Source organism: Aulonocara stuartgranti (genome assembly GCF_965226115.1).
Source record: "Aulonocara stuartgranti genome assembly, chromosome: 15".
Classification (NCBI taxonomy): Eukaryota; Metazoa; Chordata; class Actinopteri; order Cichliformes; family Cichlidae; genus Aulonocara; species Aulonocara stuartgranti.
In genome coordinates, this window is record NC_138951.1 from 14,951,684 (window position 1) to 15,197,002 (window position 245,319).

At 40.7% G+C, this 245,319-nt stretch overlaps 6 protein-coding genes across 21 annotated transcripts; 2 read left to right on the top strand and 4 right to left on the bottom strand.

The window, feature by feature from the left end:
- Window positions 1-12,119: 12,119 nt before the first annotated feature.
- Window positions 12,120-17,777, bottom strand: hsp90ab1 (heat shock protein 90, alpha (cytosolic), class B member 1; the record flags this gene model as incomplete). Of its 2 annotated transcripts, XM_082504435.1 has the most annotated exons (12): window positions 12,120-12,648; window positions 12,740-13,073; window positions 13,521-13,789; window positions 13,901-14,048; window positions 14,542-14,732; window positions 14,848-15,013; window positions 15,122-15,427; window positions 15,509-15,642; window positions 15,969-16,128; window positions 16,240-16,446; window positions 16,566-16,709; window positions 17,645-17,777. In XM_082504435.1, 11 exons carry the CDS (start codon window positions 16,707-16,709, stop codon window positions 12,530-12,532), a joined length of 2,178 nt encoding a protein of 725 aa, XP_082360561.1. In that variant the 3' UTR covers window positions 12,120-12,529. The 2 variants fall into 2 exon arrangements, with proteins under 2 accessions (XP_082360561.1, XP_082360560.1); XM_082504434.1 differs by lacking the exon at window positions 17,645-17,777 and having other exon boundaries at window positions 16,566-16,715.
- A 1,256-nt stretch (window positions 17,778-19,033) lies between these two features.
- rbm25b (RNA binding motif protein 25b) lies at window positions 19,034-33,100 on the top strand. Its single transcript, XM_082504433.1, has 17 exons — window positions 19,034-19,174; window positions 19,688-19,788; window positions 19,991-20,205; window positions 20,304-20,361; window positions 20,481-20,641; window positions 20,731-20,916; window positions 21,022-21,105; window positions 23,901-24,178; window positions 24,482-24,599; window positions 24,888-24,977; window positions 25,829-25,902; window positions 27,515-27,665; window positions 27,884-28,295; window positions 29,323-29,618; window positions 29,840-29,938; window positions 30,031-30,078; window positions 31,601-33,100. The coding sequence occupies exons 2-17, from the start codon at window positions 19,710-19,712 to the stop codon at window positions 31,691-31,693; spliced, it is 2,442 nt and encodes an 813-aa protein (XP_082360559.1). The 5' UTR covers window positions 19,034-19,174; window positions 19,688-19,709; the 3' UTR covers window positions 31,694-33,100.
- On the bottom strand, window positions 32,811-38,937 carry eif2s1b (eukaryotic translation initiation factor 2, subunit 1 alpha b). Of its 2 annotated transcripts, none has more exons than XM_082504439.1 (8): window positions 38,770-38,937; window positions 36,043-36,285; window positions 35,016-35,095; window positions 34,610-34,761; window positions 34,415-34,521; window positions 34,235-34,332; window positions 34,002-34,145; window positions 32,811-33,507 (listed from the first exon to the last, which is right to left on the bottom strand). In XM_082504439.1, exons 2-8 carry the CDS (start codon window positions 36,281-36,283, stop codon window positions 33,382-33,384), a joined length of 948 nt encoding a protein of 315 aa, XP_082360565.1. In that variant the 5' UTR covers window positions 36,284-36,285; window positions 38,770-38,937; the 3' UTR covers window positions 32,811-33,381. The 2 variants fall into 2 exon arrangements, with proteins under 2 accessions (XP_082360565.1, XP_082360566.1); XM_082504440.1 differs by lacking the exon at window positions 38,770-38,937 and adding an exon at window positions 38,529-38,726.
- A 45-nt stretch (window positions 38,938-38,982) lies between these two features.
- Window positions 38,983-43,577, top strand: atp6v1d (ATPase H+ transporting V1 subunit D). The gene is made up of 9 exons (XM_082504441.1): window positions 38,983-39,226; window positions 41,046-41,163; window positions 41,450-41,529; window positions 41,619-41,686; window positions 41,771-41,815; window positions 41,914-42,017; window positions 42,397-42,463; window positions 42,582-42,660; window positions 42,882-43,577. Exons 1-9 carry the CDS (start codon window positions 39,186-39,188, stop codon window positions 43,024-43,026), a joined length of 747 nt encoding a protein of 248 aa, XP_082360567.1. The 5' UTR covers window positions 38,983-39,185; the 3' UTR covers window positions 43,027-43,577.
- Window positions 43,578-44,424: 847 nt separating this feature from the next.
- On the bottom strand, window positions 44,425-63,730 carry pals1b (protein associated with LIN7 1, MAGUK p55 family member b). Its single transcript, XM_082504438.1, has 14 exons — window positions 63,489-63,730; window positions 60,304-60,785; window positions 58,089-58,297; window positions 55,186-55,263; window positions 52,331-52,450; window positions 51,326-51,487; window positions 50,010-50,087; window positions 49,734-49,917; window positions 48,301-48,369; window positions 48,146-48,217; window positions 47,423-47,584; window positions 46,845-47,047; window positions 46,467-46,577; window positions 44,425-45,396 (listed from the first exon to the last, which is right to left on the bottom strand). The coding sequence occupies exons 2-14, from the start codon at window positions 60,629-60,631 to the stop codon at window positions 45,220-45,222; spliced, it is 1,953 nt and encodes a 650-aa protein (XP_082360564.1). The 5' UTR covers window positions 60,632-60,785; window positions 63,489-63,730; the 3' UTR covers window positions 44,425-45,219.
- Window positions 63,731-66,665: 2,935 nt separating this feature from the next.
- Window positions 66,666-177,539, bottom strand: gphnb (gephyrin b). 14 transcript variants are annotated; one of them, XM_082506283.1, is made up of 25 exons: window positions 177,411-177,489; window positions 143,048-143,126; window positions 131,976-132,033; window positions 131,739-131,831; window positions 124,804-124,898; window positions 124,135-124,201; window positions 110,744-111,016; window positions 109,341-109,475; window positions 91,932-91,973; window positions 90,039-90,113; window positions 85,703-85,759; window positions 82,608-82,650; window positions 81,563-81,700; window positions 78,231-78,323; window positions 75,307-75,362; window positions 74,651-74,770; window positions 73,166-73,224; window positions 72,696-72,849; window positions 70,984-71,105; window positions 70,719-70,806; window positions 70,450-70,523; window positions 70,248-70,315; window positions 70,009-70,112; window positions 68,518-68,614; window positions 66,666-68,021 (listed from the first exon to the last, which is right to left on the bottom strand). In XM_082506283.1, the coding sequence occupies exons 1-25, from the start codon at window positions 177,472-177,474 to the stop codon at window positions 67,888-67,890; spliced, it is 2,388 nt and encodes a 795-aa protein (XP_082362409.1). In that variant the 5' UTR covers window positions 177,475-177,489; the 3' UTR covers window positions 66,666-67,887. The 14 variants fall into 14 exon arrangements, with proteins under 14 accessions (XP_082362409.1, XP_082362415.1, XP_082362416.1 ...); XM_082506289.1 differs by having other exon boundaries at window positions 66,667-68,021; window positions 70,251-70,315; XM_082506290.1 differs by lacking the exon at window positions 91,932-91,973 and having other exon boundaries at window positions 66,667-68,021; window positions 177,411-177,539.
- Between the last annotated feature and the right edge of the window lie 67,780 nt (window positions 177,540-245,319).

Genomic DNA, 245,319 nt, shown 5'->3' on the forward strand with positions numbered 1-245,319 from the left:
ATGGATGGATGAATGGATGGATGGATGGGTAAAACCAGGTGAAAAATACAAAAAGAAACTAGATGGAGTTATACCTTTTTCAGTCAAATACAATGGCATTGTATTATTCGGACCATGAGGTGCACCGGATTATAAGGTGCACTGTCGATGGATGGGACTGTTTTCATACATAAGGCGCATTAAGCGAAATGAAACAGTCAGATAAGTCAAACTTTACTCAACTCATTTTTCTTGCTTTCTCCACTTCCGTACCATTGATTCATTAATGTTGAATTCTCTTGCAGCTGCTCTGTTCCTATGTTGTTGCAGTATATTAATGACTAATCTCGTATTGTGGATTGATTAATTCATTTGTTCTCATGACTCAAGTTTGGTCCATTTACAGCACCCTGCGTTGCGATTGCATTTATCCCTAACCATCAGAAACCCTCACGTTAACTTTTTTCGAGTGGAAAAAGTAAGCGTTCATCCTCCGGCTTCACTGTGTTTATGCTAACATAGCTGTGTCGCTAGTGATGTCATAGCAAATCATTATATACCAGCTAGTCCAACTTCAGTAACCCTACAACAGTCACTGCTGTTTAGTTTTCTGTCTTCATTTATGTTGGAAGTGATAGCAGAGCTGTACGTTTTAATTTTTTTCAGAAATCTCTCAGAACATGCTATATCATGCTTAGGTAACTAGCGAGCTAACTTCTAACTTATTTAAATTTAATAAATCCTGTTTTCATGGATGCTTGGATGTTAAACTTAACTGTTACACCTGGTAAAGCAGCAACGCTGATCACTTCATTAAAGATGAAAGAATTTAGACCGTTTTTAACTCTCAGTGATCCAGCAGTGTAGGGCGGGGCAATATGGCCAAAAATATTCATCACGATATATATATTTGAAAATTTGCGATAACAATATAACTGACGATATAATTGACATGAGACAAAATACTTTACATCTCCACAACTTTATTAGTGCAAAAAAAAAAACCCCCATTGATGTATTTTCACTTAAACAAGCAGCTGTTTTTTATGTGCATTGAAGCTATATAAAAATTTAACAGTGCAAATGCAAATTCCTTGCTCACAGTTTAACCAAAAGGCATTTCCAGTGGAAATTGGCCAACATATCCTGAGCATAACCATGTATAATTTCCACAAAACTTAAAAAGAGGTTATACACACTAGAGGTGGGAATCACCATACATCCCAGGATACGATATTATCACAATACTTAACGCACGATACGATATTATTGCAATTTTTTAAAATATTTTGCGATATTCAGATTCTGTACATAAAGGTAAACTTTATCAATATTCATTTTATCTAATATCAAAGTCTCACACTCAGTCTTTCTCTCATTTCAGTTTTATTGTTGACAAACTGAACGGTTTGTATTAGTCTAGTCCAACTTAACTGAATGCAACCGTCTGGTACAATTATAGCTATTCTGAACTATGCAATTTATGAAAACTATGCAGCCCATTCAGCAACTGAAGAATTTGAAAGTAAATTAAAACAAAATATAATTTTACATTAAATAAAAAAGTTTTAAACTTAATTAAAATAAAACATGTCTTAAATTAAAATAAGTAAACTGTCATGTTTGTTGCTGCAAAAAAATAGTTAAACACATTTGGACAGTGAAGGAATGTCAGGATTCTTGCTCAGAAAAAGGATCAACATGCTCTGAAGTCAGAGCATGTTCCAGTCCACAAAAACCTTTTTTGTAACAAAATATCGATTTCTGCTGTCCCTGTATCGATACATTATTAGCAAACAAAATATCACGATACTACACAGTATCGAAGTTAAGTGGCAAACGGTCATACCTAACTTACATTTGTGCTGGAATTACTCTGTGAAAGCAGCAATGTGCATAAACTACTGACGGTAGGACGTTTTGCCAAAGTAGGATGGTTTGTCAGAACACCGTGTACCACATAAAATCAGTTCGGTAATAACGACGGCCCGCTTGCATGCTCTACCAAAAATGTGCTTTGGTGTGTATCTGACGGAAGAAAGCCAAACCAGTTCCACACCACTGAAGTTGCACCATTTTTACAAACCAATTCTAGTTCAGCTTTAAACAATCCGCTTTCGCCCTTCTCATTTTCCGTCGCCGCCCTGCTTTTTCCGCCATGTGCGTATAAAAACAAGGCCACTGCGCATGCACGTTTTACCCATATTCTATCACGATATTTCATTTTCTTATTATTGCCTGACATTATACCGGTATTACCGTGAACGGTATGATATGGCCCAGCCCTACTGCAGTGTTCATTTGACTTTGGGACCTGAAGCAGGCATAGTTTTGGACCCAGATCACTCTGTGAGGCTCCTGACTAATGATCGGTGCGGCTTTGTACTTTACCAAAGTGGTACAAAAACATTTTTTGACACATTTGTGAGCGCTGTGTACCACATAAAATCGGTTCGAGGTCAGTAAGCACAACCAGAATTCATACATAAGGCGCACTGTCGATTTTTGAGAAAACTAAAGGATTTTAAGTGCGCCTTATGGTCCTCCTTCTGTGATGTGATTTGTAAATTCCAACAGTGTGCCCCATGAATCAAGCCTGTTTTATGCATTTCTGCATGAATACACCTGTGCATCCTTGATTATAGTTAATTTAGCAAATTGCTTCTTGCTTGTAGTTGCATTTCAGGAATGAAGACCTCCTTCATTGTAGTATACTGAGATTTGTTACAGGATCACAAGCAGGAAGAAACTTTACTCTACTTTTCCTGTAATCTTGCTCATAATGAGTCAATCACCAGTGGCCCAATGGCCCACTGGTGATTGACTGGTGTAAATATTAAGCAGACTGTCTTAAGGTTAGTCTATGATAAAATTGGTGTCACATTTTGTATGAGTGGTATTTGATTTACCGACTTTTTCTGAACATGTATGAAAAGTTCAATGTGGTTATAAAGCACACTTGGCAGGTCTGAATCTGGTGATATTATTTCAGTAATCTTATGTTGCTACTAAGTTCAGTCTGAGTCACATACAACACACTTTCAGGAGGTGTGAGGTCCCGAGATGGTAAAATCAAAGTACAGTTTTACTCTCTGCTCTTTCACAACCAATAACTAGAATCTCGGTTTTGTCTTTTGTCCCTTGGAGGTTACTTTGGGCCATCTGTTCATGTCAGAGATACAGATTTCAAAGGAGTAAATTTGGCTTTGGTGAATAGGATTTACATCTGTGTAAAGGTGGGTGTCATCTGCAAAAAAAAGCTGACAATCGATTTTCATGAAGCGAATGTATATTTCTGTATTGGCAGCGATAGCAGCAGCAGCACAGTGCTGAGGCTGCTGTGCTTCAAAGCTTTAGGGGCCTGAGTTTTTACCATAACTGCAAGTTGTTCAGTTCAAATCATTTGATTCTCTTTCCGAAATGCCACGGCTCCCGTGCCCCTTCCACCCTCTCCTGTCTCATCGAGCGACAAGACAGCAAATATAATTTTCGAAATACGTTTGAGGTACTCTTTGCGCTTGTCACTGATTCATTAATCAGTCCACTATTATGATTCACTGAACATCAAAACGAAGACCGGGTTTGACTGTGAAGTGCCAGAAAACATTTCCCCCTGGTTTATCGATCTCAAAGCGGCTCAATTGGGGAATTTCCCTACACCTCTCGTTTTCACAAGTCCTACACCCCATCTGGGTTGTAGAAGTGCGTCACTGCGTCAGTCTTAGCACTCTTCTTTTCAGTGAGAGAGATTTAAAAAGAAACAAACAAACGAGAGGTGGGGTATAATAAGAGCTGCAGACAGATTGACCTTTGGTTTCAGCCCCCACTGGACCAGTCACTGTGAGCTCTCGCTCTGACTGCAGGGATGACACATTCCGAGTGTTTTTTATTCCTTTATTAAAAGAACATTTGACTGTTTCCATTACTTGGGAGCTTCCCGAAACAATATTTTCCTTCCACAGAAGCTGCACTACTGTGCAAAAGTCTTAAACCACCCTAATTTCTTTCTATTTTGAATATGGACAATGAAACATGCAAGCTTACATATGAATACAATATATAGGATAGAAAACGCTGTTTCTTTTTTAGCGGTAACACTGCAGCACCAGAGAAATGTGAAATGAATAAAGATCAGTTACAAAGCATGCCTCAGAAATCTGCAGTTTCAGAGATAAAATGTGCTATTTCTTCTGGATTTTGATACATGAAATGATAATATGATATTGATAATACAATCATATGGTAATATACACCTAAAGAAAATATATTTACTGCTTTTATTTAGAGCCCAGCTTGCGAGGCCAAGGGAAGATTCTGTGGGGATGTTGTCACATGGATAAATGTCAGCTCATTAATAACCTTGAATATTGTGACACAGATGCAGTAATGTGCAAAAGGTCTTGAGCCACCACTTCAGTTTTGTTTTAAATATAGTGCTTAGAAAATGGGAAATGGGTGTTGCAATTTACTGAAGCATCCGCAACCATACAGCATATAAGCTTGAAAGTCAATACTTGGTATGATCACCTTTAATCCCAACATAGCCTGAACTCTCTTAGGTAAATTGTCTTCTGATTTCTTTAAGTAGTCATCCGGAACAGTTCTCCAGGCTTCTTGGAGAACATTCAAAGCTCTTCCTTGGATCCTGGCAGCCTTTTATTATTTTCTTTGTCAAAATAATCCCACACTGGCTCAATAATGTTGATGTCCGAGCTCTGGGGAGGCCAGTCCATGACTGATAGTTCAGGTCAATTTTACTGAATTGGCAGTGTGTCTGAGGTCATTGTCCTGCTGAAAAATAAAGCAGAAGCAGCTGCCGATCAGATAATTTCCATATAAATGGTGGATCGAAATCTGACAGTAGTTTTCCGTGTTCATACTTTCATCAATTTTGTATGTGATGTATGTGAAATGTAGGCCCAACTTACTTTCAGATACTGTTCATCTGATGTACTTAGTTTTTTAGGCCTGTAACCTCTTCTGCCCTCCATTAATTCAGCTTCCTCAAATTTTGTAAGGACACAGTGCACACAACGGCGAGATACTCTCAAGGTCTCAGGCTAATAACTCTTTGGGAATCACCTTGTTGCTGCAAAAATACTATACTGTTGAACCAACACTGTGTTATGTTTGACATTTTTCATAGATTCAGATAAAGAACTAGTAAAAAAAAAGAAAAAAAGAAAAAAGAAGCCATTTGTCGTGTGTAGATGCATCACTGATTCATTCCCTTATGTCTTTTTTATGCTTGGATGATTCATAGGTCATTTCAACAGCATATTATGAAAATGAAAAATATTACGTGCGGTATATATTAATATGCTTTTTTTAAAAAAACAAAACAAAAAAAACCTTTGTCTTTTAGTTTTTTAATAGATTTCCTCGTTGAATCAGAGTACAGTTCAAAAGGTCAAATAATGAAAATCTAAATATAGAAGGAAATTTTAAAGAAATGGGGGGCAGCTTAGGAATTTGCACAGTACTGTAATATAAACATTTGAATCAGTCGAATTAAATAAAAATTATAAATCATTTTTACCCTGAAAAGACAATACAGAAGAATTTGTCTTCACTGGTTTGACAATTGTGAAGGAATCAAGAGGGAATTTTGCAGAGTTTAAAACAATGCAGATGTTACCAGACTTCAATAAGACTTGATATAATGATAATGACTAAAGGTAGTTTGCTTTGTGAGTGTAAAGGATTTAGGAACTTTCATAGACAGACTAGGGACACCATTTTTTTAGGTCAAAGTCATGAAGGTTTGAAGTCATGGCTTGTTTTTGTAATTCTCCAAACTCCAACTTCATGTTTAATAGCAGTATTTTCCAAAAGACAAAGATCTCGAAATATAATTACAATTCCAAGAATCAGAGCATCTGGATTTCTCTTTGGAATCTTATTTTTAGGGGGGAATTACATAAAGATGGAATGTGTTTAGATTTCCAGATTAGCCAGAGAAACTGACCTGCAGCCAGAATGCTTCAGAAATAATTACAGTAAGATTTTACTAACTCTGGGTCACTGAATCTGAAACAGATGCTTAAAATGATTAGCTGTCTCTAGTTTTCATGATATGCTGAGAGGTCAGTTCTTAGACCAAAACTTCTTAACTGAAACCAGAAAGGAGTAAAACACATTTTGACCAATGGGTTTTGACAAACAAAGGCCTAGATGTGAGTCATTTGAGTCAAGTATTCTTTTATTTTGTAGGAACTGAGCTTTTTTTGAGTTGGATTTCCACCAAGTCTGAAATGCCGTGTCCAGTTTCAAATACTAAACTTTCTCTACTTGCCTTTTGACCTCTGCTCTGACGTTATGTTTGAATCTTAGTACTCGGAAATCCAGATAAAATCTAGATAGGAAATCTATATATTACCACAAGTAATATTTTTCATTTTCATAGTATGCTGCTGAAAGTTCTGTGACTCATGGAACTTTCACCAATGAAATTCACTTAACCTTAACCTGGATTTCCTCTCTTGGTACATGTAGCTATGATGAAACCAACATACAGTACTATGCAAAAGTCTTGAACCACCCTTATTTCCTTACTCTTTTTGCTTCCAAGGAGCCAGACTTTCTTGTGCTTTTTAAAGTGGTCTTAAGAAATAGCACTCCAGGGTTTCTGAAGGTATTTTAAAGTTTGGGAGTTTTATTTTTATGACATTCACTCGTGGACTCGCCAAGACCTGAGATCTGGCCCTTCAGTTAATCTAGTGACTGTTCACCAAAGCTTTGTCTGAAATGGGTCAGGCAATTGTCAAGAAGCCATTCTTAAGGGAAAGAAAACAGGGAGAAAAGGCTGGGGTATGTTATTTACACAAGAATCAGTAGCAAAAAGATTTTATGGATTGATATGAATGCAGGAGATCAGAAGAGAGGTACAACAGTGAGTGTCTACAGTCATCTGTAAAACACGCTGGAGGCTCTGTCATGGTTTGGAGCTGCATTTCAGCCAGTGGTGTTGGACATCTTCTTAAAACTGATAGAACCAACAACGCAGAGAAGTACAGTCCTGCCAAGCATCTGATTGGCAGTGGCTTTATTTTTCAGTTGGACAATGATCCCAAACACAGTACCAATGCAGTAAACTCATATCTGGATAGATAAACACACAATGGAACAGCATCCGTCATGGATTGGCCTCCCCATAGACGTAGCACAAACTTTCATGTAATTAAAGCATTAAAGCAGTGCGGGATTCTCTCGACACAGACAGAGCAAAAGGACCCCAATATCCAAAGATATTAGAGTGTCCATCAAGAAGCCTGAACCAATTCTGACGACTATGTAAAGAATTTATAAGAAAGTTTAGTGAAGAGAGTTCAGGCTGTGTTGGAGAATAAAGGCCTGAATTTCCACAAATGCTTGCACATCTTTCAATAAATCGCTGCATATATTTCCCATTTTACTAGCAAAATATAAAGAGGGACTGGCTTTTCTCCATGTGGTCACAAGAGCTTCACGTGGCCTGGCAGGCTGAGGTTGAGGTGGGGTGGTAATAACTCTGCTATGTTTTCTAGTATACTATTTCAAATTCATTTTTTAAACTGTTAGATTAAAAAAAACCAGTGACAATATTATCATATGAAGCAATCATAAACAGATAAGAAGGCTGATATTACAATTAAAAATTAACCCTCATTTAAACAGTGTACACAGGTGTAAAATGTAAAACACTGAATGGCTTTTTTATTCATTTTATACCACTGAAAACTGTGTGCACATGTGCACCTCACTTGATTTGCATTTCTCTGGCGCCACAGCGTTCCCCCTAAAAACTCAGTAACAATTTAAACCAGATTTTACTTTAAACACTCTCTCAGAAGTTTTCCCTGGGCTGTAGAGCAACACAAAGAGCTCGTGTGCCACCCTCTTACAGCTAGTCATAAAGGTTAACATTTAAACCGATGTTTGTGTTTTATTCTTCATGATAAACTGTTATCTGCTCATCTTGCTTCCTTCCTACTTAGTGTGGGTGTTTATCCTGTTCCTGTATAGTATTTACTAACTGCTGTCAATATGACAATTATAACACCCTGCCTTATGGGTGTAATAAAAATGTTTCAGATCATGAGTAGAAGTTATGATTTTTCTGACATTTAGTATTTCAAATGTCAAGGAAACGAAAATACGCCACGCTTAACACATGACACCAAGGTGATGTGGTCGCAGTAAGCATTGTAATGTCAAGTTAGATTTGCGGTGTATATGATAGGTATTGTTTACTCATACTAAAACTACACGTCCGTGGTGGTCTGTTATCAGTGGGCCACAAACACACAAACTCTCTCGTTTAGGTCATCATGACATAGGCAGAGCCACACAGAGAGAGGAGCATTTCGATTTCTTCTCAGGGTCCTCCAAAATTATCAGGAGCACTCCTTTGCAAGAGCAAAAGCCGTGTAGTCTGACGCATTTTAAACCAGTTTCTTGGCATTTCTGCGCTGGTATCGCGCACCAGAGCAAGACAGACTGCAGTCTGCAAAGGTCGCAAGATGCATTCACAACTGTGACGCTGCTGCCAAACAGCAGGAACCCCTCCATTATTGCGCTCAGCATTTGTGGGCTGAGAACAGACTTGCAGAAAGGAGTTATGTTTCCACAGGATGTCTTTTGTTGAAAAAAGAAAAAAGACAAGTCAGATCAGAAGCACCTTTCAACTTTACAAGGGAAACCTATTCTGACTCTTGATTAACCTCACAAGGAAATTTCCATTAGTGCTGTCGGAAACAGATGTCACCGTATATTAGAACATCCCTTTGAGGTTACCTATTTGTCAGTCTAGATTCAGTTTATTGGGAAAAACAGTTATGCATCTATCCCTGTTTCCCCTTTTTCCTTCTAATTAAATCTGCCTTTCCTCTAAATGGAGAACAACCATCGTTTTTTAGTGTTTGAGTTCAAAATGTTTTTTTGTGCATGTAAAAAAAAGCTAATTCTTCAGCACAGGCAAGAATTAAACTTCATGTTGTCCAGCTAAAAGCATGTGGACTACCAACAGTTCATCACACAGAGGACTGAGAATGAGTAAAGGAATTTGATACATATAAGTAAATATCCACTTTATTAGGTACACCTGCATAGACAGACCAATAATCAGTAATAATAGCAAGAATACTATAAAGTGCATGCATGTAGGCAAGTCTGTTTCACAATACTTTTCTTGTTGGCACCAAAGTTAATTCATGATAATATTTTGCATTATGGGGGCCAAACCCAGACCAGTAAACCTTTTTTTGGAACACCTGAGTGCCTGAAAACGGTCTCTTTTTAGCGCAAAGTACAAGTGCAATCTGAAAAACTAGTATTTTAATGATAAGCTGGGAAAGAACATTTTTTTAAAAAAGGGTCCAATTTGAATAATGTGCCTCAGCATTTTCACATTTAGTCAGCTTACTGATCCACAGTGGTCATGTTTATTGTTTGCTATAAAGGTGTGATGATTCAGACTTCTGGCTCAGATGAAATTAATAGTTCAGCCACTCTCGTGCTGTGATCCATTCTGAAAGACTCGTGTCACCGTGCTTACTGGTGCAAAATGCAGTGAAACGTCCAGAAATGGGTTCTCCTCCTCCTCCTTCTGCTCTTCCTCCTCTGCAATTTTCACACTTTACATAACCATGCTAGGCCGCACTGAACCCTTTGGGAAGCAAGTTCAGACTCCTGGTGTGCATCCATGCCGCAGCAATAAAGGTTTTGATTATGTTCAGCGTCAGTGTTTGATGCATTAGCCTGCTGATGTAGTGGAATCTTTCTTAATAAACGAGTGAAAGAATATTAATTTACATTTGCTCACATGCTTAAATTTCATGTATGGTTGTGCTTCAATAGTTTGAAAAGGGAGTACGCTCAGAAGGCAAGGGCGATGATGACATGTGGGGATATCGATGTCCTTGCCAGATAAACAAGATGAGATTCTCAGGGCTGTCTAGACCAGGGGGTGTTAAACATAAGGACTGGGGGCCAGAATCGGCCCAGCAAAGACTCCAGTGTGGCCCACTGGATTTCTCTGCAGAAAAGGTTGGAAGAGAACATATATTTTGGACTTTTAATTGTACTTTCATAAGTTTTACAGCTTTTCCTCTTCTCCTTGGCCCTTCATGCTACACCAAAGTAATTAAGTTATAGATTTCTGTAATTTTACTCATTTGCTTCTTAAAATTTAAGCCCAAGGAGTTGTGCTGAGAGATTTCTTCCTGTTAAAATAGCACTTCATTTTTTTATATAAAATATCTCAGGGATTAAATGTGTAGTTAAACTTCTGTACACTGGCAGAAAGTACAGTTTCAGTGGTCCAGGCAAGTTCCAAGTTAAAATATTCCACACATTTGATCAAACCTTTAAGATCAGCTATATAAACACATAACAAAAACTAACATTTATAGTGTTATTTGATTTACCTCATCTAACCCTTATCCTTTGATGAGTTTCCACAACATATTTATATACACGTGCTTCTGGGAGAGCAGAAAGAGTATCTAGAAATGATGAATAGGACCCTAATATTTAGGAAACTGGCTCATATGCCCCAGCTTAAAATGAGACTGAGTTTTTAGAATTGTGGTTTTTAAGCTGCCAAATAACCAAAGCTACAAACATCAGCCAGGAAAACATGACAAGGTATAGCAACGAGTGGTGTACCTTCCAAGCCAACCTCAGGCATGTCTTTATCTACACCATACCACATGGAGAGAAAAAGACTTGCACTGCTGCTGCAAGGTGAGTAGGGTTTGCAAAGACACATCAAGGGAACACACAGTTCCCTAACTGTGTCATGGGGATGGTCTTATCCAATCCTTAAAGATATTTAGATTTTAAAAACATACTACTGTATCATTAACTACTGTTAGGGGTTTGAGTGGGGGATAGGCTGGGATAGGCTCCAAATGCACACAATGCTCTTAAGTGGCTGAGAAACGTAGATGTGTTGATTATACGGTGATATTTACACTGATATCCTTAAAAAACCAACTCATTTACTTTTACAGAAATGGACTGGTTCATTATGGTGTTACTGATAGGACAACACAGGGTAGAGAATGGCACTGAGGGACACGGTCAGCCCAAGCTTCACTATATGGCTACACCCCTGATTAAAGGGGCTCACTGCTGTAGTAGCAACTTAATTTTCATGTTCAGTGTCCACATATTTATTGTAATATACTTTGCACAGTCAGCTTTCCCTTACTGTCATGGCAAGTTTAACATGACCTTTACTAACCGTGCCTGGTTGATGCCGTTAGTCCCACTGTCACTTTGTGCCGTATTTTTACATTTATTTACATAACGTTGTCAGTATTTGCGCACACAGCGCAAGTCTTAAGAAGGTGGTCAAGTCATAGAGATAAGAGGTAGCAAAGAAGCAGCGGAGTCAGTTTCTGAATGACAGAGCTCAAGTTTCCTCACTATCACTTTGACTGGAGCGAGTGTGAGTGAGTTAGTGTGTGAGGGGACAGACACCCACACGTCACTGTTTTACTGACAAGAGTAGAAAAACTGCTGCCACCTACTCAAGCTTGTACAAAACACGACTTCCAGGAAAGCTACACGCTCTACATTTCCCCCAAATGTTCAGCTGATACCGCCTCACGCTTTGAAGAAACACGTGCCTCCAGCACATGGCTGTCCTTTAATGCAACGATCTGCATTTCTCAGTGCCGTTCTTTGTCAGATTAACAGGATTACTTCGTTTCTTTTTACTCCCTTCTCAGGCACACCTGCACTGTAATTTATGCAGCTGTATGAGAGGTCTTAAAGAGAAATTACAGATTTTAGTGAGAAGACAAAGTAGATTTACATTAAACTGACCAGATCATACATTAACTCATTCACTGCCAGCCATTGGCAGTGAATGAGTTAATATGTAATGTAGTTGGCATTTTGATGCAGCTTTAATCAAGGCGCAGGGCGGGTCTACTATTTACAATAGTAACACTTACAAAACTCATTCTTCTGGTTCTAAACCACTTGCATGCTGATGTTTGGAAATGGCTCTCACACTGTAGCATGTCCCCACCTAGTGGATACATTGACCAACTGCCCCAGTAAGAATTTTGAAGAAGTGTGCCAGGTCCAAGTATGTGTGCAAACACTTAGGGAATTTAAACTAAGGCATAAAAATACTACAAGACAAATAAGGTCTCACATCTTTAATTTTTTTGCAAAACAAGACTTGGAATTACAGACGAGCCTGAACTCAGGCAAAGGAATCATACAGTCCTCTCTCCATGCAGTGTTGCACGTGAACAGCACTCCCCAAACCCTCCAGATGCGACTGTGGAATGTACTTGTGTTCACACATTTACCGCTCTGACATTTAAAACTCAGTGCAACAGGGTTCTCATTAAAACAAATGTGGCGTCACCATGAACTTCTACAGGAAAAATCAAGACAGCCTCTTAAAGAGCTCTTCAGTGTGAGGTGCCACACTCAAGAGCACCAATATTGGTCCACCACACAACATTAATAGCTATTTTTTTTACAGTTTAAGGATGAACAGTTGGAAAGGGAGGATTATGTGTTGAAATTTGGGGTGCCATCTTGTTTAATCCACTTCTTCCATGCGTGAAGCATCGTCCTCAGCTTCGCCTTCTAGGGGAGGCATCTCATCTGGGACTGCTGTAGTGGTGGTCTCCTCTGCGGGAATGTCGTCATCGTCAATACCTGAGAGCAAAAAAAGGAAAGGAGTTGTTCACCTAGATCGATACCCACTTCTAGAAAGTAAAGAGGGTCTGGATCTGCACAGTTTTCTTACCAAGACCAAGTTTGATCATTCTGTAGATGCGGTTTGAGTGAGTCTGTGGGTCGTCCAGGGAGAAGCCTGACGACAGCAGTGCGGTTTCGAACAGCAGGATGACTAGGTCCTTCACAGCCTTGTCGTTCTTGTCAGCCTCAGCCTTCTGCCTGAGAGTCTCCATGATGGGGTGGTCAGGGTTGATCTCCAGGTGCTTCTTGGCCATCATGTAGCCCATGGTGGAGTTGTCCCTGAGTGCCTGGGCCTTCATGATCCTCTCCATGTTGGCGGTCCAGCCATAAGTACTTGTCACAATGCAGCAGGGGGATGACACCAGTCTGTTTGACACAGTTACCTGAAGGAGAAAGAAGACATTAAGATTTAAAGAGGCTCAGGTGACACATCTGATAATTTAAGGAGACAAAGTCAAGTTAGTCAAGCATGTTAGAAATAATACCAGCACATTACAACTTTAAATCTAGTCTAGTTAGTTTACTTCCCCAAATCCTTGCAAAAACGTAAGTACTAGATGCACATTACTGCAACAAGCACGAGTTTGACTGCATTCACTTTAGGGTTCAGATTTCAAACATGTACAGTGCCACATCTGGCAAAGAATACAAATCATTCGCATCACACCAAGACTGCAGGAACTCACCACAGTAGAAGTTGGGACCAATTAGACTACCTGTTACCAAACAAAATCCTGTCATCTACAGCTGTGAACTTTGAGACCCTAAATGTTAGAGCACGAATGGAAGTTTGGGTTAATCTTAGTTGGGCTCTCATTAGGATTACTGACCTTCTCCACTTTCTTGTCAAGGATCTCCTTCATGAGCTTGCAGAGGTTCTCAAATTTAGCCTTGTCATCCTCCATCTTTTTCTTCTCCTCCTCATCCTCTGGCAGCTCCAGACCCTCTTTGGTGACAGAGACCAGGGTCTTGCCATCAAACTCCTTCAACTGCTGGACACAGTACTCATCAATGGGCTCCGTCATGTACAAGACCTCAAAACCACGCTTACGGACACGTTCAACAAAGGCAGAGTTGGCCACCTGATCCTTACTCTCACCTACAAATGACAAAAAGCGATAAAGTTTGAATAAAACTGCATTTTTAAAACTTGTGTAAATGCAGTTCTCTCCTACCATTTCAGAAGTTACTTAAGGTTTATTTTACTCACCAGTAATGTAGTAGATGGATTTCTGGTTTTCCTTCATGCGGGTCACGTACTCCGAGAGGGAGGTAGTCTCGTCACCGGACTGGGAGCTGTGGTAACGCAGCAGCTCAGACAGCTTCTTGCGGTTTTGCGAGTCCTCGTGCACACCCAGCTACAAGTGAACAAATAAGATTTATCATCTTATCCAAAAACAACCTCATACACCAGTAGGTTAATGGATTCAAGTAAAACGTCAATCCCACCTGTGTATGGTCAGGTGAGATGGACTGCCAGCAATGTCAGAATTCTAGTCACACTGACATTGCACACTGCATGAATAGTTTGTCACTTTAGGCTTTTAATTAAATTCATGTTTTCAGGCTGCAGCATAAATGTAGGAAGTTCCTATTCCTAATGCAGATTTGACTGCATGGAATTACATAAATGCCAAAACAGCTATTCTACTGGGTTTTAAATATCTGTTTACTACAAAAACATCTACACTACTTTGAAGAACAAGAGGGCTTTACAAACCAGATTAAAGAATAAAGAGGTAAACCTTTGAGGTCCATGAAGATGCACGGACATGAAACGAAGAGAATTTTAAGAGCCAACTTTCCTAAAGTCAAAGAAAAAAAGAAAAGTATCTAGAATATTATAAATACCTTGAGGTTCTTTGAGAAGGCTTCGTAGAACTTCTTGTAGTTTTCTTTATCCTCACCCAGTTCAGCAAAAAGCTCAAGACATTTCTTGACGATGTTTTTACGAATGACTTTCAGGATCTTGCTCTGCTGCAGCATTTCTCTGGAGATGTTCAGGGGCAGGTCCTCGGAGTCCACAACACCACGGATAAAGTCTGGAATAGCATACAAATGCTACACTAAACCTTTGCCTTTAAGCAATTCTTTACTGTGTGCTAAGCTGTAAATTAAAGTACTTTCAGACTAAAGGTAAAAAGCAAGTCATCTTACTCAGATACTCAGGGATGAGCTCTTCACAGTTGTCCATGATGAAGACTCTCCTGACGTAGAGCTTGATGTTATTCTTCTTTTTCTTGTTCTCAAAGAGGTCAAAAGGCGCACGGCGGGGGATAAAGAGCAAGGCACGGAACTCCAGCTGGCCTTCCACTGAGAAGTGCTGTAGAGGAAAATGACTCAGTTTAGCTTTATTTGTAGTTTATGACTAGATTAAAAGCCCAGTAGGCCAATTAAAACATGGAAGAGCTGTTCAGGTTAACCTGCTTACCTTAACGGCGAGGTGATCCTCCCAGTCATTGGTCAGACTCTTGTAGAACTCGCCGTATTCTTCGTTTGTGATGTCGTCAGGATTCCTGGTCCAGATGGGCTTGGTCTTGTTCAGCTCCTCCTGGTCGATGTACTTCTCCTTGATCTTCTTTTTCTTCTTCTTGTCCTTGTCTTTAGAGTCCTCCTCATCATCTGAGCCAACATCCTCAATCTTTGGCTTGTCCTCACCTTCCTCTTTCTCCTCCTTTTCTGCCTTTTCTTCCTCTGCCTCGTCGTCACTGACCTCCTTGTCACGCTCCTTCTCCACCTGCAGAGTCACATTACTTTAATTTTTACTTTGCTGTTCTTCAACTGTATTCTAACAACGTCCTCTCTACAAGTCACTTACAAAGAGGGTGATTGGGTAGCCAATGAATTGAGAGTGCTTCTTCACGATCTCCTTGACCCTCTTCTCCTCGATGTACTCTGTCTGATCATCCTTCAGGTACAGGATGATCTTTGTTCCACGGCCGATGGGCTCACCTGTGAACAGTTGTGATGCTTTTAATACATTTTGTACTAAACAGTGTCCATGGATTCAAGATTCGATTTTTTAGATACTTCAACTCCATATTCAAGCCTCTAAAGGACGATCCCAACTTTAACGCCAAGAATGAAAACCACCCTCGTAATATTTTAAAGCTACATCGTAACCTCAGACACATGAAAAACAATACACAATTAACAACATCAAGACCATTAATAGTAAGAACTGCTTCCAATTAATGCGCAATCAGGGACATCCTTAGATGTACCCACAATATTTAAAAACAGGTTTAGTTCTGATATTGTAACATCAACACACTTACTGTTGTCAACCTTGACTGTGAAGGAACCTCCAGCAGAGGACTCCCAGGCATACTGCTCATCATCATTGTGCTTTGTGATGACAACCACTTTCTCAGCAACAAGGTAGGCAGAGTAAAAACCCACACCAAACTGACCAATCATGGAGATGTCAGCACCAGCCTAGAGGAACACAGTCAGTTCTAATGTTAGATTTCAGCTCAATTGCGAACATGGAAAATGCTGTCCTCTTATAAAGCGTCCCTACAGTTCCATGATGCATTCCCTTCATACCTGCAGGGCCTCCATGAAGGCCTTGGTACCAGACTTTGCGATGGTACCCAGGTTGTTAATGAGGTCGGCTTTGGTCATACCAATTCCAGTATCGACCAAGGTCAGGGTGCGTTCAGCCTTATTGGGAACGATGTCAATTTTCAGATCCTTGCCACTGTCGAGCTTGGAGGGATCAGTCAGGCTTTCATAGCGGATTTTGTCCAGAGCCTGCAAATGTTTAAACAACAGGATTAAAACTAACATTCTTTAAAGCATTCAGAAACACAAAAAAGGCTAAAAATAAATGCATTAGTACTGAATGAAAAGCTCTGCGCCTGCTAACTTACATCAGAAGCATTGGAAATCAACTCCCTGAGAAAGATCTCTTTGTTGGAATAAAAGGTGTTGATGATCAGCGACATCAGCTGAGCGATCTCAGCCTGGAAGGCAAAGGTCTCAGCCTCCTCATCTTGGTGCATTTCTTCAGGCATCTGCATTAAAACAGTTTGTGTATGCTTTAATAAAATGGGTGGATTTCGATGGAAACAGGATGATAAAGCTAATTACGGGGAGACAGATCCGGTTAAACTACATACATTCAACTACTTTCAGTTTCGCAAATTGTATCGTCGTTTGATCCTGTCAGAAGTCGGTTACATAATATGGATAACTGCCGTCATGTTGCGGAAGTGGCCGTTAACCAACATGGCGTCGAGCGGCAGACAATGGACCCCGCAAACACGTGCTAAGGAAAAGCTACTGATGAAAATAACGAAAAAAAAGCTTATGCAATGCGGCAAAATAGGTTCCCCCAGAAGAGCAACTTAAAGCCATGTATTAACGACGGCAAACGTGACTGTCATATAAAACGGCTCTGCCACCAATTCGAATAAATAACAGCTAAAAACACCAGTCACTTAAGACTAGCATAAATCTGAAAGCATTGGCAACTTGAGACTAACTCGTGCGTTTTATAGAAACGCGAGAGCAACGTGAACAACGGGGACTAAGCGAAATCGACTCAAGCCAGTTCACTTTATTCTTATAAACATTTAAGAGGATTTATTCTGTTAATGTGGACCAGTCGTACAATATATGAACAGATACAGCGCTGTCATGTTCGCCACACCACACCTGCCTTGGTACTACACACGGCTGGGGCAGTGCGGCAGAGTGCAGCATTTACACTGCTCGACGTCTACATGACAAGTGTAAACATTTCTTACTCCACAGTAATTAAAATCCAAAATTCTGACTACTACAGTGATAACTGTGATATGTTAGCTGTCCCTGACCAGAGTTACTTAAGGTTACAACCGTAACTCGTGAGAATAGGAGCTGTATACTTCAATGACTGTTTAATAAAAGGTCAAATATCAAAGGTTAAAGCACGTAGCAACCGACAAGAAAACGCTCGTCTACATACCTTGTTAATTTCGTTGACTTTTCTTGAATAAAATGCAACCAAATCGCTATCCCTTATGCTGTCTGACGCAGAGAAATGGAAAGGGGCCTCCTTTTAATAGACCGGTATCTTTATACACGTGCTTCACGGTGCAGTCGTATCCATCCGCGGTGCGCCATCTAGTAAGGAGAAGTGCATCAAGTGAATTACAGTTAATGTTTTAAGGCTACATTCACCATGTGATGAGTTTGAATGAAGACTTGAGGAAATACGATAGCTAAATAAATAAATATGATATTATTAAGACATTTTAGCAGGTATTAATTCAGTGGATTGAAGTGCAATGTGTACTAAAGAAAACAAATCTCTGGAGATTTAAAGCCATTATATTAGGTATACAAACACAAGGGGACTTTTTCAAGATTAATTAGTAAAGTGAATCCAAAAACACTATACTAATCTCCTGGAAAACACAGTATTACAGTTTTATTTCTGAGACAAGCGCATCATTGCTGCCATCTTGTGGCCGTTAAAACCAAAAACGAAAGTATTGTAAGAACCGATCTATTTTATACCAGTTTCCAGAGCTGCCGCGATATGCTATCAATGTAGAATTTAAATCAGTCTAACAAATAAAGTCAATAAAACTCACAAGTATACTGTTAATTTCCCGAGAGACCAACAAATACTTTGGATCTTTTTAATCTGATGGAGGAATATTCAAAAACATGCAGGGTGTGCTTCGTTTCTTCTAGCACTTTCCATGAAAATCCCGCCTAAAGTGACGTCACGCGATGTCAGTCGCAGTCTTCACATAACAGCCGCTGTCTCGGAGAGGCACCGACAAAAAACAAAACGAACATACAAACAAAACAAATAAACAAAACCAAAACGCTGCTTATGCAATAAATAAATAATTAATCTACAGATATTTATTCTGTCGGATGTCAAAATTATTATTTTATTCGTAAAAGACATTATGGAGGATCTCCTATGCACAAATAATAGACTACGTCTTTGGATTACATATTAATGTAATTAAATAAAAATCTAAATTGACGGTGTCTTAAAATTTCCACAAAGTAGTACATACAAGTGGAGGAGTTATCTTATAGTATTGAAATCTATTTTTAACCCAGCAAACCTTCAACATCGACAAACGCTCCCTAACGTTATGTTTCATTAACCTTCTAGACGACCTTTAGGAATGCTATCTAAATATTAATAATAATAAGAGTAGTGATTTTTCTTATGGATGTTAATATTATAATACTAGTATAAAACTATACTCTAATGCTAGTAATAATAGTAGTACAGTTATTGCCGCAGTAGATACTAGTATCGTTAGTAAACTCCGTCCAGTGGTCAAGTCTTGGTGTACAAAGCAAGCGCTCATGTAGTGTTGCTCGTAAAGCGCTTGCGTCAAATGTTTTTTTTTTGAAGGCCCGACTAGCCAACGTGCTAATCCAACATTTCGAACGTTAGAGGAATTTTCACAATTACTAACCTTCTGAGAATATTTTTATTCTTTTAAACACCGCCTGATTAAAGGTATGTATACCTGGGCATGTGTAGATTTATCTTGAACTTTAACTTTGCCCGCTAATAGTTGAGTGTTGTTTGTTAAGTAACGCCAGGTTGCGCTAATATTAGCTTAGCCTAAGTCTATGCCGGGGACACTGGAGCGTGCTCGGTGCTAGCTTTAGCTAACTAAGCTGCTAGTTTTTTGGCCGCATAAACAGTGAACAAATTAACTCGTTGTAACACAATAACAATACGTGGCTCCTGGGACTTTATAATAGTCACCCTACAAACGCCATCCCATTGAGCTAAGCTAAGTTTAAGTATTGTTGCTGCTGGGCAGCAGAAGTCACCGACGGGTACTTCAAATTCATATGACTAGATACCAATGAACATCGCTGTGCTTTCTCACTTATAGTGTTGTTGGGTTAAACTAATCTTTTTACAAGTTTGGCTCTTTGTTCTAATTTACATTGTTTAGAGGACTTGATTTAATTACACATCTGGTGCTGCTGATAACGGGTATCTTGGTTCTTTCTTCAGGTTGGTCCAGTTCACTTCCACAATGTCCTTCCCCCCTCATTTAAATCGGCCGCTGTTGCCACCTCCAGGCATCCCTCCTCAGTACACAGGCTTCCCCCCAGGTAAGCACCCTTCTGTTTGGCGTTCATCTGTTTTGTTTCAGGTTTACCACAATGTCATTATTAAGAGGCATATTCGCAACACGGTAGTTGAGATTCGCTACATTACTGAAAATATTTGAGAATCGTTTTACTAATCTGCAGTCATAGATCTTAAGTGAAAATGGTGTAATTGCTTGTTGCATGTTTTCTTTGGCTGTTTCAGGAGCCCCTATGATCCCAGTTCACATGGGTATCATGGCCCCCACACCAGTAATGGTTTCTTCAGTACCAGTGCTCAGCAAGCCTGCAGTCCCTAAGAGGGAAACCATTGCTGTGATTGCCAAAGACAGTGATGAGAACAGTGGCCCCACCACAACAGTGTTTGTGGGGAACATATCAGAAAAGGCTTCAGACATGTTGATCAGACAGCTGCTGGCGGTAAGATGGGGAACACCCATTCTATTTGTAGAACTACACCAGCAAAGGCAGACACCCTCTTAAGTTGACAACTTTATTTTTTCTTTGTAATTATATAGAAATGTGGAATTGTTTTGAGCTGGAAGAGAGTACAAGGAGCCTCTGGCAAGCTTCAAGGTAATTTTTATTATTAAAAGATGAAGAATATCTAGATACATGGCAAACCGTCAATTCAGTCTATAAATAAACATTTGATCATGCCCTTATGTCTATTTATATGTCAATATTTGTTCCAGCTTTTGGTTTCTGTGAGTACAAGGAGCCAGAGTCCACACTGCGAGCCTTACGACTGCTTCACGACCTCCAGATTGGAGATAAAAACCTACTTGTGAAAGTTGATGCCAAGACAAAAGCACAGCTGGATGAGTGGAAGGCCAAGAAGAAGACTGCAAATGGGGTATGAATTTTGTAACAGCAATTCAAATAAATGTTTGCAACAGCTAGAGAAGGTGAAAAATAGCTAAACTTGACTCATTTTATTGACAGGATAAAAAGAGTGAAGATGCAGGAGAGGATGAGGAAGAAGTGTTAGATGAGGAGACAAAGAAGAAAGATCAGATTATCAAGGGCGCCATCGATGGACTGATGCGGGAATATGCTGCGGAACTTAATGCACCTTCACAGGATGATGAGTCCCAGCGACGAAAGAGAAAAAAGGAGAAAAAAGAAGAGGTGCTAACCTTGATTAATTGTTAACTTGTGCTACTGTTTTGTTTACTCCTTAGCTTGAAAGTGAGCATTGTTATTTCAACCTGTCAATGCGTTGTTTTTCCTCAGGATGACATAAACACTATTGACATGGAGGAGGACAAGAGGGACCTGATTTCCAGAGAGATTAGTAAATTTCGTGATACTCACAAGGTAAAGTGGCTTCTTTGATCTTGTAGTTGACATTTCAGGTTTTGGACAGCAGTTCACTCCTAGAGCTTGCACATTTAGTTGACACAGTTTTTTGTTTTTTTGTTTTTTTGCCCTAACTCAGTAACATGCATACTCTACTATAGATTGGCGGTCCCTAAAACAACACCACCAAACATATTATTCTGCCCTAAACTATATGAAATGTTTTATTTTCAATGTTTGAACACTACAAGTGGGCAGACAGCTAGTGTATTCTTGTCACCTTTCTCAGGCGTGATTTGACACCTGCCACTATTGCCAAACTATCTAGGTGTGACCATTATAGATCCATATCTTCATTCATCACACAAAAATGCATGGAGACGATGTAAAGTTACTTAAAAGCTAATCTATTCATTAAACCCCACCATTATGATAGTGATCATATGGTGACTAAAGCAAGATGAATCTCAGAGCTTTGGAAAAAGTTGCCAGGATAGGATGTAAGTATCAGCCTTCATTTACTATATACATATACTGGGCGTCCCCCTCTTGAGGACTTGCATTGGGGCAACTGTGCTGCTCAGTTGTGTGTGTGTGTGTGTGTGTGTGTTGGCCTTGATTTAGCCAACCTTTCCACCACGCAAAGACAGTTTCCCTAGATCATCCTGAATTTATGACAGCATTGGTGCTTCACTCGAAAGCTGATGAGTCAGTGAACCTGTGCGAGTCCTCTGTAAATTATGGTCTGTCATAATGGTGTTCATGTTGAAGCACAAGGACTCAGTAACTACTGCAGTGACTTTGGCTGTAGCCTTATTATTCTAGTGTGGGGTGGGGGCGCCCTCTCCACAGCAGTAAGATGATCTGAAGACTAACAAGGTACGTGCTCTCTGTATGTTTTGTTGTGGAATTTCTTTCTTCTCTCTCTTCCATTTGATAAATATCTTACTCTCTCTGCATTAGTTTTTATTTTTTTATGAACGATTAGTTAGTGAGTTTATTCAATCAACTGTTTAAATTCAAATTTTTATTAAAACAACAGGGACGGTAGCAATCTAGTTGGGTTTTGGATGCATAACTGTGGTTTGCTTGAAGTGTCCTCCAGCTGTAATCGTGATCTTGCCAAAACAGCGTTTAAACAAAGGGAGAAATTTCTGCTGCCTGTTGTGACCTACCATATTTGGGCTGATTGATTTTTAGCCCCAGAGGAAAAAAAGAAGTCCTACTTAATTCAATATCATTATGATTATTTAATGTGGTTAATCAGTTTTTAGTGAGTGACTTTGCAGGGAGTGAATTCAGGCTTTTTATGGGGAAAGAAAATTAAAAGAAGCACTTAAATGCTGAAAGTATTTTTGCAAAATGTTTTAATAATACCAGATTTTTCTTTATAATTATAAGTTTGCCTAAATATTACTGCTTATATACACCCATACATGCTTACTATAAATAAATAGAATTAAATTTATTTTTTACATGGTCGCATGTTTATTTAGCCTTGGCACACAATGCAGAGGTAAGTAAAAAAAAAAAAATTAAAAGAAAGGAAAAAAACACCTAACGTGAAATCATAGATTTTAATTAGAGCTAGGGTATTAAATAATATAAAGACAATTTAACTGGAGCGTTATAGATTTTTAAAATAATTAACATCTATGTTATCTCTGTCATGTCACATGTTTCTTTCTCTTGAGATGCATAACACCCAAGGCTTTTAATTAGTTAGTTATTGTAAAGACCAACTGACTGCATATGACTTGTACAAGAAAACTTTGTAAAGTTATTTTCCATCTAACCTCAAATACAACAGTGCCAATGTAAGAGGAATGCAAAATGATGAACATAGTATTATATTAAGGCTCAGTATATTCAATCATTGTTTTTAAAAGTCTTATTTTGCATCAGATGCCAGTATAACTGCAAAGGAATTCTGGTTAAAGCCTTGTGTGTGATGTCCATAAAACCAGAGTTTGGTGTGTATGTGTGTGTGTGTGTGTGAATAATCAGTCCTGAAGAGCTCCTGAAGACTTCTGCAGGGGTAAGACCGTTTCTACAATTTCATTTATCTGTTCAGAAATATAACTGATGTTCATAATGTTTATTTTTTTGATTTTAGCAAAAATACCAAATGCCATGTTACTCATTGAAGGAAAGGCTGTTGTTGTTTGATGACGATGATAATGATGATGCTTAAGCAAGACAGAATCCCATAACATTTTTCCCTTGTATACCGTGTGACCTGCTTTCCTCCCAGGCCTAACTTAAAAGGCTTGTAAGGGCAGCGAAGGGCTGAGTCCATAGTTCAACACCTGTAAGTCACAAATAACTAGTTCAAAAAAAAAAGACTGATGCCTGTTTTCTGTTTTTGTTTTCCTTGTTCTGAGAGGAGGACTCTTAAGGAGACAAAAAGCATTGTCATTTCCCGCGTTTTCTTTTGTTTTTGTTTTTTTTGTTATGAATGCCTCAAGTTGGATATGTTCCACGGGTCTTTAAGGCCATTAAAGTGGTTTCCAGTTCTATTCTTGCTAAGCTGTAGTTTATGCTGCAGGCTTCAAGCAATAAACTTTGTCCTATAGTTTTAGATTAATGTTGAAGCTGTCTCTCTGTGGGGGGAGAGCTTTTTGATTGTTCCTGGTTTTCCATTTAGGATTCTGGCTTCTTATACAAGCTTTGCGCTGATTAGCAAAGAGCATGTTCATCTATGAAACCAAAACCTGGAAACCACTTGATCTGTGCACAGCTGTGAATTGGTTGCAGGGGCTCCCTGCATCTTGTGTGGCATAAGCTGAACCTGTCTGTATTTTACTCTGCAGAAACTTGAGGAAGAGAAGGATAAACGAGAGAAGGAGCGGCTGGAGTTTGAACGTGAAAGGAGGGAACGGGAAAAAGAGCGAGAGCGGGAAAGAGAGCGGCGGGACCGCGAGAGGGAAAAGGAGCGAGAGCGGGAACGGGAGAGGGAACGAGAACGTGAGAGAGACAGAGATCGAGACAGAGACAAAGACCGTGACCGCAGGACCAGGGAAAGGGAACGAGAGCGAGAACGGGAGAGAGACAGAAGCCGTGACAGGAGTGCCGACCGCAGCCGATCCAGGTGAAGCAAAAAAAACCCAGAATAATGTATAAAGACACATGTTGCAATTAAACACATGCAAATGTTTGCAGGTACTTTGCTGGTGACTGAATTCTGACAAGTTTCTGCAAGCTGATTTTCTCAGGATTTAATTGAAACCGCTTGAATTTTAAATTGAAATGTTAAAATTCATATCATCTCATTTTGATGAAACTCCTTAAGACTATGTACCATGCTTGATCGACACCTTAGTACTTGGATTTGCCATGTGTTTCTATATGGTCACAAATAAAAGAAAATGTATCTATGATTTCATTGTTGCAGGGAGGTCAGCCGAGACAGAGACAGAGAAAAGAAGAGAGACCAAGAGGATGAAGAAGAAGCATATGAACGCAGGAAACTGGAGAGAAAACTTCGAGACAAGGAAGCAGCCTATCAAGAGGTGGGACTGGCTGTGCTAAAAATGATAAAAGCCATGCGCTGAAGCTATCCTACTAGCAGTGAGGTCACAGCTTCTATTTCCTACTATACAAACTGTTTGTCTGAGAAAGTCAATACAAGCAGTAAAATTCAATTAAAATGATTCTTTATACGTCAAAAAAAATCCAATAAATCTTCAGCATCATTTCTATTTTTAGCAGAGTAACAGCCCTTGTATTACTCGTTTACCTTAGCTAGGGGTAGTTCTTGTGTGATGTTTGCAGCTTGCCTGACAATATATTTGTTGTAGCGGCTGAAAAACTGGGAGCTGAGGGAGAGGAAGAAGGCACGGGATTATGCTAAGGAAGCTGAGAGAGAAGATGAACGCCGACGAGAAATGGTAAGCGGGTTCTGAATGATCACTGGTTCTGTACTATTATACAAGTTAAGTTCATACTGTATTTATTTAACTTGGGATTTGTATAGCAAAGTAACTTTGGGGTTAACTCTGGGGTTACAGAGTTAAAGTGGTTTATTTATTACCAGACTACATTGATATGTTGCGCTGCAGACTTAACCTGCTCTGGTAAAGGTTAGAATAGAGATAAGAGATGAACACACAGAGCCACAGCCTTCAAACTAATCAGTTTTCTGGAAAAGGTATTGCCTTGTTTGGAGAAACCTTTGGACCTCAGGGTGCAGGTAGTTGGAGGCTTTGTATGTTTTTGAGATGGTCTGCACCCTAAGCCTTGTACTCGCCAAATTTAATTTAAGATTTGCAAGAAGGCTAAACCTGCTTACTAGTTTGAATTCTTTACTAACAGACCCACTAACACACCCTGTTCATCTGAATGCACTTATAGTTAGACCCAAGGCTGCCTTATCGAATTGATAACCACCTTTGTGTAAATGCTTAGCCTAATTTTTTTTATCTTGGTGTGATTAAAGCCAGATAAGGAAGTCATATCCTGGGTATGTTGATTATATTTTATAGCAGAGCAGTCAGTTTTTCCCGCAAAACTACCTAAACACGTCTGTTTTTCAGTTTTAAGCTAAAACGTTGAAATGTTGTCTTTGTGGGATGCATTTAACGAGTTTGAAGTCTATTTTTGTCAGTTAAAAAGAATTCCACTTCATATCTTGTGTTGTCCATGCTGTGTTCATATGATTTAGTTTACTAATTCAGACAGGTAGAATTTGTTAGAAGTAATTTTTGTGGAGAAGTTCATTTTTGTCCTTTGTTTTCATTAGATTAAAGAAGGCAAACGGTTAAAAGAGTTTCTTGAAGACTATGATGATGACAGAGATGACCCCAAGTATTACAGGTGAGTGTTAACCCAGGTCATCAAAAACAAATGCACTTATGCAGGATCCTAATTGGCTAATTATAGGTCACTATAAATCCACTCTAACAAATTTCCTATACATATAATGTTGTTTGCCATACACTGCCGATTTCCTGTTGCCACCAGGCAGCACTATGAATGTGACCTAATATTGACACATACAGTGAAGGAATTCAAATTCAAAATTCAAATTCAAATTTTATTTGTCACGTACACAGTCATACACAGTACGATATGTAGTGAAATGCTTGGACAACTGCTCGTGACCTAAAGAAAACAAAAAAGGAAAGGCTATGAATAAGATAGGAAATAAATATGAAAAATTAAAAAGGGTAAATTTAACTAGGAAGGAATAAAATATAAATTAAGGTTAAAAATGAAATAACTGTACAACACAAATTAGAATGAAGGGTAAATTTAACTGGGAAAGAATAAGATAAAATATATAAATTAAAGTTGAAAATAAAATAACTGTACAACAAAATACACAATATAGAACTATATAAGAATGTATGAAGAAATATAAATATATACACAATAACAGCAGCTGTACAAGTATTAACTGGAAATGAAGAATATAATGTCCAGTGTTGTGCAATCCACATTATGTCTTGTGCAGTGCAAATATGCTTAAAGTGATTTAAGTGATGAAGTGAAAACAATGTCCAGAATGTCCAGTGTGTGTGTAAGAACTATATGTGTGGGTCAGGACTGTGTGGTGGTGTGATTGAGAGACCGTATCGCCTGCGGGAAGAAGCTCCTCCTCAGTCTCTCTGTGTTGGTCTTCAGGGAGCGGAATCGCTTTCCTGACCTCAACAGAGAGAACAGTCTGTTGTTGGGATGGCATGGGATGAAATGAGCAATCTCAAAATTTTATGGTAGTGGCTGCAAGAGTTTTACATGACATTTCCAGATGGCAATATGTAACCATATTCATAGCCGCTAATCTATGATTATAGTTAAATACTGCCACGCCCATGTTCAGAGGCAGACCCTTATCAAACATGAGAAGTTTGGTTAATGAGTGAATTACAGGAAATTAAAATTTCATGGGGAATGATTGAAATTTTCTATGGCAACATAGGGGCGCTCTTCAGTGAAAACTTAAATCCTTTGCAATTTACCTACAAGAGTTTTTATTTATTTAATTTTATTATTTATTTATTTATTTTTGTGTGTGTACCGTGCTGTGTTACGTATGTTTATTAAATGTTATACATATACACACAACACAGCAGCGGGGCTCCTGTTTTGCAGAACGGTGCTATAGAGTCATTTTGCTCCACCCATGCACATGCCCATAACATGTGTATATTATCAGTAGACCTGACACGTGCAAAATTTAATTAGAATTAGAGCATGTGTAGGACTTTAAATAAGCCAATTTCTTGTCTTATTATTCTTTTTCTTTTTTCTTTTTTTTCCTTTTTTGGGGGGGGTAAGAAATAAAAAAACCAAAACAAAACAGAGCATACACAATAGGGCCTCCTCACTATCAGCAGATCCTGTGTGACCCACATGTGGCTCATGGCAGCGCATGCAGTACTGCAGCCATTGTTCTGAAAGCTGTTATTTTCCGTATGACCCCTAGGGGCAGTGCACTGCAGAAGCGTCTCAGAGACCGAGAGAAGGAGATGGAGGCGGATGAGCGTGACAGGAAGAGGGAGAAGGAGGAGCTGGAAGAGATCAGACAGAGGCTGTTAGACGAGGGACATCCAGACCCAGACGCAGAGCTACGCAGGGTATGCTTGTCTGTAATGTAATATAAATGTGTGTGTTTGCCTGTATCTGTCTGAGCTGAGTGGGGCATGCTGTCTGTTGTCTGTGTGAAGGTCACTTTATCGTCTGAGTCGCTCTGCACATTATGTACGTCTAGCTGTCATTATCTGTTGACCTTCTTTTCTGTAAAATGCTGTGATTGGATGATTATTTTCTGCATATCTGCCTGTTATTGGTCCAGATGGAGGAGGAAGAGGAGGAGCGTCTGAGACAACCTCCCATCGTCCAAGAGCCAGAACCTGAGGAGGAACGTGAGCGCCACAGGGGTTCACGAGATCACCGGGAGCGCCGACAGGAGCCGGAGAGGGCAGATTCACGCTCACGACCCCCCCAGTCCGACAACGAGGTGGAAGAGGGTGAGGAGGAAGATTATGACAACGATGAAGACAACCCAGACGTGAAACCACGCCTAAAGCCCACAATGCGACCAATCACAGCAGCGCCTTCTGTGTCATCAGCCAGTGGGAATGTGTCTCCCAACACGCCCGGGGAAGAGTCACCCTGTGGCATCATCATCCCCCATGAAAACTCCCCACCTGAGGCTCTTCCGCAAGAGGAACACCGGCCAAAGATTGGCCTCAGCCTGAAACTGGGTGAGTCTAAAAGATCTTTTACCTCATTACAGAATGAACAGACACACAGCATACCCATGTAAATATGAATTCAATAATCGATTAGTTGATGGGCAAAAAGTAGCAAAATGTTCAATAAGTGATAAAAAAAAATTCATAACAAGGAAATAAGTTTTTTGCATTTTTTTTAAGTTGCATTCTATAGACAAATAATTGTTTAAAACTGGTTTTAGGGTAAAAAAAAAGAATAATAGGTGATGTGTTGCTTTTCTTCAGGTTTTGATCTTGTCTGAATGTAGTCAAGGTAATTTGGCACCTGCTACACTGTTTGGTTAGTGTGAATTGGACTGAAGGAAAGGATATTTCTATATTTTAATTTATTTTGAAGCTAAATAACTTCATAGGAGCAAATCTATAATACACAGATTCCTACATGGATCAGGCCGTGTTCCAGAAAGCATGTTTAACAAACTCTGACTCCCGTCCACTTCATTGTTTCTGTCACCTCAGTGTCTTCACTTTGAGTGTTTGTGGGTATTTAAAGAAAGCCATCATCAATGGAGCTCAAATACCAATATTCACCATGGCAACAGATAATTAAAGAGCAGAGCCTCAATTTTCATCTAGTGGACTGAGGAATATGAATATGAATCATGAAATTCGTCTGAAAAACAGAGGGGGACTTATTTTAATCGGTGTCATCTGCTCAGGCATCATTTATCAAACCTAATTTTCCTTTAATAGATGAAATCTGGCAGAATTCCAGTTTTACATCTGATGTTTTCTTGAATCGAAATTTTAATCCGACAGTAACAAAATGGAAGTTATGACAGTGTTTTTAGTGTTTTTAATCAGGTACATTTTTGCAAGGTAATGTGCCTGAATATGAGCTTTGATATGAACTATATGAATGTCAGGCAGGTGTTTCAATTGTTTCAACATTTTCAGATGCTGTTAAGGGCGTTTAAATAACTCTGGGGTTGCAGAGACAGAATTCTTGCTCCTTAACTACAGACAGAACAGTAGTTAAACTCTGTGTCCTTGCCAGGTGCCACGGGAAGCCCCAGTCAACCCAACGCCGGCAAGAGGAAGAAGCTTCCGGTGGACAGCGTGTTTGACAAATTTGATGACGAAGAGGCCGATGAGCAGCCGCGCAAGAGGAAGCTGGTGCCCCTGGATTATGATGATGACAAGAGCCTCGGGGTGGACGGTGCTGGACTTTCCAGCATAAAGGGAGCCAATGCTGAGGAGAAACGCAAACACATCAAGAGCCTGATTGAAAAGATTCCCACCGCAAAGCCCGAGCTCTTCTCGTACCCACTGGACTGGTCCATGGTTGACACGGTGAGGAGAAGAGGGACAATTTGTGGCATCTCACTGAGTGTGTCTTATTTTTAATCCATTTATAATTAAGCAAGTTAGAAAAGAAAACCTGTGCTAAGAATATTTTACTCGCAGGATTTAAATGATCAAGGAGGGTCAATTCACAACCTTATTTTCTGCTTATTGCTAAAAAATAATATAGAAACGGTGAATATTTCTCTTTATCATCCCTTTTCCTACAGACGTTAATGGAACGGCGTGTTCGTCCCTGGATCAATAAAAAGATCATTGAGTACATCGGAGAGGAAGAGCCAACGTTAGTGGACTTTGTCTGCTCCAAGGTAATAGACATGTCACTAGTTGACATCTGTCTTAGAGAAAGTGGAACGATTAAAATGTAAACTTTCTGATATTTTCCTCTGTGTACTTTCAGGTGATGGCCCACAGTACACCGCAGACTATCTTGGACGATGTTGCCATGGTGAGCAAAGACACAGTTTATAGATGCTTGTTTATGTGGTTTCTCTGTGATTGTATTTCTTGCCAGGATGCAGGTTTTTTTTATTTATTTTATTTTATTTTTTTTAAAAACCTCCTTACTAACCTTCTCAATCAAATTATACCAAAATACACTTCATTAGGTACACCTGTTCAGCTGCTTAATGTCAATATCTAGTTAACCAATCACATTGCAGCACCTCAATGCATTTAGGTATGTAGACCTGATCAAGACAGCCTGCTGAAATTTATACTGAGCATCAAAACGGGGAAGGAAGGTGATTTAAATGGCTTTGGACGTAGCATAGTTTTTGGTGCCACAAGCATGGTCTAAATATTTCAGAAACTGCTGATCTGCTGGGATTTTCCCATATAACCACCTCTAATGTTTGAAAAAGAGAAAATATTCAGTGAGTGACAGTTCTCTGGGTTCAAAAGCGTTGCCAGGCTGCTCGAGCTGATATGAAGGCCACAGTAATTCAAGTTTCCCACTTGTTACAAATAAAGTATGCAGAAGAGTATCTATGACTACACCGTGTCAGACCGTGAACCTGAATGGGCAAAAGCAGCAGAAGACCACTCCTGTCAGCTGAGAACAGGAAACAGAGGCTTGGATCACACACCGTCTCATTAAAATCAGACAACAGAAGATTGAAAAGTATTGAGTGATCTACTGAATCTTGAGTTCTGCTGCAGCAGTCATATGGTAGGATCAGAATCCTACCTTATATCAACAGTTTAGCTTGATGGTGGTTGCGTTATAGTGTATGGGGATATTTTCTAAACCCGTTTTAGATCCCTTAGCATCACCTAAACTATGCAGTCTACCTGTGCATTTCTGCTGAACATCCGTGTACAGTGTACTCGCCTTCTGATTCCAGGAGGATGTGTCACAAAGCTCGTATCATTTTAAACTGGCTTTTTGAACATAATAGTGAGTTCACTGTACACAAATGGGCCTCCAGTCACCTGATATCAAACTAAGAAAGCACCTTTTGAGATGTGAAAAAGTGCAAGATTCACATCATATCAGCAAAAATCTCAGCGCAGTGGTTCTAGCGCCTTTAGTAAATCAGGGACATCAAGAATTAAGGCAATTCTGGAGGCAAAAGAGTGCAACAGGTATTAGCACGGTGTACCTAATGAACTGAAGAGTATGTTAGTTCCATCTGATTTAAGATGTGTGGGGGGAGATTTATGAGGGGAGATTTCAGGCGCACCTCTTATCGATCAAGGTGAGTGCCAGATAAAAATGTAACCCTTTAAGGCAACTGAAATTGTAACATTTGACTAAGAGTTCAAGATCTTTAAAGAAACTGGCCTTGAAATGTTTTAATGTCTCTCATTCGATGGCACAAGTAGAGCCATGTCAAATGAGATGTATTTTAATTAGCAGTTCATGGTCAGTATTTTAACATATTCACCTTTTCCACATACACGTCATGAGTTTTGGTTAGTCCTCTAAGTTTCTTTCGATATCTAACTTTCCGTTTGTTCCGGGTCAGGTTCTTGATGAAGAAGCTGAGGTCTTCATAGTGAAGATGTGGCGGTTGCTCATTTATGAAACTGAAGCAAAGAAGATTGGGCTGGTAAAATAATCGTTGGCTGACTGAAGATGAATTCCTCTTCTCCTTTACCTTCATTGTGTATAATACTGTAGCGAATTTATGTCACCCCAGAAGACGTGACTGACCATACCAGTACAGACTGTAACTGCAGATTCTGCTCATTCTCACATTTGCACCAGTTGTTAGGTCTTTTTTTTTTCCCCCTCCTTCTTCTGTTTAAACATACTCAGGCTGCATCCACCTCCTCCACTCTGCAGGTGCTGATTGTGTCTATGTGCTTTTGTGTATATACAGTTTGTCATTATTTGGTTATGAAGAAGCTACAGCTCTGGCCACCCAGGGTCACTGTGTTGGAGATGAGACCCTTTAGTCGCATACTTTTTTTTTTTTATATATATACACATGCCAACACACACCGAGTGAGAACAGTTTGCAGGTTTGCTACAAACAGTTCACCATTTCTCAAACTATTCTTTTGAGTTGTGAAATTGGGCTTACAGTTGAATGTGGGTTGGTTAAGTAGACACAAACTAAAGCGTATGAATGACTACAGCTATGTTTTTAAAATAATTACAGGGGTATTTATTAAGGGTTTTTGGATGCAACTGAATTTTATTTCTGTAATCAGTACACACAAATTCTTCCCCTCTCCCTCAATTTCTTGTCACATTCCTGACGAACAGGCATGTTGTTTTCAGACCATCTCTAAAACATCTAGTTGTCATTTAAAATGTGTCTACTGACAAGACCCATAGGCACTGTGTCATCCTCAATGCTGTAAAAGCACACGTCATAACCACTATAGGAAAATGAGCTAAGAACGAAAACAATTGAAATTGTGAAGATGCTCTCCATTTGTTTTTGTATTGGTGAACATTTGAATAAATAATTTTTATAATCATTTGACTTGAGATCTAAGTTTTCTGAATATTAAATCAATGTTGAGGGGTTTTGGCATTCATACGCTGATATACAGTCAAACCTATCTCCAGTTGGCTTCATTACAATCTCTCTATTTGAAAAAAAAAAAGGCGAGAGTAACGGACAGGATTTACCTTTAATTCATCCAATAATAATTGCTGCTTTTTGGGAGAATAAATGTTATTTCTTGTTGGTGGAACAATTTAATTAAACTGACAAAAAGGCATTGAGATCAAAACTTCCAGATCTTTATTGATACGATGGGAGCTAAACAAGAGCCAGTAAAAACCCTTTAACTGGAAGAGAATCAGCACATAAAGTCACCGCTGGCCGGTGTAGAGACAGACGAAGCATATGCGTTTCCCCTTCAGTCAGTCACATCCAGCGAGCAGCCGGAGATAAAGCGGCGTGGATACTGAAGACACCGGGCTCTTAAAGCAAGAGGTAAAATGAAAGGCCACAGCTTGAAAACAGCTTTTCTTGTCTTAGAGTTATTTAATCAAATGGGGTACTTTATTAAAATAAAAACTATAAGTGATGTTTAACTTGTAATTTAACCATCCTTGTGTCCGTGTCTGGTTAAAAAGACCGCGTTTCAGTTACCTTCTTCTGAGACAAACCTCTCTTGAACAAACTGGGATGTTGCCAATAAAAATAGTAACACCAGTTAATGGTTGCAATGTGAAAGTTAACATCTGTTGGACTGGGTGACTGAGGCCAGGTCTGTCCACGTTTATTTTTCTTCTTTCCTCCTTTGATGCTTTTCTCCCCACCAGCTTTCCAAAGAGGACCGACTCTTAATCCTCTGCTTTGGCCTCCATCTCCTCAGCGTCGTCGTCTCCATCCACCTCGGCGTTCTCGCGCTCTAACCTCTCCAGCTGCCGGGCGAGCTCTGTCTCATCCGTGTCCGTCACCACCTTAGGCTGCAGGACAAAGTTTACAGTATAGGCAGATGAGCTAAAGACAAACATGTCCATCCATCCATTCGCTTCCGCTTCTCCTTTTCAGGGTCGCGGGGGGCGCTGGAGCCTATCCCAGCTGTCATAGGGCGAGAGGCGGGGTACACCCTGGACAGGTCGCCAGTCTGTCGCAGGGCCAACACACAGGGACAGACAACCATTCGCACTCACATTCGTTCACACATTCACACCTAGTGGCAATTTGGATTATCCAATTAACCTATCCCCACAAGCCGCATGTCTTTGGACGGTGGGAGGAAGCCGGAGTACCCGGAGGGAACCCACGCAAACACGGGGAGAACATGCAAACTCCACACAGAAAGACCCCGGCCTGATGGTGGAATTGAACTCAGGACCTTCTTGCTGTGCGGCAACAGTGCTTGCCACCATGCTGCATGATCATGCCAAGACAAACATGATCATGAAAAAAAAAAAGAAGAAAGAAAGAAATCATTCACCTCCATCTGGATATTAAACACGCCCCTCTTCTCTTCAATCTTCTCCTTGATAGCAGCCATGGCCTGGTTGAGGACAGAGAGGCCCTCTGTGCGCTCCAGGGTGGTCGTCGTCATCACATAGCGAGGGGGAGCGATCAGGTTGATCTGTAGAAGGTAAACACCATGAGAGACAGATCCAAGTAGAGCCTACAGCTAGAGACTTTTTACTTCTTGATGGAAGAGAGAAGGATTACCTTGATGGGCATGGCCTCTGTGGAGCAGCCCAGCCCAGCCCTCAGAGCTTCTTTCACGGCGTCGATCCCCTCGTAACCATAGCACGCCACTTCAATGTCTGCACGAGGTAGAGGAGGTTATCTTCACATTTCTAATTTATTCCTAAGTCCAACTGAGAAACACTGTGAGTAAACAGTCACCTGCTCTGATTTTGACAGCCTGTGGAGTGAGTCGCCTGTTGATGTTATCAATCAACACATTCCTCTCCTCCTCTGTTAAATCCAGGCCATCCAGAATAGCAGGATCTCTGCAGAAAGCCATCAACATGTAAATGTGTGCACACACTGAACAACCTGTGTTTCATTTTAATAAGAGGTGCTGAAATGAAAACTTACGATACAGCCTGTTTGAAGACATCATAAGCGCCGTATCCTGGCCGCTTGTATTTCTCGTCGAAGACCCATGCGGTGCGCTGGTACAAGCTCTCTAGCTGCTCGTCCTTACTGTACTCCAACACCTCTGCCACGTGTCGCAGGATGCTGTAAACCTGCAAGCACTTTCAAAATCAGCTCAGCGCAAACAAACAAGATAGACGTTTACAATTTCTTACAAATACACGTCTCACTTGTCTCACAATATTATAATGAACGCCTGAACCAAATGACCACTACTTTGACCACAACAAGGCTCAAAGGCAAGTTCCATCTACCTTAACTTTACACAAGACAAGGAAGTCCTCTCCAGGCTGGGCAACTTGCACCAAAATGACCGAGACAGATAAAAAGCACCTGACCAACTTACAGTTTTAGATTTGGTGAATTTATCCTCACACTTGATGGCCTCCTCTGGCGAAACTCTTCTTTTTGATAAATCAATGTATCCTGAGAAGAAAACAGAAGGAATGCAAAAAAAGCTGTTTTAGTGCAGCAAGTAGTTTCTTACGATTAGGAATGATACGATTAACTAACAGGGAGGGATTCGATGGCCACTTGCTGGTCTAAGTTTCAAAATGTGCTCGTCTTTATTTCCTCATTACCACCTTTGCATTTCCATCCTGTGTCTCTACTCGAGTGTCGGTACATGGATCACAGGTCAAATCTGCACAACTATCTATATAAAGAAAATAGCCACGTAATACGAGTCAGATGAGCTGCATATTTTGCGATTAGCAGAAAATGTCCAGTTCAGTAACTCAGTTCAAAGTGCTCATGCTTAATTCATGTCAGTTTTGTTTTTCCTTTTTTTTTTTTGAATGTATGAAATATGCCGATGTGTTATAAGCTCAAAAATCATCATCTTCATTCATCTTATAACGAGCCTCAGTTCACCCACTCTCTCAGACAAGCTGTTTAAGGCAAACTTGCATCTGATTGGGCTGCTGCTGGTGGGTGGAGCTGCAGTTCCCACAGAACTTTTGAACAGATAAAGATATCACCTTCTAGTGACATCATACAGAGCCGAAAGCACAAGAAGGGTCTGAAACGGTGCATTAAAAAGCAGCCTGAAGCCTGAGCTTCAGGAATTACTCATACATATGGTGACCTCATCAGGTCCCCTTTAATTATTCCAAATGAGATATTCTGTGTGTCATGTGAGACTGTCCTGACATTAAACTGGTGAATGCTATAACATAATGCAAGTTATTGATCATATTACCAACCACAGCCTGTCTCAGTCCACCTGATGTCACAGAATAACACCTCTAGCTTCAATTCAAAAAAGGAAATGTGGACCACACAAAAAGATCTCATTTCATATGGTTTTTATTCCACCACTGCCCTGCAGATCCGACACACCGCCAGTTTCAACTATACTAATCTACACTCACCCTTCTCTTTGTCTACTCGGATGACGACCACGCACTCGTTGCGGCCTATGCGGATGAGCTTGTTGATGGAGCGGATACGTCGACGCGACAGCTCGCTCAAGAGGATCATGCCCTCGATGTTGTTGTACTCCAAAAGGCTGACGTAGGCACCCATCTCAGCGATGGACCTCACGTTCACCATCACGACATCCTCCACCTCTGGGAACCGGTGCTGGTAAAATCGACAGCTGAGCCCCGGCATTGCTGTGAGGTCAGAAACAGTTAAGAAGACAGGGGGAGCTTAACGTCTGCAAGTCATGGCACAAATCTTCACTTTGCAGTTTTAAACACTGTGAAAAGTGCTGCTCGGCCTGTAACTTGGTGTTTCGGTACTAATAAATACAGTTTTTATTCTAGTTAATAAAAAAAATAGTCAATAACTTGTAACTAGCATCTCTGCCTCCACTGCTTCAGTTTTCACCAAAGGTTGTTTAAAAACAAGTCCCACAACTAAACACAATCAAAGCTCAACATTAAATTAGCAGAGAACCATGTATAAATTATTTCATTCTGGTTTTCTTTGTCTTTTTTAATCTCAATCATAGTGATTTGCGAATAATCTGTCACACCATCCCTCTGACAATCCTCCTTTTAGATGTAGTGAAAGAGACATGCAGAGCACGTGTCAGAGCAGATGCTAGAGACAGAATGAGAGGATCTGGTGTGGTGACCCCTAAAGGGAGCAGTCACCTACAGCACCTACAACGTAACCTAAGTAAAGGACCCATGACCCATTCATGCTTGTGTATGGTCTATTACGTGTTAATTACTTAATGGTTGTGAATCAGTGTTTTATATGTGGGGTCAGCCACAAATTATAGAGCCAATGATTATTATTCTCTCACTAATAAAATACAAACTATGCTGTGAAAAAGTAGACAGAAATGCACAAGAGGACTCAAAAATACAGAACAATCGTAATAGTTGTGGGCTGCGTCCACACGATGTCTAATTACATGTCAGGTTACAACATAGGCTTTCAACACAGAAGCACAAATCCCTTGTTACCAGGGCACATCACCGTGTTAACTTCTAGATTAGCTTGTATGAAATCACTGCCTAATGACCAAACAAACTCTCCTTGAAACAGCGTCATCATTCCATTCAAGATCTCCTGAACATTTTTCTGTTACAAACACTCATACCGCTGACTGGTCTGCAGCAGCCGTGCTGCTGTCGGCCTGTATTATGTGTATGACCACTTTATATTCTTCTAATATCACAGTTGTCTCCTCTTTAAAATCAACGTCCCTGCTGGCAGTAGGCTTATCCAGGTTTATGACCGATTGGATGCTGCTAATGCCAACTCTCTCATGTAACTGCACTTGTAGCTAGACTGAGATGACAAATAAGGGGACAGCCTTGCTATTCCCCAAATCTTTTGCTTTTAACATCCTGTAGTCCCTGTAACCTGAGGACAGCAGCCTACCCCCTGGAGTGTTTGACCCTTAGATCCTATCACCGTTGTTTTCCCATTCTTTGATCTCATCACTCCTGATTGTTGTCTTTAAACTCTAGTATCTTCTGCTTCTGTTTAACATTTACATATAAATCATCTCCTAGTGATAGTCCAGTGTGTGAATGTGTGTGAATGGGTGGATGACTGAATGTGTAAAGCGCTTTGGGGTCCTTAGGGACTAGTAAAGCGCTATACAAATACAGCCCATTTACAAATACCATGCCTCTTTGGTGGGTCAGAGTTGGCTCATCTTCCAGGACCCACTATCTGGGCTAGTATATGGCTAGTCCATTTCTTTGAGAGTTGATATCACATCAAGATGATAACCACCTTGATGTGATATCATGGTTATGCAGGCCACAGACAGGCAATTGGGACACAATGTCAGCAACCACAAGTACTCTGAGTTTGAATAACAATCTGTTGGGTGTAAAATGCTGCAGTCAGCCAATTAACATCAACCCCTTTCTACATCAGAGTATTTCAACTATACACTGCAGTGCCTGTAAACTCAGCTACCAGTAAAGACATTCCTTTATGGAAGAACACTGTAATGAAAAATATCACTTTTTCTATTTTACTCAGATTTTAAAATATTAGCTGTGGTCATTTTTAGAGGCTTTAACCTATAAGAAGACTTTGGCCATACAGATGTTTTCTCTCTAATCCTTAGTCTACTATCAAGAAAGGTGTGGACAAAATAGAGAGATACCTTCAATATTAAACGAAAAGTCTCAGGATGTTTGAATGGAGCCACTTATGTGTGTTTCTCTGTTTTCCCACCGAACAAAATCCAATGCCCAGGTTTAGCTTATAAAAATATCCAGGACATAAAATAAAAGCAGCGAAATGAAACAAACTTCTGCCATTTGTCGTTTTCTCCTGTTGCTGTGAATGGACTGATGTAACGCATCATCATCGCAGAAAAATCACTTACTGTTTAAAAGACAGAATCGGCGACAAAATATGGACACAAAAAGCTGCTTACCAAATATTTAGTACGTGTTACCAGCGACTGTATGACTTCCTAGTTATCACATTTAAAACCACGAGAAGAATGTTCATTCAAGCGCAGAAACGCTTTCTTTCAACATCAGTTAGCTTCCCAGCTAATAACCCGGTGCCCAGCTCACATGCGGCACACGCAGGCTAAGCTGTTAGCCGGCTATCTGCCAGTTCCGATCGTTCCCCAGTCCCCGCCAAACGACATCTTCATAAAACAAACTCACCTGTGTCATAAGGTTACAGAACGACGCGCCTGAATGTTCCGTGCTGACTTTGTTTAAATGTCAGATTCGGTTTTCTTTCTGGTGTTTTTTTTTTTTAATGAGTAACTCGGGCCCGCTAGCTCACATTCATGGGTGTGCTAATTTGTCGACCCGGAAAAGATCGTAGGGACCTTCCACACTGGCGCATGTGCAGAACGAGTTTGGTTCTTTGGTCACATGACGCGGAGGGCCAGCTGATCATCGCCGACAAGATCACGACCGTCAACTCGATCTGCTCTTCTAATCCTACACGAAGAGCAAGATTTTAGCTGTTATATGTCTAGATTAATAATTCAGGATTCGAGCTAAAGTTGTAGTGTTGATTTAGGGAAGCGGGAGTGAACTGAAAATCTCAGTAATCGACAAAAAACGGAAAGATGTCTGGAAAAGACAGGATCGACATATTCCCCTCCAGAATGTAAGCAGCTTGTGCGATGGCTAGTTGCTAAAGCAATGTAGCTTCGTTAAAGCTCATATACCACTGTTTTGTTGACATATTTGCTTTTATATATGAAAGTTGTGGATAATTTTCTGCATGCTTTTGAAAAGCAGGGATCGCCGTTTTGTTTTGTGCCAAGGTTACCGTTTAAAAGAGGAAGAATCCTGCTGCTGTCATGTGATATTTCTAACATTATCCAAGTGTGAGCTGTCAGTCGGAGAGACTTCATTTTAATCTAATTTCACCTGCTTCCAGTTATATTACATTTAGGACTACTGAAACTGTAAAACACCGAGGTCCTGGGTGCAAATATCAGTGAGCTGTGTATGTAGAGGAGTGGTGCAGATTGTGTTGTTCCTTACCTTGTTTTAAAAATAACGCTATTACACAAATCACAGCATGTGACACCTTCTGTCCGTAGACTCTTGGATCAGATAAGATCTCCTGAAAAAAAATCTGAAATTTTTGAAAATTTCTAAAATTCTGAAATGGTGAAAAACAGAAGAAATCTCAGGAAAATTAATGGGATCTCTCTTCCATGATGGGAAGGGATTCAGCAGATGTTGTACAGCATAGAGCAACAAAAGTAAATTTATATTATAGACGATCAGGATGACATCGTTAACAATCTAACATGTAACAATCTGTGAGTAATGTGACACAAAAGTGGGCTTGAATGTTGATGGCTGTATATTTTCGGCTGCTCCCTTATTCACAAAGAGGGATCCACAGAAGATGGATCCCCATATTTAACTGGTCTTACTCCAGGGATCTCTAACCTTTACACTATGGAGCCATGTTAAATTCCAACACAGGCCTAAGGCAGCATATGAGTCACCTGCTCAAGTCTGGAAAGAGCTGGGGAAAGATTCTGATTTGGAAAATCTTATTCAGCCTTTATTTAAATTGAAAGTTATCAGTCATGATAATTTAAATGAAAAGTCAATGAACAGTCAATGACAAGTGAGTTACAACTACTTAGCCATTTAGCAGATAAAATTCAACTTGTCAGCAGCTCATTGTAAGGTCTCCCACCAGAACTACAACACATGGACTTATATATTAGCTAGATGAAAGAGACGAACAGATACTACTACTTATTCATTTTTAAGGTAAGCTAGCAAATGGCTGGATGAATTACAACCCAGGCCTCCACACTATAGCCCTATAATATACAGGTTTTCCTGCTAAAACCAGTGAACCACACTGGTGCTCCAGAACAAACTACTACTCTTGACAATTAGCATTTAGTAGCCTGGTAGAAGAGGGAACAGAGGAGTTTCAGTAGTGGGTTTTTTTCCGCTTCATGGGCGCAGGATAGCCCTGACCTGAGGGCATTGAAATAAACTCACTAGAGAGAATGTGGCCACCTTGATTAATAAGACCCTTTTCTTTCTGAACTACACGTTTCTTTGGACTTGGTACTCTTGGAGTATAAGACTTTAATAATGCTATTAAGGCTGTTCCTGTCCTTCAGAGATGACCCATTGAACCAGTATATGAAATGGGGAAAATAAGAAGCAAATCCATTTTTAAAAAAAGAGCTTTAACAAGCATAGAGGTCGAGAGAGAAAAGAGGAAAATCTGCCGGTTTAAAAAAAAAAAAAAAAAAAAAAAACTGGGGTGAGGGTATCAACTACCAGAGAAGAGAGACAGAGACCTTGGGATGGCCTAAGGTCTGAGTGAAAACATGACAAGGAGATGAAATGAATGAAACTTGGTTGTGTCATTTTACCCCTAATTTAACCATCTGATTCAAATAGTGTTAAAAATATGTGGGTTTTCTCTGGATTTGCAGGGCTCAGACCATCATGAAGGCTCGGCTGAAGGGAGCACAGACCGGCCGCAACCTGCTCAAAAAGAAGTCCGATGCCCTCTCCATGCGCTTCCGTCAGATCCTTCGCAAAATTATTGAAGTCAGTTTAAAATGAGCCTTCGTTTTTGGTCCTAATGTGGTCAAAAGAACCGATGATGCAACAAATACTTTATTCATACATCATGATCTTTGGTTGGAGGCTGTAGCTCATGATAATGCTCAATTAATCTGATACTAAGAGGTGTTTCTATAGTAATTAATTGGGTACCTTCATTGTTATAAACTAACAAATTACAGCCAGTCTGAATCAAAACCTCATGAAATAAAATCTTCCTGAAGGCTTTCAGCTACATGTTTCCCAAAAGTGTGTTTATTTATACTTTTAGACTAAAACCAAGATGGGAGAGGTGATGAGGGAGGCTGCCTTCTCTTTGGCTGAAGCTAAATTTGCTGCAGGAGACTTCAGGTAAGAATGAGAATAACGTGTCAGCGACGTGATGTTGTGTTCTGGTGCAGATACACAAGCAACTTCCATCTGTTGTTTTTGGCCTACAGCACAACTGTAATCCAGAATGTTAACAAAGCCCAGGTGAAGGTCAGAGCCAAGAAAGATAATGTGGCAGGTTAGCATCAAAAAATATTTTCTCATTTTTAATCATTTTTTTGTTTTGTTTTGTTTAAAATATCTGCTGCTTTTCTTCTTTTAGGTGTCACCCTTCCAGTATTCGAACACTACCAAGAAGGCGGAGACAGTAAGTCCAGTCACACGTCTGAGTTTGGTGTAACTCTACATCGGGTTTGAAGGGAATCGCAGAGAGCGCTCACCCCACGATGTGTTTGTGTCTGTCAGGTTATGAGCTCACCGGTTTGGCGAGAGGAGGAGAGCAGCTCTCGAGGTTGAAGAGGAACTATGCCAGAGCTGTGGAGCTGCTTGTGGAGTTGGCCTCCTTACAGGTAGGAGGCGCTGTTACATATTAAAAGCATGCTTTATAGTTAGGGTTTTTTCCCCCCAGTGGTATTATCATTGAAAAAAGCACAATGTAACGTCCCTCATTGAAACTAAAATTGTATTGATGAATGTAACTGTGCACAATGTGAGTGTATAATCAAAGGCTCACATCCTAAATGACCAAAACAACTCGTGAAAACAAAGGGGTAGCGTCTCCCGCTATAGTTTGTGTATTCCTGCTGTGTGGCATATCACTACAACATTACCACAAAGGATACATTCGTACACTGAGCCTGTGTGGATTAAAGATGCAGATAAAATGTAATCTATACTCTAGAAAAGCTGAAGTTTAAGTGGAAAAAATTGCTCAATTTTGGTTTGCAGACATCTTTTGTCACTCTGGATGAAGCCATAAAGATCACCAACCGCCGTGTGAACGCCATCGAGCACGGTAAACACACTTAACATTCAACTGCAACCTTTTATTAATACATTTATTTATTAATTAATTTTTTAAATAAAAAAAAAAGGGTTGGTGCAGGTAAAATAATTTTGAATCCGCTTTGCAGTGATTATTCCCAGGATTGATCGCACCCTCACCTACATCATCACAGAGCTGGATGAGAGGGAGCGAGAGGAGTTTTACAGGTGATGATGTTTTCTGTCTGCCTCGTGAAGGTTTTAGTGCATAAACCTAAAAAAAAACTTATCAGGAGGCATCTTTTGCATGTTTATTAGATATTCTTGTTCCAACTGGCTGTCCACAGCTCCGAATTCATTCTGTCACTACCCCAGCAACTTAAGTCCAAAACCAGACTGCCCAATCCTCAACTTTTGGTTATAACACAGAATGTTCTCTGCTTTGCCAGACTGAAGAAGATCCAAGAGAAGAAGAAGCAGCTAAGGGAAAGGACGGAGTTGGAAATAGCCGCCCGTTTAGCTGCTCTGGGACCCATCGCTGAGCCCGCCAACATGCTGACAGAGGAGGCGGATGAAGATCTGCTGTTTGAGTGAGGAACATTACAGGCCACCGACTTCACTAATCCTTTTATTTATTCTGTGCCTCTCTGGCCACGTCTGCGTGTCTTTACGTCAGCGATGAAAGTTCTTTGTTTCTTTTTTTGTGTCCACGTCGTGATGATTAGTTCTGAGTGTTTCCAGATGTGTACAGGGATCAAAGTGCTGTTCGGTATAATACACAAGTGAGACCAAAGCAGTCTCTAACAAATTAAGCAAATATTACAATGAATATGTTTACACATGGTGTGCAAGTGATGATAAAGAAGCGTCCCGTGTGACCGATCACCTTGTAGATATTCAAGTTTTATCATATATAGAGGCATTGCATGCTGTACAGCTTAAAGTGGTTGTGGATTTCAGAGGGTGCGAGTGTGCGCCGTGGAGACCCGTCCTGCTGCTCACTTCATATCGTGTGGTTCCTGTTACCTCACTGCAGGCTGTTTACCATTTCACCAGAAGCCCCAATGTGACCCTGTTGTAAAATGTGATGTGCAAGTCAAAACAGCCCAACACTTCATCCAAATAAAGATGTTCTAAATATTCAACCACTGATTGAATTTCTTTTTTCCCCACTGAAGGGAAAACATTTTAAGTTCCATATGTGAAGACTGCTAAGAGACTGCTTCAAAACCTTTAATCAAGTGCAAATTATACTGTGTTTAAGCAAAATTAAATGTTATCTTTTTTCAAAGGAGATCCATTTCAGAGGTGTTCTCACTATTGGATACATCTCATTTAAGTGAGAGGAGAAACTGAATGAGGAACTTATGTTAGTTACCCAGTGGCTCTGGCAAGAGTGGCACCACAGTAGATTTAGACACATTAACACTGTGTTGAAAAATGTTTTTAACTGCAATCTAAACTTATGAAAGAAAAAAAACTCTAGCATGCTGATAAGTCTTTTGCCAGTTTGGTCAAATTTGTTTTGTAAACGTGCCTGATGGCCTTGATGGACATGGTTATTGCTTCCTGTTCTTAGCTGCAGCCGGTTTGATAGTCTACTGCTGTCACCCATCTGCTTCAAGGTTCAATTGTGCATTCGGAGATGCTCTTCTGCATACCTTGGCTCTGACAAGTAGCTAGTGGTTTAGACCAGCGCTCCCCAACCCCAGGGCCACAGACTAGTAACAGGTATCAGGCGGCGAGAGTTGAGGCTCGGGTGTGAAATTGATGGTTTTCAGGGTTTTTATTGTTAACTTGTCCTGACAAATACCCAAATATAACCATATAAAAAAATAAAACTAACACTGAAAACAAAACCTAAAAATTCTCAAACATTAAAAGCTAAACTCAAACCACCAAACCTGGAATCTGAACTGAAATGGAAACTCAGAACTACAGAAAAGATAAAAAGAAAACCTTCTCTTTGATATAAAAGCCAGACAAAATATGTGACTTGTTCACATGTGTTTTATTTTATTAACAATTCATGAGCACAAAATTGTGCTTATGAATTTGCAAATGAACTGCAAAGAATCAATACAGTATTTGTTGGAATCACACTAACTGCTCTTATCAATACTGATAGAAAAACAAAAAAAAAAACAAAACCAGAAACTCGGCAGTACTTAGCAGCATTACTGTTTGTAACGACAACCAGCTACAGTGGTTTGTTATCACAGCGTAAAATCATAAAATGAGACACAAAATCAAATACTGACAATGGAAGTAACTCCAAACTGTGCAGATTACACCAGATCTCTCTCCTGCACTTCTGAGTGGAAGACGGTGCCCTGCAAAAAGCACTGATGCTTCTCTTCTGTTTGGTACCTAAAGAGTTTCTGATCTGCTGCTTCATTAGGGAGTCAATTAAAAACCAACACATAAAGACTCCCACACACAAACTGTAACAGTAAAACACTTGATCCTTTGGTCTAGAAAATATGTATGTACAGTTATAAATAACTATTAAGCATAGAATAGAAATGGTTCTATTTTGTTGATAAATGACTTTGCATAAAACTGAGATCAACAGAGAAACAAAAATCACCAACAGACACACGCACACCGACAACAAAATCAAAGATTAAAATTGAGTCCATCCCTGTAACGATCACCTCCTCTACAATCGAGGAAAATGTGCAAGTCAAATTCCAGTGACAGTTTACCAACCGTCCCTGGTTCGTTTTTCACTCTCCAATCTTCTGTTTACGTCCTTCGACTCATGGTGCTGGGACACAGTGACCTCTAACACAGCCAGGACGTGGGCACCCACTGCGGCTCAGTGTCCAGTTTATCTATCATCCTGCGCAGCTCGTGGAAAGCCTGGTCTGGATCCACGTTCAAGATGGTTGCATCAAAGTAGTGGCTGAAATTTTGCTCCATCTCGCGGGCCTTTTCAATGACCTCCTTCAGCATGTCCGGCTGTGCACAGGACATGGACATCAGTTCAAGAAACTGCAGTAGTGACTCTTATTATCACGTGTCTTCATTCTCAAGAGCAGTCTTCATGAACAGAGGCAATGTTTATTTACTGATTTTTATATCTAAATTGGGATCCAATACATTTAAACAACGGTGTACACACATAAAAAACGTGCCTGGGACTTTTCCCCACATATTAACTGCGATCTATAAGAATGTGTCATGTGTACTTCACACCATGTGTACACACATTTTTTTTTAAGAGTAAGTCTGTTATGAAGTTCAAGTCAAAAATAGTGTGATAAAATTTAAAATAATTAAAAAAGGCATTTTTTTTTATTATGGAATCACCTTTTGTTCTTCATAAAATAATAAAACTGATTTGCCTTTCTCTTCGGGTGATGCTATAAATTCTTTTCTCTCTATAAGTTAACGCATAAATGAAAAGGATGAGATCTTGTTTTTGTTTTTTGATCCATTTTTTATTTTTATTTTTATATCATCATCTTGGCCAGCACTACTTCAAAGACCGGTGCTGTGCTGACAGACTTTTGAAAAGCCGATGATGTGATGATGTCATTTTATTTAGTAAAGTGAGTAAAATTTATTTATTAATTAAGCGCTTTTCACAGACAAACAGTCGCAAAGTGTTTGTGTGGGCTTGGTTGTTTCTGAGACCATTAAACCAAACACCTTTCCTTCTCTCTACTTCTTCAGTCACAGTTTTGTCTAAGAGTTTATGGTCTAAAGAGTCTTTTTTCACAAGCAAAATTACCCAGATTAATTCATGACTAAAGCTGGGATTGGGAATTGAGCTAACAGTGTATGCAATTTATAAACAGGACTATGTACTGCTCTCCATGACTGATGAAACAATGCCCCTTTCTGCCTTTGTGTTTACACACAATTTCACTTTTGTTTGGTTTGTGTGCATCTTGCCTCTAGTTTTACTATCTCATGGCGATTCTGTGAGTTAGAGACCAGTTTTTATGCAATATATGTGAGTAAATAATGGTCATTCCCTGCTCTGCCTGAACTATGTTTTCTTTTCTGAGCTGGTCAGCGTTTACCTTTGGTGTTTTCCCCTCTGTGGCCAGCAGGGTGCGTAGTCGCTCCTGAGAAGGAGGAGCTATGAAGATCACATATGGCTTAAGGTTGGAGGATCTCAGGACTTGCAGTGACTGACAGAAGAAAAAAATCAAGGCACAAAGAAACAAAATGAATGGAAAGAGCAACACAAGGGGAAAAAAACAGATTAAATATGGTGTCTTCAAATGTGTTATTTCAGCTTTGATCAGGCTTAGACAGGATTAAGACTTATGTTGAGGAAATGAAAGGGGGTCATTATGTTCTGGCAGGGCCACAGTGGTTAAGATCACAGATGAGGAAGGATCTAACGGGCTTTGTAATTAACATGTTAGTGTCTGGACAGTAACGAGGTCTCTTACCCTTGTGTGTAGGCAGAGCAGACAGATGCGTCCAGAGTTGATGACGTGTCGGACGGAGTCTGTGCTGGTGCCATACAAGTTCTTCTCGTACTCCCCCGATTCAATGAACTTTCCCGTTGCCAAGTCGGCTTCAAATGCAGAACGGGTTACAAAATGGTACTCGCGCCCATTCCGCTCATGTATCCTCGGGCTCCTGGTTGTATCTGAGCCGTTAAGAAGGACAGATATAACTGTTTTACATTTTCTGAGCTTTAAGTTGTCTATATATATATATATATATATATATATATATATATATATATATATATATACACACACACACACACACACACACACACATAAATGTATGTATACATATGTATATATATATATATATATATATATATGTTTTTTTTATTACTATTTTTTTTTTTTAATTTATCTGTGTGACAAACAGTTGTGCATTATGTGATAAGTTAAATGGTTTCACTTCTTTACTGAACACCAGAAACACGTTCCGCTCATCATCTGAGGTCTGTGTTTAACATTTCACGTCGCCTCGCTCTGGGCTCTGTTGCTTTGACCAAGCGGAGACTTACGTGGAACAGCGACAGCAAACTTCTCAGGTTCGATGGAAAGAAGCCTCCGGCGCAGCTCATCGTGACCGCTGTTTGTTGGGCCGATCAGAGCTATGGGGCGTTTGCGGTTGGCAGGCTGGTGATAGAGCGACATCTCCTCATAGGTCAGGATGTCATCGTAGTCTGAGGAGACAGCGTGGGAGGGGTTATTGAAACATCCCTGACCTACATACCAAATTACTTTGAGCTCTTGGGCTGACCTGTGACCTCTCTGTGGAGGATAGAAAGATGCATGGGATTAAGAGTTCAATAAATTTACTGTGTTTGAGTAAAGTTTTTTTTCCATAGTGCTTCATATCTGACCCTCATGGCACACAGTCTGCCACTTTTAGCCGTGGATCAGGTTCATTAGAACAGTATGTGTGCTACTTAGTGAATATTTGTGTTTCTATGTGTGAGCCAATCACAGCACAGGTTCCTCCAAGCCATTTAGGCACCTGCTGGTCACCTGTTCGTGCGCCCTCTGATCCTGTCTGTGAGGGTAGGACTAATCTGACCGGAGACACACCAAGTCTGATCAAGCTGAAGTGAGAAAGACGAGACGTGTCAGCTCTGGTGTGGAAGTGGTCTTTCACGTGTGACAAAGACAGAGCGACACTGGGTTAAGACTGTAACCAGAGCCCACTTTTAAATGGGATTATTGCTCAAACCACTGAAGAGCGACACAAGAGAAGAAAGCCTTACCTGTACTTTTGCTGGACTGTGACGTGCTCTTCTTCCTCTGTTTCTTACTCTTCTTTGGGTACCAATTCTTCCCTGTTATTACAAAGAAATTTGCTTTAAAAGGCAAATTATCACAAGACTGTTAAAACACGCTGAGCACGTTAACTTCGTCTTACCTTGCTGCTCTCGACTTCTGTCTGTTAGAGTTTTCTTTAATGTCTCTCTCTGTTGCTGGAAGCTCTTACCTAAAAAAAAAGAGAACGTACAGACAGTTATTAGTAATTTATATAAATTATATTATACTGGAACATTATTTGTGCCTAGACTGGACGATTACTACGTGGCCAGAAACCACCAATATTACAAATCCTAAGCTTTTGCAAGCCTACTATTGTTTTTCTTTCTCTACCTAAAGAGGGGGAGACAAAAAGATGGCCCGCTTTCGTCCCACCACAACAAGGCCTAGGTCAGAAAGTAATCACAAATAATTCTCAGGTGTTTGCTTTAATCTGCTTGACGTGCCAGATGGATGCTGATTCCTGCCAGGGTAGTAGTGCCAGATTAGCTATTAGTCACTTTCAAGTACTCTTCTGAGACTGGGTTTCCAGTTACTAGAAGGGGTCGAGCACATTACTGGCTTATCATTATTTTATAAGAAGCTCTCCTATGTAGCCCATGCATTAATTATTAAAGATTTTATTTCATGTATCATCTCTCAGAAATATGCCATTTTGGAAAGTTGTTACCACGATGTGAATTAATTATGTGTGTACGCTACAGGCAGTGTCACAGTTATTCTTTCTGGCAATTTTAAGTGTGTAACCCCACAAATAGTATTCGCTTTGCATATATCCATATACGGGCTCCAGTTTTTTGTGTTGCTTTTCCATTATAGATGATACTCAGTACATCTAGTAATGATTAATAATCAACAAATCTACCCAAGTTATATAATTTCATATCTTAATGTACACATTTCCACGTAGCATTTTGTTTGTGCTTACTGACCGACGGTTTAACCTGACCACAAAAATAAATACAATTCAATTAAGTTTTATTTATATAGCGCCAAAGTACAACAACAACAAAGCTTCGGTGTGCTTTATACTGTAAGACAAAGACCCTACAGTATTCTGGAGAAAACCCCAACAATTAAACGTTCTCTATGAGTAAGCACTTTGCGATGGTGGAAAGGAAAAACCCCCCTCTTAACAGGAAGAAACCCCCAACAGGACCAGGCTCAGGGAGGGGCAGCCATCTGCCACGGATGGTTGGGGTGTGAGGGGAAAGAGAAAAGAATAAATAAAAAGAGCTACTCATACCAAAACAGGAGCTTAACATTAAATAACATTTTACTGCTCCTCCTCTTACACATTTGAGCCTTGTACATTGCAAAAGGTATTAAAAAACAGCATGTATATTTTAAAATATAATACGATGTGGGGGTTTTTAATATAGTTATATGTCTTTTATTACTCCATGCTGTGTGTATGACATCACAACTATATGTATTTGTAAATATTATGCAGCATTATGTCCTTGCTGTTATTATTTGTCCTTGTTAAGCAATAAACTTCATAATGAAATTCAGCTCCGGTCTGACTTCTACCTGGAATGAGTCCAGCCAGGGGCTGGTTTTCCTCATCTCCATCCCTGTAGGCTTGCCACCAGTTGGAGTCATCCTGGCTGATGACATGGAGTATATCTCCCTTCTGGAAGGACAGGCCCAGCTCTCGACACGGCACGAAGGGGTCATCAGACGGGTCGTAGTCAAAGTACGCTCGTACGTGCATCTGAGGGCAGGGTTTTACATTGTGAAGGACTCTTGCACGCATGCAGACAGGCCATCTCACGCACATACGGCCACATACTGTAAGATACTTACCACAGTCTGTCTGTGCAGGGCAGGTTTAATCTGAGAGCTGGGGATGAGGAGGAAGGTCAGAGTGCCATGCATTTGTTGCTGTGGAAAACATGAATTGCAAAAAAATTGAACACAACAGGAATATGAAGAGACATTATTCATTTACTTGTAATTTAGGAGATGGATTTTATATTCTGAGAGCACACTTAGTTCAAACAACTATTATTTGCATATCTTTTTTAAATGACAGCTTGAAATTCAATTTGCCTAAACAACATTTTTTTTAGCAGTAACATTATTTTATCTATTAATAAGAATTATATGTTAAAACTCTTTTAGAAATATTCATTTATTATTTCAATTTAGAAATAATCATTTTTTAAAGTTATATTCTCTGTGAGTGAAACCTACTGCAACCAGCATCTCAAGTAAGATACCTGTTTTATATATATATCCCGATGCCCTTTGTGACATTAAAGTTACAAACAAAGTGTCCAGGCAGCAGCAATCTGAATGTTCATTACAACATGAAAAAGTATTTGTCCCCTTCTTGATTTCTTAGGGTTTGTTTTGCATATTTGTCACACTTACATGTTTCAGATCATCAAACAAATTTAACCCCTTAAAACCTGAATCATGAGAGACCTGTCAGAAATCTTTAATTTTTTGATAATGGAGTGTTTGTTGAATCTTTAGACAAAATATATAAAAATATATCAAATCTGCATATGTGAGTTTTAATTTGAAGAACATTTGCTACATAAATAATATTTTCGCAATTTAGTAATTAAAAGTGTGTCATGCAATTTCTATCATCTTTTGGGGTAAAAAAAAGTCACACTGATGATGTAGAAGTCTCAAAAACTCACAAAAACACATGTATCAAATATGATCCGCTTGGCTTTAAAGGGTTAATAGTAGTCAAAGATAACCTGAAGAAATACAAACTGCAGTTTTTATTTTTGATTATTTAATTTATTAAGGGAAATAAAATCTGCCCACTTATTAACTGGTTGCGGCACCCTTGGCAGCAAGAACTGTAATCAATAACTGGCAATAAGTCACATTGCTGTGGAGGAATTTCTGCCTTTTCTTCTTTGCAGAATTATTTTAATTCAGCCACACTTAGTAATCCTTACTTGGATTAACTTTTGATCTTAAAATCTGTTTGATGAGCTGACGTTTAAGATTAATTTAACATTTATGGGGGACAAATATTTAAAAAAAGAAATCAGAAATGGGACAAATAGTTTTTCATGTCACCGTATTGAAATACTTTGTGCCATTATTAAAACAAAACAAACTGCTATGAAAAATAAAAGAGCACTTGAAATTACCAGCAAGTCGTGGACTTCATTGACGTGTTTCCCACGGATAGAAATCCCGTTGATCTCCAGGATCTCATCTCCTTCACTGAGGAGGCCACTCCGCTCTGCTGCTCCGCCCTTTACAACACGGCTCACCACCACACTGTCCATGTCATTACGTACTGTTGCACCCTGATGACCACGCACAGACACACACTTACAAAGTTTGTACAGATGGCATAACAAGAAAAAGACCTTACATTGAGCAAAGACACAAGTCTGAAGACACAAGGAGAGGAACGGGTGTGAATACAAAGAAATGCGACCACCACTTTCATTTCCAATTCATTCCCATTGGATATGGGACACTCAGGCTGACAGGGATTCATTCTCCTCCACAGTTTGAATGCAACAACCCTTCCAATTCCATCCTCATTTCACAGGAAACCAGAGTCAAAGGAGAAACATATGTGGGCGCTAGGGCAGGTAGTTAATGATGACTATGTACTGGTGCATGAAGACATGACTTAAGTAATTTCTGCTAACTATTCTCCCTCGGAGGCCAAAGGATGTTATAGTACAACTCTACATTTAATATTAAAAGGATTAGTATACCTTGCTTGCATTCCTAACATGATGCGCCACCTTTGGGAGTGGTATTGTAGGCTCAACTGAAAACTACCGTCTGGTATCTGTTCTCTTCTCTACTGATGAAGTAGGGTCAGGTTGACAGAGAAGCTGATGTACGCTACTGAAAGTAAGCAGTTTACAATCCATGATGAAATCACAGATGCACATGTGCAACTGGTCAGAATGAGACTTTCAGACAGTGAACTCAAAGTAAGAAGCAGCGCAGAGACATACGACGAGATAATCTTGAAGGAACACTAGCAAAAATGAAATCAGGTGAGGCATTTTTATGACATAGCTAATTTTTATGGGTTGTGTTGCAATAAATTATGATTGACTATCCTTGTTACCATGTTTCTTATTCTTTCTTTGCAGATACAACCAAAAAAATTGATGACATCTCACCAGTGGAGTGTCTCTGGCCTTCTCCAGCCGCACTAATTTAACCGTCTCTCCGAGGTACTGGGTCACACTTTCCTCTGCCATTTCCTGCACTGCCACGCTGTCATGGGCCTGCATCAGTGCCTGCAATGCAAACACACACATATATTGTAGAGAAAGAGTATGATCATGCAGAAATATACAAACATGTAATGAACAAAAATAAAGTGTGAAAGGAATAAATGAGGACTTGAGGAGAAACAAAGGATGCTGCGTTCTATAGCAGTTGACATGGGAAATAAAATGATCATAAATCTTATACGGTTTTAATCAAATTCTTCACGGCTGTGATTTTTTAATGTAAAATGATGAAAGACGAAGTGATACCAAACAAGTTTCCAGACCCCTTTGACATGCACCTGCAAGCAGAAGCATCCTGCCACCCAATCTTTTTTAACAAGACCAGTCTGCAAACCCACCTCTAAGCCAGAAATAATACAGATATTGCTCCTTCACTTCATTTAATGTGACAAGCGCTCGGTACCCCACGATTAATAACCGTCGGTCCAAATTAGTTTCTCTATCCTGCAGCAGAGGGGACCTGAGAGAGCAGAGGCCGGGCTAAGCTTTGGCATACACGCAATCCGTCTTACTCTCCCCTGCATTTAGGAGTCAAAATGCACGGCCATCAATCATCAAACACCTTTGGCTGGACTGCTCCCGAGGAAACGGTGTCCCAGAAAACAATGAGAGGGAGACAAGGGGACTTGAGGGGGCCCTGCTCGTCTCTCACATGTCTCTATTAGTTTTTCACATGAAGCCGTTTACCTGTACTACAGGGTGACTCATGTGAGCCTCTGCTCCCTGCAGAGAAACAAACATAATCTGTTCCAATTTCTGTGCCACAAGGCAGACTCACATCTCATCACTCTGCCCCTGCCGGCTACACGGTTCCAACTCAGTGGAGGGGTTAACCGACATCGGGGGTGGGAGATTGCGATGCTTCACATGGTCATCTGGGTCAAACATCAGACCCCGTGGCGCTCCCCTGTCAAGACCCTCAACCATAAAAATCATAGCAGAGTAACGCACCTGGGGTCTTTTCTCACCTTAGTGCCTCGCTAATAGACGATGACAGCCTGATAATGTGACTTCATTTTTTCCTACAGAGGAGTCACTTTAGTCTAAACTGACAAAGGCAGAGTGTCACGCAACATCAAATAAATGCATTTTCTGTTGTTCTTTTCACGTTGACACACCAATTTTTTTTAAAACAAAAACTCCCAATGTAATGCTGCAGGGGTTACCCAAAATGAAGCGTGTAATGTTTTTTTATTTTGTTTTTCTTTTAAAACAGAGCTGTGGGAGTGGCCTTTGTCTACTGCAATGCTAATGTTTCTGTAAAGATGCAAAAAGCAGCACATGAGAGAGGAGCATCTTAATTGTCCAGTTGGTCAGCTAGGCCAGCAGCAGCCTTTGGCAGTGTACTGTCAGGTCATTACTACACGGGTTACGGACAAGTCGGACCTCGTTATGTTGAACTGTAGCCATGTCACAAACAGTGGACAAAAAAGCTCTTTAAGCAGTCCGACAAGAAGGTTGCTCAAAATTACATATGCGTAATTTAAGGACAGATATAACATTTCACCAATTTACAAATTACATATACCTAAAGTCATATTGCCACATTTAAGTTTAAATTTTAAGTGTCCCTCCATAACAAGTAGGCATGGGCCAGAATGGTCCTTTTTTTTTTTTTTAAACAAATTCAATTTGTCTGACATCATTAGTGCTAATTTCAGTGAGACAACTCCAGTTTAAAATGATTTATTACAGCGGCAAAACATAGTTAGAGGCTGGCATCTAATTTCTGAGCTCATCCCTCCCTGCAAATATGATTGATGAGTAAATACCCCGCTGGAGACTACATATGGATACTGGGTTGGTGAATGGCTCAAAACAGGTGGGAGTGGAGATGGGCAGGACTGACATGTCAAAGAAAGTGATGGTATATTCTGCAACTTGAACAGACCGGAGGAGGGAGTGTTTGGACACATGAGCATAAAGTGCTAAAGCTTGAGCTCAGTGTTTGTACTCCTTGCAGGAAAGCTCACCAAAACACTACTGCTTCAACAACACTACACATCTATATTAAAACTTATGGTTGTGCTCAGTAAAAATGTGTAAAAAATAAACTAGCATAACAAACCTAATTTTTCACAACCTTTATTAAAAAAATAATTTCATTAAAAAAATTAATTTAAAGGAGGTGGATGAACAACACACCAAATGGCTAATTTAAACTGCTTGAGGAACAAGTTGATTTTGAAAAAAAGCCTGACACACACACAACCTGAATAACACCTAAAAATAAGAGTTTTAGAATTAATATGTCATAGAGGATTTAAGGTCTTTAATAACCATCCGCCCTGGCCAAGTGTCCTTGATCAAAACAGTAAATTCCATCCATTTCATAACCCTGTGGCTGTAATGATGGAGAGCCTGACCTCTATATCTTTCATTCAAGAGAAAGGGCCCTATTTCACCTTCTAATAAAGTGCACATGACAGCAACAGAGATGTAAAACTGTCCAACTGTCTCTGAGCTGGTAGGCAGCCAAGTCTTATGGTTTATTGGCATATTCTATACTTCCACTAGGACCTCTGACATCCTAGTGGAAGGTGCAAGAAAAACAATTAGCCTTTTGGAAAGAGTCCAGTAAAACATTAATTATATTTCCAGTTGTGCAATTATCAGAATATTAACTAAATAAATGAGTTGGCCCAAAAGGTTCTGCAAGCTTTCTCGGCCTCAATGGTGCTGCCTTATAATAAAATTGCAGGTAAGGAGAGGTCATGGCTGGGAGGCTGATCTCTGACCTGGAGATGAGGATTGGTGAGCAGAGCTCTGAGCTCTAAACCCTCCTTATGTTGGCTGGACTGGAGAATCTTCTGTACCTGAAGAGAAACAGAGACACACCACAGTAAAATAATTCTGTCAAGAGCTATAAACAGTGCATCAAGTCAGAACAAACTGTCAACGGCTAATTAAAAACGTTTAACACAATAGGGACAATCAACCTCTTAATCTTTTATAACATGACTTTTAAGTCATCTAATAAGTCACAAGAATCCAAGTAAAATTAGAAAGTTAAATCCCCCTTTATCAAATTAACAGATATCAAATGTAGACCTCAAGGATAATTATGTATCCTATTTACTAACTTTACAAGGTTAGTTCTTCTTTCACACTTTAACATCTGAAAGCAAACACTTGATAGTTCCATGGTCTTCTCCTTACTGTACAGCTAAGGGGTCTAACTTTTTATGCATAGGAGTAGAACGCTATGATGAATAATATATAAGTAAAATGTGCATGAAAGGTTTCAACTAATGACTTTATCACCATTGTCATGGACATTATTTTCTGAATCTGCCCTGTTGTATCATATTTTACAAATGTAGCTCTTTCATCTTGTGACCCTCACTTGTTTTGCTGTCTGGGTACCAAAACGTACATACTGTAAATATCTATATGAAGTTTAGATGCTAAACTGTTCCCATCCTAAACCCACGTACACCATAAAAACCATGCTAGTGGCACATTCTGGTAACAAGCCTGTGGCATGGAAGAAACGTTTTCCAAGAAAACTGCAAGACAAATAACATTTTTGAAGTGATCTATGTATAACACAAGAATTTCCAAACATTTGGGGGGGAAAAAGTATATCTTTCAAAGTGCACACAAACATAGGTCCCTCACACAGAGTTAATTTGGAACCGCTCATGTAACTCACAGCAGGAGTTCGAATTCCGTGCAGAAAACTGCTCTACATACAGTCTTGTTAAATGCAAGTTTCATCCTGTGTTTATAATGTGCGAACTTTGTGTTTCACCAAATTTAACAAGCACTGGGGACTGGAAAATCCCCGATCTGAACGGCAGCATGTCAAAATTCTGGTCGATTTCCAGCCTGTCAAAAAATGTTCCGGTTTTCTTTCTTTCCTCTCTTTCTCTCTGTGCCATTTTAATCCTTTGGCTCTTGTGTTGTAATTTCATGAAACAATGCAGTGGCTGTGGCTTTGGACTCTTCATGAATAATCGCTAATTATTTTGGCCTTCTGTTTCTTCCCCTTCTTCTCTTGTTTGGAGCTTAGTTCATCCGTTACACTAATCAAAGCTCTCACTAACAAGGTGACGCACTTTCCCTCCCCCCCCCTTAGTGGTGCGGCGCCGCGGCCCACGCTGCTGTAAGCTGCTGGAGTTTCTTTTTCTGGCTGCCCAGATCCTGGCTTCCTTCCCGCAGTGCGCTGCACTGCTCAGCCAGCATCAAGGGCTGCCGAGAGATTAGTTTACCCAGTGGTCAAAGTGAGTGTCACACAGAACAGCCACTTAGTTTAGACATGCTGCAGCTCAAACTTTAATGCACTGATAAGCGCTTCGGGAGCTGGCCCGGCGGATGGGTGCGCACACTGATTTACTGTACACAAGAAAGGGAAGGGAAGACAATGTGCTGTGTGCGTGAGGCAAAACAGATCATCACACCCAGCCTCTTTATCTTCAAACCACTCCTGTCATGACTGGAATAGCAATTCTGTTGCAGTGCTGCTTGCTGGCCTTTGAATGAACTCTACACAGCTCACAGTCTGTTTTGTTGACACAAGTTGTACTATTACACATCTAGCCATCAGCTAAACATCACACTGAACGATGTCCTGAAAAGTCTCCATTACATTCTTTCATGTTACACCTATCACAAGTTGACACTAATCCTAATGAAGTGCCTATTGTGGGTGTAACTTGCCACAGATATACAGAGCTTCTATGTGTTTCATGGCAAACCACATCAGAATTTCAGTCTTTCTACAAGGTCTGTTCTGTGTGACAGGCTCTATTTTGAACACTGTGTGCAGAGGCTCAGTTCTGCTGGGACACAAATCAATTACTGCTGCTTTGCTTCAGCAGAGACCAGCTGGTGTTTTGTCAACAAGGAATTCAGGTGTGGCAGATTACCACCTACTCAAACCTAAAGATTGAATTGGTTTGTTGCTCTCTGTCACCTTCTGTACTGCAGCTCTGCAGGCACTGTAAACTGTTATTTAAATAGAAAACAGCAACTACCCGATGAAAGGTATCAAAAATAAAAAAAATTAGTTAAAAAACACTCATTATTTTTTATATTTACAAATAACCTGAAATACACCTTCCTCCTTTATTTCCCTGTCATATCATCCACTTTTCAACCTAATTGTCATATTAACGTTCTTGAATCTCTTTTGTTGGCAGCTCACTCAATTTTTATGCGCAACCTGGATCTCACATATCCCTCATTTTTGTTTTGACTCACCTTGTTAACCGCAAGACAATTTACATTTCATAATTATTCAGACTGGCATGGCTGTCTTTTGGGCAGCTTTGTTGAATTAATCATCACCTCGAGCAAAGATTTTTCACGCTTCACTGAGTTTGCTCAGTTGCTTTACTCACATATGCGCTTTGAAAGCAAATATAAACTGAAAGGGTCCAAGGAATTAGGAATTGCAGCCCGAGTGCCTTTTTGCCTTTATGCATAAAATGCAACCTCTGCAGAGGCCACCCTTGGACTAATGAGGTACAAAACTGGTTTTGTGACGTGGTTCAAATAATTAAAGTGAGGGCTTCATTATTCTCAACGCAAGACTGTGAACAGCTTCATCTGCAAATATAGTATTGTATATTTGTATACATAGTATTGCCAATGTTTCAGCCGTAACAAACAACTAGAAAATGATCATCCCACATACCTCCAGGCAGAGGTCTTGAGCTTGTGATGTAAGGGGGGAGGTGGGACTGACTCTACTCATCTGCTGAGACACAGCGCTGTATATTGAATAGGCAGTCCTGAAGTCTTCCTTAGTGAGGAGCTGCGTTATAAGCTCCACATCCTGCTGGCTCTGAGCATCAGTCAAGCAGTGCTGCACCCACTTCAGAGTCTGCAGCAACTCCTCCAGCTCTGAGAAAGAATCACAGACAGTGAGTAGGGGAACAATAGTACAGAGGCAATGCCGAGGAAAAGTCAGGACTTTAGCTTTTAGTCCTTTAAGTTTAAAATTTTCCTCATTGTTTGTCTTCTAGGTTTACTTTTCTGGCAGCATAGCTTCTTACTGCAATTAAATTCTAAGTCTTATACCTGTATATCAAAGTTTTCCACTAGCACATTCTGTATTTGGCCCAGGGTAATCTCTAGCTATATCACACATAGATCTACAACCTTAGTACTGCAGCACACAAGCTGTCTGTTGCTCTTAAAACATGTTATTTCTAAGTCATGTACAAAATATTTTCATTTTCAGAGGCATAATTACTTTAATTTTAGTGGAACTAGAGCTGATTTTGCTCCACTGCTTTCAAAGGTAATAGCCACCTCTGCTGCAAAGCCACCACGCATACTGTACATAGTATGCTTCTGCTAAATGAATAGTTGTTTACTTTCAGTGCAATGAAAATATAAAAAGAAGGTAGAAAATTTTAAGATTAGCAGTGCAATCTTCAGGAGTCATGGCATAAGAAAACATTTGGGAGCAAAAATCAAAACAATAATTAGACATCTTGCTGTGGAGGTCCAGAAATTTGCTCCCAGGCCACTAGTTATCTATGAGTCTTTATTTTTAGTCAACCTTTGTTTCAGTTCAGTAGTTGCTACAGTGTTTACACTGGAGATTTAATATGGAAGATAGTAAGAATACATTTTGTGGCATCCTTTTTTTTTCACTTCACATTTTCTTGGACAACGTTCATGAAGTAGTTTACAGTCTAGAGTAATGTTTATTATTATTTACTACTGACTGAAATTAGATTTTTATAACTGAACGTGCTAAAAAGTAGCTTGACACCAATATCATCTGAAGTATTTATATAGTAAAGAAATAATAGAAACTTTTAACTAATCCTACAGAATATTGTGTGTATTTTATTATACCACAGCAAAGCTCTGTCAAACCAAAGTCTTAGACGGGTCAAGGTACACAGGGACTGTCTGTGAAAAAAAAAAAGATAAGACCCTGAAGACCCGGTAAAAGTTACTTCCCAGGAAAATCACACTGTTTCTGTCCAGCTGTGATAAAAAAAATTTTTATTATCATTATTATTATTACTACTGTTGTTGTTGTTGTTATAAATACATTAGAGTATGGGCTGAAAAAAATGACTTTAACAATTTGTATTTTACCCACTAAAATAAGGCTCATACTACATAAATCATGATCACTGAGTGCATCCTAGCTATATACTGATGACCTTAAATGATCTTAAACTGTATAGAAAATATAACAAAGACACTTTTTTCAACATAAACAAACAAAAAACATGTTGATCCATAGTGGTGTGCTCTTAACAAAACGTATGACGCCTTTTGTATGGCCTGCTTTAACAACGTGCTAACCTTATTTACAATCAATATTGTATGGATGTAAATAATGGTGCTAAAGATACAGAGGGCTGTTAAAAAAGAAAAAGAAAGTTTATCCACTCTTCTTCTAACAACATTTTTTTTCCTGGAATGCTGAATTTTTTATTTTTTTATTAATTTTATTGCTATTTCTGGTTTCTGTTATTTTATTACCGGTACTATATTTATATTTGTATTGTACAGCACTTTGGTCTACCAGGTGTATTTTTAAAGTGCTATATAAATAAATGATGATGATGATAATGATGATGAATTTTGTGCTGGGTTCAGCTAATCACGCACCCTATGGTAGCTGGGATAGGTACCCTGCAACCCTGAAATGGATAAGTGGAAGAGAATGGATGGATAGGTTCAACTAATCAGTGGAAACTGGACATCAGTGCCACCAAACCAACCATCTTTAGTAACATCTTTCAATTTACCCTTTCACTGTTTAGTCACTAGTTTGACTCTTTCTGTTTTACCAAATTTTTTCTTAAGTATGCATACATCCCATTCTTTCAGGCATGTCTTCCTCACTGCAATCTCTCACTTCACACCTGTTAACTCACCGACTACAGAATCCAGGGAACATGTGTCTTTGGTGGCCTTTTCCTTTCCCTCAAAGGTGGGATTGTCAATGCCCACTTTAGGGTTCTGCGACAGCTTCTTGAGCCTTAGGGAAGAGTTGAGGTCAATTTCATGCTTCAACCTGCTGTCCTCTTCCCTCCTTTTTCTCAGCTCCTCTTGGTAATGCTGGATCCTCTCCATGTGGGCACTGCACTGTGGAGATTTGACAAGGCTGCTTTCATCCCCTGGACAGTCCACGGCCCTCTCCCTGTGGCTCTTGATCAGGCCTGAGGCCTCTTGCACATAACCGTTCATATGGGATGTGATCATCCCTGCTGCAGCAGTGTACCGCTCAAAGCACTCCAGTGTTTCCTGAGATCTGCTGGAGTGTTAGGAGGGACTGATGCTGAGACTGCTCAACTCAGGGGCCATACTGAAGCAGTGGAAGATGTAGTCCTTTTCCCTTTTTCTGTAATTTGTCATCCTGAAATTCAAACAGAAAGTTTCAAAGGTTTAAAACACTTCCTCTAAGTGTTTACATGCTTAATTCTAAAATATCTTTGAGGTCTTTGCTGCCAGCACATTTACTTTTTCTATAATTTTACAGATTGTAAATTAAAAAGAGTGTCACTTAATTTATAAATAAATGATTTGTTTCTTGTTGTTGTTGTTATATGCTCTCAGCATTTATTTGTTCACACTTGAAATAAAATACACCCATAGAAACATTTGCAAGCCTTATTAATGTAGTCTATGATCATGTAATATAAACTATGATTTAAACACACTATTTAATATTAATTTATCATTTAGACCTATTTTCAAACTAAATATGCAAAGATTTCCTACTTAGTTTCTCAAATTGTTTTCCCTTCACCTTAACTTTGCAGTAAAGCGAATATGTTATAGGACTGTTTTCTGCTACTACTAAGTAGCAGTTTCAGAAGTTGCCGTCTGAACCTGAATAACTGTGTTACTAAAAAACTTGCTCAGGCATGTAAACCTCATACTGAATCTGTGATGTTTCAGCAGCCTAGACTTGTCATGTTGAAGTTCTTTAACGTCTCAAATGACTCACATTGCAAAATTTCAGTCATGCTGAAACTTTGTGTTGCCTGTTGATCAGTGCCAGCACCGGCTCCCACGTCCTCTCATCAGTCTCACCACTAATCTAACTCCTAACAGGAAAGGCTTTTTAACCTTAGTCAATTAAAATCCCTTGAGTGCAGCTCCATCCAGCCATTTTCTTGTTTACACTTATCCCTAATTGCTCACCTGAAAAACTTAATCAACTCTATTGTATGTATGGGTGCCCATTATTCGATTACATACATGTATATAGTAACTGCTACTTTATTTACTTTTAAGGACGTAACATGCACTCATTTGATTCTGGTAGTACAGCAGACATGAAGCTTTGGTCAATTCATGAGAAAACCCCCCAAAAAACTTTCAATAAGTGAGTAGTGAAAGTGTTTTATAACAGGACATGTAGAAAGCCAAAACCATGTCTTCATTTCTTACATAATGTGTTTGTGTAAATACCATATTGTGGAATAGCTAATACAGCCAGCTATGGCTTAAATACATTTCAGGATTAAAAGCTTGATTTTGAAAGCTTTCACCTGACCTTATTGCAAAGGCTTTGCAGTTAAGACAACCTTTACATGCAACAATAAAATAAATATAAACAAAAACTGTTGCTGAATGCCACCTCTCTTTTGTAGTAAGTCATATACTCACGTCACCCATCACTACATGGCAATCCCCCCTCCCCCCCCCTTTTACCTACTTCTCAAAGCTAATTACGGCTGGCAGTCTTGTCTCTCAAAACCCTCCCTCATGGAAGCATTTAGCTGTGTTTAGAGTGGCGATGTACTGCTGACAAACAGCAAAGACTGCCAGCGTACCATCTGTTCCCAAGGGCTTAATTAAGCATGGGATCTCATCCTAGCTTGGTGGCCACAGCAGAAGTGGGAATATGCTGGGAGGGGACAGGATACCTGTGTGGAAGACTGAGCATGAATGTGCACACACGCACACAGACCCACTCACCCACCCACCTAAACATAAGCAAGTAAGACAATACAAACAAAAAAAAAACTGGTTCCAGTTAGATATTTGCTCAAGGGATTAAATATTTCTGGGAAAATAAATACTGATGCCAAATTAGACAGCGATAAATGGCTCAAATCAGCTCACCTACCTACTAAAAGATTTAGGTGACAGTGGAACACCAAACATATAAAACCCTTACAAAATAACATCATGAAGGAGGACATCCCATGACCACACACAAATAAATAGGAAACGTTATCGTGAATCACCCTGAATTCCTAGTTTTTCAGACTATGGCTCCATTAAACTTATCACCCCGAAATTAGCTTTGAGCAAGTCCTGGAATATTTGTCATGTATGTCATTTACTTACTGAGAGCAGTTTAAAAGTCCTGAAAAATGTTTGTCAAGTGAACATGGTGCACATAATAATTTTGCAACAAAAGTGTTAAAGCCTGCTCCGAGGATAAGGTATTACAACTCACTGTAAAATGCGGATAGCACCCTACACTGGCATGCTTTTTCTCGGCCAGTTTCTCTTTATATGGCCTTACAAATGATTTCATAATAACTAGTAAACATGGGAAATGGGCTTGTACCATTCCAGCATAACAGTAGATACTGTGAAATGTCTAATAAAGGCAAATAAAGACACAAAAATGCTTCTTAGTTAATTGGTAACTTTAAAATTTGCACAGTGAATCTTAAAGCACTTGTAATTTACTTTCTATTCCCAATGAGACACCAACTGTCTTGTTAGTAACAAAGGTAGAAATAAAATAAAATAAATGAGTTTCAGTTCATAGTATCCATAATTCACTGAAAATATGAATATGATAAATATGACATGATAGCTGGAACAGGCAAATTGTAAGGAGTTAGTGTCTAAATATTACTTATTGGGTTGAAACATTAATTTGTAGCTTCGTACAACTTTTAAAAAGTAGCAGCACATTTCTACAAAGCAGTACCACATCCGCTTAGAATAAGCAGCGGTCCTAATTTAAAAGTGTAAAATTGGATTTTTAATCAGCTAACGTAACAATAGCAAGGAACTTAGCTTAGTAGCATGGTACCGCTAACTGCGTAGCTTAACGGTAACTGTCCCGCAACAAACTCGGTGTACTTACCGCTTTAAAAAGAGCGAAGTGGATGAGATTTTCGTATTATTTTACTGTCCGTCGCTCAGAAAACGTGTGATTTGTTCACACAAGTACGAGCAGGATAAGGAAGACGTGTCTCCCGGTCTTCACAGAACCATGTTCAGCCGCTGCTGTGAGTTTTGTCCGGGCACAGTCGGGAACACTTGTGGCCATTGCTGTGGAACTGCGCTTGTTGTTTTGAGTCGTCTCCGTGGCAACACTTGCGCCCCACAGCGCCCCCTCCCTGTCAGGCACGCGATGACCCCCAATCTGCCGAACTGCACCATGTACTTGAAGCCGATTAGATCAGTGACGCAGTGAGTAAGAGTGAAAATTTCCCCCATAAAATCCCTGTTAAAAGTCGTGGAATCAACAGTAAGGTTAATTTTGTTTTCTTTGCTGAAATGCTGTGTTTATACATACAACTTGTGTGCAAATGTGCAGACTGCATGACAGAAAAGCAAGGTTCTAAATTACTGTTTCATTTTGTTCTTACATTAAAGATAAGATCAATATCTTTTAATCACATGATAGATCACAAAATGTCAACAGTTAGGGAAAGAAATGCATTTATTTTTAATAATTCACACTATAAATGAAAAAAAAGTGAAACCCTTTAGAATATAAACAGAAATAAAACTGGATAGTTTCAGAAAACACTCACTTTGAGAAAATATCCTTTAGAGCACTGTATTTTTAAATTCTTCCAAATTCGTATTGGAAACTCGCAAATAATGCTTCATTTCTTGCCCAATCCTATACAAGGTTTTAACCTCAGCAGGCTTGACCACGTCTAAATGCCTAAATGTGGTTTCTCCCATGTGATTGAGTAATACGATATTTGCATAAACAAGAAACTGAACAGATGTAGCTAAAAAAAAGTGACCAGCGGGTCTGAGTACATATGAAACATCATTCATATGATTCTTCGCAGACTAGCGTGTGAGCGTTACTTTAATGCCGCAGCCTGTAAAAGTCAAGTTAGTTCTAAGCGCTATATAATTTATTTTGTGACTACATTTCTTGAAAATGTGCTCTAAAAGTCCAAGCTAACTGTAAATTAACCTGTCTTTATTTTAGTGAAGTAAAAGTGGCATAATTACCTCCAAAGTATAAAGTAGTATAAAACGGAATTAATGACAGCACATCCACAGATCACAAAATATCACAGTGAATTTTAAGGAAGCGTGTATAAAATTATGACTGAAGATCACAGAGGAAGCTGCATCACACTTGGAGGACTGCCTTATTCTCCTCCTAATAATAATATTACTTTCTATAAGCTTTTTCAAAAGGTTCAAACAACAACTTAGTATCTTCAGAGAGGCTTTGACTGATCATAAATCCTTTCATTTGTTTTTTTAATCTAAATGGCCTAATTTAGTTGAATGTATTTACAAAAACTAGACACTTATGTATATCTTCTAATGAATAAACACAGTCATTGCACTTGAGGGTATGAAGAAAGCGCCATTATTCCTGCCGTCATCTTCACTCTTATCCTCTTACATTCAACACATTTTACACACATCCACACTGATGACTTTAACTAAGTTCTTGTCACAGTACTATTATTCATTGCAAGCTAATTGGATCTACTGTCATTTTACCTTGCTGAGAAGAAGAGAAACTGTCTAATCTCAAGCTGCCTAAGAAATATCTCCACTGAAGCCAGGAGCTGCCTTTTCTAGCCGTACTTTCTATTTGGTTAATCCTTTCTGACACTTTTGTGCTTAACCTCTTTTCCTTGTTAGGCTCCCTTCTGCCAGTTCCCAATTCTTAAATACTTAGCTTCCCTAGAAAGATAGACAGTTAAAACCTCCTAGGCTCTTCCAATGCAACTGATTTTTTCATGTTTATCTAAGGAGCAGTGAGTAAAAGAAGTACTAAAAAAGTAACCACAAAAATAAATAAAAAAAAATTAACAGTGTAAAAACCGTTAAACTGTGAAAAAATCTCAAACCATCTCTATTTTTTTCTATATATGCTAAGAAAATGGGAAACAGATGCAGTGATTTATTGAAACATGCGCAAACATACATGGAAATGCATTGAGGCAAAACCAAGTTGGTATAATTCTAATGAGCTTGAAAGTCAATATTTGGTATGATCACTTTTATTTCTCACCACAGCCTCTCTTAAGCCTGTTTTCCATTAGTATCCACTCAGATCAGCAAACTCTCTTAGAATTTCTTTAAGTAGTCTTCAGGAATAGCTTTTCGGGCTTCTTGAAGGACATTCAAACCTCTCTTTTGGAATTTCAGTGCCTTTTGTTCTTTTCTCTGTTGAGATGATCCCACACTGCTTCAATAATTTTGAGGTCTGGGCTTTGGGTAAACCAAGCCATGACTGACTATCCAGTTATGCATCAAACAAGACCTCAAGACAAGATGGATAGTGAACTGCAGATGGATACACTGAAGGTCTACATGCTTCTCTTAGGTTGTGTTAGATTTTTTTCCTCTTCTTTATGTCATTTTTTTGTAGATTCAAGTAAAGAAATGGAAATAAATAAATCTTTTCTTGTGACAGGCTGCTAGTAACGACGTGCCTAAAGATACAATTTAAAATTGGTTCCTTGATAAGTTTTCTGATATGTGTAGCCACAACACTGGTTCATCTCTCGAGTTAGGTGTGATATTGTTGAATGATTTACAGGTCAGAGTTAAGTAGCTTAAAGAAGGAAAAATCAGCCAGTGTCCGAAGAAAGACTTTGAAAGCCCCTCAGAAAGCCTGAAGAACTATTGCTCAAGACCACTACAAGAAGTCTGGCTCCTTGGAAGTAAAATCTTAAGAAATGAGCAATGACTCAAAACTTTTGCACAGCAATGTCCATTCAAAGTCATATAAATGAAACCACATTAGTTCAGTATTAAAAAACAGACCCTAGTTTTAACAACTTTACATGCTACTCCTAAGGAGGATGAGAAAAATAAAGGGATAGAAAAACTGTAAAATAGCGGAAAGCTGAAATTCTTTGGACCCTTTAAGTTAAAAGTCACAAACCAAAAAAATAAACAGAAATTGTGATTTTTCTTGAACATTTAGTCAAATCCATATTTAATAACTGTATTCACTGAGTCCCTCTTGTTATGATCAGTGATTGTTAAGGCTGGTAAACTCTTGATTCATTCATACACTCCTCTAACCTTCACGCTACTTTTAGCCCCAATGAAGAAATTCACTGCTTTTTCATTAGATATATTTTATTTAAAAAAAAAAGGAAACCCAACAAGAACTTGTTTTTTTTACATAATGATCAAGGATTTTATTTTCGTAGTCTCTTTCATCAGTTTCATTTCATTACAGAAAATGTTATAGTACAGCGTTGTTCAATGTCTCCTCATTGCTTAATAATTTCCTTAGGAGTGCTGGTCACATATATCTGTACAATATGATTCTTATTTTTTTCTGTACATTTTTTGTGAAGTTGGTTAAAAAGGCTGTCAGCACTTAAAGAAGCTGTTTCTTTTCTTTCATTTTTTTTTTCTTAAATAGTTGATCAAATAAAAGATTATTTTTCCCAGGTTCAGCTCGCTCATGGTGGGGTTTGGGACGGAGTTTACACCCGGTCACCATGAATATAAGGAAGCTTTAGGGTCCTGGGCCGACTGGGGTGTGCCCCCCCCCCTCCCCACCCTCCCCGACACCGCCTCTTCCTTGCCCAGGCATTTGGCACTGCGCACATAAACAAGACTCACAAGATAAACAACAAGCAAAGCTCTTTGTGAAGCCATTATGATGCATACTAATGAGAGAAAAACAGAAGTGTCACCTTGATGGGCACTCCAAAGAGGAAGTGGCCTTTATGTGCCCCCCCTCTTCCTCTTAGCTGAGCACCGTGGGGAATCTGGAGCCTTCCTCTGTGTTTTCTTTATTTTCATAAAACAGAGTATTTTTTTTTCCCACTAAAGATGAGAAAATAATAATTTTCTTTTTTTTTCTTTTTTTTGTCCTGGCAGGCACCTACAGCTGTCTATTAAAATGCTACTGCTATAGATAAGGTCTAGCATTGAACACACAAAGCAATTGCAATGAAAGGAACAAAGTTGCCTTAATATAATAATGATAATAATAAGAATAATGATAATAATAATAAGAATAATCATAATAATATATTACAGAATAAATCTCTTTTTATAATTAGATTTTTTTCATTAAAAGTTATATTTTCTTTGTTTGAAATACTATAATCTTTTTAAATTAGTTTTTTCATATGTATCTAGGTTGTGATCAAGATGTTGACTATACCTCAACGTTATCCAAATCAATAAAAACTAGCTGTGCCGTTGCATATTACAGAATAGTCAATGATATGTGGACATGCACCGTGAACCACCCATTCCCTCGCTATGTGACGCCGTTTCTCCGTCCCTCCGTTATGACATCATAGCCGGCCGATGACCATGACGTCGACCACCTCGCCCTTGTGCAGCTCCACGTATTGCTCTGTTTTCGGAGGTAGCATCAGGAGCCCGTTAGCACTGCGCATGCTCATCAGTCTGCTGTTCACCTGGTTCCCTGCATCAGAAAAGATGATGAGGGGAAACAATAATTGCTGTTAAAAAGAGCAGTTTTTATTTTTTCCACTGCCAAACTGGCTAGTATTCAAAAACTACAGAAACCATGTATTTGAAGTAGTTTCACCTGCAGTAAATCAAAGAAACCCCGAGGCGAGCCTAGTATGGAATCATGTCTACTTCTGCTCCGTGTTCCATATAGAGATTGTGAACACTGGTAAGTCTCTTTATTATTTCCACTCTGACGAATACTAAACGGCCAAAATGATCACACGTTTACATGACTGGGAATCGAAATGCTGATCTTCAAACTCGTCTAAGAAACTGCTGCCAGTCTTGTCAGTCCTGATAATTTAAGGTGTTCTTAAATGATTGCACTTATGTTTAAAAAAACAACACAATTTTTGTAAATCACTATAAAACTAACCACACCTATGAGTGTTATTTTATCATTGTGCTCAAATGTTATTTTCCCCCCACAGATGCTGGTTTTATACCTGTGCTCTGTGCCCACGGCAGAGGCTCCTGGTGATGCCATGTCAAAATGCAGCGGTGGTATTCAGGGCGAGGGTCCAGCTTCACATCACAAGACAACTAGAGCGAAGAAACACACAACATAAATTCTAATGCTGCATCACCCTTTTTTAATCACCACTGTGCTTGAAGTATGAAATTGAAGAGGATACACCCAATGTAGTGGAGAAAAAAATGCAAAATTTGCTTTCAGACAATTTCTTGGAATCCATCTGGCTCTCATGTTACTGTTACCTGGAACCACAAAGACAAAAGTCACAACAGGAGTCTTGCTTGAGTTCAGATGTTCACGTACACTGATTACAAAATGCTAAAGATGCTGATGAAAGCCACAATCTAAAACATGCATGACTTTCTTTCCGACTTTCCTGTGCACTCTGGTCTGGACAAGCTTTTGGACTCAGTCACACTTCATGTTTATTTAGCATGTCTTTTAATTTTCAACCAAGTCCCAGAAGTTGAATAATAAACAACCTTCCTCGGTCTTGAATGCCACACAATAGATGGCATATCTATACCAAGTGAATTCCAACAGAGCTATAATTTAAAGCCTAGCAGAAGTGAAAAAACCAGGCTCGTCCAAATATGGCCTCTTCTAAAAAAAACAGAGTGCAGTAATCTTCAGAGCCACAGCCATCTTTTATATACAGTCTATAGGCTAAACACACATGTACACACACAAATCTTCTAATGGCAAAAATCCAGATCTGAACTGTCACAAAATGTAAGCAAGTTGGGTAAAATTCTGCCAAACACATTTAAAACAGGGCAAATACATTAGTTCAAAGATTATCTAAGTTTGCTGGCAAAAGGAAAGGTTTTCTCAGAGTATTATCTGACCTGTGTCTGATGCCATCTGCTTTGGGAAATTGTCTGGCTACATCTGGCGAAGGCCATCATTTGCACCCCTAAGTGGCAGTAATGTGTTCAAGTTGATTTCTAACTGCTTTATAACAGCAAATGATGTAACACTACACCCTGAATAGCACCCATAATGGCAGGGGACCAGATTGCTCACTCCATGATGTTAGTTGGGGACATAGGCTGTGTGTGCTCACTGTGTATTATCGTGATATGATTTTCTCACTCTACAGTTATGAATATTCATGACCGGGGAGCAGGCCTTTGGGTCAGTGTGGGCCGTGATTGGTTCCTCTGTCAAATCAGAGCAAAACACTGTGGTCATAAATATGTATCAAGCAGATGATGAAAATTATATCAAATCATGGCTGCAACGGGCTGCAATAATACACCCTGTTTTTTTACGTATAAACATAACTGTAAATGTCCCCATATATTATATATTCTCTCTGTTGCAGCTGATTGCATCGACACTCTTAAAGCCTATTTGTTACAACAGCGACTTTGAATCATCCCTCACAGGAGCAAAGGACACTTTTTGCACTTGGGAACGCGATGAAGTCAGGATGTCCCAGTTGCCCTGTGTGTCCTACCCTCGCTTTGATGATGGTGGGCCTGGGGTCCAAAATACCCTGCATCTTTCTCAAGGCAGGGATGACAAAAAGATTACAGGTGACAACAGCAGACACGGGATTTCCTAGGACAGACGGGGGGACAGAGAGAAGAGGGCGAGGAGAGAAAGCAAGGGGGGGGGGGGGGGGGGGGGAAATATGTGAGTAACATCTCTGCGCAAACAGCGGAGTGAATCACTCTTTCTCTCAACTTCACACACTACCTGGGAGGGCAAAGATTAGTTTGCGAGCACCATCTATGTCCAACGTGGCAAAAGTTGTTGGGAGACTGGAAAAAAAGACAAAAACAAACATAATTTCTAAATTCTCCACCGGCTGTCATTTTACACCACATGACTCCTTCTGCATGTCATTTGTATGTATTGTTTGTGAAGCACTTTTGAAGCGGATTCTTTTTCTTACCCTGGTTTCATGAACACACGACCAAAATGGATCTGAGCATGAAGATCGATATCCAGCACCTGCTTAAGGTAGTCCTAAAAATGATGTTAGAAAGAAAGAAAATTAAAATCCTTAAGAATACTCAACAGACATGAAGAACAAGTACTCCAAAAAATGTGTTTCATAAAATAATGAACTCAAACGAACTGTGAAGCTCAGCTGTCTGGCTATCAGCTACCACATGGTGTCAGTACAACACAACTCTACCACTGGACTTTCTGCCACTGTACCTTCTCTCCCATAGACACTCCTCCTGAGGTGATGATGACATCAGCACGGCTGATGCCTTCATTCAGAGCGTTGAGAAGGTCATCGGGGCTGCAGGGCACAGACAAACATATACATACAAATGTCAAGCCCCCCGCGACACCCAGGACAGAGAAATCACAGAAAATGAGAAAACTGGCCTATCTTTGGATAAGTACACAGGGCTTATTAAAAGGACAAAAGCATAGCTAAAGGGAACTGTGGCAGAGGCAAGATCTGACGGCATACTTGTCTCCCACGATGCCCAGATTGATAGTGGGGTAGCCATGTTCCTGAATTGTGGCCAACAGGGTGGAGCGATTGCTGTCCCTGATCTTTCCAGGATGGAGGTCATCTTCTGGGTTCAGAAGCTATCGCCCAAACAAATCACATGTTAGAAACTCCTATTTGATGGCAATCTTTTATTATTAGTTGTGAAAATCATTAAATAAATCATTCTGCATCTTTTTGATTTGCGATGAGGTCTGGTAAGTAAAAAAATAATTATTCTGCTGGAAGATGAGACAATATTATAATCCTTATGCAAACTTTTTCATTTTTGTACCCAGTCATGTAGTTACTATATTTAACATGCTCTCTGTACTGAATAAATCTGCTTTGGTTCTATTACCCTTGAGTTAAAAATGCTGCATAAAATAATACTTTAAAACTGAGAAAAAAACACTTTCTGAAGTTTCAAATTAGCAACACCCATCTGTTGTTCGTGCTAAAGTTAGTGTCATCTAAACCAATGCACTTTAAAGATGTCAGCTTGGCCTCTGGGAACTTGTGAGGTGCTCTTGTCACCATTTTGTCACATTTTAAGACTAAACAGTAGAACATGACTGACACATTTAAAAGTCTGAAATACACAATGTTGCAACAGACAGATTTCCTTAACATTTACTGCGTGTAATTATGTAAGAGTCTTTACAAAAATAATATGAAAATGCTTTTTAAAAATAAACATTTTAATTGCACGATTATTTTTACGATCCACCTGACTCTTCTTCTTGTATTACAAACCCACCTGTCACCATGTTGTCAACCTGGTCTTTCATCATATTCATTACTTTTTAAATGCTCATTTATTGGCTGTTATCAATGCAGACACTGATATATCAGAAAAAGCTAATATCAGCCAATATCTTAGAGTCACTGCTTTTCCATTGCCCCTCTCCTTTTCTTAGTCCTTCCATGAGATGAACACGGGCATACGCATGTGGTTCATGCAGTCTTTCAGCTTCATGTTCTAAAAGCGCTACGCTTAACTGACGGTGCCACCACATCTTACTTCCATGTGGCACCATGACACTCTTTATAGCACATCACCTGATCAGGTTGGAAAAGAGCTTCAATTAGCCAAAGTCTGCCGTCATGGATTAGGTTTTGTAATATCTGAAACTGGAACACTGAAGAGGTACAGAAGTCTAGTTGTATCTTAAAATCTTTGAATCACAACATGTTAAAAGGATATCATGGATTTTTTTGGTCCACTGCCACCAAAATAAGTGCTCATGAATAAAATGTAGCTGCATCTAATCCTCTACTTCATAAGACGGCAGATGAGTGAAATATGCTAACAAACAGGTGATAAAGTTTAAATATGGGTCTGCACGGCCCTGAAAATGGAGAGCTATGCATATTCATGCACCCCATGAAATTTAAACTGCGCATTAGTCACACAGAAAATGCACAAATCTGACTCTACTGTTTAAACGAAACCACCTGGTCACAGATAAACACGTTCTTCACAACTGAAAGCACATGTGAAACAGCTGACTGCACATTCACTTCTAAATGATGTTCTGTTGTCGCCAGCCAAAGCAAACAATGGTGATTGTGCATAAATATGAACGTGGTGTGTTGTTAGGAAAAAAAGGCATACTGTTGTACCTTTCGCAGCCAAGTCGAGAGGCATAATTCACCACAACAAAAACTAAGATTTTCTTAACCTTTACCTCATTTCCTGTGGACATGACGGCCACCACAGGGAATTTTTGGACCTCCACCTCTGTAACTCCAACAGTGGCCAGGAGGCCAATTTCAGATGGGCCCATATGGGTGCCCTTGGCCAGCACGCACTCGCCACGCTTGATGTCGTGACCGATAGGCCTATGAAGAGATGGGCACTAAACATTTAAAGCCTGCAAGAACAAGGGTACTGCTACATTCACCATAGATGTTCTGGTAAAGACATGAAATGTGTTCTAAGCATCTGTTTTCCTTCAGTCTTCATCATTATTATAATGTTAAATAAAGAACAATAATAATCAAAAACATGCAGACAGACAGAATTATAATAACGGCAGTAGTAGTGGTGCACTATACCTTGCATTAATCTTTTTCAAGTTAACTCCCAACAGTGTCTTCCAGCCTTACAGTATTTAATAAGTATAATACATAGCAAACATCTCAGTCACGGACTAACCTGATGTCCTGCCCTGGGCGAGCTTGTACTAGGATTCGTACCTCCAGCTCCTCCGTCCCCTACCGGAAAAACATTTATCACATTGAACAGGCTGGGTCAGTGACAGATAAGAAAATGATGCTTTCAGTATTCTGTCCATTTCTAGGATAAAAGACACTATATTGCCAAAAGTAGTCACTTGTTTCCCTTCACACATATATGAACTTGAGTGGCATCCCATTCCTAATCCATAAGGTTTAACATTATGCTGATCTGCTGTTTGCAGCTATGAGAAGTTTGAATTCTTCTGGGAGGGCTTTTCATAGGTTTGTTTATGGGAATTTTTGACCATTCCTCCTAGATGCACATTTGTGAGGTCAGACAGTGTTAGATGAGAAGGCCTGGCTCACAGTCTCCGCTCTAATTGATCCCAAAGGTGGTCTGTCGGGTTGAGGTCATGACTCTGTGCTGGCCAGTAAAGTTCTTCCACACCAAATTTGTTTACTGTCTTTATGAACTGCTTTGGTCTGCAGTCATGTTGAAACAGGAAGAGGCTATCCCCAAACTGCTATCCCACAAATTTGAGAGCTTGAAATTGTCCATGACTGGAGCCCATCCCAGATGTCACAGGGTGACGGGCACATAGTGGACATGTCACCAGTCTCTTGCAGCTCCAACACATAGACAGTTAACCTAGCATTCATGTATTTGGAATTTGGGAAGCAGTTGCAGTACACAGAGAGAATCCCAACCGATCACTGCCTGAACCAGACTGCCTGAGCATGGTTCTCCTGGAGCTTTCTTCCTGTTAAAATTGAGCTTTTCCTTCCGACTGTCGCCAAGTGCTAGGTCATGGGGGTCAGCTGATCGTTAGGGTTTTCTTGTCTTTACCTTACAACATAAAGTGATTTGAGTTTACTGCTGTTGTAATTTGGCACTATATGAATAAAACTGAACTGAATTAAATGAAACCTTTCACAGGTTTGGGTTAAAGACAACCTTATAGGATGGTTATAATAAACATAGCTGAAGTTTTTAATAAAGATACTGGCATGTTAAAAAGGAAGTGAGACAAAAGCTTGGGCTTGAGGGCGCCATGGATGTTTGGCTTCTAATGTTTTTCTTCTCTTGACCAAGCTAACATCAGCTTGGGATGGATTTCCTTTTATGGCCAGGTGTGCCCTTAGCTGTGTCTGTGGTGTGGAATTGGTGCTTACATGTAGTGGGCATTGCTTGCAATAGCCAGGTGAGGGGCAACCAATTAAAAGAAAGCAGGCCTCGGGCCTTAAAGAGACATGCGCTTAACAATCTTGTTCAGACAGTAGATGAACCCAGACACTGCATCAAAGGCCAGTATATAATAATAATTATTACTTTTTAAAACTATGAATCATGGAAAACTGAGTAGTTTTAGATTCAAAATATGAAGCTGGAAATGAGCATACTAAGGCCTTTTAGCGTTCTGATTCTGACTGTCCTTCATTTAGCATGAAACTTCACGCTCACGTCTTCTGATTCGCGGAGGAGCTCGGTATCTTCCACCTGGACTACAGCATCTGCCCCACAGGGTATAGGGGCACCCGTCGTCACCCTCATCACTTGGCCAGGCATCACTGTCTGGGTGGGCTGTGCAAACACAGAAAGGTAAACATAAGTCAAAGATACAGGAAAGGACAAACAATATCATGTCAAATTTCAAACACTGGGTTAACATTTAACCCATAGGTGTTATGGAATAAATGACGGACTGTTTGTGACTGAAGTAATCTATACAATAAAACAGAAAACTGACTTTATGTACATCATAATTGCAATTTTAAGAGCTTATAAAGGCAAACAGGAAACAGATGCTTGAATGTGTGGTGATGCTGTTTGAGAGGAGATGTGAGGGGTTGTCGAAAATATGTCAGGCTTACTTTTGTCTCAGTGATCTCATGTGTTTACACTTTGACTTTCTGGCCATGCTTTGGTGCGAAGGGCTTTTCATCACCTGCTAAGGGAACACACTGATGTGCAATTACAGGCTGGTCAAGGCATAAGGTGAAGGGCAAAAGTGAAGTACTTTATTTTCATATCCAGCTTATGTGGGTGTTTGTGTGAGACCGACTGTGTGAGTGAGGGTGTCTTTGTGTGCTTGCAGAGGTGTCAGCGTGGACACAAACCTGCTCTCCAGCTTGGGACTCTCCAATGATGAAGCGGTCGCCTGGGCCGTCAGCCGCTAGAATAAAAGAAAGATTGAAAAGTATTACGCACGAGTGCAGGCGAAAACCTGTGGGTGTGTGGGAGTGTGTATTGAGCTGAGTCATTTCTTTTGGTAAAATACAGTGGGAAATGATAAAAACAAGATCTGGGGGGGAAAGTTTATTAAACATCTCCAAAATAGACACAAACAGTACTACCAGGGCAAGCAGATTTTTACAGTTTTAATCAAAAATCAGTCTGATAGCCTTTGCACAGCCCAACCCTTATTGTTACTGCAGCCAAGTACTGTGACCGACCAGAGCAAACACAAAAATTGAGAAATCAAGAATCATTTTTAGCATCCCTCTTTATCAATTAACAAACACACAGAAAGAGGAACGAAAGTCATCACAAGATGCTCTTTGAACACGGATATACTGCATCCTTTGACATTAAAAATGTCCTTGCCGGGTGAATCTGCCATTCTCTTTAGTGCAGAAAGTTTAAAAAATCCCATTGATGACATCAAAAATCTGTTTTGACATGAAGAGGTTTTTCACATTTTTGGGAAAAACCTGAGAGCCATGATGGAAATATAAGTTTCTATGGGTTTTTATGGAGCATCTCTCCTCATCTAACTCTGCTTCATACCAATGCAGTTCTTAGTATTAACATCTACTGCATTTTTACCTGTTCACACTACACACGTAGCAGAACCCAGGACTTCCCTGATCACTTTTTGGATGTTAACCAAGGCTAATTTGTCAGCTTCTTGGTGCTTTTTATTACTTAAAGTGACAATAAAAGGCAGAAGCTACACTTTGGTAAAAGGAAAAATTCAAGCTCTAGACAACAGACTCTTTTCAGACCCATATTTTAAGCACTATAATTTCTAAAAAACACACGTATCCTTTAGCAGGCAACAGGCCCTTAGGACAGATGCAGAAAATCCTGAGAGATCTGTGGTATTCTTCTCCTCCTACTCGTTCAGTAGGAACCAACAGCAGATGTTATGTACAGGAGGTTTTGAGCTGCCTGAAGTCAGCGAGTTGTCACCCTGTTCTTCAGGTTAACAGAGCCCTCAGTGCTTTACAGGACTCCCTTCATTTAAAATACTGACAGAAAATCTCAACCAACGTCTTCTGAATCTCACCTAGAAAAACACTAGAAAGGAGTTCTAACAGCCATAAGGATGAAACTCTGAGAGTTGGATGTCTGAACAAAGGTAAATCCTCCACCATTTGAGAATTATCTCTTGCCACCTGGCAGCTGTGGAGGACAGCCTCGTTTATGTACAATAATTGAAAGGATCACCATTCAATCACAGCGACAGAAAAAGCCTTTACATTGTCCAACAAGCAGTTTTTTCCTGCTCCGGTGTCCTGCAGTGATCTCACTGGGACAGAAACAGTTAGTCCTTCTGCAGCATCACTGCTCTGTTACACAGCAGTGACTTTACGAATAAGATGACATGACAGGCACGTACAGCTGCGTCAATGTGAGGTAGAATTCAAAAAGTAACCTTGATTAGTTTTCTTATTTCATAATTGTCTTTTCAACTGTCAGATTTCACTATTAAAGCTTTGTCTCTGTTATACCTTATAAATATGCTCGGATCAGTTGAAAAAATTCTGCAGCAGTGCCTAACGGGAATCAATCACAATCCGCCATGTGAGGAAGGACGTGTGAGTGCACAGTATTTCCTCAAAATAATGTGCAATCTATTTACACTATTTAATTGTATCAAAAGGTTGCACATCTTTTCAGGTTTGTACTTGCTTCAGTTTCAGTCCATCAACTTTTTAATAGTGCTGTCAGCGTTAATCTCGTTAAAATGACCTTTTAACGGCATAACCGCATTAATGCGGCAAATCTCCGTTAGCAAGTTAGCACGGATCACCCTGTGCGTGGGGCTGTACGGTGTCAATGCATTAGCACGGTTAGCTTGTTAACACGTTAGCTTCAGTCTCAGTCCATCAACTTTTTAATAGTGCTGTCAACGTTAATCTCGTTAAAAGCGCGTTAACGCCATAACCACATTACGCATTAACGAGCTAACCGCGCTAATGCGTTGACGCTGTGCAGCATGGGGTGATCCGCGCTAACGGAGATTTGCCACATGCAGCAATTTTAACGAGATTAACGCTGACACCACTACTCTTAAGTATATGCACTGCTTTTGAAGTGATCCACTTCTTTATGTTACTTTTGTTTAACTAGATCGGCAAAGCATAATCAGTACAGTTTTGAATTTTTCTTTAGTTTTAATTTTTAAATGAATATTTTATTTCCATTTAGTTTCAGTTAGTCAGTAATTAGTAGTAATTTTCAATAATTTTTGATATTTGTTATATATAATAAAAATGATAATGAGGCACAAACGTGTATATAAATTTAATAATAAAAATAAAAAACTACAGACATTTCCTAAATATTTAGGATTTTCTTTTAGGTAAGGTTTGTAACAGTATTGTTTCAGTTAGTGTTTATGTTTTCTTGTGACTTTGTAAAATGTAATTTTATAAATGGTTTCCATTTAATAATTACATATAACCATGCAAAGTTTGCACTTACGAACACCTGGTTAAGCAGGCCTACTGTCTCATTGCTCTCATGGTAATAACAAGAGGTAAAAAAGGACCCGTAAACAACTAAAAATAAACATAAATGTGTTTGATTTTTAGGTAAGATGTGTCATTTGAACACAACAAGGGCTATATATCATAAATAACAGTATAATCCTTGCAACATTTACACTTATGTACATTTTTGATAAACTGAGGATAAGATCCAAAGTACTAAATACTGAAAGGATGTCAGATGGATGGGCAACAAAATGTGGCAAAGACAAGAATGAGAGGATATTATTCAATTAGCATCACCCGCCGTAATTGATGTTACCTACCTCTCACAGCATAACCGTCCTTGACAGAAGCAGGGAAGGGTGGCAGGTTGTCTTTGGCGTAAACGTCCTGAGCCAGGACTCGACCCATCCCATCTGTAGAAGAAGAGGAAAAACATGAGTGTGGAGTGGAGAGGCTGGTTGAAGATTGGTGGAAGGAGAGAGCAAAAGTTAGAGAGAGAAAGAGAGACAGAGGCATAGAGGGTGAAACAGTGCATCTGATGAAGATACAGAGAAATGTTTGAGCTGGAGGTGTGTATATGCGTGTGTGTGTGTGTGTGCATGTTTTAAAGAGAGCCATAGTGTGACACCACGCATCAGCATCTCTCTGCATGACTCACCGCCTGACCTGCACACACGGACATGTACTTGCACACTGCGCTATTTTACCTCAGTTTACCGATTTGCACACCGCAAGTGGGGGCTTGCAAATGTTCATGTGCACATTTCTTTAGCATTTCCAACAGCCAGACAACTTAAAAAATGTCAGGGAGGAAATACAGAGCCTCTTCACTGAGACAATGGCTCAGAGAAAGTAAAGGAAGGAAAGAAAGACATAGAAGTCAGAAGGGAGAGTGGGTGGAGGGAGGAAAAAAAGATCCAGGCACTAAAATACCTTAAGCTGCTGTGTGCCTATATATAGCTGAGCCTTCATGCTGTGATTATGTGGGTGTTAATATGAAGATCTAAGCTTTGATATCAACGAGTTTAAGGGGAAAAAATATGCATGTGCATACAGACACCCACACACATGCAGATGACAGGAATACTGAGCTGCTGTACATAATGCATCTCCATCATGGATAAAGGCACACATGCTCGTGTCCAAATCCTCCCATCTTTTCTCTATATTAACAGTATTTAAATTGGTGTATTTTTACACACAAGCTGGAACTGAAAAGCTTGTTAAAACCATGTGCTGAAGCTGAGCTGTGACTAATAATAGAACAGAGGTGATGTCTTGTTGCAGCAGAAAAGTGCACGTTTGATAAGGTGCTTTTCAAAAAGAAGAACCTCTTTTTGTAAGACGTTCTGGACACCAGTCTAAGCCAGCAGTTCCCAGCATTTCTGAGGCCAATAAGACTGAACCTCACACCACCTCGTCTGTTGAAGTGTATCAGTTTAAACTTATAAAAGCAGATGTGGTTAAAATAATGTCTCATTCAGTTGAAATGCAAATGTTTACGTCAGTAATTTAAAAAGTAGTGTGAGCTAATATGTATCGGAAAAATAAAGTAAAAAACACAAAAAACAAAACAGGTTTATTAAATCTTTTAATGTCTACGATTTCTGCTTAAGAAATAGCCCTATTTAAGAACAATAACACTGGTTATTATGACAGGAAAATAGGGAGGAACTAAATGAATTTTTTGTTTTGTTGTTTTGACAAATGCGCTCACTTCCTTAACTAAAACTCGATGAAATGACTCACTCTCATGCCTTTGCAGAAAAGTACATTTAAAGCCAGTGAGGTTAGCCCAGCGTTTAGCCTGAAAACAAGGGCGGACTAAACTAAAACTGCTCTGAAGTAAAAAATCTGAAGGTCTCTGTGTTTAAAACCAACCAAGTGTAACCGAGCATGTTGTTTTTCTCCCTGTTTCAATTGCTGGGCTAAGTTAACCTCCAGATAGTTAGGGCTTCATAATTCACATGCAGATAAATATTTCTGTCTAATTCCGGGCGTGAAAGAGAGTAAGCATTTCAAACTATTCCTTTAAAGTGTTTTAGACTGTTTAGCATTAAATATTAAACTGTCAAGAACTTCATATTTAAGTACTGAATCACAGCAAATGTCTCTACGATACAATAAGAAAGATAAACAGGGATCTAGTATTAATTTATACTATTCCTCCAGTAATAGCTTACGTAGAAATATGTAGTAACCAATTATAACAATAAAATCAGCGCTAGACACCTCTAATTCAATACTCACTATATGCAAAAAATGCAGAATACACATCCATTAGCAAACACACACACACTGTTCTAAATCCAGCAGGGGAGCTGCTCCAGCTGTTGACTGTCTAAATATTTCATCTCTCAAATCCCCCCATTCTCTCTTCCTTACCCAACTGTCCGCCACCCAGCTGTGCTCTTGCAAATCCTGCAATCCAGTCCCCTATTCCATAACATGAAACATCACTTTACACCTGGAAAACGAAAGCGCTCCTGCTACCATCATTGATCTAGAAGTCATGTGCGCTGCAGGCCATTATTGCCGCCAGTCTTTGCTACGGTTTCTACAGATGAATTAAAGACTGTGTTTTCCCCTCCAGCCCTCAGCTTGACTCTGTGTCATCCTCCGCTGGCACTTAAGCCACTCTGCCAGAAGGATGACAAGACCCTCAGGTGCTAAACCTACTTGTCTTGCAAGTTTGTACCTTAGAATCTGGATGTCTGTTTAGACTTGTAAGCACACAATGCAAAAATACTGCTACAGTTAACTCATACAGCGACATGAACACACAAGCAGTAATGTGTACATACAAATGTCATGACAGACACTGAGAATTATATAAACAGGAATTAGTTTTGCAACTGCATTAAAAATTGTTACTATTTTGACCACTTGGGGGCAGCGGAAATGAGCTGTAAATAATCCTGGTATACTATCAACTTTGAAAATTACTGGCTTTAGCTATTTGCTACACAAAAGTTATATATAGACCCATATACCCATGAAGCAAAAGCTAGCTTCAGCCTCAATTTGTCTCTTGATGTGTTGTGATCTCAATTTCAAATGCCTCAAGTAACAAAAACATTAGTTTCACTATTCTTTTGACATAATATTGGGGCCACAATTCTGATAATTTTTGCTTTTGTAGAATTCAGTTCTGTTTAGCTGAAATGTACTCTGATGGAAACACAGTAGCGCTCTTATGGCTAAGGAATAAAGCTACAATCACGTGCATGTCACTGTCGGTTACAGAGAAATAAAACGAAACTCCAACCTGGTACATGTTAATAAATGAATAAACAAACAAATGCATCAGGTGAGCAAAAAATTGGATCCATTGTCTGTATAAAGTGTCTCACAAGCTGTGGGAAGTCAAACAACATGCAGTTGACCTTGTAGCAAAGACAATCTGAGTCTGTGTGACTGACAGCGTGGCCTGCGTACAGGAACTGCTGATTAAGTGAGGTGTCTGGTTGTGAACAGGTGGTGTTTAAATGCTGTCATGTGTACTTAGCAATCGGAAAGGAGTACCACCACAACATCCCAGCATCTATATGAGCTGGATATGCAAAAAAAGGAAAGACTTACAAACTAGAAGCTTTTCTGTAGCAGCATGGCTACAGGCTTTAAAGGGTAACCACCTATCTGTCCTCCTCACCCCTGTAGTTGATGATCTCAGTGCCCAGGACTGCAGTCATCTCTAGCACAGTGATGAAGGCCTTGTCCATGGAGGTTAGGGGGAAGGGGGACATACGGTGCCTCCGGGCCACCTTGGTGATGTCCACAGCACTGTGACCTGAGACGATGTGAAACATACAGATGTAGTCATAAAATCCACAAAATCAGGTTTAATTCTCCATGTTAAATTTGAACAATTAAAAAAAAAAGAAGAGAAAAAGTATTTATTTTTATTTAGACACTTTGAAAGAGGAAGACTGGAAGATAAGGAAGGAGAAGAGTGAGAACTCTACTGGGATTCACTCCCAAGGCAGCAGGCATCTACGTGGCTCTAAAAGCAGGGAACTGAACAACTCTGAACAACAATTTTAAAATCTCAAACAGAACCTCGCACTCTGGATTTTCAGCTGTTAAGTCCAGAGTCTACATGACATACAGTTAAAATGCACAAATTATCATTATAAAAAAGGATATATCAACTAATATGTCTTCACACCATGGTAAGAAAACTGGATTAAGACGACTTATTTTTGCTGCATGTAGGCATATGTGTGCTATTTGAATGCCATGAGGAGGGACTGGCAAAAAACAGTCCTGTTTGTTTGTTCCTGTGAAACGCAGCTGGATGACAGAGGTGCTCGATAGCAGCCATGTTGGTCTAATAATACCTCTCTAATAATTCCAAAGGTAAAAGGAACAAAGCAAGGTGTAACTAATGTGTAATCTGCTCTCTCTTTCTTTCTCTCTTTATCTCTCTCTGCCTCGCTCTGCCTCACAGCGAAGAATAGACGCCGTGCTTTGATTTCCCTTGACCCAATTTCTCTCCTTTAAACATACACTTACGCTTCCACAGCATATTCTGATGCTTAACATGAGGCTTAACAACCTCTGGCAAAACATCACAAACACACAGGGACATGTAAATGCAACACAGAAGCCACACACACACACACTTAAAATCTATCTGAGTGTTAGAGGGCACAGTCTGTGACGTGCAGATGTGAAACGTGAAAGTTGGTGCTTACTTGATCTTAGGATATTTTCTTTGCTGCTGCATCGTGACTGCACCTGGGGATTGAGAGGGTGATTGGGAACGAAAGACAAGAAAGGGCAAAAGGAAAGAGAAAAGGAAAGAGAGAGAGAGAGAGCAGAGGTGGTGGTAATTTGAGATAAACCAAGCTGCTCTTTTCACATGCTTGAAATGACAAGCTGTTTATACAACAGTCAGAAGCACTGGCAAGAGCTTGCGTCACACTACACTGTGCACTTTGTCCTGCTGCTGGGAGATGGTTACATCTCCCCCATGACCATTATGATCACTTACGGTACACTACATCATCATATCACAGGTGGTTGTCACACTGATAAATGCACTGACATGTCACACTATAATTAAAGCACTTTAAAGAATATACGGACAAAGGCAGCAACATACAGAGTGACAATATTGTATCACAAGATGTTTTAACTGTGCTACAGTGTAACACCAAATGTAGTGGAAATGTAGTGCTGAGTTACGATAGTGGCTGTTCAGATGTGGCGCAAGAGGGTTCAGATTTCTCTGGAAATTGCTGATGCTGCGTTTGAACGCTACCCGTGATCTACGGCAAGGTGGGGAGGAGAGCAGAGCGGGTTAAAACTGGGCTGAGTTTCCCAAAAACAACCTGAGGCTGGAGCTCAGGTGCTGTCCATGGTTGAGAGAAGGCACGTGGAGCTTGTAATTTTCCTATAAAACTCTTAACTTCCTCATGTATAATCAGTGTTGCCAAAATTAGCAATAATTGCATTTACATTTCCCATTGACTTCTGTCTTCCTGCTTGAGTGGCCTCTCTGGAATTTTGAAGTTTATTTTGGAGGCTATTGCTGTGCCCCTGCTCTATACAACATAGTAAATGCGCACAGTATGGGTGAGAAATTTGAATTTTAAACATTACCGTTTCAATCAAACTTTGTTATACAGACTTTATATAAAAGATAAAAAGAAGATGATGTTGTATTTAATAATAATGTAACGCGAAAGTCTGTAAACTCTGTAATTGTCCAATGGACTTCAGGATAATCAGACTTTTCTTTCCAACTAGAGGAGCTGCCTCATTATTTCAATTATCTGTTCAAAGATCTTTTATTTACAGTCTATGGTTGGTTATTGTTTTTGTGCTATAGGAAATCAACCTGTTGGAAATTATTTGGATGGCAACATCAGTACTGAACCAAAAATAAAACAAAAAATGCTTCCTGTTTCTCAAATACAATTTTAGGACGATTCTCAAGTTTTACTTCCAATCGTCAGTAAAAATGTCTCCTAAAGGGCTTGCGAAATCTTTGGCGACCTCCAGGAAGAGCTGATGGAGGATGGAGACAGTGACCAGGAGAGGGAAGTCTGGGCATCTCTGTCTAGACTGTTGCCCCCTGCCACCCGGATCAGGAGAAGTGGTAGAAAATGGTAGAAGACGATCAATTGTCAATACTTCCTGCCTTCTTTTGTGCAAGACAGTAACGTTTTAGAAAATTGTCATGTTTGCTGACATTTTGAGTTAAAACAATGAAACTTCTCAACTGTAAACACATTACATGCCAAAAGGAATGTAGTGTGTGTCTGGAACACAGTTTTGTTCCCAATTTTAAGTACCTTTATTCTGCTTTACATTTAGTAATTTAGTCCAAGACTAGCTGCTAGTGAAAGAAAAGAGATGTGATGCCAAGCAGCACTGATCCATGGACATGCTACTGCTCTAGCCTCCTGTCTCTTTTAGCTGTATTTCTGGAAATCAAGCAACGCTTTGATGCTTTTATGTTAAAATGTTGTAGCACACCTTTAAAAAGGAAGATGCTGGCTTGCAGTAATAAGCATGCTTTTGGGAAACTCAGCCTTAGGGAACGATAAATAAGGGAAGAAGAATCACAGGAGGCACTTTGTTAAGCTAGTTTGGCACATAATCAGAAAGTAATTATTCTTTAGACACATACACAAATAGAGGTCCGGTTGGATACACTGGAGTGAAAGTATGGGATTTGTGCCAATGTTGTCCACTTCTTTGGTTTTGGCTCTCCCTTTGTCTTCTCGCCTGCTCGTTAGTCTGGCTGTCTTTCAACCTTAATATTCAGATTTGTCAACTGACATAGCTGATTGTACTCTGGCAGTCATTATCTGTCTGCGCTAACATGTCTTTCAATCCCTCTGGGCTCTGAAAGTCCTCTGAAACTCAGTAACTTCTATGACCCGTGGTTATCATAAAAGTTGGGTGTGGGCAGTGTGCTGTGTATGGAGAACCAAAACACCCACGGTGAAGGTGAAAGTCTCTCTACTCACCCACCCACCCCTCTCTTTCTCCTCCCCTCCCTCAATGCCTAATACTGTGACACCACTGGGCACCAAACAGCCAAGGTGAGAAGGTGGTAAATGGGAGGTGAGGCAAAGGTGGATGGGATGGTGGAGAAGGAGGGATGGACAGGCAGAGAGATAGAGGAGACAGGTAGACAGATAGACAGGGAGGGTGGGGGTGGAAGGATGAGGATCAGCGTGACGTGGTCCCACAGCCCAGAAAGAAACAAACAAAAACAGGAAGCACAAACTAGACAGACTTCACTAAACTACAGAGCCGAGACATAGCAGAAAAGAGGGAAAAGAGGAAGAAAAGAACGAAAACAATAAAGACCATTAGAGCGGCCTGATGGCATCTACTTAACAGACATCCAGCACACCAGACATAGCTACTGAAAGCAGAGCATGTTAACCGGAGAGACAGAAACAGAGAAAGATGAGCAGATGGAAGAAGAGCGAGAGAAACAAAGAGAGAAAGCGAACAATAAGAGACAGGAAAGTGTGCGTGGGAGACTGAGAAAAGAGGAACCCTAACAGACCGGACAGAGAAAACAGCTAGACAAAGAGTGATGTAGAGTGAGCGACAGATTGAGTACAAGAAACAGACCAGTGGCAACAGACAGAGAAAGAGAGGGAGTGAGAGCTAGAGAGATAGCTAGGCAAGCGAGTAGGGGGGTGGGGTGGGGTGGGGAGGTACAAAGAGCAGGACATTTGTTTTGCGCGCTCCTCGGAGGAGGGTGAGGGGGGGAGAAGGGGAAGAGGGGAAAGAGGAGAGGGGGCGGGGGCGGGATAGTTACTCGAGAGCTGAAGGTCCTCCTGCGATCATCTTTAAGCCCCTCCAACCTACACTGGAGCTAGTGGAGATAAAGCATCGAATCACAGGCATCAGTGCATCTGTCCCAGCAACCAGAACACCACAGACAGACAGACAAGACACACAGACGGACGGACGGACAAACGGACAGACAGGCATCCACTACAACAAGCAACCCTAGCAGGAGCTGGGGGGAGAGGAGCAGAAAGGAGAGAAAGAAGGAAAAAGAGCTAAAGAGAAAGGTGGCATAAAGCAGGGCCATAAAGAATGAACACCTAGTGGCTTTTTGGCTTCCTGAAAACTTTCGCTGAGGTTCATGTTGTGATTATGCTGATCCGGAAATAATGGATGCGCTCTATAACAATCAGAAGTTATAATAACATATTAAACCGCGATGCTTTAAAAATGTTCAGTTACAAAAAATGATAACAGAGCAGATTTTTTTCTTTTTCACTGGGAAAGCTTGACTTACTACACTGTATCGTAAACCTCTGATGCAGTGCTGGAGCAGAGCCAGTTCTGCCTTTCAATCTAGTCCCAGTCCCGATGTCAACAGTTCCTGCATGCCGCTTGGATAAGTAACCCTCATGTGTTCCTACTTTGTGTCCAGCAAATTTAATGTAGCCATTGAAGCCATGTCCACCAAGGTTTTCACAATTAACTAACACTAAAATAAAAGCTAAAATTAGATGTGAGAAAACATTTTAGTTAACTAACTTTTGAAAAACAAATTAAACTAAATGAACGAAAATTGAGTTAAAAAAAAAAACTTTAGTTAATTTTTTAACTAAAAATGTAGTAGAGATATACTTAGTTGTAGTGTTTATTAGACTGGTAAAATAGTTTATTACAACTTGCCTGATGAGTCTCAAAATACATAATATACATGTATAATGGGTCTACAATTCTATGACACACTATGGATCAACCGCTTTAAAAAAGTTATGTGTTTCTGTAGTAATACACATACTAATTGTCATCAATTTTCCCTCTGACATGTGCCCTCCATACAATAATAATTAAACTGACTAAAACTAACACTGAAACTAATAAAAAACTAAACTAAAACTAAACAGTTTCAAACAAAATAACTGAAAAGAAAATTCACTCTGTAGACTAAGGGAAACTAAACTGAAAAAAGAAGACAAAAAAAGTCAAAATGAAACAAAGATAAAAAAAATTAGCAAATACAACTGTATAATAAATTGCTATAATAAGGCTATTACTTTGAGGGCGACTGACATCTTTTATTTAACGTAGATTTTTATTATTAAAAAAGAAAAAAAGAAAAAAAAACCTGTCTTAAAAAATACCTGAACATGTGTGGACGTAGCCTTAGATTATAACCGTACAACGGCACAGTTTAGGCGGACAGAACACGTGAATGAAACACCAGTTTCCCCTTCAGCATTTTAACCCCCATACTGCCATGTTGGTAAGCTGTATACCCATATTGACATTTATGAACAATTTTCAGCAGATGCAAATGCTAACGAAGTTTTAGTTTAGGCTGGCAGCAGATAGGTCACCACGCAGATGGACTACCTAATATTTTGAGGACTAGCAGTAACACAACAACTGTAATTGTTGACATTAGTGCTTAAGAATCTGATTTCTGGATTTAAAATGCCTCATCATATTTACAATTTTACCACTTTCTCTTAGTTGGTACAAGCTTGTTTCAGCGGATGCCATGATGGCAACAGCTCATGCTAGCAAATTTGTGCTGAAGCTCGAAAGCCCTTATATTTCTTTTATATAACCCTAAATATAAGAGAGAGAGCAAGCGAGAGAGTGATAGAGACAGGGATAGAAACAGAAAGAAACAGAGAGAGGCAGGCATGAAAAAACAAAAAAGGACAAAGGTGGGGATTAAGGGGGCTAATTACAGCTACAGCAAGGCACAGATCAAACTTGCAGACATTGAAAAGCACATATGAAAACTAGCGACTGACAGCTAGGGCATTTTTTGTACAAGGTGTGCCATTCCAAGAACACTAGGACTAGGACATCTAAAATTAAAAAAAAAAAAAAAAAAAAAGCATAACAATTACATCAAAATCTTACTGCCTAACTGGTCTCCTTAAACACACAGATAAACCACAAAGATCAAGTTTTCTTCTTCTACCTAACCCAGTTTCACACTCTGTCGTGTAGTAATGGATCATTAGTCTGTCTTGCAGCAATATACGGTCACCATTAGCTAGCACATAGCGGAAAAACCTCAATGCAATGTGGAGTGATGACACTAATGCTGACACAGGTTGAAAACAAAACCTCAGTATGGCAAAAAATAGCTCAGAAGAAAAGATCATACCATCAGAGAGCCAAGGGGAAAGACAGTTTGCATATGGAGATGAACACGGGAAAAAAGCTACAGGGGGATGTGTTAGAGGCGAGGAGGATACATGGAGAATGAGTACAAAGGCAGACTGGGATGTTTTGGACGTTTAGAGGAAAGGCATAAAAGCAGACTGTCAAACATTCTCGCACTCATTTCTAATCTACCCTTCGCTGCAATCCCCTGTTACTGGTGAGAGACCGACCAAGTGAGAGAAGAGAATGGGCTTGTATGAGGGATGCAAATTTTAACAGGCACACATCATACACGCAAGAACAACAGTTTCAAAACTCCCTGGATAAGCAAAAATAAAGGAAATAAAAAGCAGGCAGTTTTCACATTCATGTGTGAGTGTTTGCAACGAAGCATTAGGCATGTTGCAGGGAATGCAGACACACACGCAAATGGAAAAACCACCGGCTTTCGTGCCAGAAACACTAAGCGCTCTAAACGGCAACCTTGCCGTCACCGCGGAAACAGCCTGACAACGGGTTGTCATGGAGATCTGCCCGGAAGATCAATGGGCTGGGGAGCAGGTGACGGTTCTGTGTACGGACACAGAATAGCGAACACGGCCAGGTCAGCGAGACACGTGGCCCGGCATCTGTGAGCCGCCCGGGGAAAAATCGATGGGGCCAATAACTAGCCGGCTAAGGAGATGTTCCAGGAAATGATGGGATGCAACTGCCGCGGTGCTGAGCTCAGCACAAAAACAAAGGAGCTGTCAGACAAATTATGCAAAAAGGGGAAGATTAATACATCCTCTGCAAGGAGGAGAAGGCTGTGACAGGGCATGGAGGCTTGCTGTAAACTGGCTTCAACCGCCTCACCCCTTGTGACGGAGTGAGAGAGGGATGGAGCAGAGGACAAAATGCCAGGATGATAGAGACAGAGTAGTAGAGGGCAGGGGGAAATGCTACTGTGGCAATCCAGAGCGATGGCTTCAACCTCCTGGAGAGTGCACTCATGGCTTCCCGTGGGGAGGTCAGTTACTGTTCAGTGATCCCTCTGTGAATCCAGCAGCACACTGGCATATCCATATCAGGCACAAACACACAAATACGTTGCATCCTGTGCAGAAACCAGGCACTGACACACACATCAAACCTGACAAATGACCAGATGGGGGGATGAATGGAAGAGAATGAGTGCTGGTGGAGTTCTTGAGATTGAGGCATGGAGAAGAAATGTTGCAAACTATTGAAGATGGTGGTACACAGGACAACTTATAGACTAAAATCAGATGGAAATCAGTGTCCAAATACATCTGACTTTGGAAAACACTTCATTTTGTCTTTTTGCCCATGTGTATCACCACTGCACTTCTAAATCTGAACCTAGCTCTGCATGGCTCAGGCAACAGACACCTCTGCTGTAGAAATATGCAACATGTGGACGTGTCCTATGTGTGTTTGTGTTCATTAAACAAGATCCCTTTTACACCTGCTATACATGATTTGATTTGTGTCCACACAGGTCATGCAGAGAATATAGACTGGCCTTTGCATTTGCAGCTGGTAATATTAAGCTTTCTACTTATTTGCAAGTAATTTCCAAGTAATCTACTTTATATGCAATTCAGTTTGGAGCAAACCGGCAGACTTAAACACTTAAAAGTTAGTTTGTTAAGTTTTAGGCTGACCAATTGAGATGGCGGGAACAGTCTCACCCTGCAGTGATCTCTTGCATTTAGATGTTTCATATCTCCGTCTCTCAACTTAACATAAGCAGTTAGATACTGTCTATTACTAAAGTAGTGCCAAGTTCTCACCTGCTCCAGTGCTGCAGGTACATGCTATAGCAAAGTGAAGCCCATTGCAATCTAAAATACAGCGTGCGCCTCTCTGTCCCTCCATCAGCCTTCCTGTCTGTGTACGTGAATGCTTGTGCATGTCACTAGTGTGGTTAGGTGCTCAGTGGGATGCCAGTGGCCTGCATGCCGGTAGAGAAGAAGTTGCTAGAAGGTTAGCGGGTTTACCTGGTCCAAGGTAGAGTACCTTGACTTGAGCGTGATGACCTCATCCAGGTGAGCCCTGAATTCTCTCCGTGAGGCCTGGGGGAAGCCACAGGATAGTCACTCACCTTCATAACATACACACGCATGCGTATACACACACACGTACAGACGACAGGCATACACTCCCACTCGGACTGTTGCAACACATCAGATACTAGTGTTTTAAACACAGCTGCACACACAGTCTGCTAATTTAGCATACTAATGCAACAAATACACACACACACACACACACACACACACACACACACACACACACGCCAGAAATAAGCCATTGAATGACATACATTCGGCAGTCAGACAAATTTAAATTAAAAAAAAAAAAAAGTGGCAAACAAGTCACTGGAAAACTGCCAAAAAACTCAACATAAGGAATGACGGATGAGAAACAAAATCAGTTCAGTGGATCTGACAACAGTTCCAGGTGAGCTCTGCTAGCATAAATACATTTTTGAACTAACGTGAATGTTAAAGAAGTGAACCCAAGCGAGTGCTTGACCCTTGGCCCTACTCAACGCCGCGCTCGGTGTCTTTGTTTTGTTTTAATGATGTACATTTAAAAAAAGAGATTAAGCTTTATTAATTTAATTAGTTATTTTTATTCCTTAACTCATTTAGTTACAAATAAATATTAGAAAACATGCCTCTAAGTGCGTAATTATTTAAATTTTATACCCTGAGACCATAAGTTCTATTAAAATCAATAAAATAAAAAGACATATATATCTTATTTTTTAAGATGAGATTAAGATGGCCACCAAAAATATGAAATTACACATAAATACAACTTTAAATGATACGGAAAGTACCTGAGTAGGCCTGTGCTGGGAGCACTGCAAAAATTTCTAAATTACCTCAAATATACTGCACATTGGGCATTTCTGTACTGCAGTACCTTGTTACTTATATGCATCCCATTCCAGTACATGACAAGATCAGCCTAAGTCTAAAGCAAGATTAAGACTAATGGCATACATAGCACACTAAATAGGCAACAATTACTTTTGAGTTAATGTCCGATTTTGCATTTCAAAATAAAACTGAAGATAAAAAGTTACCTCTAATGCATTAGTGCTGAAAAAAAAATTGAAATTGAAATGTGCATTAGCTCGCTAGATAATTTATCTTTAAACACGTATTCAAAATCTGTAGTTTCATTACTGTGCAATTACAGTTAATCAATGGGCTTCAATATCACAGTGGACAGCGCCAGCACCATTTGACGCCCTGCACAGAGGTCATGTCTTTATCACTCACTGATCAGAGTCACTTGGGGCCATGACCAGTGTGCCAAGCACAGCAAAGCTGCGAAGCTTATATTTACCGGGCCTTTTCTCTTTTACGCGCTGATGAATGTGTGTCAGCGAGGCGCTTTAAAAAGAACTGAAGTGTATACACAGAGGGAGAGAAACATACTTTGTTTGTGCAACCAGTATCACTTTCATTCAAATACATAATTCAAGCAACTTTCAACTTCACTTGTGAGGTTGAAACGCGTTTGAGTAATATGCCAAGTGATGGACGTTTGTTTATTCTGGAGGCTGTGTGTGCATGGAAACCAGGCAAAGGGTTAGATACAGTATGTGTATGAGAATCAGACAACATTTCACTACAAGACTCAAATACGCACAAAAACACAGGGAGAAAAACAAAGGATTGTGGGTTGTGTGTCAAAAAACACAGAGAGACAGCAGGAGTGTAGCAGGCAAGTCAGCATACACACAAGGGAAAGGAAAGGAGGCAGGAAGCAGTCATGCCAGGCAGGAAATTAGAGGTGCTGTTGGAGAGGGAAGGAGTAGGAACTGATGCCACCATGATGACCGTAACGATGCTTTAGAACACATGCAGGAGTACCTCAGCAATGCTTAGGGTGGATGAACAGGAGGGGAGCCGCGCCTGGTGCCGCGAGAGAGAGGAGGGGAGAAGAGAAGAGGTTTAACAGAGCCAAAGCCGGGTTGAGCGGGGCACAGAGGCACACAGAGACTGGCGGGTGGAGCGGACAGCGCCCTCTGTCTTTCAGGAGGACATCTGCATGACAGCTCTCTGTGTGACTGTCTCAGGTAGGCCATGGCAGCCAAGGGCATGAAGGACAAGACAGGACAGGTCAGGACAGCAGGTAGGAGTTACATGGGGATTCATTCCCCATCAGAACAATAGGAGAACAGGTTTCACAGGAACAAAAAAATAAATAAATCACACATTAATGTAACATTTTCTTAGCCTCTCAATGCATTTTCCAGAATTGCCATGTTTTTAAAATTGACCAGAGAGAATCCACATGTATCCACAAAGCTCTCGCTACTTTCTGCTAAGCCCTTTCCAGAAATCTGAATGACCAACCTATTTCCATTCCCACGGTGGCAGATCCATCCATGCATATCTGTGAAACACCAAGTTCCACTTGCACCACAGATAAACACAGGGTGTCCTTTAGCATTGGGGCATGTTATAAGAATACCCAGGCAGGTTTCTCACTCCCAGTCTGTCAAATTAAGTCTAACTGAACAATTTTAAAATCATTACTGATACAGACATTTGAAAATCCAATATATCTTCTTTTTAGACACAAAACATAAACAGATTTCCCCAATCCTTGCTAAGAGAATATGACAATGCTATTTAAAAAATATTGTTTTGCTGTCGCAGCATGTCGGTGATTAGTCATTTATAGGGCTTTGGAGTGTGATGTCACGGGAGGGGGCGTGACCGCCGAAGCGCCATTTTAGCAGGCCAAACAAAGGGCTAAAGGAGCGAAAACACACAGATAGCATCAGCAATGGTTCGCACTTGCTGTGTTGTCGGTTGTAATGTGAGACTACTACCCGACTTTACTGCTTTCCCCATGGACTTTGCAAAGTGCCCTCTGGTGGACAGACTATGCAACATAACCGTTAATAATTCAGTTAAAGAGTGTTTCTACCATCTCCATTGTTCTTTTACATTTCTCATCAACTGGCTATTATAAATGCTGATAATGATTTCCTGTTTTTCACCAAGCAGAGGGTGAAAGCAATAGTAAAAAAGCACATGTGAAGAAAATGAATTAGCGACTGAAAAAAATAAATAAATTGCAAAACTCAAAGATTTAAAACGCCACTCCTAACATGGCCACACTAATGCCAGAGGACACCTTTCGCATGTCTCTGCAACACCAGGGATGAAAATGTGTTCAAATAAATGGTTGCAAAACTAGATTATCCCATCATTTTGTATGTCACCATCCTAGACCAGGGCACTTTGTGTAAAAGCAAATATCAGTGTGATATAGGGCATGTATAACACACTCATTTGCTGTTGACTATACACTACTCGAACACAAGGTTTTACGTCACGTGTAGTAGAAGAACTGAATTCACCAGAGGTGCCATTTGAACTGAAAAAGAATGCAAACCTGACCACAACACAGTAAAAATGTCAGTTCTACAGTCAAGACAGATGTCAGTCACGGATCCAACATGCCTCCAACTGCAGTTTCACATCACATGTGAAATACTGTTAAAAGGACTCCGTAAGCCAAAAGCACATGGGGAATAAATGAGGCAGTGTAATTTATTTCTACCATCCCCAGGTATCACCTGTTACTGCTCCACTGGGGTCACCCATGATTGGTGTATTTTTATTCAAGCTGTGGTACAACACTTTAATAACAATCCCTTCGCCAAAAGGCACATGAAATTTTTTATTAACTCCCCTAATGAAGCTAGAAGGAAGTTATGTCTCAGCCTATTTTAGGGTGATATTTCAGGACGGTGCTCGTAGACTATCCAGTTTATCTTACTTTAGAGACACTGAATCATTAGATTCATCAGATTTCAGAGATCAGATTAATTTGATTTATTAAGATGATCATGTGCTAGTCGGAAAGCCAATCCCTGTGTCTATGACAACTGCTCTACAGCCTTTCATTCATGTGCTAGTTTGCCAAAATATCCCAAACAAAAACTGCACATAAACGCAGCCATCTGGGTCGGCTGTTTGTTTCTGGTCGAAGAGCCTTCCAGCTATGACATATCACTGGGAAACCCATTTAGAAGTATTACATCTAGTCCCCAAATAATGCCTAACATGAAAGCAAAGCTCAGTATGAATTATTAGCAAAGTCATTAGACAGTTCCTGACTTTTCCTCATGAATCAGTAACATTTCAGATTATATAATAAATAGCCTTTGTAAAGCAGCACTGTGAAGGAGATGAGCATCTCATCCTTCCTAATTGAAATGCTCTACATTCACAGCAGTTGCCCTCATGTGGCTCACAGCTCAGATAATGGACACTGGCAGGAAACCATAGGAGGTTACAAATTGAAACTCAGAAGTAAACTACACAAGGTTTTCCTAAATACTGTAGCGGTGAGGTAGGGCTCAATTCGCTACCATAGACTGAATACATCGATTCTCTTTTTCGAACCCAGAATTTTAGTCTACCATGTTCTATTAAAATCTAATTATATGTATATGATAGCAGTTGTGTAGACTGTTAGATGAGGGCTGTTTTTTGAGTTTATTGTGGTGATGGAGGGTTGGTCTCAAGAATATGACAGTGTTTTGTAATGAAACTGGGTTACATAATCATCCACAAGATGTGAGAAAGTTCCCTGTTAAAGTACAGCAACACAATGCTAGCAGATAGATCTCCAAACATCAGAATGTTACTTTGCAATTAAACTCTTGTGATCTACAATTTTTTTCTATGAAATAAATTAAGGTGTTTTATAAAATAAAGACTTTCCAGTATAATACTGTCAGGTTGTCATTAGACTGTTATTTTAGGTTCTTTCCATCTCAAATCATCGAAGGCTTTCTGCTCGACCATCTCTGATTTGCTTCAAAATTTTATGGTATCCATCCATCGACCAATAATGATTTCTACTAAATTTTATCTTCATACATCAAATACATTTTAAGATAGATTTTTTCAGCTTTCATGCTTTATCACACAAATCTGAGGCACAAATCTCACATCTATTAAAGATAAAAGTCTAAACTTTGGACTGGCCTTTCTTACCATAAAATTGAATCATATTGCCAAAAACAGCTAGTGACAATTTCTGAATATTATATAGATATATTGCACTACAATAAAAAAAAAAAACGTATACTCTACTTTATTACATGATTGTAAGGTTAACATCAAAATATACTAACAGACATTAAAAACGCAACAATGTAGCATTTTCATATAGTTTACTTCTCTTGCAGCATTTGTTCCAGGCAGCATGCCGATCTCTTGATTGATCCTTACTCGTATTGTGTCAATCACATCATGTGGACACAACAAATCGGCTACTCTCATGAAATGAGCTACCAACTCCTTTTTCTTTACTCTTTTTTTTTTTTTTTTTTTTTACTTGTCAGTTGTTTTGCTATATTTATTTGTATTTACAACAAAATTTGCAGTGGTAAAACATCTAGAAAAGTATTTGATACATGATAAATGAAATGTTACAGATATAATTACCTACGTCCAAATTTTAAAGCTCAAAGATTTTTGTCAAACAAGCTCATTTGAGATGGAATGACTTGTAAGATAAGATATTACTCTTGGCCCAGAGATATCAGCCAAATGTTAACACTGTTCTCAGATACAAAAACACTTCACAAACCACATCACACGTGTGCAAAAATCAAAATGTAACAATGATCATAACACCTCTTAGGTAATAATTTTTGACAAATAACAATGTGTCTTTGCACTCGCTGAAGACAAAAAAAATAATCTAGTATATTATATTAAAACGTTGTTTACACAATTTCTTTTCATCAATTTTTTTTTACAGCACAGCCTCTGTTTGGAAAATTTTAATAGTGAAACGCAAACTAATTTCTTCAGAAACCATCATACACAGCACTTTAAATAAAGCCATCAATGGGCAGCTAGTTCACAAATTTCTGTGTTGCTATTTGGTCAGATTTGGAGACATGCATTTAAAATCATCTATGTGAAAATGGGGTTAATAAATGTCCCACTGTGCTTCATATTACACACAGTGATATTCGCTGGGGTTAATGGTTCCCTCATCTCTGCAACAAAGGTAAATGTGAAGCTAGCATGACTAGTTTTAATAGAAAAACAAGGTGAAAGACAATGTTAACATCAAATATTCCCAAACATATTAATAGGGACAGTAATAATATTCATGCATCAGAATGCCACCCAATCAGTGCTGTTTCATGTTCATATATTTTAACTGATACATCGGCACTGCAATGCACTGAGTACCTCTTAACCTCATAACTGTGTTTGTAGTGTTGGTGCCTTTTGGATCCTTTTTGGACCTTTGGATTTTGCATCATTTTAATGCAATTGTCTAAAAGTAATGCGGCCATCCAAACATTCTGTGCTCAATTTCTAAGAGTGTGAATGTGTTATTTAATTTAGGTCTAGCAGATGCACCTTGCTAATCTGTTTACCTCATAACTCACAGCTCAAGCAGAAGTCTAGAAACTAATGGGTGACATCATCATGCTGGATACCTTTTTTTTTTTAAATGCAGTCTATAATTTACTTACAGTTCAAAGTATGAAAGTAAAAGAAGAAGAAAGAAGAGAAAATGTAACACACTTAGAGTTTCTGGGATTAGATTACACATACGTGAGCTGAATTATAGATTTAGTTTGGTTGAAGTAAACATTTTTTGAATGATATCACCAGCTGATTGTGCAGGTTTATGATGAGCTGCTTTCTTTACTTGTCAAATTAAACTTTCCTGCTGTCACTGCTTTAAAGTAATTTCAAGTTTTTTGCTTACAGTTTCAAAACAGAGTTACTAAAGAAAAACAAAAAAACAAACTCTGCTCTCCAACAGCTCCCTCAAGAATAACTAATATTGGCTAAGAGTCCACACTGGAAAAGCCAAACATCTAGTAGCCAGGCTGACCCGGAGCATGCGCTGTGTGCATCTTTATCTTGTCCCGGTCATTCATCACAGCGCTCCTATGGCCATGTCTACATATGTTAGAAATTAATGAGCTACTGAGTGAATTTTCAGAGAGCGTGGCATTAGCACAGCTGATTTGACAGGCCTGTGTTATATCGCTTACCAGTCTTCCCCGCTTCACATTCCCAGCCCACATGGTGATGGAACACACTCAGTACAGCTGGTCAGACAACTCATCCACTCTTCTTAATGCCTTTCCTGTCTGTCTTTCTGTCTTCTCTTCCTGCTCTTGTTCTGTCCCGCTGTTCACTGCACTTGTACGCTTTCTATTCTCCCTCGACTGCCCTAAAGGCAAACGCTCTGAGTCAGTGGGCGTGAGTAACTCGAGACAAATATAATATCGCACACGGTGCACGCAAACTTCACACATGCAGATGCGTGTCTGCGCTGCATGTGCGTAGAAGACATGAAATTTTAAATGGATGACGCTGACATATAAAATATACGCTCCTGAATATCTAATAATCTCGATAACAAAAGTGGAAAATCCACCGTGTGCGCACATGCTCTTTCCACACATGAACAAGCACATTCGACTTATTTTGATTTAAAGCCTACAGCAGTTTGACCCAAATGGTCAATGGGTTCCTGGAGCCAAATAAAGGCAGGGAGGGCCAACTGTGTGTACATTAATCAGAGACAAAAGAGCACTTTCCTCTTGGCCATAGCTACTTTCATCTGGTCTTTTCAACACTCACACTTATTACAATACAGTCGGTTCCCTTTAAGCTTTCTCAGCCATCCTTCTCTTCTGTACCTGACATTTTGCAGCGCAGTCACTCCTCACAGCTAAATAACATCAGTCTACCTTTTTCATCCAGTTACTGAAGGCTGTTGTGTCTCTTCTGAACACTCTGACATCCATGTTTCTGCTTTCCTTAAGGCTACATAAAGACCGGATTAAGCAGGTTTATAAAAGGGAGAAAGAGTAGACAAAGAGTCTAAGGGTCTCATTTCTCAAAAGCAAAAAACTGTCAGTATGATGTGAATATTTTAGTGTCTCCAAAGTGAACCAGCTTTTTTCGCGTATTTTCTAAAATAAAAACAATAAATCTGAAAATCCAGTGCAGCAGCCAGTATTGTTTTGTCTGGTTTCAATACACAGACACTTCTAAAGCAGTCTTGTAAAGGACTCATTTGAAAAGGAAACAGGGATGACGGATTCTGTCACTTAAAATTTTCAATATTTCAAGAAATGTGGTTTCTTTGCTTCAGCAATATACAACTATCATTTCTTTATGGTAACAACAGCCCTTTACGTTTGGCCCCAACCCTTTGGTGACCAAACGACTATTAGACAACCTAAAAATACACCAACAATCAATTTAAAACATATCTATAAGCAAGAAAGCCAAAAAGCTTAAAATGTCCAACTTATCTTTTAACAAAATGCAATTTTCTGGATTCATTTTTTTCCTAATGTAAGCTGTGTGTGGTTTTCTTTTGGTCATCTCTTAGTCCAAACAAGCACAAAGAGGCAGAGCTCTATTTTATCCACAGGTTCTCACAGGCTCTACAAAGCATAGCCTCCATAATAGCCATTATTTTTGCCGTACCTGACATTTAGCTATTAGTGGCATCATTCTCCACAGTTACATCAGTATCTTGCTGCTTCTCCTTGTCAACTGTATAAAGCCATCATGGATTTCTGAAGGCGCTGCTTCCACACTTCTTCATCCATATTGCCCTCATTTCCATTTACAGTAGTGCTCCAGCTAAGCTGCTCTGTTATTGCCTGGAAGGAAGCACATGATAACTCCAGGGACAAGGAATAACAGTAAAGGCATCGGCATCATGGGCTTTCTGATTCCTGTTCTGCATAAATTGTAAGGTGCTTTGGATAAAAGCAGCAGCTGAGGGAGGAAGGGAAATGTGGATGGAGTGTCATCTACTTCTTAAGTGACTGACTGACTGCTGGAGTGCAGAGCCCTATGAGATATTGTGTCGCTTACTCATACTCATCATCCTTTCTTTGTCTTTTTATGTAACTGCCACCGTCCAACACGACAGTAACACCACCACCAAAACATGAGGCACATAAGTCCCTTACTCTTTATCCACACTCTGCAGCCCACCGCTAGTTTAAGCTAGTCAACAGTATCCTACATTACTCACCCTCCTACCTCCTAACTAATCCATGGCCTGACACTGTACCTCCTTCAGGCGTCAGCTTCCTCATCAACAGCAGCACACATGCACAAATAACATTTGCAAAACACAACGCTGCACACGCAATATATCCACCCCCCATGCCCACTCAGCTAATAATACAAAATCCTTCACTTATTAAACATGGACACAAGCGACCTCCGCACACACAACCCTCCACACTCAAAACCTGTAAACACTCTCAGATATGCAGGAGGAAAGACATTACTTACCATCTTCTGCCTGGAGTCGAAACAGAATGAGCTCCCCAGCACATGCACACACGAACACACACTTTTACACACTCGCTAACTGTGAGAGGGTGAGTGAGGAAGGGTGAGCAAGAGAGTGAGAGAGAGAAAACGCGATAAGAAGGGAAGGCAGGAGCAGGAAGGATGCAGAAGACAGAGAGAGTGGCGAGGAAATGCAACAGCCAGAGAGACAATGAGGAGGAGGAGAGTGAGGAGGAGGGCATATAGCTGCACATACGGTGATGTGTGCTGTCCTAAATTGTACATGCATGACTGAGGTCTGTGTGTGTGCGTGTTTATGTGTGCGGGAGTGTGTATTTCCCATGAGCCTTTCCGTTGAGGGAAAGTGACAGATGTGACTTTCTCCTCTTCACGATCATCTTTCTTTCTTGCATCTTTCAACTTTATTCTGCCTCCTTCTGTCACATTCACACTGATTTGAGATGAGTGAACCGGGGGAGGGGAGAATGCTGAGGCTAAGACGAGGTGAGCTACCGGACTCAACCTCTGGGATGGACAGATGAATAAAGACTGACAAAAAGACACAGGCCAAAATAGCTGAACTGTCCTTACTGTTCACTCTGTGTGCATTTTAATTTCCTTCCATCACCCTTTCGCCACCTCCTACTCTCTCCCAGTCCCCTGTCCTCTCGAAGTTATTAGCTATCTATCCCTTTCACGCCCTCCCACTCTTTTCTTCTCTCCTTCTCTCTCCTTTCGCCTTTCTTACTTTCTCACTCACTCCATCATAAATCCTCCACACCTCCAGCAGGCCAGAAGACGAGGAGTCACATTTATGAGCCTTACTGCAATGGAGGAGGACAATAACACATATCTAGCACTATTGCCGCTTTGCCGAAGACACATACACACACACACACACCAGCAGACACACAAGCGGTCACTACTGTCAAGTTAAATCAAACATAATAAAACTTTCAGTAGAACACAAAGGCATATAAAAAATCCTATCTATCACTTGTGCAGGGGAATAAACCTTAAAAGAACGACGATGCGAGCTGTAAAGAAGCGCCGGAACGTCACACTGCGCCTTCGCTCCAACAGTAAAGTATCTCGTAACACTCTCGCCCACTGCAGCATACAGTAAATAGTAGAGTAAAAGAAAAGAGCATTAAAGCAATCAATACATTTTACCTGTACTATGTGTGCTTTTATCAATTAAGTTTGATTAGGATCTTCATAACAATGTACTGTACTTTACCATCTCCATTGGAAAATCTGTCCTGGTTTGACGTGCTGCACATGCATTAACCACTTCCATAAAAGAGTCGAGGCTGCACGCAGGGCAGCACCACAGGCCACACTGAATATGGGATTTGTGAATGGCAGTTTTTAATACCATCTCTAATCTATGTGGCACCGTTATTGATCCTAACTCTTCACTTAAAGGTCACAGGTCACCAAACTGCATGCTCAGCATATTATCCTCATCTGAAACAAAACTACAGCCATACGCATTTAACTGGCTTTAACTGAATTTTTAACTTTTTTACTTCACTTTTACTTTCAGTTTTAATCACGTTCTGTTCTAAGTTGTCATACATTAAAATGAACTGAGGCCATTTTCAGTTATGCTTTTTCTTTCTTACTTTCTTTGACATTACCCTTTTAATGAATCTTGTAACTGCGTGAACTGGATAAAGGCGCTAATGACCGAATGGCAATATCTGGGAACTAAAAAATGTAGCCGAGGCAGAAATGCGAAAAACTGCAGTGCAACTTGAAGGAGACTCCCATTGTAACGTCAACAAACACACAGATTCTCATTTTTTAAAAATGCTCAGTTTTGCAGCACAGAAAATGAAGCACACTTACAGCCTGGTACAGATGTTTTCATAATGTAGGATTCTCTGCACTCATGTAGAGTACTAAGCATTGCTTTACTGCTTCAATATGTTATTAAGGTGTTAAGCAGAAGTCAGAAGCTGCTAACAAAATGCACTTGAAGTCAATGTCAGACTGTGCAATGCTCAGAAAAATGCAAAAACAACCCCAAACAAACAATCCAAGGCTACATATCAGACTCTACAGGCCTTGGTTAGCTTGTTAAATGTTAAAGTCTATGACGGCATAATTAGAAAAAGACTGATCAACTATGGCTTGTTTGCAAGGGTTTTTGGGAGAAAGATGCTTCTCTCAAAAAAACAAACAAGCAAATAAACACCCCCCCCCCCCCCCCAAAAAAAAAAAAAAAAACAACAACAACAACAACAAAAAACATGCCAGCACAGCTTAGTTTTGCAAAATTGCATCTGAACAAACCACGAGACTATCCAGCACATTAGCGGCGGATGGTGGTTTGGGCTCATTTTCCAGCCAGATGAACTGGGCACCTTGCACTTATTGAGTCGAGCATGAACCCCTCTGTATACCAACGTATTCTACAGTCAATATGAGGCCATCTGTTCAACAGCTAAAACCTGGGTGAAATTGGCAGCACCAGCACATCAACAGCAGAATGGCTGAAAAAGTACAGAATAAAGTTTTTGCAACGACCCACTCAAAGTCCAGACCCTAAACCAACTGAAATGAGGACTTTAACAGAGCTGTGCATAAGCTAATACGCACAAACCTGAATGAACTAAAGCAAGGTTGTAAAGAAGAGTGGGCCAAGATTATGTGAGAGACTGATAAAGTCACACAGAAAACAATTACTTCAACTTATTGCTGCTAAAGGTCTAAAACCAGGCACACACACACCTGGCTTCATCTTCACAGTACCAAACTGAGTGTAGATGACACACAGAGAAACACCTGCATACCCACACTGTACCACAAACTCTTACCTTTGGACAGTCAAGAGTCATATCTCCTGTTCAGGGTTACAGAAGGAGAAATCTGCCATACAAGCTTACAGATCATTGATCTGTCACGCATAGAGCCAGCTGAGCTGACACTATAATGGGGCATTCGCATACAGCCAGGGCATAAATCATTCATGTCCTGCTGACAGATCACTTCAGTTTGTCAGTGATCCTCTGTCACTACATATTTGCAAGTGATGATGCTGTGATCTGAGTACAGACTAGGCCCAGGCCAAACTGCATGTGCATTCTTTTTTTCATGCTCATGTTATACATCACGTTAAAACGTGCATTTTGACATCTGTCAAACTCTTGCAAGGGACAGATTATCAAGACTGTTGAAAGCCGAGCTACCCAAAAATAGAACAAAATCAGAGTAGTTACACTAAAAGGAAAAAGGTGTGGAAAATTCAGATGAGTGCAACAAACAAACAGCTGATGATTAAGTCAGAAAAATAAGAAATGTGTCATTTTAAAATTTTAATCAAACATGAATTTATAAATATTAGACTCATTCCAACCCAAATCAGCTCATTTTTAGAACATTTTCTGCTCGACCATCATTTTAGTTTCATATATCAAATACTTTTCAAGAGAAAAAGTATATATACTTATATATATATATATATATATACTTATATATATATATATATATATATATATATATATATATATATATATATATATATATATATATATATATATATATAAAAATGGCACGTCGACCCCACTTTCAGGCTTCTTTTTTTCCCCACACTGAAATCTGCTGCAATGTTTGAACACGCATATCTCAAAAACTCTTAAATATAAAAGGCTGAAATTTTCACTGGTCTTTCTTAGCTTCAAAATGAATCAGAATCTGTGATTTAGATACATAAAAAAGTCTGAATATTGGCTAGTTAAAATATGAAAAAACAAACAAACCAAAAAACATCCAGCACTCCTGCAAAGTTCCCTATTACAGTACACACTAACACAGCAAAAGACAACTAGTGACAATGTCTGAATGATATATAGTTGGATTTCTCATAAAATCTCATACTGTAAAATAAAGCACGTCGAATACTTTTTAACATGAAATTTTTAGGACACAAAAATGAAAAAAAAAAACCCCAACCCACTTTCATTTAAATTTCGTGCTATTTTAAGCTAATATGACGAGTTGTGTTGTACCACAAAAACAAAAATATTGATAGATGGTATAATCTGAATATAACACTGTTCTAGATGGTACGATAATGACAGCTATGGACAAATCAGAGATAATGGAGCGGAAACGGTGTAAAAATCGAATGACCCAGGTCTTGAAAATGAATATTACTCACATATTTAACTATATTATTTTCTGAGCTATAGTTAGAGTCTGGAAAATCCATACTTTTACTCTATTTTGACAGACACTCTGAGAATTTTATTTTTGTTGTAAAACTTGTCATATTTGCTCAATACAACAAGAAAGTTGAATGAAAATGTAATTTCTTTTGTTTTTGTGATCATGAAAATTATTTAATATATGAAGCTGAAATTTCACACCAATAATTTTATATGTATAAACTTTGCACCATAAAGCTTTTATGCAAATTGGAGAAGGTTGAGCAGAAGGCTCGTGTTGGTTTGAATGACCCATTATTTCTTTCATAAATTTGCCTCTCTGAATCTTCGATGAAGATGCTTTCCCATTTTCCCCGATCAATTGGCAAACTAACAGTTAACTGGTAATTAAATTTACTGTAATTAAATTGATTGCATTCGTGTGTACATTAATATTCCCTGTTGGTCTGCAGCAGTCAGCTGAATGTCAAATATCCACGGTGAAGGTTACCGAAGTGGTTTGGGATGCAAAGTGACTCATGTCCTACATTGCAGAGGAGGACGTGATTTCCATAAGCCCTGGCTTTGGCTCCAAAGCCATACATCAAACCACTAATAAAAAAAAAATGCTATGGGACCAGGGTGGAATGAGGCAGTGTCCTCTAGGTGCTCAGCCAGCACCTGTGCAAAGGCACCATCTGAAAGTGAGAGCATTGAATATTTTAATCAAAATAAATGCTCAAATCTGACAAGCTGATGGGATGTTTGGAACAGTATACAATATATTGACGGTAAATAATATTGGCTCTGGAAAATGCGTGGCGATCAAGGCGAAAGGTCTGATGGAAAGGGGAGTGTAGATGTACAGTAAGGGCAGCAGCCACTCTAAGGCAGGAGTATTATTTTAAAAAGGAGGTGAAACTTTAATTCAATGCTAAAATATTCAATTCCATAAAGAACTACTGGCAATAGCGCCAAAAGACGGCAGTGATTATAAAAGTCTTTTACCAACAAGAAAACAACCTCACAATGTAAATGAAATATTACGTCCTCGTTTTTGGTGCTGAGTTTTGAACAACTCAACTCAACTCAATCTACCGATAGGTAATCAATAAATGAGAGTAAGAGCAGCCACGAAGTAAATACTCATTAACCACTTCATACTTTCCTTACTGGGGAATTTTAGCGCTTTTATTGGATGACTGATGAATCAGTGAGAGGAGTATTATACTGGATTATCAAGGTTACATTAGATATTGCTTCAGATATTGCTTCCAGTCAATATTGGCAGCAAATGTGATGCTACCCAGAAATCAAACAAAAATGATTTCAGACACTTTGAGTTCAGCCAAATGTTCATGCAGAAATGAAACCTGCTGTGACTGCTGCATAAAACACAGAGAATCTACTTACATATCAACTTGTTACAGCAACAGCTCCAGGGATTTTAAGAGACTATGTCTTTACAAAAACCAAAATAACAGCAAGAAAAAAACCTCCCAAACTTTATACAAATGAACATAAAAAGCCTAACTAACTAACCACTTAAGTGAGAATAAGAACAGGAGACACAACCCCAGAAAACACTGGCAAAACACACACACACACACATTGTCAGCCATCCTCTGAATCAAAGCCCTATCTCCCATATGGTTCATTAATCCAAACTCACCATTACGTAACTGTACTAAATGCTCACAAGAGTGGAAGGGTACAACTACTCTCCGTACATCTTGTGCATGTGCATGTGGCATCTTTCCGTGTGTGCGCAACTAAGAAACCGTATGACAGAGACAGAAATCTGGTTACATGAATGGTTTGTAAAGTTGCTCCTGGGCTGTATGCTGTGTGGGGAGTGTGAGAGCAACACAGACACCTTCTGTCTGGAGGATGTGAGTCAAAATTTATTACATGCAGTGTTTGTGTGCATTCCAAGTTGCCGTGCTGCAGCAGACACACAGGTCTGACCATCAGTTCGTTCCACACGCTGCACTTACGCACAGACTTTATACTTAGCAGCGAATCCATACGTGCAGGATCCAAACTCACACACACGGTGTTGATGTGCACATTTAAAAGTGACTTCATTATTGCAAACACATTTGCTGTCCCCTTAAAAACAAATAAGACTGCATGCATAGTGTCATAACTTGACAAATGTGACCTGAACTTAAAGTGCTAACACACCACCTCTGTGGATTTATACACGTTTCTATTTGGCAAAAAATAAGTGGCCCTTTTGCTTCTGTTTCGCTCTGTGAGCTGAGGTGTCGGATTGGCATGTACAGAAAACGCAGCAGCAGCTCGGGCAGTGACAAGATTAAGACCTACTTCATACCTTTTCTTCTTAAAGCAACCACACAGCCTTGCCAACAAGACCTAGCTAACAAACTAACACAGCCCACAGTGGCACATGAAATGCATCAGTGAACAGAGCCATTCTGGCTGTGGCTCTAGGGACAGTGTGTACATACTGTCAGCAGCCGCTTGCAATGTGGGAATTTCAAAGAACATATGGCAGCTTGTCGCTGGGTAAAAGCTCATGTCAGAATCTAAACAAGCTAAAAGCTGTACCTAGAAAAGCCATTAACTGCCTGTTATCTGCCATTCACAAAAACACACATTCCCAGGCATGCACAGTACACACAAACCCTGAGTAATATGGCCGGAATGTGATCATGACAAGCTGGCGATAACTCAAATGGGGTCATTCGCAAAGAAAGGTGGAGACACACGTGTGCTTGGGTGTTGCGGGAAAGGAATGGGGTGAGGGCTACCTCGATGCATTAGTGGAGCCAACAGCAGCATTAAAGCTCCCCACTGTCCAATTATTTACAGCTCCACACTCTGTGGCTCAGTCGAGGTCAAAAACACCTTGGCTCTCTAAATGTGATCAGCGGGATAGGCTGCGATCACTACAAGCTGTGGACCAGAGCAAGAGGAAATCTGGAGAGGAACGCAACAAAACTGAGTAAAGTGTGGATTACACCTATAGACCGTGCATAAGTGATAAGCGTATCTGAAGCATATCTGAAAAGCAAAGTAAATTACCCTCCCTCTCATCTGATTTAATACAGTGAAAAACAATTTCCCTAATGGACTTACGGCTTCAATCATTGTTTTTCAGTTTTATTCATAACAGCATAATACTCATTTTGTAAGTTATGGGCCCTTTTAGGTTAAAAAAGAATGATAAAGCAATGATAAAACATTAGGAACTTTTCTAGGGTCAGCGAAAGAAAGAGGAGAATCAGAAACTGTATTTCTAAGTTTAGCGCTAGTGTGTTCATATTTACACACAAAATAATAAAACCCAGAGACAAGGAAGTGTGTTTCACCAAAGAACTGATATTCACATACCATCTTCTCAAAGTTATTAACCTCAGACCTACAGTGCCTTGCTCAGTGGCCTCTTGGGAGGATGAATATTTTCAAGATTCATTTTCACCAAATAGATTTAACAGAATCCTTACTCACTACACCATGTCATGACTAACTTCTCACTGCCTCACATCTTGCTGCTTATTTATACTTGCAAATATCTTTAAATATCTACATATCTAACAAGCCTGTTAGAAATTACTTGCAATGATTTATTGCCTGTCTGACCTTTCACCACTCCATGTACACCCAAACACAGCACAGCAGAAAGAGAGAGCACTGTTCATGGCTGCTTCCTCAGTTGCATGACCCATCTATGCACCCGCCCTCCCTCCTTTGCTAACATCCCATCCCTCTGTTCCCATGGCAACCCCACTCATCTATTCCCATGGCACCTGCCTGCTGTCCGGGAGACACACGGAGACGCGACACTGACAGATGAGGTGAGAGAGAGAGAATAGAGAGACAGAAAGAGAGACTTGACACCATTTGGCATTTTAAAAACCTGCAGGAGAGATCAGTTAAAACAGTCTTTTCACAAAGAATTATGCAAATGTTCAGTTAAATAGCCACAACGAGACAATGCCAGGGGAAAAAAAAAATGGGAATACATATAGACGACATGTTCAAGTATCCCATTAAAGCAAGCCCAGAGCAAGTGCATAAAACTGCAGTGAAACCTGCTAAATAATACTGTTAGCATCCAAGCATAAAAAACCACAACCTGCTGTCTCCATAAACACACTCACACATAAACATATAAAACACATAGAAGCAAACACAAAACATACAGAGAAACACAGACACTTATGATGCTGTGACACTGAAACCGGTCATTGAAGTGTGTGTGCGCTGTTTACACAACATAATCATTTTACACAACATCACATTTACTAATAATCAGATTTTAATTGTGGAAGATGCAAAAAATAAAGATTTTAAGAAAACATATTCCTCTCTATATTAAAAAGAAATAATATGATGAACTCTTGGTTTTGTCCAGTATTCCTATTCCTGTACAAGTCTATAAGCATTAAATGTTTGAGTCAGGGCATGACAAATACAACTGAGCTGTGGGAGACGAACAGTAGGGCTGAGCAGAAGGGAAAAATGGGCTAGGGGCGGCCTTTGTTTGTTTGTGTGAGCATGCATATGTGTTGCTGGAAGTGCATGTCCTTGTACTTCTCTCCCAGTGAGAACCAAGTACACAATCTGATTTGGGGCTTGGGTTGAATTACATTTACAATTAGTATTTACAATCAGATTTAGAGGTGCTTTAGGAACTGAACCAACCATAAAGCATTAGAGTTTTCTCTTGACCTTGACAAAAACATTCAAGATCTACTTACCAGCTTTTTCAAGAGTTCAGTCAATGTCTGCAGCTTGCTGACATTCAAGCTCAGTAGCTGTCACTACTGTGTTCATACCAGTTTTAATATCTGTATGTCATTTTGGCTTAAACGTTAAGAATAAATTAGACAATTTGCGGAAAACCTGAATATAAAAAAGTGGAAGTACTTAAACAAAGAAACCTTGAAAAGTGCTTTGAACAATGTAGGAACCATCGAAAACGTTCTTTCCAAGCGAGTTTCCCCTCTACATGCACATATTGTGAATCAAATTGTACACAATTTTTCTTCTTCTTGTGTATTTCTGTCTATGTTCACTGGCTGCTACTAACGTTCAAAAAAATCATGGACTGTATATCAAAGATGGATGCAGCTACTGTGATGTCACTAAGTGGTCCTTTGAGAACCCTCAAGATGCATTTTAAACCCAGACATGTAGAACGAAGAACAAACCAGATTTATTTAGCTGCTATGCAACCTTTTTCAAATTCCCACAGAGTCACGTGTTGCCAGACAGCAGCTAGTCACAGCAGAATCCAGCAGACCCCGTTTTACTTCCCACAGTAAGATACCTCACTCGGTTCTCAGAGAACCAGAGTTATGTTGGTTACCAAACATTTTTTATAGATTATACGAACCGGGCTCAGAATTAACGTGTGCTAGAAAGCATTTGATCTTTTAAACAGAGCTTGGGTGACTGTTAAATAAGTTAATTAAGCTATAGGTTGTAAAGATAGCTGCATTTTCCATGAAAAGCAATCCTGTTTCATATAACAGCTTTATAAACAGCTGCTGAGCTTATCTAGCAAAAATTCTATCTGAATGATAACTCCATGAGCAGCAAGAGCTAAAGCTCAGCTTTGGTAAAGTTCCTCCAAGTTTGCTTAGGATTACCGGTATTGTTCGCTCGCTTGCTTTAAGTCTGTTTTTTTCTAGATGTGTTCTCTTCACAACTGAGCTGCAAACCTTATACGGCTGATGGTTAACGTAGCATTTTAGATTCCCTGCTAGTGTAATTACATGCCGATGCGTGCCACTGGGTGTACTGTATGCTTACTTACTTTGGGTGTGGGACAAGAAGCGGTAGAGAGGCGGGAGGTGGCCTGGGCACGGGGTGACTCTGAGGGCGTGGTGCTGAGAGAGGCCGCGTCCCTGGGCAACACCTGCACACCCCGCGAGATAATGGAATCTGGGATCTGAGATCACATACACCCAAACACAAACGCACATGCATATAAACACCACGTACGCACATACACACACATACCATGAACCCATAGCACACATCCTGACATTGAAAATTCAAAAAGCTGCGCATGAATAATTCCTACAAACCTATATACATGTAACATGACCGTGAGGACAAAGTCTTTCAACATTTTTAATAAAATGCTAGAGAAAAATTGGACCTTTTAAAAAGAACATTGATTGTGGCTGTTTGGTGGAGTCTTACCAAGATCAATCTATGACTGGACAATGAGATGAGATGTTAGACTGAGAATGGAGTCATTAAGCAGGGTCCAGGCTGCAGACTGGAGGAGTATGGAGACGTACTTGATGTTACATGTGAATGCATAGAGTATACACAAACCCACACACACAAACACAAAGGCAGACAGTCACAACACCATGATATGTTAAAGTTATCTGAGGAGCTTCTTTACGTTGTACGTCTCATCCAAGAAGCTTCTTCATTTCTGAGACTAAATGGTGGAGAGTCCAATTTTTAAGCGCTAGCATGAGTTGTCGCCTAAGAGGATTGTTGACCCAGTATTGATCATGCACCTCATCGAGGTGTGAAAAAGGGTGTGGGTCATTATCAGCAGAGGTTTCGGGTGAAACCATTGTGAGACTGTGCCTCATCCAATCGTGTGACTTATTGAGATCAACTGACACAAGATGTGAGTGGGCGTTAGGGCGTCTGGGAAGGGACAGTTGGTGTTGTAATGCTGATGTTAATGCCACAGGAGGTTTAGAGATCTTTAGAAAGATCCATTCTTTCTCAAAGGCTTGTAAAGACATAGCTAGATGCTTTATTTTACACACCTGTGGCAAGGGGACTGAAAACAAGTGAATTCAATGATGATGCAATATGGCCCAGTATTGTTCATATAGAGTGTCTGCAAAAAATAAATATCATGGCACTATCTTATCTGCCTGGATGAGCAGCAATTGTGCATAACTGTTTTCTATTTGAACTCTCAACTTCAAAGAAAGATCAGAAAAATATACTTTGCAATTGCTATTTACATAATTTTTATAATTACATCTCACTGGCACAGGCTTTGTTATATTCAGTTATTATGTTCAACAATTTACTGGTGCTGAAAGTACTACTTTAACATTATCTTCTATGAATGACGTGAACACGTAATGACGATGAAATGGATGAAATCATATCTGAGAAAAATGTCATTTTTATGGAACAACCAAGCCTCCCCTCTCCTCTTCTCTGTCCTGGTACCTTGGCGGCAATGGATGCGGCGGTTATGTGGGAGGAGGAGCTGTCCTCGGTGGACGCCACACCGCTGTCCTTCTTTTCCTCATCTTCCTCCTCACATTGCACACCTTTATCCTCTGTCTGGCGGCGTGGCGAACTGTTTGGAGGTGGCGAGAGGGGCGGTGGTGGTGAAGGCAAGTCCTCCAGCTCGTCTGCTGCCTCCTTTACCTTCACCACTGCGTCCCGAAGAAGGTCGATGGCGTGCGGCAGCGCTGGAAGGATGAACTGGAAGCATTCCTGGAACAGATTAAGCACAGTTGTCCTAATGAGGGTTTAAATCATGGCACAATCTCATCTAATAGCTGCCAGCATGAAGAAAGTGAAGGTTGGTTGAACACATTTGAGTGTTATGACCTGAACCCGAAGGACCTTTTCTGTCGGTGAAAGAACAGATTTACAGTTGACCTCTTTCACACATTTCTGTATCAGTTTTTCAAACCCATGTTGTTTTTTTCCCACTAATTAGATTACGTTTTCTCTTCCTGTAATTTTAAATCAACATTGAAGTAGTGCTAGTTAAACGCAACATTTCCAGGTCATACAGGACTGCCAATATTCTCAAAATTACAGTGTGAACATGATGTTCTTAGGCTTGGAGGCTTTTAATGTAGAAAATACATGATAAAAATGTTAAAGATTAACTTAAATATTAACAGTGTTAGGGAGTAACGAAATACATGTAGCGGTGATATGTATTTAAAATACAAAATATGAGTAACTTTATTCCGTTACTGTTACCTTGTTGAAATAAATGTATTACACTGCGGTCTTTTCCTGTTTCATATCCCCTCTCTAATTTTGGTAATTCCACGCATTGTCGGAAACCCAAACAAATATGCAAATAAAGGCTCTGACAGGAAATCTGAGCGTGCAATGCAAACTCAATGCAACTGTTTGCCAGCAACCAAGCTGCTCTCAGCGTCAAAAGACTCCACCTCCAACCTAAAGAAACATCTGGAAGTAAGTTCTTTTCTAAAAACTAATGTTAGCTTACTAAAACCTCCTTGTTTTGGTTGTGGTAGGTACCTGGGTTATGTGGTGCATTACAACCTGCTAGCTGTAAATAATCATGTGCAGTTCTGAAAGAAGACAGAAGAAAACATAATACTGGTAAAGACATAGTTTTCTATACGAGATCACTGCAAAAAGCGCAGCCTTACCTAATGTCCACCCTACTGTTACTCATTTTATATTAAGATTTAAAGATCTAGTTGGTATTGCTTTCAGAACTGCAGAGGATTATTTGCAACTAGCAGTCTGCGGTCTATGAACTAACCTCAACTAACACCAGCTAACAACGTTAGCTAGGTGGCGAGTAGCCTTCAGTCACAGTAATAAATCACACAGCAATAGTACATTCATGTAGTTGTAAAAAGTATGACAATATGTAAAGTAACCCAAAGTATTCAGAATATGTTACTCACATTAAGTAACTTAACAGAATACGTTACAAACTACATTTTGGGCCATGTATTCTGTAATCTGAATATTACAATATTGTTTAAAAGTCTCAAGCCATCCTACATTTCTTTAGTTTTTGCTTCCAAGGTGCCATACATACAAAGTGGTCTTGAGAAATAGTTCTCCAAACTTGCTGAAGGTCTCCCAGTTTTTCGCTGAACATTAGTTACTTTTTCACTCATTTCAGTCCAGTCCATGACCATTTTTTTGTTTCTTAAGCCGTTTAACACTGGCCTATGATTTATACAAGCATAAAACAACCATCTAACTCAAGAGAAGACCCAGCAATGAACCAACTTAGCAATAACCTTTTTCAAATTGTATATTTAGCCAATTATTACTGAATATATCACAGTCGGACACCAACAAGGTGATTCCCAAATAACTTTTAGTCAAAAATTGGCCCTGTTCTGTCCTTTAAAATTTGAAGAAACTGGAATCTGCATCTTAAAGCCACGGTCTTAAGAACTACGAAAAATATCCAAGAAGTGCCTGACCCAGGACCTGAGAGATGCATCTGGCCCTTCAGTGGATCCATCTACTGTTCCCTGAAGCTTCATCACAAATGGCCTCAATGGAAGCTGTCAGCCATTCTTAAGGAAGGGAAACATGGAAAAAAGGCTGAGTTATGCCAAATTACTCAAGAACTGACTGAATATTAGGGGCAACAGGTCTTATGCAGTAAATAATCTAAATTTGAAAATTTAATCCATCATGTAATAATATCTGTAAAGTATTTGATTTGCAAAATCTTAATTTTCAGCATGACAATGATCCCAAACACACTGCCAACGCAGTAAAAGCATACCTGGATAAAAAAAGATGCAATGGAGCACTATTAGTCATCGACTGGTCTCACTGGAGCCCAAACCTCAACATTATTGAAGCAGTGTCAGATCATCTTGACAGAGAAAAAACCAAAAGGTAGCCGACATCCATAAAAAAAACGCTTTGAATGTCCTTCAAGAAGCCTGGAAAACTAATCCTGAAGACTAATTAAAGAAATTAGAAGAACACTTGCATAAGAGAGTTCAATATGGTCAAACCAAATATTGACTTTCAAACTCACTACAATTATACAAACTCACTTTTTGCTTGTTTGTCCATGTATGTTCACATATCTTTTAATAATTCCCTGCCCGTAGTCCCCATTTTCCCAACAGTAAATAAATAATTGAGTGATGATTCAAGGCTTTCACTCAGTACTGAGAGTAAAAGTTTATTTAGGTAAAAGGTGGGAGCAACGTATTATCATAGTTATGACAGACGTGCAGGAAGTGATGCATTGACATTCCCGCAGACAGAAGGCTCCTGGAGAAAACATGCCTTAAACATGTGAGGAACGCATTTCCGTAATATACAGTTTGTGAGATTTTAGGGTACAAACTACTGACCATATGACACACAGAGGTGCGACCTGTTTGAGGCACAAAGATTTCATTTGAGGAAATCACAGTTCCTCTCCCTGGCTACACGTCTATTGGCTTTTGCTCTGGTACTTCCTCTCTGCATCCATCCCAGTTTCCTTCTCCAATGTCTCCATGTATGTGTGTGTCAATGTGCCTGTGGGCTCGTCGGCTAAACGCTCCATTCTCTTCACTCCCAAGACAAGAGCTAATCTGTGAAATTATTTATCTTCCTGTGTATTTCAAGCATGGAGAAGATACATTATTAATCGCCCCCACACTTTACACTGCCCGTGAATGGGCTTTCGGGGCAACTCTTCCACTCCACTGTCTGTTTTAATGTGTACATATCGGAATCCGCATTAAATCTGACAATGCTAACCTCAGCTTGACTGAATTCAAATTTCATAAATCTAAACTGCAATTCATGCATTACTGAGACAGCATTCTCAGCACCAATGTGCATAAACATCAAAAAAGCCAGGCAGGAGGACTCAAAACAGTAGATGAAAGCTAGTCTGTCCTGTTGCGTAGCCGCAAGCTAACCTTTACACCCTACATCCCCATCTCTCGCGTGCATTTTCCTCCAAAACCCCTCAGCAAAATGAAGGCTGTTTATGTCTCTTGCTGCTGAGTTTGAAGCCTACATCTGAGCATGTCTGGAGGATGCAGAGAGAAGGACTGGGTGGGTTTGAGATGTACAGAGGATGGACTCCACTAAAGAATGAGTGAGGATTGTGTCAAGAGCCTGGATATATTCATCCTTTACAGTTTTGCACATTTACAGTTTTTCTCAAATGCTAAAACACATGTCACAAACGTTACCACCAGGTCCCCCAATGTCCAAACACAACACCCTTCTCTAAAGCTACATAAACACAACCACACCTTCCCACTGCAAAACTCAAACTCCCACACCAAGAGAGCAGCTCGAAGCTGTCAAAACTGTAAACACTATACACAGCATTACACACTACAGCAAAACAATTGAAAACACAATGCTCAATTTGTGAGAAGGTTCTTTGTTTCATAACTGCCAATGCATATTTTAGAAACTATACAGTAACGGATCGTCGTAGATCTCTGCAGAGGATTAGGCATTTAGATTTGTGAGTTTCATATGAGTAGTATAAATCTATAGAAAATCCTGCATGTACGTACACTACTGTAACACAACTCAATGCAAAAACAGAATCTATTGCACACAACAGTAATCTTGAAAACATGAACAGGGTGTGAAGTGTATTTACGTTATTCACACCACACACACACCACAATCACTGTGCGGCATCATGTCGCTGAGCTGTTGCTCGCATCTCGTCCGTAATGATGGTGCGAGGTTGTCTTGCTCTCCCTCCTGGACCTTCTCCTCTCCCATGTTGGCCTTCTCCTCTTCCTCGTTGGTCGCTCCTCTTCCTCCTCTCATTTGAACTCCTCTTCCTCATTGGCCTGCTCCTCTTCTTCCAGGGCCAGCTCTTCTCCCTCCTCTGCATCAAATTCCTCTTCCCCTGACTCTGCCTTCATCCATTGTGTTTGTTTGGAACCTTCAGCATACTGTGCACTCTGAACTTGCTTTTACATGTGGGTACAGCATTAGCAACAAGTGTCTTCAATTTTGAGACATTGTGTGTAGTGAATGATGCCAGGTGTGTTCCCTGTGTTCAAAGATTGGTGACTGTGGCAAGCATTTTGCATCACATGGGCTTTCATTTGAGAATATGAGCAGAGTTGTTTTGCAACATGTGTTTTAGCAAGGAAAAATGTGTTTAGATTTATGAGTACAGAGGGTTGTGTTTTGTGACTTGTGTCTTCATGTGACATGTGTTTATGGTACTGGAATATGGTGGCTACATTTAGTAAATGTGTTTAGACTACTGGTCATTTGGGTTACAGGATTGGCTTTTGTGTTTTAACATTTGAGAAAAACTGTAATACATGCTGGGAATTTTTTCTTTCTTTCTTTTGTTTAGCTATATTAGGAGTGGTTTTTTTCTGCTCTTATTCTCTGTTTTGTCCTGGAGGAGAGTAACTGTCAAGAACACTAAAGAGCAGAATCCCTACCAACAGATCAGAAACACGAGCAGGAGAGAGAAAGAGGCATGGAGGAAGAGGGGAAGGCATTGCTGTTCTGAGAAAGGGTGAGAAAGGATGACAGGAAGATGGAAGGAGAGAGAAAAGTAGTGAGTGAGATGAGAGTGGATGAGATCTCAAGAGATAAAGAGTTTTGGGGTAGAGGAGAGAGAGAGATTCAGAGAGATCTTAAAGATCTCATGGACTATTATCTTGATGTTATCTTCGTTATCGGTAAGTGCCAGCACTGAATTAAATTAAACAGAAATACAATGTTCATTACGTAAATGAGACGTAATGAACAGAGACTAAAAGGGCAACAGGACAGAACCTAAACACAACTGTGGTCAAAGCTCTCCAAAGCAGTAGAAAAAATGTACTCTAAAGAGGGGACTGACTTTTGAGTCACGTCCTGAAAATAGGCTGAAAATCTCACTCCATGTGTATCTTGTAATTTTATTCTTTTAGTCTGGAAACTTGCAGGCACTTTTTTGCTACCACTTCTCTTTCACAAAACCTAAAAGGAAAGCTGTCCATAGCCTCACACATGCAAACAAACCAAATGGCCTATTTCTTTCTGCTTTAACACTGAGTTGGACTTGCAGACTTTGAATTGTGTAAAATTATGTTTACTTAACAAGAAATGGATGCTTGAACAGCTTGCCTTGCAAAAGTCTTAATTTCCCCAAATCATTTTGAAAAAACCTCTTCAAAAATTAGACAATTAAGCCCCTGTAAGTAAATATTATAATGCCTATAAATGATTAATATTTATTATAAAACTTGGTGATGGTGGCCAGGAAGAACCCCGTTTTTATAAAGGAAGAACCGTTCAGAAGACAGGACTGAATGGAGAGCCATCTATCAAGTCTGGTTGATGAATGAAAGAAAGAAAAGTGAAAAAAGAAGTGCATGGGTAGTCAAAGACAAAACATAAACTATGGGAGCCAGTGGTGGCTTGCAAATGCATAATGGCAGAAACTTGTGGAGGTGAGAAAATAATCTTAATGTATGATGGGACCTCAGCAGCCTGAGCATATAGTAACATAAGTAAGGGATGATACAGGGCCACCTAATCCAGCTCCATCTCTAAAATCTGTTAAAAAATTTAAGTTTGAAGCATAATCTAAAAAGTAGAGAGATTATCTGCCTCTTGAACCACAACTGGGAGCTGTTTCCACAGGTGAGGGGGCTGATAGCTGAAAGTTCAACATCCATGCAACATTTTTCACTTCTCTTTCCCTTCATCACTCAACCAGACTTGATACATAGCACCCCATCTGGTCTGGTCTGCCGAAGGGTCTTCCTTTTAAAAGGAAATTCTTCCTTCCCATCATCACTAAGTGATTACATTGTTCAACAATGTAATTACTTCTGTACAGGACAGTGGACACACCCAGTCTTCGAAATATGCATACATACACTGTGTGAAAAATAAAGCTTTTGCATATTTTCCATGCATTAATTTATAACCAGCAAATGTAGAGGTTTTGGCAGTTTGGTTGTCTGGATCATTCAGGTGTGTGTTAATATAATGCCACAATCTTCCCAGAAGTGAAAGACAGTGGTAGCAAAATTACTCCAAAAACAGACTGTGTAATGCTAAGAGACTGCAAAAAACAAAATGCCTTCATCTCAGACTCTAAAGCCTCAGTTAGCATGTTAAATGCTAATGGAGAAAATCTCTACAAAGAACATGCAGCATGGCTTAGATTTGTAAAGTCGCATCTGGACACACCACAAGATTTCAACAAAGTCAAATCTTGTGCACAACTCGAACAATTTCCTTTGGACAGATTAGAAAAAGTAGAAATGTTTGGCACCACATTTGGTAAAATCCAAACACAACATATCAGCACAAACACCACATTCTGTCAATCACGGTGGTTGAGTGGTGATGATTTGGGCTTGTTTTGCAGCTACAGGACTAGGACACCTTGCAGATATTGAGTCGACTACAAAGCATCTTCTAGACCAGATATTCTTGAGTCAAATGTAAGGCCTCAGCTAGAAAGACTATTCTATCATGGGCTGTGCTCATGACTGTACACGCATAGATAAAGCAAAAAGGAATTCAAATGTTTAGTTGTCAGAAATGAGAGGTGAAAATGTTAAACAGTGTATGGCTACAATAAGAAGGTGTAAATCCATGTTGAAATGATATAAAGCTAAATTAATTTGCATCAGCTCTGCAGGTTTTGCTTTCAGTAAGAAACTAAAACAAAATTCGCCCACTGGACAAAAATGTCATTGCACTGTGCAGAAATGCCTTTCTCACTATGGTTTGAAACATTGTTACCAACAATATTATTAGCATATATTTTAATGATGAAGTCAGCATGAAATGAAAGAAATAAAATTGTTCACTTTCCAACTGTAGTGTAACTTTTGCTAAGTTATTCTTTTATGTAGCACTTAAGTAGCACCGTTTGAGAATACATAACATGTCTCCACACTCCAACACGAATGGAAATTTGGGGGAAGAGAGCAACAGCAACCTGCAGTTATATGGTAATGATCAGTTTCCTATCAATTACAGTTTGAATCTAACATATAAAGCTTCTATTAGACTAGATGTGAGAAGAAAAACACTGTTGCCTAAATTATGATACCTAAGCAAAAATGTTAATACTGCACCCAGAAGGAAGGATAACAAGGTTGTCAATCATGGAAGATACCGATTTCCAAGCTTCACGTCAACAAATGCGCGTTTGCTGCTTCTGTTTTTTCATGTCTTGTGATTATTGAAACATAATAAAAAAAAAAGTACCACTGGCAAATCACTGGAGCATCCTTTCATGTCATTTTCATATCAAAAGTATTTCTACTTTAGTCAGAATGTATTTATAAAAAGCAGTTACAGAACACAGTCCATAGAAGACTACCAGCTTACTGGCTCTGAGGGTAAAACCATGTTCTCATCACCATTATTTCAAAGTGTCTTTACAGTGGAGACAGAATTAAAGCATCAACAACACATATTAATAATTCACTGTACAAAAAAAAGAAAGATCTAAAGTATTTAGCTGAAAACTTGATATGTAAATGCTGCAAATGGACATGCTTTGGATTATATCTGCAGCATAAATGAGGCCAAAGAGACTAAATGAGGAGCTAAAAGGTATGCAGCTGACAGTTGGACACAAGGGGCTTCGTCCGGCTGGCTCAGCTGGACATCCCTGTTATCTTTATGACAGGAGATCATTGTAATAAAAGCCCTCAATGGGCTTCCTGTACCGTTAACTTTAACTGGAGGTTGTTCAGGGAGACACTAATATGGCAGCAGATGGGGAGAGGTGGTGTAATTGATTGAAAGAAATACTAAAATCGATCAGGAGATGCGGGCGTGTAACGAGACAGAGATAGATGTGCAGGTGAGCAAGGCGGAGAGGGTGAAGAAGGTCGAGAAGGAGACAGCAGTAGGTGAAAACAAATTCATGTACAGTGATGGGAATAACGGCGTTACAAGCAACTAACGGTGTTACTTTTTTCAGTAACGAGTAATCTAACTAATTACTATTTCTATTGTTACAATGCCGTTACAGTTACTAACAACAAAATGCTGTCCGTTACTATTTTTCAACAAACAGAAGGTTGAAGATGTGTTCAGCTTACCGCATCTTATATCAGTTGCACGGTAGTAGCTGTAAGTAATCTGGGCGCTACAGCTTCAAGCAGCTGCGCGCGCTCCTGCGGACGGTAATCACGATCACTGTCTAGCACAACACCTGGAGCTAAGGGGGCAAAACGATCGCATGAGTGCTGCTGTTTGACTGAGGAAGAATAAAGTAGTCGTGGTAAGCCAATCACATGACCACTTAAAGACAAAGCAACAACATGATGATTTACCAGTTTTTAAATTGTGTTGATAGGCCACGTAAAACCAGAGTCATGATAAACAATATATAAGCGGTGTTTTTTCCTCAATAGCTTAGTCGCGTTTACTGTCTAAGGACAGCGCTAGCAAGCACTCTCTGCTTATGAGAGAAAAAAAACCAAAAAAACAACAGGGGAAGTTTTAGGAGTGACGGCGAGAGAGAGAGAGAGAGAGACAGCAGAAAAAGAGAGAGAGCAAGTGTTCAGATGTGAGAGATTTGTGACATTTAGCGTGTTTGGGGTGTGTAGTTAATGTGTTGTCTTGTGTAGTTAGTGTTTAGTGTTGTGGATAGTTTTGTGTTGTGTGTCAGAACAATGAGGTGACTGCTGTCTCCAGGTAGAAACAGGAGCAGTGATACACCTGCTGCTGTCAGACCTGCAGGTATCAGGCTGTGATGTTCTCCCATAGGGCAGGGATAGCTCAGTGGGTAGAGTCGTGGCTCCATAATCGGAAGGTTGGGGGTTTGATTCCCCTGAACAGCTACCCTGAAGTACCCCTGAGCAAGGTACCATCCCTACACACTGCTCCCCGGGCACCCAATGGCTGCCCACTGCTTCACTGGGTGAATGGGTTAAATGCAGAGAGGAATTTCCCCACGGGGATCAATAAAAAAAGTACACTTTATAGTGGACAGAAATTATGTTTTTGTAGTGGCACAAATAATTTGTGTGGCATCTTATTGAATGCAGAACAGCTGATTTTTCTGTAAATAGTTTGAAATGGTTATTTTAAAAGGTAAATGGATGCAAATAACTTTGTTTGGAAAACTTGTGCATATGATTTTAAAATTGAAAATTTATATTTGTATTTAAGGTTATGAAATATGATTCATTAAACATGTTTGTGATTTTAGATCAATTGTGTTAATACAGTATGTCAAAATGAAAACATAACTGTAAATTCAGACACGTAAGGTTGTGCCAAAAATGGGATGATACCAAACAAGGCAAAGTAAATAGTTTTTAAAGGTGAACTGTGGAGGGAAAATCAAAAGTAGTTAAAAATGGCCAATTATACCCTGGACCCCAGAGGGTTCAACGTTATTTTTAAAGTAACGCAATAGTTACTTTTCAAGTAATTAATTACTTTTAGAATATTGTAACTCAGTTACTAAGTCGGTTACTTTTTTGAAGAAGTAACTAGTAACTATAATTAATTACTTTTTCAAAGTAACTTGCCCAACACTGTTCATGTATATATAAATACAAGCGTATGTAGAGTTTTACATTGCAATAAACAAATATGAGCACATATATGAAATCACATGCACAAGTTATAAACTCAAACCCACAAATTAATTCATTAAACCGTTTTGCAAGCCAGGGCAAAATGGTTCATTGCGTCACTGTTGGCACTGTTCATTTCTGGTGAACATGTTTGGTGCCCTGGTTTGCACCAAACATGCTGGATCCCATATAAACCAAACAATTTTATCTCATGTGGACAAAGAATGTGCTCCCAATATTTATCTAGTTTCTTTTTATTTAGCAACTTTTAATCATACATTTTTGAGGTAAAGAGAGAGGAAGCGAGTTGCACCGTGTCGCCATGGCTTGTTTTTTTTACTGCTCATACTGTTGTTGTCCTGTTTCCCCTGCTTTTTATCTGTTCACCAAGTCACCTACATCCTTTTCCATCCTTTGTAAGGTCTAAAAATCAGACTTTTCTAGAAATTATTTTCCGTGTGGAGCCATGCTAATGCAACCCACAGAACTAAAGTTCAGACAGTTCTGGTATACAAAGGACATTTTCATGTTCACGCAAATAGACCTACTAGTAATCACAGGTGTATTCGATTATCTTTCAGTGATCACAGGTTTTCTGACTTTTGTATAAGTGATTGCAGTTGTATTTACTACTAGTTTAATGAGTTTCTGAGTTCTAATGAGTTTGGAGCCTGTCATTGCTTAGAAGCTCTTTGTAAAGATTCTGCTTATCAACTTAGAAGTAATGCAATCAGTGTAATGGCTCATTTACACTAAGTTAAAAGTAGAACAGTAACATCCTTGTGACATCCAGGACATGAGTATGCAATATCCTCAAGCTCTGGGTGACCACTTCAATCACAAGGCACTTGCACAGGTTGCCTAGTCGGTGTGTCTGATTGCAGTCATTAAGTGAATTTGATCACAAAGAGGTATCTAATGCTGGACCAAAAGCCTTCTAGTGATTGATTCGTTCGGTAGCAGATTGCTGCGGTTACCAGTAGTTTGCACAGACGATGCCAGCTATACATGAAGTCTCACCCACTACTCAGTCTACACTGATTTTATCTGTTTTGATTTTATATACTGTTGTTTGTTTGTTTGTTTGTTAATTAGTTAGTTAGTTTATTTGCTTGTTTTATTCAATTTTAAATCATGCTTTTTATTTGTTCTTGTTTCTAATGTCTCTGTAAAGCACTTTGAATCACCTTGTTGTTGAATTGTGCTATACAAATAAACTTGCCTTGCCTTGCCTTACTCACAGAGATAAAATTTATAGAGTCCCCAATTTGCAATTTTCACTCATTTGACATTTAAGTAATGTTGTCCAGAGATGCGCTAACCTTTATATTAAAGCAAATCAAAACATAGAAACATTAAAACATCAGTGTGGGCTTACCATGACAACACAAACACCAAAGTCCACCTGCAGATCAGTCTGCACAGAAGTAATCAATCATTCAAACCGAGCAGACAGAGGCACACAACTACACCATACAACAACAAATCCATATACAAATGGTGCACCTGGTGTTTACACGCACAGGGGTAATGAGTAAATGCAACAGTGTGCAGAATCCAACATAAGATGAGCTTTAGGTGTTACAACATTAAGCTAATGCTGTTCAGGCAAACAGGTCATAGCAAACTAGCTAAAACAATAAATAACCAGAAGCACTACCATGAACTCTGCTCTTTACTTTGTTTCAAAAGAGGTATTTTGCACAGAAAGGTCTGCCTAAAATTTGAAACAAACACAGTTGGATACAGTAACTGTTCAAGAATAATTCACTAAGCTCCAAATTTCTAACTCTACATGGACTAACTAAAATATTTTACAATATGCTTTGTTGGTTGGCAGTAAGCAAACATGTCATATGCAAACAGGTCTAATGATCTGGAGCAACTAGGTTTTACAGGTCAGATAAAACAAATTTAAATTAAATATTAGCCTACAAATGCTACAGTTCCAACAGTGTGGAAAAAAAGACTTTGCAGGGCATTAGGATCAGCATAAAAACATATTCACGCATTTTCAGCATCACAAAAAGAATGCATGCAAATTCCAGTGACAGTGATGTATTACAGTTTGTGCTGCGGCGACTTTGCAGGAGTGCTTCATTCTGCGGTGTCGGTAAAATAAGACTTAAAAGTTTGGATGTATGAAAGACGTGTTCAGCAGAGAATCTGTATAGCACAGAAGCATAGCGTAAATGAAGGCTTGCAGCCCATTTTTAAGTAAAAATGAACACAACCTGCTCCAAACCAGGGTATATACTGTAAAAAAAATAAATAAATAAATAATGAAACGTGAAAAAGTGTTTGCCTCCTTCCTGTTTTTATTTCCTGATTTGCCAAAAATCATTTTGATGATCCCCAAGACTTTTGGGAAAATATTCTTGTTGAACTTTGTGGAAGGTTTGAGTCCCATTACATCTGGAGTAAAACTAACACAGCATTTGATAGAAAGAACATCATACCAGCAATCAAACATGGTGGTGGAAGTGGGGCTACTTTGATGACAACCTGGACGATTTTCCATATTTAATGCAATCGTAAATTCTGCTCTCTACTAGAAAAGGAGAATGTCTGTCAAGCTCAAGAGCACTTGGGCAGTAGAACAACAGTCCAAAACATACCAGCATAGGGCTTAAAAGGCTAAAAAACAATACAAAACAAAACAAAAAAATCCCCAGTTAAAATTTCGGACTTTCGGACTCTGATTGAGTTCCTTTGGCATGACCTTAAACAGGCCATTCATACTGACCTGACAGGAAGACAGACAGAGAGACAGGTGCGCGCGCGCACACACACACACACACACACACACACACACACACACACACACACACACACACACACCCCGAAATCAGCTCTCACGTATAATAATTCAATTGTCAAGTATCAACTGTGGGCTCTTCTATTGTTTCCTAGTCCTTATTGTGATTTTTACTTTTGTAATTCAGCTCTCTTTGTCTGCTAGACTATATGTGTGCCAGCAAACTGTCAGCTTCCCTGCCCGCCTGTGATTCTCCTCTCAAGTTTGCATACCCTGCTTGGTTGCCTTCAATAGCTAGAGACCACCGACTACTTGGACCCCTCAACTCGGCATCCCCTTTTGTGTCTAAACCTTTTAAAGGTGTTTCTGCGTCTGCCAGCACTGGCTTTAAAAACCGTATCGGTCTCACTCTAGGAAGCTTTCACACAGATTGTGATGTACAGTATATATTTGAACCACATAAATATGAATGTTCCTCTCTTACTTCAGGTGAGTCTGTTTTTTTTTGTGTTTGTTTTTTTTACATCCATGTAATGGATGCTTGCGGTGTCTCCTACCTGGGAACCTTTCTTGCTTCCTGGTAAGTTAATAATAAGTGTCTTCCCTCGGATACCACACACAGGTCTGTAAACAGACAAGAGAAAGTTTTAATGAATACAGCGGAACAAAGTGCTGTGAGAAATACGCTCAATTATAGTGACAAATGTGGGTGCTGCTCTTCTTTCACTGTAAAACCAAAATCTCCTTAAATCAAGTGATAAAAATAAAAAAGTGTTATGGTCTTCTTAACCATGAGGAAAGAGGGTCTACTAAAAAAAACCTGCCTAATTACCTGCCTTGAACACTTCTAAATACAGTAATTTTAATGTCAGATTCACAGGACATTTTAACATTAGCTGAGCTGCAGTTTAGTCTGAACTTGGAATCACTTTGAAGGGAAAACTTTCCTCATGTTAGGGTGATAAGAGAATTAAATAATGAAATGAAAATAAAATGTGTTTTGTCGTAACATATTCACTGACATTCCTAAATGTTTCCTCTGACATAAGTCCTAGAACATAGACACTAATAATGAAAAAGACTAAAACTAACACTGAAACTAAAGATTTTCAAACAATAAAACCGAAAAATCAAAATGAAATAAAAATTACTTAGAAAATGCAGTGTTATAATAACTCTGGTGTGTGTGATTCTGCTGTGCTGTCTGTACTAAAAATGCGTCTGACCTGGAAAGCATGCCTAGTGGTGTGACGTTGAGGGATCCCATCAGCATTGCCAGAGACATCCCTGGAGCCTCGCGCTCTATCACCTCCTTAGTGGCCTGGAGAGACAGGAGGAGAGTTGTTAGTGTGATCATTGTCCAGCCAACCATGCGAGCCATGCCATGTCAACTAAAAACATTGCTGCTGTTCCTTCTCTGAGCAAACTGGAGCAATATTCATTAGGGGAAACACTGGAATTATATTATATGCTGTAAAGATCTGATGGTGGTAAACACCTGCATGCTTGAAAGTGTTTAGCTGCTACTGACTCTAATCAGTGGCATAGCATAGCATGACAGAGCTGCACACGAGAAGGCAAACATCCAATCCAGTCTTATCAGACTTAAATAGCCTTTCACCTCCTAACCAATATAAGAGCACAGCAGACAATTGCCAAATGAATTCACAGTGTGCATACTCTAATCTGGCAGCACCTTTGTCTAAACCCAGCTCTTAGCAGAAGCCTCTGAAGTGGATCTCTTGTTGTGTGTTGATGCGAGAAATTGCAAATATAACTAAACAAATCAATAACAATAGAAACCAACTGTATTCCCATGATGTCAGCCAAAGGGCCAGATGCATCTCTCATGTCCTGCTGGTTTTCTTCCCATTTCTTAAGATCATGACTTTCAGATACTGTTCATCTGTTGTAGTTGTTTATTAGGCCTGCCATCCTTTCTTTGCTTCTGAACTCATCCAGTTTCCTCAAAAACTTTAACAGCTGCTTGGGAATCAGCTTGTTGGTGTGAAAATGCTATTTTATGCTTATCAAACTGTGTAAAGTTTTTTTTGTTTTTGCAGATTTAATTAAACAAACGGAACAAATGATGTTTTGACAGGCTGCAAGTAACAGGGTGCCTAAAGACACATTATCTGGTATGTGTGAGCACAACATGGCTTCATCTCTTGAGTTATGTGCTTTTTTTTTTTTACACTTAAATGATTCATAGGTGAGTGTTAAGTGGCATAAAACAATTAGACAGTGGTACCTGAAAGTGGTCAGGTACCAATGTTCAAAAAAAGCCCAGAGAACTATTACTCAAGACCACTTAAAAAGTCTGCAAAATATCAAGAAATGATTGGTGGTTCAATACTTTTGTACAGACTTTTGCTGCCTAAGCAAAAACGACTATAGGAAAAAAATAATATATATAAAAAATGAATAGTATCTCGTTGTTGCCCATAATACGCAAGTCAGACAGATTAAAGGCTATATGGTGGAAACAGCTCTTTATTAAAATATTTGATTTACATTTTTTAGTACACAGATATGTTTATGGGACCAAAGTTGATGCAGCACATTCCTGACAGATAGATGGCAAAAAAATGCCTGGTCCTCCAGCTGTGTGTGTTGGGTGCCCTTGAGTTGAGTGACACTTCAAACGCACCATTAGCGAGGGAGAGGGGAGAGGAAGAACTTCAAAGGAGAGGAGCCACTGGTGAGCATCTCAGGCTTGGACTCAGGAGAGGAGAGGGAAGGGAGGGAGGGAGGGAAGGGAGAGGGATGAGGAGAAGGGAAAGAGTGTGGGAGGGAACTGAGGAAGAATGAATGAGAAACAAGAGGGAAGGATGGAGACAGTGAGGGGTTAAGCTCGACTCATACTTCATCGAATACATCACGCAGAATCAAGAAGGCGGAGATGTATGCCTGATGTTCGACTCCACAAATATTTTTGTGGCATGCTTTTGATGAACTCTGCCAGATTTTACAAGTTTTTCTTCACTTATAGACAAAATAATATGTGATTTTGTTGTTTTTTAATTGATATGCATTTGATGACAGTATGAGATGACAGTATATGATGGCAAGTGCAGGTTGAAGAACTCACAACGTAATGTTATGTGATGGAATCTTATTTAATAGGAACCTGAAAAAGATTTCAAATGTATCAAATATCTAAATGCCGAGTGATGATGGTTTGCACGTATTCATGTAAAAGTAAGAAGTCATTTAGTTTTAAATCTTGTAAGAATGGGATTTTTACATTAATAGCTTCAGAAAAAATATGTGCCCTTGTTAAAGTCATACACTGAACACGTCCTTCTTAAAAGAAAGCTATACATCCGGATAAATACCGACCCGTACGTAAGGTTTTGTAAGCATTTGTTTTCTTCTTCTTTTTAACTGTACTTTAAGATGTTTGTAGTGAAGTAAAAACAAGTGCAAAGTGCAGGTTTTTATTATTTGCACTGTTGAAACCCATTTTAATATTCCTGACAGAAGTTGTGCATTTATGTGGATGCAGTAAATCCGTAGCATTCATTTCATTGTTTAGTAGCAGATTTTTTAAAAAATGTTTGTTTTGATCACAAGTTTTTGTTTAAAAGCATGTTAAGGAACATTGATCATGTTTTTAAACTGTTATGTATTTAAACAGTTATAAATTTTTACTGTAGTGCACATAACATATATAACATATCACATAATGGGATGTTTTATAACCCCTATATATTACTACCTCTACACCTATATGTTGTCAATACAACGTATTGCAGTAAGATAGTTTAAAATTGGTCTATATAGCATTATTATTGCTTAAGATATTCAGATCAACAATATTAATCTTGTATGAGGGGTTAAAGGTCAAATGTGACATGACATTTTAAATCCTCATGCAGTACTTTCTATATATTGACAATACGCACCACATTTTTAAGAATAATAGTTTAAAGTTTTATGGGATTTTGTCAATAAATCATGAAGTTGACCCTGAACATCCTGATGGGTTAGCGTTAGGCAAATTTTAATAGATTGTGTCAAGTGGGGTCATGTCAACAAGGTTTTATTAGAATTTGTTCTAAACTTTTCGGGCTATCACGTTTTCAGAAAGAATGACACATGAAAACTACCAAAAACATATCCTGCTTGGCAGAGGTAACAAAGCCAGTAAAAAGACATAAAAACAACATAAAAGGTAGAAAAAAGCAGACTGAAGCAGAGAAAAGCAGATGCTTGGTAATGTATGGTTTTCATAAAGAAAAAGGACTTGTACTAGCAGCACATCTACAAGACAGAGTACTAGCAATGAAATATACAGTAACTCAGTTAAACTTCTTCTGTTCATGTCCTTAAAAAGTAAGTAAGACTCACACACCATCTTCTCCATAATGCAAACAAACATTGTGAATAAAACAATTAATGCCCAGTCAGTTCAGGTTTGACTTTACAGTCATTCAGCATTAACTGTCTTGATGGATAGATGCATGAATTGACCAAGAATATATTATATATATTACTCTAGTGATTTGGCGGCTAATGCTGATAAATGTAGATGAAGAGCAAGCTGATCAGATGAGGATTTATTAACATTCAGAGAGCTGAGACAGGGATTATTATAGTCAGTAATGGATGCAATGTAAAATTCAGCAACATGTAGTGTTTAAGAATAAATTAACACTTACAGCTAAGATGAGATTCACACTTACACATCTTTTTAAGCATTTGAAAGCAGGTACAGAGTAATGAAATTACTGGTAATTTGTTAATAAAGTGTCACTGTTACTTCTGTTATAACTAAAAGCAAGTCAGAGCAGTTACATGTGTCATGTACAGCCTTCAAACATAGAGACAGACAGAAAGATATGACTGTTTCCAGCATGCAGGGTTGAATCAGATAGCAAGTATTATCAGTGACTACAGCGTGTATGCGTATTTCCTTTTCCAGGAAGGTTGCTGCTGTCTCCCGTGATTGATGAGGACCAATGATACTGCTGAGAACCACAGATTGCTTGTCTGTGTTTGTGTTGGTGAGTGTGATACTGAGAGGTTTGCTGACTGCATGCAAAGACAAAAGACTTTGTGCACAGCCTTCACACTAGGCTCTATTTACACGTGCATGAATATGGATTCAAATAAAATATAACACTAAAAACGTTGTACTTCATGTTGGCTGAAATCAAGCTAGATGTTTTTGATACAGTACCGACGACTACTCATGAATAATTAAAAAATATATATATATAGCTGTAGCAAAAACTACAACAAACACTTTTCTGACTGTGTACTGACAACATACACTCAACCACAACTTTGTACACTTGTTCCCCAAGCTTGTTAACACTAGAGCAATCAGCCAATCACAGGGCAGCAACTCATTTGAGAATGTAGACATGGTCAAACTGAGCATGAGAATGGGGAAGAAGGGTGATTTAAGTGACTTGTCACATGGTTGTTGGTGCCAGATGGGCTGGTCTAAGTATTTACAAAACTGCTGATCTAACTGGGAGTTTCTCACACAACCATTTCTAGGGGTTACAGAGAATCGTCTGAAAAAGAGAAAATGTCCAGTGAGCAACAGTTCTCCAGGAGAAAAATCACTTGTTGATGGCAAAAGTCAGAGGACAACAGCTAGACTCAGGTGGCAGCTGAACGGTCACCCAAGAGGCCCGCGTTCAATTCTCTGGGTCATTTCCTGTTTGCTGTTCCCTCTGCTCTTTCTCTTTCCTGTGTGCTCCGCTGTCTAGGCTACAATATTCAAAAATAAACCTCAAGAAAAAGACAAAGAGAATGGCTTGACTTTTTAAAGTTCAAAGAAAGGCAAAAGTAACTCAAATAAACACTCGTTATGAAGAAGAGCATCTGTGAAAGCACAACATGTGCAGCAGAAGACCACACAGCCAAGAAAGGGAAACTGAGGCTACAATTGAAACACAAGCTCACCAAAATTGGACAACAGAAGACTGTAAAAACATTGTCTGGTCTGATGCGTCTTAATATCTGCTGTGACGTTTGAATGGTAGGCTCAGAACTTGACGTAAACAACATGAAAGCATGGCACCATCCTGCCTTGTATCAACAGTTCACGCTGTTAGTTGTAGGGGACATTATTTTGTCATACTTTGGGATCCTTACTACCCACTAAGCATGGTTTAACCATCACAATATACTCAAGTATTACTGTTGACCATGTCCTTTCCTTTATAATCATAGTGTACCCATCTCCTATATTGAAACGGGATGTGCAACCAACAAATGTGCAGAAACTGTGTGATGCCGTCATGTAAACAGGGACCAAAACCTGTGAGGAATGTTTCCATCAACTTGGTGAATCTGTGACATGAAAAATTTTGGAGATTATGTATCAAAATTTAAGGAGCGGGACCACGCCTCCAAACACGCTCCCTCTGGTTCTCATCTATATCAGTTCCCCCAGTTCTGTTCACTCTCGTTTATATGCCCCACCTTCCCTCCCCTTTTCAATTCGTTAACTTCTTCACTTCTATTTAGTACATGGGGATCTGCCAGGCCCGGGAGCCGCCGCCAGTCCCCTTCGAGGCCTTCCCCAAACTGCTGCTCAAGTCATGTCCAAGCCATTCACCTTTACCACTAAAACGCTGTCAAACCTAAAATGAGGATGTGGGCCCAGCTAATGAAAAAGCAGTTATGGAGACAATCGGGGGTCCAACCAGTTATAAGCAACCTGTATCTAATGAAGTGTCTAGTGAGCGCAGTTGCTTCTGTAACTGCTAAATAAAGTTGTTCAGGCTAATTTCAACCAGAGAATTTCCCCCATTACTGATTTTGTGGATTTAAAAGAAGTAAACAAAAACTGTGTATTTTGCATTTTGATGGAGGCATTAACTAAAAATTAACTAAAGACTGATTCTGGACACAAAAATGAAATCTTAATTGTGTTTACATTTGGGAACTGCTATGGCCTCATGTTGTCAAGTAAGCAGAAAAAAAACCCTCCCCGTGCAGCCATAATGCCACATGCCACCCATTATCTCTGAGTTATCAACAGCACAGCACATTTGTTTATTTATTTTTTCAAAGGGAGTCAAGAAGAATCTTACCTCTTATTTCCCATTTGACTGTGGGGCTAATTACACTGTGTGTTTATCAGTGCTGCAACACGCGTATGTGATCTGTATAAAAATGCTGCAGTTCTCTGAATATAGCACGTGCAGCAAAAAGAAACACCTGCCTTTTAAATCCGCTACCCTCTAAAGCTCCGTTACGTGTCAATATACTGCAATCATTCTTGTGTTTTAGTAGTATGACCTTATTTGCCTTACACGACCTCTTAGAGAAAACAGTGTCCATATTTCAACTCGAGCTGTCCTCGCTCATTCTTATGTAACATGTTTCTAGCTGCATTTCAGCTCAACCCTAAACCTAATTTTACAGTTATGAAATACTGCAAGCAATAAAATGTGATTTGTGAAGCATTTTCATGAGTTAGCACACGTGTCATTGCTCTAAAACCAAGACTAAATTCCCAATGCAAAAAACATTCTGGTGTGCCTTTGCCCTCTTCTGCACCTGCACCACTGACCCCCTCATTGCATTACTGAGAGAAGTGATACGAAAACAAAGGGCAGCAACTCAGTTCCTGAATGTAAACATAGACAAGCATGGATTATTAAATCAAGAGGATAACCATTCATCTTCTTCTGCTTTCTATCCAATTCAGGGCTGCCGAGGGACTAAAGCTTATCCCAGCTGCCTGCCATAAAGCGAAAGGCAGGGTACACCCTGGACAGGTCGCCAATCTATTGCAGGACTAACACAAAGAGACAGACAATCATTCGTGCTCACATTCACCCGTAAGCACAATTTAGAATTACAGGTTAATCTAACTTCATGCACGTGTTTGGACTACAAGAAGAAGCCACAGTACCCAGAGAGAACCGACATAAACATGGGGAGAACTTCTTATTCATTCAGCGTGTGAACGCAGTAAATAATAACACTGAGAAACAGCTTCAGTAAGATGCATGCATAGTGAAGTGCTTAGCCACGATCTTGTGCCATGACACCCATGCTCGCTACTCCAAAGTCAGCATTAAGAGTTTAAAGCACCTGAATACTATAGTGCAGTACGTCATTATGTATTATGCGTAAATCCATTGCATGACTCGAATGACACGTGTTCATGAAAAATGTGTAAATTAACCTCTGGTGTGACGTCTCTGGGGGCGAAGCCGGTGCCTCCGGTGGTGAGAATGAGGTTGAGTTCCTTTTCGTCGCACCAGTCCACCAGTGTCTCCTGATAGAAAGAACACACATGCGAGTACAAATTACTGCTCACCATGGGATCGACCTATCCAGATAAACAGCAAAGCAAAACAAACAAACAAACAAAAAACACATATCCTGTAATAAAGGAATACATTAAATAGATGGCAGTTACCTTAATTTCATCAATTTCATCAGGTACTATCTTGTAGGCCGCGATCATACCACCCAACCTGTAAAAGGTAGAAAAAATGATTTGATCACAAAGCAGTAATCCATGGTCACCTCTCACCAGAGTGAGGTAAAAAAAAAATTCTTTGCACTCAGTATATACCATAAGTCTGTATTACAATATTCTTGGCTTCAAGGTCCAAAAAGGGAAGCCATTGAGAAACTGCCTGGCCAGCAGGAGGCGAATTCTCTGTTCACTGAAAAAAGTCCAGTGGTATAGGAGTCCATGTGGAAATCACCCTACTTCTCATTTGATTTATTGACACAGAAAAACATTTTCCTAATGAGTTTCTGGTCTTAATCACTAATTCAGTTTTGTTTTAATACTTCCTGATGTTCACTTTGTAAATTTCAGTCCCATTTAGATTAAAATACTGAAGAAAATTTCTACCTTGCGATCGAAGAAAGTGAAGAAAGTAAGTGTGCAGCATATCCACTGCATTCTTTGTGACGCCTGGTTTATAATCAACAAGAAACTTCACAAAGGAAATCTGCAAACTCAAGCGGATGTTGTCCATCATTTACATACACAAGTGAAAAGCCTTTGCAAAACAGCAGGCTAAAGCTATTATACAATATTACACTAATATTACACAATCTCTTATATATTTCCCAAAGCAGCAAAGCAGAAAGTATTGCTTGAAAAAAGCAGAAATGAGAATGTGGCATATTTTTAGATAGGTTCATCCTCTGTCCTTCAGCTACCACTGGCCTTTAGAATAAGGCCTACACCTTTATTACACATTCAAGAAAACACACAGCTGTGGACACACTGATGGAGAAAATACAGAAGAGAAGACAGAGACTCTCAGGATGTATTTTAAATGTGGGCGAAATGAAGGGGATGAAAACAGTCTACGAGACTGAAAACAGAGGCAGGAAGGAGCGAGAGACACAGCTTTACAGCAGCAAAAATGTCCAGAGAGAGAATGCCCTTGAACATCCCTTCCTGAAAGGATTTTCCACAGGATGGCCCAGTGAGGAAGGAGCTCTGTCAAGGACAGGGCCGTGCTTCAGTTTAAGAGCGAGCCATAGTGACCTCCTGTGGTTAGTTTCAGTACCGCACTAAGAAAACCCCCCCAAAACAAGGCAAGAAAAAAACAACCCCAGGCTCAAGGTGAAGGCTCTACACAGACACCCCCTTATGTAATACCTTTTCTTTTTTTCTCTAACCAGCACTATTTTGGGAGACTTCTGCATGATGTCTCCCCTCCGCATCAGACACTTAAACGCTATGATACCCTCCCTTAGACAAACACCCATTAACTCTGAACATTAAAACTCTTTTTTCTGCCTTTCAGATACTTTTATCCACATGGGAACCCTAACTCTTCACACACGGAGTTACAAATTGTGCGCCCTGGAAATATAATTTGCTGAATCCATTGGCTCTGCTTCATTTTCAAGCTGTGCGATGGAGCAGCAGTGAGACGAGCCACCGCTAGACAACACCGAAATACTGCAGCAAGCATGCATGAAGATGAAGCACGAGGTTCAGAGGGAAGCTGCTTCTGACAAAAGATGCAGAGAAGTCGGGAAGAATCATTTAAGAATGACTTTTGCATGTAACACTGCACATGTAGGGCCACTTAGCATCCACTAACTTGTGCATTCATGCACAGACACACAACCGCACAACTTCCCTGCTGACATTCCTGTGATGGCACGACTGATTTACTTCTCTTGATGTGTTCGGAAGGGGTGGGGGTTTTGGCATCTCTGTATGTATCTGCGCGTGCATGTGAGCGCGCATGTGTGTATACGTGTTCATGCGCGCGCACTTGCCTGTTGATGTGTCTGTGCGTGCGTGTGCGTGCGTCTGTGTTACACCTCGGGAGAGTAAAGGAGCTGTCAGGACAAATCACCTCTCTCGCTCTCCTGGGGTTTTTATGCCTCTCTGTTTCAGCCCAAATGAAAATATGCTCAACACAAATAGCTAGGGTTCCTTCCCACCGTTTCCTAGGCAACCCCTCCTGTCTGAAGCCTCCAGTTGCTGTGTTGTTCAATGTGAGAGAGTGCGTGAGAGTTTGTGTGTGCCGGTGCATGCATGCGTGTGTGTTTTGTTTTTGGTAACTATCGGGGACACCAGTTGTCTGCAAAAGCAACAATATGTTGTGTTGACTAGATGGTTTTTTTTGAGCATTTGTCTGTAGGTACATGTTCATGAAAAACAGACAAATTAAAGGAAATACCTCAACTTTATCAATTCGGTGCTTCTGTTATGCTGTGAGGGGGATTTTTGTGACGACTTGTCCCCTTCAAAGGAAAGGTCACTGCAAATCTGTTCTTCTGAGTAAAAACTTTTACTTTATTTTATTATCAGAGCCTTTATTTATTCAGGTAAAAGTCTAACTGAGGTTAAATGTTTCTTTTTCAAGAATGACCCGGCCAAGGGGGCAGCAGGCAGTCATATAACGGGTGAGGTCTCTTTAATGCCCCTGATTAATAGAACAAGAGGTGTCACTGAACGGTTTAATGAGGGGGACCGTAATGTGACTCACATGCTATAAGGCCAGATCTCAACCCCACTGAAAACACCAAATGAGGGACAAATGGTGTTCACGCCTCCACTAGAATTGCAGAGATGCACTCTAGTGTGTGCGCTGAAACTGTTCATCAACATGGATGTGTGTAGATGCCTTTTATTTATAATAGGAAGAATGGATAGCTGGATATTGCTTACATTATAATAATATGTGCTAACTGTATGCTATCAGTATATAGTATACCCATCAGAGAAAAAGCAAAAACTTTAAGAGAGACCAAATGAACCACAACCTGGTTCTTTAAAAATACTGCAGCTGCCTCCTATTAGATACACTCACGAGTATCAATTTCAAAATCCTATGTCGCCTTGTTCTCGAGTTATTGCATTCATAAAATTATCCAAAACACTTGACATCTGACCTTGACCTCGATATCACTGAAATTCCAACTTGTCCGAAACTTTTTGCAGATGCACCTGTGGTATCAATTTCACAATCCCAGGCGACTTCCTCCTCGAGTTATCGTATTCACAAGATTTTCAGAAAAACATGAACTCTGACTTTGATCAAGACCAAGTTAATAACTGTCTTGAGGAGGAAGGTGTATCATAATGTGATAAGAAAAAGCAAAAAGTTCACAAAAATCTTTGCTAATGGAAATACAGCATTTACAACAATGTGCAAACCACTGATTGCACTTAACAAAACGAGATTAGACTTTGCAGGGAAACATCAAAAAGAAATCGCACTGTTCTGGAAAACTTTCTTTTGCCAGAAACCAAGATGAACTTATAACTTTAGAATTACAGAGAAGAAGAGAAACTGCTCATGAGCTGAAGCATACCACATTATCTGTCATACAAGGTGGAAGCAATGTTATAGAATGAGTATGTGTAGCTGCCAGTGGACCCGGCCCACTAGTCTTTATTGATGATGTTACTGCTGATAGGAGCAGCAGGACAAATTCTTGCACAGAGCTTTACCTTCTGCTCAGATTCAGCCTAATGCTGCAACACTTATCAAAAAGCGCTTTACACTGCAAATGGATAATGACCCAAAACAAACTGCAACCCAAGGGTTTTTAAGTGGGGATATTCTTCAGAGTCCAAGTCAGTCATCTGATGTCAACCCAATAATAGCTTTTCGGTTATTAAATACAAAACTGAACGCAGAAGGGCCCACAAATAAGAAACAACTGAAGGTGTCTGCAGAGGCCGAGCAGAGCATCTAATAGGAGGAACCTCAGCATTTGGCGATGTTTGTGGGGTCTATACTTCATCCAGTCAAAAACTGGAAAGGATTTTCATCCAAGTATTAAAAAACATTTTTATATTTAAAATTATGTTAGTTTTTCCGATGCAATTTGAGCCACAGAAAATGTGGTTCCAGGTATAAACATGTCTGTAACTATACAACAGTTAATGCAAGACTTCAGTTAAATGCCTTGAATTAAAGCTGAAAGTCTCCACTTCAATCACATCTTGACTGTTTGATTTAAAATCTCCTGTGGTGGTGCGCAGAAGCAAAATCACAAAAAACTGCAATTGTCTAAATATTTATGGATCTAACTAAATGTTTAAATGAAAAAGAGATCTGCAGTAAAGGCCTGGCAAAGCATTACGTGATGCCCGAGTTGAAGCTGCAAGTGCATGTTTTCAAATCTATTGCAGTGGCATATGGAGACAAAATTTCCAGACCTACCTGTGTATATTTCTGTGCATGTTTGCACACAAATATGTGTATACTATTTAAACATAGACATAGAACACAGATGTGCACCACTAACTTGAATGATACTTTGTGGGTGGGATTAAGAAAATGGGGTATCATCTTCTTAGTTAGCCACCTCCCACCTACCTGTGAGAAAAAAAGTAAGAAATATGGCCGCACACATGCCTAGGGGCAACCAAAGTTTAAATTAACAAAAATATTTCAAAAGGATGAAATTGAGGAGGTGCTCCTTATCTCTGATGACTACTGATGTTTTTCTTCTTTTTCTTTTTAATAAAAATGAAAACACCAGGAGTGTACACAAGTTTTTACTGATGGCTGGTACAAAACAAAACAAAGAAACCCTGCAACTCAGCAAATCCGATGACATGAACACTGTGTGAACCTAGGTAGTTGAATTTACTTTGATTGCTATCATCACCCTACCACTGCCCACTTATTTCCACAAATGCAAAACAGTGGTTTGTTCATTCACATAACGCTGCTTACAGTATGTGAACATGCAAAATACACATACATATTTGTGCACATGGAAGTATCATGCATCTAGGATGTAAAATGGTTATTTATACATATGAGAGTATATGAATAAATTGTTAGTTTCAGCATGACTGGCTTCTTCTTTGCAGATAGAGTGCTTGGCTGTATTTTAGGTGGGTGTGCTCTGAATTGAGAGAAGCCTATTAGAGGGGAAAGGGCTTGCAACATTTTAATCTCCAAAACCCATCTATGTCTCTTTCTACTGCAGGGGGTTATGGCATATAAAGCTCTTCCTCAAACTGCAGGATGGAGGTAGTCAGCCTGGTAAAAAAAGAAAAGAAAAAAAAAAGCTTTTTGTTTGAGGTGTGGACAAATCCTGATGCGGGTGGAGGAAGGAGCAGGGGGAAGAGTGGGGTAAGCAGAGAGAGACCGGGGGGTGTGCATGGCAGTAGTTTTGGCCTGAAAGCCTGGACGCATTGGCCAAATCTGTCTATGAATAAAAGACGAGCACAGAGAAGAGGATAAAGAGAGGAAGACAGAATAAGCAAGAGAGGCACAGAGTGAAAAGAGCAAGAAAAAAAAGAGGAAAGAAGAGGGCTAGACCGTCAGGGGCACACTTAACAAGAGAGAGGAAAAGCAAATGTGTGTGTATGCATGTGAGCCAGCTGCAAATCTCAGTGGTTGTGGGACACTTCCAAGATGAGACCCATCTGCCAGGGTGATTTCATTAATAATACAAGCTCTTTGTACAGGGCACTCAGTCTCACTCACTCCTTTTCTTGCTCTCTTACACACTCACACTCCACCCAGGGAGGAGACGAGAGACTTGGACATCTCCACACTCCTGGTAGTAGCATGGAGCTGAGCCCATTAGAGCTAAGTTGTTGGTTCATCCATATGTAGGAAAGCTCTCAAGAGGTCACCGCTCAACATGTTCGCTGATAGAGGGAACGATGAAGGGATGGAGGGGGAGGAGTGGACTAACCAACCTCTTCAAGGTCCTGCTGTGATGAGAGCTCTGAGTGCCCAGTTCCACACCCATGACTCCACTCATGGCCAATAAACAACATGCAAAGAGCCACAGAAACAGCACACCGAGTCAAGTTTCAATGACGTTAGACGTTTGCAACCTTGACTGTAACCTAAACCGTAGCTACTACTACATGAGCCTTAACTGAACCTTACCCTAATGTTAAAACATGTCTTTTCCTTAAAATATAACTATTTAAACAAGGATGTTGCTTTTTGCCCCCATAAGGCAGACAAGTCCCTACAATGAGACTGTATATAACGATTTAGATCATTAAAATAATGCAGCCTTATTGACACACAGCTGAGGGCACTGTGGTGATAAGGTTGTCTGTTTTGACCTGCCCAGACCTTCAGAAAGGTGCAGCTTCTTTTTTTTTTCATTTCAAGTATTCAAGTTGGTCTTCAATGTCTGACTTCAATAGCAAACATGGTTGAAATACTGATGTTATTTCCTCCAGTCAAAACTGGTCACGATATGATGGCAAAATATGCAAAGCAGACCGTTAAAATGTATGCAAAGCAATAAAGAAAGTAAATGCTGTTTTTTGCACTTGTTTTTTTTTCTTCTAAAGTACAACAGTGCTTTATTGTCAGCTAATTTGATAATGGTTACGAACAGACAGCCACACATTATTCACTCCACATGCATATTCTTCTTTATCAGATTTATGATTTTACAGAACTTAATGCAATCCTGTGGAAAACTAAGCTAGGAATTTAGAGGGTGAGAAGCAGCCAGGTGACGATAATTAAATTAACTGATGATCAGAAAGAATGAACATCTTTATAAAGCAGACGTTTTGGCAGTTTGCTGGTGTGGAGCATTTAGATGCGTTTACACAATGCCACAACAGACCCTATAAGCCTCATTTAAATAAGAAAGTTATGTCTTACTCTCTTGAAAAAAAACCCCCCATCCCAGCACTGGTTAGGGGTGCACAACTGCATCTGAACAAATGATAAGACTTCTAGAACAAATCCATTTTATTAAATTAAGTATAACAAAATACTGCTGCGAGTACATGTCGTACAACAGCAGGCAGTGTTGTACTGCAGAGATTTACTAAATTTACGCAGGAAGCACAGAAGTAATTCAATTTAAATGTAAGCACAAATACAACAAAATGTGCATTAATTAAAAATAATTATTAAAAAAAATTAAAAAGGAAGAAAATCTATGTTGTGATTGTGTAATAGCATTTAACTTTCCGTGAACCACTGATGAGCTCAACAGATGAAGCAACCAAAACACTTCTGTGGTAACCTCTGGTTCCTTTCCTGAAAGTCACCCATGCCAACCCACCGGTTCAAAGTCAACACCACCCATTTTTGAAAAAAAAAAAGTACCACTGTTTATGGTGGCAGTAACCATTAGCACGGGTGCAGATTTATCCAGGTAATCCATAAAATCCATAAAAACATTCAGGATGCAGTGCAGGTATATTTAAATTCTTACTGATGTGCACAATTACTTCGTATGTATTTGAGAGTTACACAGAGAACTACATACTGCAGGTAGTATGTATGGATACATATAAATTCACTTCTTGCTTATATTGTGATACAACAGTGTCAAAATTCCAACTGCTACATAATAATAATGCTTGCAGAAGTAGCAGCGCTCATGGTTGTAGGAGTAGTGTTAACAACAGTACTGACAATATTAACAAGGAGAGGTTTACACTATTATGTGACTGCTGTATAAATATATATTCATAAAGTATATATTAAAATGTAGAATGAGTAAAAAAAAAATAGGTAAAAGTAAAGTAAACATGTTGATATTTAACAAAGGTGTCAAGTCAGGTAAAAACCAGGAATCTTCCATTTAAATGGTCAGCATTTTAATGTGAAATAACAACAAGTCTGGCCTTCGACTGTTTATTGGTGCTGGATCTCTAGCAGCACAGATTTACAATTGCGTCTTTGTCCCACGACCATCTCCTGACAATAAAATTAGGCCTACTATCATGCATCTGATTGGCTTCTAGCTATTCTTAGCCATAATCATTTATAAAATTGACAAAGGGTCGTTACAACACGAGTCACTGGAAGGCAGAGACCAGAAAGACACGAGATTAACTGTTATGAAGGGAGGGACACATACACATACCTTCATACCTTTAACATAAATGCTAATAGCTACAATGACCCATGAAGCAAATGTCATAGATGTAACATTTTCTTGGCAACAGATGATAATACGCAATGTTAACTGCAGTAACCAATTAACATAAGCCAGAAGGAGCCTAAGTTTCCATGTATCTATTGGGTTATATAGCTTTGCAATCATTATATCTGGGATTCATGTTCATAAATTGGCATGCTGCAGCTTTATTAAAGGTAGAGCGATGAAGGGCTAAAGAGCATTAACACTTGTAAGTTACAAAAAAGAACAAAAAGCAAAAAAGAGGAAAATGCATGACAAAAAATAAAAATAAACAAAACAATAACAAAGAAAAACACCCATCAGCATGGGCTTTCAATCAAAGTGTTATTTTGAATTATAGTATCATCAGAGATTTTCACAAAAAGTGGATTGATAAAAAAATATTTCAGTCAGGACCGCTATAGTGTCCTGACCACATCTGTCCTCCGTAAATTACAAACCAATATAGATCGACAGCTAGATAGAGGGATCTCAGTGTCCTTACAGAAAGGATATATACAGAAAGCAGCAACACCATCCCCTAAACCTTAAGTCAGACAAAGCATGATAGGTTGAAGTGCAGTCTGCAGATGCACAGCAGCTGTGTTCAGGGAAAAAAAAGTGCCAGTAAAATAGAAAGCTATCACCTGAACCTTAAGCTGATATTAGACTGCACTGAGATCAGCTGATTGCCTGGGATTGCAGCTGGGCTCGACTAACGCTATGCTAAATTACTCAAATGAAAACTTGCTGACACTTTGGTATGAACGCGTACAAAAAGACACATACAAAGAGCCGCTTGTTCACGCATCCACCTCATCCTCATCTGTGTGTCCCTGACTCGAGGTATCGTTTATTTGTCCCCCTCTGTTACTTGCCACACATCATTTTTCTCTCGCCCTGACACACACCTCTGGATACCCCTGAATGTCAAACTGGGCAGACTGATTGATTGCATGTGCCAATGTGTATTTGCGTGCCTGAAAGACACTGTGATTACAGTTTATGTTATGTGTCCTGCTGTGCTGCAATACTCTCTCCCTCGCTGGCTCCCCTCCACTCTTTCTGTTTTCATCTCTGTCTATGTGCCTTTGTCATGGCAGCAGTGGCACATTGAGGGCACGGCGTTCTGGGTGGTCAACCTGATGGAGCTGCTGACTTGTGGTGCGGTGTGGATTAACATGGCATGGAGACTCTTAAGCCAGGGGAGGTCAATCATCACCACGACCCAACAGACCAGAGAGAACAGATGCCAATGCTGACATTGCCTTCCAATTTCCAGTTTTATGCTTAACAGCAGCTGGTTTACCACTAGTCATCTCTGTCAGTTAACTGGTATAAAACACACTCGTCTCAAGTGCTCTTTAGTAGCATGAGAGTCCCTCAAGTCAGTGGGAGCCCAGCATGGAGACAAACATCAAATACGTGTAGCCAACAGTCTCACAATGAACTGGCTATAACAAAATTATTGGCCACAACAGAACCTTTTATCAGCTGTCAACAGCCAATTGCATTTTCTCATATCCCAGTTCACAACGAGCGAGCCAAGAGTTCTCTGTAAGTCTTTTACATCCCTCATATTAAAATAGATCCACCTATTATATTCAAATATCAACAGGGTTGCCCGTCTTTAACTCTTACCCTCATGAAGATGACGTCTGACAACCTGCCGAGTACCCTTAGCGACAAGTCTTGACTCTAAATACATCAATAAAGATGTGGTTTGATGACCATTAAAACAGATTATGTTTTTTTCCCCCAGTTAACTGTATAGGAAGAGATCGCCTTTATTAACTTCTGATGTACATCGAGTGATTTTGTTCTGGAAGCAGGGCTGGAGTATGATAAAAACCGCTCAGGTCACAAAAGAGATACAGGGTTACCCCTAGTAGGCGTCCAAGGGCTAAAGAGTTAATGCAAATAAATGCAATTCCATCAATACCAGAAGGAAACTGAAGGATCTTTTAACACTGTTGTTGCTTTGCTTGACCCGTCAACTCTAAAATATCTTTCGAAAATATGTATATTGTAAGGCACGCAGCCACACACACGCACATGCACGCACACGTGGTTTAAAGCATGCATGCACTGATAGATACACAAACAAAATGAAACAAGCAACTTAAAATTTCTACTCCTGCTGCACAACACTGTACAAACAAGCATGTCATGAATCCCTAATCACTTTCTGGCACCCTGTCGAGCGTGACGCACATGACATGGCATAGGGCTGCCCACACTCCCTCTTTGTGTCACACGGAGTTGACACATGAATTACACATCAGGCTCAAAATAAACATACCGTAAAGGACATGACAAGCATGGATCAGTCCAGGGTCCCACAACAGGGGGGTGGTGGGGCCTCGTGACACTCCAGTGATATTGAATAGTGTGAGACAGTGACAAGGGAGCAGGGTAGCTCCAGCAGGTCTACGGTCACATGAGAAATTGCTCGGATGTCTAGAGAAGCGTGTCTGAGGCTGGTGTTGGGGGTCACACTTTTTAGTGTTGTATTCGCAGGATGAGATGGCACTTCTATGTGTGATATTTGCAGGGGTATAAAAAGACTCTCAAATCACTAAATGGAAGAAATACAAGACAATGGTGTGCTTGAAATTTTACGGCTTTCCCTGACTGGCTCACGCAGAATTCTGACCTCAACCATTTTGAATCCCACCTTTAGGATGAACTTAAACTGTGAGCCCGGCCTGACTTCACTAATCCTCTTGTGACTGAATGAATGACTTTATTTAAGAAATAAATGATCCAAATGAGCACGGTGGTACTGGGACATTTTTAACAACTGTTGATTTCCCCTCCTTCAACTTCTTTTGAGTAAATAATGACTTCTTGCGGCTACCAGAATTCATCCTTATAGATAAGAGAACTGCAAGCGCTTTTGTTGTTGCCATGCATGCTGGGAAATTCTCTTCATGAGGGGCAACACTGATGTTGAGCTGAAGAGATATTTTTAGCTTCTTAGTTACACTCCTGCACTAAAAGAAGGCGGCTTACACTCAAAGACGCACACATGCAGGAGACTGTGCATCACATTTGTGTGTGGTAGATTTAAAACAACTTTCATCTGTGTGTTTGTGTGTGTGTGTGTTCATTTGTCTAGAAAAGGGCAGTACTCACAGGGAGGGATCGTGGACGAGATCTTTGAGGTTGACCCCACTGCGGTCCTCTGCTAGGTTTCGAAAACAGCTGTCACTCACTGGATAGGCAGCGATAGAAAGAAGAAAAAATGCGGTTAGCTCCAAGTTCTAATGTTATATTACATGCATAGTCCAGGAAAAAGATTTTTCTTTGCCATAAATGCAAGTAATTTCAAGGGAAAAGCAAAAGAAAACCTCAAGAATTTACGTTCATAAACCTTTTTATTCTTGTGTCTGCCTCCTAATGCAGTACGCAAGAAAAATTACTATTTTTTACTCCTCTAATTTTCCAAACTGTGCCTACCTGTGAATCCACAGTGGGAAACTGAACTGATTACCAGATGAAGGAAAATAGTGAAATAAACCAAAACGATTCTCCTTGTGAACAGATGAAAAACACCAGAGGAGGAAAATCCAGGAAACATCCCTCCACACGCACCTTTAAATGGATCTCTGCTGTTTTTGTTTTCATTCTTACATTTCACACCTATGCCTTGGCAAACAGAGAATCTCCAGCACACAGGTTTCGTCCTGTCAAAAACGGGGACAACAGGATGCTGATATTTGTTGCAGCCACACTTGTCAGCTGCGACTATTATAAGGCAGGTGTTTCTGTATATCAGAATCATGTCTGGTGTAACTGCTATATTGTCGCCTGAACCCTGTCTTCCAACCCAAACCATAGTGCAAATTAAAAAAACGGTCAGGGTGTGAGAAAAATACATAGTGACACCCTTCCAAACCCTTCATTGTGCAGGCTTTTGATATCGGTGAGCCTATGGAAAGCCACACCTTCACGCAAACCCCCCTTGACTGCAGAGCAGGTGTGAGCCACATGAGTCATCGCGGTGATGATAGACAGATAGAGTGATGGATAGAGTACGACGGGAGGAAGATGAATATGTGGAGAAAGAAAAATGAGTAACAAAGCAAAAGGAGACAGAAAGAGACATTTCAAGATAATGGAGAGAGGGATAAGGTATTTTGTAATCCGATGGGTCAAACATGAGCAGACACGCACTCGCATCTGAAAATAGATCCAAAACGAGTCAATGGAGGGGGTGATGGCGGTGGATTTAAGCCAAAAAACTTGATGCACTAGTCGTAGCCAACACTGGAAATGTCATGATGTTACTCCAATGAAAGTGCCATGATCCATGAACAAGAGCGGGTGGGGAGGGGGGAGGGGGGGTGGGGGCGGAGGGATAGGGTAAGGACATGGGTGAAGCAAGAATGGTGCAAAAAATGGAATTGAGATGGCAAAGGGGAGGAATTCAAATGAAGAGAACGCAACAAAGCTGTATAAAAAAGATGGGAAAGTATGGCGTGATCTGAGTGCGGGCAATAAAAGATTGAGTTGGGGAAGAGAAAATGGGAAGATATAGAAGATGAAAAAAAAAATTGAAAGAGGGGGAAGGGCAATGGCGAAAAAAGCTGTGCCGATGGGGCAGCGCTGTGGAGGTAAACAGAGGGAGCAGGACGTTGCTCTAGGCTCTGGCAAATAAATAGGAAAGTGCTGACATTTGCACACTGAGCCTTCTCAGAAAGAGAGAAAGAAAGGCAGAAGCAAGAGAGACAGAAAGATTGTCGGAGAGGGGTGGTGGCGAAGTGCAAGGATGTGTATGTGTGTATCAGGTTGAGCGTATGTATGTGTATAAGGACGAAACTTCGTTCAAGACTGCAGTATTCCTTACAAACACACTCTTGCACACGCACACACACAGAGCCCTCCTCAGTCTTTCTCTCCCAGCTACCCCTTGATCTAAAAATAGCCGTTCCACTCTCCTACAAGAGGCAGCAACCATTCTGAACCAATCAACACGGTCTGTCAAAGGCATCGGCATCCACCACCCCTTAGTGTGTATGTGCGTGCGTCCATGTGCGCGTGCATGCATTTGTGCAACAAGGGGAACTCCTGACTGAGGGTAATAAAACTGCCCCTCCCTTCTGCACCGGTTAGAAATGGTGGGAAAGTGATCCCTCCTAGAAAACAATAGCTCGGAAAACAAAAAGAAAGCAGGAGGGAGAGAAAGGGGAACAAAATGAGGAGGGGAAAGGAGTGCGGGTGAGAGAGGGACAGGGAGATCTGGCTGCAGTTGAAACAGGCTTCAAAGGAATATTAATGTGATCCTGTGCAAGAGCTGAAGACAGGGGAAGAGAAGGGGGAAGAGGGAGGGTAGATGGGGAAGAGAGAGAGAGAAGGCAAGGGGGAAAAGGGGCGTGAGAATTTATGACATCGCTATCTCCCATCCGTGTAGCTCCACCCATGCACCTTTCTCCAGGTGAATCTGCAGCTCAAGCCTTCACTGCCCGCCTGCATTCTACTCACACCTGATGCGGTGTAGTAGCCACCAGGGATTTAATCATCAGAGCAAGCACATGCAGAGTTTTACTTCCAACTCTACAAGCACGACGATGATACCTGATCAGTGAGCAGCTGAGGAAGTGCAACTCTGTTCCCGGTGACAGTAAAGACGCAATGCAGTGACCTCTGTCCCACCCCAGAGGGTGCTATACCCCATGCTGCATACTGTACATACTGCAACCTAAAGGTCAATGCTTCTACATGACTGGACATCCAGCAGGAGACAGACGGCTAAACCCCAGACAGACTTCTATTTGACTGCTATTTTGTGGTCAGGCTCATATCTTTTGAGAAAAGTTTCAATTCTGAGCAAATGCATTTAGTTTTTATATTGGACATCAATGATAACAAGTGCAACCAAACATTTCCCTTGAACTGTCCTCTTCTTTTCAATGTTATTTATATTGAGTCTAAGGATAAATGTTCCGTTTTTTACATTGTTTTTCTACATTTATGTCACTGTCTATTTGTCTGAGTCATATTATATTAAGAAAGGAGAACCACTAAGTAACTATTTACAAAGTTGAACCAATGTTATAGTGCATTGCTATTGCATTGTTTCAATGATTAAAAAATAAATAGTGAAAAACAAGTATTTTGAGTACTGATTTAACATCCCTAAAAGTATTGCATTTATCCATACAGGTATCTCCGTTATCCTGATCAATTTTCTATTTAATCTCTTTTTTTCTGGGGTGTCTGTCAGTATTGACTCTTATCATCTTATATTTGCCTGTGAATGTGTGTGAGTGCACAAGCTCGGATGTCCCCAGGCTAAAGTAGTGGGAGGGGAACAGGAGGCCTGTGCTTCAGAAGCATTACGCAGGGCAGCACCACGCATGAGATCTAGATCACACCCTAACACAAACACGGGCTCCTGCACATTCTTAAAGGGTAAACTGCTAGTGCACGGGAGAGCACAGGAGAGCACATCAAGAGTACAAAGAAAAGAGAACTGATCAGGAAGTGGAAAGAAATGTCATCATAGGACAAAAGTTTGATGCTATGTATCTTTGACCTTGGAATAATGGAGACAATGCCAATAAAACCTGTGGAAGAATGCCCGGTACAGTATAGATATCTTGCCTACACATCAATCTAGAAAACCAGAAGCAATCATTGGCTGACTGAGGTGTGTTTGGCCATCGAACATCTGGGCTGATACTTTAAAGTCCATTTAAAAAAAAAAAAAGCAAATAAAAAGTTAAAGAATTAATTAATAGCTAGTGGTTTTGAGATGTCATTCACAAGTCTTTTTTCTTCTTTTGCTCTTCCTATTGACTGTTTGCTTTCTTGCAACTAATGTCTTCCCTACCGTGACCAGTCTTTAGTACTAAGACTACAACATGGACTACAAGAGCAAATGGAAACTTTTTAGTTTTTTAGAAAGTACATCTCATTTCCAAGAGGCTTCCCTTCTAGAGGTTACATGACAGAACTATGTTAAGGATCCTGCAAGAAACCTTGCTGACTGTTCTTGTTCTTATATTTCAGAGGGTTAGAAACTTTCAGCTGGACTAAGACTGCGGGGTCGAAATAATACACATGGCTTATTTGTTAAGGAGTGACAAAAACAATGTCATTTACAAAAAAATGCTCATTTTTGTTTATGTTAATAATAAGTTATGCCTCAGTAAAAGGTGTCTTTTCATTGCCATCTGCTGTATGTAGTGGTGATGATTATGGTAAACATCTGTGCGCACATTAATATAACTGAAAATAAAATCACATCAAAACTGCAAATCCCGATCTTCCATTTGAGCAAGTCCCACACACACACAAAACAAAACATGACTAGATTTGTCACATCAGTGAAGTTATTCCAGACAATCTATCTCCAGTTATTGCGTTCACGAGATTTTCAGAAAACTTGACCTCTGACCTTGAGGTCACTGAGTTTCGAACTCGTCAGAGATGTGGTATCAGTTTGAACCTCCTACGCTGCCTCCTTCTCGAGTTATCGCATTCATAAAATTAGGTGTCCACTCCGCCTGCCCGCCATTTGCCATTCTTGATGATGTCACAAGATGATGCAAAAGACTTATGCATAAGCAAACATGCAAAACAACAGACAAAACATCTGAATTGTTGTTTTCAAGTTGTGAGTAGGATCTCCAAATATTGCACTGCATTAATTAGTTATAGTCTATTCTTTGATTAGTATAAACCTGAAGTGATAAGAGGCTGTAGCTCAGGTGATCGAGTGGATCACCTTCCAATCAGAAGGTCGATGGACTGATCCCTGACTGAATGTTACTAAGCACTAACAAAGCATAGATAAAAGTTAAGAAGGGGAATGAGTAGTAAAAAAGTGCTTTATGTGTTAAATAGCACTATATAAGTATCAGTCCATAACCGACTTAGAATTAGTTTATTTTGGTTTATAACTCGGACTCAGCTGCAGCCTCAAAAATAAAACTATGCTATTAGTGATGGTGAAACGGACAATGAAGTCAGCAAACAGACCAGGTTAGGTGTCTCTGTGATATAGGTAATGCTAGCATGCAACTAGGCAGGAAGCGTCTGTAAAAGAGTAAGTTGCTTGACTAGCTAGCTGTCTGTGTGCTGTCAGTCTGTTAGCCGCTAGCAGAGACTGCTGCTTCATAAACCGCTAGCCTGTTCCACTTAATCATTTCCAGGACATAAAACAGTCAACTCTCATCATCTCCCTGGGATTCCACACTAATGGGGTTTTCTCTTATAACAGGTCCTTCCACACCCATCACATAGCTTACAAACACAGTATAGATGTGTTTAGATGCCTATTAAATGTTGCACTCTACTTTCAAGGTGTAAGAACACACCTATACACTGACACGCACAACCTTGGAGGCTCTTATATGGATCAGCAACGGGGCTTAGCTAGATTACAAATCAGTGCAGAGCAGAATGGATAAAGTTTGCTTCCAGTCCCATTGTGACACTTCCGCCATGAGTAAGACTATATACCCTGCTGCTTTGAAAGAAGGACACAGAAATCCAGCTGGCTATAAGTTGCTCATTACATCTGTACATGTGAAAAAAATCTGCAATTTCACTAGCGCTGGGATAGTAGGGTATCGTCTCATTTTCTCAGCAGCCCACTTGGCACCTCTATTGTTTTTTCTTCTTTATCTGCTAAAAGCAGTGCAAGTGGCCCTCCAGCCCCGGAGAAGCTACTCTGGGGGGTCAAACACTGGATTGGGCTGACATCTACCGGTGGGAGGGACAACACCTCTGCACACCAATAAGCCTCTACCAAAGTGATATCACTACCTCTTGTCATCTATTTTACTGGCTTGTTCTCCATCAAATGGAAACACTGGGCCCCAGGCCTTGGATTAAATGGGCTTAATGATGAATAGAGGTTTGGATCCGCCTCCAGATTGTAACAGGGTGGGGTAGACATCTGACTAGGGGGCTTTCAGTACTACAACCCCTTTCTTAGCCAGGAGAGGAGAGGAGCAATGGTGCACAAATACCAGCATCTTCATTCCATGGCAGGGTAAATTTCCAAATTAATAAAAGCTTCACGGTGCTGGGTAAAATATAGTAACAGCAATAACGGCAGATAACCTAATCTAATATAAGCCCACTGTATCTTAGCAACCTTGTTAATTCTGTGAGGAGCAGTGGGGTAAGCAGCAGAAGCACAGCATCCATCATCAAAGACACACCCAGCAGCAACACACACACGCACACACACCAATTACTCAAACTCCCAAATCCACGACACCATGCAGATGCACATGCTATCTTGCCATTACCTGCTATCTCAATCACACGTGCTAAAGATCAAGGCATACACATGTGCAAGAGTACGCATATAGTCACATGCACACAGAACCTCAGGCTTACTGTAAGCAGTCAGGAGAATGGAGGGGGTGTGGAGCGGAACAATGGGATCCTAATCGTCGGGCTGCATTTCAAAGCCTCTCCCCTCTACAACACTGTTTCTAGATAAGATTTGAAAATGCTATTTATATCCATGGGGAAAGGAGCCAACCAGCAGCTTGATTTTCATTTATTTGAAGTCAGATCTAAATTGGGGTGGAGTTACATAATGCAACTAGTGCGACACTCCACCTGCTACTACTGAGCCAGCCGCTGAAGAAAACTACAGAGGGAAACAACTCAAAAAGGCACTGGGCCCACGCTAGCACTGTGGCTAATAATTAATCCATTGGCTTAATAACCACTGCTTACTATAACCAAAGGAGCCTGGCTCATCCGTGTGGGCATAGCAATGGGCCGATTTGCATCTCAAATCCAAACCTACTACAAAGTGGCCCGGCCAAAATCCGGCAGCCGTGTCGCGCCAAGGACAAAACAACACAACACAGCATGGCCCAGTCCCCCCTACGCACCAGATGTGCAGAGAAAGAAGGACGGAGAGAGGAAGACAGTTCTGTTCTTCACAGCTGTGTCCCAGGCATGCAGGGAGGGACCATTCCCAGCCCGGCTCATGCAACTCTCCCCCTGCCTGCCTCCCTGGAGATGAGGCAGCTCCATCCCAGCCTGAGTAAAAAAAAAAAAAAAAAAGGAGGAGGAGAGGTGGTAGGATGGACATGTGGAGTTGAGGGAGGGTAAATTGGAGCCCAACCCTGAGAGGATTAACAGAGCAATTCACACTGGATAAAAAAGAAGGTGAACACAGAAAAGAAGACAGATGGGAGCAGCAGTGGGAGTACTCTGAAAACAAAGAGGGAGGACAGAAAAAGGAAGAAGGAGAGGAAAGGGAGTTGTACGGTAAAATGGGAAGACGGGGAAAAGACTGGTAATGGGAGTGTGTGAGAAGAGAGATGCAGAGGAATAAATAAAACACATGGAGATGAATAGAACATATAAAGGTACAAGAAAAGAAGAAGGAAAATGGGGGAAGAGAACCCCGAGTGCTCCCAGATACGCCTGACTATCTATAGTTTCAGTCTCTCTTTAGCCTCACAATTTATTCCGTTCTTCTGCCTAAATAGGCAAAGACTGTGGGGAATATTCGTAACTTGAAAGCCAAGAGTCAGAGTCAGTATATAATTGTTCTTTGAACATGACAGAATGACATTTGATCACGAGACTCAACATCAACACTTAAATGTTTTTTCAAATTTTTCCTTATCAAATTGTCAAAAAGGTTTGGAGGAGTCCTTAAAAAAACCCTGGCATCTGCCTGATCAAGGAAAAGAAAACTACTGCATTGGCTCCATTTTTCCTGTGCTCAGGAATTGTTTATTGATAGCTTGGGTATGAGGTAATAACTGTTGGGTGGGTTCTTTGTTTAGTGTTATATGTGTGAACAGCATGTACAGTGGTGTGAAAAATTGTTTTCCCCCTTCCTGATTTCCAAGTGTCTGGAAAGGGTTACAAAGACATTTCTAAGGCTTTGGGACTTAAATGAACCACGGTGAGAGCCATCCATCCATCCATCCATCCATCCATCCATTCGCTTCCGCTTATCCTTTTCAGGGTCGCGGGGGGCGCTGGAGCCTATCCCAGCTGTCATAGGGCGAGAGGCGGGGTACACCCTGGACAGGTCGCCAGTCTGTCGCAGGGCTAACACACAGGGACAGACAATCATTCGCACTCACATTCACTCGCACATTCACACCTAGTGGCAATTTGGATTATCCAATTAACCTATCCCCACAAGCTGCATGTCTTTGGACGGTGGGAGGAAGCCGGAGTACCCGGAGGGAACCCACGCAAACACGGGGAGAACATGCAAACTCCACACAGAAAGACCCCGGCCTGATGGTGGAATTGAACTCAGGACCTTCTTCCTGTGCGGCAACAGTGCTAACCACCGTGCTGCCCCGGTGAGAGCCATTATGCACAAATGGAGAAAATTTGGAACAGTGGCGAACCGTCCCAGGAGTGAACGGCTGACCAAAATTACCCGAAGAAGAAGACAACGACTACTCATCCAGGAGGTCACAAAAGAACCCAGAACAATATTAAAGAACCGCAGGCGTCTCATTTAAGGTCAGAGACTTTTTTTAAAAAGTGAGTAGTTATGGTCTACAAAGAACATTTACTTCGACAAGTTTTCAGGTCCATGCTTGTATGACCAAGTAGTTCACACATATTACAATTAAGGATTGCTGGTGGGTTTTTTAGTTTGGTTGTTAGTGAACGGTGAGCTCTCTATTTGTGAATTGTATCAGCTCCTTTGCAAACTCCTTAACATCTTTTTCCTCACTCCCCTAAGGCACACAATATATTCTCAAATTATTGCCTCTCAGTCTATTCTGCAGGTCTTCACATCTAGCTGTTAGGTTCATATCTAGGCGCAGCAGATATCTTATTGCTCTCTCTTTTCCCATTCTCTTCTGCGGCATATGATATTCCACCTCTGTAGTTCTTTTTCTATTTTTACATTTCAGCTTTTAGTTTCGCCATAAATGCCTCTGGCTTTGCAAGGTTGTGTTAGCATTGTTTTAGTATACTTGATTATGTGTGTTAGCACTTGCCGTGTCATTGCCAGGTTGATTTTGTTTCATTCCTTTACTTCACGTTTAACTGTTTACTTGAGCCTCTGCCTCTAGAGGCTGGTGCCATTGTAAAAATACTTTATATAGCTGAGATTTCAGAGATTTGTTAGGATATTAAATATTCAAATGGACCAAGCTCTGCTTTTAAAGCCAGATTTACTAAACAGGGCAAAACAAGGCTTGTGAGGGCAAACCCCAAATGGGTTAGTTTTGCGGTGATCTACAAAGGTTTTGCTGTTTTATGCATATGTCATGCCCAATCTGCCAGCTGTGGGTAATTACTAACAGGACAGACTTGTTCACTGTAATCAGAAAAGCATTTAAATATAGGTCACACGTACACGTTAAAAGTAGGCCTATGTGGCAGTCTGCCTGACAGAGTCATTATAATGGAAACAAGCTTCATTAATTGACAGGTTCCAATGTAGAACTGTAAACTGCAACAATATTTTGACACAGCGTTATGCAGCATTCATGTATTAAGACAACTTACAACACTTGAAGGGATAAAATGAACCAGAAATGTTTGATTGACAAACGTTTATTTCTATACTTTGCAACTGGTGGACAGTACCAGCACAATTTATCTATGCTATCTATCAATGTTAATTAAAAGGATAAACAATCATAGATTACAGATGTTTGCCCATCTGTGATCTATCCCTCACGTGCTGTCAGTGCATGCAGCTGAATTTGTGTAGATCTACGACTAAAAACAGCCATATTCGATCATAGCTACGAAATCAGAGTGAAAACTGTTTGCACTGTCTGTGGTTCAGTTTAAGTTTACAAGTTGAATTAATATTTCACTGTTTAAGTGTAATAAAACTTTATTAAGGGAAAAATGTGTTTAGTTTATTAAACGGACCAAAAACAAAAAGCACCTTCAAACTATCAAACCATCTAAAACATCAAAATGAAAAAATAGACCGCTTTTTAAGACTTCCTGTGCCTGATATCAAACCGGGGCCTGAGTATATTCAGGATAGGGTCCAAAGACAACATCGTCCTCGCTCTGGTCTCTCTGTTTTTCAGGCATTTAGCTTTGAACCTCATGAAATTCCTGCTACAGAAGCCACAGTATTCTGAAAAGGACCAACACCAAAAAATGAAAGAGTTGGAAGAATTTTGTTGTTGCTGGTGTAAGCTGACTCCCTTTGGGTGAAGGTTCGAGGTCACCTCTGAATTCACTAAACAAATTTTGAATTAGGTGGCTATATAATCTATACCTTTTTTTTTAATCCAAGAGGCTCAGTTGCAAAAACGCAACCTCCCGGCTTCGTACACACAATCTTCTCAGTGTCTTTGTAGATACTGACAGCAGTTTGTTTAACGCCATAAAAACCTTAGTAAATCTGGCTCCTACCTTTATCAATGCGTTTTTAGTAGTTTCAGTGTTAGAGGGCAAATGTCAGAGGCAAGATTTAGGAAGATTTAGGAAAATCAGCATTGGTATTACAATAAAACACAGAACTTGTTGAAATAAAATTGACTCTCATCCAGTCTTAAAAATTACCGCCTTCAAAGGCTCATCAGGCAAGTTTTCTAATAAAAAGTTACCATACTAATAAATACTAAAACTAAGGATATTTCCTCTCTCCTTTTGATTTGATTTTAGTTACTTTTTTAAAGTTCACAAAATCATTTCAGTTACTTTTACTGTTTGTGAAAAGTTTTCATTTGTATTTTAGTAAACTATAATTTTTTTCCACATCTAGTTTTACAGTGAAACCTTTGAGAGTGCACTGCAAAAGGAAACCTAGATTCTTTCCAGCAGTTTCTTTAAAGAAGCCTATGTGAAAATGACTGAGCTTCTCACTTTATTTAATACCAGAATAAACATCTTAATGAGTTTATGGTGTCAATTGCTAGCTTGAAGTCTTCTTTAATGCATTGTGATGTTCATTATGCACATTTTGGTCCCATTTAGAGAAAAACAGGTGATTAAAAAGGAAAGTATGCATTAGAGTGTGGCAACATTGTCATTTACAATGTTCCCTGCTTCTTATCCATATTCATACTTTGCTTGTGTGCATTCATCTCCAAATGCCCAACTCAACACTTCAATGCTTGATACAAAACCCGTCCAAAACAGCGTCCACGTTAATGCAGTTTATGGTTACTCTACAACACTACCTACAAACAATATCGAATGACAAAAGTACCAGCAGTCAAAGCAGGTGGTGTGAGGCAGTGAATTGCAAACTACCCACCATCAGAGTTGCCACAGTCATCCAAATGTTAGTCCCACCACAGGTGAGCTCCTTGCAGTCACTCTGCATCACACTTACCTGAACTTCTCTTTATGATCCAAATATTACTAAAAACCTGCAGCCACCTGCAGCTCTCCACAAAGGCCTCAGGTACTAATGTTTTATTAACATAGCCATAAATATTGAAAAGACACTTACTAATGAAGCTGCGTAGAAAAGTTCCAGAGACAATTTACAGCAGCAAGGAGTACGGGGGCCTTGATTATGTCACCCTTCTTTCTCTTTCGTTGTCCTTCATCTTATTTCCCACACCATGGCTGGAATGCCCCTGCAGCTCACCCTCCACCCACCCACCCACACACACACACACACACACACACACACACACACACACACACACACTTACCCCTCAGCAGCCTCCATCTTCTTCCCCAATCTATGTTTTTCTTGTTCAATGAAATCAATGGATTGGAGGGGCTTGACAATCTGCCACACCCCTTGCAAATATTAATCATAAACCACAGGCTCTGAGTATAATGAGGCTTGTTTTTAATGACAACAGGCGTGATGAATGTGTCTGTGGCTCGGCGTTGCATTACAATATAGCCAGTCAGGAGTGCGTGCACGTGTGTGCATGTAGTAAGAAGGTTGGGCGAGAGTGTGGCTGTTGGGGGATGAGGTATCACAGCTTTTCCCCCATGTAGCATGACATTTCGATGGCAGAGAGCCCACGGCAAGCCAGCTCTCTGTGGCATTTCCAACAGCTGTTTATGCACACATACACACAAGCTAAATGTTCACTGGGCATTTTATAAACACGAGTGCTAGTATGTAGAATGCACGAGAGCAAGCATTCACACATTCATTTTACTATAGGCCTATTTTACTATAGCCCTATTACTATTACTACTATTACTATTACTATATGCCATTTGAAGTATAGGTGAGGGCAAAAAAGAAATCAGTAATTTTCACATTGGATGTACACAAGTCACAGGGGTTCAAGCAGGGAAACACACTATCTATAGTAGCTGACAAGAAATTAAAAAATAAAGTATGTATACAGTGAATTCTATTTTGCCACCAACGCTATTTCACAATGTGGGTAATTTGGGTTTTTGTCTACCTAGTATGACACACGCCCACATCCACTAAATGTAATTTTCTCAGTATCTCACTGCAGAAGAATGTTTTTGAGGTTCTGATTCCAAATTTTTTTAACTTCCTCCTGAAAAATAATTAGATTTAGTTTTTAATGTTCGCAAGTAAGAAAGGCTGGCTCCAATTTTTATTTTATTTTTTTTACAATTTCCAGCTTAACAGCATTAAAAAGCTTACAGCTTGGTACACACATGGTTTTGTTTTCTATGGATGAGTTTTCCCTTCATGTCATCTACACCGTGGGTGATTTTTTGTTTTTCATAACGCATCCATTTGGATACTGTAAAGCGGACATAGCTTGCGCCATTGCTCCAAAAGCTGCCAAACAGAACAAATAATATGACTTGCTGTGCAATACAGGCTGTCGAAAAAAAGGCTGCGCTACAGTCTTGGTGAATGACACTATTAGTTCTTTATTAGTTTGTTAGTTACTACACTAACAGGCAGATGTGTGTGTTGGTGTGCATCACTCATACACTGGAAGGTGTTTACTAACCAAGCTTACTTACACAACCAGGCAGCATTGCATCCTCTGCAGAGATGGGCAGCAATGCGTTACAAGTATTACAGTAACGCATTACAAGTAACGTGTTACTGTAATCCGATTACTTTTTCAAGTAATGAGAAAAAAGGGATTACTATTGCAAAAAAAGTAATTAGATTACTGTTACTTTCACGTAAGCACGCTGCGTTACTGCGTTACTAAAACCGTGATTCTTTGCGAGCAGTGTTGGGACTAACGTGTTATTAAGTAACGCGTTACAGTAACTACGTTATTATTGTGGTAACGAGCACGGTAACTAGTTATTATACCAAAATCAGGAACGCGTTACTTGTTACTGGGATTTTAGATAGGGTCGTTACTCGTTACTTCGTGTGGTGGCTATCGCGGAGCTTCCACAGATTCAGTAACATTAGCAAGTGGTGGAGGCCAGCAGGTGGATGAAGGGAAAGGGACGCAGAAGGAAAAGAGACCCGAGGCGGCCGCCGGTCCAAGTGTGAACTGAACCTCAGGTAAGAAGTTATGACCTGCAGTCTCTCTGGGTCAGATATGAACCAAGTTTAGGTGGAGTTTATTTTTGTTATTCTGACTTTTTCTGTACTGCGTGCTAGCTAGCATGACAGAGTTTCTATACAGCTGGGTGGGTGCTATGAAGTTAATGATGTTGAACTTTATTTTGTTCATAAGTTATTAGAGTTGCCAACCGTCCCGTCTGGTATTCAGAGGAAATATTACGCGTTTCTTATTGAGGTGAAAAGGAACAGTTTGTGCCGTAATTCAGCTACAATGAAAAAGGCACAAAGCTGGAGTTATTCTGTGTCTTTGCTGCACAGCTGCCTCTTCTTCTCTCATCCTCTCACCCTCCCTCTCCCGTTTCTACTTCAATCATGAAAACTGATCAATGATCAGCTGATCGGCTTTTCTCTCTTGTTTGTTTATCGCTCACTTTGCGCCAGAAAGAGGAAACCAGCGGAGGTCGCGTTAAACAACAGCAGCACGTTTAAGCTTGATCAGCTGTTGTTAGAATTTATTTAATATTAATTTCTAGTATCAGCTGATGTTTGCTGGAGCCACAGCTGTAAAGCTGCTGGTCATGATATCAGTTTGGTTATCTGGTGAGAGGGAAACATGAAGATGAAACCAGGAGATGTCCTTACTGACTCATAAGAGCTGTGATGGAGAAACAGGTTTACCTTTTAGGTGACATGAATGAGTTGAAGGGAAGTTATGAACTGTTTCTGAGAGACAAATAACACCAGGATCCCTTTCTATGTAGCTGACAGCTGGTAACTGTGCAGGTGCGGATCTAGCAAAGTGTTGCCAGGGGGGCCAGGTAGGGCATTAACAGGGAAAGGGGGGCACAAAGAAATACTTTTCTGTCTTATTCTCATTTAAAATGTCTCGCTTTTAAAAAATAATTATCTGAATCTTACAACAAACGATTGATAGATTGATACATATATACCATCAGAACAGTGTACATCACTGTCACAACAGTGTTTATTTTCATTCAAAGGCTTTATGATTTTTCCTATAATGGTAGTCAAAATACCCGGGACGATTTTCTGTCCCAGTCCAGCTCTGTATGCAGCTCATCTGCAGTCTGGTGTTACCTACATCTTCCTATTCAGAAGGCAGAATTTCCGAGTTCTGAGTACAATCGAAAGCACCACGACTGCAGTTTTTGTGTTGGATGTAAAAAGCGAGGATAGAATGGCTAGGATAAAATCAGGCGTGGGCTTTCTCTCATGGAAATGTGCACATTATTTTTTCCTTTCTATTGGTAGGTGGCACAGTGCACTGTGGCAAGTAAGCAAGCTAGAAGACTGGCAAAGTTATGGAAGAAACACATTAACAAGAGAATTCTGAGTAAAACCAAAGTTACTTTCCCTAGTAACTAGTTACTTTGAAAGTAACGAGTAACTTGAAGTAACTGAGTTACTTTTGAGAGAAGTAACTAGTAATGTAACTAAGTTACTATTTTAAAGTAACTTACCCAACACTGTTTGCGAGTGACTCATGACAGTGACGTAAGCGAGTGCCACGTTCGTTGCAACAGCTGCGTGCAGATCAACAATGGATAATATAACGAGTGCGGCAGAGAGTATGACCGTGCAGCGTTTAAAGCGTGGAAGTACTGACCTTACTTTGAGTTTGTTTCCGTAAAAAGTGACAAAAACATTAGCGTCCGCTGTTCACTGCGTGGGAAGAAAACTTCTTTTTACAGGGAAAAAACCCCTAAACTTCCGAGCAGAGCAAGCACCGACAGTACGCCGCCACGGGAATGTCAAACTCCCAGATCCTTCCACTGACCACTACGACACACCTGCACCAGGGCAAACCTCCGCCTATGCCACTCCTGCTATACAGGTGAAAATAGAGCAACAGGACCGCTGAGTCTTTGATTTTATTTATTTTCTGCTGTGGTTTACGTGCATTTATTTGAAAGAGTGAATGTAAACACAAAAAACTATTTTATTTTATGTGCTGGAATGTGCAGAAAATAGGTTTAAATGTTAAACAAATTTCTTCCAGTCAGAGAATGTTGCATATAATTTAATGTTTGCTTCATGCGTAAAGTTAAAAGATTAAAACTAATAAAACTAGTTTCAAAAAGAGGCTTTTTCTTTTGATTAAATTTTATATGATGGATTATGCAGAAAAAATAGAATTGGGCTGAAAGATCTATTGCTTTATTACGGTTGTTATATTCATCTTTTATATACAGTTTACAGATGTAGCTTAATTTATAAATAAGCTCAGTGCTGAAAAACTCTTACCTTTTTATTTCCTAATAATCCGTAATACCACTTTGTGGCTACCACTTGGGATAGCAATAAACAGCATGACCTGTTGACTAAATTTATTTGACAGTTCCTACTTTGCCCAAGTACTGGAGACCCCAAAATTAATACTGATGTGATATGCATAACAGTTTAATTTAAGAGACTTCGCCTGCATTTGATGTGCAGGAGCATATCTAAAGGAATAGTCACATCTCAGATGGGAGGCTATTGTGAAAATAACATTTATTATCCAGATTTTGCTCAGAATTAACAAAATTATGTGCCGATTTCAAATTTAAACTGGCTATCAGCACAAAAGTCCTTGTGTGCTACCAAAAAATTTTAAATATAGGAAAATTAGATCAAAAGTATTTTTCTGTTGTGTGTGTGTGTGCAATTTCTGTGAACCAACTCGCTGGCTGATTTACGGAATTCAGAAAACAACATATTTAAAAGATAATGGATATTGTCATTTTGAGGATTACAAAATGCAAACAAATACCGAGCTGTGTGTGTTATATCTATGACTGCTCCATTAATCGGCCAGGTACCATTCTCTTGTTAGAAGCCAAAATGAGTTTGAGAGCAGCTCTATTGATTTCAATAGAAGTGCTTACACTGGCATCGGTATAGCTGTACATTTTTGATATCTCCTTTAGAAGCCCCCCACCCCCCACCCCACCCCTCTGCCTCCAATTCCCTTCTCTCTCTCTTTCTTTCTCCTCCACTTTCTTCCACCCCCACCTCCTCCTTTATCCTTCCAAGATGCTCATGCGAGGCTGCAGCAGTACAACCACAGATTTACGCATCCCAGTTTGAACATGGAACAACAACATGGAAAAAAAAAACCCCCACTCACCTCACTTATTAAACGTCAATTAAAATGAGTAAAGATCGAAGGGTGGAGAGCGGTTAGCCTCTGAAATGTATAGCTATTGGCTAAGATAAGCAATGGGGCTCTTAATCTGTTGGCGTTCAGGGTTTGTAGTGGTACATATGTGCTGAGGCCTAATCAGATCAGGTATCGATTGGTCTTCATAGAGGAGGAAGCTTAATGCTCTCCCTGCTCCTCTGCGATATGTCTCACTCATATGAAGGAAGGTAGAGAAGCTCAAAGGCAGAGGGAGGAACAGACCAACGGTTATGGTACTGCAATAAGGGTTACAGGTCAAGGTTATACTGACAGAAAGCCACTGAGAATCAGTGTCTCATTTCTGATCAGAGCAAATGGTCACATTCATGCTGAGAGGGGAATCATTTGATGGGCAGGACAAATGCACAACCACAACTCCAATCCTGATTGGGACAAACAAGTCCCAAGAGGTGCAGCTGTCAAGACGATTTCTGGGGCAAAAGAGTCGTCCATATTGTAAGTGACACATTGTTCACTAAGTGGAAAGTTAATCTAAACTGCATCTCCACAGGGTCCCCATGTAGCAAAGATGGCAGCTTCATCATCGCCTGGTCTACCAGCTGCCCTCCCCATGACCAGTCTCCGCTCTCTGTCCACAAATCCCATTTCATGCCAGCCTCGCTTCTAAAAAGGCAAAACAAAAGCCTGATCAGCACAGCTGCGGCTTTAGGACATTGTGCCAACAATCATCGTGAAATCGGTGGAACAGAGCAAAGTAAAACTCTGCAGCAACCAAGAGTACTGAGCACTGCACTCTGCAGCTTTAAACAATATGGGCTTCTTAGGTGTGGAAACTTGTGGCTACTACTTCCTAAAAGTAAACAATGACACCTGCATTATTTAGCTGGTAGGTGTTGAAAGAAAGTGAAAAGAAGCATGAATCAGAAACTGATGCTGTTCTAATGCACCCATCCACTGACAGATCCATGCATCAACCTTCTAAGTATTATTCAGTTCAGGGTTGTGGAGTAGCACTGTAAGCAAAGGCATCCAGTGTTTCCCAGAGTCTCCTTGTGGTTGGACATGCCAAACACTTGAAGCACCTCAACAAGCCCAAATTACACTTTCCACATCCACATAGGCCTGAAGAGGAACAAGCAAAGTGTTTTGCAAATCCCTCAAGTGCGTAAACGATTAGTCGAATAAGCAATTCAATTGAAGGGAAATTAATCAGCAACTAAATTTGCTAAGCTTTTGCTGGCTCTAGCTTCTCAATTCTAAATTGTGGCTTTCATTCTGTGACTTATTTACATAAAAATGAATATCTCTGGGCTATGGACTGTTGGTTGAATAAAACAAACTGAAAACTGTTATGGGATTTTTGCTGTTATGTGATCTTTTAAAGACCAAACAGTGCATTGATTAAATGTAGACATTATCAGCTGAGTATGGATAAGGGTCATTAGTTGCAGGCCTACATCTATCAGTGCATTAAATCTGACTACATCCAGTATAAGCGCTCAAAAATGCAGTGCAGCATTGCTGCAAAGAATTAAAGATCTTTCACAGGATATGCAAAAAGTGATATATTCAGAAATGGCGTCATTGTTGAGAAAATGTACCTAAAGTTGCAAACTCACAGTGGAAATAAAGTCCTGTGGATGAAAGTTACGATGAACACATTCCACACGTTGCCAGTGCTTGTTGATGTGTTTGTTAATGTGTGAGTGGGTGGTAATACATGGGTGTATCAGTATGAATGTGTGCAAATGATTTGACTCCCCTTATTTCCCAGGATGCAGAGTTTTACATGCCCACACACACACACACACACACACACACACACACACACACACACACACACACACACACACAGAAAGAGGAGTGCCCCGGGCCCAGCTGTACTAATGAAGAAGCCTGTAAGCAGCTACCTTCATTACATTCAATCCTCTGGACAGTGTCAGCAATTACATTGCAGCTTCCCACTGTCAGAGCTCACACATGTATGTACACACACACACACACACACACACACACACACACACACACACACACACACACACACACACTACAGCTGGATACTTCTTCTCCAGACTAATTGAGGTTGATGCAGGGAGGAGTTCCTGTTCCTCTTCTTCTTTAGTAGTGGGTATTTGGCTCAGGCTTGGCTCTTTAAAACCCAAACCTCTCAATGCAAACTTAGATCTACCACCACATCACCATACCCCCTGTGACGACTCACTCTACCAGCCTCTCTGTATGGTGGAGCAGAAGAGAAGCCTGGAGGCAAAGGGGGAAGCGTCCTAATAGAGTGCTCCACTTGCCATATTTTACACATCTCATCACTTATCCCACTGAGACACATACATCTACATGTCACTGTGGGGGCAACTGAAGAGGGAAGATCCTTAAGGATCAGAGAGTTTTTGGGACTGGTGTGATTGTGTGTATAATTCTGTGTTTAAATAAAATCCATTCATCCATCCATCCAGCTTTTTGTGTGTGGGGGGTGGAGCCTATCAAATCAATCAATCCCACTATTGCTGATGAAGATATCCATATGTATGTGATGATATGCAAATAAATGACAGTAGATGGTAATCACCCATTCATCTTTCTACCCCCTGGATTTGCAGCTACTGATTTTTTTCAATGCTCCTTAATTACCTTATTACATTCCTAGTATTATTAGTCCTTTTGGAGCCTTTGGTTGCCCACAGGCACTAGCCACAAACAACAATATCCTCAGTTTATATCCACAGGATGACCTTTTTTCCAGGCTGTTAACAAACCTCTTCGTAAAGGTCATACGTTATAATTAATTTAAAAATTTACTATTTTGCAAATAATCATAAAGTACACCACTTTGACAAAAAGACTAAGGTAATCTCTTCACAACTAACTGTAAAAAAATATTCAGTTAACTTTGATATATGACAAAGAACAGCATTAAATCTTCATACTTGAGGAGCAGGATCCAATAAGTGCTGCTTCACTTGCTGTTAGTGGTATAATTGTTATGAATGGTGCATTTGGGGTACCTCCATGTTGTTGTTTTGAAGCCACAGGTGACAATTGACAATACCAGAAGGTGGAGTGCCAAGTTATCAGCTATATAGTATAATATGAGCGTATGGGTGCACTGCACAGACACATACGCCTGCTAATTTGTGCTAAGAAGAATTGAAATTAGCTGGGATAGCTGTCAGCTATGACAGAAAATGCTATCATCCATCCATTTTCTTCCTCTTATCCAGTTCATGGATCAGTTTATGGTGGGGCTCGAGCCAATCACAGCTGTCACAGAGCAAGAGACAGGGTACAGCCCGGACAGGCTGCTACTCTGATACAAGGCTAGATAGCAAGATACACAACGATTCAGTTCTAAGGACTTAGAATTACCAGTTAACCCAAAATGCATCTTTGCATGCATTTTACATGGGAGGAAGCCAAGGTCCCTGAAGGTAACTTACACAGGCACATGGAGAACATATTAATTTCAAACAGAAAGGCCCCATCCAGCGAGTTGATTTGAACCTTCTTGCTGTCAGGCAACCCACTACACCACTGCATGTTTAGCAAATTATATGTGGACATGGGTCTCAGAAAATCTATACTTGATTCAGGTGTTTTAGTCAATTACAGAACCATTTCCAACCTTCTCAAAAAAATTGTTGAAAATCAAATATGTGATCCTTAGCAGAGGAATAGTTTAATAATAACAAGAAATCCAGCCAGGATTTACAGCACAGAAATTAAGTTACACTAGTGACTTACTAGTTTACTAGCTTGACTTTTAGACTGACTGGTTAGTCATGGAGTCCCCCAAGGCTCTGTTCTAGGTCCCATACTACACATTACACATGGTTGTTTCGAGCCATATTATTTAAAAACACTGCATACATTTCCATTTGAATGCAGATGCCACTCAGTTATATTTATCTGTGAAACAAGGTTACACAAATCCTTTAAATAAACTATCACCATGTCTTAAAGAACTATAAGGGCTAGATGGCATGTAATTCTCTACTGTGATATGCATACAAAATTATTGCATTTGCACATATAATTCTCAAAATCATGTTTGTCTTGCCAGATAGTTACTCTAGAAGGCATTTCCTGGCCTCCAGTCTCATTTACCTTGCACATTAAACACATTTCCATGAACCCAAAGGGTCACTAGAGAAGCTGCAGTTTTTGACCCCCTATGTTTTGGTTTCATTTATCCTCTCTGCAGCTAAAGTACATATAGATTAAACTTAAACAAAAGAAGCTTGTGTTTTTTTTTAAATGTCCCCAAATGGCTGAAGACTGCTACAACATGTAGATGTGCTTATGCAAATCTCAGTAGCAACAGTGCAGCACCACACTGGAATTAGTGAATGTCTGTTTTTCTATTGCATTAGGCAGAATTTCAAGGTAAGCCACAAGTATTGATAATTATTTATCTCTCGAAATCTGCTGCCAATGTAAGAAAAGACAAAACAAGTAAAAATAAGAGGGCTAATGTAACAAAACTGAAGAAACTGAGTGAGACACTCCCTGACTCACATCTTTAAATGTCCAGTGTCACGTGCCAAAACTGAAAAATCACCAGTCATGCCTGTTGCAAGACCATAAATGATGCAAAAGGACAACAAAGCCGTCAAGCCTTGTCAATCAAATTGACTTTTGTGTTCATGTGTTGAAATTTTATGGCTATGATGTGTGTGAGTATGTGGGCGCGTGGGTGTCTCTTAACATTTGATTCCTAGGTGCCATGATCTGAAAGGATTTTGTGGTAGAAACGGAAAAGGCATGACACTGAATAATGGAGGAGGAGAATAGGAGAACACCTTGACCACACACACACTGGGACGAGGCCGGCCATCAAACACACCTTGTTAGGGGAAGCTGGCCTCCTCCATTATTCACAGGCACATGCTCCCCTCATACTGCTTTGCCGGGGAAGATGGAGTGAGCCGAATGTAGACAGACAGCAAAGGGAAAAAAATGATAAAGGTGGACATAGAAAGAGAGGTGAGGAGACAGGGACAAATATAGTAGGTGAGAAAAAGGGGGAACGGTCTGGGATAAAATGTGTTATAAGAGTAGAAAACGTAGGGTGAATGTGTTATATTTATCTCTGAAATCCTCAGACTTTCTTCAAACTCAATGTCAGTCATCACTGATTCAGAATCGATTTGTGAAACTGACGCAAACATACATGTGCAAGCAAGACAGTGACTTAAATTATCGCTGTCAATTATGAATGCAATTGCAGCATTGTCTCCATAGCGACACCAAACACTGCAGGGGAAAACCTTCATAATGGGGACCACCAAACATGATGGTTAGTGAGAATACATTTTCAAAAGAAGAAAAAGAAACAAAACAATAACAACAACCCCCCCAGTGTGGCACCTTTGCATTTGTTGTTTCTAAAATAGAAGCAATTCAGATGACGGAGGTTCCCAGAAGCATGTGTCACACACATCAATCAGCACGTCTCACCTCGACATGGCTGGTCTTGTGGCCTCGGGAAGGACGGATAATGGTGGGAGGGAAGAGGTCTGAAGAAGTGACGAGCCAATGGATAAGCTGGCAGAAAGTCAAGAAGCAGTGGAAGGGCCATTGCCAAGGGTGACAGCCAGAAGTCACACAGCACCACAGCACTTCCCAGAGGTCCTTTTCCTCCTTCTTGACTCGTGTTTTTGTTCTTATGAATGGCTGATGTTGTGTGCTGCTGACTGATGCTTTCTAACCTCTTTTATTTGCATGTCTGAATGAACATTAAAGGGCTTGTGGTTTTCAATCGTGCACACCTTTTGGGAGAAAAATATTACCGTTTTGAAAAATTATTTTTTCACTTGTCATAACTTTGCTTTGACTTACTCTGTTTTGCCTCCTGTGTTTCATTCCTCATCCCTCTTCAAACTGCACCCCACTCTCCTGCTCTGTTTGGCAAACAATAACAAAATGTCGAAATACTGGAAACCTGAGTGATGTTGACATAAATGAAGTTCCCCGTCTCTTCTTGCAGGGAAGCAAATTTAATAGCTGCTGCACTACATAGAAGATCTCAGAAGCCCCCCTCTCAGCGCATTACTCCTGTCACTGATGGTGGTCCGGGGGTGGGGGTGGGGGCATTTTGTTACATGGCTCATGCAGCATGTCTTGCATTTTGCCATTAAAGTTATTTAGCTGATAAGTATATTGGAAAATTTTAGAAATGAAATGTTTGCATGAAAAGGGGAACTACCTAAGAGTATCTCCTAGAAGTCTTTCACTCCTTATATTGTTGCTGCACAACGGAAGTGGCTAAAACTTATGCAGCAGCTATGAGATTCGTCTACACTTCCCCTGTTTTGCTTACACTGCAGGTATTGCCAATTTGGGAAAATAATTGCGAGAGGAGATAACATGTCTTCGTTTTCCTGAAGCCTTCATTACTTGCTGTGTTAAGTAGACACATATCTTTGGCCAAACGGAATGTGATCACATTTCAGTAATTCCTGTGCATCTTTATGAGATTGACAGATACGCAAACATACTGTGCAGGCTCGCTTTCATGGATGTCTGACTTGGACAAAATGCTTTCCTGGGTCTTCATATATTCATTATACTAGAGTTCAAGGAGTTGCAGTGTACACATAACTCTACAGCACTCGGCCCATGATTTGCTCTTGGTTAACATCAATTGTCTTAAATCAAAAGTATTTCCAAAAAGTGGATGATGATCAGCTTCTAGCGACAAGTCTTTGCACTCTGCTTTGCTAGACATTTAATTTTTGTTTCCACAGTCTGTTATCTGTTGTATAGCTTACGCTTAATGTAGTCTTACTCATCCAGACTAGGGAACACTTTTGCTTGGCATTTTACGGTTGGCGCGTGCATTTTCTGTATACGTCAGTCATATTCACTTATCTGTGCAAAGCCAAAATTTTCATCAAGATTAAAATTCAATTAATTGTGCAGTCCTAACTTATACCTTTCCATGCCCCAAATTCTAACACTGCTTCTGCACTAAAAATCTGCACTCTCCAAGCCAAAATCAACACTATTTAATTGGTGCCATTTATATATTATCTCTGATCTTGGTTGTAGTGTGCCTTTGAATGAATTTGTCTGCCATGACATGACATAAAAAAGGCTGATAATAATACAGTTTCTGCTGACGTTACCTATGATCAATAAAAAAAATCCAGGAAATTATCCTCCGGTCTTATCACCAAAATTAACATGCATTGAGCCCCAGAAAATCAGAAAATTAAACCAATATGGTAACAATAGATTCAAGTATTATAACAGACATAGTGATTTGTGTGTGCATCCAACCAGAAAACACCAGCAGTGTATATCAAGCAGGTAGTGGGCAGCTCAGACAGTAACAGACACCAAATATAAGCAAGGTGTTTACTGTGAGGATCTCAGCATAATTGATGTGTCCAGCAGCCGGCATTTTGAGGGACAAATCTGATTTCATCATGATTATGTCAGACATATTTCAAATCTGTACAACACATCTAAATTATATCCAGGTTCTAGCTACAGTATGTTTAGTGTCAGTGGGGGAGGACGCTCTCTGGCTGAAGAACTACTAGATCGCATTAGGAAAAGGAGTTGAGCTGCTATTTAAATTAAAGAAACAGAATATTTACGTCCAGATGAACAGAATCAACTTTTGGAGAATATTTATGGATCTTTTGGGCCAACTGAAATGTTGTATTGCATTGAAGCAGACACCAGGTGAGACAATCCAGAAACCAAAGCATTTGTTTCAAGAAAATGAGGCCCTACCTATAGACTATTAGCATTGTTACCCTAGCCCCTGCTCTCAACAAGGAGCTCCCTGTCTCATCAGCACCCAGTCAGTCTGCAACAAATCTTAGATACAGGCGATCTGACCTTGTCCTCAGAGCTCAGAGTAAAACATGGTGGAAGCATATGTTTCAGACGCCTGTTAGATCAGGAATGATAAAGTCGCATGGTGGCATCTCAGCACATGGAGGCCACTGATGCTTTTCCCCTTCGTTCTTTTTCCATCATCGTTTATCTTTTGCTTCCTCCAGCCCTAATTAACAGCTCAAGCCAAGACAGAGGATCCAGCATTAAGAGTAACTCATCAGTTAAAACCACCACTCTATCTTTTATCTCCATCTCTATCTCCATCACTCAGCAGCTTCTCTCCTCGCACAGGTCATCGCAGAAGACGGACCTGAGCAAAGGAGGGGGGCACCCCTTGCTGTCTGTAGACAGCCCAGAAGTGTCCTTCATCTCAAAAGTTTAGCGTTCTTGGAAACATATAAACATATAATACATATAATAAACAATTATTTAACAATAACTTTGCTTCTGATCATTTTAAAGGGCATGGGATATATCTCCTGATGGTAAATGGGTTATTTATTTTACTGTTGTTGTTGTTTTTTTTGTTTTGTTTTTTACAACAATTAACCTTATTTGTTCTCTTGCTCCAAAGGTCAAATTACATTGTTGTCAAAGTGCAAAACTTCTCTTGGAAAAGAAGACAGAAAAAGTAGAGTAATTGCAGTACTTACTCTGTACTTTGATCCAAGCCATTTCAGGTGAAATAGGTGAAAAATATTTAAATATACACAAATTTTTGTACTGAGAACAAAAACCAATAGATCTTAAATTACATAAATGCAGTAGTGACTCTTACACTGCACTGAAGTAAAACAAATGGTAAATAACTTCTTCAAAAGTTCAATAGCAAAAACACTGGGCTCGATTCCTCCATTCTCATTTATGATTTCCCTGCCTTTGACCATGAGAAGCAACAACATAGCATGATGGTGCCACCACATTTTTCTGGAAAAGTCTGCACTAAACAGGAGATGAGGAATGCCTGTCAAGAGTGGCTTTCCTCTAAATACTCCTTCATAAAATTGATGGAGTGCTCCTGAGATGGTTGGATTTTAGGCCAGGTGCTTCTCTTACCTCTGCAGAGGACATCAATCCTGGAACTCAGTGGCCATGAGATTTGTGGTGACCTCCCAGAGAAAAGACACCGGCCTGAGCAAAGGAGTTCAGTCTCGGTTGTGCTCAGTTACTCAGTTTAGCTGGACAGCTGCAGTCCCAGTGGTCCCAAACTTCTTCCTATTGAGGCCACTGAGTGAGCACTCAGATGTTTCGAAGTGGATTTTAGACTTTTGCTCACTGCTACATATTTCATAGACACTCAGAGAGTTCCTTTGACTTCATGGCTTGTTTTTGTCCTGATGTACAGTATAATTGTGGCACCTTATAGAAAGGGGCGTGCCTTTAAAAATTACATTTAATTAATTACGTTTGCCACAGCTGAGCTCCAATCAAGGTCTAGAGTCATCTCAAGGGCAATCATAGGCAATATGCACCTGACTCTCAAGTGTCATGACAATGAGTCTGAATACTTTTGTAAAACAGAGTTTTCAGTTTATTTTTTGTCACTGGTGCAAAAAGTTTGAATTGTTTTTAATTGGTTTAAACGAAATGCGAATACTTACTAAAGCAACTGTATGCAAATGTCTATCATATTGATAATAATAACATAATAATTTCAGTCAAGAGAGCTGGTAATAGCTCATGACCTTATGATGCCTTTTTAGAAATTTGTAGCTAAGAACTAATTATAATAAATTTTATCAGGTACACCTGTTCACCTGTTCTTTTATGGAAATAGCTAATCAGCCAATCAGGTGGAAGCAGCTCATTGATTTAGGCATGTAGACATGGTCAAGACAACCTGCTGAAGTTCAAACTGAACATCAGACCGGAGTAGAAGGGTGATTTAAGTGACTTTGAATGTGGCATCATCAGAAATAGCTGATCTGTTGGGATTTTCCCACACAACACTCTTCGAGGTTTACCAAACACCTTCTGTAAAGGAGAAAATATCTAGTGAGCGACAGCTCTCAGGGTTGATCGTCGAGTCAGAGGAGAATGGCTTCAAGTTGGTAGGAAGGCAAAGCAGCTCAAATAAACACTTGCTGGAACCAAGAGATGAAGATGAGTATTTCTGAATGTGCAACACACTGAACTTTGAAGCAGATGGGCTACAGCAGCAGCAGACCACACTGGGTTGGTCAGCTAAGAACAAGGACCTAAATCATGAGGCTATGATTCACAAAACTGGACAACAGAAGACTGGAGAAATGTTGCCTTGTCTCGATCTCTGTAGTCATATTCAGATGTTAGAGTCAGAATTTGGTATAAAGAACATGAAAGCATGGCGCCATTCAACCTTGTCACAACAATTCAAACTGGTGGTGGTGGCATAATGCTGTTGTTTCTGATCACGTCCCTTTATGCAAACACTGTGATCACCATCTTCGTGATGTCTCCTTCCAGCAGGATAATACATCATGTCACAAAGCTCAAAAAATCTCTATGAGTTCTATGCACTCAAATGGCTCCCACAGTCGGCAGAGCACCTTTGGGATGTGGTGGAACAGGAGAGTGACATGCATGTGTTGGCAAGAAAACATCACACAGATGCCATAGAGATATCCTGTCAGTCAGGATAGTCTTTCCGGTTTATCATCAATCATTTCAAGTTAAGTGCTTCGACTAAAAAGCTCCATTCATCTATGTTCTTAACTGCCTAGGGTCACAGGTGGTGGGATAATACCTATGCCAACCCACACTGCGCAAGAGGAGAGGTACACCATGTACAGGTAGCCAGACTATCACAAAGCTAACAATTCCAAATCCTTCATTCTAAAAATACCAAGCACAAATGTCCTTTTCTTGTCTAAACTGCTTATCGCGTCAAATGAATGACAGACTGTAGCACTGCTTTATGCCTAGAGGGAGTGGGAACCAACCAACTCTCCTACACCTACGCGTTTAGTCTGGGAATGGCTTTCCAGGCAGCTCCGACGGAGCTCTTCTCTGGAGAGTTGACAAGAGCCTACATAAGCGGAGGAGACCCCGCCAATACAGTCTGCCTCTTGTTCTAACTCGCAATTCCAACTGAAGACTATTTAGAGTAAGGGAGAATCATTTCCATGGGCTATGAAAGCAGAGACAGAGAAAGAGAGAAAGCCAGAGAGAGTGAGGGGTGTGTGCAATGGAGAGGAGAGGACAGGAGAGTAGAGGGGAGTCACCCCCCTCCCGGCCCAGCACACCCTGCAATCCCCACTACTAGATGCTGAAAATAATTCCTTTGCAGTGAAGACTTAATTCTCATTCTGTGTTCGTGTCCCTGATCCCGTATTGTCTATTCTGGTCATGTGGTCTGCCTGCCTTACTGCTGTCCGCTGTGACAGCTGTGTGTGTATGTGTATTTGATGCAGAGAGCGAGCGAGTGAGAGAGAGAGAGAGAGAGAGAGAGAGAGAGAGAACGAGTGAGAAAAGGGTCAGTCTGTGTATTACCTACTGCTACAGTATGAGCTGCACCCATACAAAAGACAAATCCTTGTCTGACCACATGCAAATAAAGGGCTCAGATAGATGTAGAGTCCAAAGAGGAACCATTAAGGTGCATGCCTGCGTTTTAACAACGGCACCACTTTGCCTTCCATGCCTATGGGATTGTAACATGATGAACATTTCCAGTTTGACAGCCTGCTGGAAGCCTACGCATCAGTGATGATGCAGGCAACAACCACCAAAGTCTAAATAAATAAAAAGAAATCCCTCAGATTTGGCTCAGAGATGATCTAAAAATACTGGAATCAGATGAGAAATAAGCAGCAGGAACAAGTATATGCTCATTTTTTTTTCTCCCGATTTAGCGCTTCTGTTCCAAGTGTATCCCTCTCAGACTAGCATATTGTTGAACAGATGCCCACATATCATTGCAAGGGATCACTCCAGTAACAGCTCATAGATGATTCAACCGTACGCAGACACAAAGAGTAGGGTCAAAACAGGAAAAAGGAGGAATAAAATCATGCTAGTGGGTAGACACACGCCTGGGGCTCACTGATTCCCATTCAAACCACGTATCTTTATATCACCAGAGAACCGACTGTTAACATTTATTTTGTGTTTTTGTTATCCTGTCATGATGTCAGCTTTGTCAGGATATTACGTTTGCCTGTCTAAGCGTCAGCGAAGTGGAAAATGGGAAGGAATGATAATAATCTTGTGATGCTAATGGGATCAATGACAGGCTGGTGGCCACGAGGGAGTTAGCAATGACTTTTTTGAGCTTGCTTTGTAGTGTAGTTGTGCATTTTTTGCCATTGCCTATGGATAACTGGCCAAATGAAGAAAACACGACACTACAACAGCTACAATGAGTTTGAGAACATCTTCCAGATTGAAAGATTGTACTGCTGTTAACTGTACAGACAACCAGAAAAGTGTGTAAACAGTTATTTGCTTCTTTCAGTACATAGTGCTGTTATTAAAAAGCAAAGAGTTTAACTGAAAAGGATGCAAATTTCGAATTAAATCTGTCTTATATCACATTTTTTTCATCTAAAAATAGGCTAAACTACATATCCCATATCACTTATCCATCCAGTACCGCCACGCACTGTCATTTTACATCCTTCCTTAGTGACAATCGGTGTCCATTGTGGATAGGTTGCCAGTCAAACACAGATCACACACCTTTACACCTACGGGCCGATTAGGTTAACCTAACCTTCATCTCATCAGACTGTGGGAGGAAGCCTGAGCACCTGCTGAAAATCCACAGGCTAGAGGAGAACATGCACACTCTGCAAGAAGCCAAAACCTTTCTTTAAGATCCTATTTCATTTAACATTTGCAGACAACACTGATCAGTCTCCTGGCTCTTGTTTGTTTAATGCTTGAAGCCATAAGGTAATCCCACAATGGCTTCCCACCAGCAAAAAAAAATGTCCATTTGCTTGTTTGCAACAAAGCAACAGCCCCTGGGGGATGAAAAATAAAACCAACACGTATGTGCCAAAAACATTGCAGTTCCTGGAATCGCCACTTGGCTCCAAAACCAAGTCAATCCCCATAGATTCCAATATTAAAATGGCTTTAGAGCATAAAATATGCCTACATGAATAGTTTACAGCCTGGTATAAAAATGGATTTGGTATCTATTGATAAATTCTCCCTTATTTAATGTTAATTTCATTAGGCCGTAAATAAGAAACAGCTTCTGATTGCAGCTGTAGCCGATATCTGTTTGCCGAATGACTGAGCTGAACCTCTCAACCATGTTTGCGGTGTTGTTGTCTTTAGTTCATTTCTACTATTTCATTAGTAACTTAGCATTGCTGCCCTTCACCTCCCCTAATTCAGACATGGAACTGGAACTCTAGGCCATACTGGGAGTGCTGCTGCTGCACTTAATGAAAGATGAATTACAGGGCTTGCAGTTAATTGTAAAAACAGACCATGCAGAACATGTGTTCCTTGTTTTGGTTTGCCAACATTTTTATTTATATGTTATTTAACACTAATTATCAGGTATCTGTGTGATTCAATCCTACAATTTATGGATGCAGTTTGCCAACCTCCCTGTAGCTTGCCAATTAATGCAGCAATAATAATGACCATATTGTCTAAATGCCGTCACTGTTGGCTCTAAAAAAAAAAGCCCAAGATGGGAATGGCCACAATGCCAAAAACTGCACTTTGCTTTGTTGAGTCATAAATAGACACTAAGAGGAAATTGCTCCATTATTTGGCACACACCCGTGTTGTTTGGTGACACCCGATAGCATTTTGGTCAAGGTACGCTGGCAAGCTGCTCCACCTCTTGCTGACTTGACTCCTGTTACTCTTGAGAGCCTCTTTAGCACCTAAGTTGTTAAGGTGAGTTTGGGATAAACTCCAGAGATTAAATTACGTGGAAAAGCTGATTAAATAGTTATTATCCCATCTGCAGCCAGACAAGTACACACACAAGAAGGTACACTTACATCTCCGCAATCCCGTGAGCCTGCACACTTGCACACGAGCAAAATACATTAAGGCTGAAGGGAAATAATGCAAAATTTTTTTCTGTTGTTCTGTCTCATTTTTAGGACAGCATGTTGGGTCTTTAACTCAGCAATAAAATGCAGACTTCATATGATTAAAAAAAAAAAAGACCACCATCCTTTCCAAATGAATGCTTCATTCATTCATTCTGATGAGATTCACAGAATTAGTTCTACTTAAGAGAGGAATGGAGAGCGTGATCTAAATGTGGTTGTTTTGGGAAGCTTGCCTGCTGTCAGTTCATGTCTTTCTGATAGACATGTAAGTTTGGAGAGATGCCCACATGTCCCTGAGCCTCTCTGAGTTCTTAAAACCAAGGAAGATAGAAAAAGAGAAAAATATATATGTGTGGGGTGGGGAGGTAGAGACAAGACCGAGAAAGGGGTACAAGGAGATCGGAGAGGGAAAAACATGTGCTGACTGTCGCACAGTGGAGCTTTCCTGCCTCGGCTCTTCGTCGGAAGCTTGGTGGTTAGGTTGTGTCCAAGTCTCTTTGAGGAAAGGCTAGCGTTAACCCACACACAACATCCACCATCAATGGAGTTTTCAGTGGGCTGCGAATCAAGCCACACATCCAAGAGCATCCGTGGCGTTTGCACGGGGCGCTGCCCTGTAATAATACTGTATGGTCCCACACATACGTGCCAGCTTTGCACAGATTAAAAGCCACTGAATGCCTTTTGCTGCTCTCTCTCTCTCTTTCTCACTCAGTCTCTCTCTTACACGCTCTCTCAGTGTGCGTGATCATGGGAGGTATGCATACAGAGGCTATATTTGGGGCTGGGGGGATTTGGAAGCTGTGTTTCCCAGCCAGAGCTTGGTATTACTACACAAAGATGAAGAGCAAAGCGGAGTCACATGCAAATGCACATACTGTGCATGCAAAGGACACACACATACACACACAATTCAGACAAAAACTGGAGCGAACCTGGACCTCAGAAGGCAAGATGTCATAGAATAGTCAAAATTTTTGCCATATTTTTATACAAAGTACATTTTGTAAATGCATAATATACATCATGCCAAGTCAGACCACTAATTTAGCAAGAAATATAGGACATGTGAGTGTTTGAATGGAGCACGCAAATGCATATGCAACAAACAAGAACACACTCACAGGAAGTGAGTGCGTAGATGAGTGCTCAGACCCTGAGGCAGGCCCAGGGTGGGAGGCATAGGACAATTAAAATTCACGGTAAAGTGGAAGAAACACAGACAGTTCGAAAGTAGCCACTGAGCAATCATGCATAAAAATACACAACCACACAAGCACTTACATACAGGTAGACGCAAAAAAATAAAACAAGCACACACAAAGGTTGAGCTCAGCGTGAGAAGCTTTCATCCACTCCTAACAAAGCTCATATTTTCAATGTGATATCTTTGACAAGTGACAGCATGTTCACCCCAATTATCCAGTTTTCTACCTCCCTCTCCTCACAAATAAACCCCACCTCTTCTTCAAACGTTCAACAAAATACATACATTACCTCCCCCCCCCCCTCTCTCTCTTTCTCTCTAATACACACACACACACACACTTGGAGATGCCAGCTCACCTCTCCTGCACTGTGTCCAGGGTCTAAACAGAGATGTCCCCTGGGCTCTGTCACCTGTCTAAAGAGATGTGGGGCTAAGTGATGGAGGAGGATGAGCCAAGGTCTCATCTGCTCCCTGGTGACTGAATGCAGGAGTGGACGGGTGACCTTTGACCCTGGCAGAAAAGGAGATTGAGCAACGCTCCAGACTCCATTAGCATTCTGCTCACACACACGGCCCATACCATAGCAGACTCGGAATGAACACTGTCGATGTAGAAGACTGAGGCTTAGCAACAAGGTTCTGAGTTGTAAGAGAGATTCAGTCAACCTGAATGCTTTGCTTCTTTCTGGCATCACAGCAGGGGAGTTTTTTTTTTTTTTGCTGTCAAAATACATCATCTCTCAGTAAATTCCCCAAAAGGAGAAAAAAAACCCACCCAAAACAAAACACGCAGAGGTTATTGTAGTAATCCTAGCATGATTAGAGTCTTAAAAGACCAGGGGTCAGGTACAACATGGGAACTTAATGCCATTGTGCACCATTTCCTGCAGGATTTTCCCCTCACGCCTTTGATGCTTTGTTTCACCTGACAGTGCGAGCCTTCCTTTTCCATATGCACACACAAATACATCAAAAAGACAAATAAGCTGTCGGTTGTGTCTCTGTGCGTCTCAACATCGGCATATGTATGCGGGAATTGTCAACACTGCACAGCAAGATCAAACTGGCAATCTGTCAGTTTGCTGGGGATACAGTTGGGGATTTAAGTGACTGATGACACACACAGAAATTAACAGACTCTAATGTGGCGTGGGCCTTAATGTCAGTTTAAAAAAAATGAAAAAGGGATGAGTATCCTTTGACCTCCAGTTGGTGATGAACATAAGCCACCTAACAGCCACCAACATAATCAGAATCCACAAGAAAAGCTTACTTCCAATTTTAATGCCAAATCCTCATCAGCCGATGACTATTTCTCTTTGGAACTCCCCATCATACAGCCCAAAAACGATGATGTAGATAAGAAGAGAAATCAAAGTGGCTTGGGATGCGTTTATCCTCCGCTACATTCCCGGCTGTATCTACCTCATGCAGTATTTACTGTGGTAGGGTCAGTACCGCACTGATTTGTGAGTGACGCTTGGATTTCAGCACCACGGACAGCGCGTTGCCTCTTTCCTCCAGCGCTAGGAGAGGAGGGAGAGGAGGAGGAGGGATGGAGATGGAGACGAGTGGTTGTGGTGGTGGTGTTGTTGTTGGTGATGGAGGGGGTTTCCCTGGCAGATTTCAGCAGAGGGTCTACACAGTCATTCCTCCATCGCTGCAAACCGCCTACTACCTCCTCCGTACTGGATTTCCATACGGAGGAATACCATATGTGTGTGAGAGAGATCACGGCTTTTCATGAAATATTGATCGATCCAGCCTCATGGACACGGAGAGGAAGAGAGAGGGAAAGGGAGGGGGTGAGGGGGGAAGGTTGGAGGGGGGGTGGAGGGGGGGTATTCCTTTGCACAGCCTTTATCATGCTCCCACTACCAGCACCGATATCGTCTCCATCCCTCCCTCCCTCGCTCCATATCACTAAAAAAAGCAAATCTGTTTCATTTACTTTCCGATCATGACCACAACTGCTGATTTTCGCCTCGCCTTATGCTTTACCGATTTGAAACATGACAAAGCAGCAGTCTAACACACACACACGCGCGCGTGACAGATATGGGTAAAATGAAGGCCGGCGGCGACCAGATCCAACACCATCCGCCGTCTCATAGCCTCACATCGCATCTAAACGCAGAACGTTTCCAGTGTTGGTAAGCGAGAGACGCGCCGTCATCGCTCTGCGTTCAGAGGAATGTCGGGATTCACCGGTGTGTTCAGCCCTACCAAACCGAGCCAGAGCTGTTATCATACAGCCCAAACTTCTCGGTCGGCAATGTCATTCACAAAATAACCCCCAGTGAGCCGTCTAACACTCATTTCACTGAATTTCTCACATCAGCCACTGCTCTAAATAGGCCAAAGATGCGCTCATCATCATCACCACCACATCCACCTTCAGCAACTGTCGTGAGCAGCACTTAAAAAAATGCTGTGGTCAGTTGGGTGTCCGTAATGCAACATAGAGGCTGAGCATCTTCAGTATCGACACAACACACGGTCAGCTGTAATTCTCAGCTTTGACAAGCAGATAGGGGCATGAATTATTCAATGCACAAACTGAGCGCTTCTTCTTCTTCAGCATCAGCAGCAGGGAAAACGGCTCGACAAGAAATCTACACACGCCAATGCAGAGCCCACATTTACCACATTAGCACTGGTTGTCATGCATACCGGTAAGAGAGGAGAGAGGGGGGAAAAAACCCCAAGACCCGGCTTTAAATCAGCGTCGCCTTCAAGAGGCTGAAAAAAAAAAATCAGCGAGAGACTCAGAGCCGCCGCCGCCAAGCAAAGCCAGCCGACACGTATGAAGAACCGGGCCGGCAGCCGGCGGAAATGAATTCACAGAAACATGAGCGAAAGATGAAACGGGCGGTGGACATTTCTGCGTTTACCTGTCAAGACTCCGACCCGGATTTGGTGGTCGTGGTTCGTTAAAATCATCCCGTCTGACGCCATGTTCAGCAGCGCTGTCGCCCGCACCGAGAACTCACGGCAGGGCCCAGAGCCGATCGCATCGAACTTAGTCGGGAGAGGGAGGGGAGGAGGAGGAAGAGGAGGAGGAGGAAGCTCTGGAGGAGGGCTGGGATACAGCAAAAAATAAATAAATAAATGAATAAATAGACGAGAGGAGTAGAACGCCGAGCGATCATCGGGACACCTACAGATAAGCGGGCAGGATGCGGGGGCCGTTTAAACCGCACACATCACTCTGCTGGCCGCCAGCCACGGTTGTAGTGTGGATCCTAGATTATTTCTTATGGAGACCATTATTTTCTGAGAAGGCTTTTAGGGAGACTGATTAACAGTAGTTACGTCTGCAGACGTCACTCAGTTTATATGTCATGCATCCTTCGGAGCTAGGAAGGCTTCATGGACCCTAAAACGTGATTAATAACAGCATCCTTTCTACGATCTGAAAACCCAATTAAGCCCCTTCCTCCGTCCAGCTCTTCCTTTTTAAGATGCCACCTGCTTTATTAGATTAAAGGGGGGCCCTCAAACAGCAAGGTCAACACTCTAGAGATGTTGCGGCTGTGTCTCAATGCAAAGGCTTAAGAGGAGATCACAGTCTGACCTGTAAAAATGCAACTACATCCCCGGGCAAAAAAGCACCGCTGCTATTTATGGACTGGCCTCATGCTTCCATGGTGTATTATTCTCATTGGGGGGGGAATCTATCATAATTCATCAGCACAGGTATATGAGCACACTAAAGGAGGAAGAAATGAGACAGCTCCTCTAGGTTTTTTATCAGTGTTGCCATATTCCTGTCCAATGACCCAACCAAGTGCATGGCACAGTTTCCACTCTTTTCTTACTCATCTGTTACACAGCGAAGCATCAGGGGTGCTCTGACAAGGACATGAAACAAGACATTCAAGGGCTTATTGAACGCCTTCCTGATCTTCCCTGGAAGTTTGATGTCCTGTTGTGCACTGTTGCCTTGCACCGCATACCTCAGTTGGATACCAGTTACATAACCTGTCCGAGCTAAATGCTCCCGGTCCTGTTTTTTCTCTCTTTAAATTCACATTTATTAAGGCCATGGAATACATACCACGCATCTTCATGTACTTTTTCTTTAAAAAACAAGAAAACAAAAAAACCCCCAAAAAAAACAATGCACACAGTCAAAAACCTTACATATACAATATACAAATAAAATGGGTGCAATCATTTTATTATTACTGACAGACAAATTCAAAACTATTTACCCCAAAATGCAAAGCACTGGAAATAGTCTTCTTTGAAATGAATACATCAAAGAGGTGGTACGATTTACAGAAGGGTGATGAGAACCTGAATGAAGCGAGGGTCTGGAGAAGGCCACACCCAAGATTCACAGACAAAACAACGTAGTACACCAACACGCAGAGAAAAAAGGGAGGGGAAAAAAGAAAGAGTCAATGCTTTTTTTGACTTTCTTTTAGAAACGCTGAAAAACATGTTCAATTCGATTCAATTCAATGAAATTTTATTTATATAGCGCCACATCACAACAGTAGTTGCCTCTAGGTGCTTTATATTATGAGGTAAAGTGCGATAATACAGATGTCCGGTATTCTTCCCTCCAGCACAGCATCACAAAAGCTTACACATCTGTCAGCTTGTCAATGAGACACCAGTGTTAAATACTTACCAATTGTTAATAGTGAGGATTAGCATGCCCAGATGAACTGCGCATATGTGCACATACAATGCAAACAGACGGTGCCTCTCTCTTTCTCTTGCTCTCTCTCTCACACACACATACACAAATATTCGCAGACACACTCTGTGGTCCAGAGCTGGCAAGCTTTCCTGGAAGGCTGGAATTCCCTAGTTGGCATAGAGAGGGAAACTGAGAAAAAAAGATAGTAGAGGAGAGATGTACAGAGGAGGGGAGGGAGGGAGTCATCAGGCTGAAGACATTGGGGACCCCATCTGGTGTGTAGAGGACTGTGTTTATGTAGTGTGCAAATAAGTATGCTTGTGCACAAGTGCGTGTTATAATGATGGTGTAATTACCTCACTGTCGGTCGAGCTGCTCGCTGTTCATGGCTAGGTGACGGGGAGGCAAGGGCCATCGCTCTCCCCTTTTGCCTCACCATCCATCACAATAAAAAGCGGAGCCTCGGTAGACAGAGAGAGCCGTAAACATATGCATCCTCATCTTTGTGGTGAGCGCAGGGAATCCCCTTGTTTTCCCAAGATAGAAAGAAGAGAAAGGGGTGCAGCCAGAGGACAGCCGCCTGTTCTGGGTGTTTGTGTTTTACAGCATTAGAGGCACTTAAACTCTGTCTTTAGGCTGCTGGGGACTCTGGCAGGGGAATCTCCCACAAAACTACGGAAAGCAAATTTAGCTGTTGTAAATGCAAACACAGCATAAAGAGGATAACCTACTCAACCTCAGAGACAAACAAGGACATATTTCTGCATAAATGCCCTTTGTTATTTTGATTTCATAATTTCCCCAAAGTCTCTGGACTGGTGAAATGGCTGGAAAAAGTAACAGATACTTCCAATGCCATAAAACATGCAGGATGTTGTCACCAAAGAGCCGTAAAGCTTTACTTCCACTCCAATGATCCCAAGCCTGCCCCCATTCCTAAAAAGAAAACAGCAGGCTGAAGTTGTTACATGCATGATAAAGCGTGCAGCTGCAAGTTTTACAGGGTTCCACAAAGTTAAACACCACTTTATGGCGATGTACCTCATCATTTAATATAGGTCAAATATTTCATTTAAAACCAAATGTGTGTTTGATTAGTCAAAGTTCAGTCTTTCTTCTTTTTTTTTCTTTTAAGAAAGACTTAATGGATTTATGTCACTTGCATTTTTTGGAGCAGGCAGTTTGACTCTAACTCCCTGCACCAATCATATGTCGTCTTGGAAATGTTCCCCTGCTCACGGTGGGATGCTGTTCCTTAATTAAAATAAGAGGTGGAAAAAAGTAAACAAGAAAAGGGAAACTTACCTTCGGGCTTTTTTAGCATTATTCCCTGATGCCTTCTGCAGAATACCTGACTAAATGTGGCCTGAGCTGAAAAAGGGGAAGAGAGCGAGGAAGGGAAAAAAAAACCCCAAAACAATTATCCATCTGCGAATGAGCAGCAGACATTTAATTGAGGACTGCTGGGGACAAAACCCTTGTTTAGAGACAGTAATTAGGCAACAACATGGCAAGGAGGTTGGGACGAGTAAGAGGCAGGGTGGTGTACACCTCTGGTCTGCTCCAGTGAAGGGAGAGAAATTAAGGGAGGATTGGAAAATGGGAAGAACAAGAGAGAAAACATGAGAATGAGAGAGATAGATTGGGAGAGAAAGAGAGAGTGAGTGTGTGTTTGTGTGTGTGTGTGTTAGGCACCATTCTGATGAGTGCAGGATCTCTGCCTACTCCCACCACCATTACAGCAGCACAGAACATTGCTCCAGGGCTTTGGATTCAAACCCATTACATCTGATACTGGATTTCGCTCTGCACAGAATTAATGCAATGTGGACTCGCCTCCTCTAAAGCTGGCCGGTGTCGCATAGCATCGCTGTGCAAAGAACTGCACCACAAGGAAAAAGAGGACAGGGGAGGAGAGTGAGGGCCTGAAAGTCTGAGAGGGACACTGGAAAGGGAGGCTCGCTGCAGCCGAAGGAGCCTTGTTCATATTTCAGTTTTTATTGTATCTAGGAAAAGAGACGGCTGACTCTAATAACTCACACGATATATGGTACTGTGAACACATGAAGGGGGCCTATGTATATGTTGAACAGAGGCCCTGTGGTCCATTTGCATAATTAACAGACTGGCATTTGAAAAGCAGAATGTCAGCACAAACAACCTTGGACACCAAACTACCCTGGGTCATTTTTTTTCAGCTGTATAATTGGCTCCTAATGCAAAGGAGTTAAGCGTAGAGATTTTCTGCCCTTAAAGCAGAATACTAATAAAAAAAAAAACCCAAACAAAACCCAAAACGCTTGTTAATGGGTTCACCATGTGATAATCAGTCAGCTTGGACTTTTGGAAGTTTAAGGAAGGACCTCTGCTACATGATGGAGTTAATAAATAAATAAAATACCATGTATCTAGAAATCCCGTTTTGTATGCAGAATCCATTTTCAGATTTAACTGAAGCCACTTAAATACAACCATAAAATGTGTTATTCTGTGAAGTATCTCTGGCTAACCCGGCCTTCATTTTGTCTCAGCTACACCGTGTGGAAAGGAAGGTAATACACCCATCCATCTCTATTCGTAGTGACACGCCTGCACTCAAACAAAATCAGTTGTTGGATAAACACAAGTTAATCATGGCACGTATTTCCACGTGATTTAACCAAGTACAATAACCCATTTTTGACCATGTCAAACCAACACATTTGGCATTTGGTGGTTTGATGTAATCACATTACGTTGGATCAACGTAATATACTTACATTGCCTTGAAGTGATTTATTTAAGTATGCAGAGTAAAATTTCTTTTAATTGATTCGACACAAGTTAAAAACTTCAGGAAAAAGCAATGAAATCTTATTGTTTGAACAACTACTTTGTTAATCAAGGCAGTTACTGCTAGTCTTGCTTAATGACCATGCAGGTTGATGATTTCATAGAGACAAACAACCATTTGCACTTACATTCATGGGTAATTTAGAATCATCATTTAAACTAACTCTAATTACACACAGCAAACCAACCAGATTGTGGATTTGAACCCAGGCCCTTCTTGCTGTGAGGCAACAGCACAACCCATCACACCACAAAGCTGTCAATCCAGGCTTAACAAAACTAGGAAAGCTATGATTACAAGGCTTGATCCAGAATTTTCTGTACGTTTTTGTCCTTGACAGGCTAAACCAGCGGTCCCCAACCTTTTTTGCGCCACGGACCGGTTTATGCCCGACAATATTTTCACAGACCGGCCTTTAAGGTGTCGTGGATAAATACAACAAAATAAAACTAGTACCGGTACCGAAAAAAAGATTTATTCATAACACACGTGAAAAGACCCAGGAAAACCGAGTTAACGACAAAAACGATAACAAAATAACGCTGAAAACCGATAAAAACCCTGAAAACCATACATTTCACACCTGAGCCTCAACTCTCGCGGCCCGGTACCAAACGACTCACGGACCGGTACCGGTCCGAGGAAGTTGGGACCGCTGGGCTAAACCACAATAAATAGCAATAGCATACACGTGGTGTGGGTGTAGCTGCTTGCCTCTTAAAACTTCAGCGATTTTCCTGCAGTTTGACATCTAATGTGATCTTGTGAAGTTCGTGAGTCCAGGCAACTAACCACTCTTACTAGATTGCATCATGTCATCTCAACAACAAATGAAGTTGCTGAATTTCATGCAGATGCTACATGATTTAATTATGTTCACCATAGAAATATGAAATTATTTAGTTCAAATTACAAGTTTGAATCTTGTACATGTAACAATCACCCAATTTCATTTTTTGGAGTGTGATGTAATGTTTGTGTAAGCAACCATACTCTTTGTGGCCAAAAACCTGGCTTTCCAAATCACATCCTGGACACATTTGGTTTGACAGTTACTAGCAGTCTCAAGCAAATTGGGAGTATATAGGACTTTATGTAAAGCAGAACCTCAGACGATACACAACCACTCAGTTTCATTTGGGTTGTGCATTAGGGCAACAATTTTCATTTTCTTTATGTTTAATTGACTAATAGAAGGAAGTTCAAATAGATTTTGCCTTTATGGATATTATTTTATTTTATGCCACAGTCACTGAATCATATTTAGGACCATGCAGAACTGTCTGATTTAAAGTTTAATGTTAATTTGTCACATGTATATTTCAATTAATGCATTGCCCTGACAGTTAATCACACCTATAGGTGGTAGATCAGAAACCTCCATGATTCTAACCACAATAACTAAAACCATTGACCGCCTGATTTATATTTGTCAGATCTCTCTTTATAGGTCACCTTGGGCAGTATTACACGGCCTTCAGCCAGCGTAGTATTTTCAGTTTGCTCTGAAAAGTCCTCATCTAATCACAAAATGTAGACAATGTTATGGCCTGTGTATTTAGTAAGTTGGGTGGCAGTGCATGACAGGGACTAATTTATGGTATATGCCCTTGTGAGTATCAAAATCACCCCAAGGAGCATGATTCTAATGGCGCTCCACTGAAAATGTCTTTTTGGTCTCTGGGTCTAGAGAAGGTCCAATTCCAATTATCGTGATGTCAGTAAGGTCAGTTTGACAGAGAGGTTCCTGTTTCCTCTCTTTGCAAATTTAAGGTCCATATAAAATTGCAGATACAAAATTAGGGTGTTCAGGACAGGACTTGCAGTGGGGTATCTAAAATTAGTGTTAAAAAGGACACAACCTTGAAAGGGACAGGGGAAAAAATTCAATAATGCTGGATCCATGCCAGCTATGTGGATGAAAGTATTCGGCCACCTACACATTACACCTAGAGGAGGTTCTCAGCCATAGAAACCCATGCTATGAAACGCAATTTTTATTCTAATGTTAATGCCAGAAGAGGTTTGAAATTGCAATTATCAAGCCAGCAGAGTGTTGTTGACTTTTGAAAATGTGAGAGTGAATGGTTGTCTGTTTCTCTGTGGTAGCCCCATGACAGAGGGCAAGTGGTCCAGGGTGTACCCCGCTTCTCACCCTGTGATAGCTGGGATAGGCTCAAGCCTTCCCGCGACCCTGATGGATGAAGGACAAATGAAACGCTCGGGCGGAGACTCCCACATTGGGAGAATGGGTCTGTCTGAGATCTCTGTCCAGAAGATTCCAGTCCTAGGAACAGCTGATATACTGCGCAGGACTCTCAAGATCCCAGGCTTTCAGGAGAGAACCCAAGCTTGAAGGACAAAGACCACCTGCAGGGTGAGTGGGGGATTCTTTTATATGCACATGTAGAAATGTCTGTTTTTTGTCCACTCTGACAAATCAATGGCCTTCTAGTGATTATAATATTTTTTACTTAGCAAAGATTCATGACATGACTACTCAGTAGAAATGCCTATCTGTTGAAGTTTTGTCTTTGACTTGCTTCATAGGTGTTTCAAAGTGAAACATTTTACCAGCACCATTTTAATGTCAGCCTGAGAAACATTAACCCATAATCAAATCTGAAATAAAAAGTTAAGAGCCATTTTAAGGGCATTTAGGGTTAAGTTCATAGGTGTGCTGTTGATGCTTTTATGTCTTGAGATGCACAGCAATGTTCTGGACACCTGTGGGTGTCTTTTATCATTAAATCTGATGTGCAAGTTGGGAAACGTGAACTGAATAATAAAGAAAAGAGAGGAAAAAAATACCCTCTGGTAACCGTTCTTCCAAGCTGTTCCCTGGAAAGAATTGATTTCTGGGATTTGCCAGATGCCATGCAGCCTTTGGGATGTAATCTCACGTCCATACACACCTATTAACCTCTGCTAGCAGAGAACCTGGAATGACTTTCAAGCTTCAGTGGGCCCGGTGCAGGATAATGACTGTGGTGAGTTCAGGTAATGTGGTTAGCGAGCTGTTGGGGCCAAGTTGTTAACTCCGTGACAGAGTTAAACGTGGGTGTTGTGGTTCGGGGTGGTTTAGAAACTCAGAGGAGGCCAAAGAGGGAGAGAAGCTGGACCTGACAAGGCCTGGGAACAGAGTCAACGGCCTGGGATCAGCGGCATAGCTGGACCGGATTGGACAACTTCCTGCACAGCGCTCTCTCCTCAAGCTCAAGCATCACACATGAATGTAAAGACTCCTGTACGTGTGTCCACATTTATGCACATGTGGGGGACAAAGATGGAAGCATATGTCACCCCAAACGGATGTAAATACCTTTCCCCATAATGTAGATATTCCCTAATCTTCCTCTTGCCCCACACCTCTCATCATCTTTTGCTTCTTTCCTCCTAACATCCCCCTCCCTCTCCCTCTTTTCCAAGTCAAGATGCTTCAGGGAAGGAAGAATTCATGGCAGCCAGAGTTACATGACTTATTACTCATCTCGGCCTTTGGTGGACCTCAGAGCCTCATCCATGCCTGCTGGCAGTACTGCAAAGCTGTGAGCCCAGACTCTCCTTGTTCTGCCAGCTAGCTTGTCAATCAACAAGCTAAGCAGCCAATCTGTTAGGTACCAAAGCAACATAGCAGTTAGCCCTTTCACTGGTCCAGGTACCCCCTCCCCACCTTTCATCCTCCTCCTCAAAGATGACCACCAAAATGGATTCAGCACACTCTCTTCACACAGCTTCTCTCGTCCTGTCTGGCTTGCATGTAGAGTCTTGGCGCTCACCCACGGTGACCTCTGCATGGTCTCCCATTTCACCGCAGGAACCCTGACTCACATCCAAGCCAGTCAAAAAAATGAGGCAGCCATGCAGAAGATGATGCAGAAAGGGAAGGCATGCAAAAAAAAATTTTTTTAAAGGAAACAATGAAGAGAGGAAGGTGGAGAATTTGTGTTAGTAAAATAGATGTAGGTATGAGAATAATGACAGGAGTATAAGGCGCAATATATTTGAATGGGCAGAAAATAACTTATTATTATCATTATTATTATTATTGATCCTATATTTAGGGTTAAAACTCAGACTGAGGCCTGGAAATCAGTTTAGGAGTAAAAGCGTGGTCACAAACACTAACATTTTGAAGATTGTGCCTATAGTCCACTTGTTTGTGACACAGCAATTAAAAACACGTCTCACATTTGTCAGCTCACAAGTAAAATCTTTACAAATCTGGGTATAATGGTGAAATACAGAGCATCAAACATTTCACACAACATTGAGGAAATGCTACCTTTTTCAATATTTAATCCCAAAAAGGTCAGTTTTCGCAAACAACACGAAACCATAAATATAATCTAGAATTTGAACGAGTATGTGATTTTTTTTTCTCTGAAGTCCAAATCATTTCAAGCTTGTGATTTAACGACTGAGCTGTTTATGATTTGAGGAGACAGGGAAGAGGAAGCATAATTAGAAGCCTCCTCATCTTTGGCTTTCTAAATCCTGAACCCTCCTCTGTCTGGCCCATTTGCGTTGGTGTGTCGTCACAAGGCCAGGGGATTTAAGCTAAGCCATATCAGCGGCTGAAAAGGACTCCTCTCAGAAAATACACTGGCCTGGATGTGGCAAATATTGCTTTAATGCGTTTGCAGGGGCCAGAGATCAACAATGAGGCCAGCTGAGGAAAAACCAGTGAGCTTTGCCTCTGGTAGAGTGCTTCTCAAGGACCCAGGGCACACATGTATTTTAGCACAGACATGCTATGCTGTATATCCTCAACAAGTACATGCTCTATTTAACCTTGAGCCACATCCAAAACAAGAGCAAAGCTGGTTGCTAAGATCCAAAGTGTGGTTATTATAAGCAGCATATTTTAACCTGAATCTATAACATGCACATCCACTTAGTCACCGTGTGAGACCCAGGGGTGGGTTGCGGCATTGCTGCTGATCTGGTCTAGCCTTCCCATGCGATAAAAAACTCTACAGCACACTCTAAGCATACTTGCATTTAACAGTAATGGGTAGTTTTAATGTCATGCAGATATGAATTTTTCAAATACCGTGGGACCAAACAGACAACCAACTACGATAGTTTAAATGAGTCGCACTACTGGCATCTAGCAGTGATAGAGAAGAGAAACAGAGATGATCCTAATGGTGGAGATTATTTTGATCACAGTTCTCACTCTCTCGAAAAATAAAGAAAGATAAAAAAAAAATCTTTATAGATACTAATAAAAACACATACATTTTAGAACTCCACTTTGATCATAGAGGATGAGGAAGCATAAGGAGATGAAGACCATCTTGAAATCAGTTCTGAATTTAATGATTCTGATTATGAACCACATGACGAAACTCCTATTCATAGCCTTCCAAACAAGACAATTACATGAAAAGATGGTCAAATACAGTCGTCTTCATCCTCAAATATATGTTAGGCAAAATCTTCTGCATCAAACAAAGCTATTGAGCTGGTCATGCCCAACTCAACACAGAAAATCATTCTCAGAATTATTAATCTAAGGGGACAGTGTATTTTGCGGGAAGAATTGGAAGGAGCTGGATAGAAGGCATTTACGTGGATATACATGGACATTTAGGGGCCCCTCATGCTGGCCCTCATGCTGTCAAAGGAATGAATCAACAGCCAGTCTGTGGAAGTTTTAGATATATTTTTTTTTTATTAAACAAAATGATATAAATTCTAATTGGACCATGACCTCAGTGGGTAAACACATCATGTTCACTGGTGAGCATAATATGAGGTGGTTCATAAAGACTCTCTGGTTTTAGGAAACAAACTGGTCTATAATGCATAGATGTGTTGAAGGTTGAAAAGGCTTTACTGTGTGCAGGCTTCTCGCTACCCACTGTCTGTCAATTTTGGACTAAAAACACATTTAAAAGAGCGACAGAACTAATTGAACATTCAGTAGTAGTCACGGCATCTCCACCATTACAGTTACATGATCCTCTTCTCACACACAACCTGCGGCGTTAACTCTGACCTCTGAATGACACTGTGTTACTTGGATAATGGCGACAGCAATATCTGTGACAATAGAGTTGCTGCTACACTGTGACAAACGGAGGGGATCGTGACAAATATGTTAAGCAGAACGGCTCATTTGGAGTCCCGTACATGTTGAAGATGTCGACCCAGCATGCAAAATGGCCCTGAGCGGATCCTGACCTCCCAAGGACACATAGGCCAAAATCCTTGACTTACACCAGGCCGGCAGTCAGACAGGTATTAAATGGGGGCCGGCAGCGACACAGAAAGCTACCCCCCTGGCTAGAACGCCTAATACCCTGCAGTGCAAGCTTTTATCTGGCAGACCTCAGTGGCCCACCTGAGAGCAGAGCCAGTTGGGGAGCAGAGTGTTAAGCTGTTGGCTGTCGCTGTGTCATGTCTGTGTGTTAACAGGAAACCCAGGCTATATTGCTGCTGCTACTGCTTTATCTGAGGGTTTCTGTGAGATGCGTGTTGCAGTTTGATGAGTGTTTCTTGCTGCAGTGCGAGAAAGGGAGAGAGGGAGAGGGAGAAGCAGAGCATCCCTTCACATCAGGGCTTCGCATTTGCTGCTGTTTCCAGCACAGCTGCATACAAATTTGCACATGAGCGAAGCACGTGCACATGCAATCACACATTCCAAAATGCAGACATGCATTCATGGGCGCACACACAGTCACACACACACACATATATGCATGCGGCGCACTCAGTGAGAGAGGGAAGTGCTTCACTGACCCAGCTCGGCAAGATAAGGCTGCTCTGCAATTCAGAAATATGCAACCTGCATGTTAACAATCCCTGGAGCGCAGCCTCCCCAGGGCGCTCTGCCTCCTCTCTCAGCCTCCCCACACCCCTTGCTCTCTGTGTACCCATCCTCTCCCTCCCTCCACAGACCTCTTCATCCATCCCTCCATCCCTACAGCCACACCTCGCCTCACCTGACTGCAAATACAGAAACAATAGAGAGAGGAAGAAAACTGAGGCTGGATATTCTCAAAGAATGAGAGAGGGGAGAGAGCTGCTGAGAGCATGTGCAGAGTCCCAGTGAGCTGCTTAGTGCAGAGTAGGGGCAAGAGGGCTCGGGGAGGCAAAACACAACATATGGAAGACTAATGAGGTTCTATTTGAAGGGCTTCTCAAAGAAAGGTTAGACAAGGCCAAACATAAGGGGATGTGGGAGGACGAATTTAAGGGAAAACTGAGTGATCAAACTGGGCAGGAAGGCGAGATGATAGCCAGAGAGTGTGCTGTTGAGTGGGAAGGGGAGCATAAACAGTGAGGAAAAGAGAGAAAGAATGCACAGATCCACTCTCAGCAGTAGAGGGAGATTGTCAGGTTTACGCTCTGGAGATGCTATGGAGAGTGACACGTCCACACGACACAGGCATAACGCACTGGCTTTGATACTAATATCAGTCTTTTTAGTGGGAGGTTGATGAAATTTGCATTTAGATTGAAATGACTTGGGAACGGCCAGGAGACCACAGAGTGCTACAGAAAAGGAAGAGGGAAGCAAGGGGAGAGGTGGGATGTCTTTTTAGTCACGGCTATGAGATTCTTTCGCTTTTAGTTTTTTCACCCTCCCCCAACAAAACAAACAAACAAACAAACAAACAAACAAACAAACAAACAAACTCTCACATGCACTTAACAACATGCACAGCCTTGCTGAGCCACACATGCCCGGCCCTGTCGTCTGCAAATTTCAATTTTACTTTGTCTTTAAGGACACAGGGGCAGCTCTGCACGCCACCCACATCTCCTCTCCTTCTGTGCTCCTACTACACACGCCTGACATTTGCATTGTCCAGAGGCAGAGGAGCTATGAGGAGGAGGTGGGTAGTGCGCTCAATTTGCGCCTTAATCACATTAAAACGGCCCTGTTCAATTTTCTAAACGATTTAACGAGGGCTGTGCCGGCTGAGACAGATCGCGCACTGTGTCCTAAAACTGAGCCCTGCCCACTTAATGGAAGAGAAAGCAAACACTTTATTTCACCTCATGCTTTATTGGCACTGTATTGTTTATCTAACATAATCACGGCATTCCGTAATTCCCCTTTTGCTTGTGGCAGTCATTTAATTTTTGGTCAGCTTCTTCGCGGACATGACAAAAAACGTCTAATATTGATATAGAAACTTTAAATTTGAAATAAAATCAGCTATTTTATCACAACTTAGACATGAACACCATGATCAGCATATGCAAAAGCAGAATATTGTTGCAGGAATGGAAATTAGACCAATAAGTGATGTTTATTTTCCACAAATATACCTTAATTTCTTATTTAGCTACTAAGTGCTTAGTCAAATAGCTGAATCCTCAACTGGAGTGACTCCTTTTGCCATGCATCGGGCTGGGAATGGCTTTTCCAGAGAACAAGAGCACCACCTTGTGTTAATATTTCATAAAAAGCACCAGCCTAGGCCTTGACTTGCATTCTGATCACACGTAGCCTTACCCTTTTAGTTGGCAGAGGACAAGCGACTAGACAACTTCCTTACAGTAACAATTACATGAGCTGAATTGTCTGTCAGAACCTCGCTATGTCTCCATAAACCTAAAAAGCTGAGTCGGAACAAAGGCAGCGAAGGTTCTCTGGGCGATAAAAAAGTGTCTTTCTTGGAAAGTCATTTAATCTGGCGTTGAACCTCTTTTAATATTCTTTAAAGCAAATCTGCCTGTGGGTTTATATCACTTCAGCAGAGCAGTCTTACCAACACAGAGACGGATTTTGCTCTTTTTGAGAATCACTATTAAAATGGTTATGCCGCAGAAAAAGAGTGTCATGAGGTTGTTGTCCCCAGACAGAAGCCAGATGTTCACACCTGATTGTCAACATGTGGATTCTGATCCTATCAAAACCACGACGGTGTGTTTATCAAGCGGTATCCACTGAAAAAGTGATGATGGTGGATTTTCTGCAAACCACCAGCCATTACAGTATGCTAATGCACGCTGGGAAGAAGACGTGAATTAAATGGAAGATGGGATGGCGTTAAGTGTTAATAGCAATTTACAATACCACATCCCCTCTGAGGATTTCTAATCTTCCATGTAAAATAATATAATCCTCTCTGTCAATATAATCCTGCTGATATTATTAAAAACACCCGCGATGACACGCAGACATTACTATTTCGCCTCAGAACCAATAATCTTAATTTACCTGGTGGGAGGGAGTGTGTGTTGATAGAGAGAGCGAGGGAGAGACAGAAAAGTGCTCGGGGAGATGATGAGGTAGCGCAAAAGACATTTGTGATGAAGAGGTCCCAGGGGGGAAATAGCTCTGAACTACCTGGGTACTTACATTACCTGTTAGGGAATCAAATAGATATAACACACACACACACACACACACACACACACACACACACACACACACACACACACACACACACACACACACACACACACACACACACGGATATTGCTGCTTCCCAACTATCAATTTCAATATGCCTACTGGCGCAGGCGCTGAGTAAAGAGGGGTTCTAGAGGAGGAGAGAAGGGTAAGTTATTCTGCTCATGAACAGAGAGAAGAACTCAGTCCTGATAAAACTTTCCATATTTAGAGTGAGTGAATGCCCAGCCCGCTGAAAAGAGAGTGAGCAAGATATATTATAACCAGAGTAGGACACTACTCAGTGGACTGCCTCAGTCTCATAATTCATTAAAGGCAACGGTGTTTTTTTTTCTTTCGAAAAATGCGAGAAAGTAGGACGTGATTTAATGTCTTAAGGGAGATTTTAAGCCACTCTTAAAGGCTTAGCCATCCCCCATCACAACTTAATAATGGGCTGCCATTTGTTCAAAGTCATAGGCTAATGGTCAAATCACCATATGAATACAGCCACCATGGTGTGCGGCTTTAGCTGTGTTACATTTTTATCATCACTCCAGTGTGAGGATCATTGCACGGGTTAATGGGGATCGAGGGCGACTCGCTGTAGAAGTACCGTATGTGGCCAGCAGGTGTCAGCGTAGCCCTCAAACCTGCCCGCAGATGCCCGAGAGGGGGGAGATTAAACCTTGACTGGAGTACGGAGGGGAGCGGCCTGCAGTGGACTGGCCAGCCAGAGCCGCAGTGCATCAAACACAAGGTGGGTAAATTGCTATTAATAAGCAAGAGCAAGCTCGGGTGGCCAGTATGACACGGCCTAGTACAGAATTTATGGAGCCTCCGACCGGCAAGAATCTTATAAGTCATTAAGTATAACTCATTTTTAACCATCAGAAAGTGTCAGATACTCAGGACATAAATTTGTTCCACACTCTGTGGCATGAGTGAGGATGAAAGCGTGTGTGTGTGTGTGTGAGTTAAAGAAGCAAAGAGTGCCCTATTTGGGCTTTAAAGCCATAAACCCTCCCTCTCTTCCGCCTCCCATCAGAAGCCACATAAACCAGAGACAGAGTGCACACAGGGCCAAGCAGTAATGGGAGAGTGGTGGTGACACCTAATTTGAGTTTTATCATTCTCAGGTTTTAGATCATTAGGCTCCTGTCTCTCTCAGCAGGTTATACTGCACATGCAAACATTTAACTCTTCCTGTGTGGACTTTGTCCACTGTTGCCAGTGGCTACACGCAGAGTGAAGTTCCTCCTTAACCTGATTATGGCAGCAGTGTGGTTAATGATAGAACCCGTGCTCATAAAAGTCACATCAAGGTTATACGGCTTGTGCTAGAACTAAGAAAAGCACGAAAGGATTGGCCATCTCCCCTATTAATGTTATATTACTATTTTTCTTATTTTCTTAATGCACGCACTGAAATGCAGGAATAAAGTGAGCTGGGCAGAAAATGATTACAATTTCACTGCTGGTTAATGTGCAGTTCATGTTCTTAATGAACTGCTTAACTATTTGGTCTATAAAAATGTCACAAAATTGTAAAGAATACCTCGCTCAAGGACCCAGCATGATATTTTACAACTCAACAATATTTAACTGACCAAGATACGAGGCACAGAAAAGCAGAATATCTTCACATTTAAAGCCAGAGTTTGACATTTTGTGGAAACAGCCTTAGTTGAAAGAGAAAAAGTTGATACTTCTGCCAAATCTGACAGTTAAAATGAAGCTGTTGCCAGAAACCAATTATTTAGTTTAGCATAAAGAGTGAAACAGAGAGGTAACAAAAGGTGACAAAATCTGCACATCAGCTCCTCTAACCTCTCCAATTAAGTCATTACATGTAACACACACAAAAAGGCTAAAGCATAAAAACAACCTTTGTAATCTTACATGGGTTTGTGTGTCAAAGTAGTTATTGGCCTTTACAGTATCCCTGGCAGTTGCTGACTTTTGTTAGATGAGTCCTTGGACATAAATACACTAGATGTTTGCATGTTAGAGTCACAGCTACAGTACAAATGCTTTCCTAGCTATTAAATTTAGGTTGTGACTCGATTCTGTAAAGCTGTTTGATCTCAACTGGGTTGGACCGGAACGAAAAACACTGCATAAGAACCTATATATAAATATTTATATGTAAATGTCAAAGAAGTGCAGATATAGTCAAAATAGATACTTTCAGATCAATATATAGCTGTACAAATAATTTAATCATTAGTTATCTGCCTCCCCTAATCCCCAACAGGTCGCGGTATATGGCTGCACTTCCCTAGGCCTGGTTCTGCTGTAAGTTTCTTCCTGTTAAAAGGGAGTTTTTCTTTCCCACTTTTGCCAGGTGCTTGCTAGGTTTGCCAGGGCCGTCTGATTGTTGGTGTTTTTCTGTATTATTGTTGGACCTTCACCTCACAATGTAAAGCTTCTTGAGGCGACTACTGTTGTGCTTTGGTGCTATATAATTAAAACTAAATTGAATAATGAACCATGAATTTACAAAGCGGTGTCTCAAGCAAAAGAAGACAACAGAGGCATGCCTCAGTATTAGTTTTTCAATATTCAGTCAACTTTCATTACAATGAAACACTGCTTTAATAATTCAAAGAGTCAGCCCCTTGGCTTCACAACCTTTCTTTGTAGTGAAATGGAAAGCCAAGAAAGATTGCTGTACCACTAGAGATGATTCAGACCTCTGACTCTGATCAAATAGTTTGGACAACCACAGTCATGACATGATCCGCTCTTCATCTCTTGCACCACAAAGCATTCTGATGCAAAATGCAGTGAAAAGTAAAAAGAAACGAGGCCCTCCTGTGCAACTGTCACACTTTGCAAAGCTATTCAGTGTGCCCATTTGAACGTTTTAGCGGGCTGGCCTGAAGGCCCTATGTTTGATACACCTGCTGGAAAGCGCACCTTCTGTTGTCATGAAAGATGTTACATATAGTTTGCAAAAACATCTGCGGGTAAAGTAAACGATATTTAGGCAGCTGCGTTTATCATTTTAGTAGAAACTCCTGACACCAGGTGATAAATGCTCATGCAAATAGCTTATAATCACACAATAACCACAATAAGGTCAGCAGCTGGTTCTCTGTGCATACAAACTAGTGGAAGGAAAATGCCACTGTCAAACACTGAGTCACACATCCATGCGTTCACCATGGCAACAAGTTTCTTCTCATCCTGTGGACCAACGTACAGCATTGGGCGTGCATTGTTTTGACTCATGCACAAGTCTGAGTTGTTTGTGTGCACTCTCGATTATGTGAAGATAAAATCGGCGCTCTCTGTCAGTTCTGTGTGTGTTACTGCGAACCATGTCATGCATCACTGTGAAAGCTTAGTGTGCACAAAGTGGGAACGAGAGTAGCACTCGGTAAATGAAAACAAGAAAGGTTGAACAGCAGCATGTAAAAATGTGGATTCAACCACAAAATGAGCAGTCATTCAGATTTAAACAATGGCTCGGCGGATGTTTTATTGATTAATTTATTAATTTTTTTGAATAAAAGAAATTCATGGGAGGATAAACAAAGACTTTGACGGTTGCTTGTATAATAGGTTGACGGTGGTGAGAAAGGAAAAGGGAAGACACACCAAACACAAACAATATGTGAAGGTAGCGAGACAGAAGGAGGCAGTGAAGGAAAGAGCAATTAGTGAGAGATAAAAAGCATGGCGGCAAGGGTAAGACAACCTCCTATTACTCCAATTAATCCAATTTGAAAAGAGAGAGAGAGAAGAAGAACTTAGCGCACCAGAAAAGCAGATCCATTTCCACGACAACAGCAAGTGTTTGAGGGTCATGAGTGGGCAGCCAGATCAGGCCTCCTGCCAGACTGAGCAGAAAACAGCATGCTGGCATTTCAGCCGGGCGGAGGGGAGCACGTGCCCCGTCAGTGGGCACATTAACACTAACTCAACATGACTTGTTGATATATTTCCATGGCGGTAATGATGTTAATGACAGTATTTTAATGCCTGTGTGCATGGAAATCTGAGGGAATATTAATGCCTCTGGCCGCTGATCGTGTCGAGGGTGGAGCACATTAATATGTATTGAGCAGGCACGTGTCTATATGTCTATGGATGCGTGTGAAGTGACTAATAACCGCTTCAGTTTCATGTTTATTTCTCTGGTGTTGAATTAAACAAGCCTTTTTTTGTAGTCGAAATAGTCATTTATCTTGCCACCAGTCTGTAAAGTGGACTTGGAGCTTATGCCAGTGACTGCTGATAAAGTCTAAAGTGAGGGAGATAACGGTTTCAGTCTGGGTTCAGCAGAGGTGCATGTGCTGTGCCAGTTGTGAAAATGGGCTCTTTTCCCCCCTACTATTTGGCAACTGATCGACATGAAAGTGTTTGTTGTGGCACCCTGCCACCACAAAGTCTTTTATTGACCCAATTAATGTGTCGCCTTAGCCACAAGTAGGCGGAGTAAATGTCCTCCACGGACGTAAGATGCATGCCACTAATTAACTCTAAAGCTGTGGCATGTCTGTGGTCTGCCTCAGTGTTCTGCTCTTTGAAAAGTTTATGTCAAAATGGGAAGAATCACGGACCAACAGTCATGCCTAATCTTACCGTTGGAAAACTAATCACTCATGCACAAACTCGCTGATAAAATGTGGTTGTTTTCTCTCATGTTTGGGTTTCCCAGCCTCAGACACGAGCGGAGAAGGCAATTTATTTTAGTTTTCGAGCTGCAGCTTCATTAGTGTTATCGGGAACTATTGTCTCAAGATGCCTACGATTACGTTCGCGTCCCAACGCGCACAATCAAAATACCATTTTCTCCACTAAACATGCTCCAACTGATCCTACAAATAATCAGTTCTATTTTTGATCAGATTACTCTGTTTTTTTTTTAGTTTTTTTTTTTTTTTTTTACCAGTGGCAGTAATGAATTAGACCTGCATGCGATAGCAAGGTGGAACAGATTGCTCTGTAATCTACTGAGTCTTCATCCAGTCCGCTTGACAGCTGTATTGTTTGAAAAATAGCAAGACAGCAGGCTGCTGTGAAATCCCACCCTGTAGGAGCTGTATAAGCTGTTCACCGCCTTAATGGCTGCTCCAGTCTCACTGATGGGAGTGTGGCTCTCACTTCTCTCCCGAATGTCAAAAATGAGCTGTTTTGTCTTGTTGCTGACAATTGGGGTCATGCTGTTGTTTTGGCACCCCATTATCAAGCCTCCACCTCCAGTAAGCACTCTTTCATCTGTCAGATATCAAACTACATAAAGGGCTGTAGCGCACTAAGTGTAAAATACAAATTATTTGAAATGTTATTAATAGAGTGACAGTAGATGTGACGTGCCAATTAGTGGTGAAATAAATATTCTTTTTATTAAGGTGATTTTGATAAAAGTTGTCATTGTGATACTTAAAATTGTTACAATTGTTGGGGTACATGTATGTCTCAATTTACATTGGGCAATGTAGGATGCTGTGCAAAAGTCTTGAACCACCGCCCATTTCATTATATTTTGCTTCGGAGGAGACTTTCAGATTTTTTACAAGTGATCTGGAACAATAGGTGTCTGTGCTGTTACAGGTTTTCTTTGGACATTGAGAGCTTTTTCTCTCATTTTCAGTCCAATTCTTGTACCTGAATACTTTTAGAAGAATGCTTTTTTGTTAATTAAGCCAATCAACACTGACCTATAAATCATTCAAGGATAAAATGGCACCTAAAGCAGTGGACAGCAGTGTTGTGTCTACATATAGCAGACAAATGAGCAAAGAACCAGTTTTAAATTGTACCTTTAGATGCCTTGTTACTAGCTGTCTGTCACCCAAACACATCATTTGTTCCCATTAAAAAAAATAAAGAAAAGAAATCTGTGAAAAATACCAAATGATAACAGTTTTAGGGGTATAAAATAATTTAATTTTTTTTTGAGCGGTACAACAATGGTACAAAACTGGCACCACCTTCATTTTTTAGCATGACAGTGATCACAAAGACATTGGCAGTGTAGTTAAAGCATAACTGGATAGATAAACACACAAACGGAACAGTAGCAGGCATGGACTGGCCTCCCCAGAGCCCGGACCTCAACGTTATGGGGTCATAGTGTGGGGTCATCTTGACAAAGAATGTAACAAAAGCCAGTCGTCGTCCAAAGAAGAGCTTTTAATGACCTTCAAGAAGCCGGGGTAGCTATTCCTGAAGAGTAGTGAAAGAAATTACAAGAAAGCTTGTCTAAGAGAGTTCAGGCTGTGTTGAAGAATAAAGTTGGTCATATCAGTTGTTAATTTTTAAGCTTGTACAAACTCTGTTTTTTCCTTATATACTGTATTTTCTGTATATTTGCATGTGTCAGTGATTTGCTGCACCTATTTTACACTTTCCCACTTTGCTTAAATCTGCTTAAATCTGTCATATACTGGCTGCAAGTGGGACACCCAGGTATACCTCTTCAGCTGGTTGGCTGAAAAAACATGATAAGGTGCCGTTAACACCGCAGCACTGAGCGAAGAAACTCCTAACGAAGGCAAGGGCTAGGCTGAAAGGGCTGCCGGGTCACCTCAACAACTATGTATTCATTTCCAAGGGTGAGGATACCAGCTGTTAAGCCTGGAGAAGGATGGACTCCGCCAGGAGTAAGCTGCCCCAGACGCAGCACACAAGTAAGAGAGCAACCAGTAAATACAGACTCAGACAAGGGATCAAGGCCAGAAGTTTTCAGTAAGACAACATCAGTGTTTTCAAAACTGAAACATATTTCCAATGACAAGAGCATCACAGTCAGCTCAGTCAAATGCACTTCCTCTAAGCTACGGAAACATCTGTTCAAGAGAAAAAGCTAAAGGCATTAGAGATGAAACGTTTCCACCACATCCTCTGTATTTTTTTTACAAGGACCACATCACTAATGCAAAGTTCATGTCAGAGAAACACAATGATCAGACCATGCAAAGATCTTTTTTTCTGCAGTCATGGAAAAAAAGATACATGTATATAAGTAAGGAGAATGCAAGGAGGCAGAAAGAGGGAAAGATAGAAAAAGAGAGGGGAGAGGACAACATCAGTGAGTGGACAGGCCTCACACCATCCGAGAGCATCTGAGGACTGAGAGGCATGGACGAAGCTGGGCGCAATCTTTCAGTGACACACCAGTGGAGATGACTATGGGACAGGTAAAGGTAATGCAATTATACCACACAGTGACAGATGTTGGGTTTGCTGGGGTGAAACTACAGTGTTTCAAAGATGGACAGCATAAAGCATATCTTTGTACTTGGGCCCATGCTTTCTTACTACCGTATGTTGTGTCATGCAGGCAATAAAACTGTGGATAGCCCAGTGAAAATATTACTTCATTATAGATGTTGGAAGATATCAGACACAAAAGCTGAAACAAAATATCACATTATTGCTGGGGCACCTGGTCGCTCATATTTATCAGCGTGAGTCATTAGTGTGATTGAATTAAATAACTTGTTAGCATCATTTCTGATTTTGAGTATGGTTCAGTTTACGTGAATTATTGAAGCATCTTTCTAAAAAGATTTTAAAAATTCACCCAGTTCTTATCCTAGCTGCCAGGAAAATGCGATGAAGTCATTTCCTTAACTGAGTGAATTGAAGGAAAGAAAGAGTCTTCGGTCACAATCTCTGTTACATCCCATACTGCTGCTCCTATATATATTTCCTCCTGCTTCTTCACTTTTACATCCCTTGACCTCGATGGAAAACCTCATGAGGTCAAGGACAGGAGTTTCATGACAATTGTACTCACCCATCTGAACAGCTCTCTGTGAAGCCCTGCATGTTCTCGTGTCCCTCTTATGTCCCATTGCTCTCCTTGAGCGTTTTCAGACGCTGAGCTGAATGATCTCTTGAAAGTCACACGAGAATGGCGAAAAGAGCCGGAAGTCCAGGATCAACTCGAGGAAGGCAGAAGTTACTGGCAAACACCGACGAGAAGCTGCATGAAGAAGAAGAAGCATGCACAAGTTGGTGATTTGCATTTCTTCACAGTGTGCTTCTTAGATGCTTCCTTAACTAATGAATTAAAGTTCGTACAGACTTAAAAAAAAATCCCTCAACTTATTCCAAGGTATATGCTACTCATGTAACCAAACCCCAGCTCTGATTGCTTTCTCAAAAATACTGTATTCACACTGGTACAGCCTTGCCAGGGTGCAGCAGATTTCTTCCCCTTATATTCGGCTTCAGCTGCAGCTGTGGATAAGATTCATTCATTTTCTTCCTTTCTGACAAAATTGATCATGTCTCGTGTTTTTACTTGAAATGCGCCAAAATACATGGAAATATTGAACGACGGCAGGAAGGCTGACACGACTTTCTGACAGAAGATGGAAAATCTCGAAATGAGCAGATTACTGTTGGAGTAAGCTCATTGAGTTTCTATTTGAAAGAACAGATTACTAATAGCTGTGGACTGAGGTTAAGGTCAGTTAAAGTAAGACACTGGTGGTTAGGGTTAATGTCACATCAACCTATTACGAGTGGTGGAAAGTAAATTTGCACTTTGTGTTTGAGTCCTCACTATGTGTGATTTTACACTGCTCCACTGGACTGTTTCATACTTGATTGCATTATTCATCATTTGTACATAAATGTATTATTAAATTAGCCTTTACACTTTGATTAATTTAAGCTGTGCAGTCCCACACGTGTGTTTTTCGGGTGATATAGAGCTCTGCTGTAGTTTACATGAGGTCACTATGTAGCTGATTAAGTTGGAGGAGAAATTTGAAAAGCAAGACTTGCACTATTATTCTTAATCTTCAACAAAAGAATAAATTCTGCACACAAAATGCTATGTTTCAAGACTCAGGTACACTCTAAAAGTGATTATTTTGCATCACAATGAGTATTTTCCACATCGTTATTACTGGGCTCTATTAGAGTTTCTTGCATGATTCACAGTTCAAAATTATTCTTACATTTTTTTGATTGGCTGTTCATTCCCTTTTTTCAGGAACTTCTAGGGTGAAAAATGGAGCCAACATATAAGTGTCTAAAACTGCTGTTCCTTTAATAGGCGCTTTAAGCTGGCTTAAAAAGCGAGTAAATTCACATTGAATTTCATGTAAAAATGCACAGTACCAGCCATGAAACCTTGGTAGCTTGGTACCAAACTGGTTTTAGCTTTTATAGCTAATTTCCCCCTTCGCTTCCTTTTGGAGCGCTTTTAATTGCATTATCTCATGAATAGTATAGTCCTGTGTGATTATCCAGTGAATGATATTCTAGTAATTTATTAGTCCGTTACTTAGAACTAAATCGCAGATATCTGTGTACCAGTGCAGTCTATTGCTTAATTTTTAGGACTGCGTCCATCTCCGTTTATGGAGTTATTTTCCTATGAACAGCCTACAGAAAGGGGTTTTTAACCAATGCAAATATGCTCCTGGGCAGTCCGATTGCAGGCAAGTGACAGTGGAGTTCACTAGGAATGGGAAAAGTGTTAAAACCCCCCAAAACAAAACATTAAGGACAAAAAATATAATATGAAAAGCACAGATAGTGGCTAGAATGCACACTCAAGCCTACATGGTGATGGGGCCAAAAAGATCATGCTGAAGCTTCAAAGTGACGAGTCCAGAAATCTCCATCTGCCTCCACCTTTTATATACAGTCTATAACTGAGCATTTTCCTCTTGCAATCTGAAAGACCTAAAAACAAACTGCAAACCTGCGAATAAATAAAAACAAAGAAACAAAAACCATTTCTTATACTTGATTGGAAATGGCAAGAAAATCAACTGATGTACAGTGAAGCCCTAATTCAAACAAGAATATGAGAGTAGACATCACAGACATGAAGAAAGCAACAAATATTACAGCAGGTTGTCTGTGTTTAGTCTTTTAGTCTTCAAAGTCACTTTATTAAAACAGTGTCTAAACGTATTCCCGTTAAAAGGTGTATGTGAGGAAAATGAGCTGAAATGCCAGTTGGACTGGGAATCTGCCAGGAAATATAAAAGTGACTGTCGAATAAAATGTTAATAGATTTTAGAGTTTAACTGTACTGTATCTTCCTGCACCATTGCTTATAACACCAACAGCTTGCAAAAGCTAGTGGAATTATAAAGAGCAGCTTAACTATATTTAACACTGTGATTATGGCCTTTGGTTCGAATATCAATAGAAGCATAATATTTTAGCCACATGTTGCTTACAGCTTGCGGCTTAGATACGTAATACTGCCTTTTATAAATGGAACAGCTCCTCTAGCCAAAACTCCAAATTCATACTGAGCTCAAGTTAAGTGGCGTGAACAAACAAACATGTTGGTCTTTGGCTGCTACTGGTACGAAAAAATAAACTGCATCCACGGCTGTCTTGTTTTCTCCTTTTGGACATCCAAAGAAATTGAACTTTCCCTCACAATCAAAAAAGCAACTTCCAACACTTGCAGAGGCGTACTGCTAAGTTTTTCCAAGTTAGAAAAAGCACAATGGAAATCCCCTCTCGCTGACGTCAACCAGACCAGAGAGCAGGAGGAAAAACAGTTTAAAATGATGGATTTTGAACCTAGATGGGGTCTGAAAAGTAAAGCCAATGTGGAATTTCTTTAACCCTGCATTCCCTCCAGCTCTTATCCTAGCTGCCAGTTAAATGCAACAAGGTCATTTTACTCAGTTAAGGCTCTTTCTCAACAACTTTGACCAAAAAGAAAGAAAGGCTGATTTGTCACAATTTCTGTTATATACTATACTCTTGCTTCTATATATTTCCCTGCTACTCATTTACCTCAGTTTGTAACTCCACATTTTCCAGATAAAGTTTATTGCTAGTTTTAAGTTTTATTAAGTGAAGCACGATTGTTTCGTGAAGCATGAAACCCATTAGAGTCAAAAAGGAAAATAAAGGGAGAGACTTTGAGATGCTATCTTATAACTGACAGAGAATGCAGTGTTCCTCAGTTTCTCAATCAAGTCAAACCCTTGTTTGCCAACCGACTTCACTAACAAATGAGTAACATCAATGCAACCATGTCTATCTTTTATATACAGTCTATGTTTTAGAGCAGACTGAAACCTGAGCTTTTTGGCTTCGTGTAATATCACATATTGATTACCTGACGCTGGGTTTTCCCTGACTGGGTCCTTGGCCAGTGGTACTAATAATCATATAAAACTGTGCACTAAATACATTCGTTTTAGCCGCCAAATCAGAAATAATTACTGCAATCTGGCGTGTTACAAGTGTGTTATAACATACAGTAAGACACATAAAAGGACAGAGAACCGTGGAGAAAGAGGCGAGTTTCTGGCCTTCAGATGGCCTAGAAGCAGCCAAAAGAGACATGCTCACAGGAGGAACATGTAAAATAACTGGACTCTACAGTGAAGGACGCAGGCTAATAACATCAGAACCGCCTTTCCCCACAAGGCCTTTTCATTCCAGGTGTGTCAGCCTCTACGCCAGAGCTTGAAGCTCACAATTGCTTTTTGCCAACTGATGCTGCAAAATCCCCAGGCCCTGCTGACACACAATGACAAATGTGTAAACGCTGACTGGGAAACTGGCTGTGATTTCTAAAACATTCTCTGAAATAATGGTGGCAGAAGGAGGGGAGAATGCTAGAGAGTGCAAATTACAGCTAAGGCAATGGGCTGGAAAAAGAACAGCCTTGTTGATGACAACACTGTGTGCTTTTGTGACAGAGGTCCTCACTTTAGTATCCATCTCTCAACTTATTTCATAAAACACATTGTCAGCTCTCAGGGGAAATGGACCACTGAATGGTACTACACCGTAACAGTTCCTGACGGAGATCTGCTAAGAAATATATGCGGGAGGGGTGGGGGTGGGGGGCAGGGAGCCCTCGTGACAGTCTGATATGACAGTGAATTGGAATTGATGTAAATATTATCTCAAGGTTAACTGCAAGCTGTTTGCTTTACTGTGCAGTGTGCAACTATTCAGCCCTGAAACCCCTCTAATGTTCTCAATGAGAGCTGCTCTTATGCCATATGTTTCAGCACGCACACACAAGAAATTAATTCCTGACAAGTTGCTCTCTGGCATTTCTTACAAAACTAATGGGCCATGAGTGAATTATTGATGAGTGTTGATCAAGGAGAAAGCAGAAAATAGGTTACCTATAAGCTGACATTCAAACACAGTGACATGCGTGAATATTTCATCAAAAGGGGTAAATAGGCATTTCATATGATGATAATATTCCAAAGCTTTCCTTCTAATCGCTAATTTGGAAAATAAAATGAACTCCAGCGTTGCTATTGACTTGTGTTCTTTTCAATTTATGAGACCTCATTTGACTGCGGAGCCCTGCTCAGCAGCAGCCTTATCTCTATTTCCTTTACCTCCTGCATCCCTCACTTTCCCTTTCTCCCAGTTTGCTGTGGGCAGCAGTAGCGTAAGAGTGATGTGAGTGACCTTGGCCCAGTTCTGTAGGCTCCAGAGGAAGGCCATGGCTCACAGCGATTCGTTCCTCCCCACCAATCCCGATTAGCAGGCAGGCAGCAGGCAAAGGATGGGAACTGCGTGGAGTGTCGCAGTGCAGAGAGGGCCATCAAGGAGGTGGAGCTGGATCTCTGGCCCAGAAGAGGTGTGAAGAGGGAAGGAGGAGCGGGCTTGGGACATAGGGACAGCAGCCTGTGGGGTGGAGTGTGTGCCATGAGGAGAGGGTTCTGTAGAACAAGGATAATGGAGGAACAGATCAACAGTGGGTCAAGAAGGACATAGAGACAAAGCTAAGCTCAGTGGGGAGGAAGATGAGAAGGCATAAGGGCCTGGAAGAAAGCCTGCAGCCTGGGCTGTGCTGCTCAATGCTTTACTGCTCTTCAGAGCCGTCACTGCACACTGGGATGACACATGAACAGATGTGCACGCAAACACACACACATGCATAGTTAGGGGACACCTCTTAAACTATATCATGCTAAATCATGATACTGAATCATATTTTCTTTCTTTCATCTTTCACTTTGTTCACTTCTTTCCACTCTCTAAAGTCGAGAGTATGCACGAAACACTAGATTATTATGAATGTTAAATTTTGACCTTGTAAACTGAAATTATAAACCTCTATGTTGCTGTAGTCAGCGCTACATATTTTTTAAAAGCAAGATATAGAAACACAAACACACTCCTATGTGTTTGAAACACTGTGTTACATGCTGCATGTAATAAAAATGAGAAAATAGTCTTGTGCGATGTGATAAATCTGTTGGGTCTGTACCATGAAAGGTAATTTAATGTGCTAAAACTCTTTTCTAACCACCTAATGAGACCAAAAATAAGGTGAAGACACAATGTAGACGTACTATAAATTTTTAAGTAGCAGGCAAAACTTGCTAGCAGTTAAATATTCACACATCAGTTATATCTCTGACAACCTGATAAAGTCCCACATCCACTTTCCCTTTAGTTCTAATTTGCTCTCCTCCATCTCCTGATTAAAATATCAGGTTTCTCTCTGATAATTAAATAATAGAGTACTTTCGTCTGGGAAAGCTTCCATTGTAATTATAAAGGGACAAATGGTTTCAAGAACAGCGTCAGAACTGTTCTTAAGTTTTCCTTATTAGATTTGTTTTAAATATCACACTGAAAGTTACCTTAACCTCCAGGTTTTTCTTTGGAGATTGCAACTAAATGACTGCATGCCTTAGTCAAGCCTGGAGGCTAACGTTAGGTTAGGTTGTCCTTCTCAACCTTCTCCACGCACCCTCTCTCTGCGCAGCACACGCATACAGCACTAGTGTGATGTGTACACACAAACACTCAGCAGATGGGCTCGTGCAGTGACAGCCACCTTTTCGATGTCCTTGGGTCCCTCATCATATTTACCCCCCCCCCCCCCCCCCCCTTCCTTTAATTCCGCCCTCTGCCCTAACTCCTTCCTCTCAATTCAAAGCCACTTTTTTAGGATGGGGTGGGGGGTGGGGTGCTGCACTTGCAAGACACATGAAAAGAAGCACTGGAAGTTTTCGATCTCTCTTCCTTGCCACCTGCAGCCCCATCCATTTCACTCTCCCACCTCCCAACTCTCCCTTCCATTATACGCTTCTCTTACATGAGGCCTGGGCAATCGACCTCAGTGATAATCCAGTCTTTCATATTGGCAGATTAATATTGACTCAGAGCCCTGGCGCTGATGCTCGGCCCATCCTCCAGGTGTTGGAGCATGCAGAGTATGAGAGATGGAGCTTAATATACATTCAGCTGGTGCCTCTCACCCCAGAAGAGCTGCATGACAGGGAAGAAGTGATTGTGGTTTGCCAGCTTTACAACTACACGTTAAGAATACAGCCACACAAGGCTTAAATTACGACCTACTCCCTGGCCTACATGTATGAGTTCATGCATGCATATGCAATCTGTCGAACATATTACTGAGGCCATACCAAAAACATGCCTAGAATGGCTACTAAAGGATATGCTGCAAGGTTTTTAATACATTTTATCTGAGCAGGCTGTGTCTGCTTTCCCGTGGAGTAACTCTGATGAACACATACTGAGACAGTCAGTTTCATGGTGATAAATGGAGATTTGATGAGGGCAAATCAATGATTTGATTACATAGAAATCAGGCAGAGACATGAAATCAAACACTCCACAACACCAGATAAAAACAACAGGAGAATATAATATAAATGAAGAGTAAATGCAGTCCATGGTATGGTGACATCTGAATCTATAGGCATAGATTGATTGGGTAATGCAGAAATGTGGAAAAGAAAAATAGACAATGGTGTTTCTGAAAGGTTAAGCTCACAGCAGAGGCTTTTAATTTTCTAACATAACCCACAAGGACACAGGATGGACCTACTCCTTCTAATCGACCAGGAACACAGTAGGATACCTCAGAATATTTGCTCAGTCTGATCCTGCTTTATTGCTTTTGCTAAGCTCGTTAACCTTCTTCTAACTATGTGTTTTATAGCCATTGTAGTTCATGGAGGATACAGGGTTGGAATGCATGTTGTAACAGTTGCTGCATCTGTAATGAGTTTGAAATATATGAAGGATGGTTGGAGTGTGTTTAAGTCCTCAAATTTCCAGTGTAGGCTAATCTTTCCTAAAAATAAGCTACTAGCTAACGGAGTGCTATCAACTGTGAATGAAAGCAATGCTAACACAGTGCTTAATGTTTTAAGTTTTGCTGTTTCTTGGCTTTAGTATGCCATCAATGCTGTAACTGAAAAAATGTTAAGTCATTGCTAAAGATGCCAAAGGTTATAAAGTAAAGTAGGAGTTAGTACCACTTCAGAATTAGTAAAACTTAAAATTAGAACTAACATAATATTTAACATAAGTTCACTCAAATGTCTAAAAAAAACTTGCAGTGTTAGGTGACTAAAAAGGGATAAACTAGTCAAGTTTTGCACTGTTGTACCTGAAACGTACACCTCATAAATGCTGACTCCAAACCTCACACTGGACACTAACCCTAAAAGTCACTTTATGTTGTCTTGTCTGTGCTATCTTGTTTCATGCATCCAGGTCGTGGTGTTCTTAAGGCCTAAGTCCACCTGTAAAATAGGCTTGAGCTCTCTTTTCAGGCGATTCAACACCCATTCACACCTTGATCCATCTGACCTTAATAACTCATATGACAGTGGGTGGGGCAACGTGGCACAACGGATTGAGACCTGGGCCCCTATGCTGGTAATGATTCGTTCCTTGGTTCAAACCTAGGATCATGTGACCCTTAACAACTACTGGTCATCCTAGGGACACCTTTTCAGACCATTTTCTACACATTTTAGCTCTTCAAAATCACTAGGGGGCAGTGTCACAAGCAAACGGTCTACCAGCCATGGAGAAGAGTGACGTTTTTACATAAAAAGAGATGAAGTGAAACTGAATGTTTAAAAAAATGAAAACTGTCCACTGCAGACGTTATCTGTGCGTCACGTAGCTTTTTGATCTTTGACATTGATGCTTAAAACGATGAGCTTGACTGTTGCTCCCTCCTCTCTCCTGATCTACTTTTCAACCAGTCAATGTTCGATCTGCACATGTAGTCATGTGTAGCACTACATGCTGTTGGATCCTTGAAGACTGCACAGGAGCACTTTAACATTGGTTGAATTTGTGTATACAAACACAGCACCGTAAAACAAGCAATCCATGATTAGTGCATTAAATAGCTGGGACTCTCCTTTAGTTTTTAAATTTAAATTATTATTTTACATATAGTGTTAGATCTCAACAACAGTTGCCTCAAGGTGCTTTATAATGTAAGGTAAAGACCTTTCAGTAATACAAACTGAAGGACCCCCTGGATGAGAGGTTTTCATGAATACAAAAAATAAAAAAATAAAAAAATAAATCCAGTTGCCTTCATTTCAAGGCAACTGCATTGTACTATTATACTAGCTTTCTGTTATCAAGCTAGTATATTTGCAACTATGCCTTAGATTTTCAGGAGTTGTCTGGGATTGGCTTGCTTTGTTTTATGAACTGTAGGTATAATATTCCATGAAAAAATAAATGTATTAAATAACCTATCAATTTGGATTGTTTGATTCTTGCCCTCTACTTGACCTGCCATCAACAACCTGGCAATAAAATCAGTAAAAAATAAATTTAAATGAATACACTGCTGAGTGCTTTACAACCAGACAGTCACATTTCCAACCCTTGTCCTTGGGATTTATCACATGCAACCTCAAGTTCTCAATAATGTAAATCTGACAGTAATGTGACTGTAAAACACAACCAGAGTTCAGTGTTAATAACCTCCCGGTCATTTATTCCCGTACCGCTCAGAAATCACAGCAAAGACAACATGACAATAAAAACATGACAAATCAAACGGGGACGCTGAGTTGGTGATGTGTGATTATTGTTTTGCAGTTTGAACATACACTCACAGTTTGAGTTTGAGCTGCAGGAGTGTGCGGGCACCGCTTGGGAATTTTACAGAGGATAACGCGCTAGATGAGTGACGTTATGATTGTTCACAGCTGCACGGGGACATTTTTTTTGTCCAAGACTTCAATTTATTATTTGAAATTGTGACACAGATCTGCAGAGATGACTCACAGCTGAAAGAAGAATAGCTTTCTGCTTTGACAAGAAAGATGTGATCAAAAAAAAAAAGAAAAAGGGAGAGACAGCAAAAAACAGAATGTTTGGTCGTGTTTGAGAAATGGGCTACAACAGTGAGCTAGTCAAGTTGACAGCCAATGGGTGCTGATCCTTGCTGCATTTTGCCACAGTGTGACTTTCATCACATGTACATATCATAAAAATCACAAGACTGAGCCTGTGAAGTCGGATCTGTATTTGGAGTAGTTTTGTATCAAGATTATTTACGATGTTAATCACAGAGCAATGACAGATAGGAAGGCGTTATCCCCAACTTTAGGACAACTGGACATAAATTTAAAATTAACCGTGGCTCAGTAGTGCAGTAGTTTACACATATGCCCAGCAAAAGTCCAGTTTAATCCCAGGAGGAGACAGAAATGCCTTGGGGTTGTGTCAGGAAGGGCATCTGTTTTTTAAAAAAACGATTTCTCGAAACAAACGTGTAGAGACACCTGCTGTGGTGACCCCTTGTGAATAAGGGAGCAGCTGAAAGCAGCTCCAAAGGAAATAATCAGATTAATAAAGACATCATACAGAACAATTTCCCATAAAAGATGCATCTTTACATGTAAAGATCAGTAAGAATAAGTCATATTTTACTTCTGATTGCTAAGCCAAACCCAGAGGTCTTACTGAGGCATGGAAGAAATACTAAAATCTCAGTACGAAATTTTAACTTTGCATGACACAGCATCAGTCAGGGCTGGTTCTTTCTGAAGTTTCAGGCCTGACAGAGAACATACTTAGTGTAATGATCCATCGTCTGTGTGTATCTAATGAAAAAAACGATTATATGTGGATAGTTGCCCACTTCACTGGCTTGTTAATGAGTATGCATATTTGTTTGCATGTATGTGGGAGTGTGTGTGTGGAGGATACATTACAGGGGAGCATGCAGTGTAGCCAGCTTGAGGAGGAAGGGTTAATGAGCCAATCACATTCCGTCAGGGAAGCTATCAAGTGCTCAGAGGAGTCCACTGGTCATTCAGCATGTCTGGTTCTCCTTTTTTACTCCTTTCCTAAACTCCCTCTCAAGCTCTGACCATACCTCCCTTCTCTTTCTCTCTTTTGAACAGCTTCCATGCTTCACCCCGTTTTTCACACTCCTGACAGATTAGTGCTAACGAGGATATTAGCCATGGCAGTAAACACAGTGCCTTTCTCCAATCCATTTGGCCATTCTGGCTGCCCAGGCGAGCACTACCAGAGTTACAAAGAGGAGTAGGTGCATGTGTGTGTGTGTGTTGGGGTGTGTGTGAAGGAGCTGCAAGCTGGCAAAGACAAAGGCAGAAGAGACAGTGCATCAGGGGTCGGACTTTCATCAGTTCACGTTAGAGGTCATGCAATTTCAGCCATCTCACTGGCAGAAAGGAAAAGCCTTTTATCAAAGCGAGCACTCACCTGGCCAAAATACTCAGGATGCTTGCCTACTCCCAAGTTATTTGGTCCTATTTCAATGCACTCTAACTAGCTGTGCAATACTTTCATCCCAATTTTGTTTATTTATGAGGTTTACTTTGTCCTGGGGAGGAATCAACCATTTCCATCTGCAGAGAACTATACGTCCTCCCTGGGAGCACCGGAGTGGTTTAACGAGTACGTTGGGATAACCTTTGTACTCTTTACACACATACGCACACCCACAAACATGCTCTGAAAAATGGGATGCACTGTGTTAGTGTGGCGCAAAACCTCAAGGGGAGGTCGCTTTGATAGAGGGGGTTTATGTCCCTCCCAGAGGGCCTGGAGCAGTGCTCACCAAACAGCCACAAATCAATATCACACACACACATCTGTCGGGAGGTGATTAAATTCTTCCATTCCCATGATATCACCCAGCCAGCACACACACACACAAATATGTATGAATGCACACAAAAATGCACTCAGATATACTCTTTGTACTGCAGGGGGCAGAGAAGAAAAAAAAAAGAAAAAAGAAATGTGAGAGGGCCTTCAAGGCCTGGGAAAAGGTTAGCACGAAGTGTTGAGTTTACACCCAGGAACAATAAACAAAACACAACTTCTCGTTGAAAACAGAAACTTTTGCTCTCTGCTCTCTTCAAGTGACACACTGACATTTGTCCTTAGGCTATGTGCGCTTAGACTACAATTTTTAAGGCTACGTTGGGACAAAGAGACGGAGACTGACCTAAATAGATGAATGTAAGCTATTGGACACAATAGGCTTCTGCCGCAGAGGCTCCTGAGGACATGCAGGAAAGAAATTCATCAAAAAGCAATCATCAGCGCTAGGTGGTGACTGATCTAGCGTGGCAGCCATTCATTATGTAAATCTTGCAACCTAGCTTTCTTTATCATCAAAGACCCTCATTCTGAAAAATTAGCCATTCTCTGTCTGTGGAAAAACAACAGAACACTAAAACTGGACTGTTGCTATGGAAACTATGTGGAAGAAACCATTTTAGGGAGAACGGGCGGTGGGGGGTGTGCGCATTTGTGTGTGTGCGTGTGTGTACCGTCAAGCGGGTGCGCGAGCAGAGCAGTGTTAGCAATCAACAGGTGTACAGGCAACTGCAATATCTGAGCCCCAAATGGAATGGTAAATTAGATTTAGGATGCCGTGACATCGGACAGTGGATTAGTCTGGCAGTATGATGCCGTCTGTGTCAAGCAAGATTGAGTATTAAACTGAAGGTGCTGTACTTATTGTCACTGCTGCAGATGGACCTCATTATTAGGAGATTAGTCCAAGGCTGCACAAAAATAAATCCCATTCATTGATGTCTATCAACACTGCAGAGCAGCACTGGAGGCACCAGCTCACCGTGTCATTTACAGCAAATGTGGAATTCCTATTGAGGTGGGTTGGGTGTCGGGGGGGGGGGAGATGAAACAGCTGGGAATGAATATTGCAGGTTATAAAAAACTACAACCCCCCTTCCCCTCAAAAACCCCGGCATCATGCATACTTTTAGCCAGATGCAGCTAACGTGGACCCGATAAAAGATTCAATGGAGTGTGTGAGAGAGAGAGAGCATCTTCAAGGGCACATCAAACCCTGAACGATCATTCATGAATCGATAATCCTTGTCAGATGAAACGGGAGGGGGGGGGGGGGGGGGAAGACAAAGGGTTGTCTCATCTTTTAGGGTCATTTTTGTGTTCGGGGACCTAATTTTCATTACTTGGGCTGAAACGCAGCAAAGCGTCAGAAATCTCCATTTGTCTAAGCATCGGTCATCCCTGATGGAGCCCTACCTGCTCATTTTGGAATTTATGATAGTTTTTAATGCCCCCCCCCCTTAGTCGTAACTTAGGAAGATCTGACAGCAAACAAGGGTATTCGTACCGACATCCAGGATGTCTGAGTCTGAAATATGAAATGTGATCTGTGGCTGCAGCCTCTGTGTTCATTATCTGTTAGCTTTAAAACACATCATATGGGAGGGGGGGGGGGGGATCAAAGTCTGTCCAAGCAGTTTGTTTTTCACCGTATGTTTTGTTGAGCCAGCTTCATCCTGGATTTGTTCTCAGGCCATAAAAGATTACCATAAAAGGGAGATCCTTTGAAGTCTTGATCTGTTTCTGTTGACTGACATGAGCACAGATATCAGTTTGTATGGATGCACATAAATACCACATGTGAGGAACAAAAAAAGGTTGAACAAAAAATAAAGAGTGGGAGGAATTATTTTAGTTGATTGGGGTTCGGGAAATAAAAGATGCATATTTCTAGCATGGAGAATGTTTGATGTCACTACTGCCAACATTGTTAATTTATTAGCTATGCTATTTTCCTGAACATTTATTGTATATAAAATATAGATACAGTCACTGTAGCTGCTGTTGGGAAGCTTCAAGGTAAGCGGTTCCCTGTTGCGTACTTGGCTTTTAAAACCAGAAGTCACAAGCGAGGATGAGAACTGACTCAGAAACAAATACTGCGTGCTCGTGTCAAACACACAGTAAAGCATTCCCTACATTATCATCCCTAAGGACACTAGTAGGGACCATAATTTACAAAATCAACATAATTTTGCAGTAAGTATGACTTCAAAATAGTGAGTGAGCTCGTAATATCTGAGGGACATTTTCTCATAAAGAGCTACACAATCTTCTCCGAACCACTTGAATTGTGGTTTGATCGCCATTTTAAAGGATGCAGGCTTTGCACGCGGCTGGGTGGATGGATGGAAAGAATATTTAAATGGGAAGGAATCTAAAAGGAATAAATAAACTCTGTAAATAATATAAGCAGGATGGGTGCCATTTGCTGCAGATTGGATAGGGTAAAGCAAAACAAACCATTCCCATCTTAATGAGAAGCTGGCCAGCATAAATGAAAGAATGAAGGGTAATACAATTATAAATATATTAATTTACATGCCATTTACAATATAAAATGTATCGTCTCTCAAGTTACAAAGTTGCAATGTTGAGGCATACTGAGGTTATTATTAAAATATCAATTAAAGTCATGTTTACTTTGGAGAAATAATTGCCTTTTCCCACTTCGACAGCACAACAGGACGCTCTCTTCTGCAAACCTCCAGGTATCTGTCTCAATCCACAGCTCTGTTATAAATCACTCTGATGTGAAATTACTTAGAAGGACCTACAGATTTCATTCTAATATTCTTCCTGAATTATGTGTCATAACGCAGCATCATGAACCTAATCCAGCAACCACCTGGGAGTCTGGTTAGATGTGAAAAGACAAAGATGAGGAGGAGGAGGAGGAGGAGGAGGAGGGAAGGCATCATTTGGGGGAAAATGTGAGAGTGTGGTGTACTTCAGATGATTGGGTGATGAAAAAAAATGAAGAGGACGTGCGTGTGCATGTGTCGGTGTGTATGCAAGAGGTGCAGATGAGCAACTGATTGGGCGTCGTGCACCGTCACCTGCTCAGGCTCCATAACAATGTCATCATAAACCAGCGCGTGAGCACCTGTCACACACGATAGATGGAAGCCAGCCGAGTGGAAATACCTGTGTGTATACCTGAGAAGTGAACATTGCAGCCTTTCAACTCTTGATAAGTGTGGGAGTTAACAGCTCACTCTCATCTTTGGCTGCTGCAGCTGGAGCCTCTTCCCTTCTCAGAAACCTCCACATAGGAAGATTGCTATACTTGTATACTGAGAATATTACTATATAATATTCAGATCCTTAATTGGTTAAAGTAGAAATACCCCATTAGCAAGGAAAAGCCTTACGTATTTTTCTTCTTAAGTAATGGCATGCTTACGTAGTGTACTCAGCTGAGTCCTGGTGAAGTATGGCTGTTGGAGTATTAAATAATTGATTTCCTAATGTGTGAAATATAGATTAATTTTTTAGCTGGTCCAGGTGGAACTGAGCTTAAATGGAGTAAAAACTATTTTCTTAACCAGCTTTGACCATAATTAATGGAGAGATTTTTTTTTCTACACAATCAACTAGTTTTTTTTTTTTTTATTTATTTATTTTTTTACAGAGAATGGTTAGAAAAAGAGAAAATATTCAGAGAGCAGTTTTTCTCTAGGTGCCTTGCTAATGTCAGGTGTCAGCGGAAAATGACTTGAACTGACACAAAGGCAACAGTAACTCAATTAAACACTCATTACAATCAAGGTATGCATCTCTGAATGCACAACACACAACGTAACGGTGAAGCTGATGGGCGACAGCAGCAGAAGACCACAACAGCTGCAACTCCTGTCAGCCAAGAACAGGAAATCTAGGCTACAAGTAACACAAGCTCACCAAAATTGGTCAACAGAAGATTGGAAAAAATGTTAGCTCATATGACGAGCCTCGTGACAGCTGGATGGTAGGATCAGAGTTTGGCATACAGAACATGAAAGCATGGATCCATCCTGCCTTGTATCAATGGATCAGCTGGTGGTGGTGTGCGGGGATAGTTGAGCCCTTTAGTACCAAATTATCATCATTAAAAATGCCACAGCCCACATGAGTGTCATTCCTGAGCATGTGTACCCATGTGTCACAAAGGCGGCTTCTTGAACATGACACTGAGTTCACTGTGCTGAAATGACCTTCACAGTCACCAGATCTCAATCCAAAGGAGCACTTTTGAGATATGGTGGAAGGGGAGATTCACATCATGGATGTGCAGTCGGCAAATCAGCAGCAACTGTGTGACAGACCAGAATCTCTGAACAATGTTTCCAGAATCTTCTTAAATCTATACCACAAAGAGTTAATGCATCTTTGAACGCAAAAGTGAATCCAAAGTATTACCTAATGAAATATCTGGTGATTATATGAGCAAATCATGTTTATACGTGGTCCTCCAACATGTTTAGTACTTTTTTAGTAAAGATGAAGGTAAATGTCTTTATCATTTTTTTTCTGGGTGTATTGACATTGTTCTGCTCGTAAAAGCACATTGAGTCCTGATTCGTACCTTTTGATTGGTCCATAGGATGATGCCACATTTTCCCAACCAATCTCCATCTTCACTCTTCTTTAATTCTTCAGTAGACTTTAAATCAAGATTCTCTGAGCTGCAGGGCCCTCCTGATTGTTTCTTTGAACTTACTTTAAGCCCCTATGCATATAAAACAAGTTCGTCATTTATATTTGGTTAGTCAGTTGTTAGCCTCTGATTTAGTCTGACTCATTCGGTGCGCAGTTAGCCTCCTGCTGTGTATACGTCACTTAAGTTGTGTATCAGTGCAAAAAACCAAAAAACAAAGAGCAAAACAAACAAGCTCCAAGTCGTGATCCGCTTGCTTTCTTTCCTCCCTGGAGCTTGTGATAAAAGCCCACTGCACTTTCAGAGCAGATGGAAGACCGTGAGATGCAGCTGAAAACCCCGTAAGCTGTCAATTTGTTGACCTTAAACTGAAGGTGGCACTTTTAACTTCTTGCTGTAATTTTTTAGGGGTTTGATCTATAACGAAATCCAAATTCATAAGGTCCTGATATAGTGTATTATTTGTAAAGTAATGAGATACTGTTGCTGTCACTTTAAATATAGTCCCTCAAAACCTAACCTGAGTATCCTAGTAAAGATTTGTAGCTGCTTCTATTGGTTCCATCTTGTCAAATTTAATTTTCTTGTCAGATTCAATTGGCCGTGCCTGTCTGTTTGGGTTCATCTCATTCGTAGGTCTTCCTCATTTTATTCTACGTGATAGGGTCTGAAGGCCGTTTTGTAGCATCTCATTCTGCTCTATGCTCAGAGTGTACCCAAGCCAGCCCACTGTTCAGCGATCAGTGTGATTTTGTGGAGGATATAATGGCTTTGAGCGCAGAGCTCCTGGTTGAATATCTTGTTGAGCCAGAACACACAGCAAACGTTTCTCAGGGATCTGCTGTGGAAGGAGTTTTTTTCATATCAGCTTTGACAACTTTCCAGCTTTCATATTCATGCGGAAAAACAAATTTCACACTTCTGACTGCGGCAAAGAACAACTGTGAGAAATTGGTGGATCTTAAAATATTAAGGCCAAATTGCAGTCAGGACTGATAATCATATCAGCTTTTTCTTTCAGTTTTATACGGTGTATCACACTTAATATAATGCCTGGAAATTAGGTTATGTTTTCCAATGCATTATGTATGTATAGATTTCCAGTTTTTTGTGCATTTCTAAATATGTCAGCACTTTTGTTGTCAAAGTTTTTTAGAAGTTAAGTGCTGTGTAAGCAATCGAAATGTCCTAAATATAAAAATATGGATGTAAAAACTTTATGAAGTAGCACATTTTGGGGATTGCTTTTATGGTGCAGACCAGAGTTGTTATTGTGCTGTACTTTGTTATAAATTTGAATTTTACTCACTTTGCAGTACCTGACCAAAAGATTATCTATCATCTTCAGATGTTGTAGAATTGACCTAAACACAGAACATACGTCACTTTACCTCCTCTTTTATTTTGTCAGAATTGCTAGGGCCATGAGATGAGACCATCACTGAGAAACCACAAAGGGGTCTGAGGATGTTGGAGTGAAAGTGTGAATCGAAATGCATAGAAATGAAATACACATACAGAAAAAAGCTGTATTAAAAAAAATAAAATAATGACTCCACCTTTCCACTGGACTCCAACAAAAAAAAGTCTATTAGGAAAGTCTGTCCAAGCAGTTGACACACTCATAGTTTGGGAGAAGAGCATTGATACTGTCTCTTCTCCCTTTTAATGGTGTTTCTCCCACTGCTCAAATTGATTTTTCTATTACCAATTGACTACCAGCTCTGTCACCAGCAAATTTTGTTGTCATCTTTTTACCTTTTTCCTCCAGGCACCAATCCATTTTTTTCTCTCTCAGGTGGTTTTGAAGTTTAAAGAGACTGAATAAAAAGACTTAATCATCTTCAGTTTTCATAGACGCCAGAATTGCTAGGAAGGTCCTGTCTGGATTTAAGGTTGCTCTCTGGCTTGTACTCGGCTTATCTCTCTATGAGATATGGTCAGACAAAGTCAAATTCTTTCACTACACAAAAAGGAAACGAAGAAAAATCCCTCAAAATTGAAGAGGTTGGACAGGGAAGTGCTGCAGATTTAAGTTGAGTTAAGATACAAGACCTGGAAAGACAAGGTAGATTAAAGCGGTCCGAGTAATGGGGAGATAATACATTAAATATCAGCCTTTGCAGATTAGTATTCTGCAAAATAACTTTTTAGTTAATCTTCCATATCCACAAGCATTTTACTTCAGCCTAAATGTAATACCCCACTATTTGTGTGGGAAGTCAGTAAGGCAGCTTATGGTAATACCATAAGCTGTATGGTATACCTCAAGATGATCTATGATTCACAAATCACTACAGCGTATTATTACAAATCCTGGTTCTGTAATTGTGCTGTACTATTAGTATTTATATCTAGTGTCTCTTTAGTGTTGATTTCAGTACACCATGAGTCTATAAAACCCAAATAATGAGTTATCTCTGAGTTATTTCCCCTCACAGACTTGGACGTAGCTTCCTTGTTGGAATGCAGAAGTGCCTTAAAACTGCAATTCTATCAAAATGCCACCAGGTGGCAGTCATCGCGGTTTCAGAAAAATGTCTTTCTTTTTTAATCTCTGTAAACAGTTTACTGGTGAGTTTACAGGCTCAGTTACTCATCTTGGGTCATATTGAGGAAAATATTGAGTCTGTTTGTTAAATCTTGTTCATATTTTTGAAATCGGCGCATTATCTGTGGTACAGCATCATACGCTCATTGGCTAACGAATGGTCAGACAGATTTTGACTTAAAATCATTAAACACATCCTTAAAGTCTTAAATTCTTTCACATTTTAATGTGATTGGGATTTTAAGATTTGTAGAGATCATGCAGATCTACAAAAATATTGCATTGACTTACATCAGTATCCTGTATCACGTTGTCAACATAAAGCATACTCTTTAAGCAAGTTTTTTGTAAATGCTTTGCATCTTTTATAAGTCAGATGTCAAGAATTATTTAAGAATTCAATTCATTATTATAAATAAGCCAACAAGACCTTGTGGAAAACAAAATTTTTGTCATTGTCAGTCAGACATTCCTGGCTGAAAAAAGGATAAGAAAGAAAACCAAACGGGTTAACTTCTTGTAGGATCTGTGGTTCAAGAAGATTTGTACAACTGTAACAAAAGACATGCTAATTGCATCTTTTCATAACCATCCACACAACCATAAGACATTGCTTGGTAAGCAAATGGCATTATAGCTTCTTTACAGTCTTAATAATATTAGTCAACTTGTAGCTGTTTGGGGAATATAAAGCCCTGATAACATTACTTTGAACGAGTGTTTTCTTGTCACTACAACATAATTAATACATGCTTACACACACACACACACACACACACACACACACACACACACACACACACACACACACACCCTGGGGCCAAACCCCTACCAGACAGACTCCTGGGACTCCCGAGGCCAAGGGATCCAGCTGCTCTGTGAAGTCAGCACTTTAGTGTCAGATCAAATAATTGGATTCCCATTTGTCAGCAGAATACACGTTCAGCCCACACTCAGCAGTGGCCAGGAGAAAAGAAGCGGGGTTAGAGGGCAGGACTTGTGAGACAGGACCTGGACATGCGCTTGTGCTATTTCCCAAACAGAGAGCTATTACCACCAAATGATTTTTGTTCAGCGTAACGCAACACTGACAGCTAAACAACAAGATATTTTTCTTAGGCAGCTTTTCAAAAACAGAACTGAAAACATCTCATTGTTTTATTTTTAAAGTAAAAGGTAATTACACTGGTCTAATTTGAGCGGATGCCAGCAGACGGAGCAGCTAAAACCCTGCAATAAATCTTCATTTTTCATGGTCCCCTAGAAACTAAAATCCAATATCAAAAAATAAATTAACAAAAAATAAAAAAATAAATGCCTCAGTGACCCTTTAAGGCTAAAGACAAATGACATAAATGCTGTGAAAAGAGGGGGAAACTGCATCTGATTACTGTGCATAAATTAACTTAATAGCTCCATTAAACCAGTTGCATATTTCTTACAGTAATCTGATATTCACGTTAGTTCAGGTTTGCATGATTTATCTGATAATCAGGTCTGTCTGGTTGCCTACAGGGCAGATCTTCACAACTCAGCACAGAAAGGAAAGTAGAAGTATTCACTGCTTGTTATTGGTTGTCATGTTGCTGTATTTATTTTCATTTTCTACCTCCCCTAGCAGAGCGATGCTTACCTGCCATCATTTAGGTTGCAAAATATAGTTGCTTTAGGTGGTGGTGGAATCCATTTACCCAGGTAAAATCTACCTGCTGTTAATTCTGTAGGATTTATTCGAGCTGCCAGGATACATTCATTTAGCTGTACATTATTCGTGGCTGGCGCTGTGTTGTGTTTAGACAGATATTTGCAGCAGTTGTACAGCGCTGTAGTCATGACAGTGTTGGCTGTGGAAAAATAAATCCACACAGCTCTCAGCTTTTTAACGCACCTTTCTTTGATAAGTTATTTGGTGAGCTGGAGGTCGTTTGAACAGATGGAGAAAAGATGTAGGTTTGTAAAGATGGACTGCAAATACCTGTCACTCATGTTTGATGAGAGGCACGCACACCATTACCGTTTGGTGCGTTTTAAAGTGTCATACTCAACTGTGACTTCTCAGACCAGTAAGCTGAAGCGATGCAAGCAACAACAGCAGCTAAATTAGCGAGGTAATTGATTCGGAGAGCGTCTGCACGCACACACCCCTGCAATCGACTTGAGGGTTGCCAGGTTGTGATAGACAGGCTGACACTTTATGTGGTTTGTGGGTAGCATGCGTAGATTTTATTCCATGGAGCATGTGGCAACTTAGAAATGCAAAACCTGATACACAAAAATGCAGTGTGTAGTAAAGCTGGCCTATATACACATCAGTTTCCTAGAAGAATCAGCAAAATTGGAGAGTACTTTCTCGAGGATTATGAGGAATCCTGTAAAGAAAAAATATAATTATTAGTATAAAGGGAAACTATTTATTTTTAATCATTATTATATAGTCTCTGGTGAGAGTTTGCCATGTCATTCCACAGTATGTTAGAGTGTGCATTTAACAGCACTCCAAGGGGTTTACAGTGTAGATGAAATTAAATTATAAGAACATTTTCATACTATTTCATTGAAGTGAATTATGAAGTGAATCCCTGTATTGCCTTCTAGAAGCCAGCCAGGGCATTTTTGTATTAGTTTACCAATCAGAGAGCACTACTTAAAACTGTGGGCCAGTTTATTCAGCGTGGAATCTGACCCAGAGACTCAGTGTTATACTAATATATATATATATATATATATATATATATATATATATATATATATAGGTCTGTCTGGTTGGGATCTACCAAGGAGATGCTCTGTCCCCACTGCTGTTCTGCATAGGCCTGAACCCCCTCAGTGAGATCATTAACAAGACTGGCTACGGATACCGACTACGGAACGGAGCAGTTGTCAGCCACCTCCTGTACATGGATGACATCAAGCTGTATGCCAAGAGTGAACGAGACATCGATTCACTGATCCACACTACCAGGCTATACAGCAATGACATTGGAATGTCGTTCGGACTGGAGAAGTGTAGTCGGATGGTAACAAAGAGAGGGAAGGTAGTCAGAACTGAGGGGATTGAACTACCAGAAGGCAACATTGCAGACATAGAGGACAGTTACAAGTACTTGGGGATCCCACAGGCGAATGGGAACCATGAAGAGGCCGCTAGAAAAGCTGCAACCACCAAGTACCTGCAGAGGGTCAGGCAAGTCCTGAGGAGTCAGCTGAATGGTAAGAACAAGATCCGGGCCATCAACACGTACGCCCTGCCCGTGATCAGGTACCCTGCTGGGGTAATAGGCTGGCCAAAGGAGGAGATAGAAGCCACTGACATAAAGACAAGAAAGCTCCTTACCATGCATGGAGGGTTTCACCCCAAATCCAGCACCCTGAGGCTGTACGCTAAGCGGAAGGAAGGGGGCCGGGGACTGGTGAGTGTCAGCACCACAGTCCAGGATGAGACAACGAACATCCAAGAATACATTAGGAAGATGGCCCCAACTGACCGAGTGCTCAGTGAATACCTCAGGCAGCAGAAACCCAAGAAAGAGGAGGGAGACGAGGAACCATCATGGAAGGACAGGCCCCTGCACGGTATGTACCACCGGCAGATAGAGGAGGTGGCTGATATCCAGAAATCCTACCAGTGGCTGGACAAAGCTGGACTGAAAGACAGCACAGAGGCACTAATCATGGCAGCACAAGAACAAGCTCTGAGCACAAGATCCATAGAGGCTGGGGTCTATCACACCAGGCAAGACCCCAGGTGCAGGCTGTGTAAAGATGCCCCAGAGACAATCCAGCACATAACAGCAGGGTGCAAGATGCTAGCAGGCAAGGCATACATGCAACGCCATAACCAAGTGGCCGGCATAGTGTACAGGAACATCTGTGCCGAGTATAACCTGGAAGTCCCGAGGTCAAAATGGGAGATGCCCCCAAGGGTGGTGGAGAATGACCGAGCTAAGATCCTGTGGGACTTCCAGATACAGACGGACAAAATGGTGGTGGCTAACCAACCGGACATAGTGGTGGTAGACAAACAGAAGAAGACGGCCGTAGTGATCGATGTAGCGGTTCCGAATGACAGCAATATCAGGAAGAAGGAACACGACAAGCTGGAGAAATACCAAGGGCTCAGAGAAGAGCTCGAGAGGATGTGGAGGGTGAAGGTAACGGTGGTCCCCGTGGTAATCGGAGCACTAGGTGCGGTGACTCCCAAGCTAGGCGAGTGGCTCCAGCAGATCCCAGGAACAACATCGGAGATCTCTGTCCAGAAGAGCGCAGTCCTGGGAACAGCTAAGATACTGCGCAGGACCCTCAAGCTCCCAGGCCTCTGGTAGAGGACCCGAGCTTGAAGGATAAACCGCCCGCAGGGGCGTGCTGGGTGTTTTTTTATATATATATATCTATATATATATATAGATATATAGATATAGATATAGATATCTATATATATATATAGATATAGATATAGATATATAGATATAGATATATATATATAGATATAGATATATATATATAGATATAGATATAGATATATAGATATAGTATATATATAAGTCAAGTATGTGAGAATGGACATATTTTCCCTTGCTAACCACATCCACATGAATACGTAAAGTCATCAGTAATGCACAGACGGCTACTGGTTTAGCCTTAGTAAAACCAGCATGTTCTTCTATTTGATGTTCAGCAGCAGTGCCTCAGGGGAGCTAAAAGTCAGCAAGCACCAGCTTTTTAAAGCGTCCCTGTCATGGAGCACAGCTTGACAACAGCGTTGATCCCACCCATGACAGTGGTTGGTTAATTGTTAGTCGTCCTGTGTCTCATTGGACCTTTTCTTTTCCAGTCAAGTAACTGTTCTTCCATGTTACAATTAGTCAACTTGGTGGAGTGGATGGATCTGTGGCCTGAATTATGGAAAGGACAGTTTTTTTTTTAACATATATTTTTTCATTTTTATCCATTCGTCACTTATTGTGTTTCTGTCTGAGGCAGCAAAATGCATCTAAATTGCAATCAATCTTCAGGCACCAGAAATGCATGTGCAGAACCAAGATATGGATACTGACTGCGTTCCATAAAGATAATTTATTAATTGCCCACGAAGTTAGCCACATTCAAGCAGAGCAATGATTAACTGGCTCATAATAGTACTTAGTGCACAAAGGAGGTAACCTGTGTTACTGAAAGTAGGATTTCAACTGGTGTAGACTTTGTTGGCTTGAATATATGTGCAGTATGTTGAAACTTGTGTGGTGGGTAAGGGTGACATGCACCTGCTTTTTGACTATATGGGCTTTTAAAAGAGAGAGAAAAAAAACTCAGTGAAAAACATTTAAATGTGGGGAATAGAAGTTGCACTTTCCTTGGAACTAAACTACTGCCTTATGGCAATGTTGCATGATTATTGACTATGCGTGCAAATTTGTTTCACACTAATATTATTTCTGCTCATAAATGTTGCACTTGATAGATTTCTAAGTAGAGCTGGAGTTCAAGAATTTATAATTTATTGTAAGAGCAGTTCTCTAAAATATGCTGCCTTACAAGAAAGCCTCCATCAATATTCCCCACATAGACTTAAATCATATTCAAAACATTTAATTTGCAAGTGGCAGGATGACTTTTACTTCTCCAAAGGTTTATAAATAGACCATCACAGAGCGTGACAGTGAGGGAAGACGCCAACTGTGTATTTCAAAAGGGAAATTATACCAAATGGGATGCTGCCATATGGAAACAATTTAACGTGATCAGTTAAAGTAAAACTTTAAAGATCCGAGCATTGGCTGAAAAACACTTCTTTACACATCGCCGCTGTGTTTACAGTGCTTCAAATTCATGTCTGATATATGTGTTGAATTCTAGGTTTTTGCAATTGGGATGTAGAAAGCAGGAGAAATATTGAAAATAAAATAAAATGTGAACAAATACGATTTCCGACATAAATCTCATAAACCTTAGTAGAAATATGGTTTTGCTCTGGGAAGAGGAAGCTCATTCACTTTAGATTATGTGTAAGAAATTACAGTGGGTACTGCTGGAAATCTAACTCAGCAGGTAAAACTTGCACTGATAGATGTTTTATTAGATTGCTAGAGAAAAAAAGCCCACTGTGTGCGGAAATGGTGGAACAAGAGATATCCTTAGCAGTTCGACAAAAACTGGCACTTAGTGGTTGATCTGTGCTGGGCTTTTGGCAGAATTTGGACAGAGTGACTAAAGGGCGCAATAAGAAATGCTGACTTCTGTGTTGTCAGTGAGTGAATCCCTGGATCTGGAGCTTCCCCAGCTGATGCCCGTAGTACATTTTTAAAGGAAAAGGGGGGGTTGGAATTTGTCGCCCGTGCGGTAAGAACTAGGCTTCTGTCTTTTTTCATCTCTTTTTCACTAGGTCTTACTCTTAGCCTACTTAATCGAGAAATCAAGACATTTCAGGTTTGTTTACCTAATAATAAGTTGAGGTCAGGGGTCATTAAAACTGGGAAAATGAGATAACACCATCTGAAAGGTGAGAAAAACACAGTTGCCTGCAATTTAAAAGCATCCAAACACTGTTTAATCTGAACATAAACAAAAATGAAAATCCAACTACATGATGTACATGATGCTATTTTGTGTAGCAAGCCATATGGGAAAAATAAGGGGCTTACACAGGCAGTCTGTACTATACATTGTCTGTTACTCATATACACCAACAAGCCATGACATTAAAACCAATGATGACGTGAAACACACTGCTCACCTACTTACGATGCAGTGGTTTTCTGAAAATCCCCCGGTCCTGGCTCAGCTAAAAAAATAATGCGCCCATGCACTCTGCAAAAACTGGTTCAAGGAGCATAATAAAAGACACTTCACAGATCCCAATCAAGTCTGCTGAGTTCTGCTGGAGAACGAGACTCTTGAGTTCTTTACAGTGGAGCCAAGTGCTCACTTATAAGGATCATTGGGTTTCTATCAAAACAACTGGATAAAATTCCTTGAGAGGTTGTTGTGATTTGGTGCTATATAAATAAAACTGAATTGAATGTACTGGAACAAGCGTGATCCACGGACCATCACTTGTTGCAATGGATCGTCAGTGGCTTTTTGTCCTTATTCAGACTTAACAGGAATGTTTCTGGGGCACGAGGAGGGGGGACTAAATGGTATTACTCAGACATTTTTAATGTTGTGGCTAATAGCTGTTACTTTGAAACTGATTCAACAGCACTTATTTGAAAGTGAAATGATATATGAAATGTTTTAAGGGTTTAAAAGAGGAACATTTTCCCTTTTGTGACGCTAGAGGAAACTTCCAGGACTTTTCAAATGTCTCTGCAAGGTCAAACTAATATCTTACTGGATGTGCGAGTGCAATCATAGCAGTCTGATCCATTTCCTATAGGCATGCCTAAAAGGTCAGACCCTGTGGTTAGAAATTCATGAGACTATCAAGCTGTCTGTTGGTCAAGACATCCCATTTGCACCTTGTCCAAATGTGCTGGGCGACCTGCAGTTGCCTAAGGGCCTCCTTGTGCCTTGAGTGCACCTGATCTCTGTATTGCATTTGGTAAAAAACATTAATAAATAGTATATAATATATATTTTTTCAAGGCTGGAAATCTTAAAAATAAGCCCCAGTTATTGCAAGATTCATTTGAAGTTTAAAAGGATATATTCATGTACTCTGCAAACAAATACACAACATGCATTTTTAATATTTAATATTCTTCATTTAGGTTTGCAGCGAGTAGCAGTTTGATTGTTTCATTTTCTCTGTTCTCTGCACCTAATGCAATGAAATAAAGAATATCAAAAAACAATACCGTTGCCATAGTTGTAACAGATTCTTAGTAATTACACACTTTAAATGCAAGTTCTCCTTTGACATTTAAATTTTGTACACTGCCTGCGCCTCAGTTTAGTGCTAACAGACTGGAAACATACTTTTGTGTAATTTTGTATATTCTGCTAATAAAGGTAACTCGACTTTTGGAGCACAAACAGTAAACTGAGCTTATGCAACCTTGTCTTTGCATTATTATCCATACAAATTAGTCCAAATAAATGAAAAATACATTCTGCGTTGAAATATGAATGCTCATTAAGCCGCTATGAATCATGTAGCACTAATGGCAGCTGGATAAAAGGTAAGACCTGCATGCTGCTGTGTCCCAGCACAATTTCCCACCCTCGCTACTTTGTCTGCAAGTCTCCCGGGATCCCAGGCAACTCATCTATCTGTAAGGAGCAAGAACAAGGTTTTTGATTTTATTTTTGGCGTGTATAAATTATTCAGAGTGCATCCCCCTACATTTATCTCCGATGGAGCCTGGCTGTTCAGTCAGCGTCGAACTCTCTCCATCTAACTCTTGCTCCATCTGTCTTTCACTTGCTCCCTCGCTGTGTCTCGCAATCCACACTTCTTTCAAACACACACACACACACACACAAACACACGGTAGATAAGATCTGTCTTTACCTCATCGCAGAGGAGCCTTGGCAGGCACTCTCAGGAATATTGATCATGACACCCTTGTGTGGCGGCCCTTCTATGCAGCTGTGGCACAGAACAGACAGAGCAAAAACTCTTTTGGGATGGATAAACTGGGATTTTTGCTCTGCGTTATGAACTCTCAGCAGCTTGTGTTGCCCAGACCACATGGCGGACAATCCTTTTCTTGAAGGTACCATCCCACAGTGAGGCACTCAGGGGCTTTGGATTAGTCATGGAGACCCTGAATAGTGTCACTGCATTATTAATCTAGAAGGAGGCTGGAGCTTACTTTCTGTCTCGTCCTGCCCCACAGGCTAGACAAATCATTTTGGTTCTCCCAGAACATCCTGGCAAAACCTGTCAGACAACAAAAGTCTTTACCCCGCTGCTACTCGAGTGCTTTTGAGCAACAAATCTGACATAAAATTGACCAAGTGAAGCTCAGCACCTAGCAGCGGACTACTGTGGTTGAAGTGGGCAGTCCCCTGGTGGAAATCTACTGTGTAATACTGAAGTAGAACAGAGCTAAAAAAGAACAAGTATGCAAAGGAACACGCCTGCTCAGCAAAACCATTCCCTGGATGAATAAAAACTCAGCTAAGTTAATCCTGTGACAATCTGAAGACACAGGCCTGCTTTGCATCTCATTATTCAGGCTGTCAGATACAGTATGTACTCATCACAATCTGTTCCACAGTATTTTTTTTGTTGATGTGCAATAGTTAAAATGAAGCCAAAGAACTATGTGCTGAAAAATGCGGTGATTTTTAAACCCTTAAACACCATGTCAAGTATTTAATAACCCCACAGAAACAGTGACAAAATGCTCAAATATACTAAATAAGTCAAGTTTGGAGAAATTCTTATAAAATCATGTATAAGAGTTTAAACATTTTCAAAGTTTAAATATCAAACAATGTCTCATGCAGAAACTTTAACAATTTAACAAGCCAATGCACATGCAATGTCATAGACTGTCATATTTTTTTCCATCTTATAGAGCAGGAAAGCAGAAAAAATGTATAAGCACACACACAAAAACATTTATGTCAAAACCACGATGGGTTGGACCAACCATGACCCTTCTGCGTTCTTGGGGACAGCTTTCATGGGAAAGTAGCTTCCATGAAAACATTTCTCTCTCCCGTAAATACTGATTATTCATCATAACAAGGACATTAGGTTTAATGCAAGGAGCTATTCCCTATCACAAGCTGTGTTCACAGAACTCTCTGCGCAAAGCAGCACAGATGCGTGAATTACTCATGTCTGCTTGATGAATCCCTCGCTAGCAGAACTCCCACTCTTAAACCATCGTAAATAAGTCATACGCACAAAATCATTTCATTTTCATTTATTTCCATTTAAGGTTTGAGGAAACTGACCATAAGAAGACATTTTTTGAGTGCAATATGTAGTAACAGCCTTAGTGCTGAAATTTATACACTATGTTCTGGCATGAAAGGTTTCGAGATAATACATGCAAAAAAATACTGGAAGTGAATAACCAGCCTATTTAGCATACCTTGAAACTTTGAGTTTTTATGATATGCTAGGTATAGATATTAGCTTTTTAAAAAGTAGTCACAAATATACCAACCACAGCACGTAGAAATGTACAAGGCCAAAGGCACAAAACTTTTTAGACAAGCTCATAACTTCACATTAAATATTTATATTCAACCATAAACATTTTAGCTTTTTTAACTGACTTGGATCCTGACGATTTTTGGTATTTAGTTACTTTTTTATTATTCCCTTTTTCTCACTTCTACCTTTCGTTTTCACCGACCACGGGCCGGAGTTAAGAAAGCACTCTTGTCGGTAGGTGCAACTCTGAGAAAAGTAAAGCTCACCTGGTGTGATGAATGCAATGTCAAGGGGTCCTTTACAACCCATATGTGATGAATTAGGAGTGACAACCTCACCACACTATTGCCATAACCCTAGGTTTATGGCACTTACCAAATGACACCTCGTGTATATCTGGGAGACACTAGCAGTGCTGACAAAGTGTCTTTGAGACCATGTGAGGACCGACTGGTAATAAATGAGTGAAAAACTCATGCCTGCTAATTCGCTTCTTTTGCTTCTTTCATTTTAGCCAATTTTTAGCACGATATTAAACATTAAAATGTTTTTGAAGTTCTAAATACTATCATGTCTGACTACTTATTGATTGCTACAAGCTCCCATATCACTTGTGTGTGTGTAATTTAAAGAAATCTGCAAAAAGGAATCAAGTGGATATTGTACAAGACTTAAAGAAAGTCAGTTTGAAAGTGAAAACTTTGCTGTAAATAGGAGGAGGGAGAATAAGCCAAACCTATAACTGTAACTGTTTTCTATATAGAGTTTGTTACACTATTAGACCTCTGCTGTGTGCTGCTCTGTCTGAGTGACATTAGAATTATGTCATCTTGCATGGAAACTGACAGCTTTAAAATCAGCCTCTCAGTGAGTAACCTATGATTAGCAAGGGGGCTTGTTTGCTTCGAGGTACTGAGTATATTTTATGGATGTTAAGAAAATTGGCAAACATCTGGGAGGAAATGAATAACCTGAATTTTCCACTAAACTTGGGAATGAAATAACCCCCACTGTGCAGCTGATGAACAGCGTGCTTAGGAATCCTAATATATACTTGCTCGTAATTTCGACCCGCTCACACTGTGAGAGGGCGTCGGGCGAGGTCTCACAGCTTTGAACGGGGCCGTCAGAATCAAAAAAGCATGAACAGCATGTGCGAGAAAGTTTGATTTCTGATTTCTTATTTTAGAAAGAAATTGCAGGAATCTAACAAGGAAAATTACTCAAGGTTTGATTAATCAATAGAATATTTCTGATGAATGCTTTGGCTTGGGAGGTGGCAATCTCTCTGAAATGCAATTTGACCACAGGCTGTAATGCTGGTCAAAAGTCAGCTTGCATCACAGTTGGAATGAAAATAGAAGTCATAAGCTCCATGTAATTTCAACAGTGTCTACAAAGAGAGCAAAAGGCATCCATCGATCTTGGAACCAGCGTCACCAAGGCCACACTGAAATATGTCCGAGCGCTCGGTCTGCAGGGCTAACAATAGACAATTCAGCAGGATCAGGTGGGTTACACAAACGACAGCAATAAAAGGGGCAGTATGACATTTTTTCCAGGTCATCAAAACTGGAAAAAGAAAGACAGAAATATGTCTGACTTGCGCACACACGTATCTACAAATGTGATAACACACACACACAGCAGAAGCATCTTGCAGTACCCAAAGATGACAGGGACTAGGATCACAGGAAAGTACCAGGTCAAGGGCGAGGCCATCATCACAGGGAGACTGGGGCTTGAGGCAGTAATCTAACAGCATGTCTAATCGAACCTCCAAACGCCATGAATTCACCCATATGCACAGGGGGAAATAAACTGCTTGGAATTATAGAAACTTCACCGGGCCAGGCTTCAAAAGCCTGAACCACATGCCCGTGTTACCCTCACAAATCAACTTTACAGGCACGGAGAGGGTGGAGACAAAACAGAATGCTGCGCTTTAAAATAAACGTTCAAATACGATGTTTTTAGCTATCTGCCCGAATCAAAGAGTTATAGATCCTGTAAATAGTTAAAAGCACTCTCCTTTAAAGAGAGAAACAAAAGTAAGCAATGAAGAAAATATCATCTGCAGAATTACTCCGATGACTAATGTGGATGGGAAGATTTGGGCTTATTCATAATAAGGCTTACAGCTAGTACCTTTCATCCAAAGCTCCTTTAACTGCTGCTTCCTGTAATATTAACTGGATAATTGCGGGGTGATGTTGGATACACGTGCCAGAATTAATACATGATTAAAATATGCATAAAGTGACATTAAAGCCTTTTCTGGAACTGGGGCCAGTAAAGATTTCCGGGGGGCGTGGAGATGGTGATGGGGGGGGGGTCTATTAAAAAAAATCCTGGCAGTGAATTTGTAGCTGTGAAAATTTATGAATGAAGTCTTTTCTTGGTAGGGTGCCAACTGGCAAATGCTTCTACATTTCTACTGAAATGCCACAAGCGTAGTCCATCAGTGGAGGACATTTTTTTCCTTTCTGTTTTTTTTTTCAGTGCACTTCAATTATCATACACCATGCAGTGCAATTTTACTTTTCGGCATTATTTGTCTGAGACAGAGACAAATGTACAGTAATAAGAAGAGAGGCAGCCAAAATAAGCAGAGGCAGGTACAAGGGATGAGGTAGCCTGGCTGCTGCAGTGTCAGAAGCTTTTTAAATTTCATGTGCTAGTAGCGTTACACTCGACGAGGCAGTCTCAGGTGGTCAATTGCCCACTTTGGTCCACACCGGAATATCTTAGCGACCAGAGGCTTGCGGTGACTTCTCCTTAAAAATATTCATGCTGACATCAAAATGAACTGTATTAACTTTAGCTTTCCGACTTCTAACTAATCAAGACATTTTTAATATATTCAGCACTTAACGCACTAATGGTGTTTCCTCTGTGTTGGCAAAAGCTGGCATGTTGGCACACTAAAATTCTGAGCATGGTTAAATATAGCGTGTCGCAGCAGTCTGCCTGTTATAATGTTTTAATGTTTAGCCCACATCCACGTCACACCTTCATGTTTGCTGATATGATTCCAGAGTCATCCTTCCTTCCTGCTTAAAAACAAATAGTGGGAATTTTACATTAGCGGGCAAAAATGTTGTTAATCTTTAAAGTTATTCATCATTAGTGGTTCTGAGTGACAGGAGAGTAGTGACACAGGCTGTTAGTTGTCTCCTAGGGTTCACCTCAGCTAATTTGAGTTACTGAACTGAATCTCTCAAATTTGTTTCTGCCTTTAGGGGCATTTTAATGCCATTATCTGACAAATAACATGGCTTGCTTTGCAGTTGATGACAATAACAGTCATCCAAGTAATCTGGCCTCAAGTGAATCAAGTGAATATTCTATTTGTAAGTTACTTAGCAGTGATTAGCCCGTATCTGTGCCTGTTTGTTGCTTGTTGCCAATTCTGTCTGTGGCTGCATCCTCCTAACAAAGCTTGCCATCTAAATATGTATATTTTAAAATACTGGATGCTTTTTCACTCATTTTCAGTTCAGTCCTTGTACCTGACTGTTTTTAAGGAAATGCTTTTTATTTGTTTGTTTTTTTGAGCCAAGTAACATTAACAACAGAAAACTTAGCAAAAAACTGATTTTCGGGATTTTGTTGCTAGCAGCCTGTCACAAAAACACATCATTTGTTCCCATTTCTTAGGCTGAACCTATGAAAAACACCACTTATCACTTAGTGAAAACGTGTAATGATTGATGATGATGAGTGATGATTCCAAATTTGAACTGTTTGGTTCAAATCATGGTCAGTATGTAAAGAGGAGGTCAGGAGAGGTACAACAGGTCCTCCCCAGAGCCTGGACCTCAACATTACTGAAGCAGTGTGGGATCATTTTGACAGATTCAAAGAAAAGGCAGCCAACACCCAAAGAAGAGCTTTAAAAGTCCTTCAAAGAGCCTGGAAAACTATTCCTGAAGACTACTTAAAATGTGGCACGAAAGCTTGTCTAAGAGAGTTCAGACTGAGTTGAAGAATAAGGGAGGTCATAGCAAATATGGACGTTCAAGCTTGTTGGAGTTGTACAAACCTCATTTTTGTATACTGTTTGGATGTTTCAATAAGCTGCTGCAGCTATTTCCCATTTTCCTAGAAGAAGAAAGAAATTACAGGTGGTTCAAAACTTTTGCACAGCACTATACATGACATAATCACCAAAATAACCCCGCTCTGAACGATGCAAGCGGTCAGGCATGACAGTTGAGTGTTAGGCATGACAAGTGCTTTATCCCAAAGCAGCACATGGACAAAAAAACCCCAGCAATCTATCTGCCTCCCCCCCCCTTTATCCCCTTCATGTGTCAACTTCCACAGCCCGTCTGTGACACTGGCTAATAGCAGTCCAGAGCTCATAGCGAAGCCAAAGATACCAACATGACTAACGTGTTTTCATCCCGAGGTGTAACATAATGCTGTTTTGTCAGACGCAGTAGTTCCAAGTACCTTATTCCCAATGACATAATGCAGGGTGTTAATGACAGGGTAGTTCTAACAAGTCTATCATGTGTCTTGGCAAAGGTATGTCAAGAATTTATGACTTCATAATTGTCTGACACAATAATCTGACACAATAACCGTGTCGTGTCATCCCCCCCCCGGCGTAATTACAGACTGGCTGTAGACTCTTAATCTGCAGCTACCCTGACATCTACTCAGCCTGATCATCTTAAGGGCTGGGGTCAAATAGACTTAAAGGAAGTCGTTCACTCCTCGTGTACTAGATGACAGTATATTTCCTCACTCCACCTCTGCCAGTGGTGCCATCCACTCTAGGCTCGGGCATAATCTGGAAGACAACCTTATATATTTAACACATGCAAAAGCATTAAGTTGAAATTCTCACCGGGTTTTGATGAAGTGAAGGGAGATGGAGGACAGAGGTAGCGGACAGGAAAGGGAAAATGAGGCTTGATGAGAAAGGTCGATGGACAATGATAAAAAAAAAAATCCACTCTCTCTTAGTTTGTCCAGCGACAGGAGGACTTTCTGTCCTTTACTTGCTGCCAAGGCTATTCTGCTGTCACACAATGACACCATAATTACAGAGTGGAGACCAGAGGAAGAAAGCCACTGCCCACTTAGCCGCCAGTGTGGGAAAATCAGCAAACACTAGGCAATTATACAACCCTTGCTTCACATCTGAATTTAGCTGTCTGTGTGTTTACGTCCAATCTTCTCTGGATCTTCTCTGCGCTTTCCTTAAGACAACAGACATTTTTCTTTTGTGCCCTAAAGACAGCGGATATTTACTCATATATGCACGTCCAAAAGGGATGAAGTAATCCCTTTTCCAGCTGGAGGCATAACAATATGTTATGGCATTAAGATTTAACCACGAGTCCACAGACATGGCGGCGCTTTCCGAGCAATCAGAAGAAATGACATTTCTGTCATTGTCACTGCACTACTCAGAGATAGAGAGCCATCGCTGATATATGCTCATATGCTTCTTTTTTTTCCCTGTTGAGGCATGATAACATCTTTGCAGCTTTCGTTGACGGTGCTGTGATGGGTGTATGCCACTGTTCATGAATGGTTGATGTACTGCAGCTCTAGGCAATTATTATCCCTACCACATTCATCTTACCGAGGCCATTGATTTGCAATTAGTCCAGGGGTGATGTTACACACTCAGGTCTCTCTTTTTACAACCAGGTACAGTATCTTTTGTGTGCCGCGCACCTCTATTGTTGTCGAGTCCCACTGTGTCGCCCCAGGCTCTAAGTCAGCTTGTATAAAGTATTCAGCCAGTGTGGCGTTGTCGACTTCGACCGTGTTCCTCTGAACTGCTGTGTTTATAAGTATGCAGGCGGAGTGGCGGCGTGTGTCTCCTCAGCCTCCTGCTCCTCCCCCTTCGTGAAGTACGCAGGAGGTTTTATCAAACCCTGACTGGGAAGACAGATGGCTTTGAATAGGGGAGCCTAATGTAAAAGTGGGTGGAGTATGGCGGAGGGGGAGATAAGCAGCAACTGGCCATTTCTCTCTGGCTGTGTTGGGATACAGGGCCTTAAATCACCTGTTATCTCCTGCAGCCTCAGCCAGACGCTAATGGTCATCACAGCAGGCTATACCCCGCAGGCAGCAGCAGGGGGAGGCGGGGCGGGGACCGTGAGATTTGGGCTCTTCTCTCCACTGCTGCTGCAGGATGCTTCATGTGGACACACAATGTGATAGTGGCTTTTTTTTTCTTTTTTATCCCCCTATGGAACATTATTCTTTCTGCTGTACAGCAGACGTCCCACTGACACACTGCCCATTAGTTTACTGTCAGATGTAACATCACTATCCAAGAAGAAATATAGCATAAAAGATTACTTTTTAAAATTGAATACGGTGCAGATTTAGCATCACTTCGATTGGTTTTGATAACACCGTAGCCCCTTGCACTGTAGTCAGCGATACTTCAAGTCCAAAAATGGCAAGAATTCAAGCTGAACTTACAAGCTGTGAACAAGCCAAGAGATTGACCAGTCTAATCCAGGCACAGCGGCCATGGCAGTTAATTACAGAGTGTGTTATTACTGAAAGATAAAGGATCTTTCATTAGGCTGTTTTTTGTGTTCACATGCATCGCTTTAGTAAGTTTTAGTTCAGGGCCGATCTCTCTCTATTTATCCTCCTCTCAGATAAGAAAGCAAGCGCTGACACGGAGTTCAAATGCTAAAGAATGAGAGAAAAGGAAGAGCAAAAGATCGGAATAAAAATTAAAGAAAACCTAAAGCAGAGCCTTGTTTTTCCTATTCCACATCTGTTAGTTAGTAAAAAACAAACAAACAAACATTTTAATGAAAAATGAAAAAGGTGGTGCTGCTAGATTACCTTGATGGCCCTGTGATTAAACATGTACAAGTTGCTGTTGGATGTGTAACAGGGAGCAATGAGGAAAAGTGCAGCACAGACGTTCTACTAATTTAAGTTGCTGCAAACAATTTGATTCCGAAGCAACAGGTCAATTAAAATTCTCATCATAGTGTTTTCTTGTATCACATTCTCTGTGGTTTTATGTAGGCCTAAGACCCCCATGAAAAGAATATCGAGGGAACAGTTTACCCTGCCCGGGATAGGGTTACCGGGGCCCCGCCCTGGAGCCAGGCCCGGGGAGGGTGCCCGAGGGCGAGCGTCTGGTGGCCGGGCCTTAGTCCATGGGGCCCGGCCGGGCACAGCCCGAAGAGGAGACATGGGCCCATCCTCCCGCAGGCCCACCACCCGCAGGAGGCGCCATAGGGGTCGGGTGCATTGTGAGCCGGGTGGCGGCCAGGAGCGGAGGCCCTGGCGGACCGACCCCCGGCTGCCAAGACTGGCAATAGGGACATGGAATGTCACCTCTCTGGTGGGGAAGGAGCCTGAGTTGGTGCGTGAGGTTGAGAGGTACCGGCTAGATATAGTTGGGCTCACCTCTACGCATTGTCTGGGCTCTGGAACCAGTCTCCTGGAGAGGGGCTGGACTCTGTCTCAGTCTGGAGTTGCCCCTGGTGAGAGGCGGCGGGCTGGGGTGGGTATTCTTATATCCCCTCGGCTTGCTGCCGGTACGTTGGGGTTTTTCCCGGTGGACGAGAGGGTTTGTTCCCTGCGCCTTAGGGTCGGGGAACGGGTCCTGACTGTCATCTGCGCTTATGCGCCGAGTGGCAGTTCGGAGTACCCAGCCTTCTTAGAGTCCCTGGGGGGGGTGCTGGAAGGTGCTCCACCTGGAGACTCTGTTGTCCTGCTGGGAGACTTCAATGCTCACGTGGGTAACGACAGCGAGACCTGGAGGGGCGTGATTGGGAGGAACGGCCTCCCTGATCTGAACCCGAGCGGTGCTTTGTTATTGGACTTCTGTGCTAATCACAGTTTGGCCATAACGAACACCCTGTTCGAACATAAGAGTGTCCATAAGTGCACGTGGCACCAGGATGCTCTAGGCCGTAGGTCGATGATCGATTTTGTAATCGTATCACCAGACCTGCGACCATATGTTCTGGACACTCGGGTAAAGAGAGGGGCTGAGCTGTCAACTGATCACCACCTGGTGGTGAGTTGGATCAGGTGGCGGGGGAGGACGCTGGACAGACCTGGTGCACCTAAACGCGTAGTGAGGGTGTGCTGGGAACGTCTAGCAGAGGCCCCAGTCCGCGAGATCTTCAACGCACACCTCCGGCAGAGCTTCAACAGCATTCCGAGGGAGACTGGGGACATTGAGTCCGAATGGACCATGTTCAGCGTCTCCATTGCCGAAGCTGCTGCATTGAGCTGCGGCCGCAAGGTGGTTGGTGCCTGCCGTGGTGGTAATCCCCGAACCAAATGGTGGACACCAGAGGTGAAGGGAGCCACCAGGCTGAAGAAGGAGGCCTATCGGGCTTGGTTAGCCTGTGGGACTCCGGAGGCAGCCGACAGGTATCGACAGGCCAAGCGGAATGCGGCTCGGGCAGTGGCTGAAGCAAAAACTCGGGTGTGGGAGGAGTTCGGAGAGGCCATGGAAAAAGACTTTCGGACTGCCTCGAAGAGATTCTGGCAAACCGTCAGGCGTCTCAGGAGGGGAAAGCGGTGCTCTACCTGCACTGTGTATAGTGCTGGCGGAGCGCTGTTGACGTCGACTGAGAAAATTGTCGGGCGGTGGAAGGAATACTTCGAGGACCTCCTTAATCCCACTGACACGTCTTCCGGCGAGGAAGCAGAGTCTGGGGATGAGGGGTGTGACCCACCGATTTCCGGGGGCGAGGTCACTGAGGCAGTTAAACAACTCCTTGGTGGCAGAGCCCCTGGTGTCGATGAGGTCCGCCCCGAGTTCCTGAAGGCTCTGGACGTTGTAGGGCTGTCTTGGTTGACACGTCTCTGCAATGTTGCGTGGAGATCAGGGGCAGTACCTGTGGACTGGCAGACCGGGGTGGTGGTCCCCATCTTCAAGAAGGGGGACCGGAGGGTGTGTTCCAACTACAGGGGGATCACACTCCTCAGCCTCCCCGGGAAAGTCTATGCCAGGGTGCTGGAGAGGAGGGTTCGTCCGCTAGTCGAACCTCGGATACAGGAGGAACAATGCGGTTTTCGTCCTGGTCGCGGAACACTGGACCAGCTCTTTGTCCTCTCGAGGATACTTGAGGGTGCATGGGAGTTTGCCCAACCAGTCTACATGTGTTTTGTGGACCTGGAGAAGGCATTCGACCGTGTCCCTCGGGGCGTCCTGTGGGAGGTGTTGCGCGAGTATGGGGTGTCTGGCCCATTGCTACGGGCCATTCAATCCCTATACAACCGTTGCAAGAGCTTGGTTCGCATTGCCGGCAATAAGTCGGACTCGTTCCCGGTGGGTGATGGGCTCCGCCAAGGCTGCCCTTTGTCTCCGGTTCTGTTCATAATTTTTATGGACAGGATTTCTAGGCGCAGCCAAGTGGCGGAGGGCTTTCGCTTTGGTGGCCTCAGAATCTCATCTCTGATCTTTGCGGATGATGTGGTTCTGTTGGCTTCATCGGGTGAGGGCCTCCAGCTCGCACTGGAGCGGTTCGCAGCCGAGTGTAACGCAGCGGGAATGAGGATCAGCACCTCCAAATCTGAGGCCATGGTTCTCAGCCGGAAAAGGGTGGAGTGCCCACTCCGGGTCGGGGATGAGTTCCTGCCCCAAGTGGAGGAGTTCAAGTATCTCGGGGTCTTGTTCGCGAGTGATGGGAGAAGGGAGCTGGAGATCGACAGACGGATTGGGGCTGCGGCTGCAGTAATGCGGACGCTGCACCGGTCAGTCGTGGTGAAGAGGGAGCTGAGTGTAAAAGCGAAGCTCTCAATTTACCGGTCGATCTACGTCCCTACCCTCACCTATGGCCACGAGCTGTGGGTAGTGACCGAAAGAACGAGATCGCGGATACAAGCGGCGGAAATGAGCTTCCTCCGAAGGGTGGCTGGCCTCTCCCTTAGAGATAGGGTGAGAAGTTCGGCCATCCGGGAGGGGCTTAGAGTAGAGCAGCTGCTGCTCCACATCGAAAGGAGCCAGCTGAGGTGGTTCGGGCATCTGGCAAGGATGCCCCCTGGGCGCCTCCTGGGCGAGGTGTTCCAGGCATGTCCCACCGGGAGGAGGCCCCGGGGCAGACCCAGGACACGCTGGAGAGATTATATCTCTCGGCTGGCCTGGGAACGCCTTGGTATTCCCCCGGACAAGCTGGAGGAGGTGGCTGGGGAGAGGGAGGTCTGGACCTCTTTGCTTAGGCTGCTACCCCCGCGACCCGACCTCGGATAAGCGGATGAAGATGGATGGATAAGTTTTTTTTTGGTTTTTTTTTTTTAATCTAAACATTAACGAAAGCATTACATTTTTTCTAACACTGCTGAACTGTCCTGTGATGACCTGTCTGGGAGTACCCTGCCTCTTGCCCTATGACAGCTGGGATGGGCTTCACACTGCAAAGTGGATCATGTCCTTCTTTTGGCTGCTCCCTTTAGGTGTTGTCTCAAAGGATAGTGTGCCTGCACCTCACTCTATCCTCTGCATCCTTCTCTTTCACACCACTTCCCTGCACGTCCTCCTTAAATGCATCCTTCTTTGGCTTCTGCATATGCAACATGATCCTTTGCCCAAGATATTCAATCTCCCTCCTCTGAATAGGATAAGCAGATGATTGATGGATGGATGGTTAACATTTCATGTTAACAGCTGTTTGTAGGCAGTTAAGCACATTTGGAGCAGAGAATTTAGTTCCACTCTTTGCTTTAAAGTAGACTTGCTATGCTCAACACCAGCCCCGTATTGTTCTTGTTGACCTGCTAGGGTAGCAATGCATGATTCCTCTCATATGAAATCACCCTCTACATGAAATCCGTTATGTTAGCTACAGCTACCCCTCTCTTCCCTAACCCTACTTTTTTCAGATTGATTGCCCTTCATAAAGTCAAAGGGCCAGATTTACAAAATGGGGCACAATAGCATCCGTGGGCAATCTCAAAACAGCACTAACAGGCATGATTAGTTTTACGGGTAATTTACAAAAGTGGGAGTGTTTTTGAAACACAGGTGCAGTCAGTTCATTTTAATGGCAAGCACAAAAAATAAGACTTTTTTTTAGATTTTTTAAAAATCATGTTTTAATCCAGCACCACAAATAAATTGACACAAGTGGAGAAACATTTCACTCTTCTAGCATGTGCTCTTAAATCTCTGCAGCTACCACTGTATCAAACGCACTGGACTTCTTTTGTTTCGTGAAGACGTGTCACCTCTCATCTTCTGTTCTAAAAATCAAATGATGGAGAGTCTCAGGTATTTAAACCCTAGTGAGGGTTGCCCCCTAAGAGGGTCGTTGACCCACTATTAATCATGTGCCTCATCATATGAGCCAAGGTGTTTCTGGTGAAACCATTGTGACACATTACCTCAGCATATTATGTAACCTATTTTAAGTAATCGAAGAACTGAAGAAGCCTCTCGGATGAAACAAAAGAAGTCCATCTGCTTTCTTTGACTGATTTAAATACCTATATTTTACACCTTGAGAAAGGAACTCCCAGAAATGCATATGCAACAGGGTCAGTTACAGTTACAGTTTTCCCTCCACGCAATCTTGTCACTGCGCTCTATTTGAAAATACAGGCAGTACTTTTTGTACCCCCAAACCAGTGTTGGTCAAGTTACTTGAAAAAAGTAATCAGTACCAAATTACTGATTACTTCCACCAGAGAGTAATCCCGTTACTTTACTGATTGCTTATTTTCAAAAGTAATTAGTTACTTAGTTACTTTTTAAAAACACCATTTACAACCTGAATAGGTGATAAAGTGATAGATCTTTCAGCCCAATTCTACTTTTTCTGCATCATACAAAATGTAATCAAATGGAAAAGTCTCTTTTTAAAACTTGTTTTATTAGTTTTAATCTTTTAACTTTATGCATCAAGCAAAAATTAAATTATATGCAACATTCTCTGACTGGAAGAAATTAGTTTAACATTTAAACCTATTTTCTGCACATTCCAGCACATAAAATAAAATATTTTTTGTGTTTACACTCACTCTTTCAAATAGATGCAAGTAAAACACAGCAGAAAATAAATAAAATCAAAGACTAGCAGTCCTGTTGAAGAATCCGCGAGTTTCTCTGTGAGTTTCCCATTACGTCGTTGCGCACTCGGTGCTTGCTTGGAAGTTTAGGGTTTTTTTCCCCTGTAAAAAGTTTTCTTCCCACGCACAACGGACGCTAATGTTTTTGTCACTTCTTATGGAATCAAACTCAAAGTAAGGTCAGTACTTCCACGCTTTAAACGCTGCACGCTCATACTCTCTCCCGCACTCCATATATGATCCATTGTTGATCTGCACACAGCTGTTGTCACGAACGTCGCACTCGCGTACGTCACTGTCATGAGACATTCTCGCAAAAAAAAAAAAAAAAAATCACGGTTTTAGTAACGCAGTAACGCAGCGTTCCTACGGGAAAGTAACGGTAATCTAATTACCGTTTTTGCAATAGTAATCCCTTACTTTACTTGTTACTTGAAAAAAGTAATCTGATTACAGTAACGCATTACAAGTAACGCGTTACTGCCCATCTCTGCCCAAAACCCAGTTTGCCCTGGAGGGGTGTGTTAGTAAATCTGGCCCAAAGTTTGAGCAGAAGGGAGGTGTGGCTGATGGAGAGAGCTATGGCTGAAAAGACCACATTAAGGATAACTATTCTCACTAATACCAGAGCCAAGAGTGGTAAAAAAAAAACCAGCCTTAAACAAAGCATTTTGAAGGCTGAGCTCTGTAATGATAGGGTTTACTTGTGTTTTACTATCAGAGGGAGTTTCACACATTCCCAGCTAAACCTACAACAATCCGCCGATGAAGTTAACGATCAAAACTAATAAACTATCGTAAGACCGAAGCTGAAGCAAACCACAATTATCCTTTAAAACACCATTGTACACAATAATAACAATATTAGATCCACAGCCATCATTATTCTGCATTATTATGACATCATTGCTAATAACACACTGTCTTCATGTGGCTGGTATAACAAAGAGCTTTGACTGGTTTACAACAAAGGAAGAAACAGAGAGTCGAGCGACTGCAGCTCAATTATCTGTGGCATAACCCAGCTCTCAGACCAGCTGTGCTCTTTGTGAAACAACTTGCTGTGAACAGTGTTCTGCTTTTATTTTCAACTAAAAATCAGCACACCGCTCTCAATACGAAATGGAGGTTTACAGGTATAGTACTTTAAATCTAGTATCACCAAATTTAGTGCACCATATGTAAAGTTGAAGATTGTCAGCAACAGGAAAATGTCATATATATCAATATATATATATATATATATATATATATTTGTCCTTGCACAATGCATCACAATCAGGAATCCTGATGCTCACATTATGGATTTACACCTGCTTCCAAGTCATCTCCTGAAAAGCCCGAACACATTGTTTCTTTCAGTTAAACCAAATGGATTTTGCCACTGCCTTTGTCTCTGAGCCATTTATTTTAATAATAGTAACAATAACGTTTATTCATATAGTACCTTTGAATTCAGGGTTATGCAGCGCTTTATACCCCTCAGAGCAAACAAGCACAGCGATACAGGGAGGAAAAATAAAAAATAAAAAATATTAAAATGTCACTCATAAGAAAAGGGATAAAAATGAGTTTTAAAAGATAACTTAAAAGAACAGCGCTTTGATGAGCCCGAGCTCCTCTGTCAGATCAGTCAAAGACCTGGCTCACTTTAGTCTTAAAGCCAGACAGGGAAACAGCCAGCAGGTTCCTGTGGGAGGACTTCAGGCTGTGCACAGTTTGGTGGTGGTGGTAATGGTGGGGAAGCCCGGCCAAGAAGAGACTTAAGAGTAATCAATCAAATCTTTAAAAGACTATTCCTTTCTCTGCTGCTGTCAGCTATCATTTCAGTGTCAGATTGATGAAACTCTTCTCTCCCTCATTCATCTTCAGTTTTCCTCAGAACCGGCATCCGGTGAGCTCATCAGCTCACATCGCATCCATCCAACTCAACGACAACAACTGCTGTTAATTTCTTTCTCCACCAACGCTAGGGAGTGGATTCAGGCAATATTCCTGATCAGTTAATGTCAAAACAGCCTCACTTAACAACACGTAAAACAAATAAATATGTCTAACTTTTGAGACTGTCCTGGTCTAAGGATAGTGTTTCTCACAACTAAAGCAGTGAAGCAAAGTAATAAATCCTTTCAAATTTCTTTCTTACTATCCTAACATCAGCCTCAGAAGGAGAGCGAACCTGCTAAACTGATCTTATAAGAACAATTTCAAAAATAACAAAACCTATAATTTGTGCTGTATATAAATATAAATAAGATGCCAGGGTTTGCGGTGGTTTTTATTTTCCAAATAATATAGTCTCCGGTGAGTCAGCACTCCATTAAAACTACTGATTTAGTGCATTCACAGCAGGGATCATAGCGAAGTGCAGCACATGTGCCAAATAAAATGCCTTTGTGCCTCTGAGCCATGATGTGTTTCTTAACCACTTTAGCTGAGCCCGCTCCGTGCCAAAAAACAGCTTTATAGGATGAGCTTCATAGTGACGTGAGATAACAGCTGGGTTAAAAAACAAATTAAAAAAACAGAGCTAATAAAATCCAAACCCATGCTAATTGCTGAGTTGATTTAAAGTGATGATGGGAAAGATTGTCACCTACAGTCTTCGCCCTGTAAAAACCTGACCATTTCTAGTTGGAGCTCCTTCCCTCAGCTTTGATGTGGGCCAGCTACCGTGGGGCAGACTTCACTTGTTACTGCTGTGCCAACAGAGTACTGATTGGAGCCAGCCTGGACTACAATAATCATTTCCATTCCCTCTCCCTTTTTTCATGAGTCAGTCAGAATTAATTCAGCTGCCCTTTACAAGATTAGAATTCCACAAGGCGACGGGGAAACCACTTATCTATAATATGAATTCCATCAGTTACACGGCCACATTGAAATCCCAGTCTGTTCCCACAAACTTAAAAGGTAGGCTCACATTTTTGAAACAACAATCACAAGAGTTATCAGTCACCAGATTGGCTCTGAAGTAATCGTCACCTTCAGGTCATTTAACTGTAAGAAAGAGGGCAATGCGAAGTCCTTGAGATCAGATCAGCAAGAGCCAAAATGAAGCTTTCCCAGTCCGAGCTTGTCTGATTTAAATGCTCGACACACTAGCCTCTTGATTTTATGCATGGCAAGGATCATGCTTGTCTATTCTCTGAAGTCTATTCTCTTTATAGTCTTTTCTTCTTCTTCTGTCATCTTGTTCCTCTCGCCAGCCCAACAAGTTGCGGCAGATGGTTTCCCCTTCCTGAGCCTCGTTCTGTTGATGGTCTCTTCCTCTTGTGCTAAAGTCACACAAGAGAAAATGATGACTGGAGACCGAGGCAAGGATGAAATTCTTGAAACCGTGTGCAATGAACTTGCAATGGTTGCTTCAAAGACAGAATGATTTTGGTGCGTCAAGAAGACATAAAAATGGAAAAAAGCACCAAGGCCGACTGCTATCAGTCTGCGGTTGAATCAGGTCAAGTTGGCAATTATAAAACCTGCTGTTGTAACACAATAATTTCCTCGTGGGGTCGATAAACCATCCAATTAATAAACCTGTAGCTGCTGCAGACCAGCAATTTAACTGTAAAATGACATCGGTGCTTGGCAATAATAATGGCAATATAATACATACATGAATTAGATGGTAATTATTTGCAAACCTTTGTCAGTTTGTCTAAGAGAGATTGGAGTCAGTTTTAAGGTTTAAAGACGGGTCGCCTCACACCAGGTGAACTGTGCAATTGCCTTGCAACCAGTAGCGGAGCGTGTAACAACCTCAACCTCTGGGCAACCAACTTGAATGAGCAGGCAATTACCAGTTATTCCTAAAGAAGCCTGACAACCTATTTTTACACTAGTGTAACTGAACAGTTTAGAGGCTTCGGTTTTATCGCTCTATAAATATAATTAAATAATGTTGGACTGATTTATCAATTTCTTTGGTCCAGACAGAAATATACAGAAAGAAAATGTTATTCCATTTGCAGGTATTGACCTCCACCAACTTAGGTGCTCACTTTTTCATGCTGAAAGTGAAATATCCAGGTATGGTTGAATTGTTATGAACTTTAGATATTTAAGTTGTTCTTTTAAACAACTGCCATTACCATGAGCTGTACCTTAACATCATGAACTCTTTCTATGGTGAACTGTACATGCAGTCACCTACAAACTTACATATTAGGACGCTCTGGTTAGCGTTTTGTTCATAACTCAGAATTGCTGTCAGTGAGGACAGTTTTCTATGCTTCTGGTTTTTATCTGTTGCAGTGTAATCACATTGATAGGGGGTCTCTTTACGACTGGCAGGAAGTTTGTCTTTTAACTCTATGTTTGTGTGAATATTGCTCTATTAGTCTAAGGGAGAAAAAAAAAGCTGGAACTGTGGAGAAAACGCATGCATTTGGAACTGAGTGAGGTAATCAGTTGCGAAAATTTCCCTTTTAACACACAACTGCATGTGGGGGGTACACAAATGGCCTTGCAGTGTTTTCAAAGAGCCGTGCAACAATTACACCAGAAGTGCAGAGAAAGAAAGCTGCCTGCTGCAAAATCTGAAAGCTTTCTATCAGGAGCGGTGGCCAATTAACAGAATAATTAACTGAACTAACGTCTCTCTTAAACAACTGTTACAGGCCACTGTGACAGCAACGAGTGTATTTTAATTAAAGTGCCCTCCAGTTAGCTGCGTTTATATAAAGCCCACGAGGGACTCTTTTTCCAAGGAAAAAGATGTTCAATGAACTGCTGCACACTGCATGTGCATTGTGAACGCCTTGTCAACGTGGGCTAAATTGGTTGTGGATTGTTGTCAAGCGTTGGAGGGGGAGGGGGGGAAAAAAAAGCAATAAAACTATTATTCTCCCTCAATCGTACCAAAAAGCTCATCATCTCTACCAGCACCACGGCTTTCCTTATGGGTGTCCAATGAAGCATGCAGATCAGCGTCGAAATTAAAGAGGGATCTGTAATGAAACTCTCAGAGCCCCCTGAGTAAGAAAGTAACAAGACAGCCCATAAATAAGACACAGAGAACAAGATCATAAACGATTTAGACACGCAGGAAGTAGGAAATAGGACAGCAGACAAGAGCAGGAAGTTTATGAATGCCTCGCTGACGTACCTACATTGTGAGCCCACAGGGAAACCTGTTTGGCATTTGGGGCAGAAATGTCATGTAGCTGTCACAAGCTATATTTAAATGAAGGATGGCAATGTCTCAGTTGTGAAGGTAGTGATCTTGGTGTTCAGTTTGAAATGTAAATCAAAAGACAAATTTAAAGAGTTCTTGCTTTGAAATGACTCAAATAAATTCACTCTCTTGCTGAATGATTTATAAAACAAACTACTGCTGCTTTTGAAGTTAGGAGTTGGCTCGAATCTGAGGGTTCCAAAACGATATCACTTTGGGCAACGGCCCCAACCTTTTTTGCACCACGGACCGGTTTATGCCCGACAATATTTTCACGGACCGGCCTTTAAGGTGTCGCGGATAAATACAACAAAATAAAACTAGTACCAGTATCGAAAAAAAAAAAAGATTTATTCATAAGACACGTGAAAAGACCCAAGATAACCGAGTGAACGATAAAAACGATAACAAAATAACGCTGAAAACCGATAAAAACCCTGAAAACCATACATTTCACACCTGAGCCTCAACTCTCACGGACCCGAGGCCCGGGGGTTGGAGACCGCTGACTTTGAGAGTTGGCAGGGGCGTAACTTCCAGGGGGGTTAGGGGGGTTATGACCCCCCCAATAATCAGACCCAACCAATATAACCCCCTCAATAAAATTATGAATCATCTTGCATAAATAGGCTGTTGAT

Coding starts and splice junctions, on each gene's coding strand:
- rbm25b (XM_082504433.1), top strand. CDS start 19,710: ATGTCCTTCCCCCCTCATTTAAATCGGCCGCTGTTGCCACCTCCAGGC. Junction 20,642..20,730: donor AGAAGAAGACTGCAAATGGG/GTATGAATTTTG, acceptor TTTTATTGACAG/GATAAAAAGAGTGAAGATGC. Junction 29,939..30,030: donor TGGACTTTGTCTGCTCCAAG/GTAATAGACATG, acceptor GTGTACTTTCAG/GTGATGGCCCACAGTACACC.
- eif2s1b (XM_082504439.1), bottom strand. CDS start 36,283: ATGCCGGGGCTCAGCTGTCGATTTTACCAGCACCGGTTCCCAGAGGTG. Junction 34,762..35,015: donor AATTCACCAAATCTAAAACT/GTAAGTTGGTCA, acceptor AAGTGCTTGCAG/GTTTACAGCATCCTGCGACA. Junction 34,146..34,234: donor CAGAGGCCATGCCCATCAAG/GTAATCCTTCTC, acceptor TACCTTCTACAG/ATCAACCTGATCGCTCCCCC.
- atp6v1d (XM_082504441.1), top strand. CDS start 39,186: ATGTCTGGAAAAGACAGGATCGACATATTCCCCTCCAGAAT. Junction 41,687..41,770: donor CAAGAAAGATAATGTGGCAG/GTTAGCATCAAA, acceptor TTCTTCTTTTAG/GTGTCACCCTTCCAGTATTC. Junction 41,816..41,913: donor CTACCAAGAAGGCGGAGACA/GTAAGTCCAGTC, acceptor TGTGTCTGTCAG/GTTATGAGCTCACCGGTTTG.
- pals1b (XM_082504438.1), bottom strand. CDS start 60,631: ATGATCACATCCCATATGAACGGTTATGTGCAAGAGGCCTCAGGCCTG. Junction 48,218..48,300: donor CAGAAGTCGAGAGCAGCAAG/GTAAGACGAAGT, acceptor TTGTAATAACAG/GGAAGAATTGGTACCCAAAG. Junction 47,048..47,422: donor GTTTGCTGTCGCTGTTCCAC/GTAAGTCTCCGC, acceptor TTAACGGCTCAG/ATACAACCAGGAGCCCGAGG.
- gphnb (XM_082506283.1), bottom strand. CDS start 177,474: ATGGCGTCAGACGGGATGATTTTAACGAACCACGACCACCAAATCCGG. Junction 132,034..143,047: donor CTCGTCCACGATCCCTCCCT/GTGAGTACTGCC, acceptor TACCTTTTACAG/GTTGGGTGGTATGATCGCGG. Junction 71,106..72,695: donor TCATGTCCACAGGAAATGAG/GTAAAGGTTAAG, acceptor TTTGGGCGATAG/CTTCTGAACCCAGAAGATGA.